A 282,500-nucleotide genomic window follows, 5' to 3' on the forward strand; every position below is an offset into this window, starting at 1 on the left:
TATATTATATTATTATATATTATATTATTATATTATTATATTTTACAATTTAGCAGTCATGAAAGGTTGTGTACACTCTTAAGGGCCTAATCCCTCATTTCTCCGTACATATTTCACTTATGAAATTTCACCAGAACTCTCAAAATGCAAAATACTACCTAACTTTTTTTCACTGTACGTATGTAAAGACTAATCTATTGGAAACCAAGTGATTTTTATGCTGTTTACACACATTTGATATCTGACTCGACTTCCCTTACAGTCATACCTGGCAGCTGAAATATCTTGCAGCCAGACATGGAGAGTAAAAACATTCCTTTCCTGCTTTACACTCTTTTGTAATTACACCTGAATTTTGTTTCAGCTGTCATCCTTTTCCACTTTTCTTGACTGGAAATCAAAAAAGGTATTTAGTTACCAAACCATCTTCCTGCTTTCATGTAATCTAAGAGCTGCCCCTCTAAGGATTTAAACCATACTCTAGTTCCTGACTTAGGCAGACAGCAGCAGAATTGAATCTGAAATCTGAAAAGCACAGTCCCTTCTGGGTTTTTCTTGCTGTTTGAGCATTATCAAGAACTTTTCATTTTTTCTCTCTGCTGAGCAGTGTGAATGGCTGAAGAGCAAATTCCTCCATCCTCAGAGCCAAAGTGAATCTCTTATAAAGAGATACCATGATATCAGCCCATGAAGACAATGAGAAGGCTGGCATCCTTAGTGCTTTTAACATCCCTGCTCTGACACGAGGTGATGCACTAGCCTGCAAACTTTTGGCTGCTGGGGGAAAATGTGCAGACATCCTGAGAGATTAGATATGTCCATCTGAGCCTCAAAGAAGTGGAAACTAAACAACTGAAACACGTCAAAGGCCTCAGCTTCTGTCCCTTTTCAGAGGACCTTGTCCTGTATGTGTACACTGGCATTTCAGCCAGCTCTGGACACGGGGATGGGAGCAGGGAGAGCAGGCCCCAGTCCTCCTTCCCCCTGCCCCAAATGGCGCTGCCGACCTGGAGCCCCAGCAGCATGGGCAGGGGCGTGAGGCAGCGCTGGGCCCACAGGCCCAGAGACAAGGGCTGATGGATGGAGTGGATGGCCTGGCGGCTGAGATAATGCTGGGACCTGCCCAGAAAGTATGCGGTGGGAGGAGATGTTCCCTGCCACTGCCACAGCTCTATCTCCCGCTGCTCTTTGGAAAGAGGTGAGGGCCTAACCCCCTGGGTTTTTTTGTTTTTTGCAAGAACGTTTCCACCCCCTTGAAGCGAAAATCTTACCTGTGAAAAAGCTGGAAAGTAAGTCCATGCCTTTGAAGACCTTACTGGCCTTCCTGACCCACACAGGTATACCTTTGTCGCACTCCTCTTATTCCTTGTCTTCCTGGTTGCTCAAGCATAACGTCCCCAATGACCATAAGTGTTTGGTAGATCATTTCCTTGCTTCAGCGCCACTTCACACATATCCAATTTCACCCTTACTTAGTAATATGAAACTCTTCCACCTGTGGATTTGTGTTCTGACATCTTCAAGAGAAGATGTAGGCTTTCCTTGTCTTGTAGTCATTGCCACAAATGTAAAATTCAGTATAACCCAACAGAAGAAAAGATGCTCTGCACTTTTTTTGAAAAGACAGTGCAAAATGGGATTTTCAAAGCTGTATTTTCACACTCTCTCCTCACAAAATCCTGTTATATTAAAAAAAAACCAAAACCAAACTGGTGAGTAATCCTTTGGATCTTACTAGTCTAACATTGATAACTGCTATCACAAAGATATCTGCAAAAATGAGTGTATTAGGGGTTTTTTTACATGAAGTCAAAAAAGGAAGTGTTTATTTTAAGTATGAGGGCATGGAATGTGGGTAATAAGAGCAGACCAAATTTGTTGTTCTTTGAAGAAATTTTTAGCATTATTAACTAGAGCCTGTTGGTGAGGTCTTTTCGGGAGTGAAGTCTCTTCAGCAAATGAGTGCTTAATAATCCTCATGCTCTCATTTTTGTAATAATTTTAGTCTGATATTAAATATGACTCGTTCAGATGTTTCTCTGATACAAGGTATGTGTGTCAGTGTTTGGACAGAGAAAAATTGGATTCATATCTCTGTTATGCTTTCAAATTGCTAGGTCAGATTTGGGTCTCTGGCTGTAAATTCTTCAATTCTATTCTAAGTCAAAGGAATGTGACAGATTTAATACCTAGAATAAGTTATTAACTGCAATGATGCATAAACCAGTGGCACTTTCCAAAAAAGTAGTCTATACTGCTTCTGTTTTCTAAAGAAAAATTAAAATATAATCCTGTTTCCTTGTTTCTTACAGTTCTTGCAAAAAAATTCTTGATTAATCCATCAAGAACTTGAAACTGATGTGCCCATAAATACAATTTTCTGAGTTTTTTTATTGCAGTAATATTTCTGTTGGGATTAGTTACCCTTTCAAAATTTAAAAAGAGGAATTCATACATGCACAAAGCATTGAAGAATCACTAGCTATAAACAGAAAGTGCCTGTATCTACCAAGACCTGTTTATAGAAGACTAATATAGAATTACGGGCTGTGTGGAAAGAAATCAAGAGATTGGGCAAGTAGGGAACGTTGTCAGCCTGTGCAGTGTTCAGCTGAAAAATAGATGGAATGACCTGTTGACTTTGTAAGACTGAAAGCACTTGGATTTGCTTCTCCTGCAGGCTAGTAAGTTTTGGGGGTACCTTCCACATCAGGTTTACCCCTGATGTTGTGGGGACCCTCGTACAGATTGTCAAGGTGGAAGCAGCAGGTCCTACACACCTTGTGCTTGAGGGATATATATTTCAAATTTTTCTGTCTAACTGGCACTGTTCATGAAGAGAGGCTGTTACATTTCCCTCTTGGAGGAACTGATGATTCAATTCTTTGATGATTCTTTAGGGAAAATGATGATTTTCAGTGATTACCAAGGGCTTGGATAAGGCAACCTACTATGCCTGTCAATAAGTAAGTTTTGTTTTTAAGGTATTAGAGAATTTGTCCCTAAGCAGCAGTCTAAAGGATCACTGGACTACTGTGAACATCTGCACCTGCAGAAAGTTTTTCTGTGGGAAAAACAGAGTAATTTTTATTACAAAAACTGAAACAATGAGAAAGAAAAAAAACCAACAAAACTCCAGCACACAAACCAGATTTGGGAATTTTGGTGTGTGAAATGGAGCCATATCTCTCCATAGTTGGTATTTGCTTAATGTAAGCTGAAAAAAACAATGGCCATACCTCACATTTCATATCTTGATATCCTAAATAATTGGCTAGAGCATTGTGAATGTTATTATTGCTTAGTAACTTATTCTCTTTGCAGCTATTTGCATGAATAACAAGAAATGAGAATGTTTTTAATTTTTAAATGAATAATATATTTTTTCAACCAGTACATTATCTTTCTTTGCTGTAAAAAGCTAAGCTCCTAAACTACTACAAGAGAAATAATGTAGTGTGGACTTGAACTGAGGACTTCTATGTCCCAGACAAGAAGCATAATTTCAGAATTTTATCTCTCATTTTAACTGCAAGGTTTATCCTAAATCTGAAAAAGAAATCACGATTTGTAAAAAGGCTGCATCTCAGTATTTGCTTTCAGAAAAAAAAAAAAAAACTTAAACTAAAAAGTTGTCATTTAGCCCTAAGCAGATAGAGATTGTGGTATATAGCATTGAGGAAACCTACAAGAAATTAACTGTAATGTGTGTTATATCCTTCCTGCTACAACTGTGGTGTTTTGGGAAAAGTACCCACTAGGCTAGAGCCAAGAGAATTTAAAAAGCTGTCATGAAACCCTATGAGAATGAGCCTGGCTTACCTGCAAAGGGCAATTTTGTTTTTTAAGCAGAAGAATAATCACAGAACAGGGTTATAATGTATTATCCTCCTAGGAGTGCTTTCATGATAGTCTTCACTGTGCCCATTCAGAATCCATATTTAGTAAGCATTAAATATTTTCCCTGAGGTAGTACTGTAAGATCTAACAGGTCTTAGCTGCTACCCCACCAAACACTAATGATGAAGGCAAATGATTGAAAGATACTACTTTATATTCTGATGATCATCTTAATATATTTCTGATATATTAAACTTGCTTTTTGAGTTTTTCAATATTATGCAAAGTAATTTCTATATACATATATATACATACACACACATATATACACATATATATATATACACACACACACACACACAAATATATATATATACATATATGACTTCATCATGTCGAGTGCTTGGGCCAAAGCAATAAATTATAGGAAATCCTCACGCTGAGACTTCTGTGCTACTTTTATTTCACCATGTTGTGTCTAGTTGAAGCTGGGATCCCCAATCAGCGGGGAACATTCTATACCCATAAATCACTAGTGGTCGTGTCCACACTTATGTCCTCACTCTTGTTTCGTTATGAGAATCATTTTCTGTTGTCTTAGGTACCCTTGGCATTTCTGATGATTTATGAATAGTTACTCTTATACCAAATTTTATGTTGTGCTGTGACAGAATGATCAGGCACATTTTGTCTTTCACACGTTATGCCAGGTCATTGCACGAGGCACCATTTATAACTGGTGCCAACAGCACCCTACCTCTAGCAGCCAGCATGAAAGGAGGAAAAACATAGGGTGGTGGAAACAATTGCAAAGGTGTTTATTAGAACTGCTTTAATCATTTGCATAAGCAGAAATCGTAGCTGCTGTAGGGAGGCAATAGGTGGACTGGAGTCTGTAAGGTGTGATACAGATCTATTATGGATTTGACATAAAAGTCCACAAAATCCAAGAACAAGAATCACCACCCTGCTCATGGCACCAGGGTTGGAGCTAGATGATCTTCCAGGTGCCTTTGAGCCCAGGGCATTCTGTGATTATTTGACATAAAAGAGAGTGCACAGTTCAGAAAATTGCTGCTCAGATCCTTCAACTGACACTTCACACTGCGTACAAAGCTGCTGTGATAAACTGGATCATTTGAAAGTTGTGGTTAGTTTTTAAAGAGTAGGGGAAAATCCAATTATTTGGGAAGTAGGGCCAACTGAATTGAAATTAATTCTGTAAGCACTGAGGTTCCAAATTCTGCTTTTTAGAGAAAATGTAGCATAACACAAGTCATATATTTGAAAAAAATGTTAAAATGGGCTTTAATTTCGTACTTTTTTGATGTATTGAAGGTGGTTTTTGTGATGTCATCCAGATAGTTTAAATAAACAGTTTGCATATAAGGTTAACAAGCTGCAGTGGTAGCAGGGTCTGTGTGGGATTATATTAGAATTAATTTGATCAATTACTTTTAGTTCCAGAGGTCTCCAGATGAGCCAGAAGCCAGCATATGCAGTTTGGCAGATGAAGAATCAGTGCAGTCAACACATGCCGTGAAGGTAATGAACATTCTTTCAAACTTCATTTTTCATCCTGAGTGGAAAAGACAAGTAAGCCAAGACACTGCTGCTCAGAGCAGCCAAAATGATAACCATAAATAATCATAATAGAAAGCCCATGGCTTAAATGAAATAGGGAAGGATAAAATAAGTATTTTGCCATTAAAATGATGTTTCTAAGCCTCAAATTTTCATTATGATTTGCCCTGGAGTACATGAAATTTCCTCAAACTTGAGATGCAGCTTTTGAATTAAAAGATTGCTGAACATTTTCTTTTGATAAACTGCTCACAAGAAAAGGCTGGTATAAACAACATTTAGTCAAATCAGGGGAAATCTTTATAATAATGTATTTCATTTCCACTGCTGAACTGAAAACCAATCCTATTGGCCAGCTTTCATGGAAGAGAGTGGGAGGCATATCAGTGAAAGGATGCCATGGGCTCAGTGCTGCCTGGAGCTCATACTCCCATACAAACAAAACTTCTGATGACTTATTAGACAATTTTAACCAGGCTAGAGCCATAAAATAGGATCACAGATTTGAAACACTCAACAAGAGCAAGCTGCCTGCAGTCCATGTCTCTAATCTGTTTCTTGCTGCAGAGAGAAATTTGTTATTGGCTTGAAATTTGTTAGTATCCAAGCATAATTAAAATGACACCTTAGTGGAAATTGAAAAATGTGACAAGAGCAAAAAAAGTAATCTGTCATGCATTGCATTCTATAAATACACTCTTCTTCCTATCAGCTGTATTTTGTTTCTTTTCCTATCTCTCACTAATAGCTTATGTGTATGAGCAAGCTTGATGTACTTAAAACAAATTATCCATAAGCCAATGGATAACAAACATTTTTATTTTTTATTAACAAATATAATAATGTTGCTCTTCTAAAAGAAGACTGTTTTATATCTTAATGTCTAAGTGTGGATTTAGAATGTTATGTTTAATTAATATGGTAACCTGCTATAAATTTTCATTTAACTGTAGTGCACAGTTTCATGTTAAGTTAAAATTGTCAGGTTGTTTGTACATGTTAAAAACATAAATGTTAGGATTTGTGTATCATATTATGCAAGATTAAGACAGAAGCTAATACAGTTCAAAAAATCTCTCCTGATCTGCTTCATCTTTTGGAAAAAAGAATTTAGTTTGACTATTTCCATGCAACTTTTTAAAATTACAACCTTTAAAAGTAAAATGAAGCCCAAATGAAGCAAATTAGCTCAGCTAAAAATATTCTAATCAGAATTGCTTATACCTTCAACAACTTCTTTCAAAAAAATCTGTGATAGCAACAACTGTTTTCAACTCAGTATTTTTTTAACAGTATTTTGATAACTTTTCCTCTTATTGAAATAGCAAACATAGTCAAATTCACTGCAAGCCATCCAGTCTTAATTTTTAAATTTTAAGATTGACAGTGTTACCGTATTTTCAATTTGCAAGTGTAAAAGCAAATTTCAATCAACCAAGCCCTGATGGCCAGACATCTGGTTTCTCTCACTTCTTAGAACAGTCTGTTATCCATATACAGCTACTGCCAAGTGATTTGCTTCATGTTTGTGCCTTGGCATTTCTCAGTCGTTCAGCCATTGCATTTTGTTACCTCTGAACAGAAATTCTGGGCAGAAATCCTGTAGTTCACTTGGCACGTGCATTGTTGTCATGTAAGTTTTAATCTGCGCTGTTAGAGTAAAGATGGGACTTATTAGAGACTGTATTGCCCCTGTCTTCTTCCTTCACATCTCCCACTGCTTTTTCAGTAGCCCAAATAAATGCTCTCTCAGACTTTTCCATTTGCAGTTCCTGAAAGAAGCAAGCTGTACACAGTGCAGACACAGCTGGCAGCGGGTGGCCATCAGGTCTGCAGCAAACCAGGTCATTAAGACCCGCAGTTTGCAGGGAAAGAAGGAAATTTGGCATGTGCTATCAACACCCACAGTTCATTAAATGCTTCTCAGTTGTCATAGGTGATGTTGCCTGACAAGGGGGAACAACCCACTGCAGTCAATTTTGATAACATTATTTCCGTATCAAAAATTTGGCTATCACAGCTATAATGAAACGTTGACAGTAGGTGATTTTAAGTGTTTTTAGCGTTCAGGTGCTGGATCATACCACTCACAAGACACAGTTGCTTTCACCATAGTTTTTACTAGATAGGAAACTCTACCTTCACCTTGTGTCTGCAGCATTATTGGCTGTCAGGAAATGTTCCTTTAGGCTGTCTTGCTTGCTCTGTTCTCTCTGGATACATAACAATGCACATCTGAAGAGATGTTTATTGACTTCAGTGAGATTTAGAGTTTATATGTCTGGGAACACTCAAGAAAACTAATACAAATTAACTAAAGGTGTGAATTTAAAGTTGGGATTACTTTAACTGCATTATGTACACATTCTCATTCAAAATTAAAGTGGCCCTAATTCAATCTAACTACATTTATTTCCAAAGTAAATTAATACATTCTAAATGAGAGTTGGTTACACAGAAACTTAAAGTGGTTTAGCCAATCTACTTTAAAAGTTAATTCAGATTGATTTTTCTGCATGTTCTAGACAAAAAACAGGTCTTAAATGGAATGTAAAATCCTATTTCATTTAAGTGTGCAATGCAAAATGTTATTTGCTAGTTCCTCTAAGAATTATTCTGCATGTCTACAGCCTATGTCTGATACCTAGAGATATTTTTTAAGGATCAAAATACTGTTTTTGTCATTATTTTCTACTTTACTATTCCTTTGCAACAGAGAATTCCTACAGGTATGTTGCTCAGCCTCTCTGGACCTTAGATCAGCAGTATCTGGGTGTTTTTAAAATAAATGATTTTATGTCACACTTTGAAAGCTGTTTCAAGTCTTCAGAAGGAAAAGAAATTAACATACTAATATTATATCTTGAACCAGCACAAAACAGAACTCAGGGCCATAAAGAATACATAAGTAAAAGGAGGCATGTTGGGCTGGTTTAGAGAAGTTATTGTGAAATTAATACAGTAGACATGCATGCATATAGATCCAAGCTCCGCTTAGATTATAAAATAATGGCTATGAACTGTAATGTGTAACAGCAGAGATCCACACTAACTGCTGGACTGCTGTTAATGCCACACACACACTTATGTACTGGCTCTTGTAGCAGCAGAATAAAATGCAGCAAGAAAGATGATTGCAGATGATTCTTGTTAACAACCACCTCTATCAATACAGAAGTAGTTAATGGTATTTTCTTAGAGCATGGTATAATGTAGTATGTTTTACCTACTTATCAAATTCAGAGGAGAAGAACAATTATTTTTACAAAGCTAAAGCATGCTGTAGTCTTCCAGAGAGAACCATTAGTATATCATTAATTCACCATTAGCTCAAACAACCTCATTTGCTGATTGATTGATAGATGGACAGAAGAACAACATTTATGGTATGTATAACCTGTGAAGATAAGTTAGAGGAAGACTTATGAAGTGCCTCAATGAGTTAGTATAACAAATTTTACTGGTGGTCAATAAAGATTTGTGCTCCTAACCCTCTTGGTGGTTTTGATGAGAAAGGAAAGATATGCCTACCTATTAAAGTGCAGCTGTACCATATCCTAGCATACTGCTTTTAATTTAACTAAGGGTCCCTGGAGAGCTTCTTTTCTGATAGCACATACTAAGACTGCCCTGATGCCATGACTGTTATTGTTATCAGTGTTTGTTCTATGAGGCTGGTGTGGAAAAACTACCACATATTACAGCCATACCTTCATTTGATTGTGTAGCTGTACCTGAACAGAACGGGATCTTTGAGAAATAGATTACTATTTAAATTAGGTTAAAAAAAACATTTTGGGCTGTGACAGTCAGGAGTAGGAAAAACTTTAGGACTTTTAAAATTTGAGTTATGAAAGGTAGAAAAAGAATTCTTGAATTAACTTGCAATTGAAATAATTTAAATGCCTAAATTCAGTGCACAGGTATGAATTTATTCATGCTTAATATGTCAAAATTTTAACATCTGGCTGTAAAATCTTATCATTTTCTTTTGGATCAGTTGGTATTTCAAATAACTGAAAGTACTAAATCTTCCAAAAATCAAATACAGGATGCCTAAGAAAGTGTCATATGTTTAGATGTAAAGCAAGCTAAATCTTATCTTTCACCACAAGCCTGTCCTAGAAGCCACATAAAAATTTAAACTCTCTGTGTGTTCAAGCTGCATTTTGAAACCCCAGCCAGTTCTTGTGGTTCAGAAGTGCTTTTTCATGCTTATTTGTGGCTATTTATGGAAACAATATTCAATATCTTAGGAACTTCCTACAATCCTTTTCAAATTCTCATGAGAGGAAGAAAAATGAAATAAATAACAAACCTGTTATTCACATTCGTGTCATATTTTGTGTGCTACCCCAAAGCATCTCATGTTATATGTGCCTTCTCCAGAATTTTTCCCTATGTTGATAAGACAAGGATAATTTGATATACAGTAAAACACACTGAAAAAATTAAAAATATTTGATCAACTATGAAGTGAATTTATTACATTTTCTATTTGATAAAGTCTATATAATATTTCTCCTTGAATATACAAAGACTTCTCTGGGACTGCTGAATTGAAATAGTAATAAGAAGGTCATATTCACTGAAAACTTTAAATGACAGAACCAACTCCATGACATAGGAAGTTTATTTAAAATAATGTTGGTTACGTGATCTGCTAAGGCTGCAGCTGATCAGTCAGAGTGGTCTGGTATTTAACATAGACTGCACATGTGCAAGCTATAATTAAGATGTAATAAAACTGTCCAAAAAGAGTCTAAGATTAGAGCTCTTTGTGAAACTGAGCCTACAGGTCTGACTATGAGAGTGCAAACAGGTTGGGGCTGCAACTGCAGCAGGTTGCAATCCTTTGCACAGGCACCTGGCAGTTCAGCAGTGGGAAAAAGGGCTTCCTGAGGTCTCCCTGAACAGTGACTTACTTAGTGTTAGCACCCTGCTTCAGTGCAAGGGTATTAGTTTAAATCACTGCCAAATATAGTGATTTATCAGCTAAGCATACCTCCTGGGCCTTGAGCCTGTGTTGCAGCTGCACAGCTGGTGTTGTCCTTGAGGGACAGGAATGAATGCTACATCTACTGCAGTGTTGGCACAAAGTAGCATTATGAAGTCCAACTACAGAGCAAGTCACTAAAACCACCAAAATTAAGAATAAGGAACTCATGCTGATTAGGCTCAGTGGAAAATCGGTAAAGCTACTGAACTTGGAACTTCTAGATTTTGCTGGTTTTCCTAGTACCAAAAAGGAAATAAAGCTGTTTTAATGCCTCCTACCTCTATCATCTGTGAATAAAATTTAGGCCTAATTGCTATTCTTATATGATGAGAATTAGTCAGTGACATAGAGATCCCTTTACATCAGCAGTACTCAAGGAATTGCTCCATTTGTGGCATCTTTAACACTGAATTTCCTACTTGAGTGATTGTAATTTTTAATTTGTAATTAAATTGTTGTAATTAAATTAAAACTTGTAATTTTTAACTGTAAACAGATTTGGTGAGAACTCCTAGAAACAAGCAATTATTTTAAGGTCATTCAGTCATCTGGGAGGCATGCATGTGCACTGCATTACAAAGGAGTGTGCCGTTGTTTTGGCTGGGATTGAGCTAATTTTCTTCCTAGTAGCTAATGCAGTGCTGTGCTTAGGATTTAGTATGACAATAGTGTCAATAATGTTTTAGTCATTGGTAAGTAGTGCTTACTCTAAATTAAGGACATTTTAGTGTCCTCTGCTTTGGCATAGAGGGGCAAAAGCTGTCACTGGCAGAAGCTGGGAGGAAGCACAACCAGGACACCTGATCTGAGCTGGCCAGAAGGGTATTCCATACCATAGAATGTTTAGTCCAGTATTTAAACTGAGGGGAGTTGCCAGGAGCTGCTGATCTGAAGATCGGCAGTCTTAAGCTGTGCCAGGAGAAATTTAGGCTAGACATCAGAAAATAATTCTCTACAGAAAGCATGGTTAAGCACTCAAATGGGCTTCCCAGGGAGGTGGTAGAGTCACTGTCCCTGGAGGTGTTTAAAAAAAGAATGGATGTGGCACTCAGTGCCATGATTTAGTTGATAAGGGGGTTTTAGGTCATAGGTTGGACTTGATGGTCTCAAAGGTCTATTCTAATCTAGTTGATTCTGTTATGCTATGGCTTGGGGAGCAGGGCATTGGTCAGCAAGTGGTGAGCATTGCATCGTGCATCACTTTTTCTTGAGTTTTATTTTTCTTTCTCTCTCCTTTTGTGTACTACTAATACTGCCACTATCATTAGTTTTTTATATTGTATTTTATTTCAATGATTAAACTCAATGAAATGCAAATATAGCATGGTAAGTTCTTCTCCTCCAGTAGAAATCACAGCATCTGTGTGAGTTTTCTTGTAGTGTTTCAAGCTCCTTTTTTTCAAGTTTAAAGTTGGTGGCAGATTAGTTTTGATTATTTTTTAAGATTTTTCAGGATGGAATGAGTCATTCCCACAGTGTAGTACATCAGTCCTTCTGACAGAACCTTCTTCTAACAACCAGGTAGCTTCCACATGGGTCACAGAAAATCTTTCATATATGTATCTTTTAGTACTTTGGGTGCCCAGTCACAGAAAGCAACTCACAGCTCTTTTGGCCCTTGATGACAGCACAGAAGGACATCCACTGCCTTTAGACATTGACAGTTCAGGACAAGAAAAAATAGGCAAGATAAACAAATGGAAGAGGCTAACAAATGGTACAGTAGGCCTGGTATACATGAAACACTAAAACAATAATGGAAACATTGAAAATCTATTTTTCTAAAGGACTTTGTGACATCAAAGAACCTCTGGATGGTGTCAAGGGGGCAGTGCTACAGTATACAGAATTCCTGGCCAAAAAAGGGTAAATGGAGAAAAGTAAAGTGAGAAAAGTAAAGGGAAAAAGACCAGACTTTATTAAACCTGCATCTTTGCTAAAGGTATTGTAGCACCTTTCCATCTTCCATTCTGCTAAATATCCTGATTTATACCTTACATCCCTTCAGTCATTCACACACAGACACAAGTTCTTACACATGGAGAACCAAAACTTCCCAAACTTCCCTGTACTGATATTAGTATTTCATTCAAAGTATCTATACAAACAAGCAGCACTAGGAAAACAGAATTAAATAATTGTCCCTAGCAACTGCGTTTCACGTGTACACAGAGCTGTTTAACGTAATAAACCTATTGATCAAAACAGAACCTTATCTGAGCATTAAAAGTTATTACTGGAATTTTCAAAGACATTCCTAATCCAGATGTACATTTTCTACATTTTTAGGCTTCAGTATTAGAGATGGTAAGAAAGAACACTTCAGTGTTTCTCTTTTTTCTTTAGCAGCAGACATGTAATTTTATTTTATTCTCCTTTAACAGCAGAACTTGATTTTGTTCAAATAATAAGAAAAACTGACTAGTCCTAAAAGAACAGCATATTCCAGAGTAAAAGGTAAGAATTTGATATTGTTACAGGGGAAAATGCACCTCAAATTAACGGCTGCTAAGGAATCTGTTTGACCTAGAATTCCTGCTTCAAGATGTTCACAGGCAAGGGAATAGAAATTTGCATCTGCTATTACAGAACAGGTTTTGAAGGTTACACATATAATTTCAAGGACTAGACCCATATTATTTCAAGGACTATACAGTCAGTTCTAAACCCTTGTCTGTGTCTGAAGAACAATTTTGTGTTTCAAAGAAACTGGTAGTCTCATTAAAGTCACCCCTACAGTTTGGCATTTTGGATCAGGCACTTAACTACCCTCTCTTCTGATATCTTTTGAAGCTGACTCAGCTTTTAGCATATCTAAGAGTGGAGATGATAGCCAAAGATTGTGGGCCATCAAACAGGGGCCATCATTGTGTGCCATCAACCAAAGAGAGGCCAGCAACAGGGTAACTCCACTAGCTCTGTGCTGCCAGATGCTGCTTATACTGGGGCACTCCGCTTGCGCCTTTAGGAAACTGTCTGCATTGGGGTGAAGCAATAAAGACTGTATAGGATATATGTTCTCTCAGGCTTAGTCTTGCTCACTTGATTGTAAGATCTTTTAGATGGAGCCAAAACAAATGATGTTTATGCATGACTTAACCCAGTGGGCTCCCAGTGGATGGCATGGGCTCATATTTGCTATTGTGTTGAAAAATATTAAAAAGATATTGCACTATGTCATTATTATTCAGTGCATGCCAGAAAGTGCAAATGGTGATTTTGAAAAGCCTCCAGAAAAAGTTAATCTAGCTCTGTAGTTTTGCAGTGTAATATAGTCACTTTCCAGCCAGTCAGAATTCTAATTACAGCTCACTGCAAAGAGACAAATGAATTTATCTGCAGTCTCCGTTTGCAGTGCAGGCACACACATGCACAATGAAGTGCATGATGAATGATGATAAATCCATGATCCCTTCTATATTCCTGTCTCAAAACATGGGATTTGATACCTGTTCAAAGCACAAAAGAAAGGATAAACAATCATCAGTCATTTTTAACAAGAGAAGTTTAGTAAAGAGAAGCAAACAAAATCTGTCTTCAGTTTATATTACCCATAAAAAAAACAAATTCAAGTGTTGAGCTTTTGGGAGAAAGCAGTGAGAAAAATCAACCCTTAGGTACAAAAAACCTAAACTAAAACATAACAAAAAATCATCCCCTCATGAAAAAAAGCAAACCCAAAGCCAAAAAAAAAAAGAGAAACAAAACAAATGGACAAAAACCGTCTATACCCTGACTGAGTAATTTTGGACTGGGAAAAATAGAAAAATAAAGGAGACAATCACTTTGCTGTATTCTCCATGAACCAGAGACCTAGACAAAATAACCTGTTAGCTCCTAAACCACCACTCCCCGTGTTTGAGAAGGATGTCCTAAAGATATCAGAATGACCCCTGTGAGGATGGGTGGAGCGACCTCTCTGCCCAGCAACTTCACCACTGTGAGCATTCTATCAGTGACTGCCTTACACCAGGTTTACTCCTCACTTGGTAGCAGTCAGTGCATTCAGACTGAAGTATTTTGACAGGTAGGAGGATACCATGGCACAAAGCCATAGTACCAGTGCTGAAGAGAGAGGGGAGAGGCTTTGCCAAAATATACTCCCTCAAAGGTAGCTGCTTACTGTAATCACACATCATTTATTGAGTATGAAAGACAGTCTGATACAGGGAGGGTGCAATGACCTTGCAATTCATTTCACTTTTCTTTGTCACAGACAAGACACAGCTGGGTCAGACTGAGGTTCTTACCCACTATCTGACCAATATGTGTTTTTTCCTCCCCACGCCTAGCATTAGTTTTCTTTATAGACACCAATTAGGAGAAATTCCTCTTCAGAAGTTAGCAGGTCAGATAGAGTGCAGGTGTTTACACTGACCCAACTCAACTGCGCCCTGCTGAATCTGTCCAGAGCACTATGCAGCATGTCAGTGGTCTCCAGACACCATAGGGATCTTGCTGACCTTGCCTGTGCTTGCCCAGAGTAGAAGGGGAGACCACCAGGACGTCTCTCAGAGCTCCTCCAAATGCTGCTTGCCCTTGCATGATGCATCATGGCATTTATCAGCCTGATCTGGCAGAAAAATAGTGTTGAGGATTTTTTCAGATAGCATTTTGGGAACATCATAGTGCATCAGCCTGAGTTTCTCATTATTGGAATCTACAGGCTTTATTAAATATGTCTGTGCAGTTCCATGTATCACATGGTTTTCCTGAGTTTTAACAGGTTCATTAGTTTTGTGACAAACAATTTTACTACAGATAAGATATTTATACAGAGTAAGACAGAGCACATGTAAAAAAATATTAACCTTGTTAGGCAGCCCCATGTTTTAGATGCTACCCAATGTCTGAGCTCTTCTCTTATCGGCGGGTCCTTTTGTTTAAGTAATTAGGGTACTTTCTTGACATTAAAAGGCTCAAAGACTTGAATGTCTTAGGAAGTTTAAAAGTATACATTCACCTCCTTTCACTGCACACAAGTTCCCTTTGAGTCTTCTCATGGCATACAAATTGTGCCATACTCCCTAGAAACTTGACTGATTTTGTTGAACTCTAGACAATCAGGATAAGTATATTGTTGACACATACACAGATAAGAGGATATGGGCAAATTTTGGCTGGTGACCATCTATTGACATGACAAATGTGCTGCTTTCAAGCCTTGTGCCATAAACCAGCATGTATGCACTGCTTTTTTTAATCCATAGCACACATTGCATACATGGGACAGTTAAGAGATCTGTTCTTATAAAATATATATGCTGTAGGTAGTAAACATGGATTCATTTTTTAATGGGTTTACTTGCAGGAAGTCACTAACTCTTAATGCACATAGTTGCTGGTGATCAGAATGTGTATTCATTCAGTAAGCTATAAGTACTCCAGCGGCAAATATCCCTTAGTTTCAGCTATACTGTAATTTTTTTGTTTGTTTGTTTTATTTCTCCTAATTACTATACATATATAGTATTTGGTATACTAAATACTATACTATTTACAGGCAGTGCTCACTATTATTTTCCCTGGAAAACCATGCATTATTTCATTTTGGCTAATCAGATCTTCTCCATTTGTTACTCTTTTCTCTTTGTGTTTTATAGATCATCAATGTATTTTACACGTGCTTGCTTGATTTCTTGCTTGGAGAGAGGCCTTTAAAAAAAATACATAGTGCAAAATGCAGATGAAGAATTTTTCCTCATAAGTGAAATGAAAGAAAAAGATTCACCTCTGTTATACTTCTATAAATCAAAGGGTAGGAGAAGGATTTAGGATATTCTCTGATGAAAAAAGAGAAAATATTATAGAAAGTACTAAAAGTCTTGGATACAACCACAGAAGGCAAAGGCATACAAGGTAAGAAAAATGTTGTGTATGGCCCAAATTTTTGCGACACTTACTCCCAGGCACTTGGGATGCTGATAAACAATAACACCTTATGATGGTTTTACAAGAGCAAAAGAAAACAGTCTTCAGTGCTAGTAGAGCCACCCAAGCCCTTCTGAATACTCCACTGAGCTGGAATCCAGCGTCTCAGGTGCCTCTCAGGCAACACATGGTGGATACAGCAGAACTCAGCCTATAGGTTTCTGCTGAGTCCCTTCTGTATTTCATGACACTTAGTCATGCAAAGAGATATCATGCTCAAGGAGCTAGAAAAACAAATTTAAATTGATGTAGTATGGCTGGGGAAAATCAGCGCATGAAACCCAAATCTGACATTAGTTTTTTGACTTCCCTTTATTCTGGGAATTATCATGCAAGAGTTTTCTTCATAGCTTTTAGGCCATCATTTAAGGAAGTCTTTGAGATTTTTACTATTTGCACAGCATAAAATGTATCAAACTTATCTACTTTCCTATGGTGGTAAATGAGAAAATGATGGAGCTGATCTCCAAACTGAACTATTATCAACAAACTAAATTCACAGGTACTGCTGGTCTAAATGTTCTGCAGACCATGTCAAGTCCTAGAGTGCTTCTTAGAGAAAAACTTAATAAAAATTCTATTTCTAGCTGCTTTCTGGTGAACCAGCTTATCATTTTCATCAGCGAAGCCTTAGACTTCTCTTCATCTCTGTTTCAGCTCATACATAGTAGACCTTCTGGAAGGTATGCTGTGAAGACAGAGAAAGCTGGTAAGAATCCTTTTCCAGCATCAAAGCTGGCTAACAGTTCCAAAACAAATGGAAGCTCTGGATATAAATTGACTTTCTGTGAATTTTTTAATCATGGAAATACAATTTTTTTTTTAAAAAAAAAAAGAAATCTTCAGGGATCTATGTGATTTTTTGCTGGTACTATTAGAGTATTCTGTTGCTGCAGCTCATTTATCTTTCTACAGAAAAGAAATGCACCTGGCATAACTTTCAATATTTTGAGGGTGTTTCCCAGACTCCACACTGAAATGGACAGTCCCCACCCAAAAACATTCTCAGTCAACAGCAACAACTGTGAATCAATATACTGCTTCAATTTATACAAGAAAATGTCGTATTACAACACACTGCACATGCATTAAGATCTCTTTTCTTCTCTATTTTCAGGGCAAAGAGGTCTTTGCTATCTGGCATTCAGAAATTCAACAGACCTTTCAATTTTTTAATTCTTTTTCTTGCAAATAGAGTATAAGGTTAAACAAAAAGGTCCAAGCCTATTGAGTTATACTATAAAAACCCAGTGCTTAACATTCCCTCTTTGTACACAATTTTTTTTTGTTCTTTTTCTTTTTAATCATAATTTGTGATTAAAAACTAGAGTTTCACAATTCAGCTGCTAGCCTTGAGTATCCATTCCAGAGCAGCACCTGAATGGACATCAGTCCAGCTGTAACAGAGAGTGGTACTGGTTTTCCTAGCTCTTCCCAAATTTCACAATGGCAATGGCTGCAGAACAATGCAGATATAGCAACATTTACTGAAAGAAAGAAAGAAAGGAGGGAAGAAGAATCACAAAGGAGGTTGAAAGTTGATTGCAAAAAACTCTGCAAAAATTTATGTTATTGAAATCCAAATTCAGCATAACTAAACAGTTCTGATAAATCATGAGTGGCCCACACTGCATCGTCATGGAGTGTAGAATGGTATGATTAGTATAAGAACCTTCAAAGAAGCAGGCTGGATTTTTCCCTAAATTTTTTTTCCAACACATTACATTCCTATAAGTACATAGGTGGGAGGTAAGCCAACGCTTTTAGCCTGGCTTTCAGTCATGCTACTGGCATCAGATTTATCTTGAATGAGTAGAGAAGGGAATCTGATGTCCAGAGGAGACCACAAGTAGCTGCCAAAGAAGTGAGGAAGGGAATGTGCTGCTAGGACACAACACTGGATAATCACCGTGTCCTTGCACAGCATGTCCAGACCAGAAGATAAATTCAGAGTAGGGGAAAATGGACTGGGAATGTCTCAAGATGATTATCAACACTTACCAGCATAATTTCTGTGATTATTGCATTTCCATTTTCTTCACTGAAAAGAAACTGTACTTCTGACAGATCTTCTATAGCAAGTCATTTCATTGAGTTCTCTTTTTACCATCTTTTGTGAAAATAACAGAAAATAAGGGTGAAGGAAAGACAGACGGTAGAAAACAACAATTCTAGGGGAAAAAAACCAAACCCTGTAAAACAGCATAAGGAGCAAAAGGAAAACAAAATATACATTTGACAGAGCAAAATGTTGGAATGCAGGCAGGGAGGATCATCATATTGTCCCAGGTGCTGTTGAGGACTTTGCTCTCTACTTTACATTTTCATATCAGTCTTTTTCAGTAATCAGAATTAAAAACAAAAATTTGTAAGTTTTAAAAATTGATCTGTACGTATGGTCAGATAGGAGATAGATAGGTGAACATAAGGCAGTGTGATGAACCAGAAGCTTCTTGCGGTCCTTTCCAGCCCCATCTCCTACAATCCCATGATAAGGGAGAATGTTATCAGAGACAGATACCTAACTGCCAAAAGTAACTGATCATGTTGAACAAATGTGAGAGACAAGATCATTCTTTAAAGAATTCTTAAGAAAATACTGTACAGGATTTATATTGTGACAGAATGATCTAAGTGATTTTGGTTTATGTTCCAGGATTACTATTTGCTTCACGTGAACTGGAACACTTGTTTCATCTGGATGCTTCTCTTTTAAAAAATCCCCTGTGGCTTCTTTTCAGATATAAATAAAACTGAGAAAAATATGTGGAGTGTGGATGAAGGAGGAAAAACAACAGATCCAGACTTCCTGGTACCATTCAGTGGCAGCAGATGCCAAACATAACAAGCAAGTTTTACAACAAGCATTACTGATTAGTCACCTTTCTCATGGAAAGTCTGGGGCAAGAAAAAAAAAAAATCACAGTTTAACTCTGTGTCTTTTGATAAGCGCTTTTCAACAATCCATGAAATGTGGGTATCTCCAACATAAAGAGAAATCAGTGCTTGCTCTTGCATTTTGAGCTACAGGCTAAAACTGTGCATACCCTGTAGAAGTTGTGTAGGTTTAGCATTAAGACAGAGCACCTTGCACCTAAAATGAAGAAAGTGACCCAATCTTAAGGCTCCCTATTCTAAGGCCACATATACACATATCACTCATTAAAAACATATCCAGAGTACTGTACAATGTCTCTTGAAAGAGTTGGTTCACATTCCATCAACACTGCACATTATATATTATTATCTGCCCCAAACTTTCCCAATATGCAAGTAAGACTTTACTTCTTGCGACATTGTAAGGGAAATGCAAGATGGTTCACCATCACTTTTCTTTACACCATTCTTTTAAACCTCTCATATATTTGATTAGTATCACATCTTTCACTTCTTCCTCAGTTTTTCCTCAGAGATTATGTAATTTAATTTTTTATCCTTTTGTTGCTGTTCCTTGAAGTACTTTCAGTCAGTGTACATGTTTTACTGTCCTCGACAGACACATAATATTCTTGGCCCAGAGCCTAAACATTAGGTAAAAAAAATAAAAATCTCTTTCTCATGCCTTATGCAAAATGCTGCTGTTAATAAATCCATAATGAATGTGCAGATGATATTTTGTTGTCTTACGGGTTAGTTCTTGTTTTGCATTTGTGTGTTTCATAGTTTCCTTCTCATACTTTTTTTTCAAATTCTAGCAGACAATTTTCAAGTTCCTTAATTTAAGAATTTCATCCTTTTTCAGTTTTTCCACTTATCTATAGAGTAAAGGCAGAATTATTAAGCCTGAATTTTCATCAACTAAATCACTTTTGAAGGACTGGTGGAGATGTGTGTTATCAGCTTTATATCATCTTGGTATTTTGGCTCACCAGTTTTGGATAGCTTTTCTGGGAAGCAACTGGGTTTTTGAAAATGCATATTATGGTAACTACTCAAAGCTATCAAGGGAAATGTTTTTTCTAAAGACAAAAACTACTTAGAGTTTTAGTTCAGTAACATGCAAAGTCTTTGATTTGGTAGATTCGTGTTTTTCAATATTGCAAGTTATTTTTACTCCTTTTTTCATTCGTATGCTCATCTTCTTGGATGGGCAATGTGAGAAGTATTTTTTACCTATCTAGGGGGTGCACAGGTTTTACATTTTTCTGTTGTACATCTTTGTGAATTTTGTTACCCACTTTGTAAAGAAGGACAAAAACAGGCTCCAGTCATATTACTTTCATAGTAAGTTTTAGTGCATATAGCTCTTGGCCACTGCAGCTACTTGATCAATATAGAGAAATGGTAATCCCTGTTAAATTGAGGTTGTAATTTACCACCAGAGGGAGTCTACCTAGTGCCATATGTAGGACAAAATATGCTCTGATTTCACAATTTCAGACCATTGGTTTTACAAGAAAGTCTAAGAATATAAAATATAATAACATGAGTGACAACCTTGAAGTATGTTCTGAATATAAACTGTGTTACCAAGTGTAGTGTCAACACCTCTGTTAGAAAAGCAAGTTGATGTATCTTAAATTACTGAATTAATGAAGTAACCTGCTGCTAATGTCAGATTCGACATAAATGTCTGATAAAAATGAAAGCCAACACATTGTTTTTCTTTGAGAAAGAATAATATAAAATCCTTTGACTGAAACGGATGAATTTTTTTCAGAAGTAACATTCTCATCTAAAATAATAGGTTCCATGTCAACATACAGACATGGCAAAATAAAATATATTGTGGGCAATAGCTTAGAGCTGTTATAAGAAAACAAAAAGGTCACTAGTCCAAAAAAGCATTTTCTTGGGGTTTTTTTTATACTCTGGTTAAAACATAGTATGGGAATCTCCTAATGCTGATGGTTTATGTTCAGGATCTCTTAAGAGACACGACTTTGAAACATTTACTCTCAAAACCAGAAAACACATAATGCATTCTCATGATTCATATCATGAAGTCATAATTAGAAATCCACTAACATTTTTCATTTGATTTTATTTGAATATTCTGGTACTTGTATCTAATAAGTAGCACGATGACAGCATTTAAGTATTCTGCCAGAACATCAGAGATTATTATAATTTCCTCTCTTTTAAAAGGCTTAAGTAAAAATGCATAAAGCTCTAAAAAAATTGAAGGAATTTATCCAATATAATATCCAAACAAGTTACACTGATAATAATCTTAGTTCAGCATATATAGGTTGTTAAGATCATATATAAATATGTATTATATATTTTTTAATTCTACCCTGAATCCCACATTGTATATGCAAAAGCTAAGCAAATAATCATATTTTTATACACATGCCTATGTTCTCATTGGCAGCTTTCAAGGCACCTCCTGAATGCTCCAGCTGTATCCTCAGTATGCCATAAATTCAGGCTCAGAAATTCACAGCACCTCAAGACACACCATTCCTCCTCAATCCCCGTCCACTCATCTGTGCCTGGTGAGAGGATGGAAGCGACCCTGCTACAACATTTCCTGGAGCCTGGACAGGAGCAGAGTGCCAAGCAGGGATAGAATCCAGTTCTTTGTGAGATGCTCAGCCTTCCTCATCTTTTCTCCATGAACAGTCAGTGCCTGGACCTGACAACCTTTATCAGGTTGCAGAGCACAGCAAACATCTGCCTTCACAGGTCCTGCTGCCTGAACACCCATGCAAAAGCACTGGTACCAGAAGTGCACTTGCATTTCTTCCAGACCCCCCAGTCAACACCATTTCTACAGACAGTGTTGCCTCTGGACAAACCCTGACACAGCAGCAGACTGCTTGGAAGAGAAGTGTGTGCCAGCATTGCTTTTTCAGCCCTTACTTGGTGAATAGACACATAGAAGTCACCCTGGCACATAGACTGGATGGATGACAGTAAACACTGGGGCATGTACTGGTATCACAAAATGAAGAAATTGTACTTACCAAATGTATACCCCTAATGCTAGTGTACTAACTACAAATGTACTAAATGTTAGTGCGCTGTCAGGGACAGCAGTGATGGTGAGGACCACACAGACTGTCCTGAAGTCTCTTCCTTGATGACCAACCACCAGGAGCCTGCACCCTCTCCTAAGGGGGCAGATCATGTCCTGTGGCTGCATGGACTGTGCTTCATCTTTTTCTGCTTCATGCAACCAGCCCTGTTTTCTGGGCGGGAGATGGGACATCTCTTTTCCAGACAGCACAGAGAAGGCACTGCTTACTCTGATTGTGGCTCCTGCTGCACCGAGATCCCCAAGTGAAACATTGCCTTGATAGAGGTAGGCGCCTTTCCAGCAGGTGCCCGTTGCCAGCATGGCAGTATGCACTTTTATGAAGTCTAACACTCACAGAAGTGTTTAGGTAAAAGTCAAAGAAACTAAAGCTCAATCCACACAGGTGTGCACAACCAATCCTCTTGATGTCACCAGAAAACAGGCGCCTTGGAAGACCTTGGGTATGTGTAGTAAATTTTCTAAATAAAAAAGCATGAAACCTGTGTCACTGCATATCTATGCAAAACAGAGTTGTATACATTACCTTTCTAAATATGCTACTGACAAAACATAGACAAACATATGATCAGAGCAACAGTCACAACAAACAAAGTTATGGTCTTATCCCAACCCCTGAAATAATTGTTCTCCAAAATGAATAGAGGGCAAATCTTCCAAATTTCAACAACCAGATCATTTCTATTTTAAAACTTGAAGACTAACTAGCCTTATAAACATTTAAGTTGGTTTTGCAGGAGGTGACACTATACCACATGAATGTCTAAGCCTTTCTGAAAATTTCAACTATGTCTCGATCCAGATTTTAGTACTGATCCCTATTGAATTAAATTTTAAAAATCTAAAGGTACTGCAACTGAAAAATAGTTAAATTGTTAGATACAACAATCATGTCATAATGATTGAACTATTTTACAGTTGCAGTACCTTTAGATCTTTAAAAATTAAATAGATTTAAATAATAAATATTCTCTAAACATGAATCTTGATTCTTAACAATTCTTCCAAAACCACCATGTTCTTCTTCTACTCACATGTACTACTCATGACTTATATGCTATACAAGAACTATATGATACTTTTAGTTCTGTGTCTCTGTCACCAAGTGCAAGTGGGAGCTGTTTTCAGATCACCTGAGACAAAATCAGTCAGGCTTTTTGGAGTGCAAACCTAGCTGGATCCTACTTGGGCTGCCAAAATAATTTCTAACTGTGCCTCTCAGCGGTCTGGTTCAACCAGCAATAACCCCCTGCCCCGCATAGGAGAGGACAACAAAAAAAAGTACAAGTGCATCCGCTGCTAACACAGAAGAAACTGGGACAAATTTAAGCTGAGCCAGGTGACATATTTGCCCAGAGCAGGTACTGCTTCCAATCCATGCCTTGAACTGCTCATTGCCACTAAGTGATTCCCAGCATGTGGATCTTATTTGTTTGATCCTTCATCTGATGGCTTCCAACAGCAATCACTCCCACTTGCACAACAGGCAGATCCACTGAGGGGAACGGCCAGGGGCAGCTCCTAGGTGTGCAGCTGTGGAAACAGCTTTTTGACACCACAGATCTCAACATCTCTTGGAGAAAAAAAGCTTCAATACAGCACATGCTTTGTAGAAATTCATTTGGTCTGTGGAGACAAAGGTGCATATGCTTTTTGGAAGAAAGTATTCAAAATCTTTAAGGATTTAAAATTAATTGAAATAATTAGTTCAGTGGACTGGTTGTTCTGGAGAAATCAGCATGTCAGCTGTTTCTGACCTACATTCCTAGAATCAGGCAGGAAGTGGGAGGCTGCTCTTCCTTCTTCCATTTTAATCTTAGAACTGAAAAAAAGAGGAAATGAGACATCAGTCCACTATCTCCATCTTATCGTGTCAGTACACTAGCAATGACAGGAAGAGAACTTAGTGATCTCCAGGACAAGCTTTTTTTTTGTTTTAATGAAATATTTTTATTTTTCTCAGATATTTATGTTTATTTCTTTTTTCACTGCTATATATATTTCTAATACACAAAGTGATAGATATACACAGCTAGACATAATTATGTTTTGTATAACAAAAGAGTACATATAATTATTTAAAGAGTGTGTATAGATATAATACTCAAGTGAGAATATATATAGTCTCTATACACTACAAATATAGACTATACACTATATATAAGTAGGTATACATAAGTACTTTATCTATATGCAGTAATATGTATTAACCTCCACACTCTTTCACTCTCTATTTATTGTTTTATAGTGGCTTTTTCCTTGTGGCTATGCATATTTTTGTAAAAGATTTAAAATCAAAGCTAAAAAAATCTAACATGTAGCTTGTGTCAAAGCAGACATCAGTACCTCAGCTACCCAAGGAAAGGACCAAAGATAAGACTTTCTTTAAGTTTCCTCTATGGTCATTTAAAAGATGTACAAGAAATAGGGGGAGGTGATCTAGAGTAAATTGGAATTCCTCTTTGAAGATGTGTATCTCCTACCTAAATGGGGAACATAAAAATTAGGATAGTTACATTAAAGGAAATTCAATATCATGCTTAAAAATAGGTAAGCAAAAGCTTTTTACTATCTGTCTTTATCTGAAAGGGAAAACAAACCTAAGGTAGGATGAGCTTCCTTATGGTGATGCTGGGTTTTTTAAGGGTTGAAGTTAAAGCAATCCCACTATCTGCTACTCTGCAATATTCATGCTGAACTTTATTAGTATCACTTTCAGTTTGCATAAAAAATATTCCTAAACAGATTCAGTGATTTCATTAATTGTTTTACTGGCAAATCATATTTGTAACCCCTGTAATTTAAATGAGACACTTGATGCTATGTTTTTTGATATATGCAACACCAAATTAATCAAGGTATATAAAATATATTGTAGGATGCAATGTAAAACAGATAAATAGACTATTAGAAATGCCACATGCCCTCTTCGTAGCTAAATTTGTAGTTTATGCAGGTCAAGCATTTAAAAAAATCCCTTGTAAGATATCAATTTAATTTCAATGGTTTGTTACTTAAGTTCCCATTTCTTTATGAATGGATTCCTCCTATCTTATGATTCACTGAGCTCTTGAAGCTGTTTTCTTATGAAGAAATTTGAAGATGTGTTTATTAATTTATTTAGAAACCATGTTGATTGCTTTCTCAACACTCTTGAGAGATTAATCTTTTTTTTCTTGGTCTGTCTTTAGCATCTGTTATCACTTGAATTACAAGCTTGAAGGAAATAGATTTCTCAAAGTAAAAATTTGTGCCTCCAGAGGATAAAATTAGCCAGACCACGGTGAAATAAAATTTGTAAAAGGAGAATTATGTTGCAAAGCCAGATTTTTGCTTAACATGTCTGAAAATATCTTAAAGAAAAGTAAACATATGTATTAGATACTGTATCAGCTCTCATGGCAACAGTGCCAGATCCTTTTGCACTGCTCTTTTGCAAGCTTTCCTATTCCTCAATGGGAAAGCCATAATCAACATTAAATTGATAAACTAATTGTTATAACAACCAGAGACAGTGTTATTTGGTGGAAATCAATTATGTTAGAAGTTTTCCATTTTTCCTACTTATCTTTTGCCTGGTTTGGCTATAATGTAGACAGATGCCCCGAGTCAGTTTACAGCAAAATTGTAAATGATGCAAATTACAGCTGCATTTGGCCTGTGAAACTTGAAATAAAGAAAATTCTGGTTCATGCATATTCACTATACCATTTTCAATGAAAAATAGTTTTCACACGCCTTTATCTTGTATTCCCACAAAGTGGAAAAAAAAAAAAATCTCTGTGGATTGGAGGCTATACTCTGAAAAAAATGACTGGAGATATTTGAAATAAATCTTTTTGGTGCCTAGCTCTCATAATCCATGCAAATGCAAACATTTTGACAGATATTTGTACGTTGGATAGTGTTTTTTGTTATCTTTTATTTTAGGGTTTTTGTTCTTTTAAAGTAGCAGCAATGTACCAGAGTGTCTGGAGGGAGCAAAGACATTTTTTTCTTAGGTTAATTTTGGACTGAGTATTATTAATAGTATTTTGTCTCAGGTTAATTCTGCAGTCACTTTATAATTTTTATTATGATAAATACTATAATTAGCCAGAAAGCTACGTTTAGGACTAAGGCTCATTAACTTAGAGAGTTTATAATTTAGGATATGCGCATATGTTTTGCAGAATGAGATTTTCTCACCTAATCACAGTTGGTCTAAAGTCAAGCATCTACCTAAGTATAAACTTCCTCTCTTGGTGATGGAAATAGGCACTCATCATTAAATTACTCCTAGTGTAAGAGTTAAAGATGGATAGGAGGCCCGAGAAATCATCTATTTATTTTTATTAACTACTGCCACAGCCCAAAGTAAGTGGAATAGCTTTCATTAGACTGCTGCCTTTTAGTCAGCTAAAGTTATTCAATGTGAACTGTACCCAAAATGCAAATGAAAAACCTAAGGGAAAACTGAAGTGCAGGATTTTGGAAGGAAGTGTTGGACACATATGTACTTACGTGGTATCAGGGAGCAGATTTTCATTCCTTTACTTTGTGCTTTAAAATCTAGGTGAATTACCTCAAATCAAGCAAACTGAGAGAGCAAACTATTTAAAAGCATTAAACACCTATATAAGACCAGATGTTACAACTCCCTCATTTTGTACATGGGTAACTGCAGCAAGGGAAAAGCTGGAAGCTAAAGAGCTGGCCTTCCACAATCTCTTGGGAGACCCTATTGTCAGCTCCCTAGCAATGACTTCAAAATCATGAGAACATACAAAATACATTGTGTCCAGCGTCTGGAATATAAATAAGAAATATTGTTCCTTTTATATCCCAGAGAGGTAGTTGCAATGTCACCCTTGCCTTCTACACACATTTTATGAATGAATCAATTAACTAGCACTATAGTTTAACATTTTTGAGAATGCAGACCTTTTGGAAAAATATTATGATCAGTAAAACTTACATATATTCTGATGGTAACATTGGAAAACTCTCAGTCACCCTGTGATGGATCGAGGCTCCCATTACTGTGATCCCATAGCGCAGGAGTAGGCTGGTGTATTCCATCGGCACAGCCTCTGTTTTGTGCCAAGCAAGCAGAGAAATAAGCTTCCTTCCCACAGGATGCAGACTTGATACAATTCTCCCAATGTTTAGAGTGGTGAGCTGGAGTGGTTATTACATTGTTTTTTGCAGCATATCACTTTCATTTTCTTCGATGCTGCCACCTTCTCTATTCTTAGTCTTCTTCCATGATTGTCCAAGGAAGAAAAAATATGCAAAAAGCTTCCACTTAATTTACATTCTGCCCTACTCCCACCGCAAATCTTCTAAACTAAGATCAGCTCAGGAATCATAACACTTTGAAAGAGAAAGACAATATAGACTTTCTTCATCTATCAAGTGGTATCACAAAATAATTTTAAGCTCTCACCTTAGTAAGTCCTACAGTAGATGGAGATAGGACTTATGGCTGATAGAGATGAGACGTAGGTCTGATTATTGAAATTTTTTAAAGTGCATGCCTTTGGCAGGTGATTTTTAAAAAATTCTTCTACAAATAGACAGTTGGAAATGAATTGTTGGTTTGTTTTGTGGTTGCGGTTTTGGTTTGATTTCATTTTTTCATTTTTCACTGTTTTCATTATGGTTCTGACCTCAAAATTCTCACTAGATTAAATTTTCCAGGACAAATTAGATGACATTGAGTGACAATGTTACATTCACCACTGGTGAAGCAGTGATAATAAGAGTTTGGAGGCTCTGAGCATTTCCTAATGTAGTACCAGAAACTAGCTGCAGAAAAGAGGATTACCTCTGACCTTGTCTTTCTTCCACATGAGGAAAGGAAAACGTTCCACATATTCCATGTTCCAAGAAACATGGAATCCATAAAAAAAATTCCAAAGATCATGAAAAATTGCTAATATCAGGGCCTCCCTTACATGAAACCTCTTCTCTAACTGGAGGAATTTTGCAGTGGTAAATTTTGATGTGCCACCCAGGCAGCACTGACTTGTCTCTGACACTGTATGGAAGGTGCAGCCTCCTTTCCTCACTGTTCTCTTTTTCTTGTGTCATGCAGTTTTGGACGAAAGAATTAAGACAACTCACAACATAAATATGAACAGATAGCTCTTTAAAAGAGCCTCAAAGAATATCCACTGGGATTAATTGATAGAAATATCACTTGGACAGCAGCTAAGATTGCACATGAATCTTTGAAGAGATTGATAGCTTCTAATGTTCTTATATCTAACTGAAAGTCCTAGCAAGTCAGAAAATGGTAAACAATGTATGTATATTGGCTTCAGCGACTGGACAAAAAACCTTGTAATAACTTGTCCCTGATAAAATGAGTAAAAACTGATTAATAAAATACTGCAAATGGTCATGCCTTGCATGGGACAAGCCGCACAACTTAAATAATTTTGCTTTGCTCTCTGTAAGCAGGAAAGTAGGTCAAGACAGTTATAGTTTAGAGTTATAGAAATGGATGAAATAGACATAGTCATGCACCACAGGTTTGAAATTACATGGCACAAAAATTTAACCAGGCTGAAACTGAACAAATTAGGTCAGGGAGATGAGATTAACAGTTGTTCAGAGCTAATAACATCAAGTTGTGGCTTCAATACCCATACAGCAGGCCATTTTCTTAGGAGATGTACTTGCTGATTCTTGTGGTTTTCTTCCAACTCAGAATATGCCAGAATTACTTGGCACTGAGGAACGTTTAGTTCCCTTTAATGTGATTAAGACTCCTTCTCTTTGCAGACAAAAGCATATGACTGAGGAAGTGTTAACTTCAGGCAAGTGCATATGATGCTTTTTCCAAGTATTGCCCCACCTCCATCCATTCTGGGTCTTTTAAAATACATCTTTTTCTTTAGAAAGAGATGTCTCGGGTTTGCCACCTGCTAACAGCATCCTGATATTTGTTTCCAGCATGACTCTTGTACCAGAACACCTAAGATTTGACAGACAGTTGTCAGGGAGCAAGTATCTGAAGCCCAAAGCAAATTAGGATCGCAGAGGCTACTGTGTCTTTAATCAAGTTGCAATGGCCTAGATTATCTAAGATTAGAAGTTCAAAATAAAATCAAAGCTTTGCTGGAAGACATTCTCTCTCTTGTAAATCATAAACAGTGGAGGAAAATCTAAATAGCATGTCAGAGTATATCATAGTAACTAAAGTGTCTTGCTGAGTTCTCACTTAGTGCTTACGAATTTTTTAAAAAGTACTTCTACATCATCTTGCTATTTTAACAGGGTAAACATACCCAGCTAACGCTAGTTGCATTGTATATTTAAGTGTACTGGAGCATTAGATGAACCAGTGAATGGAAATTCCCATTCCATTATTTGTTAGAGGGCAGAACCTGCCACTGCTCCAAAGGAAAATGAAATACCTAACTGATAAAAGAATTGTTTTATTTCACATACATTAAATATTTTTTGTAAGATATGACAACACTGAACACTCACTGGCAAAAAAAATGTAAAAGAAAAAGTTATTTTTTTATAAAGATATGCAATTATTTATAAGATATGCAATTTTTTATAAAATTAAATACTCAGATAGAAAGGCAGAACAAAAGAACAGTCATCATGATCTGAAGTGTAAAGTTATTTTTCTGAAAGAAAGAGTGAGCACAAGAACCAAATTGACAGATTTGGTAAATACTTGTGTTTTTTAATTTTTCTTAGGAAGGCTGACTCACTGAAAGTCTTTACTGCTGTAAGCAAGTGCAGTCACTATACAAGAGCATAACATTCCTTTCTACATATTTTATAAACAGGAAAAATAAAATCTCAGAAATATGGTGGTTGTTGTTCTCCCACTGTATTTAGCTGTTTTCTTGAAATCTCTCTCAGTGAGGAAACATTCCTTTGGTACTTACTGAACATTTTTCTTTTATGACTTTCACAAGAAAGCTAATGAAAAAATATGTGTTAATCTATTGTAGAGTAAGTACAAAATCGGTGTAGAAAACAAAATCAAAAGCTATTTTTCAGTGAATGCAGTTTTTATGGAAGGATGAATTGAATGAAAGATGAATGAAGTGATCTAGCATAGGCCTGACACAATTCAACATTCTCACCACTAATAGAAAGCTGAGAATGCATACTGTATTTATAAGTGATGCCAAAAAGCTGTAGCTTAGCTAAAGAATTCAAAATCATTAAAACAAACTGGAGTAAATGTTGGTAAAAAGAAAGACAAAATTCAATAGGGAGAGATTTTATCCAGTCTGTACAAAATGAGGCAAATATCTGTCCTGAATATGGTCACAAACTGAACAAGGGCAGTGTCATGATGCTGCAAAATCATACTTCCTATGAAAATGTTTCACTGGTAGGACAGTGGTGAAACTTCTTTTCTGATCCTTGAGAGCAAAGCATTAAAGCAGCTTGTCTGCAGAAGTTTTGGGGTCTTCATCACTGGAGTTGTTGAAGTAAAGGTTTGACAAATGTTTTCCAGCAAACAGACTAGGTAATCTCCTGTGGCTTCCTCCAGATCCAAACCATGCAGACAGACCTTGAACTTGTATAATCACTCACTCTTCCAAAACAACTACTTCTAAGTCATGAGTCATGATTTTCTTTCAGTTTCATTGATATTTCAGTTACAAAAATAACACAATATTACAGTGGCTATTGCACTAAAACAGAGTCAGTAAAGTAAGACTCTGAAAATCTGGCATATTTGATTGTAAACCTTGATTCACATTGCTTAGAGAATATCCATCTTTATTTTGCATCTAACTTAATGTTTTTTTGACAGATGGGCAGAATGTAATTAACAGTATAGTGCCTAAACCCAGATAACTTCTTGTAACTATTTCAAGGCTTCAGCACCTCGGTGACCCAAACCAGGGAAATGACATGGAGCTATAATACTGTTGTATTGTTCATTTTAAAAGCAGTTTAAAATCAAGGAGATTATACTCCTGAGTGAAACCTGATTCTGCAGGAAAAAAAAAAAAGAAGGTTTTTATTGTGTAAGAGCTCCAAAGGGTATTTATGCAGCATACATTTTTGATTTCCATATGTCTTTATAAGTGCTGGGCTATGAAGGCTTGCTGAGCCCACAGATGCTGGGGGCAGAAGCAGGAGTGATACAGTGACAGCTTCATGCAGTAGGTGTACTGATTTGGAGGAACTACTGGCTGGTGGGCCAAAACCAAAAATTACCATTTTTGGAGGGTTCTCAATGGCTCCCAAGGCTAATCAAGAAAGTTTGAACTAATAAAGGGATAGAAAGTGACACAATAGAGAAGGAAAGAAATAAAAGCCTACTCCTAAAAATGGGTGGGGGTAAGGCGACTACTGTGATACTGGGGCTTCTTGCCTAGGTGACAAAACATTTGAAATGTTAGATATTCTAGCAAAAAAACCCCAAACCCTAGTGATCTCAATTAGGGCATCAAAATCAGTAAATCAGTTTAGATTTAAATTTTTCCATCTCTGCTCAGTTCCTGTGTAATGGGCAACATACCCTGACAATAAAGTTCATCGGTGCCTGTGAAACAGGCAGTGACAGACCTCAGAGAAATGGATGTGAGAAGATACATCCTTTTGTCATCAGTGTAGACTTAAGACCGCATGTAATAAATGAAGTACAGAGCTGTTAGGAAACAAGGAAAAACTGTAACTGTGTAGTAAATGCTCCTTTGGAAGAGGGCTCCTGTAGAATCTTATGCATTCTTCAATTACCAGGTAATTGAAGCAGGAACATGGCACATATGCAAGTTCCACATGCAAACCCAGCTTTGGAATTTCTACTTCTACTGTTCAGCAGCTTTGCAGCTTAATTAATGTCTATCTCTCACAGCACTACAGCGGTGGATTTATTGGCCACAAAGGAAGGGGTGGCTGCAGTTTCCATTAGGATACATTCCTCTTCTCTTAGATTTTCACTTAGTAGCATGAGGTAGAGTTGACAGCTCTGGAGTATTTGTTGAATGACATACATATTAATACCACCCTGACAGGGATGAGGAATGAGGCTTGGCATTAAATTGGGGTTTTGCCTTTCACAGTAACACATCACAATCTCATATGCGATTGGCTTTTTGCAGTCATTCTAAATTTTCCTGCAGTATTGTTTTCCAATTTATATATTTGATTGCTTTTCTCTGATTTGGGTTCTTATTCCACACAGATTAACTAATCTGTTTTTTCAACCTTGAACCTCAATTAGTTAAAAATCCAGTTTCTATAGTTATCTTTGGGTTATTTCTTGACCCGTTTGACACAAAAAACACCCTATTATATTATATATAACCTATTATATTACGGATTTCTGTTGCCACAGATCTCTTTAGCCTGACTATAATTACAGTGCTACTTCGAATCAAAGAAGCTAAACTTCTCACATACCTTCCTTAATGAGTGACAAAAAACAACCAAGCTAACTTAGGGAATTCTGCCACTTAACCTCTTCTTGGGAAGGGTAAGGGGGTGAGATAGGGCTGGGGCTGCGGCAGGGGCTGTGGAGGGGGTTTGAGAAGGGGCTGGGGCTGGGGCTGCGGCAGGAGCTGCGGAACGGCAAGGACGGGACGGGAACGCTGCCCCCGCCCCACCCCGGCCGCCGCGGTCACGTGCCGGCGGGGATGTGGGGCGGTCACGTGAGCGCGGGGGCCGGGCCGGAGCGGAAGATGGCGGCGGAGAGGGAGCCGCCGCCGCTGGGGGAGACACGGCCAGCCGACCTCGAGGAGCTGGAGGACGGCGAAGACCTCTTCACCAGTACCGTGTCCACCCTGGAGGTGAGGAGAGCTCTCCCTCCACTGCAGGCCCTGCGTCCCGTGACCGGGCCGGCGCCCCCCGGGCCCTCCCCTCCCGTGCCCTCCCCTCACCGTCGGGCTCCCGGTGCTTCGCCCCCGCCCCCCCCCCCCCCCCCCCCCCCGTCCCCCGCCGCTGCCCCTGCCGACCTGGCCTCCGGCCGCGGCCCCACCGCCCACGTCTGCTTCGGCTCGTCGGTGCTTCCCTCACGGAGGGTAGGGGGGCTTCTGATGCTTTCTCCAAGTACCGCTGTTTTCCCTCCTTTTACCCTCTTCTTGTGCTGCCGGGGAAATATTCTGACCTTACCTCTTTGTAGTTTCGCTGGGGTATGTGAATGTGGGTGTGGGTGTGTGTCTCCGCCTTAGACTTTGAGTGGATTAATAACGACCCATTTTCTTTGTTTGGCCTCTTTCCGAGGCTTCACTCCATTTCAGTTTGCAAATCTTGCAGAAACTTACTTGTCACTGAGGTTTCTTCCAAGAGAGCCGACGCAGTGCTGGGCTGCGGCGGCTGCTGGGACCTGCTGGGAAGGAAGACGAGGAGACATGAGAAATGCTTATGTGTTCATTCCTTATAGTGGGAGCCTTTTTGGCACGTTGTTGTGATCACGTTCCACCTATGTGTCTTGCCAGTATCTTCTGGAAGAACTTTATTCTTCCTGTACACAGATGTCCATTTAAAAAGAAAATGGTTCTTATCCTCTTTTCCTGAAGCGTTTTTTGTCCCTGACCTTTACAGAAATAGGATTGGTGCGTGTTGCTTTGGTTTTGCTCTGGCTGTTGTGTGTCCTTAACAAAAAAAAACTGCAGTATACAACGAGGCTTTTAAATGTAATTTAAAGTCACTTGCCTTTTCTCAAGCTTTCTTTTTTCTTTCTTTTTGTAGATGCATTATCTGTGCATTGGTAGAAAAAAGATGTGTGGAAAAAATACACTGAAGGAATAAGAAATGATGTGAATCTGCAGTTGACAAGAATTGCATGAGCAGACTTCTGTGCATCTCTATGTGACACCGTGTGTATTACTGGAGTCTTTTTCAGTGCACTGAGAAAGACTGCAGTGTAACACAAACAATGTTTTTATTGATGTGGTCTGGGACTAAAGCTGCAGGAGATAAGATAGATTTAGTGTCCAAATCACAGTTACCTTGAGATAAAAAAGTTACTGAAACTCCTCTAACTGCAAACACTAGAAAAGAAACGGGCTTTGTATCAGTTGCTTTGGCTGACAGTTCCACTGTGCTGCTTTTTTTTATGTACACAGTCTGTTTGGGATAGAGTCTCTAAGTAGAAAAGGGAAGCCTCTTTGCATAAAGAGAAGCTTTTAAAAGCTGTGTCAGTAAGCTTTTTTGACATCAGCATTTAGGGCACTGCCTTAATCTTGTGATTTTCCTGCAAATTTTGAAGGAAGAAAATTGACTTTGGACTTCTTACTAGCTTGAATACAAATGGATGGATTCAGTGTATAGAGTACCATAGTCCAGAGAGGAATGATTATCTCATGATGTGGGCCTAGTTAAACTTTTGTCTTGAGTGTTACTTTAATCTGGTAAATATTTATGGACAAACTGATTATAGATGGCAGTGGGAGTTGTATAGTAACAACAGAATGGTGTCATCATTTTTGTAGTTAATCATATATTTGTTTGCTGACACTAGGAGTGTGGCAAGAGACACTGAGGTCCAAACCCAACTTACATGAGGGCTTTGGTGCTTTGAAAGGGTTCCCAAATGGTTTATCTTGGAGCTGTCCATTTGCTTTTAGCATGATTAATTTCAGTCCCTTCCTATTTTATCTTGTTTCATTCTCTTTGCAGTTCACAAAATGTGTGTTGTGCCTTTCCTGCCTATAATTTGATTGTGCAGTGGAAAAGCTGTATGGTTTCTAATACATCTTTCAAATACCTTCCATATTTACAAAGTCTCCATTTGGAAAACACAGGCTAAATGCTTTTGACAAAATATACATTCAGTGTATATGAATTATGAATGGCAAATATAGCCATTTAAATACAGCTATAAAATATGCAAATACAGCATTTAAATACAGAGAGTCTTAGTTACTTCAGTGCCTTCAAATGGAGAATATTGTGAGATTCAAGATGAATTCTCTAATGTTTAGAAAAAAGAAGATGGAGTTTTAACTTTCTCTGTGCATGTTGTAAAAAAGTTAATGTCTTTAACTCTCTCAATTGTAAAAAATAAAACGTTAGAAAGATCTCACTGAGCTGTAACACCTGGGATTTCTGTAGTGCAGTGGAAACACATTATAGGACTTGAAAATTTGCTTTGTGGCAGAGAATGAGAACTCTTCCTTCCTATGATATTAGGACACCAGTAAACTGGGAACTTGGTTGGGCAGCAACTTGTGTGAGCTGATGGGATGCTCATTTTATTGTCAGGTATCCACACTGCCTATGAGTAGTAGAATGAGAATGATTATCTTGTTTTCACTGTGCCAGCTGTATTTTGAGTGTGGACAACTGCCTCTCTTACATTCAAGGTTACTAAGAGGTTACCATTTAGCTGGCAGAGTAGCTTTCATAAGTGAGAACAGCCAGGATGAATCATGTAAATGGTTTAAGCCAGAATTGCATTTACAGTGATAATCAGTAACAGTGGTGAGTTCCATGTGAATAATATTGCTAGTTGTTATATATATCTGCTGGTTGGTATCTTCAGTGCTCTCCTAGGTATCAGGTTTTTGTAGCTCGGTGTCTTCCTGAGACCTAGGTAGACTTGTCTACTTGCTAAAATTTCAAGTGCATGGATTTTAGTGGTGATGTTTTGTGCTTGTTGGTGGTTTTTTGGGGTTTTTGTTGTTGTTGGTTGGTTTTAGTTTTTTGGTTGTTGTTCAATTATGTTTTTTTTTAAAAGACTGTCCATAATTTGCACTGCAAGAGGTTCTGGAAGTTAGCTGTGCATTGTGAGAAGAATCACTCCCTATTATAAGTCTAATTTGCTAATTTGCTGCCATTAGAAGGGTCCACAAACAAATAAATGAAAGTCAAATTTGGTGACATGTGTAAGATATATGTTCTGAAAAAATGGTCTGTTCACTGTTACTCTCTTTTCACCATTTGTACCTTCTTCTTCCTCCATGCACCAGTCTTTGTCACCTTCTTTGTTTATATGTTGCACCATTTCTTATTTCATTTTCCCTAAACTTCTCACTTAGCTCTCTGTTGCTGGTCTGTCTTTTCTGACGGTGCCATGTGAACACAGAAACTCAAACAGTATTTATATTCCCATACTCCTGTCCGTTGGTGGGGCTTTTTATAATGGAAAAATACATAGAGGAACTTGAAAATAATCAGTAAGCAGTAGATGTGGTAATTTATCAAGGACTGTCATTTAGGCAGGGTGTGTAATAATCTCGTTGCCAGTTGATCAGTTTATGTCAAAGATCTGCAATATCCATTTGGTTTTACACATGAGCCAAAACACTAGATAGCCACAGAAGTCCAGATGGCTTTAATGATATTCATTCAGTTTAACAGTGGCCATTACTGAGGATGCAGTAAAGCTCCCATTGGAATATCAGAGAGGAAAGTACTAAGTCCTTCAATACTGTACTATGCCTTTGCAGCAAGCTAAGTCTGTATCCGAGATTAATTGGTGTAATTCTACTGAAAATGTGTGTCTCCTTGCTTGATGTTAAATCCTGGCTGTAGTGGAAGTATGTGGAAATTCATTCCAAGGTGGCTGCTTTTGTCATCTTCCTTTCTGCTGCAAATGACACTGTCCTTCTGTTGAGTCTTTTATCTCTGCCCAGGCTGTTATTTGTGAGCTCCTGTAACCCTGTTTCAGACAATGAACTGGATTAACCTGAACAACTAGAATATTATAATGACCACCTTTTGTCAGCCTTCTGTGTTTTGACTGAAGGAAGCTAGGAGGGGCTCATGCAAAGAGAACTAGTTTGGGGGGTACTGTACTATTAGGAGAAAGGAGTATGTCCAAATGTCTAGAGCTATAATTTCAGCCAGCAGAAAATGCAAGATCTTTTTCTTGTTTCTGCAAAAGTCAGAGCTCTAAAATACTTGGTTAGTGCCTCCAAATGTAACGAGCAACAGAAGAATAGAAATTTGAGCTTGTTACTGACACTGTAAATTGGGTCCATGAGAATTTTACCAGAAACTTGTTTTCAAGAAAAACAAGGCAGGATCCTGACTGTCCTGTAAGCCTGGATATCCTGGCCATTAAGTATCTTGATTATTGTAGGCTTCGCCACACCTTCAGCTCAGGACTTGTTCAGAAATTTCACAGCTGTGTACATTTCAGGAAATTGATGTATTTGTGACATTTTGTGAATCCTTGGCAATGAGTAAGTTTAAAGTTTCTAAAGAGCAGTGCTATTTGTCTGGGCCATTAGGGTTTTGTTAGTCTTATCTCCATTTCTTGTCTTATACAGGGATTTTCACTGCAGTAACTACTAACTCCTGTGGCAGCCATTTTCATTGGCCATTTTAACAGTATTTCGTAGAGATACAAAAGCAAAGTTAGGGTCTTGTCTTTTAGCTCTCTTCTGTAGAAGACTGTCACTGAAACAGGTTAATATATTATTTGCATGCATGTGTGCTTTTTTGGTTTTTGAGAGGTTGGATGGACTTTCTGACCCTCTGGCTGTGCAGAATAATCAGATTATTAGAAATTATTGACTCAGTTTTTGATACATAAGGGCTGTGCCTTGCTGGGTTTTTGTAGTTCCCTGAGGACTATGTCCATTTTGAAGAGATTATACTTCATTGCAAAACTCTTGAACAAGCTGATGCAGTGTTCAGACAATGAATATTTTTTAAGATGCTTCTACACATTGTCTTTTTCTTATAAAGTCACAACCCTTAGTGAATATATTTAATCCCATTCTTAGTTCATCTTGTCTGAGAACTCAGCTGTTTAAAAGGACCAAAGAGCCACAGAAAGATAAATAGACCAGTAAAGACCTTATTAACATGTCAGCTTGTTGGAGTTTATTTCCATGTGGAATTCATTACTCCCCATGACATGGGAGAGAAGAATTGCAAGGGTAAAAATGGGAAGACCAGTGGACAGAGATGAAGAGAATTTAATGGGTAGAGTAAAAGTTCCATGTGTAAGCAATATAATGAATTTATTCAACTCTTCCATGGGCAAGCCTGTGCTTAACTATCTGCAGGAAGAGAGAATTGTAATGGTGATTTAGACAAATGTTGTAACTCCAGATATCCTCTCCATCCTCCTTCACCATAGCTTTGCTGAGCACGGTTTTACAAGGTGTGGGATATCCCTCTGGTCAGCTTTGCTCTTCAGCTTTCTGAGGTGCTCATAAGGTCTGTTTGAGTCCTCACCTTTTGCATATTACTCTCATACGTAATTTGGAGAAAGCTGTCTGTAACTGCTCCACTAACTGCAGCAATGAAGCTTGGTATCCAGTGCAGAAATACTGCCTTTCTTTAGCTGTGCCATTGGAGAGGATCTTTCCTGTCTCAGGAACAGAAAGAGACTTGGTGGCATGTATTTATAGGCATTCTTAGAGGAATCTGTATCTTTCTTTAAAGTGGGAATGTCTCTGACCTTTGATTAACTTCTAACTTTAGGCATGCAAATTTTGCTGTGGGTTGATCAGATTTAAGTGTTCAAAGTGAATTTGGTGTCTGATAGAATAGTTTTATGATTACTAGCCAGGTTATGCTGGTTTTGCATTAATTTGTGCTTGGTGAAGAGGGAAGCTTATACTACTACAGGTATAGTCAAAAATAATCATTAGTAACCAAAATAGCTTCTTCTGATAAAACTGAGAAGATAGACTGAGGGAATAGCTTGAAGGTGTAAGTGTTCTCCAAGTGTTCTTTTCCACCATTCATTATGCAAGAGCATAATTAAGTGATAAAGCAGAAAGCTGATGTGCTATAGGGAAGGCTTTTCTTCCCTGTGACTGTCTGTAGTAGAGCTGTTTTTCATGGCAATGACTTGACAAGCACAAACCTATTCTTTGTCTGTGGCAGTGTGGGACTCCCCCAGTGTCCTTAAAATTCAGTCTATCAAAATGTAAATGCATTGCTGTTCAAGGCTGACTAACAGCAAAACTGGTTTGGAATGAGAACCTGTGATGTTTCAGTGAAGAACTGCTTTGCTGATAAAACTTTAAACTTCTTGAACCTTAAGTGTTGAGAAACCAAACATTTCCATGTTCTTCTGTTTTAGTTGAAATACAAGGTGTTGAACTTGTGCTGGCTGTAGAACAGAAATATGCTACTTCTGAGTTGTGAAATTGCTTAAAACCTTCAGCTGTTACGTGTAACGCATATATACTCTCAGTTGTAAAATAACTGAAACATGTCAATTGCTGTGGTTTTCTTGCATTTACCTCATTTTATCTAAATTGTTGCAAGTCTCGTAATAAAATTGAAAGAGTTGAGTTTTATCTCCTTATGATGCTTCACAGAGTCTTCACAGAGTGGACAAATATACCTTTATTACCACAGAGCACTCTGTTTCCTGTGGGATCATTTTGGCATTCATTTCATATGAGATGAGAAGTGTTCATGTGACTAGTGGATTGGTTCCTTACAAGGTTATAAACTCTACTACCTAAAAAACTACTTACTAGTTTCTGAATGTTCCTTCTTTGATGTTCTTTGCAGGCTCTAGGGCAATATCATGCCAAGAGTTTGATAGACTGTTCCTTTTGCTATTCATCACTTTGGTTTGTTTCTGGCTTCCCCATGTTGTATGTGAGTTTTTCAGGGAGTGGCTGCTTCTGGCAAAAGGAAGGAGATGTGATCTCTTCTGTCATTTGAACAGATCAGTTCATTGTTGCAACCAAAAATATTAGATTCTGCTGATTTTGGCTGGGGTAGAGTTAATTTTCTTCACTGTGGCTAGAATGAGACTGTGTTTTGGATTTGTGCTGAGCACGGCATTGTTAATATAGAGATGTGTTTGTTATTGCTGAGCAGGGCTTACACAGAGCCAAGGCCTTCTCTGCTGTTTGTACTTCCACACTGGTAAGGAAATTGGGAGTGCACGGAAGGCTGGGTGGAGACACAAGTGGTACACTAGCTGACCAAAGGGATATTCCAGACCATGTGACACCATGCTCTGTACATAAAGTGGGGGGGAGAAGGAAGAAAACCAGTTATAAGGAAGGCCTCTCTGTTAGGACTCTTGCCTCTGCTTTATTTATGAATATGAAAATACAATCTGGACAGACTTTTTCAGTGACTTTTCAGTATTTTTCAGTCTTTTTTTTTTTTTTTTTAACCTTTTCTAGTTTACAGTGTCCTTTGAAGTGTAGCCTTAAATATCTAGTGTCTTTTTAAAACATGCATGCATCCATGAATAAATATGCTGTTGTTGAAAACTCCTTAGCTAGCTATCCTGGATGAAGTTGTGAGACATGAGTTTTGCAAATTTTCTGGTAGTAAAACAGTAAACACAGTTGATACATTTTCAAAAAAGGTATTTTCTAACTGAAGCACTGATCTTCAATTATGCATGTATTTATTTTGTAAGTAAGCTATTCATTTGGTGGCCCAGATTCAATATTGCTTTAATTTCCCTGAGTATCTTCAACATGGCAAGTTCTAGTCTTCAGTGAGTTAAATAATTGTATCTGTGGCAAGCCCAGCTTCTATGTATGGTACAATGTGATCCTCTGATCCTCTGTGGCAGTAATCCTGTTGCAAAGCTGTCAAAATTTCTTACAGCTCCAAGCAGCCTTATATTATTTGGATGGCATTAATGCATTCTTTTCAATCATAGAGCACTAGGAGATTTCGTTACTGATTTCTGAGTATGTACAAATTCAGATTTAAAATCCAAGCCTTTCCAGGAAAAACCTAATCATCAAATTACATTTGGCATTACTAATAAACTTACTCTACATAATTCTGTACCAGGTTTTGTTTCACATTAATTAAACCTGAAGAAACTGTTGACTGTTCTTTATCTCAAATGAAGAAATTTTAAGAGCTGTTGACTTGCTTGTATCTTTTATTCATTGTTGCTATGCTAGGAATAGGAAATGGAAATAGCTGACAGGGTTTCCTTTTTGTACATCTTTTGCTTCTTTGCAATGAAAGAATGTTGCAACAATTGTTACATATTGACACATGGCAACTGGCTCTTTAAAATTTTTTTTTTTTTTTTTTTTTTTTTTAAACAGTCAAGTCCTTCATCTCCAGAGCCAGCAAGTCTTCCTGCAGAAGACCTCAGCACAAACTCCAATGGTCCAAAGCCATCAGAAATCATGCTGGATGGTGACAGAGAAGACCTCTTTGCTGGTAATGACCATTTTCTTCTAGTGTGCCTGCACAAAGCCTTTCATCCTTGGACTGAAAAAAATGTGCTTTTCTGAGGGGGAGGAAATCTTATAAATAGTTTGACAGTGTTGTATAGTTCTTTCCCTTGTGAAAAAAATGTTATTAGTTAAGTTTGTATATGAGTTTCTCAGTGGTGTATGCTGTCAGAGTGTAGTATGGGAGTGTTGAGCTGGTCGCTAACATCTTCTGCTGACAGTAAGAATAGTCTTTATCATTCTGTGATTCAAAATGTTCAAATATTTGTGTGGAAATGCATGACTTAATAATCTTGTTTTCTACTTAATAATCATGCATAAACTGTCATAGTCCTTTTTCCAATGATGAAAGAGAGAGATAATTCATATTGTATGGCAAGCATTTCCTTCTTAATACTCCTGTTTTAATGTAAAGGTAACAAACTGGCACATGGAACCAGTCCTATTATTTCACTGGATGGTTGTGTCTCTGACAGTTAACAGTATCACATGCTTTAAAAAAAGATGTGAAAATTCTGATAAGTGATCTGTTAATAGACAGACTGTTTCTAAAGCTTCATAAATCAGTTGCTACTTCAGTGTCAGTTTTCAACTATTCTAACATGGGTTATTGTTGCTGTCAATTAGAGTTGTAAGAAAATTAACTATTCAAGAAAGGAAGTGTAATATTTGGAATATATTATGTGCATAGGATGGTTCTGAATATTATGCCTCAATATTATAATTTTCCCTATTACTTTATATTGAGTTAGTCAATTGACAGTCTGCTTTGAATGCAGTCATCTCATCTTCATTGATTAGCTAATGTAATAATTCCAAAAGAAACTTTATAACCTTTAGTTCTGGGTTATTTTGTGTAAATGCATATATATGCATGCCCATTACATCTGTTCTAAACTTACGTAATTTGTATTTCCATATATTTGAACTCACTTGTTCATGACACTGTTAGAATGCACTGACTAGATTAGTACCTCTCTGAAAGTGTTTTAAGAGAAAAAAGGAATAAAGGATAGAGGGATAATCTTACTTTTTTCTGTGTTTGATTTGCATTATAACTTACAAAGACTGTAAGTGCTTTAGCAATGAAGTTTTCTAGTTCTAGTCAGTAGTTTGGTTATTTAGCTTCAGTATATAAAGCCAGCTTTTTATAACCATAGAGCCATCTGGAGTGGATATTTTAAGGAAGCCAGTTCTCCTTTGGATAATATTAAGAAAAGAAAAAAGGAGACTGGAGTAAATATTTAGGGGAGTCAGAGAGAAGGAACAAATGTTTGCAGTCAGATTGTTTCAGCTGAAATGAATGCTGTGAGAATAACACATGGAATTGACTTAATGAGTTTGGGTTTTGCCATGTAGGACATTCTCTTAAATGCTTGCAGCACTGAACTGAAGGCATCTAACACTGCATGTCCACATCAGCTGAGACTGGTCTTTTAAAGTTCAATTTATAGTAGAGAGTGTGTCTTATACTCTCAAATAGAGGAAAAAACAAATGTGATTTATGGAGCATGAGATAAAATACGATGTTTTTCAGTTTCCTGTTCTAAGCAAGAAGTCTCTATAATGCAGTTTAACCCAAGTCATGAACTTCTGTGTTTGTGTCACTGTCATACTAAAATGGTGTTCTGAAAAACTGTGTTGCATTTATTTTACATTATTGTGCACTCACAAGTATAACTATTCTTTCTTAGGACTGTTTTGCTAGACAGTATAGAAACAGTGTGAGAAAGGCAAGATGAGATACCAGATTTCTTACTTCCAGCATTATTGCATAAGTCTGGCTTTCTAGGAAAGTGAGTGTGACAGGGTTTTTCTTTGATGTGTTGAAATTCCAAAGAATCTTAACTTGGCACAGCTTATAGGAAATGGAGAGGAGAAAAAATGAAAATCCATAGCTTTATAACTTTGCTTGTTTCTTCATATTGAATTACTAGACACTTTAAAATCCAGGTGAAGGAAATCCTGTTTGTGGCTCCTGAATGGAGACATTGCCATTCTTCAGGGTCAGAAATAATTATCGTTTTTCAGACATGTAAAAAATGTGATGGTACGCCCCTCTAGCTGTTGTAGACTTAATAAAACTTTATCATTGCTCCACCTCATATTCCAACCTAATAGAAAGGGAGGTGAAGCAGTACAAATTTTCTGTACTGTTTTAATGCAGGACAGTAACTGGGAAATGGTTTATTCTTTTTTGATTATGCTTAAAACCTCTTTGCTATTATGTTTATGTGACAGCTACGGAATAATATGTGCAATATAATTATTCTTTAACTTGTCTTCGGCAACTCATAGCTGAATTATTAAAATAAGGTTTCAAAAATGGAAGAAATTAGTTTTCCTGCTGTCATTGGAGATGAGTAAATTTTGCTGCTTTGTTGTGGTTCTTGGTTCTGTGACAAAGCAAAGTGTCTTGCTAAACCCACTTAAAAACTTCCATCCTTAGAATAAAAGTCACTATGTTGATTCTTTGGCCAGAAGATTTAGTTTATCTTACCATATAGAGCTCTTATACACAGAGATCATAATGGTTAGTCATGAGGCAATGTTAGGTGTATCTTGAGGAATCTGGAGATATATCTTAAAGCTTGGTTGTTAATAACCTGCTATTGCACAATGAAGAGCTAGATACTGAACTGGTCTTCCAAAATGTTGATCCAAAGTTCAGTGTATAGCTGCACAAATATGCCATTGACTGCCCAAGAGGGGCATACCTGTCTGTGCCTTCTCCCTCTGGTGCTCATGGAACATGATCTTCATAGAAGTTCACTAGATGGTGAACTCATCTTTGAAGTTTTATCAGTGTTCTGTCACCTTCTTCAAAAAAGTGGAAAATTGTAATTTTTCCTCTCCTCTGTCAGGTAGAAGATTCCTGTTACTTTGTTTTTTATACTCTGAAATGTGTTTGGGAATGGATCATGTTATGGAAATGTCTAGCTGTTGTGTCATGAGGAAAAGTCACTGTGTTGGGGGCTGGGGTGATGTTTGTTTTCATTGGGCTATTTTTTGTTTTGGTCTTGTTCAGTTTTGTGGGTTGTTTTTTTTTTTTTGCTTTAGGCTTTTTTCTTGGGATTTGAGACAGAAAAGATGGTGATAATTCTCTAATCCAGACAAGATATATTCTTCAGGCCCACCTGAAAAGAAAAGCTTCTAGCTGACAGTATCTGTCAGGCTGTTGTCATGTCTGATGTGGAGAGTTTGTGCAAATGCCTTGCTGCTTCTTAGAATCTGCTTTGTTCAGTTATTATGCAAAAAATAAATGCATGAAAGCTTGTGAACCTACAGTTTTGAAGTCAGAAGGTGGTTATTTTAGTATCTGACTGTTGTGTTAAAACTATTTCTATTCTCATTAAGGTTATGCTTCTGGTATAACAATAAAGACCATGGACTATGACTTGGGTGTAATAATTCTTACAGTTAGTTCAGTTAAGTCTCTGAAATGTTGCTGTGCCCAGAGAAGCCTTTTTTTTAATAGTTAGTCCTCAGTTCTGCATAACAGCTTCTACTTAAGTTTACTGCCAAATTAATATGTTCGCATGGGCAAACTTTCAAAGATAATAAACCAATTTAATCATTCAAGCTATGTCGGGATGTTAAAGGTCTGACATTTGGAAGTGTGACTAGTAAAAATAACTTGGGGCTGAAGTGAGCTGCTGGTGAGGAATTGCAAACTTGCATTTTCTGAGATAGTTCACAAAAACTGCTGGTGAAAAATAAAGAAACAAGCTCTGTGTAATCCTGAGATTAAACCCTGTGCTTGAGTGTTAATAGAAACTACCAAACTAATGTCTCCATGGGGAAAAAAACACACCTGCAAAACAAGCAGAAGAATTATCAATAAAACCTTTTAATCAGACCATGTTATCTGATTGCTCAAAGTAAAGGGATATATGTAAGAAGCATAAATGCCAGAGTTCATCAGAAGAAACGCATTTAGTTTCATTTCCTTCAGCTCATGTACTACTTGGAGACTGGTGCTCTGAGGGGGAAAAATAGCTAGAAGTTAGAACATGCTGTTTTATATAAAGCTAATGCTTCCTTTTCATTTCAGAATCCTTGAGCACTTTTGTTTTAAACAAAAAGTGCGTTAACCTTCTTCTGTCCAACTCAGTCCCATCATCCTCTTCCTTATCTTTTTCATGTCATGCTTCTAGATTTGCATAATGTCTGGAGGCATGCCAAACCTTGGGTAAGAGGTAACAAGAGGGAGAATGGCATAAATTCTCTTTTCTTCCTAAAATAGCTAACTTACTGCTATCAAACAAACAGCTACTATTTTCTCTGGGTAAGTTGCTTCAGGGAAATAAAAAAGAAATGCCAGGCAGCAGCTTTAAAAATTTGCTAATCCTGTTTGGAATTCATTTGATACACAAACTAGGTCACATTATGATACTAATGAGTATGCAGATACAAGTCTGAAATAGAGGAAGCCTAAAGAAGTGTGCTTCAGTTTCATCTGATGGCAGCGCTGCTTTCTTACATTAAATTCACAGGTTTTTCATGAAGTTATGCGCTATGAAAAATAGGAGGATTTTGTTTTCAGCTAATGAAAGTGAGAAATCTGTTTACTTGTTTAGTGACTTGTTTTATAAACGTCTAAAATTTGAAGATACAGAGAAGTATATAGTGGTGTTTAATTGTTTGTTTCTTGAATGTGCTGGAATATAGCTAGTGATAGAAAAAAGGAAGAACTGAAGTGCAATTGCTTTATTTCGTATATATTTTATATTTTACATTTCATCATGTATATAGTACACTGTGTTGCATATGTATGTGCATATTTTTCTATGAAATGTTTCTGTGAAATATTCATTTGTACAACATAAATGTTGAATGCTGTTAACCACTAAAGAAGAGAAACTGACTCTTGTTGAAATGTTTTTGTTCTGCCAATCTTAAAGTTCTTTCACAACTGCTTCAGGATGACTTCCCACCTGATCTTAGGTTTTGAATTAAAATTCCATATTAGTTTAACACTCAGTGTCCTTCCTGTGGCATTTGAGGAAAGGAAGCATTAGCAAGCAGATGCTTATGTTCTTTAAGATTTAGTAGTAAGAATAAAACAATGCTGTGAAAATAATTATTTTCAAAGAAAGGCTGTAGAGTCTTCTTGCATATTAAAAATTGAGAATATTTAATTTTAACTTTATTTTGAAAGTACTATGAAAAACCTATCATTTGAAATTAGGAAAAGTAGTGCCAGCGGGCTGGGGGAATTGATCATTCCCCTTGGCTCAGCCCTGCTGAAGTCACACCTGAAGTGCTGAGTCCAGGTCTGTGCTATCCAATGCAAGGGAGACATGAACAGTTGGAAGTTACTTCAATGCAGGGCCATAAAAATGATTGAGGCTGTAAAATGTACAGCATAAGAGATAAGAAAGCCTAGTGCTGTTCATCCTGGAGTAGAGGCTTGGGGTGGGGAGGATCCTATAGTGTGTATAAATACTGTAGGGTAGTGAATGGAGAAGAGGGAGCCACTTCTTCTGACTTCTCAGTAGTGCTCACAGACAGAACAGGAGGCAATGGCTACACACCGAAAACCAGATCATATATAAGACCAATCTTATGTTTTTGTTTGTTAGTCTTTGGTGGGGGTGAGGGTGTGATGTTGGCTTTTGGGGTTTTCTTGTTGGTAAGGGTGGTCAAGCACTGGCACAGGTGATCCAAGGAAGAGGTGGAGTCTCCTGTTTTGAGATGCTCAAAATTCATCTGGATGTGGTCCAGTTTAGCCTGCTCTAGCTAGAGTTCTGCTTGAACAGAGAGGTTAGATTAGATGATTTCAGAAGTCCTTTCCAAACTCAGCAATTGTGTGATAGGCTCCAAAATAAAACAATGACAGAAAACTTTGATAGCCTCAAGCCAGAATGAATGTCTTCTTTGGTGTAGTGAATTTTTACCTGTGTGATAATTACTACCCACAGAAGTCCAGTTTGTGAACGGACTTGAGGTCTATTGGAAAGTCAGTTTTGGTATCAAATGATATCAAATGGTATCAATTTTGGTATCAAATGGTTCTATGGTCCATGTTCTCTTCTAAGAAACTGTAATTCTTGAAAATGCATGTCTAGTGAGAACACAGCAATGTTCATTTATTTGAGCTAGAACAGGAATTCTTACGTATGCAGGAAATGTGTAGTTTGCCAGTGATCAAAACCAGTTACTGAGATTTGTAGACCAGGGGTTTACAATGTCTTTAAAGGCAGCTGAACTGTCCACAGTTTAAAAGAAGTAATCAGTTTCTAGAGACCTGTTTTAAGCCCCAGAGAGTGGAAATAAAAACTATAGATAATCTTAATGTCTCACCTGCTAATATTGCTACTTTACAGTTTGTGGGGTATTTGGCAGGAGTGGGGGTGTATTAATGGTTTGTAACTTTGTTATATGACTTAGTCTGCTTAGCTACCAGCCTGTATGACTAAATCAGCTGTTGTTCAGAGTGCAAAACAGGTGATGAAAAAGAGCTGCTTCTGTGGTAAAAAAAAATTAATTAGTGTAGACAATATGTCATACAGAAAGAAATTATTTGTGGCTTCTTACTTCTGTAAAAGACTCTTTACTGAACAATATACAAAAAAAAAAAAAAAAGTCAATATTGATCTTCATTTAACCCATTCATTCTGCACTACAAACCCAAATGTGATATCTGGTTTTAGCTGTGTACTGAAGAAAGTTATCTTGCACAAATGGGTGCTGTTTTTTTTTTATCATCATTCTTTATTGTGCATGTTTGTTGTCTTTGTGATGCATATCCATCTGTGTTGCACAGAAAATTTGTTGCTAACTCAAAATGTTTATCTAGAAGCAACAGAAGAAGTTTCATTGGACAGTCCAGAGAGGGATCCAATACTTTCACCAGAACCTACTCCTGCAGTCACTCCTGTAACACCTACTGCATTAATAGCTCCCAGAATGGAATCAAAAAGTGTAACAGCTCCAGTGATTTTTGATAGATCCAGAGAAGAGGTATGCTGTAAACTTCTAAACTATGGAAATGTTTCATTTGAATTTTTTTTAAGTTTTATCTTGTTTTAAAATGCCAGTGTTAAATTAAAGGCAATGTTAAATGTTGATGCATGGCATTATACCTTGCTGTTTGTTTTGCAGAAGAAGTTTAGTGTGAACTTGACTCATGAAAATACTGTAAGAATTCACTACTGAGCTGATTATGTTTGAGATACTCAGTATTAGGAGTAAGAAGTTCTATTCCTTCAGAATAGATACTTTAAAAATATATGTAAGCTGTGAATTTGATACATGAGAAATGTTATTAATGTAAAACAATTTTAGCTAGCATGTTACAGTTTCAACTTGTATTTCTGAAGCTGTTCTTAATGGGGAAATCAAACAAGCCGTTCTTAGCATTATCCTGCATGCTAACAAACAGCTGAGGATAATTGTATTCTTAACATTTCTATGTACATGTGGTGTTTCTGTCAAAGCATGGACATTGCTGAATGCTATTCATTTTAGACAGTTCTTACTAGACAGTGAATTTGCAAACAAGACCTACCTGTGACTCAATGATGTCTACTTCCCCAGATACCATCTGTTAGCATTTGAGTCTGATTTTGCACCCTTTCAGCCCTGGTACGGTCCTTTCTGCCATGGAATTTCTTAAGATCTCTCTTTTTATCAAACTTGGGTATAGTACATGAAAGATTATGAAATGCTGGAAGAATAAAACTCTGACAAGTATCAGGAAATTTTTTCTGTTGCTCTTCCCTTCCCAGGCTCCTCTGCTACAGATACTGTTAATGAAAAGGAATGTCTGTCCTTTGATTAGAGCTACATTGAAGCATTGCAAATGAGAGTAGTTGTGAGTCAGTGTCTGCTGGCACTGTAGGTGATACAACAAATGGACCCCTAAGTCTGCTGTACTGAAAGCTTTTGCAGTAGGGCTTAAAGCTGAAATAACAGGACCATTTAGTTTGGAAAAGACCTTCAGGATCACTGAGTCCAACTGTAAACTTAGCAATACCAAGTCACCACAAGAACTTTTGTTGCAATTACAGTCAATATTAGAAAGTATATTAACATTGGAGACAGGAAATGTTTCATAATTACACAAACTTACTGACCTTTTCTCCTCTACATCCTTATCCTTGTACCCATACATAACATGGATGTCCATTGCCTTGTTAAATGTGGTATGTTTTTTTCCTAGATTGAAGAGGAAGCAAATGGAGATTTGTTTGATATAGAAATTAATGTATCAGACCCAGAGAAAGTTGGTAAGTTCCTTGAGCTAGAAATTCAGATGGCAGACTGTCTTATTCCTTGAAGACCATACTTAGATTTTAGCTTGATTTCCTCTTTAGTTTCCCTTTGGCAATTTTTAGTATCTAAATGGAAATCTATTTAATTTATATTTTGGACTAAAAAGTATATGGCAGGATTACACTACCTTCCCTGGGATAAGTATTTTACTTCTCTTACAGGAGATGGCATGAATGCTTATATGGCATACAGAGTAACAACAAAGGTAGGTAGTGGAACAAAAATTTGTGACTACTTTGTATTGTAGCTGAGATGGATCAGTAATTCACAACGATTTTATTTTTTTTAAGACATCACTTTCAATATTCCACAAAAATGAATTCTCTGTTAAAAGAAGATTCAGTGATTTTCTTGGCCTGCACAGCAAATTAGCAACAAAATACATGCATATTGGTTATATTGTGCCTCCAGCTCCAGAAAAAAGTATTGTAGGTAAGTGCAGTTTCAATAAGGTGACACTTAAGTATTGCATAGAAATTACTCTTCTACATAAATACTGCTTGCTTCTTCTCAGGTGATCCAAATATTCTTCATGTTCTGTATTTTAGAAAAGTTCATTTTAAATTGGAAAGATATGTAACAACCTCTTCCTAACTCAGCCTAGTGTTGATAATGAGAAGGATATCTCTTAATGCATGGCCTTGTGTTTCTTATCTATGAGTCTTTCTTTGTTGTTGCTCTTCAAGAGCTGATTAGTCTAACAAAACAAGGATGTTGAAAGAAAGTTTATTTTTACATTGAGCTGTTACCAATTGCCTGCAATATATAGAGCTTCATACATACTCCAGGTCTCTGATACTTCTGTTTGTTTCTTTTGATCATGGTTGAATGCAAAACCTCATAAATTTTGCAACGCTTTTATGCAAAAAATGACTTTTGACTTGAATTCCTTAAAGGATCAGATCCTTTCTCCGTGAGCTAAGAAGCATGCCTGCAGCATTAAAACAACTTCAATTTTGTGATATCTAAGTAGGAGAGGTTCTTTCAAAATAGGTAAATATTTAAAACAGTAAAGCCTGTTAAAGACTTCTGTCTTACTCATATAAATAAGTGACTTGAATTTAGGTTGTTGTTTGATATGTAGGCAATGGCAAGACTTCTTTTCACTATTTTAGTCTGTAAAGAAAATCAAAGCAGCAGTTTTTCATGTAAGTTTTCCATGTAGGAGTAGGCAGATTGAATAGATGTAGGCAGCAGAAGGCTTGGAAAATTCATTATTTTACTCATGAAAAAAAAAGAACTCTGTTTTTTAAGCCTGTGAGACTAAAAAATTTGACCTGAATCTTTGGTAGTTCTTGAAATTTATGGGTAATTCTGTAATAATCAGTTTTTCCTATAACAAAAATAAGTCTAATTCCAAATGCTAACAAGGCTTATGAAAATGGAATGAGGCTTCTGATCATGTCCTTTGGATTATACAACATTTAAGGCATTTATGACAGTGTGCGTTTACTTGAAAATGTAGTGCTTGCATCACAGTCAAGTTCAGCTTAGACTGGATTTCAGCTACCACTTGAGTAAACCCAGCATAAAAGTTTACACACCTGGAAGACAGTAAAATGGTGGGACTTACTGCAGTGCAGGCAAGCACTGGCTGGCACTTCAAAGCCTTGTGTAGAGACTTTATGCGGCAGGTAGGTTGGGAAAACTCAGACTGTGTTGGATATTTTCAAACAAGCATGACACTCCCTGTTTAAAGTTGAACCTCACAGGTGTTAATTCTGTTTAAGAGCATGTAGTCAGTACATTTCCAATTCTGGAGAAAAGAAGGAATTGATTCTAGTCTGTTTTGAAATAAAGCATCTTAAAGCAGAGAGCTTACAAAACAGCTGAAAGTAAGATGACATACTCTTAATATTACGCATGTTGATGTTTAAAGTCTTAATAAATAATGTCATACATTCAGTGTTATGCATTGTGTGTTGTAAAACAGTCCTGGTCTGTTCATTCTGTTACACTGTTGGTAACACCTAGAGTTTTAAACTACAGTTTTACTGTGTTGATGAGTGGTAGGGGCTGGAATTTTAGATCTTAGCTACAAATTCAAGTCCATCAATTACTGACTGTGGAAAAAAAGGATAGAAATGAGTCAATTTTGAGCTGGAGTTGGTTATTCATTAAGGTACCTCACTATTTACATTAGTGTGTATGAAAAATCACATTTTCATTTTTAAAGAAAATAATCTGTTATGTCACAGATCTTTTCCTGTAAAGGGTTAGAGGAGTGCTTGGTCTACAGAAACAGTCTTTGCACTTTCATTTAAATAGGCATATATTAGCGGAGAAAGAAATCTGGCAAGATATTTAAAAATAACTGTCATTATTACAGGGTAGGAATTCCTAATATATGTCATTTGTTTGTGTATTCAGTTTTTCCCTATGAACTTCTGTTCAAAGTTCAGCTATGAAGGCTCTTTTGTATTAAGCCACAGGATACCCTCCTTTCTACAGTAAAATATTATTATATAGTAATATTGTAATGTAAAAAAGTGAGGCATGTGGATTACCTCAACTTCCCTTGAATACTTTAATCCTTGTATTTGAAGGCATACTCAATTTTACAGACAAATTTATGGATTTAGTTACATTATGCTGTGACAATACTTCTGGAAAAAAAAAAACTTATCAGATTTATTTTCAGCATGTTGCAGAGGAGAGAAAAACTAAGGTTTCACTGAGAGGTTAAGAGTTCCTTCTTGTTCCTGTAAGGCTTTGATGCTTGTTTCCTCCAGGGTTATACTTTGTGAGACTTCTGAGACCAGAAGGGAGATTGGGGGAGGAACTTAGGGAACTGTTGACCTAGCAGATTAATGAGTACATAGTCAGAATCTCAAAACTTCTAGCTGAAGAAAAAAGTAATAGATAAGAAATATACTACAGCTAGAAATCAGATGTCTGGACTGCATAATAAAATACTTTCCTGTTTTTTAGGAAATAAGAAGAATTATTTATGTCCAGTGTTTGTTTCATAGTGTTTTTGATGGGACTCAGTTTGTTAAACTCTGAGTTTAGATCTTTAGCATGAAAAATAGTGACTTCAGTCTGACTGTTTTAGAGTTCTTCTCTTGCTGAGGTTGAATGTATTTCCCATGCCATGACACATCAATAACTGGTTGCCACTATTGTCATGGTCAGAGAAAGCATTGTAAGGCTGCATACGTTTTATTCTACTGATTTTATTCTCCATGCAATTCAGTCCAGAATTTTCAGAACTTGTTAGTTTGAGTTAGTTGATTAAAAACCTATTAGTTTTAGAGCTCAAAAGAAAAAATAGTAGAATGAAAATAGTGGTAATAAGCTTACCAGTGAGTAGGCTTACAACCTGAGGACATTTTTGTATTCTGCTTTATATGGCTGTTTTCTTTTTCTGGACATGAGTTGCCAGTAAGACTGATCAGCATTTAGATTGTTTACATAAATGCAAATCAACCTAGTTTTACTTACCTATTAGCCACAATTGATATGTTACAGGAAACTGACTATTTCACAGAGCTACTTCCACAAAACCATGTAGCATGCAGTGTGATTTTTTTTTATGTTCCTATGTGGTGTTTTTCATTGTAATTTGATTTAAATATGTAAACTTAGGTGAGTCTTACATTCTAATCACATCAGTTATGTTAATGATATATCTCTGATAAAATAAAATCAATATGATGCTGTTTCCTTCAAGGCATGACCAAGGTTAAAGTAGGCAAAGAAGATTCTTCATCTACTGAATTTGTAGAGAAAAGAAGAGCAGCTCTAGAAAGGTAATGTGTATATCTAAAATTTATTTAGGCTCAGAATTACTTGTACACTGTATGGGTTCTGTAATTGCAGCACTGGTGATCTGTACTTATATGAATCCTGGCAACTGTATACAACTGTCAAATTTCTGTGTAGAAATTAAATAGTTCCCACTAATGACAGGAAGAGTAGCCCTATTCGTAAAAATTGTTATAGCTAACTTGTTTCAGACCTAAGATTAAGATTGCAGGGGATCAGTAAATAAAACTACCATTGCCAGCTTCTGTAGACAGTTTGGGTGGAAGGAATTTAGTCACTTACAGCAATGTATTTGTTCCATAGCAAATCAGCTGTTGGGCCAGAAGGTAGGTGAAGAGACCATCAATCACTTCAAAGTAAAATGGGCTTCTGATGATGTGCATCGATGACATTGATGTGACTTGCTGAATTTTGGCATAAGAGATATTGGATCTCTGTCACCCAGTACTGATATACAGCTGATACTGTTCAACTATCTTTGTCAGGAAGGGTTCCATCCCTGGTATACTGCCACGTTAACCTTAACTTGTACTTCATACAGAGTATGGAGCAATGAAAAAAGTTTAGCAATCTAATGTGTAAGATAGTTTTACTGCAATCCGTACTTGCTTGAGTAAAAACCAGATGAGGATCTGGTAGCCATACCTAATGGAGGGTGGATAAAAAAATTACACTTGAAGTCTAAGCAGAAGTGCAGAAAAAAAAAAGGAGTTGCATTGAATTTTACTTGTGTGTGTCTTTTAGAACTAAATGGATTGAAGGCTATAGTCTATGCAGCATATAAATAGTTTATACCTAGACCATAATCAAGTTATTTGTCCAAGATTTCCTATAATTCTAAAATAAATCAGCCAGAATTACCTGTGATGAAAAGCCTGTCCATTGCACTGTGCAAAAATGTTTAAATGAGCTAATTTTTTTTCTGGCATAAATTGGTTATTAAAGGAGTAGGTCTTCACTCAGCTGTTTAAAATAAGAACTATATTATTTTACAACTGTGCAACATATAGATATGGTAGGCCCCACCTCAAGGAGATTATGGTGTAAACAAACTTTGTTGTGAAACACTACCCAACCTTTAGTATGCTATGTTGTGGTATGGAGTGCATGCCACTGCATTATGTTCAGTCAGGCACATTAAAACTGTTCTGTTACCTAAAAAATTTAATTTTTAAAATCATAGGTATCTACAACGAACAGTAAAGCACCCAACCTTGCTACAGGATCCAGATTTGAGACAATTCTTGGAAAGCTCTGAGGTATTTATGTTCTTCTTTCATTTATTTCTAGATATGGTAGCCTACCAAGCAACATATTCACATTGTATTGAGACCGAATCCCCTAAATTAATATGAAATCCAATTGGACTGTGCCCTTCATGGGATAAAATGGCAGAGGCTACTTAGATAATGGTGTGCCTCAAGCTCTGATAAAACTTACAGTGGTATTGACAAGAAGCTATTTGCTGTATAGTGACTTCTCAAGCAAGTTGGTCTTTTCAGTTCTGATGTTACTGCTTGTTAAGGAAGATCCAAAATTAAACTGGCTAAGAAGCAGCAGCTCTCTTGCCACTAGGAGTTCAGCTTGAGGTGTATTGGTAGGATAATGTGAAAATGCTGGCAGTGCTGCTGGCCCGGCTAGGTATTTTGTGAATAACTATTTCAGTCACCTGTACCATTAATCTGGTACCTTTCACAATATTAAATTTGTTGTTAAAGATACATAATATCTCTTTATAAATGTGCATAGTGGTTTCACTCCAATACTGAACTGTGTTTTGGCTAATGTCAGTATCTTTGTTATATTAATAAGTCACAGAGGCCTCCCTACTGATAAAAGCATCAATAGATAACTTACAGTAGGTTTGTCAATGCTTCTGACAGACAAAACATCACAAGAAGGGTAAATGGTCTGACATAGGGGCCACCTTGTATAGCATATCTAATCTAGCCTGAATAATAATATTAATTAAAGTTTTCTAATGTAACTGAGAGTTTCTCAGTGCAGGTACTTCTCAGTACCTAAGCAGGTAACATGTTCTCTTGATACTTGAGGTACATTTATAGCCTTGTATTGAAAAGCAAAAAGTCATCAACTTTTTATTATCAGCATGCAGTGCATGTCTTGCATTACAATTAAACATGTAACAGAATTTCCTTTGTCTAATTTGTTGTAAATCTAAGCTTTTCTGTTCCTGTAGTGGCAGTTTGTTCTTTGTAGCATATAGGTGGCCATTTAGGACATTTGGCTAGTTCATAACAGCTTTGGACAAGTGGTTTGTTTCTTCCATTTAAATGTAAAGATGTAGAAGAAAAGTAAATAGTCTATATTTTTAAGTTTTCCTCTTGAGAATATAGAGTAGTAAATTTGAGAAATTAGATTCCACTATATTGAAACACTTTACAGGAGTAAAGAAAACACTATATCCTTTTCTTTCCCCCTTGTGCCCAGTTAAACCTCCATCCTTTTAACCAGTCCCTTTGCCCTTATTTGTCATTCAATTCCAGCTGCCGAGAGCAGTTAACACCCAGGCTCTGAGTGGAGCAGGAATATTGAGGATGGTGAACAAGGCTGCCGACGCTGTCAACAAAATGACAATCAAGATGAATGAATCGGATGCAGTAAGAGCTGATTTTTTGGCTTGAATAATGAGATGAATTAATGAGCCTCAACAATTGCATTTTAAAGCTGTAGAAGTAGAAAATGGGTTATTAATTTCCTTATTGGCTTGAATTCTTAGCTGTATCAGTTGGCCACCCTGGAAGTACCTGGATAATTTGCTTCTTTAGAACCAGAAATGTTGTTGGTAATCTAATTTGTAATGCTTGACTCTTTCTTCTTTTGTCAGTGGTTTGAAGAAAAACAGCAGCAATTTGAGAATCTGGATCAGCAGCTTAGGAAGCTTCATGCCAGTGTTGAAGCGTTAGTCTGCCACAGAAAAGGTAACTTTACTTTTATATGAACCTGAGGAAACGGTGATGAAACAAGAGCTCAGCATATCAGAACTCATAACCAAATTTGTTACACAATGTATTTTAGTGCAAAAATTTTCTAATTGTAACTACTCTAGTGTTTTTTATACCTGTCTTTAATTTTAAATTCAGCCAGAATCTCTCTCATTCCTAGAGTCTTGTCCTGATTTAGGGCAAATTTGGGAGAAAACCTCCAATGGGGCCCCCTCTAGGAAGCAAACCCACGTGTCCCCTTCCTCCCGCCTCCCCCTCAACCGGTTCAAAAATTATTGTTCAAAAATGAACAATACCAAATCACAAAACCTCTCGCCACTCTGAAGAGATGACAAAATTTAGAGGGTCTCCCTCCTGTGGGTGTTTGCTCTGTTTTCAATCCCTCTGGCACTGGAAAATGCCACTGCCCAGGCTGGGCTCCCGGTAGTCCATGGGTGCAAGCTCCCGGTGTTCCCCTGAGTCCCCAGTCCAGAGCAGGTTCGATTTGTTTCAAGGAAAAGGGAAAGAAAACAGTCCAGGAAGACCTCTCTGCTTTGGCTAGCTGAAAAGCCAAGGCAATCTGTCTCTTGTTGTCTGTCTGTGCTGTAGTCAAAACCCTGTCCTGGAATGTGGGGGGAGCAAGTACAGTCTCTGATAACAGACTCTGTGCTTCTTCTCTACTTATCATTACTCTAAGATGAAGTTTTAAAGGTACAAAACCTATTTCTGGGCTAGGCAGATGAATGCCATACAATTTAACATCACAGTCACTATAATGATATAGCATATTTTTTCCCTTACAGTTTCATTATCACATCTAGCAAGTGATTCTACTACAGTAGACATCCATAAATTTATCTTTAGGTCTCATGGCAAGAGTAATTTCTTTCTGAACAAAAAGTGGCTGCATAAATCCATTTAAACATCTTTTGGTTCAGTATTGCTCTGTTAACTGAGTTTAAGTGCTTATATAGGAATTTCTTATTCTTAATTTAGTCTGCATAATGATATACCCTTAAGCTACTGTTAAGGTAAACTTTTCTGGAAAGATAAGTAGTCACAGAGTATCAGCTTTTTGTTTGCTTATTTCACATTTAAGCAAAGCCTGTATGTTTATATTGTAATATAAATTACATTTATATAATATACATTTATATCTGCTTTTTGTCAGAGATGGATTTACATCAGATTATTAAAAAAAAAGAACATAATAAAAACCAAAACAAACAAGAAAAAAGCCCAAACAAATCACAATTTTGAATTTGTAGCTCAAGAAGACTGTATGTGTGCTGACAATATTGTATTGTGTTAAAAAAACTGTGTTACCTTTGAGCATTTCCAAAAGTACTTGAAGATGTAATAAGTTTCTCATAATTCTAATCAAGAATTAGTCTCTGCAGTAGAATATTTTTAGCAACCTCTCCTCAGGTGTAAGGAGTATTTAAGAAGTGATGGAAAATGGAAATCTTTATTTACTGTTGATTTGACACCTTATAGATTTGAAGAACTGTTGGTTCATTGAGTTTTTTCTAAGGGTTGTGTTTAAATTGTAAAGGTTTTAAATATCTAAAGACAGCTTCCTTCTGCAATCACTTCTGGTGTTCTGAAGGTTCTGCAGGAACACCAGTGTTGCAAACTAACATGAAGTAATTTGGACCAAACATTTGATTAAAGATTCTTCATGGAACTAAAGTTTGTTCAGGATTACATATAGTTTGGGACAATTGCACCAGTATTTGTTAATAAACTTCACTTTCACTGATGCTGATATATGAGGTGTGGTTGTTTTTTTTGTTTTAAGGCATATCAGAATGTGACTACATTACAGTATGTACACATGAAAGTTACTTAAAGTCATTAAAACAGCCCAACAGAAATAAATTCCACTCACGGGGGAGTGGTGATTTTGTGAAAGGGTTGGGTTTTTTCCCATGCTGAGCTAAATGGAAAAAATGTGCTGTAAACCTGTTGAAATTTTTGAACCTCTGAAAATTTGCTGTGTAGATGACTTGACTTTTGTTTTGTGGGTTTGCATTTTCTTTGAAGTAGGCAATTGGATAATACTGAAGTGGCTTCTTTTTTTTCATGTATTTTGCTGGACAGAGTAAGCAGGACATTGACAGGGTTAGCAAACCACTTACTGATTGAGAGTTTTTTTGCACAGGAGTCTTTTTCCTAAATGTGGTTTCATTGTGATGTTCTTGTGTATCTTACTGTGATCTTTAGCTTTTTTTGAGTTGTGAAGTTAAACCTCTGCTCCACTGATTTATACTGCAGAGTAATATAACAAATTAACTAAATCATGGTGAACATTATTCCTGTGTTTCAGAGCTTTCAGCCAACACTGCGGCCTTTGCTAAAAGTGCTGCCATGCTAGGTAACTCGGAGGACCACACTGCTCTATCTAGAGCTTTGTCTCAGCTTGCAGAGGTTGAGGAGAAGATAGATCAGTTGCATCAAGAGCAAGCTTTTGCTGATTTCTATGTGTTCTCAGAACTGCTTGGTGACTACATTCGTCTGATTGCTGCAGTAAAAGTGAGTAATATTAGGAAAACTACTTATTTAGTGTTTAAAGTCACATTCCTCAGCTTATAGGTTTAGGGTAAATTAATTTGTGCATTTGCCCATGTAACACAATTAAGTTTTTGCCTGATGTTCTAGCAGGGTAAAGTGAAAGCATTCATGAATTACTCCAGTGATAAAAATGTCTGTGATCAAAAATGTGAATAGAGTGGTAAGATCCAGAGAAAGTGCAAATCTGCTTTGAGCAATACTGATTGTATATAGTATTTGGGGATCCTGTATTGTGTATAAGCATACTGCATCTGTTTATTTCAGATTACTTACTGTTACAGTAAGCATACATAAATGTGGAAGAACATAATTTGGCATTCTATATTTGGTAGATAGACGTTTTTAAATAAAAAACCACAATTTGCAGATCTACATCTCATTAAAGAAAATGTTCAATTTAAGTGTAAGCTATGCTGCACAGCATGATAAGGTTTAGACATGAAAACAGGTGTCTGTGAATTCTGTCCAGAAATACCTTTGAACTTGCCAAGTTGTTGGAAGTTATTTTTCTTTTGACTTTGTTTCTCTTTTAATTTTTTTTTTATATGTGTACTTTATCTCTGCTGCCTTTGTCCATTGCTAATATAAACGTGTTGCTGAAAATGCATGTAATCTATATGCATGATTGCTGGAATCTGCATTTAGAGAATAGTCTGCCTAATAGAGCACTTCATAGTCGTTGTTTTGGTAGTGTTTTGATAAAATGAGGGCCATAAAATTATTTGGAGCACTGAAATGTCTGCTCTGAAAAGGGTTCTTGAATAGCCTGTTATTTGTAGAGGGTATTGAACTGTGCAAGCATGATGTCAAGTGAAATGTGATAGATGGTAGATACACTAAAGTTTCTTTGAGTATACTAGTTGTTCTAGCTTGATCCCAGAATTATTTTTGCCTACTGGGAATTTAGATATCTCTAACAATTCTAATTGTTTAATAAGTTTGTCTATTCTTACAGGGTGTGTTTGACCATCGAATGAAATGCTGGCAGAAGTGGCAAGATGCTCAGGTCACTTTACAAAAAAAACGTGAAGCTGAAGCAAAGCTCCAACTTGCCAACAAACCTGATAAATTACAGCAAGCTAAAGATGAGATAAAAGAGGTAATGTTATCAAACATTATTTTGGAGGTCAGATTTTCTGCATTGGCTCATTCATTCTGCATTAATGCTGCTTTATACCATTTTTGTTTACAAATCACTTACTTGCTGTTTCCCATATTTACTGAAATTTTTAAGAGGAATTTTCTTAAAACACTTAATGTGTGCAATTTTTACTCATTGTAAGATCTGTAAGACAGTTAATACTGTCTCTACAGAGTCTGGGAGATTGGAGGGAGGGAACATGGACAAGTTAATGCTTTAACTGTTAAACAGCTCACTTGGATAGGCAGAGAAGCATCTCTTGGTTTCTAAAGCTAAGATGATGGGTAAATCCAGCAAAGACAACTAATAGAGAACTATTCCCATGTTTTGCTTAAATATGCAGCTTTTCTACCCATATATATGTGCATGTATATATGGTGTAATTTCAGTAAAAATAAATCTAACATGTTGAAGTGTCATAATTTATACACTTTTTCTATCATGCTTCACTAAGGAAATTGAAGAGGTAGGAAAACTTAATTATTTAACACTAATGCATTCTAAGTATGCTCTAGTGCTCTCCCATTAAATAATGGAAGAACGTTATTGCAGATTTCAAGCTCTTTTGTACAGTTGTTTTGTTTGGCTTCCTCATTGGTCACTAACCACATGCTCCTTTCTTCTTTTTGCCCTTTGGTATATTTCACATACAGTATTGAAATAACTCATTAACTTGATTTTCTTTCCCTTAAAGTCCTTTGTTTTCTGAGGAAACCTACAGTTACTCTTGAGTGACCACATTCTTGTTGATTGCCTCTCCTTATGTCACCCATCCATGCACAATTAATTTCCTGATTACTGGTTGTAGTGGGGAAATAGTAATCCTTTTCCAGTCCCAATGTTAAAGTAATTACTTTTTTCTGAAGGAATTATTTTTCCTGCATTATTGGATAATTAGAGAATGTTTGTAGTAAGCCCACAGATTAAATGTGCCAGTTGAAAGTTTACTGCCACTGAAATGTATTCAGAGTTGCTGCATTCAGTAATAGTGGACCCTCTGGCAGAGGAATTGTAAAATGGAAGCCTAAGCAGCTTGAGCATCATCCATGACTTAGTTGTTTCTTGTGGATAAAGGACAAAGGACAGTCCTAGAGATACCTTATTGAATGAGAAATTTCTCCTCGTCAGATACTATAAAATGGCAAACTATTACCCAGTGATAATTCACATAGACCTGAGATTTGGGCATGATGAAACTGAAATGTTGAGTTCATTATGCCTGTAGAAGCTTTCACAGAAATCTGAGGCACCTCTGGATGGGGTAGAAACGTATGGGCAATCACAATCTATTTTTCCTTAGCTGTGTTTTATACCATTTCAGTTACTGGCTAACTCTTTAGGATGATTTTCCATGAAGAAGATACTATCATGACTCAGTAAATAGCTTCATTGTGTATATCTGAAAGGGCAGTCAGGGAGCTAAACATAAGCGTATAAGAATATAAATATGGAGATTAATATGTTTATTGGAACACAGATGGTATTTATCTCATATCACAGTAGAAACTTGACATTGCATCACAAAATGCTTTTTGTGAGTAAGTAGTGCCCCTGGATTGCTAACAGGAATATGCTACACTGAAGCATGTTGCTTGCCTGCTGCTTTTTTTCTGATGAAGATAAATGTTACTGAATGTATTTGTTCTCAGTTAATATGTTGAGATGAGCAGATACAATTGCATTTCAAAGAACTGCTAGCCTGCTGTGGGGGCTCTCAGTTAATCTACACAGCTAGCTTAAATTTAACAGTGTAATAGGTGTGTAAAAACAGCTACAGGGCAGTGTAGATGACGATCATCCCTTCCTGTCTAGCTGGATGCCTTTTCGCAGAAACAGAGGAGAAACAACCTAGTGTCATATGTTACATGAATGCAATGCTCCAAATATGGCAAAACCCCATAAGAAACATCTCTTGCTCTGAATTTTCCTGTAGTGATCATCTTATCTGCAGTAAGGTTTCTATTCCAGCCTTCTATGAAAACAGGTGCCACTGAAAAAGCAGGCTTGTGCTTTGGAAAGCATATAAACACCTCCTCAGTAGCTTGTTATTTGCAACAGAAATATGATAGCGATAATCAAGTACTTGACCAGACACAGAGATGAAGATTTACTCATCTCTTCTGGAATTAGAAAAGTATGGGGAACTAACTTGAGACTCTTCCAAGCTTGATTGGACAGGTTTAGGTTCCTTTGTATGGAGTTTGTAAAGGGAATAGTAAGTAAAGCCTTTGAGATAAATTTTGTTTTCTAAAGAATATTTTAAGTGCTGTTAATTGTTCTTAATAGCAGTACTAAGATGTTTTTACATTTTATCTACAGATTGCATTGCCTTAAAGATACCTTTGTTGTAACTGATCTGATGACATCCTATAACATAAATTTGAAATTGTTATTGTAAGGTTTTCTTTTAAATAGGCCAAAACAATCAAATAAGTCCTTTTAGCTCTTGACTATCAATGTGCTAAAAAAGTTCAGATACGGGTAGACAACACAAAATCTTACCTCTGTATGTCTTTCCTTTGCCAGTGGGAGACAAAAGTTCAGCAAGGGGAAAAAGATTTTGAACAGATCTCCAAAACCATTCGCAAAGAAGTGGGAAGATTTGAGGCATGTATAATTTTGTCCAAGTAAATGACATTTCTACTGTAGATAATACTGACATTGCAAGTAAAATTTATTAAGAAGTTAATATGCCATAATTTATTTATTAACAGAAGGAACGAGTGAAAGACTTTAAAACTGTTATTATCGAGTACTTAGAGTCGTTAGTGCAAACACAACAGCAGGTAAGATATATTTTAAGCTTTGTACAAGTTAATAAATAATACATTCTGTATTAGGTTAGCAGTAAAAAGTTGGGCTTTAAGCACAGGAGTTTCTGAAACATTAAGAGCTACTAATCTGTAGCTAACTAGATGTATTGGTGAATGACATGATGATTGCAGTTTCCCAGCCCTTGCAGAACTGTAGTTCAGGGAAGCAGTGGAGAAGCTCCCTTAGGGATATGGGCAAGCAGTGGGTCTTGTCATCTTCTCAGACTGAATTAACATTTTCAGTTAGAGATTGGAGTAAATTTTAATGAGTATGTACTTATGCTTACTGAAGAAACTTGGATTCTTAAATATTTATTGTTCTTTTTTAAAAGTATGATTTATTATTGAATATTGGAAAGCATTAAAACAGTTTTTAGTGTCTGAGAAATAGATCTCGTTACTAAAAAAAGTCTGGACTCTTTCTTCTCTTCATGGCAGGAATACAGCCTTCCAGCTTTGTTTAATTTAACAAAAACCAAAAAGCTGTATCTTTAGCAGTAAAATTAAGTGATCTTTTAAAAAAGTCTGTAAAATTGTATTCTATAACATTGTATTCAACATGTGGCAATGTATCTTTAGCTATGAGCAGATTTGTATATTCATTACTTGTGTTTTTTCTCGCACTATATAAAAATATTAATGAAATAAGCACCTACATTCTTACTTTGTCTCGTGGAGGCAAGTTTACTGCAAGAAGAGGTAGGTATGCATTGTGTTTTCCAACATTTAGTACTTAATGACTGATTTTCCCTTCTCTTCAAGCTAATAAAATACTGGGAGGCATTCCTACCTGAAGCCAAAGCCATTGCCTAAAAGAAGAATATTCCAAATGACAAGACACTCTGGATGTTTGTCCTGGATAAAACTAAATTCCATGGTGAAATCACTTTTAATCATCCAAATAAACCACTATATATTGTATTAATTAACATGTGGCTTTTTTTATATACCACAGCATTTTATTAACAAGCTGCATGTCCTGACCCTCTTCAAAGTGGACTGTGGCATGATGTTCTGCAAGACATTGCTGAATTGAACACTGTTGTGTCATAATACTTGCACTGAAATGTGCACTGCAAGGCCAGAAAGCTGATATTTTTGTTCTCTACAACACATTGTTCCGTAGTATGTTTACCTGATCTTTATGTAACAAATTTAATTGCATTGATTAATGTTCACTTAAACATTCCTGTACAAAATCATGTTTTTGTGATTACAATAATAAAGGGATGTACCTTGTGAAACATTAAACACTCTGGGCTTCTGTCTGTAGATAATTAATGGTGTTCTTAGGAGTACCTTTTAGAACAAATTAAGATGTATCCAGGGCTGACCAAATATTTAGCAATGAGTGCTGGAAAAGGTATTAAAGATCCACGAACAATTATCTGTGGTAAACTCTTCTGTTTTTTAATTCTGAATCCCTTCATTACAGGTGTTCTTTTCACTTGGAATTATCACTGCCTTAGCAAAGTCTTCTATGTTAATAGTCATAGGGTCAAAGGACTCATGTTTGGGCAACAGATAGTTGTAAACTAAAATTTCCTTCAAGTGTTTACAAAGCTTCTGCAGAGTTAAACTCATCTGCATGATCAAATTCTACTGGACTGATACATTGCATCAATTGTATTCAGTGGTGTCAGTATACAAAAATAAAAAAAAAAAATCTTGCAATAAGTCTGGTAATAATTGAGGAGGAAAAGTGGATAATTCAGCTGAGTGCCTCTTAGTTGTAAGAGCCAGCATTCTGTTTGAAGTTTCTTGAGTAGAAAATACATTTGAAGGGACGGGTTATACCTTTTGCAAGAAATCAGAGCAGGTAAAAAATTTTCTGAAATACACAATATTAACATAAGAAATGCTGTCCTGTCATTTTAATGAAATACTGAGCTTGTTGATTAGTATTAATGGACGGTATTAATGTTAACAAATTTTAGGCAAATACTGATCAAATAAAAAACCAAGAGAAGCGGTTGCTTTCAGCTAATCATAAGACTGCAGGATAAAGCCATGAATTTGTATTGTTTGGCATCATATATAAAGAAGCCATAAATATAAAGAAGCCATTCTGGACAGAATGGAAACATCCATTCAACTGTAAGGTCATACTCTATTTTTACAACAAAGTTAGTGTAAACTTGACAGATTAGTGTTTGCTATTGTTTCTCTACATACTTTTCTTGACTCAGTATTTTTAGGAGTTTTCAAGGAAACTAGAACAGAAAAAAACCCATCAAAATTTATCAAGCCTAAATCAAGCTTATTTTTAAATGATCAAACACTAAAACCTAAATCTAGTAATACCTTATGCATCAGTGTTTGTTCAGTCATTAATCTTAAAACTGCCCTTTGAAGAGCTTAGGTATCAGGAGTTTTATGATGAACAAATGGATCTAGGCATAGCACTGTTAAGTGTTGCAATGTACTTAATGTTGGCTTGCATGCAGCTAATGAAAATTGACCAACAGCTCAGTATTAAACTTCAGATATATACTGCTCACACTGAAAATTATAACTTCCGGAACTAAAATACTCAGTTTGGACATGCAGAGTGATGGTGAATGGGTGAACATATCCTTTCACAATCTTTTTTCTGTGGGTGGTTTGTCCAGCTTTCTTAGCTCTTGGTCTCTTTTTGCTTCTATCAGAGTTAGAATTCATTTGAATGATGGATCAGTTTTCTTTGTGACAGGAGAAAGAGAAAGTCTGCTATCAAGGATTGGTGTGGCTGTCTATACCAGTCAACTGAAAACAAGAATGAGTTGTGCAAGTTTTTTTCTTAAAACCAGAAGCCTTTTAGGGAACAAAAGGATTTCTGGAGTTCGCTGTCATACAGGGTTGGCTGCTAATACAAAAGATTTTAGGGGTTGTTTTTTTTTGCATCACAAGGTTAGTTTGAACAGAAGATCCAGATCAGCTGTCACATTTGGCTAGCATAGAGCTCTCCTTGTTTCAAGAAGCTGTTAATGATCCTGAGATTGGCTTAGCTGGCTGATAATGCCAAGACTCTGGGTTCAGGTCCCAGATGGGTGATTAATTTAAGAGTTGTACTTGATGATCTTTGTGGGTCCCTTTCAACTCAGAATATCCTGTGATCTGGAAATTTATTTTGTTTATCTTGCCCTGCATTGTGAAGATCGGAGGTTTGGTTACTGTCTTTCTTTGTGCAATTAACATCCATATTAGCAAATGTTTCTCAACCCAAGTGAATGGAGGTATTACTGAACTCTTTCCTCTGTGGACTTCACTACTAGATGTTATACTAAATTTAAGTGTGTTATTTCATTAAAACTAAAACCCATTGTGCCACTGAAGAATCACTAGCATGAGCAAAATGTAAATGTTTGCAAAATTATGAACTGCATTTGGAATACTGTATGAAAGACAAAGTGCTACTGAATTCTACTTTACCTTTTAGATTAAAATACAATGCACATATTTACAACAAATTCTTCTATTCATCATGTCCATGGTCCTTTTTAATTTAAATATATACTACATTAAGTGGCTCAAATTGAAGATATTGTTATTTCATTCTTAAACTGATGTTCAGTGTACAGTAAGGCTGTAATTTTTTCATTGCCGTCCCTTTTAAAACAGAATATTCTGCTTCCCTACCAATTATTCTTTCTTTTACCTCTCCTAAGTTATTTCCCTATGAAAGCCTCATATGGGAGTTTGTTTCAGCATCTTTGGAGTTCATGCCCCAAATATGTCAGTTTCTTTCAAATTGTGGAGATGAGCTGCTGGCTGGTAGATCCTGTACATTTAAGTGAACAGCCAACATCCACTAAAATTATGTGTACAGTGAAATGATTGTCTTAAAAACAAATAAACAAATAAAAACAAAGTAGGAGAAAAACCCCTTTGGGGTTATATTTTTTTCTCTCCTTCCACTTTGGAGTAGAACAGGCTATATAATAATTTGTGGCAAAATATGAGTCCATTACAAACGAGAAAAATGGGCAATATTTTATCAAGTTTGAAGCTGCATTTTCAGGTTGTTCAGAATGTTACTTGTTACTTGCTGAGACGATTCTTCCTTTTGAAAAAAAAATTCTTGTCTTCCATAGTTGAATCAATGGTAGTAAATTGCAATGGTAGTAACTTACTAGTAATCTTTTGACTTTACTGGTAAATTCATTCCTTCCCTTCCCCCACCCCAGATCAATGAGGAAATGATTAATAAAGGGGATGTTTATAACATAATCCAAATCTTTTTTCTGTCATTAAGAAAGAAAAATACACAAAGTAAGGTAGGCAGATCTGTCCTAGCAGGATATTCGCATACAAACTAAAGTTAAATATGCAATGGAAATGGTAGGGCAAGAAAAGACTAGCACTAAACCTCGCTGAATTTTGTGAGTTGACTTAAAACAAGATTTGTAGCAATTGAAAAACTGAAAAACTTAGGTTGTGGTCTAATTAAGGACTGTCTTTTTTTTTATCTGGCCTCTTGTTTTGATGTGTATTTTACATATCCTTTAGATTAGAATTTTTCTGTGGGTTTCTTTGCCTACTTCTATAATGGAAACCAGCCATTCAGAAAGTCCTTGAATCATGAGAATTAGTGGAAAGTCATCTTTCAGATTTTCTTGTAATTATTCCTTTTTCTCTCCTATGAATCATTCTAACATGATGAATGTTAAATTCTCCCTCCCTGCATGAGAAATTGCACAGTGATTATTTTGGGAAAAAAGAAATAGAGAAATGGCCAGCAAAGGGGCGGTTTGATGATTCCTAGTTTTGTAATCATGAAAGGTTAGGTAGGATCTGATGACAGGGAACAGTTACAGCTGGAGGGAGTATATTATTAATTTATTTCACATTCTGGATCCAGATGATTTAAGAATATAACCCAAAGTATTGATACCTGCAACAACACCCAGCAGTGAAGACCAACACTTCCTAGACTAGTTTTGAGAGTCTGCCCAACAGATGAATTTGAAGACAGTCTATGTCACTATTACCAGCAGAGTTCAACCATTTTACAGTTTTGCTTTTAGGATTACTAATATCATTTTAATACATGTTATGGCAGTTCAAGTCAAGCTACATTTGAAGTATATTCACCTTTGTTTTTTTGGGAAAGCATTGTAACAGCTGTGCAGTTAGCTTTCAAAGACCTGGGTGGTTTTGAACACATTTTGATAGCAGTCTATGAACTAACGTTTCTTAAATTTTTGATCCTCAGTGTATTAGACAGAAAGACAATCCTTGGCCAGCCAGCCATGGGGAGAAATCCTTTTTTTTTTTTTTTTTTCTTCTTCAGATTTAACTTTAAAGATTAGCCAACTAATGATGATATATTGTGTAAATTAAGTATTTAACATTCCAAAACATATTGACGTATTTGAAATCAGTTCACCATGTAATCTTCCTTGTTCCTCTTGGCTGATGCACAGTCAAAAGTTCCATTAGATTCTATTGAATTTGAAGCCAGATTAATGTCTAAAACTTTTCTTTGTTAATATGATATTAAGAATAAAAGTAGCTTTTCAAAATTATTGCTTATTAGGTTGCAAACAGCCACAGACAGTGTTCCTATGAAATTCTTCTACTGACTTCTCAGAGTAAATGCATTATGGCACAAGTAGTGTCCTAAGACATCCCTCTGTTATTTTATTGTGGGGAGAACAGAAACAATGCCTAAAGACTGGATTTTTAAACAGAAAGTAATTATAATGATAATAGTAAGTAATAATAGAAAATAATGTAATGATAATAGAAAGTAATAATGGTAATTATTACCTAGTATGCCTACATTTCCTAGAGTGATAAAACTATTATTATATGGCTAGTCTTTCCTTGGGATTATTTTAATATCTTTATCAGAAGGTGGTTTGTTGGGTACAGACCTTTCAGTCAAAGGGCATGATGGAGAGCACAAAGGGGCTGGAAACACTGTTTTTGTCACCACTACCATGGAGCAGTGCTGGGACTGTCCTGCTTGTCAGCAGTTGAGGACACTGGCCTGGGAGCAGTGTTGTGCAGAAACAGATGCTTGAGGAATATCTGGCTTTGATTTCAGGTAATTTTTTAAAATTTTTGGTTTGCTACTTTGCTTTAGTTTAGCCAAGTAAAATAGTGTTAGTTTGCTTAAGTCTTCTTGGTATAAGTGAAACGGTGCCTACTTTGTATTGCATCCTTCAAGGTCACAGTACGTTATTTAGAGCAAAATATAATTAAATTTACCTTTCAGTAAAATAAATAGAGAAAAAAGGAGCTTGTAATGTTCCCCTCTCCCTCCCCAGTGCTATTATCTAGATGGAAACAAGTTAGTTTTCAAAAGAAATTGCAAAACGCCGATAGCATAAATCACAGACATTGGATAAATTTGTTTTCTTCCCATTTTTGAATTATATTTTCATACTTCAGTCTACTTATGAAGATCAAACCTTCTATGGTCATAGATTTATCATGGTAGCTACCATGAAAACACTACTAAAACATCAGTGAGAGTCTGAGATTGTCTCAGGTAATGCCTAAGACTCTCCAGACCCTAAAGGTGAGTTCTAAGATACTACCATCTAATTCAGTAGCAGTTTGTTGACATTTTGCAGTGCTTCCAAATGGTTTGAAGCTCGGAGTTAGCAAATTTATGTGAAGTCAAAGCCTGTACCAACAGCATGGCCGCCTAACAGCACGGTCTCCTAACAGACCTTCTGTTTCTGCCTCTATTACTCCTTAAGCTGTCAAAACAGATGCTTATTTTGGAGTCTTATTTAATTTCTCCAGTGGCAAGAAATCATCTACACTTCTCTGAAATGGTACAGTTTTCTCTGCTAAATAACAATGTTGAGAGGTAGCTTCTCAGGAGCACACACAGCACAGGAAACTTTCCTTAGTGCCAGGTTGTTTTTTTCCCTACTATCTCAATTTCACGTCTGTTCACAACAGGCACTACTAAAGGTGCTGCATTTGTTTGTTGACTGACCTAGTCATAGCAGAAAGCTTTGCTTCCATTCAGTGGGCTTGGTAATCTGCAGAGTTGAGTGGTAAGAAACCGTATGAGGTTCAGTAAGGGTAAATGTAGGGTCTTGCACCTGGGGAGGAATAACCTCAAGTGCCAGCACAGGCTGGGGGCTGACCTACTGGAGGGCAGCTCTGTGGAGGAGAACCATGGACAGCAAGTGCCCTTGTGGCCAGGAGGGCCAGTGATGCCTGGAGTGCATCAGGAAGAGTGTGGCCAGCAAGTGGAAGGAGCTCCAATGGCCCTACATCTGGAGTCTTGTGTTCAATTCTAGTCTTGGTACAAGAAAGATAAGGTACAACATAAGAGGGTCTGGTGAAGGCCACAAAGATGATGAGGGATCTGCAGCATCTCTCTTGTGAGGAGAGATGGGAGCTGGGCCTGTTTCGTGTGGAGAAGACTGAGAGGATCTCATCAATCCATACAAATATCTCAAAGGTGGGTGCCAAGAGGATGGTGGCAGATTCTTTTCAGTACTGCCCAGCAGCAGTACAAAGAGTAATAGTCATAAACTACAGCAAAAGAAAATCCGCCTCAGCCTGAAGAAGAGCTTTACACTGAGAGTGGCAGAGCACTGGCATAGGCTGCCCAGGGGGACCTGGAGTCTTCCACTCTCCCTCTCTCCAAACCCATCTGAATGTGTTCCTGTGTCACCTGCTCTACGTGACCCTGCCTTGGCATGGGATTGGTCTGGATGATCTCTAGAGGTACCTGCCAACCTTAACCAATCTGTGATTCAAGTTTGAGCTGCGGCGTGATTGTAGGAGTGGATAAATTCAACCCTCTAGAAGTCATTTTTTCCCCCTCCGTTTTTTGTGTGCACCGCAGTAGTGCTGCAGCTTTGGCAGAACAAGAGGCCGACGCTGTCGAGCACCTTTTGTTTTAAACCACGTTTTTTCCAGAGGAAGCTTCTCCCACCTCATCCCCGCAGCGCGAGGGAACGCGGGGGCGGGGCGAGCCAGTCTCCCGCCCCGCCCCTGTCACGTGACGGAGGATCACGTGACGGGCGCGCAGATGGCGGCGGCTCTGCCGCCGCGCTGAGGGGATTCGGCATGGAGGTGTTCATCCCATCCTTCCGATACGAGGAGAGCGAGCTGGAGCGGGGATACACGGTGAGGTGCGCCGGGGCGGGGCACGCCCGCGCCTCGGGGTGGCCATGTGCCGGCGGCTAGCGGGGGCTGCGCTGGGGCGCCCGGCAAGCATCAGCGTGCCGGGGCCGTCCTGCCCTCCCTGCCCAGGTCAGCCCCGAACTCCCCTGCCCAGCCTTGCCCTGACCAACGCAGCCCATACTTGCCCCACCAGTCCTGTCCAGCTCTGCCCAGCTCTGTCCTATTCTCCCCATCTCTGCCATGCTCTTGCCCCGCCCAGCCCTCTCCAGCATTGCCCTGGCCAACCCTGCCCTGCAGAGAGCCATCGCAGCCCTGCTCTGTACACCCCAGCCCTGCCCTCGTCCAGGCCGGCCTCTCCAAGCCCAGCCGTGCCCAGCGCAGCCCATTCCTGCTCTGCCCCTCTCGGCACGGGGAGGATGGTCTCAGCCCACCAGACACCTGCTGCCTCACACGAGCTCTGTTCTCCGGGCCAGCAGCCACAGTGGCTGGTGCAACGTGATCAGCAAGGGAGGAGAGGCAGCTGCCTCGCCACTCGGCTCTGCAGGGTCCATGTCCCCTGCAGGGCCAAACACAATGAAGGGGCTGGAGTATCTCGCATGTGGAAAGGCTGAGAGAACTGGGTCTGCTCGTTCTGGAGAAGAAAAGGGGCGGGGCATCTCTTCAGTGTGTAATGATGATCTTAAATGATGATCTGAATGGACAGAATGAGAGGGTCAGACTCTTCGTATTCGTGCCCAGTGATAGGAGAGGTGACAGTGGGAAAACATCAGAACACAAGGAATACCCTTTAGACAGAAGACAAGACTAGTCTGTTATCGTGAGGGTGGTCAAGCACTGGATAGGTTCCCCAGGAGACTGTGAGCTCTCCATTCTTGCAGGTGCTCAAAACCCGCCTGGACACTATCCTGGGTAGCCACTGTACAGTTGAAGCTCCTTGAACCGGAAGGTTCATCTGCACAATTTTTGGAGGTCCTTTTTGTTCCCAGTAGTTTTCTCATTGCACAGAACTGCTGGACAGTAGCGCATTCACATGGTCCTGAGTGGACACATGTACCAAAACACAAGGTATTTGCCTGAAAGTAGATGGTCAAAGCTTGCTTCTTTTATTAAATATATTAATGTTGTATCTTAGAGTAAAAATTGAATCCTATAGAACTTCTAGAAGATTAATCCATGTAGGCATAGTTCCATGAAGCAAATTCATCTTCCTTATGCTTAATGCTGTATATTATTTGGTCTTCATACTAGCAGGTGTTTGTAGGCCTTGCAAAAGGTGAACCACTTTAGTTGTATTAATGTGGGAGTGTAGCAGTATTAATATTTTTGCCTCCTTGGTGAACTTAAATGTGACTCCCTACAAGACACCTGTGTGATTCTGGGGACTTGGCTTTAAAGCATTTGGACTGAATGTGATTGAGTGTGATTACAATAGCTCAGACTGATCCCACCACATCCTAGTTGAGCAGGTTAGTTGAAATGACAGAGTGATTTCTAAGACTTGCAAATTACACAAATATGATTTTCATACTAATAGTTATTTTTAGTATTTGCTTTTTAGGTTTTTTTTCTGTTTCTTTAAGTGTAAAACTGTGACTCCTGCTATCTAGAGGATTTGCATTTTTTTAATTTCATAATTGTTAAGCTGCGTAAGCTTCAGAGAAATCAGAAATTAAATTATATTATCCTATATATCCTTGAAGATCCTTGGAGTTTTCCAAGAAAATGATCCTGAGAGTGAACATGTTCTATTACAACACTGTTGTTACAGCATTTTTCCTCTCGAGTCATTTACTGGTGGTGAGTCAGTCACATGGATCTGAAAGTTGCTGTAGTTCAGTAAATTTTGGTAGTTTTTCCTTCGTGATTATTTTGCCATTTTGATCAGCTAAGGGGATTCTATTCTACATCCCATACAAAACATGACCAAACTTTATGCTGACTGTGAAACTGTATGAGGAAATACAAACTGTAGCTGAAGTTTGTCTGGGTTGGCATGCTTGTAGGAGAGGATATGGAAAACTGTTCTGATCATAACGTTGTGTATTTCTTTTGTTTTTTAACAGGGTTATGAACTATTCATGAGAAAGGCTTATGCCAATTTAATTGCTAATTTGTGATTATGTAAATAATTTGCATAAGTATTGTTCCAAGTACAGAAATTCAAAGGGGTACACTATATGTCCTCCTTTCAGCAAAATTGAGGTTAGTGGAAGCTTACCATTACTCTTTACTGGCTGTGAAAGTACACAGGAAATTCACTTTAAATTAGTTTTCATCAACTTTACAATATTAGTATTTAAAACAGTTTGGTTTAAAGGTCACGGAAGGTGTACTCCCAATGAACACTACTGGCAAACTGGTAACAAAAGACTGGAAAAGGCTGAGCTACATAACTTTTTTTGCTTCAGTCTTCTCTTACAGTCTCTTTTTCTCACAGTTCTCAAATGGATGGACTGCAAGGCAGGTAATGGGCAAGTAAGTTGTAAGAGGTATTAAGGGTTATGAAGCACCTGAACATAGCTAAGTCTGTGGATGCTGACAGAGTCCTCTGGGAATTGGCTGATGTACCTGCCAAGCCAATATCGCCTTGATATGTAAAAAGTCATGTGAAATCCCAGGTGACTGGAAAAAGGAGTACCCATCTTGAAAGAGCATAGAAGGGAGGACCTTTCAAACTACCAATCTGTCAGTCTCACCTCTGTGCCTGGGAAGATGATGCAACAGATCCTCCTAGAAGTTCTGCTAAGGCACATGGAGGACAGGGAGATGATTAGAGGCAGCCAGTACAGCTGCACCAAGGGTGAGTCCTTCCTGACCAGCCTGGTGGCCTTCTGTGATGGAGTGGCTGTACCAGTGCATAAGGGAAGGGCTACAGCTGCCATTTATCTGGACTTCAGTATGGCTTTTGACATGATCTCCTCACAACATCCCTCTGTCTAAATTGGAGAGATAAAGATTCTGCAGATCAGCTGTTAGATGGAAAGAATTTGTTGGATGGTCACATCCAGAGGGTAGTAGTCAATGGCTTAGAGTCACAGTGGACATCAGTGGCAAGTGGTGCCCTCAGGCATCTGTACTGGGACCAGTGTTATTTAATATCTTCATTTATGATGTAGACAAAAGGATGGAGTGCACCCTCAGCAAATCTGCAGATGACACCAAGCTGAGCGGGGCGGTGACACTCCTGAAGATGGGATCCCATCCAGAGGGACCTGGACAAGGTCCAGAAGTGTGTTTGTGGGACCTTAATGAGATTCAAAAAGGCCAAGCACAAGGTGCTGCACCTGGGTTTGGACAACCCCCAGTATCAGTCCAGGCTGGGAATGAAGGTTTTGAGAGCCCAAAAAGGGCTTGGTGGTGGTGGTGGATGAGAGGCTGGACATGACCCAGCCATGAGCATTCACAGCCCAGAGAGCCAAGCTGTCCTGGGCTGCATCCAAAGCAGTGTGGGCAGCAGGGGAGGGAGGGGATTGTGCCCCTCTGCTCTGCTCTGGTGAGACCCCAGCTGGAAGGGATCTGCTGCATTCAGCTCTGGGGTCCCCAACACAAGAAAGAGAATGACTGTTGGAATCAGTCCAGAGAAGGGGCATAGAAGATGGATCAGAGGCATGGAGCACCTTTGCTTTCCTCTTTCAGTGAGGAAAGGCTAAGAGAGTTCGTGTGTCCAACCTGGAGAAGAGAGGACTCCATTTTTGCAATGAACAGGGCTTTTATGAAAGACAGGGACAGACTTTATAGTAGGTCTTTTTCAGTAGAACAAAGAGAGTGCTTTTAAACTAGAAGAGGATAGATTCAGAGTAGACATAAAGAACACAGTTTTTACAGTGAAGATAGTGAAACCCTGCACAGGTTTCCCAGAGAGATTTCAAATGGTCTGTCTCTGGAATCATTCAAGACGAGTTTGGATGAGGCTCTCAGCAACCTGACCTAGATGAGGATGTCCCTGCTTATTGCAGAAGAAATGGATTAGATGACCTTTAAAAGTCCCTTCCAGCCCAAACTATTATGCAATTCTGTGATCACAGAAGTACCAATTTACACAGTTGATCATTTTACTGTTGTCTTTCCCACAAGCGCTAACTTGCTCAAAGTGTTTTGTTGGACTGGAGTAGCTGGAACAAGGAACTATCAGAGATTATGCAACTAATAGCAGAAAAGGGTGATGGAAGCAGATAGAAGATTGCTGACATGCTGACTGCCCACCAGCCCAGTCACATGCCAGTGGGGTTATAGAGGGTGCTTTCTGCACTATGACTGCCAGAGCCATTGCAAACAAGCAGCAGTCAAGGATGGTTTTTTGGTAAGAGTGGTGATGGTTGTCCTAGTGTCTTTGCTAGAAGCAGTGATGGTGGTGACCTCCTGCATGAAACGAGATACTGAAGGGAGAGTTGTTCCTCTCTATGGGGGTTCTGCATTGCAACCATAACATACTTTCATGACATTCCTGCATTTCTGGTTCCTTATCTTTATTGGAACAGAGTCCAGTTCCCCTGGATGTGGGCTGCTACTGTGTGTTCTTACTTTCTGGAAAGAAAAGACACAAAAGGGATGTTTGTCCTTTTCTTTATGGGAGTTCATTACCCACTTACTGGCTTATTTTCAGCTTAAGCCTGTTGTTTCAGATTATTTTCTTTTTTTTCCCTGGTGTGTCTAGACAGCACTTAGAAAGTGGAATGGTCAAGATCCGTCAGTTCTGTGGAGAGGGTGGAAATGACTTGCCATAGAAAGAGGAAATTTCTCTCTAGCTTCAGAGGAAAAACTACAGTGCAATTAAGAAATAGAAAGGGTGGTCTTGACCAGAGAGGTAAAATATTAGGGATATAAAAGATTAGAAAGAAAAATTAGGGGAAAATCATATTATTCAATGCTTGAGATTGAGTTCTGTCAGTAAAGTTAATGGGAAACACAGATCTTTCCCAAGTGCTTGTTTCAGGAGCTCTGCTTTCCTAAAGCACTATTCCTCTGATACAAAATCTTTAAAGTATTTTCCCCTCATCCCCCACACAAAAAATCCCAAATTAAAACCCTAGAGTAAACTTGAACTTGCTCCAGCTCTGTTTGGAATATACATAAAATGATGAAACACAGAATATGGGAAATGTCAGTTTTCTTGGTGGACAATTAAATTTCATTGTCAGTTTAAATTGATGACACTAGCTTCTAAACTATTGAGCCTGTGCTAATAAATGCAACAGTTGTTCATAATTTGGCAGTGAATGACCTTTAAATGTAGGCGCTTACTAAGGATGTCCCTAGAGAACAATTCAACTTCGAAATGACACTCACGTGTTCTTGTTGTCATTTAAATATGCTCCCTTTGTCAATAACAGAATAATAAATACTAGTTAGATTTCTAATGTTGATTCAGATCCCAGGAAACTTACTGAATAAATTAGTGTACATTTGATTTATATTGACCAAAAAAATTTTACAGTGGTATATTGCAGGTCAAGGTGACATACATTTAAATGTGTTGTAGAGCAGAGGGCATACTTGACTGACACAAGTGCTTACTGCATTTTTAATTAACACTTCCAATACTACTCCCCAATTTGCTTCTGGAGTTGCAAATGTAGAAGCAAGAACTGACATGTAAGATCATAAACTAATACGGGCTTTTTGAAAGTCCATTGGCTTTACCTCCATAGAAGCAGTGGTTTAATTACAAGGCTGTACTTCTCTTTATGGAAATATAAAACCACAAGGATCTAAAGTTTCCTATGGTTTATGTATTTTAGCATTCCTTGCTGTTAAAATAAATGTACATAGAGTCAAAAAGGGAAGTTTTTAGTTGTTCTTCCATGAAGACCTAGAATAAGCCACAATAGCAAGTTATAAAGGAGTAATATCTATAATTTTTTTAATTACATAGTTTGGAGAGAGTAATTATGAGTTTATGTAAAAAGATTTCTAATTACTACGTTCTAGCCCTTTCACTTTTTTAGACTGTGTAAACTTGGTAGTTCTAAAAAGTCTGAACAGATTTTGAATGCCTTGAGTTTGAAATCTGCCAGTGTGAAGACTACTTGCTTATCAGGCAGGCTTTTGTGAGCTCACAATGTATTAACCTAGTGCCACACGTTGAAATAAGTGACACACCAGTTACTCCAAGTTCAAGGAAGTTAAACAGAAGTATTCAATCTATTAGATCTAATTAGAGTTTTGTACAGTCTTAGTGTCTTCATTTCAAATGTCCTGGCTTCTCTGCAAGGCAGTCAGAGTAGATCTGTAAAGATGCACTCTCCTACAGGGATGGTGAAGATGATAAAAGATAATTTGACAGATGTCAGTGATTCTGTAATGACATAAAAATGCTGTTTTGATAATTGGTTTTGGTGGGTTTGATGTTCCAATGTAGGTGCATGTGTTAGGGGAGGAAAAATTGATAATTTAAGCCAGATTGCTGTTATTAAAAATACTTTTTTTTTTTTTTTCTTTTTTTTTTTGAGTAACTTGTCAGCAGTGGTGATTAAATTTCTTTACTACAGTCAGTTTTCCTGTTTGACAGTCTTTGTCAGTGATATGAAACTGACCCCTTGGTATGCAGTGGAAGCTTGAAGAGTGTAAAGTAAGACAGAAAGAATTTTGCAGTGCACATGATGGCAGCCAAGGTGGGAACTAGGAAAAGGTAAAAGCAAGGTGAAAACTGGCTGAATTTGTACATAGCAATCAGTTAGAGCTGTGGACAGATCAGAGGGAGACACCTATGTGTCCAGTGATCAGTGACCAGTCACTTCAGTGATCTCCAGTTGCCGGGCAATTGCTTGAAGGCCCCTGATTCACAGTTATGGAATCTTATTGGAAAGGGCCATGTAAGATTTCTCCAAGGAGGAAATACCTTTTGCTTTATTTGTGATAGATCAGCAGCTGTGTAGAAAAGAAGCAGCATGATTACCTCTATCAATTTTCCATCTGAAAGAGCAGAAGTTGACTCATTCTACAACATAACTGCAAAACATCCATTTTCCATTTATGTCTCAATATCTACTGGTTTGCAGTTTTAATGAGGAATTTACATTTTCAGAAAGTTTGGAGGTAGCAGGGAATTCAGATATGCATCACAATAATGATATATTTGAATTCCATTATATCTTTGGGAGTGATTTGGGCCAAAATTTTGTTAGTAATGTAATGCTACATTACTAATAAAATGTTAGTATTTTGTTGAATTATTTCATCAGAAGATTCATGCTTAACAGCTCCTTTTGATGTTTCCAGATAGCATCAAGTCATGATAATTGTAAAATCTTGTCCACAAAGGTAGTGTTAAACATATTTACATTCTTCACTAGCCAGGAGTGAGAACACATGAGGCTTTAAAATGCAACATGAGGGAAGATGGAATCAATTTCTCCCTTTTTCTTACTGCAATTTTAAATGGTTTTTAAATATTTTATCACCTGACATAATTCATTCCAGGTTTAATTGATAATTAGGCACCATTGTTATGACATTTATTAAGTTATCTTGGAATTTGATGTGATACCTAAGAGGTGCTTTTGTGCTAAGTGCTTGGTGGGCTGACTTTGGTGCTGCATTCAGGTTTAGCTATGCACCGTGGAAGTGTGCTAATGCAGGCTTTCAGCCCACCATATTCTTACTGTCAGTAGTCATTATTTATTTGTGTTCACAGGAATTATATGAGGACTTGTATCAACTTTTCATTTTCAGTTTTCTATAAGCCTGATTTTTTTGTGATTTGGGAAAGACTAAAATAGCATTTTGGAGAGCGTTCTGTGAGGGGATTTTAAAGACAGAACAGAAGTGTTGTCATTACCTTTGAAAGTGGCATTGTATTTTTAGTAGAAAATGAAAGGAGAAGTGTATGTAGTCCTTTAATAAACTTATTCTGTGACACTATGATGATAAGTTTTGCAGCTAGAGCATGGGTATCTTCATGTGAACAGTCTTTCTAAAATTATTATTTCAACCTGTATATTGTGTTATAAATTTCACATTTCATAAACCAATAAATGTTGTAGGATTTTTGTTTGGTTTTTTTTAAATAAAGTATTTGGAGCACAACAGTGAGGCTTGGATACTTTCAGGCATTGAAGTAAGATGAGACAGAAGGAGCATACCATGAGTAAGGAGCACCATGTCCATGCTAGGTTCAAAACAAAGTAAGTTTCTTCTCATTCCTCCTCTGTTGGTGCAGTGAGAGCTCCACCTCTCGTTGAAAAAATCCTTCTGTTCCAGAGGCATATAAATAGGAAATCTGAGAAGATGATTTTGGCTGTTGAACTTGCCCTCAGTGTAGGGTACTGACTATGAGAAGTAATTTATGAGAAGTGACAGCCAAACCTCCACTGCAACCTCCATCTAGTATATTATTTATTTAGATGTCACAGTGGGTCCCAGTTAAGTCCAGGACCATTATGAGACGGTTGTGGAATAATGTACATGCTACACAGAGTTTCAAAAGTCACTCTTGAAAGGGATTGCCTGCATTTGATAATAGTTGTTTCCTGATGACATGCTGTGAAAATCATTGCATATCCAAAAAGGTATTCTTACTATTTGAGTACTTAATTCTTTAACAGAGTGAAAACAGTATAAAATTTCTGTGAAAGTCTTCTGTCCTAGTAGGTTACCTTGAAAATGGTAAGATAAAAATTACCGATCTTCATTATTGTCTCTCCTGTAATTGATTCACTTTAAAAAAATTGAACCACTTTTTGTACCAGTGCAGAAGGTATTCAAGAGCTGCAGTGTCTTCAGATTGGAAAATAATGACATCTAAAGCTTTCCTTATAATATTTTACAAAAGAATAAAAAAGTCTTGATTAGGTAATGAAATAATCAACTGTTCAGCAGCAAGTCTGCATTGATTACAATACACTGCTTTTATAAAAAAGGACCATATGTTTTGAGAAATACAGCTAACTGCCTCTACTTCTGGTTTTGCACAGGACTCTTCCTTTGTATACAGATTTCCTTCTCTACTCTTTATTAAGTAGTCAAGTTCTTACCCGGAATATGTCTCCCTGATCGTGTGTTTTCCTTGCAGTTGAGCTGTGATAGTAACTACAATCTGATTTTCTTGTTCTTTTAAGATGTGGAGAAAATAAAAAAAGGAATATGTCTTCAGTTTAAAAATAAATTAATGGACTAATACATATATGGCAATGTCAGGGAATGTAATAAAAATATTAGTTTTGCTTTAAATATGTGAAGAAATGGATATTTGGGAAAAAATGCCCATCAACATTGGATTTGAAAGTTATGCCATTTTAGAATCAGAAAACATATTAGCCTATTATTTTTTTGATTCTGATTGACTTCAAAATTCTTAAATCTTACAATTAAGATTGAGAGCATTCAAAAACTAGTTTCTAATTAGAGATTCATTCACTAAAAGTCAAAGACCTAGGACTTATGTTCTAGTGAGGGAGCATAAAAAGTCAGTAATTACTGAAAACATCTGTTTTTAGTGTTGAATTGAAAAGGCCAAAGGCCTTTTCTTTTGCTGAGTGCTCAAAATGTGGATGTGATTGTGTGATTGGTAGGCATAGTGTCTTTACACCGTTGCCTTTGACATGGTGACTAGAAAGCTCAAGTAGATTCTAAAGTATAGATGAGTTTGGGCTGGATTTTTTGTTTTTTGGTTTGGTTTGATGTTTGTTGTTTGATTTTTTGGGGATTTTTTTTTTTTATTTAAAATTTCCTTTTCATGTTTGTCCTCTCTAACAAAATCTGCTCCAAATCTTGATTTTACCATCCCTTGTAAGAAATGTTTCAATATCAGACATCCAAGTTTTGCCATGAATTCCTATTGCCATTTGGGAAGAAAGAGAGAATACTTTTATGTGTGTTTTAAAACAATTCAGTAAGAGCTTGATGAAAGTGTTATTTCTGATTCATTTTCTTCTCTCAACCCAGTCCTTATGCTGGCCTGAATTAGAGGCAGAAAGTTCAGCACTTGCAGCTAAGAAGTCTTTTAACATTTTATTTTTTGCTATCTACTTGCTACTATGTATTTATCTGGAAAATAAAAATAATATTTTTCATTATGTGCATTTAGTCTTCATATTTGAACTTTTCCTTACCAGGTTTGTATCTAATTGCAGCTTTAGAAAACCTCTAAACACAGTTTTAAGGATGAAAAAACCTGGTGCCATCTGTTTCATAGTATAGAACTCTAAATTAAAAGAGATTTTTTTGTCTAACCAGTGTGAGGAAGAAGGAAATTTCTTCTGAAATAAGTTGTTCTGTAAGCTAAGAAAAGATGACTAGATGTTAGTTACTTAAACCATGAAAGCCACTGCTGTTTGCTTTTCCTTTTTCTTGCTTTATTTGTTCAGTTGGGTTTTTTTATTATTTTTATTTTTAATAAATTGTGAATATTAGTATTACTCTCCTTGAATGCAGTGGCCAGGATAATACCACTAACACAAAACATTCCTAACTGACTAAGTATTTAAATAATACATTTTGTGCACTGATAAAGAAAATGTTAGTTTTGAAGTGTGTTTGATGTCTAGGAAAGAAATGGTAACATGCTGCACATTCAAAGCTATTTTTTGCTACTAAATTGTCAAAAATTGCTGATTTGAAAGGGGGTAAAAACCTGCTTAAAGTAATCACTGATACAACTGTTATCTGTTACAGGCTAAGAACTTAATGCCCTATTGCTCAAATGACTTTTTACAATAACGAGATAGCTATATCACACTCCTAAGTGAAAAGCTCATGAACTTGCCTGCATGGCAAGCAAGTTATTTCCAACCTCCACTCTTCTAATAAGCTCCCAAAGTTGTTGTTGCTTATAAAAGTGGAAAATGGACCTGATAAAAATGTTTAGTCTGCAGGGCTGTGTTTTATTTATCATATCACAAAAGAACAAAAGAATGTTTTGTTGCATCATGGTCAAAATAGAAGCGACCTTGCTTGTTCATGAGTGCTCAAAGCCTAGAGATAAGAGGCAAAGTAATAGAGTACAATAGAAAGAGTGTAGTGTAATTATTTGTGGCTTGTCAAGTGAAGCCCTTTCAGCCCCCAAGCGATTCAAATCTGGGAAGTCTGCACAATTCTGTACACTAACCATAGCCAGCATCAGAGAAATCTCACCCAGCTTCTCCGACAGTACTGAAATTGCATCAGTTTGTCATGCACTGAGCATGCCAGCTTCGCACAATATCATTTGCTTGCAAATGGGCCTGGCCTCAACGCCCTGAGACACATTCTTTGGTATCTGACTCTTGGCCTGTGATTTGTCATGTCTCCAGTGCTATCGGCGTAAAGTAATTTTAATAGATTCTGATGGTTTGCTTGTGGAAGGTAAAGAATGCACTACAGATTGTGTCAGGTGGCTTTCTATGGCATGTAGTTTGGTGGAGGCCCTCATGATGGTGATAGCCAAACAAAGAGTATGGAGAAATGAGAACTCTGTTTTGAATGGTATTTAACACTGCCCTTCTCAGCACCCTGTTGTGGACATCCTTGCTAACTCAGCAGGTCCAAGAGCTTAGCAGCTCACCAAAGCAGTGTTATTTGTGCTTCAGTTATTTATGTAGGAGAGATACAGCAGAAAAACAGTGGGGTTTTTTGTCTCTATTCGGAAAGTGCATAAAATGTGTAAAAATGTTCATTCATTTACAAGAAGTAAACTGCATATTTATTTGTTTTGGTGTTTACCTTTTTATTATTTTTATTATTTGTTTGAAGTGTTAGTACTCTCTAAATAAAAATCCCTGGATTTTTAGCAAGTATGTTACACAATACATTAAAAAAATTAAGAGGCTTGTACAATTTATACTAACATGTATTTTTTATAAAATTACATAAATATGGCCTAAAAGATAGATTCCTGAAGAATTTCTTCATAGATTTTAATTGATCTATTTATTTGACAATTATTTGATTACTAAATCTTTGCCTGGAATTGTTTTCTTACACTATGAAGAAAGTATGTGGCATTTTTTTACTCTTCCTTTGACAACACTGAGATGAGATTATTTTGCCATTGACAACTCTGATCTTTGCATCATTTTTTTTCAGCTGACTTCCCTAATTGATTACTACTTTGGTGTTGGAGCCTGCAGCATAGCTCTCCAGAATTCTGCTGACACCAATCGATTAATGTGAAGGTGTTAGTTAGTGATTTCATCTAAGAAACATTCAAAACCATGTCAGTACTTGATTCTTAAAAACTGCCAGATCATTGGATTTTGTTATTTTGAGCATGTTAGTTTGGGTTAACAAGGATTTCTCTGGAGAGACAGCAAAAACGAAACAAAATAAAAAACGAAAACAAAACATCACCAACTAAAAACAAAACAAAAATCCAAAATAACAATAAAAACCCCAAACAAGCAAAAAAGAAAAATTAAAAAAAAAAAACAAAGAAAAAGAAAAAAAAAACAGCCAAAGAAAGAGAAAAAACCCCATACTTTGAAGTGTCTCTTGTGGGAAGAACAGATTTTATTCAGTCATACATTAATACAGTATACATGCACATGCCTTAATATTTAAAAGACTGTTTTAAAATATGTTCCTATTAATATTTAAGGTATCTCTGAGGAATTTATAAAAATGCTTCAGCACAAACTATTTCTTTCTGTGTTTACCTGGGGAATTTTTGACAGCAGTGTAACTCTGAGCACCCCGCTAGCAAGTCTGTGCAGGTCTGCCACTTTTTTTCCTACAGTACAGTCCACGTTTGCTTAGCAGCTTTGCATAGCTAAGCAAATTTTTAAAATGAGCCTGCATTTTTTTCCTTTTTTGTTCTAAATATGTTCTGAAAAATGGCATTGTTTTATGTAATTCCTCAGAGTAATTATGTGTTTTGACCAGAACTCACTGTTCAATATTGCACATAAGACGAAAGAAGTAAAGTTTATTTTTAAGCTTGATGTTAACTTTTGAAAGCATGTTTTGCTTTTATTTCTTGGTGGAGTTTTTTGTACGATGATTTCTTAAAACAACGTAGATTTCTATGTAAAACATCTCTGCCTGATTTCCTAGGGGTGCTTATGGAGGCTACAAGTTTGTTAAATCCAGTGAACATGCTATTATCACAGGCTTTGTTTGTAGAGAAGGCATCCTAAATCAGTTGCCTCTATGCCAGCATCAAAACTGACAAAATACTGTGGTCAGTGTAATATCCTTATATTCAGATGGGGCAGAATGTAGATGGGCATCTGCACACGTGTTTTTTGGGTGCAGATACACTGAAGCACATGCATATGTCAGCGTTGGAAGGATTTACTTGGTTGTATTGCTGAAGGCTCTGTTCGAGTTACAGTATGACTTGATGTTTTAGTGACATGGATAATGGAATGAGAATGTCCTTACTTAAATTTTCCATTGACACCAAGGTAGAAGTGACTGGAGAGCAAGAGTAGAGTTTAAAGTTTATTTAAGAAAGGAAAAAGGGGTGCTAACTCAATAGGAACTAGTTCCAAGTGTTATATTTATGAAAAACTAATCAGCTACATGGAGTAACATCCTAAAGATTAGGCAGCAGATATTCCCGAGGTGATCTGGGAATCTATCATGCATCACAAGATGGTCATGTCACAGGCAAATGCCTTTTGGGGTTTCAAAAGATGAATGTAACAAAAAGGTCAATGATGTGGAGTGTATACTAAGTGTGGAGTATCGTGTCCAGTTTTAGGTACTGCATGTTAAGAAACATGTGAGTGTGTGAGAAAAAGTGTAGACAAAAGAAGGCAATGTAGAAGCACATACAACAAGTTACATTGCTTTCTGGATCTCTGATCAATGTGAAGGAGCCCTTTAGATTGAAAACAAAACAGTGCGTAGGAACCGCGTGACAGTGGGTAGGAACAGCAATAAAAAGCTGTTGAGTAACAGAGGCATTTGGTCTGTGTATTGGCAGTGTTACGGTCTTATGCTGTGCAGTTACCTATCCTATCTACCTATCCAGTCTACGGGGCTGTGAAACGGTGCTGAATCCTAAAGATACTACAGCCCCAGAACACTCTTCAGGAGCAGGGTATGGAAGCTTCGTCTGTACGAGGCTTAGAAGTTTCTGTCAAGAGTAAGAAACCAACTGACTTTCTGTCAGTTTGTCCTATCTGGAGACAGCAGGAAGAGCCAGGTAACTCCAAGAAACATAGAGCCAGAATAGACCTCAAGCTCCTTTTTGTGAGCCCTCCCCTTGACACCTGGCTGTCATCCTTTGCATTATTTCAAAAAGTTTTATTTGTATCTATCACCTAATCTTTTGTCTCTTACAAATTCTGTGGCTTTCTGAAATTCTTATTTAAGAGTCCACGCAGAGTAGTTCTTTCTCTTCTCCTGGGAAAAGTAGAATAGTATGAGTTCCATCTCATAATGGAACAGCTGCTGAAACAGTCATGAACTTCTCCAACTCTTGTTTCTTCATGCAAGAGAAAAACTGTAATTTGTCAATTTGCCCAGGTAAGCCTTTCTCAAGGTCTTCCTGGGAGGTAAAAATTCTATTTTTTCTCCCTCATTTTTAGCTAATATTATTCAGGAAAGCATTAGCGTTTGGTATGTATCCTGTTTAGTGCTTCAGAATTGGCCTACATGTATCTGGTTGTGTAATCTGGTTGTACACTGCTGTGTACATAGCAATGATGGGAGGTGCAGAACATCAGGGCTGACATCTTCTATATACTGGTCAAGAAACTGCGAAAATACAATGCTACTCTTACTTCAGTCAGTATGCCTCTTCCTGTGTATGGTTTTTGCCCCAAAGTAAAAGGTTTCTAAGTGTTTAAATTGCTAGATGTGTGGCATCTTAAGAAGTGACTGGTGGGTTAGCTGTGAAGCAGAAAGCAGTGCAGGGAAAGGAGGGTTAGGAGTCCCATCAGAGGTCTGAGTCTCTAATTCCAGTCCTGTTCACAGATGTGTTTCTCCTCAATCCTGTCACATCTCAAGGGCATGAAGATAGACTGTACAAGTTAGAAGTCTCTTCAGGTTTACTAAATGACAGAATTAAAAGAAGACCAAGCAATTCGTGCCATTTATTCCTGAGTATTTTCAGAAGCTGATGAAAAAATGTATTTTTAAAGGACTATTTCAGAGGGGTTTGTGGGGCAACAAATTTTTGCCAAGTTATGTACCTTATCTGCAGAACTTGCTGTAAGTATCACCTAGTCTTGAATTTGATTAATGAATTGCTTACATATTTTTCGTTTTGTGGGGAGAGTTGCTGCTTTGTTTGTGTGCTCAAACATCAGCATTATCTCCATTTCCTAATGTTTCTTATGTCTTCACTGGTAATGCAGACCTTGTCTCTGCCCTAGTGCTGGAGGCATGATGTGATGACTCTCAGTAGTAAATTCTTGTTTGCTTGTTCATATGTGCTCTCTGTTAGGCACTGCTACAATCCATTGCATGATGTGATCATGTGCCTTGCTAGAACTCAAAGACAGAGCAAAGATCAGTGCTCCTCCCCTTGCCATTCTAGTTCCCCCTTGCTTCTCTTAGCCAAGGACATACACTGATAGTCTAGTTCTACTTAATTCTTGGTGTATGTAATCCATTTATTGCTCATGTTTAGATGTAGCTTTTTACCCTTCACACCATGGAAATCATCAAAAAATCTTCTGTGGTTTCAGCAAGAATAGCACCTTAAAACAGAAGGCTTGGTGGAAAATATTGGATGCACAGCAGTATGGTGATGTGCTACTGTCCTGAGCACTAAATAGAAACCTCTCATATTTCACTGCTGTCTTTCTCATTAGTTGGGACACTAAGTGATTTAAATATCCCTACTATGCAAGAATCATGGTCACTGACAAGGAATATGATTACAATGGTTTGTTTTGGGTTTTTTTTAACTCCTCATAGCTCAAATAGGCTATTAGAAATAGCCTGTTTGATATTTCACAAGGTAACAGGGTGAGTTTATGCTGGGCAGCATGATAATTAGGCAACATGAGTCGACATCAGTCTGCAGTTATAAACCCATTTTTACCTCCTACATTGCAAAGGTTTTTAATTTTTTGTTTGGAGACATGTAGACATGTTTGTAAAACATGATTCCATTTATAAATCGTAAATTTGTAAATTTTGCAGATTTGCAGAAGAGCATTGAGAGCTAATTTATAATTCCCCAGAGAATGCAAATTTGTAGCCAGGTAAGCTATCTTATGGCTGGCATATATTGACTGTCAGCCTTTCAGAGGGCCCAGCACTGGATCCTGCAAGCAACGAAGACACAAGATTGAAATTTGATTACTGACTAACCTTCTTTTGGGTGTTTTTAACCCAAGAGCTCTGTGCATGCATGGACTGTTCAGCTGCTAGTAGAGAGCAGATGAGACAAAGTGCCATGAGAGCATAGGAAATCCCCAAGTCAGCCCAATTTGGTTTTGTACCCATGCAGTCAAATCATAGCTTTCCACTGCTGTACAGAGATCAGGGGCTTGAAGCTAAAACAGGTGAAAAGCTGTAGTTCAATCAGATAGCCTTCTGGCATAGTATGTTTGGTACTGAATCTGGCTTGGCAATAGCTTTGGCATAGCATGACTTTCTACTACCATACAGAGGGAGTCAAGGTTCCCAATAGACTTAGGGCCCTTTTCTGGTGTGGACAGCTTGAAAATATAAAATGTTTTCCTTGCATATAATCATGAAATAGTTTGGATTGGAAGGATTGGATTTAAAAATCATCTGATCCAGCTCTTCACCATGGGCAGGGACACCTTTCACTGGATCATATTTCTGATTAGATTAAGCCTGACCTTGGGCACTTCCATTGTTGGCATATCCACAGCTTCTCTGGGCAGCCTGTTCCAGTGTCTCATTGCCCTCATCATAAAAAAATTCTTCCTTGTTTCCAATCTAAATCCTCACTCTTAATTTAAGAGTTAATATTGCCACTTTTCCTGTCACTACAAACCTCAGTAAAAACTAGTCTGTCTCCATCTTCCCTGCAAGTCCCCATTATATATTGAAAGGCCACAAAACAATCTCCCTGGAGCTTTCTCATCTTAGGCTGAACAACCACAATTCTTTTACAGCTCTTAACAGCAGGGATGTTTGAGCTCTCTGGTCAATTCTGTGTCGCTTCTCTGGACTTGCTCCAACAGATCCATGTCTTCCATGTCACTGAGGACCCAAGCACTTCAGGTGGAATCTCACCAGAGCAGAGAGGGAGAACCTTCTCCTTCTCCCTGCTGACCATGCTGCTTTTGTTGCTGGCTAGAAAGCAGTTGGTTTTCTGAGCTGTGAGCGTACATTGCTGGGTCATGCCCAACTCTAATTCACCAGTAGCCCATTCTGCCTGGCTGCACTCAACCCATTCATACTCTAGCTTCTGTGGATACTTAGGGTTAACTGTTGCAGTGTGTTTCTTGCTAATGGTACCTTCTGTTATTGCCCAAGTTGATGGTTTGGTCCAAATGAGACCCTCCCACCACATGCTCTCAATCTACCCTGAGTTTCCAGTCAATCTGTTTTAGGCCCACTGCAGGCTTGAAATTCCACTTCGGAAATCCCCTAAACTTCGACGTTTGATTTGTCCTTGTGACCCAACTTACCCCCACTACCTCCCTCATTGGATGAATTGTGAACCCTGCCTTTTACCCTCCCCAGGATATCTCTGATTAGCTGATGCTTTGTACCCTCCCTTTGAACTGCCTCCCTATTTCAGCTGTTGCACACTCGCATTTTCTGTCTTCTGCTCCCAATATTCCCCAGAGCAATAAATCCTCCGTTATCCCATGCAAAAGACCTCCCTCTCGTCCTTGTCTCCTCTGAGCGCAGACTGACAGCCAAAAAGCCGTAGAGCAAGTGCTCTAGTCACACCTCGGGTTCTCCTACTCTTGGGGTTTGACCCACTCTTGGCAGGGGCTGAAGTGATAGTTAACCAAACCCTGTTTGCTCTTGGCCATGTGGAATTTCATGACATTCATATGGGCTCACTTGTCAAGCCTGCCAAGGTCCCTCTGAATGACATCCCTTCGGCAAATGAACTGCACCACTCAGCTTGTGTTTGGTTCAGTTTTGTGTTCAGAGGGCACTTACAAGGCCTGGGATCAAACATGAGCAAGACCAACCACAACAGTGGTAGAATGCTTGCTCAATGAATAATGAAAAGATATTGAGGAATAAGTTTTTAATTATCACTTGAGGCAAGCCCAATGGGATTGATTAAATTGTACATGGAAAGGATTATTTCTTGAATTCTGTGACTTTGGAGTTCTTGACTTTTAACCTCAATGGTTTTGTTGTATTTGTTTTGATGAAATAATGTCTAAATCTATACTTTACAGTGAATGTTGTAGTACTCAGTATTTCAGTTGAAAACAACAGAAAAGTTCACTGTATAGTTTGGGAAAAAATAGCTGAGTTACAGGCTTCTTAAATGTTTTATAGCATGTCACTGTTGGTTTCTCTTTTTTTTTTTTTTTCCTTTTTATTCTCCTTTGTGTAATATATAAATATTTAAATATGGCTCCCAAAAATAAAATCCCTCTTAAATGCTGAGGTCCTGTTGAAGGCTCTAGGGATTTGGTGTACTAAGTTAGAACTGGTTGAATGCATTTTAAAAATAACTTGTGGCTGTAATTGTTTACTTCAACAGCCTGACTAGTGGTCAGAAGTAAGAGCCAGGGTGCAGGTCCACCTGCTGGTGGCCACTGAAACAGCCGGAGGTCCCGTTTTTGCCTCTGGACTCAGAGGCTAGCTCTGCTACTCCTGGGCAGCCTTTTTTTGTAAACTCCCAGTATGAATATATACTGAGCAACATTGGACTGACTTGGTTTAGATGCAATGGAAACTTGAAGTCACCACAGAATATTCTTTTTTAATTAGCAGGAATTTTGAAGCAGAGAAATTATTTAAGCTTTCTAAGCAAAGGTTTTTCCTCAGAAGAGGGAATCAGCACTGTTTTGTCTTACTAGGTTGTTGGGACTACTCCTAGATGAAGTGAAGTCAGAAGCAAATATTTGTTTTGTTTGTTCTGCCCCCTGCACTTTATGTTGTAATCCTGTGTTTGTAACTAAAAAGTCCAATGGTCAAAGAAATGGATTTAGAATTCACACTTAGCTTAATTTTGCTGTTCTCTAGTTCTTAATTCTAACTGGGTTCTGATCCTAGTATGTGTATGCATTTCTTATATTTATAAATGTAAGAAAACATTCATCACTTCAAATAAACTTCTTTTACTTTCCTGTTAATGTACTCATATTAGTGCTAAGATCTTGAATAGATTCTCCTACAGCTTGAAAATAATAAAATAATGTATTAGGTGATAAACTGTGTTATGGAGCACTATTGATTACCTCACTTATTAGTTGGGCATTAAAGCAGATGGTGTTTAGACAAATAATTAAATGCTCTTGTAAATTGCTTTTTATGTATAAAATAAAAGAGTGGCAAGCAAAATGTGAATCATGGGGGCTTTTTGTAATTCCCATTCATGTTCAATTGTGAATGTACAGGAATGTACATTATTCTCATTTAGAAAAATCTAGTACACTAAAGTTTGATTTTTCTGGATGGTTTTTAAGTTTCTCTTTTTTTCTTTAATTAAAATTCTTCCTAATAATATGGTTTTCAGTTATAGATACTGGTATATAGGTAGTATTCTTTGCAAGCCATCTACTTGATAATTTTGGGTGTTTATAATAACAAGAGGAATTAAAGTTTTAAAGGCCATAGGAAGCACTGGAGTATTTTTGCCTATTCTAAGTTACTAGTGTTAGTCTTTCTGTAGCTCGAATAAGGTATGCGTGCTCGGCCTGTGGGTTGTCCATGTAAGTTAGCTCAGGTTCAGTCCTTGGAGTGATGGCTCTTGTCGATTTGTGTCTTTGCTGGGGTGCCTGACCGACCAGTAGGGGTCACTCTATGCATTGAATTTAAGGAACATGTTGGTAATTTTAATTACTCTTTTTAATTGTGTATGCTAGCACACTTGAAAAGAAGAAATCCTAAAGAAGAAGTCTACTCATTGTTTATTAAATTACTGTTTTTTCTTTGTGTTGGGAGTATCTGTACAAAGCACATACAATAGTTAAATTTTGTAAGTTAACTATGAAACATGGCTGTGTCTCAGACTGGATATCTAATGATACAGTTTCAGAAGAGTCTTGGAGAGAGTCTTCACAGTTTGCTGAAAGAGAGTGTACTGAAAAGGAAGTGATTCTGATTGGGGGTTATTGTATTTCCATGCCCCAACTCAATAAAAGAGGCTGAAAAGTCTGGTGAGGTGGGTCAATGTGCCACATAAATGCTTCAATAATGTATTCTTCCATTTCTCTGAAAGTCAAATTTTAAGGCCATTTTTAAAACTCTAGCAGAAGGATATCAAGCATGATGCATCTGTTAAATGAAATAGATGGGTGAAGATATCCTGGTCTTCTAAGTCAGGCAGTTAATTGTGCAACTAGTTGATCAATGCGGTCACTTCTAACCAATGTATAAGATCCATCTGTTCCCAGTTTTTCTGTACTGTCAGTGTTGTGAAATATAATCTTTCCCTCCTGCTCTCTTCAGAAATCTATATCTTATGATTTAAAATGTTTTCCATATAAGATTGAAGCATCATAACGCTTGTGAAAGGACATAATCCTTTCTTAAATGGGGCATATATCCAGTTTTAAATTAAAGACTGAGTAATACTTTCTTTACTAAGATTTCTTAATGAGGGATGCATTGCACATTTTGATGGAACTGGCTATGCTATTTATATTCCTATCCTTTCCATGACCTCCTCTTCCACACTTATTTCTGTAGCTTACATACTTCTGTTTTTCTCTGTCACAGTTGTGTGCAGGAGCTTAGAAGTGTTACTTCAAAAGAGTTGCAAGCCATGGAGAGTCTTCAATGGAAGTGGTCTGTGGAAAAAGCCCAGCAAAAATCACTCCAATCTGGTGGTTTAGCTGAAATAAAGGACTGGAGAATTCAGTTTCTGACTCAAGCAAGTCAGAGTGGTCTGGTAGTTTGCTTCAGAAAAACACAGATAATCACGTGGAGTCAGGTGAAACAGAGATAGAGAGTAAGAGCATATTTGTAATATTCACGATCTTTGCTTCAGAGGCTTCTTGTAGGGATGAGGTGATTGATTTCAGTAATACTGGCACAAGAGCAAATGGGAGCAGAAAAAATAATAGCAAGATAGTAAGGACCAGCATTTGCTTGTTTTTCTGTGCCTGATTTGCTTAGTTTGATTGATAAGGGTATCTGAAAACTTGTACTGATCACTTTTGCATACATTGCACTTTGACAAGAAAACAAAAGATCAGCTCAAGAGTGTGTCTGTCTCCATTTTTTCAGTGAAGTGGTTGAAATTCGATTTATGTTGGTAATTTTTTATTATAGTCAAGTGTGTAGTTTCTTTTTGTTAACTGTTGTCTCTACTTAGAAGTGTGTAGTAGGGAAGCACTGGAAGGGTAGGGTGAAGAAATAAGTGCTAAGAAGTGATAAGGAGAGTAAAGAAGTTCTTTTCCTTGTATTCTTTATGTAGCTTACATAAAACTGATATTTTGTTTCTTTAAGTAGTCCAAAAATTGGCTGAGAAATGTCTTTAAATGACTATTCTGCATTTTTAATTGGAATGGTATAACAAATTTTGTAATCCTGTAACATAAAAGCTATCAGCATCAGCAAATGTTACTTGAATTCACAAAATTAATTCAACTTTAGTGGTTTTTTTAGTGAGACTGCTTGTTTTTCTTTGTTGCAGTATTTTTTTCTCTGCATTTCCAGTAAAGTCATTATGGCTTGAATAAATTGTAGCTTTTCTTTGTTCTCTCTGATGCCAGGTATACTGGTTGTTCTGGTCATCTGAGCCTAACATTTTTTAATGTTTATATGTAGCCCTTATTTCTCCAAAACTGATCTTTGCAAGAAAAGCTTGCTCTCTTTTTCACAGAATCAGAGAATGTTTAAGGTTGGAAGGGACCATTGGAGGTCACTTTGGCTAATCTTGTTCAAAGAGGGTCCCATAGAGTACATTATACAGGATTGTGTCCAGATAGCTTTTAAATATCCTGCAGTGAGGGAGACTCCAGAACATCTCTGGGTGATATTTCCAGTGTTCAGTCACTCTCACGGTGAAGTTCTTCCACATTCTCAGGTGGAACTTTCAGTGCATCAGTTTCTGCCCGTTGCCTCATTCTGTTGCTTGGCACCACCAAGAAACGCCTGGTCTATCCTCTTGGCACCCTCCCTTCAGATACTCATAGACATTGATAAGGTCCGCTCTTAGCTGTCTCGTCTCAAGGCTAAACAGTCCCAGCTCCCTCAGCCTTCTTCATTAAGAGAGATTCTCCAGTCCTCTAAAAACCTTTGAAATCTTCTGTTGGACCACCCCAGGAATTTCATGTCTGTCTTGTGCTGAGGATTCCAGAGGTAGTAGTGGGGATCAAGCTCAGTTCCCTTTGGCCCAGTGTACTGTAATGTGGCTGCTTGTCTAACTTCAGACCCCCACCAAAATTAATTTCAAATTGATTTCAAATACTTTATTATGTTTTATTATATTTATCATAACTTTAAAATAGTGAACATGTGAGTATTTCCACCTCTTAGGTTGATGCATGTAGCAAAATTCTACAGTAGCTTTACAGTATTGTTGCTAACATGATAGCACAGAGATTATTTTCAGTTAGGTAATGCTAATACTTACTGCAGTACATTACTTAACACTTATACATAACACAGATTATTTATGCTAATGGTTAATGAGAAATGAGTAGTGATAATTAGGAGATTATAGGTTTGGAGGTTCTTTTTTGTTTTTGTTTGTTTTTGGGCGGGTTGTGGAGTTTTATTTAAGAAAGTATTTGGTTTCAGCAAATGGTTTTATCAGTGATTACTTGTATTAATTTTTGCAACTTTTTATTGGAAAAAAGCTATCTATGTGGAGTCAGAATGAAATAGGTCTTAGAGAGTTCAGGGGCTTGATATGAATTAGGAATATGACAGATATGAACATATTGGACTATATTTTCACACAGCAACCTGGTGAATGAGATAACAGGAAAAAACCAACCAAACCATTCCTTTGCTTCTTCATCCATAGAGAAAAAATGGACTCTCTTCAAAATATATCCAAAAAATGTTTTTTAAAGAATGTTGACAAAATCACCTGATTTGTATGTTCAGGCCAGATAAAGGGAACAGGTTATAAGATCTGAGAAGATAAAAATATTTTATCACTTTATTGACTGAAGCAGTATTTCCATGGTTTCTTTTAAACTTGTGATTCCCTTTTTTGTCTATGTACTGCTTTTCTATAGGTAATTATAATTTTTGATTCAATTTAGGCTTTTCTTAAATCACACATGTATCAATTTGCCTTTTATAAGCTCAATCTCATTTTCAGGCATACTTGTATTTAACATAAAAAACTTAAAACTTGATTTCAAAAAAAGTAAAAAGTAGTACAACAGAAATTTTGAAAGGAAAAAGATTTCAAAGGCCCAAGTAGTAATGTAACTGAGAATTGGGCAATCAGGCCACCTAAAGACTGTGAAAAGACGTGTTACATTCTACAGTAGTAAATGTCATACTGGTTTTGGAAGTTACTTTCTGTACATTGAACTTTATACAGAGTAAAAATTGATAGTTTTGTTAAGGAGCAGAGGAAGAAGACTGATCCTGAAGGAGGCATCAGAAAGTGACACTGCTGAAATTGTCATAGATTCTCTTGAGTGGTGTGCCTTCAGTGTAAAGATGAGCCCCTGCTTAAAAGAGCCCTCCTAAGTGATGTTTTCCTGGAAAGGTGTAATTGTATGGTTGATAGAGGTTGTAGTGTTTCATACTTTGGAATTCAAAATTATAGAGAGAACAGTAAGTTACTCGAAAATAGTAAATATTGTAATGTTTGTGACTACATGCTTTTGTTTTCCTTAGGCTTTCAGGATTCATTTTAGAAACGCTGGATTCTTGTTGTATTGTGAACCTTTTATAAGACAACAATCCTATGCCGCTACAATCTATACTTATTCACTAACAAGGAAAGATGCCTCTAATGCATAATGAATCCAAGTATTAGTTTTTTTCTTTTGACTTTGACTTTAACTCCGCTGAGTTTAACTAAGAAAACAGAAAAGTCATTGCTTCAGCTAAGTGTGCCTGTCCAGGAAGAAGTGATGATACTGCTACAGGCATGCTTTGAGCAATGGCTTGTGCATTTACCCAGTTCATATATCCCTGTCATAAAGAGTCAGTTTCTGTTCTTTTGAAGTGATGTGGCTTTCTGTGAATTATTCACAGGGAAGAAAAGGTCTTCTGTGCCATCTAAAACAGAAACAAATGTCTGTAATATATGTTTTTCTGTAACAAAATCAAGGAATATTAAAACGGTGCCCTAAATCTGAGCAAGCCATTTATATAATTGTGTGGTACAGTTAGGATCTGCTGTAGAAAAATAAAAGCTAAATCTAAAAGAAATTAACTAATAACATTATGAGATGTAAAGTTATTTTACATTATCTAATGACTGAAAGAGTGAAGTATGTTCATCATAATTCACTTTCAAATTAAATGCATCCTCTATACATCCCTGTGTCAGCAGCCTATTACACATTTTCTGTTTCCATTTCTCTTAGCTCCTGTTCTATTAGGGTGGTAATGTATGGATTTGCATTTTTCCTGAGAGAACTGACTCCAAGGGATTAGCACAATTTGGGAATTAAAAGTACTGAGTAGTTTTCTTAATTTTCAGGATGACTGCATTGAATGAAGATAGATGTTTCTTGTGCTTTGGACAGATACTTTACATTTCGAATAAAACAAATAGTTTTAGATCCAGGGTTAAAATAAAAGTAGGTTCACTTAGGGATTTTTTTTGGTTTTGATAATTAATTAGAAATTGTGCTGTCATCAGTATCAGTGTCAAGCCTTTCAGCCCAGATATTTATGCATATCAGACGACTGAGATGAAGAGAATTTCCTGTTTTCTGTATAAGCACAAAGTACAAAGACCAGACTTGGAAGGAACAAAATGTAATTTGTCTTCAACTTCTTGTCTAAAGATATTCTTCTGTTCTTCTGGATAATTTTTAAGTTCTTGTGAGTAAAAGCTTATTCAGTAAAAGATTTTACAGAAGAATACAGATCACTTCTTTGTTTTCTTTTTTAAAAAACCTCAGGGTTAAAATTAATTTCATAAATATACCTTACGTATCATCCTATCCTTACTTTTCCGTTGTCTGGGGTACTTCCTCTTTCCTTCCCACTAACTTCAAGATTACAGACAGTTTGCTTTTTAGACATTCAGCATCATATGCATTGAATGTGTGACTGTTTCTTTATCTTCCATTTCCCCCTTAGATCTGTACATGTTAAATATGCATGGTTTTGTGTATGTACAAACAAATGCTGACAGCTAACCATAGCATCTGAGATGACAGTTTCTTTTAGATGCAGACTGAGCTAGCTGTGAAAAATGTTGAAGATGTATTTGAAAGCTGTTTGCTGTGAATAAGTTCTTGGTTTCATTTTTGTGAATCATTGTAAATATTGCCTTCTGGGCTGAAATTTTCCATCACAAGTAATTAGTACACACTGAAATTTGTAAGGTTCAGTGGCATAATTCATCTACTTCTGAGAAGAAAAAAAAACAAACAAAAAACCCCCAACAAAATAAGGAAATTGTTTTGCCAGAATTAATAAAATAAATTTGATCATGTAACTGTTGTGTTGTCTTATTTTTTCCCCTTTTGGAGTGGGAATTAGAAAATTTTATTAGAGTATGAGGCGCGTAATTTTGGTGTACCTGTAGCTTGATTCAGTCTTAGCCAGATGACCTCTGAAAATATCAGTTTATCCCAAGTTTTTTTGAGTCTGAAAGCAAAATTCTTCTAGATTTTTTTTTCAGAAAGTTCATTACAAAAACACCAAGAAAATAACAATACCCTCCTAACAACCATTGTTGGTTTTGTCTGAAAGAAGTTTTGGTGATAACAACTGGACTGAAGATTAGCAAGATTAATGTCACATTTTCCCTTTTTTGTTAATGAGTTATTACAGATTAGTCCATATTGTTTCTGCTGTGAAACAGCAGAAGATGTATTCTGCTTATTTAAGACATTATTCATGTGCATTTCTCTGTTATTTTTAAAGCTTGAATTTCTCTAGTTGTGTAAGATTTGGATTTAGTCAACCTCTGGTTTCATGCTGCTTGCCTAAATCAAGGTATAGGAAATGCCTTCTCTGAGAACTGAGTCTTTTTTCTCTATCCCCTTGAAATGGAAAGAAATTTTTGTGTCTGAGGTGGTAAATGATTTTGTTTTGGATCAGAAGACTGTATTAATTTATAAGCACTTAGCCTGAATGCAATGCTTAGCTTAGAAAGGTTGAGCACCACTTACCTGTAGCAATGGTGGAACAAAGATATGGACCACCTTTGTGCATACAAAGGAAATCACTTTATTGTAGAAAACTCTCCCCATTTACACCCTCAGCTACTACCAGACATAACCAAAACTTAACAGAAGGGCACCCACTGGCTGGGCCAGCTGTCACCTGCTGTCCACGCATAGCTGTCTGCCAGCACACAGCTGACCTCTTAACTGTCCAGGCTGCAGCTGTGCCCTCCTACAGGGCTTTCTGGTAAGCTTTAATAACTTTAATAAGTTTATAATTTGCAGCCCCATATCCTGCATCTCCCCTCCCTTTTTTTTAATAACAGTGGCAACAATAATAACCATACCAACTTTTCACATGTAATAATGTGCCTATAACATAGCAACTACATCAGAACAGTGTGACAGAAGGTTGCACACACCGGTGATGGAACCCACTGTCTCTCATGTGCAGTCTGTCTCATCTCATCCCAGTTTAAAAATTTATAGACATATAGGGCTGTAGTTTTTAGTTTGCCATGAGGACACCCTGCTTTTTTTTTAGATACAAAGGCAGTGCCTGTTATTCCCCCTGCAGGGCCCTTTGCAGAAAGGATGACAAACTCAACACAATGTACAGAATAATTATGGTGACACAGATCATTCAACTCTGTGGGAGAGTGGGAAATGATTGTATTGTGGGAGACACCCCATTGCTGCAAGAAATTATAAACTCACTCTGAAGGGTAAGCAGGTCCATGGTCCATTTTGATGGTATCAGGAAGGCCTAGAGTGGTAAAACAGGTGTGCTAATGCTGGATAGCATCATGGTCTTCTCTCTGGTGTGAGCAGTAATAATTTAATAGGAACATAATTCAGTTGTGAACGAAATTAACAAGGTGAAACTTACAACTGCCTATATGCTTTGCTATTACCCAGGGTCTGCCAAGAAGACTTCTTTTCACAATGAGGACTTGGAAGGCCTCTTCTGGACGAGGCCTCAATGTTTACCTCCAAGGAAAGTGGACTGGCTTCTGCAAAGCCAAATTAGGTAGTCAAAGTGACTTACCTTCAATTTACTTGTACAGAAATACCTGGTTTTGATGGCATACTTGCCCTTGCCAGTCAAAGCCATAGCCTAGCCAGGGCTAAGAACTAGACTGGGAAGGCTTCCCTATCATATCCTTTAAAGAAATCTTTCAGCATTAACTTACAGAGCAGCCAGCTTTGTTGTCTAGCTAAATAACCAATGATAATATAAATAACTTGTAAATAACTATGCACATATATATACAGCTCTTTAGAGAGTACCATTCACCCTTTTGTCACAAATACACCAATTCAAAACTATCAAAGGAAACATCTCTTTGTCTCACTTAGGCCCTACAGGTCATATTCTGTTATTTAAATGCTGCAGTACCTTAAGATTGTCAAATCAGCACTTAACATTCTTCTGTATAAATGAAATCACATTTCAAGAAAATGAGTATCTTAGGAGTCATGTACAAAAGAAACCAGCAAGCACCATTGAAATGAAATGCAGTATGCCACTGCCAATTTTGTGGTTTGAAATACCTCTGAAGTAAATTTAACAGGACCCTTAAAATGTATTTGCAGGCTTACAAGTCAAACTTCAGAAAAATCAATCTACCATTAGAAAACAAGAATAGGTGTCAATAAATACATGAACACAGTCCAAATGACCAAACTCAGTGATATGGGTTGCTTATCTTCTATTTTAAACTAGAAATCTGTTGTACAATGATCTCCTCACAAATGTAGAAGTATGAAACCGTACAAAAATCTCAATGTTAAGTGTACTGATACGTTGTTGCCAATACACTGGAAAAACATTTGCATGAAAAGAAGCCCCTTAACCCTTTAAACACAAAAGATGACTTTGTACACAACACTAGAGGCACCAAAATGCATATTTGACAAAATCTGAAGAATGTGAAAATACCATGAAGCATCCATTAAAGGGAAAATCTTTAACGTGACTAGATACCCAGTCCAGCAGGGTGCCCAGTTTTGCATCAGCAATATTAATCATCTGATGTAGGAGCTACCTTATCTGGCTCAAGTTCCTCCTTTGTTCCTGGGATTTTTCACCTCCAATATTTGTTCCCACTGGTTACCCACCTTCTAGATGGGGTGCATGCGTGAATTCCTTGAGTTCTTTCCTGAACTCTTCCTGGATCCTTTTCCCAGACTCTTCCTGGCTGGTCAGTTCCTTAACTCAGTGATATGGAAGTGCTACGGGAGTGGTATCTATCCTGTACTACCTTATATGTCCCAATTCAGGCAAACCATTTGTAACAGTGGGGAACAAAGACATGGACCCCCTTTGTGCATCACTTTATTGTAGAAAATGATGGGAATCACTTTATTGTAGAAAACACTCCCGTTTATATCTTCAACTTCTACTGGACGTAGCCAAAACTTTAACAGAAGAAGGGCACCCACTGGCTGGGCCAGCTGTAGCCTGCTGTCCACACATAGCTGTCTCTCAACTCCCAGCCAACCTCTTAACTGTCCAGGCTGCAGCTGTGCCCTCCTACAGGGCTTTCTGGTAAGCTTTAATAAATTTAACGTTTATAACCCGATATCCTACACTTACCTTCTGTAAAGAGCAACTTTTGGACCATCAGCATCTTTTCTCGTTCTGTATTTTTTCTTGGAAACAAAAACCTGCTGCTGCCTTCTGTAAAATATGAAATGGAAAGCAAGTTCCTCTGATGTCTGTGCTGTACCCCAAGAAGCTTCATGGTTTCAACCCCTTCAGGTAGTATTTGTAACATACTGGCTTTTTTTGAATCACTGCAGTTTACTTAGGGCTAATATTGTCCTGAGTTTTCCAGTTAGACTGCTAATGCAAACATATTTTCTGTAAGAAATGGTTATATTGTGTAATTATACCCTGACAGGTTACTCTGTGGAAAATGAGTTTTCTGTTCAACATAACAAAGGAAGAAAGTAATGAAAATAATAAAATTAATATTTTAGCTGCAGGACATTTTGCATGGAGAGCCTCTGCTTATGAACGCCTCAGCATTTAAATCAATACAGTTTGAAAGACTCTCATACAAGTTGATATAATAACCTCTGAGATACTAATGATGAGTTATCACTTCCACTGGGAAACTGTACCAGTCCCAAGCATAAAAGTGGTCATTTAAAATGTCTTTACTAAGCAGCACAGTATTCTGCAGAACTAAATCTCAAGTAGATCTGGCTCCCTAAATGGTAATTCCATCTTTTTTTAAAAGGTCAGCTCAATTAGATTTTGGCAAGATTGAGTCTTCAGTGTCTCTTATTATATTCATCAGGACACATTGGCTGGTAGTTTGCAAGTGTTCATGAACAAAACAGGTTAGTAATATATTGGTACCAGTACAAATAAATTGTCCTCATCACCACATAGACAAAACACTCATGAGAACTGTGCAATTCTTTAAACACTAGTGGCATGATATAATGAAGTTGTATTCCATTAAGCACTTGTATACAAGGGAGCAAAATGTCATCACCTGAGTGTGGCTGCATTTCTGTGATACAACCTCATCTGTTCCGTCAACTAGTTTTGCTCTGATCAATAAGCAGTTTTCTGTGGCCTTTCACTACTGTCAGATGTCATTGAATGATGTAAATACACATCAGAAACTAGAAACTTGACAGCTCACCTAGACTAAAGAGAGAAGTGTGGGAGGGGGTGTACTGCTGGGATAGACAGAAATGACAGCTGATGTCTGCTGTGTATAAATGATTTGATATTGCTACAGACAAGATTTTTCATTTTCCATAAGCATGCAACAAAATGATTCTGACTTGTACAAGTCAAATCATTCAAAAAGACCAAAGAGAATAAAAAGGACTTTTATATTGTAGGACAGCACTGAACAGAATGGTCCACTTGCAAATTGCCTTTATTTTTATTCTTGCCTTTTGGTACTAAATCTTGGGTCATACTTGATGCTAAAATGAAGGAAGAATAAATAAATATTAGAAATGTTCTACTAGGCAGTGTACAATGAGTAAATATTCATGCTTGCATGCTCTTTCAAAGTATTAGAGAACTCACTTCAATATTTCATTACAGAATGAAAAAATTGGAAGTATTTTGGTTGCTTCTGTTGTTTTTCAGTTGTGAAGAAGCTTAAAAATACTTTCAAAAATGGCGATAGAGGAGAACAGTTATATTCCGTAGTGGGGAGTTGTAGCTGAAATGTGCAGGTTTTTTTTCTAGTTTGAAGTCTTTTTGATTCACTTCATGATTCCAATGAAGATCAACTGCCAAGAGTTAAGAGGAAGAGGAAAGAGTTTAGCACTATTCAGTGTCTCATTTATAGCTTCTATATTATGGGCCGTGCACTGTGGAGCATACTTGCTTCTATTTTACCATAAGAAATTTATAATATGAGTTCCAGAACACAGTTTTCTGTGCAGAGAGGAAGTTTCTATAATAGATGGTTGGGGGTAGATAAGCATTTAAGGTTTTTGAAAAGCTGCATGGTATTTGGCCTTTCATCTTGTGGGTTGGTTTAATCCTTCCTATGCAGTGTATATATATATCCTGCCATATATGTATGTCTTTACTATATGTGCTGCTATGTAAGAAGCAAAATATAGAAGTCATGATTTTGAAGAGAAACTAAGTATGTTAGTAAAATAAAATCTGTTTCTAAAAAAAAATCAGTGGGTTTTGTAACTTAAAGTAATACCTGCTGATGTGTTAACAGAGTGATCTGTCCTGCTTGTGATAGCAATGTGACTGATACCAGCTTACACTCTGCCTTTCTTTCCTGACAACTGGCAAAACTGCTGAGAAAAATGGGAGTATTATCTCTGTGTGATGGTGTGTGCATCTAATGGAGTTCACAGTCTGCACCTTCGCTCCACTCTAGTGAGACCCCGCATGCAGTGCTGCATCCAGATCTGGGGTTCCCAGCACAGGAAGGACACCAGTGTGTTGGAGGAAATCCAGGGGAATGACATAAAGATGATCAGAGGGATGGAGCACCACTTCTGTAAGGAAAGGCTGAGAGAATTTGAGATGGTTCAGCCTAGAGAAGAAAAGATTCTGGAGTGACCTTCTGGCAACATTTCAGAACCTAAGGAGACTCCACAAGAAAGCTGAAGAGGGTCTTTTAACAAGGGTGCGTAGTGATAAAACAAGGGCCAATGGAATTAAATTGAAAAAGAGTAGATTTAAATTAGACTTAAGAAATAATTTTTTTATTGTGAGTGTGGTAAAGTACTGGAAGAGTTTGTCCAGAGAAGCTATGAATGCCCTGTCCCTGTAAGTGTTTGATGCCAGGTTGAATGGGGTCCTGAGCAACCTGGGCTAGTGGAAGGTGTGCCTGCCTATGGCAGAGGAGTTAGAACTAGATGATCTTTATGCTGCCTGCCAACCCAAACCCTTTGTGATTCTTCGATATCTTTGTTGCTTTATAATGTTGTCGTGCTTCAGTGTTCTGATCCGTGACACTGAAGTATAATTTGTATGAAGAAAAGCCTGTGCTTCTGCTATGTTAGGTTTTGGACATGTGCCATGAGGTCAGTGCTTATATATTGGAGATTGGGTCTTCAATAGCCACTGGCCATACTGTTCTTATATTACCAGGATGTCTCAGCTAAGAAGCCTGGATTCAGAGCAGGTGTCACAAGTCCCATTGAATTCTGGAGTTCTCAGCTGAGGTTCTCAGGTTTCCATCACCTCTGTCTCTAAGGGGTTTTCTGCAGGTCTTTTAGGCCATAGTTCTCCTCATCTGGAACTTAGAACAGGTTTCTTAAAACTTGGTTAAGAATAGCCAAGCATAAGCACTCTGAATTACATGCATTCTCTGTTTTCTCAGACATCAGATCATAGCTTTACCTTTTCTTTATGCTGTCAATTATTTGGTGCTATGTGTTGTATACAGAGAATGACCAGGTGCTCACCTGCCATTATAAATTTGTAAGGAGCACAATGAAATACAAAGTATATGATTCTAAGTCATCAATTGTTACTCTGCTAGCATATTTCAGTTAATTTACTGTGTATTATGAACTATTGTTGTGAAAGAGAGGCTGCTGGATGGCACTGTATAGGTTGATGTTTATTTTAAATAAGAAAATTATTTTTAGTTTAATTTACCTCATGAAGTCACTCAGAACCAGTATTGTGGTCTTACAAATTAAAAATATCACTTTTTCTGATACAAAAACAACCAAACAATATTAGTTTTTATTGTTACAAAAATGGTAACAAATAGAGTTATGTGTAACATAACAGGTGTAGCTGTTGAGCAGAACTTTGGTAACTAAATTCATTGTGACCAGGATATTACCCACTTTTTGTGGGGGTAGAAAGGGAGGTGATTGACTTGTGGGCTGTCAATCACCTGTCTTTTGAATGTCTGGACTCAAATCTTGAGAATTATTCAAATTCTCTAGAAACTAACAAGAGGGCTCTAGGGTTTCAGTTTACAACCTTCCTGTGTTTTAGGATACTTCATAGGTTTATCTAATGTAATTGTCTCCTTTTTTTTTTTGTTATTTTTACTTAGTTCCTTATATTGGCAAGAGAGATTAGCTATCTCATAGCCCAGTACAACACCTCCAAATACGCCTAACCTCCAGAACGCATTGAAAAGTCCCCTAGAAAGAGGGAATAAAATGTCATTTTCCACTGCTCACAGTCCCATTCTGGATCTGATATTTATAAGATTCTTTCTGGAGCTATTTCTGCTGTAGTTTTGAAATACACTTGTGATCATAATGCATGGCCCAGTGATAAAAAGGTTAAAACTCATTTGTGGTAACAGATGGTTGTATGGTTGCCACAAGCATATAGTGATTTTCCATAATATTCTTCTTCTCTCTGTTGTACATAATAAAGTAAGCACGTAACCTGGTTTGTTTTGGTTTGGCTTTTTTTTTTTTATTTACAGATTTTGCAGTGTTTCTGTCACTTCAACTTCTTGTTCCTTATTAAGACTTCAGAGATACAAACCAGTAGCTCAGTAATTGCTTTCTTGAATCTGCCTTTAATAATTACATTTAGTAAAGCTGTATCGAAAATTAGAAAGGCAGAGACTAATGGAAAACTAGATTTTTCACTGAATTAGAAAGCAAGACAATCCATATATTGACAACATTTCAAGTTGAAACAGATCAGGAAAACTGTTTTGGACTGTCTGTGCAAAGAGGCAAACACAGGCCTGATGTGCAGTGGCATCTGCATTTTATACAGGCAGAGAAACTATAAGAGATTTCATGTAAATAGGTGTTTTTAGAGGGGACAGTAGAAATCTGATTTGGAAGCAAGTCACCTGAGGTTTTTTAGTCAGAGAACCTTTTTCTTCACATTAAAAGTCTACAAAGTGCTAACTTTTCACTGATCCAAATGCCTTAAAGGCAAGGTGGGAAAAGAAGAAATATGTTTTAATTTCTTGTTTTAGATGTATGGAAGAATATTTGCTGAAGGGGGTATCACAGCACTGAGAGTCAGCTTGTATGAAGGGGGTAGAGGAGAGGAGGTATTGTTGGTCATTGTTTAATCAGTAGTGGGACCTTTCACTAAAAATTTAGGCCATTTGAATTCCCATTTGAAGAGCAAGGGAAAACATGAAAACTGTTTTCAGGCTCCTGTCCCTGATATGTTAATATTTTAAATGTCTCTTATTACAAGCAGACAGGGGATTGCCTCATGGATTGATTGATTGATGTATTAAGCACAATGTGTTCATTAATTACTAGATGTTTTGTGTTACCTCATAATTTAAAATATAGCCCAAAAACTAAACAACTTTGAAATGTTTATACATCTGGCAGTGTAAATAGATTATATAATGGTTGTATATAAAACAACCAAAAATGTTGGCTGTAAAAGCTTAAAAGCTTGTGCTTAAAAGATTTGTTTTTTCCTGGGTTTTTTGGGTTTGTTTTTTTTTTTGTTTGTTTGTTTTTACTGTTCTGTCTCTTACATGCTTTTCTTTTTCATATAGTAACTGAGCTGGTTTTTGTTAAAAAACATTATTTGGGTATCTTTGGGTCTTTTGTAGTATTTTGAGATTGGTCTTTGCTTCAGTTAGCTGCTAAACAGACATGGGGCCTAAAATAGGTTGACACCTTCAGCATTTTTGGAGACCCTTACTTTTAAACAACAGTACAATTCCTCTTACATGCTGCACATTTAATAAAATTTGTTTTGACAGCATTTTTCTTCTGCTGCATTATAGAATTCATACAAAGAATTGGGCACATTTTTTGTGTGTGATTTGGATTGGTGTAGATGAGTAGAGCATAGATCTAGTGATTTTTATTCCATTGTGGATCAGTTTTGATAAACTTGGAAAAAGAGTTTTGATTATGTAAATTTATACAGTTTATTGGATATTAAATGCATTTTACTGCAAAATGTTGCTGAACTTTAAATTTTTACTATGTCTCATTGAGCATAGGTTGATGGTTTGCAGGTTTCTGAACATAGAAAAAAAGACTTCTCCAGCTAGAAATTTCACCTTAAATCCTAATCACATAGCAGAGGATTAAATAGTAACTTTCATTGTGTTAAACATGTATATTATTCACTGTGTAATTTTAAGTTAATCAGTAGTAACGGTTGGTAGTCTAATAGACCTTTTCACTAATCCAGCAACTTTTATGGCATATGGAAAGCTCCAGTTATTGCTACTGTTAGCAGACAGTGTACTGTACTGTGAGGTGATAACAGCAATGCAGCCACTCTTTGATCACCAGCAGTCTGGCACATTTCACTTCTGTTTGTAGAACCCATAAAAGCTAATATTTTCCTTGTTTGGAATGGAAGTAATAAATGTATACGAAAGCACTTCATAAGCACAGAGGAAATGGAAAGAAGCAGGAAGGTGCCACATGCTTGAGATACCGTCCTGTAAGATCAAACCAGCATTCTTTGTAATTTGGCAGGAATTTTTCAGTTGCAAATGAATTGCTGTTCGGATAGTAATTTTTGGACCTAAGGGATTTTTTTCCTGAACCTGGTGGGAAAGATGGAAGACTTTTTTAAACAAAGAAACAGCATGAAGCTAATGGGAATATCTATCATCTTCCATCCCATTCACCTTCTTCAAAATATTGCAACAGGATCTTCAGAAAAATTTTGCAAACATGAAGAGCAAATGGCTGCTTGATAACCAAAATCCCAAAAAACTAAAAATTTGTGACAGTCATGAATGTATATCTCGGTCTTCTAAATGTCTTCCAAAAAATGAGCATAGGAAAATAAGCAAATTTTTTTCATCTTTTTACTTCTCCTCCTGCCTTGGAAGGAGCTTTCATAGGATCATAAGGTCATTTGGGTTGGCAAGGGCCCATGAGGGTCCAGGCACACCCCCACCACCACCCCTGCTCCACACAGGGCCAATGTAGATCAAATTCCACAGGGTCATGTCCTATCATGTTTTGGCTTTCTCCACTATTTCTCTGGGCCCCAGCTCCGGTATTTATCTAATATACACTTTCCAATGAAACTATTAAATAAGCCAGATTTGGCACTAGGTCTGGTCTTATTTTTACAGAAAAACTGAGTGATCTTTTCATGCAGTAATTTTTCATTGGTTCTTTAAAAAGAATGGGTAGAATATTTGGTGGAAAATGTTTTTAGTGGAAAGAAAGATGGGGAAATAGAGTTATAACAGAATATCCTAATATAATAGAAACGTATGGGTTTAGGGCTTCCACTTTTAACTTCAGGCCTCTGAATTGTGCCCAGACTGGATGCTCTAAGTCAGTTTTTCTAAGAACAGGCATGAAATAAGTTGTTCATCATTGCAGCAGCACTTGGACTTCAGATCTAAAGTTTCCAAAGTAACCATGATGTTACTATTTGCCATACTTTTTTGTATGTGTCGTTTTCCTGCCTTCTTAAATGTTTTCTTTTAGTTTTTACATGGATGGAACCCACAAAGACATTGTCCTTTGCTCATTTGTTGCCAGCACAGTCAGTCATGCATGCTGAGCTAAGTGGACACTCCGTGGGGAAAAGGAGTGTGTGACTGGCTGCTGTGAGTAGATATGTGCAACAGTGTGGGTTGCATTGTGTGAAAAGCTTAAATGGCACTGTGAGCATTTAAATTCACGACCCTTGTTTCTTAACAGTTTACCCTTTTGCTTTTTTTTTACCCTTGAGCAGGTAGCAGGGAAGGGAATATATTGTTTATATAGGTACTGCCCCAGACGTGTGACCAGTCAATGTGGACCTTTGAGGTCCCTAATACAGACCTCTTGACTAAGAGACACTTGGATTTTTGTCATCCAGCTGCCTCACCAGCTGTGGAGGGAGGCAGAGGGGTACCATGTGTTACCAGTGGGTTTTCAGAGCAAGCAGATGCAGTGACATATACTTCTGATTCATGCACCGATTATTCCTTTTAAGAATACAGGAGTGGGAGTATTTCAAACTACAAATGCCTTCTCCTTCTCTTCCTTGGCTGCCTTATTTTAATGGTAACACAATATGGTCTTCGCAGGTGTTGTTTCCCTGTGCCGTAGCGTGGGTTCCTGTCCAGCATCTCTTATACAAAACGTTAAAATGTCCTCTAATCATTTTTCTGCTGTTCCTGAATAGAAGAGTGTTCTATAGCCTGAAATTTATCCTAGCTTTGTGGAGAAGCCATGAACTTTCAATCAGATCAGACACACTCTGTGAAAATACAGAGCACCAGCAGTGCCTATCCTACTAGAAAAACTACATTATGAACATACTTAGTGCAAAGTTTTATTAGTAGTTAGGCAGTTTTCCAGAAGTTTATGGCTTGGCCAAATTTGCCTCCCAGATGTCTTCCTGGTCTTCTCATCCACATCTTGGAGAAATTTGAGTGAAGCAGCTTGGGTTTTCTTTTGGATTGAGTTTTGGAGTTTTGATTGGGTTTTTTGGCATGGATAATGTAAAATGTATTTTTCTTTAAGTATGTGTTTGGATTGTCTCAGCTGTAACTTTCTAAAAATATTTTCTGTCTGAATCACATACCTGATACAGAAAATCTAAGTCCAAAAATTAAAGGTTGGCAAAACTATAAGTAACCGAGAACAGTCTTGTAATGGAAAATATTAGATTATTCTAATTGCTCCTGGCTCTGCAGTTGAATTCTATAATGTGTTTTATTAAATTACTTCCATCTCAGGTCATCTTCAAATGTTACTGAGATTGTAAGAAGAAAAGTAACAGCAGTGTGTCTGATCTGCAACATGAAACAAGAGGGGAGGGAATTAGTTGATGCAAGATGAATGTTCCCCTTTATTACCCCTTTAAAATTCTTACCCATGAAAAACATGTGGGTGAAAGAAAAGCTAAGTAGGGACAGTGGCTTTATAGAAAGATGAGTAGTAGCTTCTTGCTGAGGCAGTTGGAGATGACTTCTCAAGTCACATATAGGATAGGGTAGGTTGAATTTTTTTTCCCTGTAAATAGAAAAGTGACACATTTTCTAAATATGTAGAAGAATCAACTTTTGCTGCAAACAAGAACCTAGAGTAAACTAGGCATTTGCATGCCTTCCGCAGGGGTGCACTGCAGTTTCATAATAACAGAGCCTTTTAACAACAACAAAAAAAAAATAGAAAAAGTTATTTATGACAGTATTTTGTGTGAATAAAAATGGCAGAAGTTTTTCTATTCAGTACAAAAGGTAAAAAACAGGAAAATGACAAGACTGAAAGAGGTTTGGAAAGGCAAGTGACATTTTTGCTAAGTCCCTTATAAAGCAAGAAGAGAATTTAAAGCCTCAGAATGAAGGAAGGAGTGACAGTGTCATGTTTTACCTCTAAGACTTCTTAGTGGTATCTGTAATATTTTCTTGACAGTATTTTTGTCCAACTGAATCTAGGGTTTTAAGTCTGTATGTGTTTAAATGGGGAACTTGGTTGGTATCTGCTGGTGATGAACATCAAGTTTTCATGTAAAATAGTGAAGATTTCATTCACACCCAAGAAACCAGGACATGAAGTGTGACTTATATTTCAGCTTAAACAAGTGGATGGATTCTGTTTCCTCATAATGCTGTTTTTAGGAAGATAGTAGCTTTGTTACTAAAGTGTTCAAGTCAAGTTAGTTCTTTGGTAGTCTGTGTTTGGATGTGTCTTCTATTTTTGTTTTCATTGAGGAAAAGGCAGTTGTAGATTTTTAGACCTGTGAATAGTACTGTTTGATGCTTTAACATTCGAGGAGACTGCCATATTGTATTATCAGTTCAAGCAGCAGACAGCAGTTAAAAACAGCACAATTTTCAGTCATCCACATCCTATTGCTTTGTTTGCAGTATGCGTGCTTTTATTTACACATTTCCTGCATCAGATTCAAATTATAACTTATTTAAAATCTCTCAGAAATGCACTGGATATGTTATCTGGGTGAATACTTGTACAGGCATGTAATTAATTGATATTTGCCTCACCATCTTCCAAGTGACTGAGAGACCAGTTGCAAAATAACATAATATTCACTGAATCAATTTTTGTGTCTTTGATACTATAAATACATGACTATACATGTATTTTTATGTGTATTATATATATATCCAGTGGTTTTGGATAGATTATTCAATCTTGTATCTCAAAACTGCTAATAGGATATTTTTATCATATATATTATGCTGAATATTGGTTTGTATTGGTATTTCTACTACCTTGGAAGCTATAGGATCTGTTGACTTGATTGTACTGTGTTTTCTATTGTAATGAAAGCAAGTTAGGAAATATTTGTTCCTCTTCCCTGTTTTATTTCTTTATGTTCAAGTAAAGTCCAAACCCTGCCCTTCATGCTCACCTGCTCCCTTTTGTGGTATGCTTGCTGACTGTAGTTCCCATAAACATACTTGGGACAGACCCAGGCCAGCCCTCTTGTCACTGAGCTTTGTCCAAACTTTATGATGAATTCTGCAGCGTGTGCTGCCCATGCTGCTGCTACTGTTAATGCTGTTACCAGTCCCTGAGCCAGATTAAATCTGGCTCAGGAATGTTTGCATTCACTGTGTCCAATTAACCATCTATATAAATACTCCATTAGTCACAGCATGTAAATTCAGAAGCTCAAAAACTTAAATCTCAATTTGGGTGCAATATTTTATTATTTTTGAGCACTGTTTGTGGTAGCTTCGGTAGTTGTGCAGTTTGTCACTTCCATTCTCTCTACCTTCCTTGCACATGAAGAAGCATTTGATTTTCTACAGCTGAATACATCGATAACCACATCCTGGTAACCTGTTTCAGGTCTTGTCTCAGTCACAGCAGGCTTACTCCAGTAACAAAACTGTCTTATATCTATTTGAGCTTATTTCTTTGTCCCACTTTGAATTACCATTTGAAACAGATTGACCTGGCAAGGAAACCTTTGGTGAGCAGGATGGCATTCTTTGATAAATTGATGCAGTGACTTGTCTTTCCAGGAATAAGTGCTGATGTTTGAAGCAGTGTTGTTAGTTGTTTGTAAGAGTAACACAGGTGGCAGGCAATTGCAGAGGTAATGAGGTTTCCATTTTGGAAGACAGGCCAATGCCAATTTAGTGGAAGTTTGGATGATTTAACTTAGTGAAGGGAAGTGCCTGAAGGTGTTACATGCATCTTGACTGCTCATCTTCTTATTGATGGAATAACATTTGAATCCTCCATTTTGGGGCTGAAGATAGGGTAATCACAGTATTTAAATGTAATATATGAACGTATAAGTTGCACAGACATTTAGAAAAACAACCTTCTTTGTCTACTGCTCTTAAAAATTTATTTGGATGAACTAGTATGTGGTAAAGAGGAGCAGAGACTTCTCAGATGGATTACTGCAGAGACCCTAACAAGAAATGATGCAGAGTGGATATGGAATTATTTTTTTCCCCTGGTATTTAATCACCATGATGAATGTGTAGCTGATTTTAATAGCTTGTGTATATGGTATCTTGACTAAATCCTGTTGTGTTTCATATTCATATGTGTTTTGTTAGACACCAGCAGAGAAGAAAACTAAATTCATGTGCTGTGGTAGATGTACCATGGAAAATGAGAAAGTAGAAAGTCAGTTCCTTTGAAATGCTTATTAACCTGCTGCTTGTAAATCATTTTATGTGTTCTTTGGCACCATCTACATTTCTGTTTGTAAACAGAATATCTGTGCTTCAGAGGCATTAGGTCACCCAGGTGTTCTCCAGACAGCAAGTTCAAGTGCAAACAGAATAACACAATTCTAGACTCAATTACACAATATATTACTCAAAAACACAATAATAGACTCAATTTCTAGAAAAAAACTTAATGTTGTGTCTAACCTCTCAAAAAAAAAGGAGCTTCTTGCTGCTAGTTGGCTGCAATATGAGGGCACTTGTATTGTGGTTAGAAATTGCATCCTGCCTTGGGAAGTGAGAGGATTCATTACAGACTCTCCAGAGAAAATAGCAAAGGATTTTGTGACAAAATAGAATATTCCTTATATTTTATCCAACTTAGATTTAATCTGTTTCTTGTAAATACACTTTTGGCATCAGTTATTTTTGCAGTATTCAAGTATTTTATCACAATTTAGTGTTTCTATTGGACAGCTAATATTTTCCATTAAAGGCTCACAGTTTTGCTATTAGTTGAACATATATGATAAGAGGCATTGAGATGATCCAGATGAGCAAATAGAGCAGATTAGGCTAATTTTATTTTTCATCTTTATAACTTTAGATTTTAGCATGGGTTTTAAACTTTTTCCTTTTTCAGTAAAGAATCAACACATTTTGCCTTAAGTTTGACTGTAAGGAAGTTAGCCAAATAGGTAACCAGAGTGACAATGAGATTTTGAAAGGGTGTCTGTTGTGTATGTAGTAGTTGTCCTCTGCAGGCCAATAAAGAAAAATACCAAAAACAAGTCAGATCTTGTAGCATCTTGGTTTGGTTACAAATTAGATTTCCATAGCCAGTGTATCATTGGCAAGGGTGAAGTTTTTTAGTTCAGAAAGCCAAGTAAGTTATTTTTCAGGAAATGACAGAGAGGTTCCTATGGGATTTTATGAACCATATGTTTGGAAGAGATTGGTTTAAAGAGAGTTGAAAAAATCAGAAAACTACTTACTCTTACATGTCAGCTACTCTTTCATTCAACAGTGACAGCTCTGTAGAAGCCTCCCTCGAGCTTCCTGGGTTATAAGAATTACAAAACTGCCTGACTGGGTTGCAGTATAAATTGTTTTACTGTCTCTTTCTCCAAACCCTAAGAAATATGACAGACACCTATAAAAGGCTATCTTCAGGAAGAATATACCTGAATTCTGTGAACACCTTTTGTACATAATTCCTGCTAACACTCCCATTTTACAACTGGAGGGGCCTCATACTGCAAAAGAGTATAGAGGAATTGTGAGGAAATAATCCTTAACTATTTTGTATTGTTGGTGGAAAATACGAACTGCACACTGGAAGGTTCTTGAAGAGGTTGTAATCTGATTTAGGTAGATACTGGCAACAGTAGAACAGGTAACTGTTGGGGAACAGAAAACTTTTTAAGTAAACAAATGGCTGAAGGTTGTATAAATTAGTAAGGAGGCATTTGAATTAGGAGTCACATTTATAAGAACAAGTGATTGTTCTTATATACACATCTTTTTATTTAATTATTCTTTTTATCAATGAAAGCCCAAGTTAGATTGCGGTAACATGAAATTTAACAGGATTCAGTGAAACAACAGACTTGTTCTCTTATGTCATAGTACAGAATCTATTTTTGTGTGTTAAAAAGAGTAAAGCTGTTTTCCCAGGCCAGAATGGGTATGGTAGCTGCTTCACACGATGGGAGCTGTTGGGAATACTCTCTGGAAATAATGCAGTGATCATTTCACTTCTCTGTTACAGTGTTTCTCCCTCACAAACTCTGGACAAAGCAGTGTCATAATTACATAATATCAAGCTTTCATTTCCATAGTCAATAAAACTGTGTACTTTTCTCCTAGTGGTGTAACTTAATATTGTACATTGTACTTGGGACTAAGTAAACAGTCTGATTACATGTAACTCATGACAGTGCTTGGGGTGAGGGAAGGGACTCTTCCTGCGTTTAACCCAACTTTTGAACTGCCTTTAGGTGAGATAAGCAAATCTTATAACTGATAATGCAGTGGATCTTAGTCTTTTTGGGGCTCCTCAGTAGAAGTGAAACATGTGTTGAGCAGAGCTATGCTGCTGGAGGGCAAGGCACAGGCACAAAGAGCACCTGCCCTGGTTGCAGGGAGGTGGAAGAAGCTGCGAGGACCAGTGCCCAAATGTCTGCACCAGCTGAGTTGCCCCTCTTCAGCTCTAGCTTTCTGCCTGTTCTCATAGCCATCGGGAAAACGTTCAACATGTGCGAGGATGATACCAGGAAGGGAGGGTGACTCTGAGCTCTGTGCCTGTTCATACTCCCTCCCAACACTCTCAATTCCTCAGACATTCACTTACTTTACTGCCTCTGGCAGACACTCTCATCTCTTCTTTGGCGCCCAGAGAAAAACATGGAGCAAACTGGTCTCTTCAGGGCTACACTGCTTCCTTCTTTACTGTGCCCCAACTAATTTCCCAGTTCTGCAGCAGAAAGGGAGCCCTTTCCTTATGGGCAGATTGCAGGAGCTCAGGTAAAGGCTGCCTGTGTAGAAGAGCAGTTTTTAAAGAGAGTTAACAGATGTGTCTATTAAGCAACCCACCCGAGGAACAGAAAGTTTTAAGTCTCAGTAGCATGAAATGGTGGCAATAACCAAAGTAAACATTGGATGCTAGACTAAGGAGAACTAAAACTGGGGGGAATATGGTTGGAGGGCAAAAGGGAAATTTCACTTGCCTCATGCCAGTGTGACCCATGTCAGCCTCTATGCCCTTGAGCTGCCCTGTGCCCAGCGCAGAACTGAGTTTTGTTGCCTGGCTTTCCAAAAGATGAAGTCAGAATAAGTTAATGTGTTTTCATTTGGGGGATAGTGAGATTCAGTTTTATCAAGGCTGCTCTGAAGTTTGAGTTGGCTCTGAATACTGTCCTTGTCTCCACCTCTGCTGTGGAGGGCATTCAGAAGTATGGAGCATTGCCATGAGGCTCTGACACTCCTAAGATGCCAAACTGCTGTTGCAGCTATGAGCAGCTCTGGTTAGCACCACCACCCAGGTGCTTTTACTGATGGTGTAAAATATTGTTTTCCCCTGAAACAGTAGGATGGAAAAAGGCTTAAAGTTATCTTTTGATCTCTATTTCCTGTGGTCTTCTTCTAGTTGTAGTCATAGCACAACTGAGACAGAAAATGTGTCATTGCCTGAGCAATAATATAACTCTAAACACGTGGAAATCCTATTAGTGTTTCATGGACTGTAGCTGTCATTTCATTTGCTCTGGAATTCCTTTCATATGGCCATGGCAAAGGTTTAAGGTTGAGTTTTCTTGACACTTTGAATGCATTAGCTGCTCCTCTGACAAAAGTCTGTCAAGTATACTGAAGCATCTGAAGGGATGTATTTATTTCTGTAAGTAATATATTAAATAGAATTAGGGTCAGTAAGCTTGGTCTTGGGAGATAAAAAAATGACACTAGAATTTTGTGGAGTTTTTTCCTGGTGAATGTTAGACAAATGTATCTGGTTTTTGTGAATTTATCTTTTTCTGCTTCTGTTTTTTGTATCTCCTTATTCTAAATGACACTTCCCCAAATCTCTTTTTCAATTGTAATTTTTCAAAAGTATTGCAATTCATTTTTTCATGTATAAGTCTGCACAATATGTTAGGATTAACTTACCATAATAGTAAACTATGTAGCTAGCCTAATTTCCATGAGTGAATATGACAGACATATTTCTTACGTAATAGAAAACCAAACTGGGATATTACTATACTTGTTAGTTTTCATCTCTGCTCCTGGTCATGTTTGTCACTCTTGTCTGCATTTTTTTGTTAAATTGATCATTGCAGGATTTTTTGAGACTAAGTTACTGGAGTTGCTTATTTTTGCATCAGATTATCAGATAAAAGATGTCCTTTTGTATCCAATGTACACATGTAGGTAAGAACTGAAGGAGGGCAGTGTCAATATTACCCATAATTCATGATATGCACATGTGGGCACCATGGGCAGTTTTTATACATCTTATTAGTTCCTGTTTTCTTCCGTTTATGCTTTCTGTCTTCAAAATTCACAGTGATACAGTACCAATTTTTTGCCCACAATCCAGTTTAGTTGCTATATAGTACTGTCCACTTTCTGCAACAAAAAGAGAAATGTATGTGCTCTTCTTGGAAATATTGGAAAAGGAGCATTCATTTATAGGTTTAGTAATGATCAGAAACAAATAAACTCAGGAAACTGGCAAAATTTGGCATAGTTTCTAATAAAAAGAAGAACATGGTTTCAAGGATCTGAATGCAATCCATATAATTGAAACCAAGTGAAGAGGAAAAAAAAATTATGTGTAAATCTGTTTTATACTCAGATCTGAAAGATTTTACTATTTTATTAACAAAGACCTTAGGAATTCTTTTTTTGAAATTTTTATCACAAGTTTGATGGTTATGAATTACAGTGGCAGATGTGCAATTATGTTGGTTTAAAAGATTGGCATTATTCATACTGATATCCAATTCAGAGATTTTTTGCCCCATACATTATTAATGTGGGTTAAAGTCTGCTGGAAGAATGCTTTTAATGGATAATGATCTGGCTATGTGCAGACATCTCTGATAATTATTGGGGCAGCAACCAAGAACAGTGAGATGTTTCTATTTTCAAAGTATTCTTGGAGTTTTCTAATTGGTGTCTTCAAATCTATGGTCCCTTGTGTCCTAGTCAGAGTGAACTGCAAATCATTCAGTGCAGTGTTATTTCTGGTATTTCAATGACTATGGGAAAAGTATTTTGCTTGTCTAATTCTGAGATTAATTCTTGCATTTTTCATTTAACTATCTGTCACTTACAAAAAGTCATATATCTTTTCAGAGTTATCTGTTCAAAGAGCATGAACATTTTTACTAGAAAAGTAATTTCCTAGCACTGTTGCATTTTTCCCCCCATAGTTCTTCCATCTTTATTTTGGCACTTTCATCTATGTTCACCAGTTTCCTTACATTGTTTTTCTGCCAGAGCCTGCAATTGCTCAGTTAAATTTGTGTGAGATTTGCTTATAACTATTTTGTATCCATGAAGAGATCCTATCTCTCTCCCAGCTTAATGTATCTTTTTGTCTTTCACTCAAAAGCTATACCATTGTATGAAACAGTGGCATAGAAACTAATTTATATGCTTTTAATTTGCTAATGTGAATTCTGCTCTGGTAAATTATGAGTAGGCAAACCTAGAATTCATGTAGTCAAAATCAAGTAATGTAATAATACAAGTTTATTAACATAATCATGTTATTTCTTGAATTTCTGCTTTGCAAGTTACTTTGTAAATCAGTTTAATATTTAGATTTAAATTAAGTAAAAATATTTCTGGGTTGTCCACTCATTTATCACAAATTGCTTTATATTTCCAAAGTATAGGTGCCACAGTGAGTAGAAACATAATTTGCACAGATATTCAGCTTCAAGCATAGCAGAGTTTTTGCTGGTTTTGTAAATTTGAAGTGTCTCCTAAAGCTGGATCTGAGGCCTCTGGATAGTGAGGGGGCAAGTTAAAACCTCTTCGTCCAAGGAGTTGAAGGTATATGTGTGGCATTTTCTCTATTTTGAAATAATATTATTTTGCATGCCAAGCTGCACTTCTCTCTTGCAACTTCTGTGGAAGTAACTCTCAAATATAATGTTCAATATCATGACGTTAGCAAAAATTATGAAACTGTTTTTAAAACAGGAGGAAGAATAAATGTTTTTGGTGTACTGAAACCATTTATGTGGTTCCTTAACTTGTGATGAAACATAGAACAAAATAGATACATGCTTTGAAAAGAAGGACCACATAGGGATTTATATTTCCTTTTGCATGATCCAACTATTCTCCTTTATGAAAGCACGGGTTTTTAGATTTCAGAGGGACAGATATTTCTCTGAAGGTGCACATAGGAATAAAATCAAAATGGAACTGAACATGCCAACCTGTGATTCACAAGAAAGTTACCTGCCAAGGGAGTGCTTATAGCTGAAGCAGGAGTCTCTTAGACTTCTCCAAATTGCTTGGCAAACCCTGTAGCCAACAGAAGTGCTAAATTTAAAGTGGTGAGTAGCTCTTAGCTGACTGAGGTGAAAGTGTGTGTTTTGAGTTCTTCATAATTCCTGGAGATTTAATAGCAAGTACATACAAAACTATTGCAACACCTTAGCTAGAGACTCACAATAACTTTTCACTTAACTATTTTCATATTTTGTTCTCAATTTTTTCTAACAAGTTATCCTTAAAACTCCCTTGTTCTTGTGCAATCCAAAAAAATTGTTTCTTGCAGAACTATTTATTTCATATTATGTGTAGAATATGAAATACAAATAATATTTTCTGCTCATTTAATTAGCATGTTAAGTCTTAACTAAAGAAAAATGTCTGCATTAGTTTTCCTTTGCACAGGATTCTCTTTACAACTCTGAACTTAATAAAATAAGTTGTAGGGATGCCTTAGAGTTTTTTTCATGTGTAGAGGAAAATTGTTTAATAGCCACTGGCTGTTCTTTCAAAGTAGTCCAAATAGATAGGAGGGGGAAAAAAAGCAGTGCAACCAAAGAAGGTCATCTGTGTGTACTGTTAGGACACAGACATAGTCCTATTCAAAGATGCAAAATGTAGCACAGGTTATTACAGCAACTCAAATGAATTTTGGTAATGTAAATGTTGGTGTGAAATGATTATCGTCCTATCCATACTGCTTTCAAACACAGGCAAAAGCATTTCAATCTGGATTAGATAAAATGCTGTCTGTTTTTAATATTGTTTGGCTAGCCAGTGAAAGCCATAGCTTTTTGACCTGTTTCAAAGGCAGGTTCTAGTGAACAATAGAGTTAATCCAGTATGATATGTCAGTGTTTGCTCTGATTAATGCTAACTGGGCATGTTGTGACAGAAAACCCTTTTTTCTGCATTCAGGCGTAAACACTGCTTGCAAATTTATTTCAAAGAACATTTTATTTGGCTAAGTGTTGGGTCTCTATGTGATCATCTGTGCTGAACATTGTTTCTCATCATCCTGAAAATAATTATTTCCAAAATTTTCTGGGCTAAACAGAAAACAACTCATAGATAGAATAGTCACTTTTTCTGTATTACAGCTCTGCTGATTTTGTCTTCATTTAATAGACCATATTTTCTTGAGTACCTCAAAATATTTCTCATCACTTGCCCTCAAAACTGACCTGCTGACCTGAGAATCAAGAAAATGTCATGTTAGTGACTACTAATTAGTGGATCCAGAGAGTTGCTTCTCCTGGCCTTTCAACCTTCCTGAGGCAGCAACAAAAGCTGTCACATGTATCATACAAAGAAAACAAGCATTTGCCATGTGTGCATTTTATTTTGTTTTTTCCTAGAGTATACACAGCACAAGTTCAATTGAGACTAGAGATGAATTTGTAGGTTAGGAGGAAATTAGCCTCCAATATAGTATTTGCATTTATTTCTCTATTTTCATGCTAACATAATGCATATATTAGTATGCTGTATTGTAAGAAGGGGAAAAGAGTTAATCTCTATTTTTCTTTCTCCCTGTTTTTTTCTGTTCCTACCATTCCTTTTTATATTTTTTATTGGTTTAATGTATGTTGCCTCTTTCTGAAAGGAGGTATTTTAATGCTTAGTTTTTAATATAAAGCATATAGTCCATGCTTAATCTGTTTTTTTTATATGTTTGTCGAACAAACATGTTAAAAGAAGATTCAGCCATATTTACCATTAATCACTGTTGTACTTCTGCAAATCATGAGGCACACTGGGTTTTTTGGTACTACTCAGAAGAATGACTGTGGTAAAATGTGACTGTCACAGCCATGTCACTGAACTGTTTTATGCAAGTAACATTACCCTCTTTTTTATTATTTATAATTTTCAGGTCTTTAAAATAGAAGTGCTGATGAGTGGAAGGAAACATTTTGTGGAGAAGAGGTATAGTGAATTCCATGCACTTCACAAAAAGGTACTGATCCTTTTCTTTATAATCTGTAGCTTTATTTTGCCTCAGTGATGTTTTCCTCTCTCTTGTAATAGTAACTATACATGGTTTATCTTAAATACATCCTGTGATCCATGCCTCTGGAAATTAATTCCTATCTCAATTTCTTCTCTGTTTTGTAGAAGGGAGTGATGCTTTCTCACATGTCACTAAGTCTCCGTTTCTTTTTTATTATTGTTTGCATGCTGTATAGCTAAAATGCCTATCTGCAGTATGTTTTTGTCGTCTTGTAAAGTCACGTTCCAACCACAAATAAGTAGAGTGGTACTTTCCCCAGTTAGGCAAATAATTTGTTTATTTTATAAATTTTATTGCTTACCTGCCATATGCAAATATGAGGAAAAAAACTTTTGTACTTGAAGAAACCAGACATGAAAATGATTGAATAAACTACCTCAATTAATGTAATATAAAATATCTGCTAAGCTTGTCTACTGAATCGTCTTAGTAACATATAGAAGGGAACTTGGTACTTTCAAGGCTGGTTATCCACTAATAAATCTTTATATTTCTTTGACCAGTGTTAAAGGAAAAGTATGATTTTTTTCTCTCCAAGCTGAACTGAATGCTGCTGTGCTGTTGTGCTGCTGAAAGGCAAGCTTTACTTTTCTACTTTATGGAGGCCAAGTATTGTGAAGGAGAATTCTGGAGGAGCATTGCAGCCCATTACTGGCAGTGGGGCTGTAATGAAGAGCTTCAGTCCTAGGATCTGGATTAACTAAACACCTCTTGGTTTGTAGGTCTGAGTGGCAATGGAGTGTGGGCACAATCAGCAGCTTTGACTGATGCTGCTTGCCTTCATTATGGAAAAGCTTCCTCTGCAAACAACAGAGACCAGCATGGGTATTTACACCTCCTGTCAGTGCAACATCAGAGGAGTTTATTTCCACCAGTATGTTTGCTGGTTGTCCTGAATTAGCTCAGGAAAGAAACTAGCCTGGTGCTACAGAGGATGAATTTGCCAGGCTTTTAAGGTGCATAGGTTTTAGCAAACTTGTCCGAGCAAAAGATAACTATTGACCCATCAGAAGTCCAAAAACAAGAACCATTTACTTTACTGAGCTGTAATTAAGATGTACTAGTGCTTCTTGCTTATTTGCTTTTTGCTTCAGTAGTGGTATCATCTGCCTCTTATTGATACTTATTTCCTTGTTTATTGTTTTAATACGGATGTGTCTTATGTTGTCATTCTTGTGTTCATATTACATATGGAACTAAATAAGCAACAGTGTCAGAAACAGTAAAATAACTCACTCACCCACCACTAAGCCTTGCAATATATGAGTACTTTGTTTTACAAATGAGAATAATTCTGCAGTTGCAGGTAAAGCAGATGAATAGAGTTTATACAATGAAATAGGCTAAGGAAACAATAAGAGGGAAAAATCAGGATTTACATCCTTAAAATTTGCCCTATCCAAGCAGGTAGGATCCTGTTGTTAGAATAGTATAGTATTGTATAATGCAATGTCGTACAGAATTAGAATTAGAAATATAATTTAATATTTTCAGTTGGAAAAGATGTACAACAATTATACAGTCCAACTGCCTAAGCAATGCAGGGATGATCAGAAAGTACAGCATTATGTTAAGGGCATTGTTCAAATGTCCCTGATAGGCTTGGAACATCCACCACCTCTTCCAGAAGCCTGTTTTGGTGTTTGATCACCCTCTTGGTAAAGAAATGTTTCCTGATGTTCACTCTGAACCTCACCTGGCACAGCTGTGAACCATTCCCAGATGTCCTGTTGCTGGATCCCAGGGAGAAATGATCAGCACCTCACACTCCATTTCCCCTCCATAGGAAGCAATGTGATCACCCCTCATCATACTTTTCTCCAAACAAAGCAAACTCACTGTCCTCGGCCACTTGGCATCTATCTGCTGAGCACCTGCAGGTGGGTCCTTTGCAAGCAGAAGAGAAGAAAAGCCGACACCAAGGCTGGATCTGGAAGAGGGAGGAGAAGGCCTGTGGTTGTGGGCAGAAGCCTTTCCTAGGCTGCTTACCATCAGGGTAAGCCCCATCCACAGCTGTTCCTTCACAGGGGCAGGACTTTGTACTTCTCCTTCTTGGGCTCCTGCTGTGGCAGAGTATGACTCTCATGTGATGTAGAGAGCAGCACCAAATTGCTGCTCCAGGCAAGAGGAGAGATTTGGGAACCACCATAGCGAGGCTGCACCAGGCAGTGCAGGCTGGTAGGAGAGCAGAGCCCAGGGACATGGGGCAGAAGGTACAGAGAAGAGGAGCCAGGCCTGAGACAATGAGCAGTGGGTCAGGGCCTGGCTCTGGAGACCCCCAAATAGAAACACCTGTCCCAGGACCACCTGCAAAGATGCTGGCATGGAGCTGGACAGAACTTGCCTTTAGAGGATCAATGAAACAGTATCTGGCACAAGTAGAAAGACCCATCAGCATTAGCATTCCATCCTACCTAGCAAAAAAGTGAAAAGGGGTGAGGATAGAATCTATACTTTTAACAACACTGAGACTTTTCCTGTAGGTTTATGCATTTAATTTCAATAGCTGGGGCTGGAAGCTTTTGAAGGCTGGCAAATGCCACAGCTGATGGCTACTTTAGCCATATTCCAAGATACCTTCCAACATCACTTACATGGTGCTGCGCTCTTGTTTGCTGGAGAGGCCTTGGGGGTCTCTTTTCCTTCTCTTCAGGAGTTGCTGTGACCATTCAGAGGAGAATTTACTGCCATCTTGAAGTGACAATCCTGGGCACAGCCTTACCTGACTCAGCCTGGGGCTCTTCTTGCTCTGTAGAATGGCAATGGGAGCTGAGGGGAGGCTGACAGGATCCTCACCAGCAGCAGTGGAGAAGGTGGCCTTTCTGCTGCTGCATTGCACAGCAACACATGCACACTGCTGCATCAATGTCACTGTGCAGTTTTGGAGGGACACCCCCAGCATCCAGCCCAGCAGCTCTGCATCCATCCTGCGTTTGGTTGGGATGGTTGTGATGGTGTCTTCCACCATGGCTCATCCAATGCAGTTGCCAAATATCTCCACCTTCTGATGGATCCAGGGTTGCAGTGTATGGAGGAGCATTGCATGGTTCTGAAAGCAATTTAACGAGCAGGGAGGCTGGATGCCGCCCACAGGACCCCTGAGCACTCCTTGAAGCCCACCTTTGTTGTGCTCCAGGATGATGGAGGTCCTGGGTAGCTGGATGTCCCAGAGCCACTCCCACCTTGTGGATGATTCATGGCGTAGTGGGGTGTGGTGATATACTCCAAGCAGTCATCATCCAGCTGCAACAATTGCAAGACTGACAGTATCCTCCTCTTGCAGACGGGGTGCTCAGGTTTGTTCTCAGTCCAACACAGGATGGACAGGTAGCAGAACTGGTGGAGTGTCCACATCACACAACAGGCCTTCTCCCAGCTGTCCAGACAAGACAGGACAACAGGTCAAACTTCACTGTAGTTTCTCGAGCTGCACAATAAAACATAAAAGTCATGGATGACTGCAGTCTCACTCTCATATTTGTCTTCTTGTACAACACTTTTACTGCAATAACTCCTTTTGCAGAGATTTCTTAGAACACCAGAAAAACCATAAATGATACCCCCTTTCTGTCTCTGCAGAAATAGTAGCAAAATTAACAAACCTGAAAAACAGATATTCTAACCAGGCACTTTGCACCATGTTTCAATTTGTTTAATGTTCTCATTCACTTCCTGTCTGTTTATATTACTCTGGAAATGGATAATGACTTTTTTCTTATTTGTTCCCTGCACAGATGCAAAACATTTAGCATATTTTGGCAATAATATACCTTTGTAATAAGTCTTACTTTTTGAAGTTGTAAAATTTTGTTTAGTATTTGTAAATATTTGGTTAGTATTGTTGAACAGTTTGTGCTCTGTGCCTTAGTTCTTTCAGTGTTACAGGAGTCCTAGAGAAAGCATTTGCATCAGTTTGCGATCAGCATGCCAATACGGTATTTATCTTCTGATCCTCTCTTCCCCTTTAATTTAAAATGTACGTTTCATTCTAAATTGCTGTGAGTACCTGGCAGTTGGAAAGGTCTCTTTAGACTTGCCGCATATTCAAGGTGCCCTTAGTGTTGGAGATGTCTGTAGTGCATAGGAGAAACAAAGCTTCTGTAGAGAACACCTGTGGTAGAAAATGGGCATAGAGGCTGATAAGGAGATTGTGCCTTTCACTGGAGAACAGCATGCCTCACTGGCATTGTGTGGAGGAAGGAGGACTCTGTTGCTCAAAGAAGATGTTATTCATTCATCAGAATGCCAATCAGTGTTTTGATTAATTATATGTTTTAAAAAGAGCTGTTTCTAAGAACATGTCTGGATTTCCCTCTGTCTTGAGTTTGATCTGTCATAGATTCCAGTTTGTAAAAGAGTAAATCCTGTACCATCTGGCTGTAGTGGAAAAGGTATAAAGCATTTTCAAGACTGCCATGTTACACAAAGAGTGCAGGTTTTTCTTTTGGCAGAAACCACCCACAGATGTTGGCTTCTATGAAATAGTTTGCATAGGCCATTATGCTTTTCCTTGATTATGAACAACAAACCTTTCCTGTCAGGCTATGCACCATTCACATTACAGTATTGTATATAAGTCTGAACAAAAGTGTTATTATACTCATGTGGAAAGTTTTTTTAGCAAGAATTAAATTATTTCTAGCTGTATACCATAGTTAAAAATACGACCATTTGTTCATATTTATTCCCAAATATCTTTTTATACTTCTTTTCCTGTTCATTATTAGATATTGGTAGTTATTTTTAGGGACAATAATGCTAGAAGGTCACAGTATTAAAACTACTGCAGTGAAATTTGCAAAAATCTGAAGTTTAAAATATTTTTAAAACAGGTTTGTTTTGCAAATTGTCTGTAATTTTAATATAACTAGTGTATACTGTAAATTATATTGTATTCTCACAATTGGACATATAACTTTTACTTGATAATGTGAGCCACCTTTAAGTCTTTCTGGAAATAAAGACTACAGTATGTCAATAAGTGTTAGGTCAGTATTACAGACAGGAAGGTACTGTGGGCAATAATAGACCTCAGTTAAATATGTTTTGTTTTGGGCAGGGACAAGTCTGAAGGAATACAGCTAATGCATATCTGGTTTTGCTTAATATTCCTTGACATTGTTATAATTATTTGTAGCAAAATATATGACTGTGTTCTTTTAAGCATAAGAAAGTCAGCTTTTGAGATATCTTTTGTATATCTGTATAATGCTGGCTTTATACTTACAACCAGTATCTATGCCAGCACATTAAGTAGTTGGGTTTTGGATGTTTTATATGTAATTGGCCCGTAGAACACAAAAGGATTGTTAATCATCAGCTGAGTTACCAGCCACAGGGTATTTATCTTGTAAGCAGCTAGGTCTTGGTGGACGTTTGTATAGTTTCAGATTTGTCTGCACTCATCTGGAGCATTCTCCTCATTTGTTGCTCACCTGCAGGTGCTGTCATAGTTCACAACAGCGGTGACCACAGTTTCTTCCACATCCTCAATCAATTTAGAGGGAAAAACGGGGGTTGTATTCTGGTTTTAAGATCAGTCAGTAAACGTAGCTGGGTTTGGAGTTTTATTTTGGAGTGTTGTTTTTCTCATTTCACATTTAATTTTAATTTAGCACTGTTAAGAAATAAGGAAGTTGCAAAATGTTTCCAGACCAATTGAGGTTTCCCGGCTGCAGTTTCGATACTTGTGATTGCAGAGACGTTGATATGTTGCCACTGCTTTTTCCTATAGTGACATCTCAGCAAGCTCAAAGATGAAATGTAAATTCTCAGTCTCCCATGGGTATGCATGTCAAAGTCAATTTTGAGTTTCTTTCCTTGCATTCTTTGCTTCAGATTTACTCAGAGGCAATATCCAATAGAAAGAATGCCACCTTCTATTAAAATGCTATGGAGTCTATTTCAGTTATTATTTTTGCCCTGTAGTTTTGAGGAAAACATTAGTATTTTTTGGGTTCAAAAAAATATGTTGATCCAGTAAGAAAATTTTTTAGTGTTGCCAGGTTGCATGTTTATGTCTATCTATATGCAACCATATGTATGCATATATATAAAATATATATATGTGTGTGTTTTTATATATATATATATATATACACACAGACATTATTTATAGATCTGTGTAGATACATGTATGAGCTTTCCTGTGGGAATCTTTAGAGGAATAGTTATGGACCTCTCTTTGAAATATAATCAGTGACAATCTTGCTAATCTCTGTGTAAGATATTAAACACAGACTGTCAATCTGTTGGTACACTTGGAGAAAATGGATATTTTGCTCTCTTGATTGCTGTCTCTCTAGAGAAATGGTTAGTACTCCCTGCATTTTTCACACCTTGTTCGTAAGTGCCTAAATCCGGAGTTAGAAACTATCATGGTGTGTTCACTGCACTTAGCAAGATAATTTCTGGTTATGTCATGGTGATGTTGTAACATACTGTCCCAGGTAGACTTGTGGGAAACTCCAATTCCAAGTATTCTCATGTAGTGGTTGCCATTTTATTTTCAGGCTGTTAGTCAACAAGAAATTGTTAGCAGGGTTCCTCTTTCACATCCAGGGGAACTGGATGTGAAGATTTTAAACCATGCTCTGTAGGTGTGACATCTGCTACTATTTCAGGGAGACGATTGTAACTTTATTTCTATCGTGTTGTCCTTAATACCTAGGTTTTTTACATTGTTAAATGAACTTGTTTATTTTAAATTGACGTTATTGTACTTTGTTTCTATCTTTTTTTGTTTGTTTGTTTTTTTGTCTTTCAGCTCAAGAAGTTCATAAGAACACCAGAAATCCCTTCAAAGCATGTGAGAAACTGGGTCCCCAAGGTCCTGGAGCAGCGTCGACAAGGCTTGGAATTGTACTTGCAGGTGTGTCTTCTTGAAGCCTGCTGAAAGTAATAGCTGCTTCTGTTTCCAGAGCATTAGAAAGTATGAAGTGTGGCATTTTACTGATAGGCAATTTTAGAGGTGGGAAGTGATCTGGGTACTTACCAGCAGCAGTGATTTCTGTTCACTTAGCAGGACTACCAGCTGGAAAACCAGACTGTTTTGCATTTTTTTTCTGATTTTTCCAAAGGCTGTTCATTGACTTTGGTGACCCTTCATTTTCATCTGCCTAAAATAGGAAAAATAATGTTACTCTTTCCAAACTTGTTCTAACTATACCAATCAAAATTGTTGCAGAAAAAATATAAGGAGGCTTAATTTAGCTGTATTTAGACAGACTAGGGAAGCATCAGCTCATCAACTTCATATCACTCTGCTATACGTGCTCATATATGAATTGTTTGTCTAGCTGAAATAGGCACCTGTCATCTCATATTAATCTCAGTTGGTTTGGATATTTGCATTTTAAGTCTTAGGTTCTACCTAGATGGGTCATGATTTTGATAAAGACAATAAAAGGAATGATGCAGTTGTATAGACATCTAAATAGATCAGGAATAAATCCCATTCACTTTTAATAAATGGAATTTCTTTTGTCACCATGATTGCTTTAAAAAATGCCTTGTAGTGTAGGTTCACAGCTATTTCTCTAGGGGCAAAGCCTGATGAAGGTGTTACTCTAAACCTGTTCCCAGTTCACTGCACTTTCAGCTGCACTAATGCAAGTGCTGTTTTACTGAAGGGGATCATAGAAATAATGTGTCAAAACATAACTCTTTTGGGAGGAAGGCAAGAGTAACAGTCTTCTATTTTTACTCACATCAGCCACTTGCAGTAAATTTTTGGTTTTTTCTTATTTCCATACAGCTTTCTTTTGGACATAATCACTACTAAGGCACATGTACCAATTTGTCTTAAGCAGTTGATTTCATTAAAAGGATAGAGAGGTAATTTGGCTATCCCTTGTTAATTGCTGATAAACTGTAAAATAACATCTCCCCCTACTGGAAGAGTTAGTCAACTCTTGTTCTTTTGCAGTCTTGCACATTTAATTAAGTCTTCCTGTATTCTATTGCTGTTGGCTGTCATAGGAACATGCAATGGTTTAAGTTGGAAGGGACTGCTGGGCATCATCTCTTTAAAATATGACAAGCCTGTAAGTTATAACCATACTGATGTGCATACTAATTTAAACAAGGAGAAAAGTTGTTAATACTTTTGTCAAAATTATAAATTTGTTCCCAGTAATAGAAAGCAGAATTAATCATCAGTGAAATTTTAACTTTTAAGATAATTAGAGCCTGATTCTAGACAATGAAAAGTTCATAGCTTCAGTGTTGAGATATTTTTAATAGTGCCAAGCATTTACCAAAGTTCAATGTAGAAATATACTACAATTTCAGAAGACACAATCTGTTTTTTATTTAACATCATGTATATAAAATATTGCAAACACATTTTCAGGTGGTACTAGTGACAGTTAATCTGTAGGAGCTGTTTGGCTGTTACTGTCACTAGTCAGCAGTGGTGCTTGTAGCCAGACATTTGTGTAGCAGATAAACTTGTAGGAAATCATGCCAGTCATTACTTGTTTTGTATAAAAAGAGCAGAACCATATGCAAATATGGAGCTATTACATAGATGTAATGTTCAATGAATTTGTTTTAGCATGCCATGCCAGTGGCCATCAAATACAATCCTCTACCTGACATGGTCTAACCATGTTGGATTCTTAACATATTTCTAATAAAATAGTTGTCTATAATTAAATACACATAAAAATATTGACATGAAATGAAAGTAGTACAATCACCCTACTAAGTAGTAAAGAAAGCAAGACATTCCCCTAAGGCAGAAGGTACTGCAGTTGCCAGGACCTTGTTACTTCTTTGTGACCTTTTCATGATGAAACCGCCCTTTTAAATCCTTTCAGCGCAGGTTGTTTGTTTCTTGGAGTGGATGGACAGGAGCTCACAAACATTTCATTATATCTTTCTGAACAGTAGCAAAATTACAAATAAAGTATTATTAAATTGTGAGCTACAAAGAGTAGCTTTTTTTAATGTATCAGTAGCCACTGCCAGCTAATTGTCATAAGACTGCTTATTTTACTCTTGTTTTTGAAAGGTTGGGTCAGGACTTTTTCTTGTTATAATAGACCAATTTTCATGGAATTTTGAAAGAATGATTTATCTTTCACTGTTTTTTAAGTAAGACTTCCATATTTTACAAGTCTGACTGGAATGTGCAACTTTTTTATGCTGTGAAACAATTGACTAGAAGCACTAATATGCTTAGTAATTCAACTGCATGTATAATAATATTTACAGAGACCTTGTGAATACTGAGAACAACCAACTGACTGACAAAAGGAAAGAAGGATTATGTTTAATTTATTAATGAGGAAACAGATGCAAAGATAAGTGAATGACAGATGGGGGCCCCAAACATTCAAGCAAATTAGTATGAAAAAATAAGCTATTGCTACTCTGCTTATCATGGTAAATGTCTCTGTGCATGATCTTGAACTATAGCATAAAGGACTTAAGCTGAGTTGATTTAGTCTTTGCTAAATAAGACAATCATAAAATCACAGAATAAATGGAATTGGAAGGGACCCACAAGGATCATTGAGTCCAACTCCTGGCCTGCACAGGACAGCCCAAAAGTGTCCATGTGCCTGAGAGCATTGTCCAAGCACTTCTTGCACTGCTGGGCTGGTGCTGTGACCACTTCCCTGGGGAGCCTGTTCAGTGCCCAGACACCCTTTGGGTGAAGAACTTTTCCTGATATCCAACCTAAACCTCTCCTGACACAGCTTCAGGCCATTCCCTTGGGTGCTGTCACTGGGCACCACAGAGAAGATTGATCAGTGCCTGTCCCTCCTCTTCCTCTCATGAGGATGTTGAAAATGAGGTCTCCCCTCAGTCTTCTTTAAATCTCAAAACACCTGTTACTGCCAGTAGAAGAGCACTAAACCAGCTTTTATTACCTTGTGGTGTCCATCAACTAGGTAGCTATAGTTGCTTATATATCTGAGCTTTTAGTTTGCTGTAGAGGAGAGATAAGAATCCAGGTGGTTTTGATTTTAAATTTGTAAAATAAATCACTGGGTTACATTATTGCTGACAAAAATCTCTCTTTATAGTAGTTTTAGTCTGCAGTAAGATTTGAACTTAATATTTATTTATGGTTAGAAATACCTTCTCTTGATGAGCTTCATGAGGAGCTGGGTGATGGAGGAAGGAAGAAGCATAAGGATTTTAAGCAGTTGGTTGTATAAGGCACCTATAATCTGAGAAGGGCTGCCAAAAGTATCTGGCCTGAAAGGCTGTGACTCCTCATAGTAGTGACTGTAGATAAATGTATTTGCTTGAATGTACCAGAAGGTGAAGGTAAGTGTGGAAGATGATGGAGCATTGTGGCTTCTGGATGGTGTTTGTTTGGTTTTGGATTTTTTCATCCGCTGTCCAATCTTGGACTGTTACCACAAAGCAATACAAAAATATAATTTAGTTTGTGTGTTTTAAATAAGATATAAATAGCTTGAAAACTCCCTCTTCCACAGTTTTTACTGTATCTGAGTTCAGTAAGCCATTTCATAGATGGACCAAGTAAACAGGTAGTTGAGGTCTTATTTTGAACATTAAAGGGTGGCACTGGAGGAACCTTATCTAACTGGCTATCAAAGCAGCTGCATCTGCTTTGGGTCATATCAGTATTTGTTACAAATACATTTGATATGATATACTATTGGAGGAGAAGTTTTTACAGAGCTTATTTCCTGTGAATTGGTAATGGGAAAGAATTTGATCTAGCCACCTGCTCATTTGGAGTTAGGTCATATCCTTGTCCCAGTAAGCTGACACTGGATGTTATTGCCATCCAGGCTGTCTGCCCCGGGGACGTGCCCTTTGACAGGTCTGCCTTTTAGAGTTCAATGGAATAGATATTTTCTAACCCCCTTGGGATGAAGAAATCTCATCATTTGCTGATATCATCAGTCCAACAAGATAACAAGCATCATTTACAGAATCCACTGTGAAGTGGCACCCACACCCCAGCATGAGACTTGGTAGCTGCCACTAGTCTTCACTGCAATAATTTGCTTATAGGGAGAGATTTTGAAGGAGGCCCATTTTTTCTATTAGTTTCAGGGTACTAACTCATTTCATGTGGTCTGGGTGACCTGAAGAAATTCTTCTTGTGACTAGCAAGGCTCTAATATAAAACAGAGAGTTGTAGACCTTCTGAAGTGCTCTATATATATGTAGCGTCTCTATGTGCATATGTCTCTAACCAGAGTTAATATGTAGAGCTAATATTTCTCTCTTGGCTGAGGTCAAGAAAACATACTTGCCTTTTATTTATTCTTGAACTTTTTACAAAGAGAGCAGTCCTGATTCCTGGAGATAAGATTGGTTAAAGTGCTCCTTGGCTGTGAGACATGAAGACTTGATGAACTTCAACATTCCAGTATTTTCAGGAATCCAGATCTTAAAAATGAATTATGGCATTTATGAAACTGGACTAGAGATTTGTTTTCCATTTAAGGAAATAATCTGGAGATCTGAGAAGCACTTTGACCTATATTTCAGTATTCTTCAGAATGCAATTCTCTTTAAAAATATTTTAACTACCAATACTTCCTGAAAAACATAAGTAAAACCATATCTGTTATGATTTTATTCTTAAGAAATTAAAATCCAATCCTATACTCCTTAGCTGTCTTAGTTTTTAGCAGGGTGGAGTTAAGAAAACAGTGAATGGGATAATGTAATGAATAATGTGTAGTTGCTTTATGAGTAAGCTCATCAGAAATAAAAAGAAGAAAAGTACATGTTATTATTTTGCATTTTTTTACTCTTTTTGGGGGAACAGTTCAACTGCAACTGCAAAAAAATGAGGACAAATGAGCTATTTCTGTAGTTAGTTACACTGCAGAGGAGAAACTGTCAATAAGAAAATCTGGCTCAAGGTGTCATTTCTTCATGGGCCACTGTGATTTCCTTTAATTACTTCAATTAGCATTGATACAAAATTCTTTATGGTAAAGTTTAAATAAGTAAATAATCTTTTCTGACTGGACAGTGGGTATGAACAAAATTTTTGTACTATTTTCTTTTGAGTTGTTCTAATTTTGGGACGTTGTTTCATAAACGTTTCAGATTCAGTTAAAAAATACTGAAAGGTTCTTTTTGTTGACTTGAAAACTCCATTGCAGAGCATTTCAGACCTAATACAGCATTTCATATTCAGCTGGGGATAAGAATTGTGCTTTCATTGAGCTTCAGTTGTTGCCCCTTTTCACTATCATTCTGAGGGCTGTGTTAATGTGATTTCTCAGGGGTGTTTTATCAAATTGTGAAGAAAAAGACTTTTCCATCACCTTGTGGGGAGTTTCATTAGTTCTTCACTGCTTAACTGATTCAATTTCTGTTGACCTCTTGCTATTCTAACAAGAAGGCATGTGAACTCAGCCATTTATAACCTTGCCCATTGTCAAGAAGACTGGAGAGATCTCTGCTCTAGGATGAGGCATCTAGGCTCCTGATGCCAGTGTGCAAGTACTTCACATAGTGTGTTAGCTAGAACTCTGCCTTTCAGTAGCCAGATATGCTGGTTCTGTAACTGCAGCTGAAATCCTGCTTCAGAACTCTCTTGCCTGGATTAGGATCAGAAAAGAGATTTATATGGGGAAAAGAAATCCTTGGTGATGTACATGGTTTTTCATTGTTTTTCTCTTCTCTTTGTGAAGTAGAGGTAAAAATGGTCTCATGGTAGTACATAAAAGCTGTCTGAGCTCTCTTAAGCAGAACGAAAACTAGGACTTCATATAAAGACACGAAGATCTTGATTGTGGCTTCAGCTGATATGGATGTCTAGGATCAGATATAATCTGTAAGTGCTTTCTAAGTGGAACAGTTTTTGATGTTACATATGTAATTTCTGTAGAGGTGCACTGGTGCTGTTGGAGATGTTTAGAGTTATTGAGATCTCTGTGTCTGATATGTGCACTTTTATGAGACATTTTATTGGCTTTATTTTTTTTCAATAAAAATGAATCAAGTTGCTTACTATTTAATTATGGAAATGCAATGGCAAAATGATCTTAGAACTAGTCAATGATCATTCAACTATTTAAATTTTATTTGCGTGGTTCACATTCATCACATTTATCCATTCTGTCCATGTCCATTCATCACATTTATCCATTCATTACAGTTTTTCTTCCTTTATATTCTCAATATTTCCTTTATATTCTCATTCTGTATCAAGCATTTATTTGTTCCCATATACCTGTGTGCCTTCACCAGAGGCACACAGGTATATGTGCCTCTGGCAAAATTTTGAGTTAGTTCAATTGGAAGACTGGAAAGGTCCCAATATGTAGGGACAGCCTATATCAAGCATAGAATGTCCTGTAGTTGGAAATAACTTTTGAAGCCGATTTTGTTTTGAAGAAAAATGCCATGTATGGTCTTGCACATTTATACTCCTCCTTGGTATCTGTTTATAGCCATTTTGGGATATAGGATACACTGCTAAATGGATCTTTGGTCTGAAACAATGATTTTTCATATATAATCCTTAAAGTAATTAGAGACATGCATGTGTTTCAGCTTGTTATTAGATTTGTTTAAACATTAACATGTTTTCAAGAACTGAGGCCTGTATGTATCATGAACACTATCTAAAAAGAAAAAGGAGTAATTGTGTGGTTGATAAGACATATTTGAATAATTGAGATAGATAGATAGATAGATAGATAGATAGATAGATAGATAGATAGATAGATAGATAGATAGATAGATAGATAGATAATGAAGAGGTATGCAGGTGATGTGACTACAAAGCCACTTGTAAAGGCTAATGCTTTTTCTGACCAAATGCTTGGGAGGTAATTGGTTATATACTTAAAAGCTGAATTCAGAGGTTGACATTTTAAGCTATGAAGGTTTTGTGCAAAATGTGGGCTTTTTTTTTATTATTCCCCTCCTTCTTCTGTGTGTACCTGACCTGTGGGTTTTTTTCCCCACTAGGCTTCTGTTTAACCATTCCCCATATCCGATAGCAGATCACTTTGACTTCTTTGTGTCATTCATTAGGCACCACAAAGGTTTCTGCAGAGGCAGTCCTTCCCTTTGTCCTATGTACACATTCCCTTTGTCCTATGTACATATTCACTGTTATGGTCTATTTCTAAGTAATTTAAGACCAAACCGGCTTATTTGCAGAAAGAAAATTCCCATCAAGTCCAGAAAAGATGCTTATCTTCCTGATTGCTATTTCTGGAAACCAGATTTATTTTAAATACAGGTAAATATGCTGAGAAGAAAGGGTTTAGCACTAGAAAGTTGCAAAAAAACCCCGTGGAATTCAGTGAAATAAGATTTAACTAATATTTTGCTGGAAAGTCTGTTGAATCGTCCACATCTATAAATCACATTTAAAATTATCCAAAATTATGCAGTGTCTTTCATCTCTAACTCCATTTAGTGTGCAATAATCAAGGCTGAACAGTTCCTGTGAGGAGTTCTAAAAGCATTGGTATGATAAGTATAAAAAGACAAAATGTTCTTTGTCCTCATTAAAGATTGTGAGCAGAGTGTTAAATAATATTAATGGCTGGGATTGTCAGTACTTAACAGTACTTTCCTAGTACAAGTGATTTTATTGATCGATACAGTCTCAATGTAACAGGGCAGATTATTCTACTGATTTTATCGAAACCTTAACTAAGTTTGTTAGTGTACCACATATCCTTAAATAGATCTAGATGATGATGTAGATTAAGAAAAGCAGACCACCATCCATCTTTTTTTGATCGGTTAATAACTTAAATCCATCATTGCTGCAACCGGCTTTTTTAAGATTCTGTTGTGCATACGTGTTTCTTTGGTGGGTTTAGATGGCTGTGGATTTTAAAGAAGTGTGCCTGACACATGCAGGATTGCATATTTGTTACAAGGAAGCAGAAAGCCAAAGAAAACAGGGAAGGAAAATAATTCTGTAGATAATTTAAAGGAGACCCATTTATTAAAAGTGTCTTTCTGGAGAGATTTATGAAGAATTATTTGAAGCATGTTTCAAGCATGCTCAAAAAATTACCTGGCTTGTGTTTTAGGACTTAAATTTTTGCTTTTCAACTTGTGCGTTATTGTGATTTATGATTAGTATTTTTTCCTTCTTCTTCAATAACCTGTTTGGTTTTGCTGTATAGAATTGTGCTGCATAAACTCTCTCATTTTACTCTTCTTACATGTTAGAGGTGATCGAAATAAATTTTACTCAGTTAAGCACAGAATTTGCATTAGTAGTTGCCACACATTTAGAAACCATATCTAATCTCTTCTCATTATACTGTGGATCATAGGGATACTGTATTTTACATACTTTTGCCCAAGTTCAGATGAACATCAAAGTGTACTAATCATGCATTTCCATACAGAGAGAAATGGTCTCTGTCACAACTCCATATGCTAAGAATAACTGGAAGGTGTTTAAGAAGAGAGAGAAGGAAATTAATTTCTCTGTCTAAGACACAGTCTATGAAAGCAGAACTAGGGATATTAAAACTCAACGACTGGCACACTCCCATAGTCTGCTGATGACTGTTCTAACAGCCCTGATTCCTTCTAAATCCATATACAATATGAGACACCTAATTCTTTTAGCCATGATGAAAGAAAATGTTGTCACCTTCCTTATCCTGAATGCAGCTCCACATTTGACATGTAGGCAGTAATTTTTCTTTTTCCTGAGTAGGTATTTAATAGATTTGCTTGAACTCTTTGGGGAAGGTGAAGGGAAGTCAAAATTTTTTTGTCCGTTATAGTAAAGAGGGAAGGAAGAAGCAGTAAGTCCTCCAGTCTTATCACCACCTGAAGTTTGGTAGAAAGACTCAAGGTTTTTCCCATCTTTTTAATCAATCCATAGCATTTTAAACCTATTTTCAGTTCCTATTCTGTGATATTTTACATAAGGTAATTCTTATATTTAGTTATACAAATGACTGTTGCTTTTTTAAATTAGACTTTCAAAGCAAGTTAAATCTTAAGGGCTTTTTCTTCAAAATTAGTCTGTGAAGTCAATGAATTGCTAATAAAGGGATAAACTTATTTTCTACTGAAGAAGTATATTATTGCATGTGTAGTGTAACACACTATATTTTCTTAAATGTTGTTCAGTAGTATGCAGCACTAAATTAGAATGTAGTTTAGACCTACATTGCATTGACTTTATGCAATTTGCTAGCATTCTTCTGCATACACTCTTTGTGTGAATGAAGATTCACCATTAATATTCTTTACACAGTTATAAAATGTACATGAATTACACAGTTATAAATGTGAGAGCGAGAGAAAAATGTTCATGAAGAAGGGAATCAATTTTTTTTTTTTTACAGCAGGATTTGAATCTGCACATAAGGCACAGGAAGCCAGAGGAAGAAAACAAAATATGGTATATATGCTGCATAACTGGTACCATTTATTATGTGCTTTGGATGATGAACTCATTCTGGGGGAAAAAGTAGTGTAGGATCATGCTACATGTGTAAGCAGTGTTAAATAAATCCTTACACATAAGGAAGCTCAATTAAAGCTTGATTACCATAATAACTTCATTGTCCAACATTGTCCAGCATTGTTTGTTGGACCTCATTTAACATAGACCATTCTGGAAAAATAAAAAAACAAAACCCAACGTCTGTGGAACTAATCACAGGGGGTTACCAGAAGGGTACTGAAATAAATAAGCAGTAATTCTTGACCTTCTGCTTTAGATGTTGAAAGGAAAAAGCATAGGAACAGAAGAATTTTATGCAAGGACTGCTAAACAAAACATGAGATCTGGTCTATCAGTAGCTAAGAGAGATGAGAAGAGGAAGAGGCAAACAGTCTTCCTCAGATGGGTTGTGGCAGGGTGGTCAGTGAGCCCTCTCCTTTGATTCTGCAGTGAATTTAATGCTCCGGCATTAGATATCATTTCAGTGTGTCTGTGAGTGTTGCCTTTTCTTGGCATTTATGCAGTTTTACATGACTCCTTTCTGAAAGATGTTGAAGGATTTCAGAGTGAACTAAGGGGGAAGGTCCTGTGGTCATGGGTAGTTTAGGAGATTAACAAATGCTTGTTATCTTCTCTGACATTGTCTATCTCTACCCACATCACTGCTGATTGTCTTTTTCTTTCCTTCACTTCTTACTTTCTCTGTTGTCCAAATATAATAAAGATTTAGTTACATGTAAAAAAAAACCTCATTTTACAGTAAACCCATTCATTGCAGAATTTTTTGACTGAGATAGGCTTGGATTTCTGTGAAGGTAGATTTGCAAACAAATGCACATTATTGAATGATGCCTAAATTTATAACTCTGGTAAGTATTTTTCCTTTAGTCCTTGAAAACATGTACATTAAAATACTTCCAGGATTACTTTTGATAAATACTGTGAATTACATATAAGAAAATTTTCAAGAAGTATTGATGTAAAAATTTATGTTTGTGGTGCAGTTTCATCTTTTTAATTTCTCATAATTATAATTGTCTTTATCTAATATACTTTTTCTTCTGTAGATGAAAAAAAGTTTACATAAACAAAGCATGAAGGAGAAGTAGAACCTTTAATTTCATTAGTCATGTTGTAACTGGTGAAGATTAATGTATATATCTCTTGCTAATTCTTTTCAATTACTCAGTTCATATAAATTCCCAAACCTTGTTAATTATGCTGAAGTCAGGTGGTAATTTTTAACAGTGTTTCCACAGCAAGGGAATTTTCCTGGTCTAACCTTGCCCTCCTGTAGAAACTCTCAGCAGATTAGGCATTCTGACTCTAGTCCATTCGTTTTCAGCACAAGCCTAATTGCTGCCGACTGCCTGCCACAGGTACCCTGGTTATTGTACATTTAAGGGATGCAGGTTCTTCTGAGAACAAATAAGGAAAGATTAATTGTTTGTTTTGTTTCATCCCAAGAGAAATTTGGGAGCTTAATCAAGAAAAATAATTTCTTCTGTTGATTTGGCTTATTTGTGGAAAGGGATAATTGTATAGAGACAGGCATAGAGCTATGCATTTTGAAAGAAACTTTTTCATTTACCTACTTGGGAGGCAAAGATACAGCAAAATGAATGTAACACAGCATTGGAATTGATGGGGATGGTTCACATTTCTCATAGTAAGTAATTTGGCTGCTGGGCTTTTATTTGAACCAATATTGCTAGGTGGTGTTGTCATTTGTTTTGTCTGCTTCTTTGGATATCTAATCAAGTAGGGGGAAAAACGCTTTTCCAAATTGTCCTTAATTGCTAGAGCACGAAGTGAGCTAAGCACTCAGGTATTTCCAATTAAAGAACTTGTTTCCAGCAAGCACCATTAAATCTATCTTTCCCAATCTGATAAATAAGCTATCAAAGAGTGGAACAGATTAATTGAGAGCAATTAGTTCAAAGCTCAGTATAACAGTTAGACTGAACCAACATTATCAATGAATGCAAATTTTACATAAAGCAGTAAGAAGCACTGATGCAACAAAACAGAGTTAAGAGTAGCCACTAAGCACAAAGGAAAATTTTATATTTGATATAGAAAGAAAAGACATGGGAAAATCACAGATGATACAATTCAGAACCATCACAAGATTTATTCCAATTGCATCTAAAGCATAAGAAAGCCCTGCATATGCTTCAGCACTTGTGTTTGTAGACAGTAATCTCCAAGTCTGCTTTGCTTATGTTAATAATCAGTAACACCTGTGGTAGAGACTTAGCCTATGCACTGTATTTTGAATCCCCTTTAGTTCAGGTTTGTGTTCCTATCTATCTAGACATTTTAGATGGGTGTTGCTTTCTTCCAGCTGCCTGCGCATGCCAAATTGCATTGGTCCACATGGTATAAACGTAATTCTGCATGTGGGTCCTCTGGATATTTCTGTTAATGACAAAACATAGAAAAAGCACCTGGATGCTCTCTTTACGTGTCAGCATTTTGACAGTGCACACGTCATCATGAGGAGATAGCCTCTCTGTCACCTTAGATATTGAAATAAACTTACAGGCTCTGAGTATTAATATGTTAAAAAAGGGTTTTACAAGTTTGTTCGCTTGTTGATAACAGTTGTGTATATTCTGCTTTGGAGAATTTTGGTACTCCATCAAGAAGAAGGCACATGAAATAGACTAATTCCTGTCAGTTTTCACAGAACTACCTTGGCTAGGTAAGTTATATTGGTGCTCTGTGTGTTGGCATCATTCCCATAAATTGACAGCACAAATATACTAGCTGCCACAACTTTTAAAACTGCTCTCCTACAACATCAGTTTGTGTGGTGCATCTCTGGCCTTTACAGCAGCAATGTGGCTGGAGTCTGCTTTTGCAGAATTACAGTTTTAAAATGGTTGGATAAAAATCTTATTTCTTATGCTGTTGCAACCCACTGGGTACATCTATTCTAGGAAAATGAAAAGGTCAGTGATAACTTTCCCAATAAAACCTTCTGAGAAAATGTCATTCCAGTTACGTGTATCTTACAGGGGGAGTTCATCCTCCATTTTTTTTAGAGTTTCATATTTTTTTGAGCTCCATATTTTTTATTTCTGGAATATCATCATCATTAGAGGAATTCAGCATTCATAACCATGATAGTATGGTGTCATATCAGCTCATGAACTGATGATAACAGACATGCTTTAGCAGACATTGGACTTTGAATACAGGTAGTTTACAGTATTTTTCTTTGTATCCTTGCTGGCAAGTCACAACTGAATAAGATCACAGTTGTATTTCATGTAACCATGGTCTTCTGAGCAGCTTCCCTTTAATGTTGGCTTCAGATGAATACTCAAATTATCTCCAAAAAGTCATGGGGAAGTTAGACAAGTGAAATCTCCCCTAGTTTCTTCAGATGTCACGGCATCCAGATCTTCAAGTGCACTTTCAGTGTGGGATCTAGCTCTCACATGTAGTTCAGTGGGAAAGGTTCCTGATGTAACACTCATAAAGAAAAGCACTCACAAAGCCTCAGGAGAGTATGGAGAAAAAAAGACCATGCACAGAATTCAGAATCTACAGTCTTGCAACCAGCAGCATTTAAGCACCCATCTCCACATTATCCCATCAGACGTTTCTCTGTGTATTTGGACTCAGTCAAGGTCAAGCAGTGATATGTGCTAATAGTTTTGAACAGCAGCAGTTGTGTAACTTCACAACTAAGTAGCAATTTGTGTTTCTGTAATGATATTGTATTAAAATGCCGTGCAATAGTGCCTACCTACTTTACAGGGGGAAATTTTTTATAATTAATCAAATTCAGGCAAATTTAATTATGTGACCTGAATTAGTTATCCAGCTTTAAGTGCTGGAATCACAAGAACATGTACTGCAAGAGTGAGTTACTGTTGCCACCCATATGTTTGGTTTTATTAAGTTCAGAGGTGGTTTACCCCAGTTGCTCCCCTGTCATAAAGAATAGTTTGTTCCCAGTTGCCCATCATTGTAAACCCTTCCCATTTTTCCAGATTGTTCCCCATCCATCACCCCAATCCTGCCCCTAAGCCCTATCAATCTATGTGAACCCCACCTTTTGTTCCAGTTCTTTCCTTGCCTATCATCCCTTCCTCGACGCCCCATTGATTGTACAGTTGCTTTCCCTCCCCCGGGTCCTTACCATTGGTCCTGCATATTGTAATCCCCCCCCATAACTCCTCCGTTGCTGTTGTCCCATTGGTCGCCATATGAGCCGCCCACAGTCCTTAAAACCTGGTGCGCGGGGGTGCCCAGGGTCTCGGCTCAGACCTCTCCCCTGTGATCCCAGCCCTGTACCTGTTGGAATAAACTTGTTCCTGGGAAATCGGGAGAGCCTGAGCACTCTTTCTCCCTTCGCCACAACCCGTGTCGCCCTGTGAGCCCAAACGCCAGAGCGCAGAGGAGCTCTGGAGGTTCCAGGTTGAGCCTCGCAGTGCTTGCCTGGTTCCCCCCTCCTGCCGCTGACATCGGCCACAGCTGGGCGAGGCAAAAAGGGCCGAGCGGGCAGCGACAAGTTACCACAAAATATTGGGGTCTTTTTGTAGTATTGGAAATAAAGATTAGTTTAGGGTTTTCTGGCGAATATGCCCTCTAATGTTGTACGACATTCTTGATAACTGTTGTTCAATGCAGATACTCAGGAAATGTATTATTAATGTAAAAGTACAGACAACATTTCAGTGAAGAGGTCCAGCAGCCAGGCTTGACAACTCAACCCAAATTTTAAGTGGCAAAAAAAATCCCCAAAAGAATGAAAATTTCTCTAGTTTGTCAATTATTTTTGCCCAATTTTACAAAGCAGTGATCTTCATCAAGGAAGTCAGAGAGAAGAATCTATCATCAGACAAGACTGATGGGTTTGTTACTGTGTATATGGAGACATGTAATTATTTTTCCTGTAGCATATTTACCAGTTACAACCACCATATTACTTTTTTTATATCTATAGCAGATTCTTTCAACTTCAGATTGTTTCAGGTCTCAGTCTTTCAACCTTTTATTATTTTGATTTTTTCCCCCAAAATTTAATTTTGTCCTTTTGACTTTATTCAATCTTATTCAATCTACATATCAGTTATAGTGTCTTCTGATGATCATGTATTGAAAGTCATCTCTGTGGGCAGTCCACAGACAATGATAGGTTTTTTTGGTAGATTTCAGTTCTACTATAAATCCTTTCTGAACCCTTACACTACATCCACATCTGGTGGCATACTCACTTTTATTTGCTCATCATGGAGTCTACATTAAGCTCTCTCTACCACTGTATATAGTACTGTTCTGCCTTTTCATTGAAGCACCAAGAAATGTGACTTAAATAACAATTTTGCCTAGCTTCAGATGCTAAAGCTTTCTTGTAAGGTAAACCAGAACCTTCAGAGAAAGAATGACCACTGAGAAAAAGAGGCACAACACAGTGTTTTTTTATGAATTCTTCTTGTGTGGGAAACACAGAGACAAAATATTTGTGCCAAAGCGAGTAACAGAAATAAGGAAGATGGCTGTCTAAAAAGCCAGAATGTATGATTCATTAATCTGTGATACTCAATTTCAACCTTATTTGTGGAGATTTCTGACCATAATTAAGTAGTTCTCTGGCTGCTGAGTGAGGAAGAAACATCAAAAATACGGGATTTATATGGAACATATTTGCATTCTCGTAGCATTCTAATGTTGTGATAATTTTTAACACAAATACAGATAGCTCTTCTGTTTCTGATAGCAAGCTAAACTGCAATATTTTTTCTCTGTTTTGGAGAAGGCATCCTTCTTTCAATAAAAAGAATGTGGAGAACTTTTAGCCAAATCAGAACATTGTCCACAGAATTGCTGTGGTGTGACATCAGTGCCATCAGAACAGAAAAGGTAAATAAGCATTCACTGACCAAGTTAGGATGGTCTTTTTTTACAAGTAATTGCATTGTTCCTCACCTTTATCATGGACTCCTGTGCTGGTGAGTTTTGGGAGGGACAAGTGTCAAGAAATAGAACCATAATGAAGTAACTGTGATTGAGCAAGGATTACACTGCTCTGTTAATTCTGTAAAAACTTGTCAGTTTGCCACCCAAATAAATGCCTAGACTGTGTAAGACATGGAGCAGAGTGACCTCTAGAAGAAAAATCAATGGCAATTCATATTTCATATGTCTATAATTGCTTGTGAGAGCATGGCAGCAGTTTGTTTATAGAGCAGCTTGTTCTACCAGGGATTGTTTCCTGACTTTTTCTTCTTTCTAGTGGTGATGCCTCTCATGAACTGTGAATTACAGCTAGACACAGCAATAGACAAGTTTTATTGGTGGTGATTTTTTATTATTGTTTTCACATTACTGTCTTCAGAATTGCCACAATGTGTTCTATTCCAACCAGTGCACTAATCTATAGTTACATGTAAATCGTACTCGCAACTGTTTCCTTGAAAGACTCATGAAGCTGTTTTTTACCCTCTTTTTAGTAGGCAAGACTCTATCCTCCATGAAGTCATCCATTTGCTAGTATTTTAGACATCAAACTGATTCTATTGTATGGCCATCATTTTTAAGCAATTGTCAGAGAAACAAGGCATTCTCACAGTCTGCTAATTTAAAGACAGAATTTTGAAAATATCTTTTCTTCCCCCCTGCTTTGCTTTGGTTGTTTTTTTTGGGGGGGGGTTTGGGTTTGTTTTTTTTTTGTGGTTTTGTTTGGTTGGTTTTGGGTTTTTTTATTTGGTGTGGGGTTTTTTTTGGTTTTTTGTGGGTTTTTTTTTTTTGAGAAGCTGTTGTAAGATTTGTATCCCCACTGAGGACTGAGATGTCATAGGGATAGAGAAAATGCCGCTCACTTTATGGATTACTGTTAGGTCAACAAAACTTTGGCAGCATTGATTAACTTGACAGTGAGTACAGCAGTACATTTATCACTTATGGCTGTGCTGTAGAAAATCTAATAAGAGGCAAACAATTCCCTTTAGAGCAGTAACAGGTTCACTGTGGCTAACGGTGCATGCACTGGAAATTTCTGACTTTAAATTATACCCTTGCTGCTAGTTGGGTCATTGACTCCAAGCTACTGCACTTTCACTACTATGTTCTGTATTATTAATTTGATCAAAGTTGTTTTGGCTTCTATAAATGTGTGCAAACCATATTTTGAAGTTCATATAAACTCATAAACATTTTTGAAGAAGGAATGCAGGAGGAACTTGATCCATGAACGAGCTACATTATAAAGAAGGGACAGTTGCTTGTTACAATTACAAATTTTTTGGATCTTACAGGGTTATAAATGAAAAACTGAACTGTTGCATACAAACCTCCCTCTAATTCACAGATTTAAATAAATCCTGAACCCAAATCTATCTTACATTTAATAAGTTTCTTTGATTGTTCAGAGGGACTTTTTCCACATGTGTGAATATGTTCTTTTTAAATTACAAGTAATTACCTTAAAAATTCTATATATGTTGATTTACAGATATGTCCTTCCAGTTGTCTTCTTTTTTTGCAATAATAATGAGAACTGAACTGAACTGCTAAAAATAGATTTTTTTTTTTTTGCCTTTCCTATATAGAAGCAATGCTGCTTGACTACAGGTTACTGTTTGGCTATAATCCTATGGTGAAATTGGGTTTTATTCAGTATTTCTTGTTTACACTTTAATAGAACTTTTCTCAAAGCCTATGACCTGTTCATTAGAAAATATATTTACATTGCAAATATTAAAAAAAAAAAAATAAGGTTTCTTTAAAAAATTTTGTACTGATTAGTTCTCTTAAATGGAAGCCCTGCATAAGATACTCTTCTGCAGAAGAATATCAATATTTTTTTGCAGTTCAAATAACCAAATGTATGTAAAGGTCACATACCCAAATAATTGAGTTTCTAGAAATGTGCAGGTAGGAAGATTGAAGAAAATTTGGTGTTAAGTGCAGATCAGAATATAGAGTGTGCGGCTTAACTTGTGGCTTTGTGATATAATCTGCAAAATTGCTGTTCAAATGAGAGAGTAGTAATTTTAATTTTTTTTTCATATTAGGATATCTGGTACACTGGACTAGAGAGCATTTGTGGTTAGCAACTGTTATTTCAAGTATTTTTTGTTATTTCAGGAAACTGTTTAAATTGGAGGTTTTGTTCTTCAGTATCTGTAAAAATGATGTTGTTTTCTTTGTTGGGAGAGAAGTATTCTACTTGAATCAATTGTCAGGAGGCTTAATGTAATAAGGCAGTTTGTGGTCTGACTAAAAGAAACACTGTGCAGAAGAAATTCCCATAGCAGTTTGTTTTTAACAGAAAAACTGAGTTCACCTGAACCATAAATACATTGAAAACTGAGGCTTAATAAGGTAGAGCAGTTTCAGAAGGAAGAGGGATTGTTGTCCAAAGTATGTCTTGTAATGTCTACAATTTAACCAAATATCTGTGTTAATGATAGCAAAGCCCTATCAACACCATAATAGTAGATTTTTGCAAGATGTCATCAAACAAGTTGATATTAATAACCTTTGCATAGTTAGAGGGAAAACATAATTAAAATAGTGGCTCTCCTTTCCTTTTTTTTTTTTTTTTTTTTTTTTTTAATTTCCAGGATAGAAGTTGTGTTTCTCACTCTCTTACTGCATTTTATAGGTAAAAAGACACATTTCCACACTTTCTCCTGGGTTCATACAATAAAGGAGTTACCCTACTGGCTGCCTTACTGAACAGAGACCTGGTATTGATTACCTATCACACTGGCATCAGAACTACTCTTAGGATTCAATTTTTTTGTTGTTTTGCATATTTTATTGATCAGAAGTGGTAAATGAGCATCAAGCGTGCAAGAAGACGATGAATTGTTTACTTGCATAAAATAACCTTTCAATAAGGGAAGATGCATTGCTCACACTTTTGGTGCTGTTCTGCTGCCCGAAGCAGATGGCATTCAGCTGCTATTGATTTGCTCCTATAGTTACAGAGCAGCATGTAACAAGGCATGCTCATTTCTCTGAAAGAGAGGTGAGGTTTTTTGCCAGGGTGGCAGGAGTGAAAAAAGGAAGGATGGGGGGTTTTGAGGATTGTTTTGGGGTTGTGGGGTTTTTACAAGAAAATCGTTGAAGCCCTGCAAACAAAGCAGGATTTCTGTGTTTGCAGGGGAAGGGAATTACTTTGTCCAATTCTGGCACTTCTGATGACATTAATTCCTGATGCAGATTGAATCCATGAGCAAGCAAGTACTTAGGATTTTTAAAATAGCCATAATTTAGCATCACAAGTTCCACACAGCAAGTCTTAACTGCCATGTTTTTTTAATCTATATATGTTTTATCCTACTTGTGTAAAGACCGTTGAATCATTAGCAAGACAAAATCATACTGCAATATGTTGGGCTTGATTCTGCAGTTAATTTCACTGAAGAGTACAGAATTTAATGATTTGCTGTTGGATCTCTCCTATATTGGAGGACATGCAGACATAATGAAGCCACCTTTCTCTGAAAATTTATGTGGAAGGATGTTTAATGCAAAATTTTGGTATGAACAAGATCTCTAATTTTTTGGCAAATTTTAAAGAAATTCAGATATCTGATAGAGGAGGGTGTCAGCAAATATAGTATAGGCATGTTAGTTCTAAGACAAAACATTTTAGTTAACTTGTAGGCTTATTTCTGAAAGAGTAGTTTTGTGGGTGGTACTGAGGAGCAGGGTACAGTCCTCGATCAATCTGTTTTCACATAGAAATAACCCATCTGTCAAGATCCACAAGTGTTGTAGTATGAGAGTCCAATTCAGACCTTGGTGACAAAACTGGATGAGTTAAGTGTTTTGACAACACATACTAAAGCCTTTCTTGCCCACCTGACTGTTCTGCAGTGACTTACTGCAGGAAATACTTACTGTTGCTTTTGGACAGTCTCGAGCATCTTCCTGTCCTTATCCTATATAGGAAAATAAAATTATATAATTTACTCCATTAGGACTGCTCTACTGTCCTCCATTTCTTTTTTATATTGTGTTTCTTTTTAATGAAAATAATGACTGAGTTATGGCCCTGGCAAAACTTTATTACGGTATAGTTAGTAGCTAATTATTTATCAAGAATTTAATTTAAACATACATATCAGTATCTGAAAAAAATTCCTACTTCATCTATTCATATTACTCTTCACTGATTTCAGTTTGCTTGTGTAATTTAGGAAGTGCTGTCTATGCTTTTTTAATATCCATATGGTTAAGTGTCATTACATTTTGACTATTTGTTATGATGCTTCTACAGCATAAGCAGGCAAGAAGACATTGTCTGAATCTTTGACTTTAACCTGTTGGTTCCAATACATAGTAGGCATGTTTTGTTTTTTTAAAAAACACTCATCTCTTATGAGTGTTTTTCAAAGCAAACCTTTGTGATTTTTTCAGGAAACAGATTGTGTTTAATCAATGGATAATGCTGTCAGCACAGCATTTGTTGCATTGCTCTGAGCTGATTTGTTCTTGCTCTCTTGTGGGCCTAAGGAAAAGTTTGAAACATAAAAATGTTTACAAACAAAAATTAATACGAAGAACACGGGGTTAGTGTGTGTTTTAAAATAGAGTTTTCTCTTCCTACAAGAAAACTATTTGCTTTCACGAATTTAAACAAATATATTCATATTCTTGTTCTTTACCTGTGGTGTCTATCTGACTGTTAGGACTGACTCCAGTTTACTTCTTTTTCTCCATTTCTGAGTTTGTCAGTGATCAAAATATACTTTGTGCTTCTTTGCCATTGTGTTAGCAGTCACTTCCTTAAGTACAGAATCAAGATGTCAAAGTAAATTGTTAGCATGTTAACTATTCAGGGGAAAAAATAACACCAACCAAAAAAAACCCCAATCCCACACACAGATTTTTGCCTTTCTTGGCAAAAATAATAAAGGTAAATAAATGTCTTTCACACAACACGTATTTTCTTGTTCAGTTGATTAATATTTAAGTAAGCTTCAGAGATTTTAAAATAAAGCTTGCCAATTTCCTTGTAGCTACACTTCCAACACTACAAAATAGCCTAGAGTACTTATTCAACATTGTGTTTTGTGTTGAAAGGGCTACCAACCTTCAAAACTAACAAAAAAACAAAAACCACCACCATATAAATCTAAATATATTTCGTCAGCTATGTTACCCCTGCTTTACCTCTGCAAAAATGACACAATTGAGTTCATTAACCCCAGGTGCAGTGAATTCCCTGGGCTTTCTACATTCGCGTGTTTGGACTTCGGAGTGGGTACCTGCTGCTTAGTCTAATTAGTTTCAAAGGGAATGTAGAATCATTTCTCAAGAGTTTACTTTGACCCAAAACATCTGACAAGAAAATGTCAGAGAGACAAAATAAGGAGTTATTGTGCAGTTGAATAGCATTTTTGTTACAGTATCCTGTAGAAACAATGCAGATGAGCAGATCATTCTCAGATGACTTCTGAGTTTTTGATAGATTTGCATGAAATTCTCATTCTTCTAGAAAGCAAGACTTGTTTTCATAGGTAAGTTCCTCAGACCTTTTCAAATATCTGGCTCTTTCCTTGTTCTCAGCAAAGCCAGCAAAATCAGTTAGATCTGTGGGAGATTCCTTATGAAGCTAAAAAGAAGTGAAATGCTATTACAGCTATTAACAACTCACTCCCCTAATCACTGATGGTCATTCTAAGGTCCATCATTGTTTTATTACATTTTTTCCAATATGCATCACTCAGAGCTGTGTTCTCCTAACCTATCTTGTAACAACTTATTTATCTTTGCAAGGAACTTGTAGCAACTTACTTATCTTTGCTGAGTTTGTCGTAAGGCCTTTGGTAGGCAGGTTTGTCAAAAGCTTTTTGGAAATGAAAGTAGGCTCTATCCTTTCAGGGGTTGCAAGTAAGTATTGAAACAGAGTCTCTTTCCTCTGTTGTAATAGCTAGTCAGTAACCATCTAACCAAAGTCTCTCAATCACAGCAGTTCTGTGATATGTTTCCATTCAGATGTGTTTATCTTTGTTCTCAATAATTCTCCTCCTTATTGCCGTTACTAACTTCCTGGTACAGGCATAACACTTTATTAATACCCAGTTCTCTCAAGGCACTCTATTGTAATTATTATTATTACTGCTGCTATTATTGGTGTTACCATCATCACCATCATCACTGTAATTTTTTTAGTTCTCTGGTTCTAAAGCAGCTATTAACAATATGTTATACACCATTGTTAATCCAGAAAATGAATAAGTTGAGTTTTCTTTGAAGGAATACTGTGTTCCTGCTGACTTGTTACTGTAATAAACAAATACCTGTGTGTTTTATGACCTCAACTACAGAAATGCTTTGATGAGGATCCAAAAAAAAGGGAAAATGGACATGTATGCTGAATATTCTGCTTTTAAATCTCACAGTGATGAATATTGAAAGCTTCACAGTGGCCTCTCATGTCTTGGACTGACATACTTTTTGCTGGACTGCCAGGCCCAGAGAGTGGAAGTGAATGGAGTTACATCCAGCTCACTGCCAGTCACTGTGATCCCCAGAACTCAGTGTTGGGGACAGCCCTGTTTTAAGTCTTTACCCATGGTCTGAATGTGGGGATCAAGTGCACCCTGTCAGCTTGCAGAGGACACTAAATTGGGTGGGAGTGTTGATCTGCTGATGGTTAGGAAGGCTGTGCAGATGGATCTGGACAGGCTGGATTGATGGCCTGAGGCCAACCATGAGGTTCAATAAGACGAAGAGTTGTGTCCTGCCTTTGGGTCACAACAGCCCCAAGCAATGCTACAGGTTGGGGGCAGAGTAGCTGGAAAGCTGCACAGCAGAAAAGGACTGGGAGGGTGTTGGTTGACAGCAGCTGAATATGAGCCAACTGTGTGACCACGTGGGGGGCCAAGAAGGTCAATGCCATCCTGGCCTGTGTCCACAATAGTGTGGCCAGCAGGAGCAGGGTGGGGATTGTCCCCCTGTGCCAGGCACTGGTGACCCCACACCTTGAATTCTGTATTCAAATCTGGGCCCCTCAATTCAAGAAGGATGTTGAAGCACTGGAGCATGTCCAGAGAAAGGCAGTGGAGCTGGGGAAGGGCCTGGAGCACAAGTGTTATAGGGAACAGGTAAGGTAGCTGGGGGTGTTTTGCCTGGAGAAATTTTTTCTCAGGGGGACCCGACACTCTACAACTATGTGAAAGTAGGTTGTGGCACTTACCTTTCAGGTAAGTGGCAGGATAAGAGGAAATGACCTCTAGTTGGGCAGGGGAGGTTTAGATCAGATGTAAGGGAAAATTACTTCAAGGAGCAGGTCATCAAGCATTGGAACAAGCTGTCCAGGGAAGTAGAATACTATCCCTGAGTTATTTGAAAGACATATCGACATGGCACTTAGGGACTTGATTTAGGGATGGATTCAGAAGTGGTGGGTTAAGGGTTGATCTTAACGACTTATTCCCACCTAAATAATTCTACAGTTCTAAGAAAGGCTTGTCACACACTTAAATAGACAGAGATGTACGCTAAACCCCAATATTTAGAGGAAGAAAGTTAGGACTTGGAAAATCTAGCACTGACATTTCCACCATAAAATATATTATGTATTTATTATAGTATTTAATTACCGAGTCAGATCTGTTGCAGGGTTTTGCTTCTTTTTCCCATGCAATCTTCTCCCTGATGCACAAAGATCAGCATAGGAGAGCAGTACCTGACTGACAGAAAGCAAAAACCTATTAATTTTTAAATTTGCCAGGTGTTATAGTTTGCAGCTACATTTGCTCACTTCTTCTTCTCTTTCTTTTTTTTCTGTTTGTCTTAGCGGTCTCTTTCCTTGATGTTTCTCAAAATGTAATTTATAGATAACAGGTGTCTCATAAAGCTCTGGTAGTAGACAGGAGAAGCTTCCTGAACAGGGAAATTACATGTGCTTCCAGTGAGATGAATTGTGCTGCATGCAGTTCTGCTGGCTAGTTTGTACCTAGAGTATTTTATGAGGAAATTCTGGCATTTGCCAGTGGCTGTGTTGGTCTGAGGGGTTGTATAAGAGGACTCAGATGCTCCCTGTCTCAGGTGGGCATCCTGGTGCTCCATGGCACTGCCTGTTGGAACTTGCCCTGGGATTGGGATTCGCAGAGGGCAGCATAAAGGAGGCACCTTGCTTCTCCTGTTCAGTGTTTTTTTAACTATAGCATACTTGTATTTAGTTCTTTTAAGCTTTAGAAAACAGTACTGCAATCTGTATATTGTAATTGTAAATATGGTAGCTTTCTTACAAGCCTTCTTCCCCTTTTTTCTTGAGAAAACTTTTCCAAACTTAACTACCTAATTCTTATATCTTTCTAGAATGTGTATTTTCTGGGTCTACTGATTTATATATAAATAAATAAATATAGATATAGATAGATAGATATAGTCATTTAAGGTATTCCTGCACCTGTTTGTTATCACCATTACTATTCACATTGTCTTAATTACTTCTTAATTTTCCATGTACCTAGTGGTCTGTTACTTCTGAAAAATATTTCAATTTACACATTTTGAAGTCATCTGGTTTTGTTTGTCATTAGTGGATGTATTAATTCTCTGTATTACTTTTTTCTTACTTATTTTTAAAAGTCTTTCTTGTTCCTGCTAAATTTTTATAATATCATTAACTTGGCATGCCCTTCTTTTCTTTTCTCTCTGTTTCTTTTCCTCTTGCTCTGTTGATTTCTTCATTTCTCATTCAGCTTTGTCTTAACCTCCAATCCTTTGAGCAGTGTCTCAGGAAATTGTATTGACTGCTTCTTTTCATTTGTATTTTTCAAAGGAACTGTTCTTGCACTTTGTTTCTAATCTTACAAGGACAAGTCTGCTCTTTTACTGAAGAGAAGCTCGCTGTTTGCTCCCACTAAATTATGTTCCCAGTTTTCTGGAAAAAAAAAAAAAAAATCAGTATTTTATTTTCACATCAAATGGCTTATATTTGTAGACTTAGCCACAAGTCTGCACTTAGTAGTTAAATATTAGTTGGAATTGTAACTTATAAATAGCTTTCAAATAGCTTTCTAGCCAAGGTGCTCTCATCTTAAGACCTATGTGGTAGTATTTTTAATCAAAATGAATAAACTGCCTTGCAATGTAAATTATAGACACTGTCATGAGTTTCTGCATTCACATTTGATGATGATCCAGTAGTCATTTAACCTACCGGGCTTCCCTTTCATCTAATTTACCCTTTGCATACCTTGAGATTAGTATGATAGATGGATTTGTCACTCATGAGATACTGGGGGAGTTTTAAGCTCACAGGAAGTATCCTCCAGTCTTGAGGTTCAGAGGTGCAATTCCCCTCTGTTGTTCTTTTTTTTAAAATTCTTGTGTCTTTACATTAGCTTTCAGATAGTTCAGTTGGAACTTCTGGATCTCTGTTGGATATATTTTGTCTTATAATACTTATGGTCAATATTTGTTCCCTTTCAAGCTCCACTGCATGGGTGTCACTCTTACTGTCTCCCCTTTGATAGACAGTGTGGGAGTGTCAACTAGCTGGTGCTTCATATGGAGCATCGCTTCTGTGTTGTTGTACTTGTGTTTGCACGCTTCTTGAAACTTTATAAAGGATTTTAAACACATTTGATAACCTCCTTCTGTTCTTACATATGTGAATACTTCTGGTAGTACGGAAAAGTTGAAATTATTTTTAGAATTCATCCCAGTTAATAACCTCTAACAAGCCTCACTGAACAAGGAGTGAGTTTCTTCACAGTTCTTCATGATGGATATTATAAAAGATTATTGTATCTGCTATTACTTTAAAAAATAAAAGCTTAATCTTACAAGTCTGGTTCCTTTCTCTTCTTGGATTTTGATAACCTTTTTATCATTTCATGGGACTGTGTAAAGGAGTTCAGGAAAAGCAGGTTAATAGAAGAATATAGACTCTAAAATGTTCTAAAAGATGTGGATTTTGGTCCCAGTGGAGACTGACACTCCAGCCTACTTACTGTAGCTGGAATGTATTGATTTTCTTTTCCCCCATTTTAGCTGCACCACTGAATTAGGTATTGTGAAGCATCTTTCCCTGTGAAGAGAGGAAAAACTGTCATGAACTTTTTCACCCTAACAGTACAGCCTTTCAAACTAAACCCGATTGAATGGAAAAGTCTGTAAGAACCCTGCAATTCAGCTCCCACTCTCTTTTCTCCCTGTTCAACAGCTCTTCCAACAACCTCAAGAAAATGTGATAGATGACTATAAGAAATCGATTTTTAAATATTTCTTCATTAAAGCCAGTATTAATAATAATAATAATAATAATAATAATAGAAAATGATACATTTCTGTGGCATGATCTCTGAAGGTTAGCGAAGTGGTCTTGTTCAGGTTTTCAGCAAGATGTTCAGTTACTGTTATAATTGGCTGATGAGTAGGTTTGGGCCTAACTAGAATGCCAGTGTTCGATTTCACAGTGTCCTCTGTGAAGATATGTCACCATTTACCCTGGCTTTAGTGACAATTTTCTAAAAAGGAAACTCATGGGAAATCATTATGCTGTTTATATGTCTCCCTTGTTGGAGAGCATTATCCTGTGATATTTTAGCACTGTTTTCCACTGCATGATGGCATCTAGCTAAGGTTAAGGCAGAACAAGTCCCTGTGCAATTTTGTGACTGTATTTTACTTACTGAAGGAGAAAAGATAACCAACAATTAAGTATTTCAGATGTCACTGAAAGAACATGTGCAACTAATCAATGACATCCTTAGGGAACATGATTTTATGAAACTGATAAGGTAGAAAAATTGGGGATTTTATGATTTGTCTTACATAATAATAATTGCACCCTTCCAATGAAAAAGACATTTCTGCTGATGTAAACATCAGACTTTCCCTTGTGTTGTGTTGTGGGTTTTTCTCCTGAAGCACAGAGTAGTTCATTAAAGTGTGACAGTAACAGATAAACACCCTTTACAATTTTCTAAGAAAATATGGCACTTTTAGTTCAGCTGAAATCAATGAGTTGAAAAATGTATTTCTGGAGTCACTTCACAAATCACTTCCTTGGGGTTGTGTTAGCTGGTTTAATTTTGGGGGAAGAGGGGATTTTATTTACTTTAGGAAGGAAATACATATGCTGGGTTTTTTTTCTTAAATCAGTGAACATAGCACTAGGGGACCTATATTTGAAAATCATTGCTATGATCTTGATAGAATTTGGATGCAATAAAAATTCACATTACAAAGAAACTAAGTGTGACTTTTTATTTATTTATTTGAAAATGTTTATCTTTCAGTTTCTGAGCAAACAAGGAAGCTTAAAAGCCAATATTCGCTTGAAATGCTGCAGTTGAGCATATTAAATCACAAATTATAGGTTGTGGTTGAGAAACTTTACCTGCTGGTTCCTTTTCTGCATACCTATCATTTTGGTTTGTAAAATATGGATTTCTTACAAGTTTTTAGACAGAAGTAAAAAACCTATTGTGTTATGGGTTGGTTCAGGTAAATTAAGACAATTGTAATAACATTTCTGATTAAAGAGTAATTTTTTTTTATTTAAATAGGAAGCTGAGAATGGTTAGACTTTTTTCCTAGACATCCACTTTGGGTCACCACTAGAGTTAGGAAATGTGTTTAGACAGACACACCTAATCTATTGTGGCTTGCTGGTGTTTGTGGGGCTTTTGTTTCGGTATTGGCTGGTTGGTTGGTTTGGGGTTTGTGTGGGTTTTTTGTTGGCTTTTCTTTGGTTTAGTTGTTGTTATCAGGCTTTGTTTTTCTCCTTTTGGTGTCCACCGTGTATTTTAAATGGCAAGATTACGTCCTCGCGCCTTGTTGAATCACAGCCAATGAAGTCAAGCCAGAAGATAATTTGCTCCCATTAGTATAATTAACTTGTAAGCTTCATATTTTTATTTCTAATGCTTAAAAATCCATATTACATTACATCAGTTGAAAAATCCTCCTTTGGTCAATGTAGTCATTCCTTCCTTCATAAAATTCTGGAAATGACAAAATTCCCAATCAGCAGAGGCAGTATACAAATACAGTGCAATGCAAATTCTGCATTTTCAAGTTTTGGGATCACCAAAGCAGAGTTATTGACAGCTAACAAATTGTATGGCTTGACATACTAAAATGGATAGTATTTGCTTACATCTTACAGAGAAAGGCATTTGGTCAGGCCGGGATTAGCAGAGCTTGGGTTGACTTGATAAATGTTGTGAGAAAAAAAAACCAAAATAGAATAAGATGAAGTTTGAAATTGCATATAAGCACGTACAAGGATGCCCTTAAACATCTTTCTACGACTTTTTGTGGTTCTTTTGTTGTTCCTCATTGCATATAATTAGCAAAATGATTTTATTTGAGCCAGTCATACACATTTCTGTGCAAGTCACATACCCTCTGAATATGCATCCACCTCCACACCTTCTTTTATGCATAACCTGAATGCAGAATGGGGTAAATTTTGCATCAGCAGAGTGCTGATTTTGCAGAATGCAAAGTAGCATTTTTTTAATGCAGCATCTTCATATAGAGGTGAACTGAAAGGCTTAACACTTACCAACATCTTAGACCTCCTTTTTTGTTACATCCCTTAAAAGCTAGAACAGAAAAGTTCAAAAGCTGCATTTTTCCCTGGTTTTTTTTTTTTTTTTCAAACATTTTAGTGATGGCTTCAGCTGTTGAGAAAGTGTAGCTTCTGAATTCAGACTTCCAGATAAAACATAAAAAAGATACAGGTTTCAAATATCTTTGTTTTTAAATGCTTTTAAGTCCATGCACATCTTTTGTAATTTTAACATTAAGCAGGTTTTCCTTACACAAATAACCAAACCATTTGCTGTAAAACCTGCTATGAAATCTAGATGACTTCTAGATATCTCTTCCAACCTCTTTTTTTTTTTTTGGTGATCTTTCTTTTCTCTATATAGCATTGTGTCTCCCTTGTGATACTGTAATGTAAATGAATACAGTAATGTGTCTTTCCATCACCGGATTTGTTTCTTCTCTATATTTACTTCTTCTATCGTAGGGTGGGAAAGTAAACAGGATGAACATGGAAAGCTTTGCTTCTAGGAGTCAATTTAATTTTAAATCCAGTAAAATTTCTGTAACATTTCAGTAAAATATACACATTCACTTCAGATCAGGCCTTCATGAAGAAATCTCTTTAAGAAAGCTTATGGCTTCCTTTTTCTCATGAATTATACATTTTCAGAATGTATGACAGTATGAACAGTAAAGAAATAGGGGGTTAATCTTTCAGGTGAGACATTGGTTGAATTTATGAACTGTTTTTCTTTGCCTTGTGAAAACTGTAAATCATCTCATCAAAGGAAAAACCAGTGGATGTAGTCTGGCCATTATGTGCCCATTTTATCACAGTTGTGGAAGAATGTAGCAAGTCTGGTCAGAGCTTTGTCATTTGGAGCTGTAGTGCAGATACATGGAGTATGTTGTAAGCTGACCTGTCAAGCCAAGCAAGGAGTTTCCCTTGTTGTCATTTACCAAATGGTGCATTAATAAAACGGCACAAAGTGGAGACGACTTCTGCTCATAAGCCAAATGGTAGTCTTCCGTGAGGTGAACATGAAAGCTCTGAGCTGAGGCTGTTTTATTTTATATTTTAAATAAACAGAATTTTATTCACCAATGAGTGTGCTGTAACTTAGTTCCAGAATCAGACATCTCTGCTTGAGAGGCATATAGGTTAGCACCAGTGATGGCAGGTGAAAAAGAATGATGTAGAATAAGCTGGATGTATTCCTAAGTGATTCATCAAGAACTGTGGTTTTCCTATCAAATAGCAATTTATAAATAGGTGTAAAAAAATGGAGAAAAGTATTGCAAGAGAGAAATGTTTTAGTAGCTGTGGAACTGTGCAATATCTAAAATATTTTTAAAATGTGGATTTCTATTGTGCCTTTTCTTTTACAGACAGTCATTTTAGAAAATGAAGAGCTCCCCAAGATATTTCTCGATTTTCTGAATGTTCGTCATGTACCTACCTTGCCAAAAGCAGAAAGCTGTGGGTAAGCTCTCCTTTACTGAAAAATATATGGAGGCCAAAAGGCCCATATCCACTCAGTGCTGATGCAATTCTATTGACTTAAAATGGTCTTGCTGCCAACTCTAACACTGTAAAATAAATGGGCATTAGGTTCATGTTAAGTATGTTTATATATCCCCAAAAGGTCGTAAAATAAATCCAGCATGTTCAAAGACAGAAGGGAAGTTTAATGTAATATTCTTGGAAAGCAAAGGAGAGCTTAGATGATAAAAATATGACTTTCTTGTAGATCGTGAAGTATCTACTGAAATGTAAGATATTCATAAACACTAAAATTGCATAGAAAGCCTTTGCATGTGTTTTATGATCATAATATCTGCACAAAGTAGAAGCTCATTCTATGATCATTTTATGATCTTGCTCTGTATGTTCAATAATGAGGTTCTTTCACCTTTCTGATGACATTACCGCAGTAACCTGATGGCCCATCCCCTGGAAAGGGTTCCTAACCAGAGTGGCAGAAGTAAATCTTAGTACAATGAGTGTAACAACTACAAAAATACCTAAACCATTGTAACTGGAAGCTCTGTTACCATCTGCAGCAGTGAGCTTTGTAGGGAAAATTTCTTTTACTCTGTAAGCAAAGATAATGGGGCTGGTAGTGCAGAAGCATTACCAGACTGTTCTCCCCAGAAAGCCACGTGGCCCTTTTCCACTTTGGGACAGGCTGTTTGGATCTGCAGTGGTGAGAAGGCAAGTTTACCTGAAGATAATTTTGAGGCCATCTTAGACTTGGAGTTCTCTATGGCCCAGGGCAGTGTCCAGAGTGGTTCAGAAGGTGTCGGGCTTGTGGTTTTCACTTGCAGTTAATGACATCAGACAGTATCCTCAGTGGAACTGAGGACATACCCCAACACTTCACAGATGGGTAAATGGAAATTAATCTGTTACAGTAAAATGGATGCTGTAATTTTCAAGTAGTGGTGGTTATAAAATGATACAGTCTCCCTGTGTATTTGCTTCTGTGGCATTATGTGGCCACTGACCAGAAGAAAATTGCTTCCTTTGGTGATTCTTAAAAGATTTGGGGGTTTTAATTGTAAAATTAATTTTGTTGTAACCAAATCTTCCTCTCACTTTACTTGCAGCTCTTTTGATGAAACAGAATCTGAAGAATCAAGGTGAGCTTGATTTCTACTCTTTATAAGGGATCTGATGAATAAACTCCTTAAATTATTGGCATTTACTTCATTTGTTCCTTGCAGTTAACAAATTAGAAGTAGTTTAGCATTAAAACTAGATGTATTTGTTAAATATTACCATCAGCTGTGCTATATCTATCCATTTTTAGTGTGGCTTGAACATCCTTATGCTACTGTAGAGAAATTCCATACAAAACTGGCAGAATATACTGCCAGCTCTGAAATACATCTGGGAATCTATTTTTTTGTATCAAGAAGATTTAGCAGATGAAATTAGAGGTCTGGGTTCTTTCCTGTACGTTTGATAGAGTTTCATCTGCACGTGGTTGCACTACTTGGAATGTATACATACAGAGCAGCGTGGAGAGGGCTGGGGGAAACTGCCTGTACCGTGGCTGAGGGCAGGGGTCAGCCTGGGGGGCTTCCAAGGACTTCTCTCCATGGGCAATGGGTACAGCTACCAGTTTGGGGGCTGTAAGTACATGGTGACATTTTGACTCTGCTTGGTGGCCTGAGAGCCTATAGGCATGGAGCCTGGCTGTAAATGGTTTTGTAGCCTGCATGACACCACTGCCAGGGAGCAGAATAGAATCAGGAAGTCTCAGAGCCAGCTGCAAGCCATTCCTCCTGGAGTGCAGCCCCTTCACTCCAGCTTGGCATTGAGGGTTTCACTATGGCTGAGGAGCAGCGAGCTTTGCTTGCAGGAGATGGAGCCTGCCCTTCTGGGTAGCGCTGGTGTATGGAACCTCAACTGCACGGCTCCTGGCAACTCAACCACCTCACTTTATCAAAGCTAGTTTGTAGAACAGTCTGTTTGCTGTCCCTTGATACTGACATCCCTGTTCTTGACCTTTCCAGCAAACTGTCCCACCAGCCTGTGCTGCTGTTCCTAAGGGATCCATATGTCTTGCCTAAAGCCAACGGTAATCAAACCTGTCATCTGTTAACAGCACTTCACTGATCTGACCCTGCACTGCATAAACCACATTATTACTATTGTTATTAATACTGGCCTAGTCAAATGACACTGGTCCAAAATCTAATAATCCACCAATAAAATGATAGTTCTTGTGTAAGAAACCATCAAAACACTGAGTGGGGTGGGTGATTTGTAAAAGGGTGGAATTTTCTCCTGCAGTTGTTCTCTCAGGCAAATCTACTGAGAATTCAAATCAAAAGATGAAGAACACTTTTTATTTTCTTTTCTTGTTGTTGACCCTTTGGCTGTTTTGCCTGAAGGATTTGAACTTGAATGCCCAGTCCTTTGTAAGTGCTTTTTCCTAAACAACAGTCGATCTACTGCAAGTGTGTTTGTATTTCCATTTGGATTATTATTACTTCTTATCATTCATAACCTCCAGAGCTCTTTATGGGAGAAAAAAAAGTGTACTTTAAGTGTAAGTGGTGTATTTCACAGGACATTTACATTAGACTTACATGGTTCAAAAGAGTGTTTGAAATTGTTGTAAACTCTCGTTTTTAATATAAAAAGGTTTTTGAATTAAAAATTCAGAGAATTTACCCTGTCTTAAATTAAATGTGTGCAGGGAAAAAAAGTACCATTTTCAGAATGTATTCCTCTCAGCTTTGTCATTTTACTTGTTTGAACTTGTTGTTTCTAGTAAATATTTTACTAAAAAATCTAATACGCTTTCAGAAGAGAATTTTCTCCCTGAGACACATAGATTTTTTTTTAATGTGGCATTTTGTTTCATTTTACAAAACACTGTGTAGGAATCAGATTCTCACACTGCCTTGAAATTCATTAAATTTTTAAGAATAAATTCAGGAAAGAACACTTTTGCTTTTCCTAGACAGTGGAGTGTACTTCCTTGATATTTTCTCAAAATGTTTATAAACACTTGAGGCGAGAGAATAAGGAAGACAAAACCAATCTCTTTTCAGTGCTGTCCAGTGATAGGACTAGAACATAAGGAGCTGTGTCCCAAGCCTGGGCACAGGTTTCCCAGAGTGGTGTTGGGTCTCCACTTTTGGAGACACATGGAATCTGCCTGGCCAGGGTCCTGCGCAACTGCCTGCAGGCGCTCCTGCTTCAAGAGCGGTTTGGACCAGATCACCTCCAGACATCTCCCAGCTGCAGCTTTCTGTGGTTCTGTTGTTTTTTTCAAGCTGTTTATCAGAACCATAGGGACAAACTCATGTATTTTGAGAGGGTTAAGTAATCTCTCTTGCAGGCAATGTCCACACTAGCTGGTAGTGGGGCCAAACACTACTGACCCTATGAAGTCTTGCTGAACTCTAACGTGTAACTAGAGAGAAACACAGACAGAGGTCCAGTATGATTCAGGTCCACATCAGAAGACACGTTACAAGGTTGTTTAGCTTTTACTTTGCCTTAGCACTAGTCTGATCTCAACAGACTGAATGTGAGAGGCTGCAGTGCAAATCACAGACTCAATGAACCAAAGCACAGTAAGGGGAGGGTGTCACTGCACAGGATCATGTCTGATCCAGCTGACAACAGTAATGAAGAATCACCCACACAGTAACCTCTGTTTAAAATTTGGTCCAGATGCTGCCTATACTAATATTTAGAGTGAGCCACTTTGCATGTCTTAATCTTAGTGTTTAAGGTCCCTCCTAATTATATACTTAATTCCTCAAGAGCCTGGTATAAATCACAAAGAACATGTAACTCCATACCATTCTGAAGAGAGAAAATGGATTTCATATACAGTTATCCCAAAAAATTGAGATGGTGCTTAGTTTTTCCAGCCCATGTGTAACATTTTGCTGTTAGACTTCAAGCTTCTGCAGTTCTGTCATAGTAAGGGTAAGCTTCCTTTTTGTGAAATCATTAGGAAGTTTCCAATGAATTTTGTAACTGTTTTTTTAACTAATGCGAAAAGGCCTTAATATAAAGGCCTCTTCTAATGAGTAACATGTTCAAATATTGAGTAGGCCTCATTAATGACATCTGAAACAAAAGACATTTCAGGCTTTTGCCAAGGCATTTTCTGGCATTTTAGAAAAGGAAGAAGAAAACCAAGTCCTGAGTAGAGACTATTATTTGGCTCAGGTCTAGATAGAAAGAAACAAAGTTTTTACACAACTACCACTGCCTTTAATTCTTCTTGTTTTTAGTTTGCAGCACAGAGAAAACATAGATGAGTTTTCTAAAATTTTCCCTCTCAGATCAGTTCTTTGATAGACTCTAGTTCCTACGTAGAAACAGCAAAGGTTGTTCAACCTGTGATGAAAAGTACGTGTCCATTAACAACTATTTTGTTGTATGTTTTCTTCAAAAAAGGTGAATTTCAATCAGAAGTCTTTCCTGGATACAGGAATGCCTGTGTTAATGTATTTCAATAAATAGAAAATAGTGTGAGTTTTAAACAGAATAAATAACTATTTCTGGAATATAATACTCAAAGAACATTTTCACCCTGTCACTGCACTGTTACTTGTCTTTATAAAATATAATCTTCCCACTATTCCAGTGACTGGGCTTTAAGCACTGCTGAGTTGCGAGACAATTTTTCCAGAAATAAGATCCACAGTTACTAACCTCATTGATTTTCAGATTCCCTTTCTCATGATGTATCTAACTGTCAGTGTGCCCAAGTGCACATTACTTTATGTGTAAGGGTATGGGGAGAAAAAAAATAATGTTCTCAAAAAAAAAAATATTAAGGAAAAACTTAATATGCTTCAAATTGGAGATGATACCTTGGAATCTAAAAGAATGGGATCTTAGATTTACTGTCACTTGTTTGAAAATTGGTCTGATTATTTTTTAAGCCATGCAGATATCACAGATCTGAAAGACTGTGCTTTGTTGTGTTTGTACTTGTTATATATATATACACTTTAGTTGTATTTAACTTAAATTGACATGCTTGATTTTTTAAAGCAGAAAAGGCTCATATAAAATCTAATGTTGTGGCGTTGTATCCTTTAGAAAATCAATCCTTGTGTTCTTAAATATACTGCGTGTTATAGAAGAACCAATAAAAACTGGTTTCTGGAACTGCATCATTTAATCAAGAAGGAAAGCATCAGATCACCTTTACAAGTGCATTTTTGATAAAATTAATGACAACTGCATAGGGTTATTCTGACAGGGTCATTTGGGACAGATGAGCTTACAGGATTTGAGGAAACATTACTGGATTCAAAATATAAGCAAGTCATTTATAATTATGACTTACTATGAGAAGCTGGGTAGAATTATGCATATATTGTTTACAGAGGAGGTTACAGTTAATGAAAACATCCTAAAATGTCTCTATTCATAACATCCGTAATATTCTTAATCACTTTATTAATTACAATGAAATAACACATTTAAGACAATAAGGATTGTTTTTATAGGGTTCAAATCTACTTTTGCTCAATATTTTCACTTCAAAAATTATTTCTGTGAAAGAATTAGGGACAAACCCTTATTCCCACCCACATTAGGTGATCTAATTCATCAAGTACTAATGATTTTTATAAAAGTTGCATCTCCCCTTTGTGAATATCCTGTAGGCTGATAGTTGAAGGATTGATTAGTGTGGAAAGTTGTGCATCAGAAACAATCTGTTCTTAGCAGGAAATCCATTTCTAGTATACAAATAATTTTAAGGTTGTAAAATGTGATCAGAAATTCTTAGTTTTAATGCCTGGTGATTTAAATAGACCATTAAAATCTCAGATGCTGGTGCATTTCAAAACTCTTCTCAATTCAACAGTGTACATCCATGTGCATGGATCTATTACTGTGTTCTATCAGGCAATTCTTTCATGCCAAATAGAACGTGAGAATTAACTGGCAGTTTCCTCTGCATCTGTGACAACAAAATAGTGGGAATTTTTTCCTTCAAGTACTGTAGGATGACATTTTGTAGCATGTGACTTTTTAGGTTGATTGGACAACCTGAAAATTTCTTGCCTCAAATAATCATCTTTGTACAGGCATCCTCAAGTCTTCTCAGTCTGAGCACTGCTGTAAACCACAATACAAAAAACAGCTTTGAAGTATTCCCAGTAGTAATCTTGAAATTTCTTCAAGTATATTGAGATTTTGTTAGAAACTGAATTGCCAGTGTAATCCATCTTCCTTGTGAGAAAAGATTCAGATAAAGAGCTGGAGCCTAGCAGCATTAAGTATTAGAACATCCCTTTAAATCAATAAGCTACAAATCTGGCAGTGCATTCATGCAATGCCCAGTGCTACCTTAAAGTGGCTTTAGTGCTGAAACAGCACTACTAATAGCACATCCCCAACATGGATAAACAGTTGAGTAATGCAGTAACCCAAAGTAAATGAGGCCTTACCTAGTTAAGTTTCACAAAAACATTTATATTGTACTGACATAGATAAGAAGGTAAGTTTCTTCTCTTTTTTCCTTTTTGTTTTTCAGATGACTTTCCAAACGTAGTTATAGATGGCATTCTACATGGAATATTCTATCCTCATTTACTGCCCAGGTAGAAGCAATACAAGGCAAGAAGAAGCTGAAGCAAGTCTCTGAGTCATGGTTAACAGAACTAACAGGAATAAAATTCTGTGATGTGAAAATTATGCTCAGAAGAGGCACAACCTTAGATTAAGTTCAAGCATTATGTCTTTTTAAATAAAATCACTGTCATTACAGTTGCTGCTTTTTAAAAAAAAAAAGAAGATATGGAAACAACAGTATTGAAGTTATTTATACCTTCTATATATTGACATGCTCTATTTAACACTAAATGTTCTAAGTCGTACACTGTATTATGCTAACCTTTGAAGAGAAAAGTTTTACTAATTATTTCTGTAATTGCTATTAAAGCAAACACTAAACAATTTTGCACCAGGATTTTTCCCAGCACATTACCCATTGCTGGCACTGGATGGATTATAAGTGCTGAAGAGAGTGTGTGCAGAATTGGAAACATGCTTTCACATTCTGAAACACATAGCACTCTCTGAGGAAATTTTCTAGATTTCAGTTGAAATTATTTTACTTACCAAGAGCTTTTATGTGGCTTTTACACATCTAATCTATGTGTTTGTTAATTCTCCACATCAACTTGCTGACTATATTCCATATATTAACATTTTATAAGTGACAGAACATAGAACTATGTGGTAAACTAAAGCAAGAATATTATGAAGATTATGATCAAACTAAAACTGATACATATATATGTATGTTCAGATTTAACTGGAAATTTGTACGTGTGCTACTGGACATTACAAAATAAATAACTAGGACATGAATGTACGACTTCAGTGGCTTTTTCTGTGCTTTTATATTGAAATTTTTCTGAGATTTTGTCATCTGAAATGGGTCTCACAGATGTCTCCCTATGAAGTGTGAGAAAATAACTGCGTCTGCTCACTTAAGGCTCTTAGCTTAGCTGAACATGGTAGCCTTACAAAACTGGATGTCTTGGTGAACAAAAATCAGTGTAATGGAACACACAGTATGTCACTGGGGCTCATCAGCAGGAGTGTTACACAAAAGTAGCAATGGCAAAGCTGGGCACAAACATACGTCTGATCCTGGAGACACATGGGTTGCCTGTTCTAACTACTAAATGTGTTTGGAAGCCATTTGAGGAGAGTGGAAAGGTAGGACTTGGTAAAAAGGTAGGCCTGTGACTACAGCACTTGTTCAGGTAGCATAACTTTATGAGGTCTGAACCCTATAGGTTCAGACTCCAGGGAAGTTTTCATCTACTGGCAGAAAGATGGTTGGGCAAGGCAGTCTGAGGCATTCTCACTCCTGCTTGCTCACCCTGCTGCCAGAGCTGCTTTTCAGAAAATTTTACTTTAAACAGCTAATAGAAAGTGATTGGGGTAAAATGGAAATCTCATTGCCTAGCACTAGGTAAACTTAGAGGCCCTTGCCAAGTTCTCCTCCACTTTTGTTTGCAGAGGACAGTAATCCTTTCACAGATCTCTGGAAAGAAGTGTCAGTATTTACCTTCAGGAGAGGCCCCAGAGCTGTGAATGAAGAACCAGCAGGAGCATCCTCTAACTGAAAATGACAGGAGAATCTGGGTTAAATCCCTGTCCACAGCTTTTCCTTGTTTCCTTGTGAGTGGAATGCCAATAGGTACCCACAAGCTCTGTGCTGCAGCAGCCTCTTCTACCCTGAATCACTTCAACTCTGGGTACCTCACATGGGCTCCAGGATGCCCTTCAGGAAGTTAGTCACTACAAACAGGAGTGGTGTGCTGCCCATTGTACACGTGGATGAATCCTTCATCACATCTTGGCACTGCCACTTCTGTCTTGAGTCTTAAAACAGCTCAAAAGGAAAAAAAAACCCACTTATCTTCCCTGTAGAGTTCTGTAAGAACTTAACACAGATGTCTCTTAAGCGTTACCCTCCACTGACCTTCTCTGAAAGCCACCAGTTGTCAGTTTAAGAGCTATTTATGAAGCATCACCAAAAAAAATGAACCTAAAGTTCTCAAACTTATAGCAAAACTTAAACAAAAAGCATTTGAGCTTAAAATAAGTAACATTAGTTAGGTATTACAAAATTCACCATTTCACCATCACATTCACGCTGTAAAACAAGGATTCTTCTCTTTTAATCAGTTTCTAACTAATTACCTCATTCATTAATAGACAGAAAAGCTGCTTGTTCTTGATCACAGAATGGTATCTAAATAATAAATAAAGACCATAGGGACTTTTATCTGACATGTTAAGATTAGGAAAATTTACCATCTCTGCTCTAACCTTATAACCTTATCTACTGAAAAGCAAAACCTCCTGCATATTTTTTGGAATCAACAGAGGTGAGAAAAAAGACTTTGGGGAGTGCAGTAAAAAATGTTCTCAAGTATTTATTTGAAATCAAAGTTTATTTATTCAAAACACTTCCATATTTTACTTTTTTTTTTTTTTAAGTTTTTAAAAATGCTGGCAGTGTTACAGTAAATATTTTCAGTTAAAAATACAAAAACAAATATTGCTAAGATTTCCAAACAGAACAAAATTACTGTACTTTAAACCTTGAAAAAATAGAATTACTGCTACCCTAAAGTGCTATAATTTTTTATTGAAGACTTTTTCTGCAAGAAAAAGGGGTTTTTTTCTGCAAGATCTAGAATTTGGTGGCATATGTCTTGAATTTCAGAGTGGCAGCTCCAACAAGTTGTTACAGAAATAGTCCTATCTTTTCTGTATTTGGCAAATGATAAGTATTGCCTAAATGTAACTTCCTGTGTTTTAAGGAGAAAACTCAGTGGATCAATGAGATTGGTCAAAAACTTGCATTAAAGAAAAGTGATTAAGTTTTACTTTTCATTCTGAGTATTGTTCTCACCAGTCACCAACTTCAACTACAAATGGTTCCTTTACAGCTATTTTGCCACTGTTGACAATCACGCAGTCTTGAAGGGGCCGATCATGTTCATCTGTCTGCTGGAGTTCTATTGAGTGCACCACAGACTGTCAGACAAAAAAAGAACAAACAGAAAGGTTCAGTTTAGCCAAAGAAACTCCAGTGGCTGAAGTCTGGTGCCACGGAAACAACGAAGTGTGTCTAACATCACTGCTTATTAACCAGCTTGTGAACAAAGACCTTTACCCTGTCAACTTCCCACATCCTTTTTTTTCCACATTAGCAGTTGTGCCACTCTGTAAATCACACACAGTTGACAGAAGCACAGGAAAAGCTGTTTGCCCTCCTAGAAAATATTTCAGCCAACAAAAACAATTTGAAGGGGCAACTGAAAATGTACTTTCAGCTGATTAAGCTGGCACATACAGGATTTTATCTGTGGCCTGTGAGCAGAAAGTGAATCCAGAGATCAGAAAAGGCAAGCATTATTTTTTAATTGTACAGCGTAACTGTGCTTACGGAAATCTGGTTACTGCTTTAACCTTTAGCACACAACACACACATACAGGTTTTAGTGTGGTACCTTGCCACCAATATTTTTAAAGGACAAAACTGATTTAGGTTTATTGACAACTTGGTTTTGGATATTCATCCATTAATCTGACTAAACTGAAACTTCAGTCTAAGTATCTTCTCAAAAATTTACAGCTACTACTGTAGATCAATTAAAAAGGAATTCAGTATGAATATGGAAGTGAAGGGCAAGTATTCTGATGACTTTTTCAAACTCCTCAAAGTGCAGTAGCTCATGTTTTCCCCAATAATTTAAAAACACAGATTAAAAAGGAGTAATTTTTAGGGAAAACCAGACTAATAAAAGTATAATCATTTGTAAATATAATTTTTTAGCTTAAAATTCTATTTGGACTCTCATCGGTATGTGTTTGCATCCTTTACATTCACATGTTTCTAAAAACCCTTAACAGTGAAAGTGTTACCTATAACTAGCATGTGCTACAAAATTTAATTTTAGCCTGTACAAAAAGAATTATTTCATAGGTAACAGTGTTACTGGAAGGAGGAGATGAACTTTCTCCATTTGTAATCTGCAAGTGTCAGAGTTCATTTCAGTTGTTAGCAGCCTGAAATAATGGCTGTGAAAGCCAAAAGCATGGTACAGGTTTCCATTTCTGCTATTTCAGTTCTAAATCATCCAGCTGGAGCTCTTCACAATCGTTTTCTACCATGTACATATTGGATGAATACTCAACTGTTTCTGAACTATGGTAACAGGGATATAATGGGTCCAGATAATAATTTGTCTAGATCAACCACTACTTTAAACTTACCATTCCATCAAGGACTTTGCCAAATACTACATGTTTTCCATCTAGCCAGGAAGGCTTTGTCACACTGATGAAGAACTGGGACCCATTGGTGTCGGGGCCAGAATTAGCCATGCTAACCCATCCAATTCCATAGTGTTTGAGCTTGAAGTTCTCATCAGGAAACCTTTCTCCATAGATGCTTCTTCCTGTGACAAAAAAATACGAAAGCATTTAAAAAAGCATTACTAAAAAAGAAAAAAAGAACATAATCAAACAAGAGCCTCTTTTTGTTCAAAAATGGGAAAAGACAAGTATGAATTCAGGACTTGAAGGTTCATTGTTTGAGTAAACACAGCAGCATCACTGTTCAAGCATCAGCAACTCCATAACTAAAATCATTTTGTGTGTAAAGGTGAGCTAAACCACCACACATAAGGAGAGAATAGTTAAAGCTGATGATGTTTTATGCTTTGAATTTAAGCAAGCTGAATACCTTCAAAGGTCTGGTTTACAGATACCACTGAACAATAGTATACTTCATCTTGTTGAGCAAATTAAAGTACATTCTTATGGTCATGAACAATAAGGCTGCCATGTTTTGTGACAATTTCAATATTTAAACCTTTCCCTTATGCTAAGAAATTGCTTTAGGCATGTTTAGAAACATAGGAAGACCAAATGGAAATCAGACTAAAATACTTTGTGTGGATGTGTCCCACGACATAAAGATTCTGATGTTGCTAAAATAGTTCAGGGAGAAAACACAAAAAAAACTCTGAAAAGAGAAGTCTGTCTAACTCCTTACTTGTGCAGTGCCTAGCACAATGGGGACACCCAACACCACCAGGTGCTATCCCAATAAACAACATCAGCAGGCAAATACATGCTTCCTACCTTTAATGCTAAAACTATGTCTTTGGTATTATGGTCTTCCCCTTTGTTCACTGCTAGGAAAAGGAATGTGTGTTTTCCATTCTATCCCAGCAGGAAAACCTCTAACAGTTCATGCAGACAGTTCAAATCATAGCATGTGAAGAGTGTTCATGTAAAGGAAGAGAAGAAATCAGCAGCCAGTGAGTGCAGAGCAAGAGATGCTGTGCTCGCATTGCCCCCCTGAGTGGACTGAACTGCTCTTCTGGAGGCTCAGGATGGAGAATTGATACACCCAGCCAGGACTCACAGCACCACAAGTTTATGATTTCAGTTTTAGCAAGAGAAAAACGGGGAGAGGGCATAACTATTCTAATTTCTTTCTCTCTCCCTATTATGAAATTCCTTCTCACAGCACATCTCAGAGGTTCCTCAGAACAGGCTGAGCTGAGGGCAGAGAGGACAGCCTCCTTCTTCCCTACCTGCCTTCCCTCTACGCGCTTTCACTTTCATCACGGATTAGACTTCTGCTGGATAACTTGAATAGGTTCACCTATACATGCAATCAGTGAGTGCCTCAGGGAAGGAGCGCTGTCACAAAGCCAGAGCAGGGGAAGGGTGGAGACATCCATCTTTTGGAGACGGTAAGTTGTAGGAGCAGCTCAGCTGGTCACGTGGCTCCAGCCCAGCACGCAAAGCCATGCTTCTTGAATGGGGACAAGTCACAGACAGAAAAGAGCTATCTGCAAAAATTGAGGACAAAGGAAGAGCTACACATACTTATAAATCAGATAATCCAAATAGCTGCAGCTTAGGCTACATGATACTTGGAAAAGTACTAGATGCTCTAAAACAAATGCGGGCTGGTTTGGTGTTATTTCATTTATCTGAGCAGAAACCATGAAGGAATATGCTGGTTTGCCCATATTTTCAGCAGACATTTGAACAAAGAAAAGGGAACCTGAAAGATACTAAGTATGTTACCTCCTGATCCATCTCCAGCTGTAAAGTCTCCTCCTTGAATCATGAAGTCTTTGATCACACGATGAAATTTACTTCCTTTGTATCCATATCCTCTCTAAGAAAATGAAATAATTCTTTAAATTAATGTAACGTCCAGTTCTATACATCCAGTTTTATACAATCACTCATGCAAGTTGTGAATGGCTAAATTTCACAGAATATATCACCAAGGGATGTAATACTGTTAAGAAACACATTAAACTGAGGTGCAGGTAAACACAGCTGGACTGCACTGCCACAAAGAAGGTATTATTCCGGTGATCAAAGCCATTGTCTTTGAGTGGTATCTGACCACAGTAACTCCACATGCTAGGTCTGTAAGGCAGGGACAGATTGAGGTGCTCATATCCAGCATCTTATTATGTCTTATGATCCAAGGACCTGAGAAGACACACATTTGTGCACATCCTTGCGGATGGCATTTGTGCACAGGCTCCAGTGAATGAAAACTGAAACTGAATCAAACAAACACTGCCTTCCCAAGCCAAACTTCAATACACAGTGGAAGAAAACCACAAACATACTTCTCCAGTTGCCAACGCAATGAAGTTCTCCACAGTCTTTGGGACAACTTTTCCAAACAGTCCAATTACAATTCTGCCAACATCTTTGTCTCCAATCTTCACGTCAAAGAACACCTAAATATTTTTTGTGAAGGGAACAAAAGTGATATAGATGTGAGCACAACAAACAACCAAGCTTTTCAAAGAGTAAGGTGGTTTACTTCTGGCTGGTCAGTATTAATAATATCTGGCAACTCCTAAGGGTGTCGTTTCAGAGAAATCCTTTCACAGCCTCCAAAATGCAGAAAACTGCTTTTAATGGCTTGGTAGGGCTACTGTATCTCAAGTTTGAAGATAGTGTTCAAGAAGATTTTTCCAGGACACATAAGTCTTTAAAGTTGAATGGAAAAAATGAAATATGAAAATAAGGATGAACAACAATGCAACATATGGGAGAAAGTAACAGGGAACTACGGTGCTGACACTCCCCACAAATGACAGTTTGCTATTCACTCATGATCTTCATTGTTCTAGGCATCAGTATGTATACACAAAAGCCTAAATTCCATGAACTGACAAACAGTGGGAAGAAAATCTTATGGCTCAAGCAAGCAGTCACCTTCCTAAATAATGAATTCAAACCCAGCAGAGAAATAACCAGACCAGCTTATTCAGCTGATTGCCTAAAAGGGGCAATGTATATGTCGCTGGAAAGCAACTTCAAAAAGACAAATGAGTTATAAGACATTTTAATATAGTTCAGAATCTATGAATGCATATTTGAATGTGCAAAAATGTTCCAATAATTACTGAAAATAGGAACAGCTGTCAGGAAATGAGGCATTTTGAAGTTCTGAAAAAGTTACATAAAGGCTATTACAACTTCTAGGAAACAGCAATGTGTACTCCTATGATGTGGTATTTGCTGTTCCTTGTGGCACTCAACCAAGTATTACTTGTCTGTAATGCTAAGAAATTAGTCCAATAATGATAATAAATGACCACAGTCTCTCCAACGTGAATGCCTCTTTCACGCTTTCCTACTAAACATTTCTACCATTTCTTGATCTTCCATGTGGTTTTGACTGTTGAACTTTTGGCTAACACTATAAAAGCCCTACAAAGGAAATAAAATTCCTTTTGATACACCTCATCCATTTCCTTGGCACTTGGCACTGAATAACATGCTTCTTAGATGTGTGGCTCCCAAAGTATTAACAGCACACTTTCACTAACTTTTTAACAGTTTTATAAACAAGCCTCTCTGAACTGTGCTGCCAGGGTTATCTAGGTAAGGGATATTGCCTTCCTACGATTTCTAACCCATTGCTTGTCTATTTTGCTTGGAAATGTTGTTCAGCAGGACTGCCTGAAATACATAGGCATACATAAGTAACAAGACTCAGGCTACCAAACAATCACCCCACAGAGCAGGAACATCGTACGCTTTGTTGACAGCACAAGGAGACAAGTTCACCATATGCTGTAAGCCTAACACAGCCACAAGGCTTCATACGTGGCACTGCTGCCTGCCTCAGGAGCAAACCCAGCACTTTTAAAAATGTGTCTCTGTGTATCTTTGGCCACAAAATCAAGTATGGAAATATTTGTTAGCCCTAAACACTACTTCTGCATAGAAAAGCCATGTTCTCATGTGTGTATTTCCACAGGTTTTCTGGAAATTCAGTAAGCATGTAGACACTAGTCGGCTGGTCGATACACTTTCAAATCTCAAAAAACATCTGGCCAAATTATTCACCAAAAACACTGAAAAAAAATAAATATTACAAATCTTCTGTCTTATTAATATTTTAATAAATATTTAATCACATTTACAATCTGAAGTTAAGTATTTCAAGACTGAAATGAAAAAAGGACACACCAATAAGAGTGGCTGGTTCTCATAAAAATATTCATGTCTAATTTACACAAGATGTTTCAAAAAATGGACAAGAGCATTCTATTATTCAGGGAAACTAAAGCGGACTTTGAAAGGAAGATCTCATGATTCTTAGAGACCAGGTAATGTAATAACCTCTTAAATGCAACAATACATGGTATAAAGCCACAACAAGGGGGCCAAAATATATCTGGAATCATCCTGAGCAGTTTAGAGAGAAGTTTGGCTTTGGGCTTGTGAAGGTCAGAGGAGGAAAACAAATACTAGAAATAATTAAAATGGATACAGGAAAGAGACGGGCATCTTGAGTGCCCAATCAAGATGGGTGCATCTGTAGTGTGAGTTTGTACCCTGAATTCTGGCTTCTCCATTGCAGAATGATAAAACCAATCTAAAAAATGTAGAAAAATGGGCAGAACAGATGCTTAGCAGGTATGGATTACCTCTTATATGAAGAAAGGTTACAGAAACTACTTAAACTGGGAGAAAACTAGTGTGATTTGATGATTAGCTTTATAAAGTTACCACTGCCTAGGACATGGGAAACTGGCAACGCAATTTTTTATGTGCCATAACAATCAGAAAAGGGCATAAAATTATAGCCCAGGCAGAAGGAATGAAGAAGAAAAGTGCTTTATGCATAATTAAATGGCAATATACCGCCAGAAGATTATTTGAAGGTCAAATTTACCCCTCCCCCCCCCAAAAAATAAAAAAAAAAATAAATCTGTGGTCTAGAAGTCCATGGCAATGACACTGTAAGCGGTTGCAGACAACAGCAGTAATGATGTACAAAGGCACAGTCCATGGCTTAGGATGCCAAAGGCATGCTAGAGGAAGCAGTTCTGCCCCTGCCCTTCCCTGTCACACTTCCATGAGAGTCTTTCCCAGCATGGACACACGCTCTCCTAACTGCAAGTGGAAAGACACTTGTAGGCTGAAACATGAAATTCCTGCTTTAACCAAAGTCGGACTAAACACCCCACCTCCTGCACCAATTTTTTGGGAAGAGATGCTGGTGTGCTGCAGTACCTAGGTATCTCACTATCCTGGCTGGCAGGCCCCACAGCCCACATCTCCTGGGCAGTGCCATTGCAATGGCCACGTGTGCCACATGCGCACAGCCCAGCCATCGTACCTGCCCAGGAGCCCTGCAGCACTGAGCCCCACGGATCCTGGCCTGCAGCTCTCCTGGCAGCCTCCAGCACCTACACCTCCCCTGGGGCCAACAAAGGGACTGCTCTCACAATGAGCAAACCAAGAGCTTCACACAATGACAGAATGGGGCAGAGTGGAAAGGAGTCATCTGGCCCAGCCTCCCCACTCAAGCAGGGCCATCCCAGAGCACGACACAGAATTATGTCCAGATGATTCCTGAATATCTCTTGTGCGGGAGACTCCACAGCCCCTCTGGGCAACCTGTTCCAGTGCTCAGTCACCTGCACAGTAAAGGAGCTCTTCCTCCTATTCAGGTGGAACTTCCTGCGCATCAGTTTGTCACCACCAAGCAGAGAGCCTGCTCCATCCTCTTGGCACGCTCCCCTCACATACTCATAGACATTGATAAGGTCCTTTCCTGGAAGTCGTTCCTTCTCCAGGCTGAAGAGGCCCAGCTCCCACAGCCTACCCGGCAAGAGATGTTCCTCTCCCCAGATCAACTTTACAGTCCTCCGCTGGATCCTCTCCAGGAGTTTCAGCAGAGAAGGCAGGGGGAAATGAATAAAACCCAGATGAGCCCAGCGTAGTTAAACGCCCCCTGCTCGGGGCAGACTGGCAGCATCAGCAGCCCCAAACTGCCCTGGCAGCAGCAGAGGCTGCAGCAGCGCCGGAGGGGTGAGGAATTTAAAAGTTTCCACTTCTGCAAGCCAGAGGGAGGCTTTGCTGGCCCGAACTCTGCGGTGCGCCAGCGCCTACAGAAAGGCGGCATGCCCAAAGGGATTAAACACCCAGTAACCAACCAACCGAAAAAAACTAATAAAACGGTGAAGTTCTGGCGTTCGGCCAAGCCTGCCCCAAGCCCTCTGTGCCCGGGATGCGGCGCGGGGCGGGCAGTGGGAGCGGGGCAGGGCAGAGGCCGGCCGGCTCCCCCGGCACCGCCGCCACGGCCGCGGGACATCCCCGCCGCGGGCCCCGCCCGACCCGTCCCGAGGCTTCCCACCGGCGGAGACGCCGCCCTGGCCGCGGGCGAGAGTCACCTTGGCTGTCACGCTGGGTCCCCTCCTCTTGAAGGCGTCGGCCGGCGGGGCCAGGAAGCACAGACAGGCCAGGGCGCCGAGCAGCGCCCCGCGGGCCATGGCGCCGGCCGAGCGCTGCGGCGCCTGCGCCGGGGCAGGGCGGCTCCTCCCGCGCCTCCTCCCGCCGCCCGCCCCAGGGAGCGGTCGTCCGTCCCGAGGAAACGCCGCCAGTCCAGGGGCAAATGCCGCCAATGCCAGGGACTGGTCACTCACCCCAGGGATCAGTCATCCATCCCGGCAGGAGCGGTGGCCCGCCCGGGGACTTAGCTGCGGTCCAGGCGCTGCCCGGGTGCGGGGCTGCCAGGACGGCATGGCTGGATTCGGGGCGAGTGCAAGTGCCAGGTTCGGCCGTCCACGTTGCTGATGGGCGGCGGGGAGCCGTGTGCCCTCCCCCGGCCAGCCGCGCCCCACGGGAGCTGCAGTGCCTGAGAGGGGCACGACGGCCCAGCCTTCGGCTACGGCCAGGCTGTGTGCCCAGGAAGGTCCCACATGTAGGTGAAGTAGGTAAAACAGTAAATGCTTAAGGGATTGAGCCAACCTTTCCTTGTGGGAAAGGGCAGTCATATCCTGGGCTGCTTTCGAAAGAGCGCTGCCGGGAGGTCGAGGGAGGTGTTCCTGCTCCTCAGCCCTGGTGAGGACACATCGAGAGTCCTCTGTCCAGTTCTGGGCTCCTAAGCATTAAGAGAAGTGTGGAGCTCCCAGAGTGGCTCCAGCACAGGGCAAGAAAGGGACAAGAACATCCTTCTTTTGACCAAAGAAAGGCTGAGAGAGCTGGGCCTATTCAGCCTGGAAAAAACTTACTGAGATGGGCCCACATGAATATCTATGAGTATCTGAAGGGAGGATGTCAAGAGTCTGTACCAGTCTCTGCTTGGTGGTGCCCAGCAATAGATAAGAGGCAACAGGCCTAAACTGATGTACAAGATGGTCCACTTGATTACAAGCAAGAATTTCTTTACTGTGCAGGTGGTTGCACATTGAAACAGACTGCCCAGAGAGATTGCAGTCTCTTCACCACTGAAAAAACCATCTGGGAATAATCCTGTGCCATGTGCTCTAGGACAACCCACATGGCCCACTGTGGTCCCTTCCAACCTGACCAGTTCTCTGATTCTGTGATTTTGGAAGTGGGTCTTTGATCTTTGCTGTATTTAATGTGCTGAGTAGGAACAGGAGCCTGTGAGGCACTTGTAATACTTTTGGGCTCATTTGTGCTCCCAGTGGTATGCACTGCTTTGCACCCATGTCAGCTCGCACCTCTGGCTTTGGACAATAAACAGCAGCACCAAAGGAATTCATCAAACACAAACATTTCTCCCAAGCCATTACGTGCTAAAAAATTATTTGCATTCAGGACCTGCTTCAAATGGTATTGCTGCAGCAGTCCCTAGAAAATTTGTAAATTGTAGCACACAGTGAAATTTTGTGGCACCTCAGCTGCCAGCCGTATGAAAGTTAAAATAGATGCCAATACACTGCAAGCAGGAAGCTGTCAATGGCTTATGTAAACACATCGAGGCTTAAACCCAGCAGCGCTGTGTTTCTGGGTGTATGGCACAGCACCCACACAAACAATTGCAAGTCCAGCCCAGAGCTCAGATGCAGTGCCCAAGGGACAATGTGCTCTGCACCACTGCAAGTGCACTGCATGTCTGCTGAACCCCTCAGCTTTAGACTGTGCCTCAGCTGGCAAGTAGTAGAGACAATAGCCACAGAGTCATAAAATTGTTCAGGTGAGAGAAGACCTTTAGGATCATGGAGTCCAACCACTAACCAAACACTGCCAAGCCCAGCACTTAACCATGTTCCTAAGCACCACATCCACATGTTTTTAAAATACCTCCAGAGTTGGTGATTCTACTACTTCCCTGGAAAGCCTGTTCCAGTGCTTGACAGCCCTGTTCACAAAAGAATTTTTCATAATATCCAACTTAAGCCTTTCCTGGCACAGTTTTGGGATATTTCCTCTTAAGACTTGCTACTTGACAGAAAGAGGTTGACCCCCCACCTTGCTACAGCCTCCTTTCAGGTTGTTGGAAAAAGTGATCAGGTGTCCCCTTGGTTGTTATTTTCTCCCTCATCTGATCCTCATCAGATCTGTGCAACAGGCTGTTCCCCACCTTCGTTGACCTTCCCTGGACACACTTCAGCACTTCAACATCTTTCTTGTAGTGAGGGGCCCAAAGCTGAACCCAAAATTTAAGTGGCCTCACCAGTGCCCAATACAGGGTGACAGTCTCTTTCTTTGTTGTGCTGGCCACACCATTTTTGATACAGATTAGGATATCATTTCCCTGTCTGGCCACCTGGATACAGTTGGCTCATGTTCAGCTACTGTCAACCAGCACCCCCAAGTCTTTTTCAGCTGGGCCACTTTCTAGCCACTCTGCCCCCAGCCTGTAGCATTGCTTGGGGCTGTTGTGACCACAGTGCAGGACCTGGCACTTCCTCTGATATTCATCATCTTGGTTTCAGCCCATCAATCCAGCCTGTCCAGATCCATCTGCACAGCCTTCCTAACCACCAGCAGATCAACACTCCCACCCAACTTAGTGTCCTCTGCAAGCTGACAAGGTGCACTTGATCCCCACATTCAGACCATGGGTAAAGACTTAAAACAGGGCTGTCCCCAACACTGAGTCCTGGGGATCACAGTGACTGGCCGTGAGCTGGATGTAACTCCATTCACTTCCACTCTCTGGGCCTGGCAGTCCAGCTAGTTTTAGGCAAAAAAGGGTGTACTTGTTCATGAACAATGTCTTTACTGTGTGTTTTCAGGTGGCTTGTGCATCTCACCAAATGCCTACAACACTTAAAGAGTGCAGGCATGCTTGTGGAACACATTCTGTCATGTAGACATTTGACAGGCATCTGTTTCATGTATGGCAAGGCTTCTCTGAACCAAACACAGTAAGCTGGCACATTAGAAAGATCCACTTCAAAAGTCATTCCTCATCCAATCCAAAACATAGCATACCCTGATGCTCACTTTTGACTATATGGGATGATCACAGACTGTCTTTCATAGAGGATGTAACTTTTATGCTTTTATCCATTCTGCCCACGTGCTGTCTGCACTGGTGTATATGAGTGTAATGAGATTTCTCATCAGGAAACTACAGTAAAAATTAATTTCACAGGCACAGCAGAGGTGGTGGTTACAGATTCCACATTACATAGCACAAGCAGAAACACCAAATTATCATCTTGCTTAACTGATGACTGACAGAAATAAATCCTTTTTCCTCAAGAGGTGTAAAACATACTTGAAGGTCCTGAGTCAAAGAGCCATCTGGACTAATCTAGGACTAAACTTTAACATCTGACCTATGTGCTGGCATTTTGTAGGGTTTTACCAAAGCCCTGCTTCTAGGAACTAGGAGTATCAGCACTAGAGGATTTGGGGCTTCAGGGCATGGTTCAAGACACTTATTCTGCAACTATTTAGATTTATTCATTTTAGCAAACTGAAACTAGTTCATGTGCGTATAGGTGGTTGCAACACTTCTCTGACCCCATTACTAATAAGCACAACAATATTGCGGAGTCATATTCTCTAAATATCAAAGCAGGCCCAAAAGGAAACGTGTCTTTTACGCTATTCTCTTTGATATGTCAATGCACTTTCAGCAAGTATGTTATTATGAGAGTTTACTCAGAGTAAACTGCATATGTGTTTATTCTCCACCAGTTTGATAAGGTACTGAGAAGTTAATATTATGATTCATATGCTTTCCTTGCACTGCAAACATGTAGCAATGGTGCTCAACTAACCCTGGCATTAAATCTTACAGCAGAAATATAACAAAGACCAAAGGCTTACTGATTTGTTCCAGTAGTTGAATAGAAACTTTTAAAAAGTCTATATTGCTGTATAAATTAATTAGACAATAGTTAAGGATTCCGTGTAACAGTTACAGAAACATTTCCAGTCCCCATATGTGTCAAATCACATAAATCTCGATAGTTAAGATCCAGGAGGTGTGAACTTACCCTTTCCATCTTTGTTTAGAGAATTATAGAATCATAGGAGGATTTGAGCTGGAAGGAACTTTAAAGATCATCTAGTTCCAACTCTCTTGCCATAAGCAGATACACCTTTCCCTAGACCAGGTTGCTCAGAGCCCATCCAACCTGGCCATGAACTCTTCCAGGGACAGGGCATCCACAGCTTCTCTGGGAAGCCTGCTCCAGTGCCTCACCACCCCCACCATGAGGATTTTTTTCTAATATTTAACCTAAACCTTTTAGTCTATTAATTTGAAGTATTTCCAGATTTGGCATGCAAGGGACAGAACATTTTTGATACTTTAAATGCATGTGGGTCACCAGGTGAACGTGTTAAGAAATAAGGAAAAGGGTGGAGACAAAGCTAATTCCACATTTTGAATTTGAAAGAAGACCAAGGCTGGCTGATGAGACTGTATTGTTTCAGAACAGTTCAGTCAGAGTAGTACACTGATTCAAACCAGGAGGTGCAGAAGAATGAGCTAGGAAGACACAAAAAAGATGATCTGGCTGAGAGGCTCCTTAATTTAATACTCTTTAATATTTTAAAATATATAATTTTTAATTTATTTAAAAATAAATATAATTAAAATTTAATACAGAGTGTATGAGGGTATGCTGAATGACACTATCTAGTCACAATTTCCAAGTTTCCGAGAGTTCCCTTTCACTCTCCGTCAATAAAAATGTTGGTGTTTGCAAGGATGACTTCCTTGTTTATTGAAGTGTAAATATGTTTTGTCCATGTACAAGATGGCAGTATGAGGCAGGAAGAATGAAAGGAGTGCTTGATAGCACTGAAGATATTTAAAAACAGCAAGATGAGAAGATGAGACGGGATCTGGTTTACATTATCTTGGAAAGTTTATGCATACTGGTGATGCTGCTAAATAATTTTTGGAAGAAGATAAAACAATGTTTAAAGAGGAAATCTTGAAAAGAGGCAGAAACTTAATATGTTCAGTGAAAAGTCAATTTTACACAGCAAATCTCTTCCTGATGCTAAAAGAAATACATGTTCTTTTTGTAGGAGTTTTATGTCACGACTATCAAATTGGAAGTACACAAAAGCCGGACAAACAGTAAACTTTGTGCTAGCTGTGAAAAGAAAGAAATCCTTGCAATGAAACTAGACAATGTGTTTTATGAGGTTGTTAAAAAACTTGTTATAAGTCTTTGTTTTTCTGCTTTAATTATTCATAGCTTTCTTGAAGAATTTGGAGGTCTTTGCAAACATTTTAAACCAACTGGATACAGTGTGCTGAGATGCACTTTGGCTTTGCACAGAGACAACTTCTCCATATTAAAGTAAAAAAATATTAAAAAAAAAGTTGCAAAATCAATAAAGGGTCTACAACAGAAAACCATTCTTTCCTGTTCAGTCTTTCCTAGCCATGAACAATTTGTTCACCTCTTCAGTGAAGCTGATCTGAAAAACTGTTATCATTTCTTCCCTCAGTTTTCTTTTCTGTAGACTAAACAAGCCCAATTCCTTCTATCTTTCCACATGGGTCAAGTATTAGAGCAGGCGTCATCTGGATGTATAGCTTTTAGCTGAAATATTACCTTTGTCTTTACACATGAGTAGAAGCTTCAGATAAGCACATTTTGTCGTTTCTTGCCTTTTTTTTTTCCTTCGTTTTTAAGTTGTTCAAGTGACATAAGGCTTTTGTGGCAAAGATTATGTAGCCCATTCAAAGAATATGCTAAGGCTATCTTGTGTTTGTATTATGGTGCACAGGACATGTTGCATTTTTGAGCTAGCTTGCGTGTTATTTGGCTGTTTGTCTCTTGATGTCACCAACCTTTTAAAAGAATAATTTGCTACTGTTTGACAGTCTTTGATTTAAGTAATAGTGTCTGTAATGAGACGTTTCATTGTTTCTTACAGGCTCCCTACAATTGAAAATGGGTGCAGAAGAGAGACCTATTGAGCGTATAGAAGCGGACAGATTTTGATTTCTAGTAGTATTAGCATTGGCAGTAATTCTAGCACTTCCCTTCAGCACTATGGTGTGATATGAGCAATGATTTATTGTAGTGATACAGAAATATTTCATCTCTAAATTGCTCAAATACATCATGGTATACAGGTAAAAGAATTCTGGTACACATAATAATGCTTTATGGTTCTGTAGGCACCTTTATCCTGGCACCTGAGAGCTGCCAGGATAAAACTCAGAGTAAGCATCATGTCCTGTAAGACTGCTGTAACTGAGCTTTTATTTTTATTTTCTCACTTTGAAATGGGTTTTTTGTTCTCAAGGTTGAATCACTGGGAAGTGTGTCCCTCCCTTCCAGGACTGATCTTTGTCCAGAAAGTTTTACACTGCCATCACGTTACTTGTCTTGTTTATTTAAAGTATCACTGGCAGAATAAAATCATAGTTTTAAAGCCAAGATTTAATCCCATAAAGTCTAAGATGTGCCCCTGCATCTTATATACCAGCTGAATTATAAAATGGTTAAAAGTGTTAAAAGATCAGAGCCATTGTGACCTGACATGATTCTAAGATGCAACAGTTAAAAAAAAAAACAGCTTAAGGTCTGCAAATTGTAAGTCACTGTATATGGCCCTCATGAATAATGAAGAAAGAGGTTTATGGGAAGTTTTGTATGTGTTTTTTTGTCTTTTCCTTTATGTGACTTCAGAAAGATGGAGTGTATCTTATGTGCTGTCTCTTCTATTAAACCACTTGTAAAATGGCTTAGACTGCTCCTGTCATCTGGTGCACTTATGCTAAATAAATGTGTCCTATGCTCCGGATAAGTGTCTTCCTTCTGGTGAATAGTTTTTAAGCTTTTTAAATTTTGTATCCAAACACAATTTGAAGTGTCACCCTTTCCACTCTAATGGTCAAAGCATTTATTTAGGTGATACCAGCAATGTGTTTTCAAAATAGTCCAGCTGGAGGCAGAACCATTTTGAGCCCATATGTTTACAGGATATCAGAGCTATCTGTAATTGCACATCTCATTTAGCACATAGTCATTCATTTAAATTCTGTTTTTCATAGCATCTGTGGTTGCATAATATCCCTTAGGGCAAAACTGAATTTTTTTTTTCAGTAAAGCATAGCTCTGAGGAAATGTACAGCAAGATTTCTTTGTTTACAAGGTAAAAAAGCTAAAACTTAGGGGAAAAAAAAAAGCTAAAACTGCATAGTATCCTAATTTTTTTTCCCTTCCCCAAATATTACTTCCAATTATAGTAAGTTGTTCATTCCCGGTCTCAATTGCATATCCCTAAGTTATGGCTGTGGTCTCTTTTCCATGGAACTACTTACACCTAAAGGTAAGTACATAAGTGTTGGAAAAGTATGTCTCTGTCAATAAATTTAAGTTCCAGTAATAAATACTTCCAGCTTGATAATGCCCAGAGGTGCAAATCAGAATATATAATCTGTGTTTCTAGGCTCTTAAGAAAAAAAGAGAATTCCTTCCTCAAAGAGGGAAATGGGAAACTGAAGAAGTAGCATTCCATCACATGTCTATGGTGAAGAATAGGTACAAGTTTATTCTTTTTATGTGATACTTTCAATTATTACTATAATTGTTCTTGGTGGCAGAGGGGAGCAAGGGAAAGGTAGGGAAAGAAGGACATAGGAAGAGTGAAACAGTGAGAGCTCATTAGTTGTGTAGGAGGTAAATGGCAACCCAGGAGTAACACTCAGAATAAAACAAACATAATCAGCAGAGCTAAGGCATGTGAATGGGTTTGACCCTCACCTTCCAAATACCAGATCAGGTTGTAGTAATAAAAAGAAAAAATGAAACTTAAAGCTGTGGAAAAAGGAAAGTGAAAATTTCAAAAGTTTTTCCTTTACAAATCATATGGAAAACATTGAATATTTAGAGAGATTTTGTATGAAAACTGATCATTTTAGAAAAGACCTGACCATCTAGAATAAGGGAGGAAGCTGCTGCCAGGATAGTTTTAAATTGAAAGGAAATATGTTGGTGGTTTGTTTCAAGATGAGTGAAAGGTGAGGATACATGATATTTCTCTCTACAACTCACTGTGGAGCCTGCTGTGCTGACAGAAGTATAAAGCTAGCCTCATTAGTACAGGAAATATGGGTTAGAAGACACAGGGAAAAAAATACATGTAATTTCGATGTCCCTGAAGTTCTGCATTGTTATCACCATGTTAAAAGTAGTGTCTGATCAAGGACCTCATCTGTCTAGTTTCTCTCTAATCCCATTCAGTAAGATATGATAAGTGTTAAGATAAAGTCAAAAGATATATGATAAGGAGAATTTCTGAAAAGATGTATTAATTTGCTGTCTGACAGATTACATTATATAAAAAAGATATCTTAATCTACTTTAAGAAAGATTTGTGTCTAGTTCTTCACCTCTATATTTACTTTAACTTTTATTAAGATTATATTATGCATATACAGGTACACTTGACTTAGATGCCACCGTATTTGTTGCATGTTTCAGGTCTTTCAGAAAACATACACTGAAGTAAACGAAGTATTTTATTAGAGCTATAATATTCTTCTTGGGGATCTTGCCAATCAGAGATCAAACTTCTGAGAAATACCTACCATGATCCTTTGTCTATATGAGATAATTTTGTACATATTTTTGTACATTAAACCTGTGCAACAGCTAGAGGAACTCTGCCTAAGGATCAAGGAGAGGACAACAGTCCTGTGTACAAGGTGGGCATTAAGTGGTCAGCTGTTAGCAAAATATATAATTGGTGTTTTTGCCTAGTATCTTTTTTTAAGTGTTACTGTCAACCACAGGTAAAATTCCCTGCACTGATGCTCATTAAGAATTTCCCTGTCACAGTATCAGGAAGAATGTAATGATTTCTCACACTTAAAATAAAAAGTGATATTCTGATGAGCATGATACAATAACTGCATGCATTGACATTGTAGTGTATGTTCAAATAAATACTATTGAAACTATTCTTCTTTCTCTTGCCATGCTAAGTTGATTCTCTCTTTTCTAAGCAATTTTTTTCAATAAAATCCTACTCTCAAATGTTTGTAAATTCTACATTTTCTGCCCAGTAACTTATTCCAGCAGTCAACTTTGCATTATATCATTGTAGTGCTTGTAATGAGTGGAAGCGTGTGTTATTTTTGAGAAAGGAATTGTAGGTGATTTGGAAATTGATAAAAACAGGGCCAGGAGACCTTCTTCTCCTGTTTAAAAAGCCTTTATTAGGAATCAGCTTTGGGTGGGGGCCCGACGGGTCGCGCGCACACCGCCAGCGCTCCCTAAAGTGACTCAGAGGAGGAGGAACACGGCTCTGCCTACGGGGTGCAATGTAGGCCGAGCCGGGGCTCCGACCTCGCGGGTACACCCGGAGTCTGCTTTTGGCTCGAAAGTCCAGGGGTGTCTCCTCTAGCGAGTCTCTTCCGGTCACGGCGAGGAAAGCGGGGTTGGAGGGTAGTGTCCCTTGGTCCCGACCTTCAGGCATCGCTCTTAGTTTCTTTATTCGGTGTTCCGATGTCCAGTAGATTGAGTTTTTTGTCCGAGGTGGTGTTTTTCGGCAGCCGATTTGCATAACTCCCAATCGCCATTTCGGGAGGTCTCCCTTCCCCGCCGCCGCTTCGGGAAGGCTCCGGTCGCCATGTTGGAAATCCCCTAACTTCAGTTGTCGTGCCGGGACATCCCCGACCCCAGGCGCGGCAGGACAGGAGCAACGAGGGAACAGCCCGGCACCGGGTCAGAACTGGAACGCACCAGGTCAGAACTGGAACGCCTGGAACAGGAGCTGAAGGGAAACACATGCAAAGACCCGGCCGGCGGCCCCAGTCGCCGGGGTGTCTCCGATCCTGGGCGCGGCCGGACCGGAGGAACGAGGGAACAGCTCGGCACCGGGTCAGAACTGGAACGCCTGGAACAGAGGCTGAACAGAACACTTGCAAAACCTGGCAAGAACCTGGTAAGCCCTGGCCACCAGGCACCCCCGGCCCCGGGCCCCCGGCCAGGAGTAGCGGGGGGGTGGGGGGAAAGCAGCTCGGCACGGGCTCCGAACCGGAACGCATGGAACAGAGGCTGTAGAGAACTGGAGAGAACCTTTGTACAACATGGACTGCAGGTGGGCTTATTTATATCAGAAATAATTCCTACTCATGGCTTTGGAGAGCTACACTGATGGCAGCAGGACTCTCTGTGATGGGATGGCCTCGGCTGCATATGAGATGCCCACTCTCGTGGTTTAACATAGGTTTGGCTTTTACCTAGGGAGCGAGTCCGCGACCTGCGGAAGCGGTTCCATGTGGGGACCTGGTAGTGATGTTTAAATCCGTGGAACCGATCAGCTGGCTAGTGTTGAAGATTGACATTTAGCTAATCCACTTAAAAGAGCTGGATACGCCTCCGTGAAAACACATTTAAGGACGGGCAGGCCCGGCAGCGTCGGCCCGGGCCCAGCTGCGGTGTCGGCCCTTTCCCAGGGAGCCCGCTAGGCCTTGTGCCCAGTGAGGCGGTCGGGGCCCCTTCCCGCTCAGCTGCGGCTATCTCGGCATGGCTTGCAATGCCCTTTGCTTAGTCACTTTTTAGCCAGCCATGCGGCGAGCAGAAGGACAAAGGCAGTGGCAGCAGCTGTTGTGTTTTTTTCGGCTCCCCGCATGAGGAGAAGGCGTGGGGTGGTGCCGGCAGCCAGGGCAAGTCGCACGGTGTCGGCGGAGACCGCGCTTGATCAACAGAGAGGCACAGCGAGCGATCTCCCTGTGCACAGCCTGGATGAGATCCACCTTTCAGCGCTGTAGAACTCTATACTGTTTCAGGTGACAAAGCTTGAGAACAAATGAACCTACAAACACCAATTCTCTCCTGAATCAGGAAAAGGAAAGGGTAAGGACATAAAAGGAGAACATGGGACACTGAGGTCAGTAAAGAAGGAGTCAAATTCTAGATGGGAGGAGAATGAGGAGATGCCTTAGTCTTGGGCTGAAATTCTCTTGTAAGGTTATGGTGAAGTGATAATTGGTAAATCAGACTCTTTTTCCCTGTAACTCATGGAATGCATTGGGGGGGATGTAGCGTTCTAATCACAGCCATGAACAGAGGCACCTATGCTGAAGCATGCAGATGTTGAAGTAGCTGTAATTCAATGAGAACTCTGAACAAAGATAAATAAGAGTGATAAAGGCCCTTTGCCCTCAGGGAGGAAGAAGAAGACTTCTGTTCCCAGAGATAAAATAAGAGAACTTTAGTTTTTATGCTAGAACAGCTCATCTTTAATATAGTACCCCAATAATTTGCTAAGGCCCATGAAAACAGCTTTGGGAAAGCTGAAGGCATGGGAGGAACTTTCCCACTGAGAACAGATTTTCCTTTCCTGGGCAGCTGATTGTGACATTGAAGCCACAAGAGAACTGTTCCTTGTGGAGAAGTCATTTGGCATGGCAAGAGAGACTCCTCTCCCTAAGTGGACTGAAGAAATATAATTCTAGAGGTGATAAACTGACTGAAAGTTGCAGGTTTTGTCCCTTTACATTGTCAGTGGGAAAGAAGAGATGAGATGGGGGGAGGAGAAGTGTTCTGAAGGCTTATTCTGATTTCTTGTTACTTTTTCTTTTCATTCTGTTAATAAATTTTTCTTCATACCCTTTAAAGTTTTCAGCCTGATTTGCTCTTATTTTAATCATTACTGTGCAGCAGAAAATGACTAAATAATTCTGGTGGGTGCACTGGTATTTTGCCAGCATTAGACCCACTACATTAATTGGCGCATTGGCTACGAAACTCAGATTATCAAACCAAAACCACTACACTTAATTGGTATTTCCACCTGGTTTCCAAAACTGCTGCACTCATCAACTTACTCTGACTCTCCTAAGCAGGATGGGGCGGGGGGGAAATAAGATTGAGAAAACAGCAATGAGTTAAGAAGGAAGTTTAACAAGAAAAACAAAAACATGGCAAAGGTTGTGCATGGAAGAAAAGGAAAGCAAAAGATTTATTGTCTACTTCTTATCTGCAGATGATATCCAGACACTTCCCAGGAATTAGGGCTTCAGTATACCTACCAGTTGCTGGGGTGAGGAAGGAGGCAGAATGCTGGGGAGACAGTGCTAGTGAGAGACAGTGCTAGCCTGCTGCCAGGGCTGGTCAGCAGCAGCCAAAGCACGACCAGCATCTCTTCAGCCACCAACTCGCAGCAAAGCAAGGTGAAGGCTTCTGTGGGGAAAAGAACCTGTCCCAGCCAGACCCAATACACCTATATTTGCAGTTCTGGTGTTGAGAGGTACGTGAGGCATCTCAGCATTGAATTCCCATTATCAAAAGAGGAACTGGGAGGCCTGACATGAAAAGTTGGGAATTTTAAACATTTTGTTCTCTTTTGGGATAGGAGCTTTCAGCCATGGTGGAACTTTTCATTACTGCTTGTAGATTTTGCAGTTAAGCTAGTGAAAAAGACTAGTGTTTTAATGATTTTTTTTTTAAAGTGTCATCACCACCATAAGCCCTGAAGACTGCACAAAACATTTTAAAACAAGAATTTCTTACAAAATACATAAAAATACAATTGTCTGGAATGAGAATTTGCTCATACAGTTGTCACTTCTCAATATTTAACTCATCAAAAACTGATGCAGATGGCAAGTTTACCACTTGTCATTTGTATTCTCTGTATTTCCTATGAAGCAAGACTTCTAAGCCTTAAATGTCAGTACTTGTTCTTAGTATATTGTCATTAAATGTTTTACTGAATTTTGGTTTTGTCACCCATTGATATGAAGAACTGTAAGAACAGTCTGGGTAAATTTCAATTCATCTGAGCAAACAGAGCATATTTCTGAACAACCTGGTGTAGTCGAAGATGTCTCTGCTCATGGCAGGCATTTGGTCTAGCTCACCTTTGAAGGCCCCTTCCAACCCAAACTATTCTATGATTCTATTAAGTTGGTCAAATTTGTGACTGCAAGCAAAGGAACCTGGGATAACTAGCTCAAAGATCAGATCAGGTGTTTATAGCACCTCACTGGGAAATGCTGTCAGAAGTATAACTTAACATTCTATTTTATGTGCCAAAATACTTAGTGTAATTGTTAGCACCACTGAAAACATTGCTTTTCTTTCATTTTTAGATTTGATTCCGATGACATATTTTATCTGTGTCTGGAACCATATGCTAATATTATAATGATTTGGATGGCATATAGCACAGTTTTGATTGACAAACTAATGATTTGGATGGTGAAACAGATTGAAGAGCCCCCTTATTTAATCCCTTAAATTCTAGATAATCTTCATTAGAGGCTCCAAAGACTTGTATTGATTATTGGTTTTCAGTTCAAAATAGACCTTGGTGGATTTAAATGTAATCACAAAAAAGCTACCTGGAAGCTGACTTATTTTTATGTCAGTTTTTACATATCCTGAAGTACAGCCCTGGTTTCTAGCAGAAGCAGCATCAGAGTAGAAACAAAGCAGATGTTTCTCTGATTGTATCTAAGGATATGTCAATGGTATTCTTAGAAATAGAGAAATTTTGGCTTGGCAACTAGCGGTGGCATTTTTGTTCTCATTAAAACATCAGATTGATAAAGTCCATGTACTGTTTTGTTCCAAAATGTTCAAGCTTCTTTAAACATTAGCATTCTTATGATTTCATTGGCATTGCATGTTTCTAGGAAACTTACTATTTTATAGATCTCTTCCTTCACGTCTTTCCTTCCATCAATCTGACAAGTGAGAAAAAAAGTCAGCCCTAAGACTGCCAGTTGTAGTTGCTGCTAAACACAGGATTACAATAAATACTTGAAATTTGTTTTCAGGAAAGCTTTTTCCTGTTCGAGGCTCTCTCTCCCCCCATTGATAGGAAAGCCAGAACTTTTTTTAGACTCAGCAATGTTCTGCGTCAAAGTTCTCTAACTTCAGACAACATAGACAGGGAAGTGACAGCTTTATAAGTATCTCTTTGTAGAAGACTTCAGTAGTGTTGTAAATCCAGAGTATATTCACAACTGTTGTGCTTATTCACTGCTGTAAAAGCAGATGGATATATCATGTGATGTGCAAACTACTGTTTTCACACTTAGGACACCAATCTGTAAATTTGAACCAGTAAATCTCCCTGAACATGAAGACAAAGTTGGTACTTGTTTCATAAACACATTGGCTATGTATATTATGGTTAATGCAGCTAATGTTCCCCTAAAGGATAAACAATGTCATCCACAGCTAAAGTGTTTTCTTTTAATGGCGTGGTTCATAAATTACAATGTCATTAAAAAATTAAATGCAAACTATTTACAAAAGCAAAATAAGTTCACTGTGAAAGTGAGTGAAATGTAAATTAGAACTTGGATCTTTATTCTGCCTCTTTAGCATCAGTGTAAACTCAGTCCTAACAAAGTGGTGTTTGCCTCTGTCAGAGCAGGATATTCCAGAGCACAAGAACAGTGCGCTGGTGAAGCATTCCAGCAGGAGTGTCCCTGTTGGCTGACCTTCTCTTCTCTCTGTCTTCTGTCTGTGATGCTTCCCCATTAATTGCATTTTCTGTCTGAGTAGGATTTTTACATTTGCTGGTGTAAGATTTATATATTTGGCAGCCTTTAAGGATCAGCTTGGCTAAGGATGTTTTTCTAGTGAGACTAAGAGTGTCCACATGTGGTCTTTTCTTCCAGAGTGGTAGAAAAGACATTACACAGCTATGATCTGATTAAATGAAGCTTATCCATAGTTGTGTCTGTCTTACCAGTTCAAAGATAGAGGTGTGATTCATGCCTCTCCCTTTAGACCTAGAATAGGGCTGTGTGACTACAGATACTATCACTAGCTGTATTTTAGCCATGAATAAGAAAAATTATAAGGTGTCCCAATCCTGATTTATGAAGGAAAATAAGATGACCATGGATTTCAGATCAAATTAGAAAGAATTCCTCTGTGAAAGCTGAAACGGGAGCAGACCATCTCTAAAGAGTGGCTAAGAAGACAGGCACAAGTTCATACTGTGGCAAACTGGGATAAACGTGAAGTTAGAATTTCACATTCCCTTTCCTTCCTTCTCTCTTTTTCCACTGAGAATTGTCAGAGATTTACAAAACAATTTAGCTCATCTGTCTGCATCATTGCTACGTATGCATCAGTGGCTCAGATTCCATCCGTATTTTTCTGAAGTCTGGAGAGAAAATGGTGAGTCCCCTCTGAAGCTGTTTCCAGCCATACAATGACAACTGTGTCTCCATCTTCCTGTGGATGCTACTGCCTCCTCTAATAAGACATCAGGATCCTGACAAGAAAGTTGATGTGCAATAAGCTCATTCTGAAACACAGTAAGGGCAAAACTGTACCGTGAGATGATGCTTTGACTACCTGTCCGAGATACTGTTTGCAGTAGTATACAGAAGTCTGTGTCACTCAGTGAAGCCTTGGCATCCTGTCTGAAATTGGATAAACAGATAGTGTCAGTATCTATGACTGCTTTATTTAACATTTATCTTGCCTGGAAACTGTGTCTCTCCCTGCTGGGCAAGGTACCTGATAAAGCAAACAGTGAATTTTGCTGAGATGTTGAACAATCTCCACTGCTTCAGTCGAAGCTGACTGCCTGAGGCTTGGAGAGACAATCAGTCACTGAGCTCCTACCCAGTTTTGCATCTACTATTACAGCAGAATCATCTTCAAAGTCACGTATTGTCTAAGCGAGTGGAATGAGGTAGTAGTTGTCCTTCCCTAAATTCCTCTTTCTAATGCCTCCTGATGTTGCATTTATGTGTCTACCTAGCAGTAATGTCAGCAAGACAAGTAAATTAAATAGAAGGTGTATTTTCAAAGGGTCTTCACAGGCATGCAGAGTTGCAGAAACTAAGGTGATGCCTTGTGAGGGAAAGCAGGGGTAAGCAACAAAATAAACCAAGTTTTTTGGCATGAGCAATCCTGGCTGCAATGAGTAATATCACTTGCTGTCACTAATATTATGCAGGGAATGGTTGTAAGACCGAGCATGTGCTCAGTATTGAATTCAGCTTAATTACTTCCTTGATTCTAAAATTGTAGCCTACTAACCAGTTGCAAATTATCTGCATTTTGCTTTCTGAACAGCAGATGTGTTGGGAAGGCATTGTACTGCAGATTAATAGAATTGTTTGTTAATAGAACTCTGGGCTTCCCAAGGAAGTGTTTTTCAAAATTGCCTTGGGTAGGGAAGATGATGTCTATTACAGAATCGGCTACAGTCCCTTCTCAGGAAAAATTATCATAGATATAGCTACAGATCATGAATTATTTGCTGTTTTATTAGGAACATTATCCTATCCATTTATAAGGAACACCAGACCTTAGTTGTTGGCAGCTGCCAGTCCTGGAGCAGCAGAAATTATAATAATCCATGTAAGAGGACTCTTAGACTGAGAAGCCGGAAAAAGGCTTTGCACACTGTCACATCCATCTCTGACCCAGACTCACTTATAACTTACTTATAAAACCTCAGAAGTTTCAGTGGGAGTTCCATTTCTCTCATTAAAAAAAATTGGCAGTTGAAAAAAGAGTTTCATATTTTGAGGATTTGCCTTTCAAAACAGACTCAGAAATTTATATATCAGCCTAGAAAGTGCTGCAAGAAATTCTGAAAGAAATTGTCTAAAAAATGTAGCCAGGAGATGCCTGTGGGAGTAGAGTGAGTGAGCTAACAGAAATCATGAATGCCTGGCTTGACTTCAGGTGTCATCAAAGCTACGTTCATACAAAGCTGACTTCAGAAGGCCTTAACTCAGGAATAAAAGTCTGGTGTCAAGAACTGCATTGTGACCTAGCTCAGACTAGTATCACCACAACACCAGTATACATCAAATCTTGGATGATTAGACACTTAACAATGCTTTTATCCCCATATCATGATCAGTGCAGTAAATTCAGTAGGACTTGGAGAACAGACTTACTCTTGTTTATCATGGAAATAAGGCATAAATGTGAAAAGGAGACTCAGTAAAAAGACAAGTAGTTCATGTTTATTTTGAATGGTTTTTTTCCCTTAAGGAATGCCAACAGCACAAAAAGAAGGATGGACAGAAGTAATAAGAACAAGACAAAGGTACACTAAGGTACGCTAAAAGGTACACGCTATTTTCAGTCCTGCTCTCTATTTCTATTTTCACTTGAATGCAAAAGATAGGTGTTTTTGAAGTTTCCCATTGACTACACAAAGCCCTAGTGACTACTAACATTGACTTTGAAATGGAAGGATCAGAAGAGATCACATAAAATGCAGTCTTTAGTAAAATTCTAGTTAATAGAATACATCTGGGGTGCTTTGTTTTAGGAAAAACAGGTTCATACTGTTTCACAGATTAATATGCTCAAGAATTGCTGATATGAATCATGAAAGCATAACCTTTTTTGGGAAATGTTGTTATAGATTGCTTAATTGCATTATGTTAAGTTCTATTTATTCAATTTTTCTACCTTGGTTCAACCACATAGGAAACAGGAGTAGCACAACTGGAGTTGGAGAAAAATTGAGAGATAGAGGGAGAAGTCACTTAGATTAGAGTGGAGCACTCCTTTGATTCTAAAGGATTTTTTTTCTGCAGAAGGACTGAAGTAGGTGTTTCAAAAGTTGCCAGTCAAGAGATGCCTAAAACCTAGTGACAGAGCTGTCTTCCTCTTCTTTCAACATGGCAAAACAGGAGCCTGAGAGAGGAGTATTGTAGATACATTTCAGCTGCTTTAACCGACCCTTTTTTCCTTCTTGAGTGTAAAGTCTAGTGGCCAAGAACCATGATTATTCAGCAAGAGGAGAGTTCCCAAAAGTTTTCCTGACTTCACCAGCCCAGCAGGTAACTTTAGCATAGCTGCAAGGCTATGAAGCTGTTGTTATAACATTACATCCTAAGGTTATAAAAGGAGTGTTTCCTACTAAATTTCAGAGGAAGGGAAAGGGGCATTGCAAGATCAAGACTTTATGTGTTTACGCCTAATTACTCAGATTTTTTCAACTTATGATCTCTTCCATAGTTAGGATTGGAGAGGAAAGGGTAACAAGTCTGAGTAACTCATTAATGATAATACTAGCCTCCTATTTTACATTGCGACTCTTCATGTTGCTGCAGGTTATTGAGGGATAGGCAATTAATAACATTGGTGAGATTATCCTTTTTCTGTGTAACTGCAGCTACACATTATTTTTTGTTGTTTCATAGTCTACTCTCCTTAATTTTCCCATGTCATTTCAGAAGGGGAACGAATATGTGTAAAAATACAAGGTGGTGCAGGAACTAACACATTAGCCCGTAACTTGGAACTGTCAGTGATAAACCTCTCTGGGGGATGCAGGGTCTGCCATGTGGTATAAAAAAGCCAGAGTTCTGGGAATGCTTATGTGTGCAACAGGACAAGTTGGAATCAGAAAACACATTGATTACACATTTATTTTTAAGATGCCCTTTTGTGTTGTACCTGATCTGACTCAGTTGTGGGCTATTGCCAATAGTGATTCCAGTCCTCCTTCTTTTTTTTTCTGCTTCACAAGTGACAGACTCTATCTGGTCCTTTATATCATATGAAATACTATTAATACAGCCATGCAGCAGGTCATGTAAACCTGCTGATTTGATAATGAATCAGATGTACCTTTCTTCTTTGTAGATCAGTTATTCGGTGGATGAGAGAACCAGAACACCTCACCTGAAAGGCTCATTATTAATAGATCCAGTTTTACATTGGTGAAAGAGAGTAGAAAAGCAGTTTATTTTGTTAATGTTATTTTTATAATATTTATGTTTATTAATTAAACATGTTATTTATGTTTATTATTAAGATTATACAGGAAATATAGCAGGACAGACTCAGTTCTAGGATCTCATAGTCTGTTGCACCCTTTTCCTTCCACTCAACAGGTACACAAATGTTTTATATTTTTCTTCCAAAGGATTGGAAAAATAACTGGCCAATTCAGAAACACAGTTCCTCTCAGGATTTGATGTAGATTCTGATGTTGCCTTGCCCACTGGCTGTTACCATTTTCCTTTTGTCTGCTTCTGTACCACTTCTGGCCACTTGTTAGATCTGCAGAACGGGACGGGCTGCAGTGGTCATTAATTCCTCTTTCTACACAAGTGAACACTAGGATTCTTACAAAAGATTAAGTTACATAGATGGTAAATGATTCTGTTTGGTTTGATCAGAATTGATCAGGGTATTCAGATAGCTGAGCTAAGGCATGCAGCTATGCTCACACGTACAGTCCTTGAAAACAGCTTTCTTGCTGCTCTCACTTTTTTCCTCAAAACTCGTTCATGTTACATCACTTAAAGTTATCTTATCAATTTCTGTTAATTAACACACCAAATCAGGAAAACCACCTACTATTTAGCATAATTTTATTTTTCAATTTGATTGCACCCCAGTTGAGGACTCCCCAGTAAAAGACATGGACATACTAGAGATAGTCCAACCATGAAGAAGATGAAGGTGTTAAAGTATCTTTCCTATGAAAGAAAGACTGGAAGTCTGAAAGACTTCCTCCTGGAGAGCAGGAAGCTCAGGGGGATCTCACCAATGCATGTACATACTTGAAAGCACAGTGCAAAGAGAGACAGGTTCTTTTCGGTGGTGCCCAGAGGCCGTGGGCACATGCTGAAACACAGGAGGGTTCATCTAAACACCCAGAAACACTTTGTTACTGTGAGGGTCACTGAGCACTGGCACAGACAGCCCAGGATGGGGGAGAGTCTTCATCCTTGGAGATGCGAAAAACCTGATGGGTCATAGTCCTGAGCAACTGGCTGTAGGTGTCCCTGCTTGAGCAGAAGGTTGCACCTGGTGATCTCCATCACATCTTTTCCAAGAGACCATGTAATCTGCTTGTACTGAGAGTTTGAACTTCTATCATTTACTGCTTACAACCCTTTCTGATAATAAATTACCCAGGAATATGATATTCGAATGTGTCTGATGTTCTCTATGATTCATCCACAAGAAGGAATACCAGAATTACTGCCATATGTACTCTGTCTTCAATCTTACTAAAATACACACTGAAGGCATTGAGGGTGAAGCAAATTGCTCAGTTTCCTAAAGTAGAACAAACAGCACCATGTTATCCTCTCCTTCTTCATGTTGAAATAACTGAAGAATTCTCTCTGTTAGTAATTAATATGGTAAAAATGTAAGAGAAACAAGACAAAACCTGTATGAATGTGAAGGCAGTTTAGGAAAGATTTTGGATTATATAGTTAAATCCCAAGTCTTTCATATCCAGTTAGCTCCAAGAACAACATCATGATCTATCAACTGTGATCTGTTTGCCATGAAAAGAACTTTCAGTAGCTTTACCAAAGGCTGTATTCATCAAATTTAAGCACAGAGGCAAAGGAAATATGCTCACTTCTGGACCACTTTCCTCTGAATGTTTAGCTGTTCACATGGCACTTATTCCATTGGTTTCAGAGAATATATATTTTATGTGTGAAGTCTAAAGCCATACTTAATCCATGTAGGATCACAACCTGTTATTTTCACTGACTTAATGTCTTAATCTGGAGGATAGCCATCTGCAGGTAGTGATATTGATAAGAGGTTTCGTAGATAAAAATTCTGATGGAGGTTCTAATTGCCACTATTTCTTTTTTACCTATTACTACCATTTATTCTTAGCCAAATAAAAAGCGCCCCCGCACACAAACAAAAAAACCAAAACCCATGCGCACTCACACAAGAAAAACAACACCAAAACCAGCAACACCCCGCCTCTCAACCACTTAATGAAATAAAACCTGGGTGAAAACTAAATAAGGTTTGTGACATCTTAGCTTTCCACTAATTTTTAACTGAAGTAGTTGTCTGCCAGACCAAAGCAGCTTCCTTTTATACTACTGATGGCTTCAGGATGTTTCAGACTTTCTCTTAAATATATAATAGCTTAACCATCCTCATAATGTCCTAAAGGGCATACCAATTCTGTACACTTCTTCTTGGAAGATGTACTCAAAAGTGAATGTTCTGGGCTGTGAGTTAAATTCTGTTTGAGGGCTTCTTGTCTGTATGTACACTTACAAGTTTGTGCTATATAAATGTGTACAGAGATGTTTTGAAACAAGCCAGATCTGCTTATTATTTCAACTTAATTGCTGAATGGGCAGACTGCCCTACTTTCTTGTAACTTTTTATTGCAGGGAAGCTGACTAATCTGGCTCTTCCTCCATCAACAGAACTTTGTGAACTGTTCACATCCCACTTTAAGAACAAAATTAAGATCATTGTGAGTTACTTTCCTGCTAACAAAGCTGCCAACACTAACAATTCTCTAATTCCAAATCTTGAGCCTGTCAAAATTTTCAAGTACAAATACTTTTGGCATTTTATGTTCCAACACCTCAGGGCACTATTATGTTTTGCCAAATATTTGGTCTAAACAGTTACAGTTTTTCTTCATTCTGTAGTCCCACTGGGTGCTCACATTGTTAATATTTCTTTGATGGTGGGGAATGTCTTAATAATGACACAAAGTAAAACAATTATCAGTCCAGTTTTAAGAAAAAAAAAAAAATCTGCTACTAATAGAAGATCTTGCATTTGCTATTTAATATTATTTTTCTTTTTTTCTTTTTTTCTTTTTTTTTTTTTCCTTGTGATTGTAGCATACTGTAAATGTGGCAGAATCTTTCAAAGAACATTTTTTGGTTTCAGCTCAAGCTGGACCCTGTCCTCTGCACTGGGAAACAGTATTCTGAAGAGTTTTTCTTTTTTTCTTTTTTTTTTTTTTCCTTGTGATTGTAGCATACTGTAAATGTGGCAGAATCTTTCAAAGAACATTTTTTGGTTTCAGCTCAAGCTGGACCCTGTCCTCTGCACTGGGAAACAGTATTCTGAAGAGTTAATTTTAGGTGATGAATTTTTGCTGCTGCTGCTTGACCTCTCAATTTACTTTGACATTATTTTGATCATAATAGAACATTAGGTCCTTTGGCAACTCAGATTGGTTTTGTTCTAGTTTTCATTGAGATCTCTTATGCACAAAGTCATTCTGCCTTTCTCTTTCTATCCCTCTATCTCATGCATGTATTCACAGGCACACACTCTCTGGAGTATTTTACACATACCATAGCACAATACAGGCAAGAAAAGGTGATCTGATGCTTAATAACCAGCTCTCCTGGCCAATGTGTGGGTTCATTCACTGCCATTCTGATAAAAGATTATATGCCTAGCATGTACACCATTTTCCAGCAGAAGATATCAGAGCTTTTTACAAGTCAGTAATAACTAGTACCTCTGTAGAGACATTGTTGCAGACAGGAAGGTTTGCCTATTACATTACTAGGGAAAGTAGTTAGCCTGGGTACAGAAACCCAGGATCATAAAGAAAGGAGGATCATTACAGAACTCTCATGGTTTTTCAGCCATCCTGTCTCAACTCATTTATTTGATACAGTTTTGTGCACACTATTCAGGATATAAACAGGTTTAGGTCATGTTTTTTTCATTCTCTATGTCTCAGTGCAAATCTTGTGTGTCATTTTGTTAGTTTCCATGCCATTTTATGTGGACGGCGCTGTCAACTGGGTTGACACGTGCCCCGATATAATTTAATATAATTTAATATAATTTAATTCTATACAGTCTGGCAAGTCTGCTTAAGTCTTCAGGTGTTAGATCCCTTATTTCTGCAACACAATATCTATTAGCACTGGTCTTTTTCCCAGCTTTTCAGGAGGTGTAAAACGAAAGCATGTAAGGTAAAATCACCAGTCATTGGTTCCAGACAATACTTGCACATAGTTGCCTTTATTGCATTCTGTATTGATATTCCAGGTATTCCTGCCTTATAAATCAAATGTCCTGTTTTACCTTATCTCTTGTCTTATAGACAACTAATAAGTATTATTCTCAGCCCTTTTTATTTAAGTTACATTTGGTATTTCTCGTGAGCAACAGACCCAATACATCTGTTTCTCAAAGAGACTACCAAATACTGGTCCATTTCTCTTTATAGATTGTATTATTTTAAATATTTTATATAACCAAGTCCTCCTAGTGTCAGCATCTATTCTCCAGATTGTTTTGAAAGTATCTGGGATATTTAGTAAGTGATCTGACTTTCTTCAAGTTGAAAAAGAAGCCTTAAAAGGCTAGAAAAAGGAAAACTTAATTCCATTCTTCTTGGATCATTTTTTCCATGATTTGAAAGACTATATGAAATATTATGGATGTATTTAATAAAAAATATATTTTAGGTGAGTCCAGTAATAGAACACCCCAGGTGTCCAATATTGGTGATTTTTTATAACAGACGTTTTGTGGGTAAGTACTTAAAATATGGATTTTAAGTGACTGTAACTATACAGTACTGAAGGTTGTGTTTTACATAGTTTATTAGATTTTCTACACTGCATTTATTATTTTGAGAAACTCAAAATTCTTTTAATGTGGCTACTCCTGAAATACAACCTGGGTTCAAAAATCAAAGGTCTTTTTTTTCCTGATCACACCATATCACAGTTAATAAAGATAAAGGAATCAGAGCTTAACTAATAAATCTGCTTATCTTACTTAAATGGAACTACCTAATTCTCCTACCACAGTGTTGATTCTACACAATTACCAGAAATTAAAAGTGGTGGGGAAATATGTTTTAATCACAGAAAAACAGAAGAAGGAAAAGCAGCTGTGACTCAGTGAAACCAGGAGTAAGGCTGTTGGAAGATCTCATTTTTATATAGTCACTTTCCTGACCACAGTCACATTTTGGTTCTAAATAGATACAATTGAACCAATATTACTGTAAAAGGCTTAGGGACAGCTTTCAGCAGAGTGTCAAGTTCCCATTAAATAAGCTGAAATTAAGTACACTTAAGAGTAATAATTTTCTTTGAAATGGCAATTTCCACATGCCTATTCAAGCTAGGGGATGACTATGTATAACAAACTAGTCACCCATATATACTTTATATATTTTTATATTCCATGTGTGTGTGTATAGATATAAATCGATAGACAGACAGACAGATAGATAGACAGATAGGTCAATCGATCTTGGTATAAGTGTATACTTCAGTCATTTGGCAAGTGAAAAAAGGTTCCAAGATTCTACTGGATGCTAAACCAGATCTAATAAACCCAGTGTCATACTCTGTTTTATGCAGAGTCTATTCCTTCTGACTGAACCCCTATTGATTTGCAATCTGCTTCTTAAGATACAAAGGTAACATAATGCATAGCTCTCAGATTAATTTCCAGAATTCTATATCTGTCTGTATGTGCAGATTATAACAGAAATGAATGGAGATAAATGTTCTGGGACTCAAGTTCAGATTGTACTTTGGGCACACCATATTGCCTACGCACACATCAGCATACCATTCACCATTCTAGAAAACTCTCTTTTATAAAAGTTATTGCAGAAAATACTCCTTGGGCGTCCTCCATGGAAGATACACTCTGAAAAATCTATCTTTGAAAGCTTTCTTGTTCAGAGACTAAAAAGACTTTGTTGGAAGGCCCAGTTTTCATGCTGAATCTGAAAGAGGTTGTTAGGTTATTACAAATTAGTCATAATATGTGAATGTTGTCTCCCTTTGTACATGATTAGACAAATTTCAAAAGAAGTAATAATGATTCTCTGTTTCTTCAGCTCGTGTGATTTTAGCTGAGGAACCATTTTCCCTCCAAATGATTTGAGATTTACTGCAGGCTTTAGTTATGGCATAAACCTATATAAAAATGGTTCTTACTTCTTTTGTCTAAAGCATGGAATCAAAGCCACATCTTTCAAATCTTCAGTCTTTTCTAGGAGTAAGATGGACAACGACTGTTTGATTTAAAAATACAAGCTTTGTATGCTGAGTGCCTGACAGTGTTTATTATAGCACTTCTGCTGAAATCAGTGAGACTTGGGATGCATGGCTGTTATCAAAATTTTCCGACTCTCATTACCCTTTACTCTTGATTACCAAAAACTTAAATAGAAAAGAGGAAGTCAAATATAGTGTATATAAAGAAGCTTCTCAAAATGTATGCTTTGTCTTTGTTTGAGGTACTTTCTCCCTTCCAGCCCTATTGTCTTCTGCTTTGGAATTATAAATATAATCATAAAAGGAATGTTTTTTAATATAACTTTTTGTTATGGTCTGTCCTACTTGTATTGGTCTGCTTTCACTGAATGGAGTCCAGTATTGCAGTCCTACGTAAAATGTGTCAAGCCTTTATTTTGTGGCTTTACAGCCTGAAAGAACTTGGAGGTACTCGCAGAGAACATCGTTTGCATCATTTTTTCTAGGTTTTTTCCTGGGCACTAGTTCTGTATCTTTACATTTCCTGATGCTGATTTCTGAAAGTAGTGTCTCTAGCTAACTGCTCACCTTTTCTGCCTCTTCTCTAATGGTTTTGCAAATCTGAAGAAATCTCTGGAAGTTCCACAAAGAGCAAGATTACATGTTGGACAACCGCATTAACAGTGAAAATGGCAGGAAGAATAGGTTTGAAAAGGTACATGCCAAGGTTGCTCAAGGAATGTGAAGTTAAACAGAGCAGAAGAGTAAGATGAGGAGTATACTCACCTCACATCTCCTGGAGATGTAAATACAATCTGCTGTTCAGGAACAGGAAGGAGAGCAATCTGTCAACAGAGAACATAAAATTAATTTCTTGCTAGAATCTGTTTGAGCTTTTAAAATACTGCAGGTTTAGTTTAGCTGTCTAGGACTTGTCATGGTTTAGATTACATTGCATTTGTGTGATGACTGCATTTGTTTCCTCTCTATAATGAAGATCACTTGCATGCTAAGTCATGTAGTATTAGTGTAAATATAGTGTAGTATAAATGCTATTAGCTAAAGTGTAATATTTTTATGTTTTCACTGGGTTTTAGGGCATTTTATCTTAAGTTGTGCCATTGTGTTGAATTGCATGGCATGTTTTAATGATACATGCAGGTGCATGCATTTTAAGTCTGTTCCATCAGAAAAATTGGCTGTTTCATGTGAAAAGTAGTGATAACATTCCAGAATTTTATAAGTCTATTTCAGATAAATAGTCCCATAATCCATTAATACTTAAGAAGCGTGATTTGGGTTTGTATCTCTGAAAAGAGGAAACACAAGCAATGACTTGTGCAAGAGCTCCACTGAGCAGCATATACTTCTTGTCCCTTCAGTTCCTTATCATGTATGATATTGACAGCATGACTTTGGTTGTTTTACATTCTCTGGAAATATAAATGTAACTGGTTGAAATTATTAACTTTAGGGAAATCTGAAATTTGTAATGGTTCTAGTGGAAATAATAGAGTTCCTACTAGGAACTTTACAATAAAAAAATAAATGCCTAATTATTTTTATATTTTTATATTATTATATGACTAATTAGCTTAAAATATGGTAACAGGAAACAAATTTTCAAGTTTAGCACTAAGCGCATTCTCTTTAGTAGAGCATTTGGTAGACAAGAAAATCTTAAAAGGATCCCAAGTTATTTTCTGTATAGCAGTAGAGATCATTTTGCAAATTCTCATGGCCTTCAGTGTCACACAAAAGACCATACACTGAGATTTTCTTTTCCACACGGCTGAGAAGAATTTACCAACATTTTATATTGGTAAATATAAAGTTTATTTTTTTCACCTGACAGCTAAAAATTACATGTTCAACCAGCAGAACAAACAATGTGAGAGGTCCCTTTCTTTCAGCGCAAGACTTGCATTAACCTGCCTCTTAGGGTATTTTGCATTAGTCTGGCTGGCATGGACTGAGTAAGGATGTGATTCCTCTTCATAATGCTGTCTGCAGATTGTAAAGCCAAGAATAAATGTGAAAAATTTATTTCAGGACAATTGCCTCTTATGCTCTAAGAATAAATTTCACAGGGGAAATATAATACTTTGGTTAAGTTACCAACATATGAAACACCTGTATCTTACTACTCATGTGTTGTCCTGTAAGTTTCTTGTAATAACTGTTGAACCTGTCTTAAAGTGCAGTTTTTCATACTTTAAATTAAATAACCAACATAAGGAAGTGTCAGGAAAACTGATTTCATAGTTTGCAAACTCAAAAAACCTCCAGACTCTGCTGTCATGAAGATCAGGACAATGTATCTGCAATGAGTTTCTTTCACTGGAACAAAAGAAGCAGTGGTGCTTCTTTTGGGATTAAGTGATAGGAGATATCCCATACATGTTCCTAGAAGAACTGTTTGCATGCCAGAAATGGAGAGTGGGAGGAATAGCATTCCAAGGTTAGCTCTTGGCTTTACAGTGGAACTGAGGTCTTGTGACTACAGCAGAGGCTGTAAGGGATGTGTCATGTTCTTGCAAAGGGACGTGATTTAGCCAGTGGCTCCGATAACTGAGATTTGTCTACAGTCCATGTCAGGCAAAGCTGAAGCTTTTGTCCATGCTGTTTCACTGTCCTGGAGTCACTTTATGATGCTTGTATCCCCAGTTGTCTGTTTTGTTTAAGCTGGATATTGAGTTCTGCACCTTCCAGACTGGTTCTGAGAGGGAAGGGGGTTGGAAAGAAGAAGTGCAGAGTTTGCTGCAGAAACTGCACTCACTCCCCCACATGCTGCTCCTGCACTGTGCTGTCTGCAGCACAGACAGACAGCGGGACAGAGCTCTCCTCTGCTTTGAGTTAGTTTTTAGCTAGCTGAGGCAGAGAAATTCCCTGAAATGTTTTTTTTCCTTTTTCTTGGATCTGTTCAAACCTGCTCTGGGCTGAAAACCCAGACACACCACGGGAGCTCAAACCTGGGGCCCACCAGGGCCAGGGCCTTGGCACTTTGCAATGCCAGAGGGACTGATAAGAGATTGAGCAAGCTGAGCTACACCACGTGAAAAGGACTTTCTGAATTTGCCATCTCTTCAGAACAGCGAGGGGTTTTATTGTTTAATATTATTCAATTTCTGTTAAATAAACAGTTTTTTCCACTTTTCTCCAAGGAAATCTATTCCTGAACCTGTTGGAGGAGGGGCCATTTGAATTTGCTTTCTGAAAGGACCTCATTCGGAGGTTTCCTCCCAAATTAGCCCTAAACCAGGACATTCACCCAAGCTCCACATAGAGCAGCATGCTACCTAAGACCTCAATTCTGGTCAAGTTCCTCCTGCCCTCCTGACCTCTAGCTGTTCTGTTGATAGTGTGACCAGCAGGGGTGCAGATAACTAGTGCCAGAGTCTCTGATACTTTTCTGCGTCATTTGCTGTCAAGAAGTAAGATGGAATTTTATTGCTCGTTGTTTGATTCTTAGCCCTTCATTTTCCTCAGTGGTTACCCCAAAATTCCAGGACAGGCATTGCCAAGGTGAGCTGCTATAGGCTGACTCTCACCTTCTTTATCTTTTTTCATTGGATCTCTATATTCCACCATGGGGTGCTTTGCATCAGGGCTTTTTCTGTTTTTTTCTTGATACAAAATCATGTTGTGATAAATTACTTGTGTTTGTCTTTCTTTCAAGTATCAGGAATTGATAAAAGTGCACTGATGTGGTTAATGTCTTAGAGGGTTTATGGCTTTAACTGGTCAGGGTTTTTTATGTATCTATAACCTGACCATTACACTTTGTTATTTTTATTTCCTCTGTTGTCTGTGGGATATTCACTTCCTAAGATCCTTTGGGCATTTCCACTTGACCACCTCTTACCTCAGTGCAGAGGTCCATAGCATCATTTGTCTTTCCATTTCTTTACCTATGGTGCATTGCATTCTGAAGTTTTATGGTTTTTTTTTTCCTGTCTTTTCTACTGAAAGCTCTGAGATTGTTATTGGGTATTTTCAGGGGAAGAAGAAGAGGGTAGGGCTCTTACAGTATACAATAGAAAGAAATTATTTCTTTTTAAACTTTTTGGACTTAACAGCTGTTCCACAGTTGATGACAATGTCAGTGTACTGAACTTAGCAACCAAAGTATTTCTTCTCAGTCTATTCTTTCTCTTCTTTATAAACCCTAGATCTGTACTTGCACTGCCAGTGTAGCAGAATACCTAAACTTTTCCAGCCAAAATGTGGAATAGCTCACAAAATCATGTGTCTCTAGAGCTTTGGCTTTTAGGGTTATCTATTTTTATAATATCGGTTCAGCTGGATGGAGCCTAAGTACCTGTGACAGGCTATAGAAAGCCTACTTGTTTTTTATGATCAAGAGCTTAGCTTCCAGTGTAGATTTAGTTCAGGTGCACAAGGTGAAATAACAAGGCCAGAAGTTGTCAGAAGCCAAACAGGAATCTAGAAAAACTGATTCTTGTTAGTCATAAGGGAAGATGAGGTACTTAAGCAGCACCTTAAGTGTGTAGTGATTCTCTTTATTTCCTACATCAGCTGTTATACTTTTGGCTCCCTGCTTTTAATAATTCACACTAGAGAATGCCAGAATATAAATCTTGCTGCAGAAAACTGTCAGCTTCAGTATGCTTGCTCTTTATTGAAAAGCCAGATGTTTTATCTGTGTAATTTATTTTTTAATATCTATATCTCTGGATTCAGTTTTGGACTTCTATAGTTCTAGGTAACTTCATGGGAAATATTTGACCACATGAAGAACTGAAACAAACATTTGTCATGTAAAGAATTGGAAAGTGATCTAGAACAACTGTGGTGAAATGGCAAGTACTCCATTTCTTACTTAGGTATTACTGAAATACTTAGGTATTTCAGTTCTTGATTTAGATACTCCTTGAGAATTTGTCTTCATATAATGTCCAGTTTTATTCATTTACCTAGAAAACTCCATTACTCATGAGGTGCTATTTAGCAATTATGTTGTAGCAGCTAAAATTTTCTACTTGGTGCTAAAGCCGTGGCCAGACATTTTTCATACTATGCATGGTACATACCATGGTACTCATTAGCAGCTCTTCCAGGACTATTACCCTCTCCTTACCCCTTCTCTACACACAAAACTTTAGCGGTGTTCTGGATTTGGTTGGGGTAATATTCTTTACAGTGGCTGGTATGGGGCTGTGTTTTTGTGCTGGACACAGGGCTGATAACACAGAGATGTTTCTGTTATTGCTGAGCAGTCCTTACACAGAGCCAAGGCCTTCTCTGCTGTTTGTACTTCCATGCTGGGGAAGAAGTTGGTGGTGCCTGAGAGGCTGGGAGGAGACACAGCTGGGACAGGGGACCCCAAGGGATCAGTGGGGTAGTCCAGACTATGTGACATCATGCTCAGTACATAAAGTGGGAGGGGAAGAAGGCAGAAAGGATGCATTCTTGCAGTGACGATGTTTGTCTTCCCAAGTCACCTTTATGTGTCCTGCTCTCCTGGGGATGACTGCTCATGGGAATCAGTGAATTAATTCCTTATTTTGCTTTGTTTGTGTGCATGACTTTTGCTTTCCTTGTTAACCTGTCTTTATCTCAAAATATGAATTTTCTGTCTTTTACCCTTCCCATTCTCTCTTTGATCCCACTGGTGGGGGAGGAGCAAGTGGCTGCTGGTTAGGATTAAACTATAAAATATGGTTTACCATAAGACGGCTATTCCTGAGTAATGGTGTCAGAATGAACAAGGTATTCAAAAATCTGAGTCGCTGAAGCTTGTTTCACATGAGGTCTTTTAAGGAAAAGATCATCTTCCAGACATAGACCGGAAGTGAACTTTGACAGGGTAGACATTTCAGAATTGTTCCTGCAGCCTTTTACCACATGGTAAGCAAAGGAAGATACAACCCCTGCTTTGACCTCTTGTTCCCTGGGACTGTCAGTCTTTTACTTTTCCCATCAATAGCTTCAGTGGTGACCTATAAAGACAAAAAGCCCAATGGAAGAAAACAAGAAAAACCAAACCAAAACCCCATCCCCTCTCCCTCCTAAAAAGCCCCCCAACAAAACAAACTACTTGAGTTCAGGCCTGGAGAAATCTGTTACAAAAGTTTTGAACAAGTACTTAAATAGAAAACAGAGAATGTGAGTTTTTTCTGTTCAAAACATTGAGTCACAATTATAATCCTGCACCAAAATTGGAAAGAAACCCCAAAATCTCAATTTATTTATGCAAATATCATGGTAGTTTTGTCCAGACCTACTCATTCCTATGTCACATGTTAACAATTGTATTTAATAGATTCTGTATTTCTGAGAGATATTTTTAGATAAAGTAAACTCTCTAGACTGTTTTGCTGCTTGAGGTAGCTGCCCAGAGTTGCATTCAAAATGTTGAGTCACTTGGCTTTGGAAGGCTTGACATCAGGGATTTTAAAGGAGATCTGCCTTTCAGACTGCTCCCTTACACTTTTTTTTTAAATTGTTGAATGAAGTACATTCAGTAAGAGTGTACACTCAGACTGCAAACATCAAAAAACCATGAAAGCTGGGCTTACAGATATCGGAGGTGATTTATGTATTCTGCCAATTCATCCTGTTATTACCCAGAGAATAGATTTTAAGTTCTAGAATCCTATCTGGAAAGCATCTAGAAGTGTTGCATTATAGATCAAACGCTGCCTTTGGGTTTAAAAATAAAAAAAACATCATCAATAACAAAAAACCAAAACCCAAGCAAACAAAGCAAAGCAAACCAAAAAAAAAACAAAAAAACAACCCTCCAAAAAAAACCCAAAAACAAAAAAACCCACAAAACAAACCAAGCAAACAACAACAAAAAAAAAATTAAAAAAAAAAAAACCAACAAACAACTCCAAAAACCTCAAAAAATGGAGAGGGTTTTCAGATGGGTTCCTTGTGAAAGTAGGAATGAAATTAAGCCAAATTTGTTGTGGCAACTTTCTTCATGCCATGACTTGATTTATTTTAGAACTGAGAATTCATTTTCTTATCCCATATGCAGTGTGCCTTGCTTAAGGAGCAGAGTTTGTTTTGTTGATGGGCATAAATATTTGAATCTGTCTGTGAGGAGGATTTGGTGGCTGGGGGAATTGGTAATAGACTATAGCTCATTTCGCCCCAAGGGTCACTGGTTCACATCCGTATCAGGTCAATAGTGGCAGAAAGTCATTATGGATCTGGCTGGCATCTGCCTCGTGGCCATTGCCAAATCATTTAACAGTCGCTGTCCGGTTCCACGTGGCCAGGTGTTTTCCTTTCTTCCCCGCAGCAGACCCCCTCGGACAGCCTCTTACCACCTGCTCCCAAGGAAGGGACACAGTTCCCTTTCCTGGAGGAGTCCCTTCAGCCCGCGGGCGCCCCGGGGACCGGCGGCTCCTGCTCCCTCCGTGGGGAGGGCAGCAGGGCGGTGTCGCCCGTGTCACACGGCGGGGCCGGGCGCCCGTCCCGACCCGCTCGGAGGGACACCCCGGGGTCCGGGGGCTCTGACAGCGGCGGCAGCACTTCCCCAGTGGCGCCCCCCGGGGGCTCCTCCAGGCCTCTGCACCGCCCGCGGGTCCGCCGGGAGCCACCCTCAGCAGCGACCCCCGATGACACCCCCGATGACACCCCCGATGACACCCCCGATGACACCCCCGCAGCCACCCCAGCTCCTCGGTCGCGGCCGCTCCCGCACAGCCCCTCTCTCTCTGCGCTGCACCCCGTGCCCGGCCCCGGGGCGCGTTGCCAGCGGCTTTTTCGGGCAATTTCATGGACTCTTGCCGCGCTTCGGCCGCTTGCTGATTCCGGGGAAGCAGAAGGGGGAGGGCAGTGCGTAGCTTCAGCTCGGGAAGGGCTCGGGAGGCGGCGGGTGCCTCCAGGCCGCCCTGCCCTCGGCCGCTGCTTGGGCCTGGGGAGCGGCGCCCTCCTGAGCGGGGCTCGTCTGCCCCGGCGCAGCTCGCGTTGGGAGCAAGCACCACGTTTTAAACACGTGTGTAGAGACAGGTCCGTGTAGAGCCATTGTGTAGAGCCGTCCTCTATCCCTTCTCCTCCCCCTCCTCTTCGAGGGGAACTGGAATCCGAACGGTGAGATGTAGGAGAGCGCGAATCCCCGTGAATCCCATCTGAATAAATGTCTATATTAATGAATTATTAACTCGGCCGCTCGTGACCTTAAAACTGGAATGAGGAGATGCCTAGGGCAAGAAGGAAAGCTGCTGAATCCTTTATCGGACTCCTGTCAGAGGTAACCGACCATTTGTCTTTTTGTCTTCCCCAGATCAGGAGAATTAATTAATATGAAAGGCAAACTTTTTAATTGTGTGTCAAACGAAATCAGATAGGGTGTCCCCGATTCAATCCCTTGCTAAAAGGGGTTTAACTCCCTTTTCTAACCCAAGCCTAAAATAAAGCCTTCGAGTTTCCAAAGAGAAGGGCATTCTTCCTAAGTGTTGTTTACAAAACAAAACCCAGCTAACCAACCAACCAACCAACCAAAAATAAAAAAAAAATAATAAAAAAAAAAACAAACCACCAACACAAACCAGAAAACCCCACAAAACCCAACCAAACACCCTAAAAGGGAAAAAAAAATCGCAGGGAAAAATGATGAATTTGGGTAGTTAATTTATCGATCTTGGCTCCTCTTCCCACTTGTTTTATTTTAGAGGTCATTAATCAATGAAGAAAAACACCACCGTGTTCCCCCTTTGCATTTAATACACTTACCCTCCTTATTTATTTCTTTTGAACAAATTCCTAGCAAATATTCACCAATCGATTCGTAGACGATGGATTTTTATAAAGGTTTGATCGCCTTCTAAACAGTCAATGTGATTTGTTTCAGCACTCGTCGTCTAAATAATGAAAAAGCCTGAGAGAGGAGGAAGGAGATGGCAGTAGTTAAAGCCTTTTTTTCTTTTTTCCCTCTCATCTTTACGTCCAGAAGCAAAGGAATAAAATAATTTTAAAAATTATTTTTAAGAAACCCCAGACCTCACAACAAAAGCAAACCCAAGAAATACTAGCAAATAGACCAACTCGGGAGAGGCAGGAGGGACGCGCACAAACCGCTCTGCCTGGGGAAGCGAGACCAGAGGTCAGGGTTGGCTAAAGCCACCCGGGGAGGTGCAGGTTCAGGGCTGGGAGCCCTGCTGGCGAATCTGCCTGCTCGGCTCTTCGCGAGGGAGCAAAGGAGCGGCGATGGCTGGGCGAGAAGCCGTCCTCTGCCCTGGCGAGACACGCCGCTGCCTTTCCCTCGGGCCGGCGCAGGGAGCCCCGCTCTCCCCTCCCTCCGCTCGGCACCGGCGCTGACCCGCAGCTCACCGACATTCCCCGCGTGTGCTCTCCTCCAATTCCCACCCTGGGTCGAGTGGACGCAGCGCAGCGGCGCTTCTTGTGGCTAAGGACAAAAGCCAAATGACAAGGCGCAGTGAGCCCGGTGGCCCCCGCCGCCCCCGGCCGAGTGAGTGACCGACCGGACCAGCGGGCAGAGCCGGGGGCGTGGGCCCGGGCTGCTGAGGGGATCCGCTCCCTCCCTGCCGTCCGCACGGCCCCAGGACCGGCAAGCACGGCGAGCCTTCTTTCTTCCTCTCCTCCGGTTCCTCAGTGTCCCGGAGTGTCAAGGGAGTCCATAAATTTTATTCTGCCACCTTGGTGGCTGAAAGCGCTACTTTTCTGTCTGTTAAAAAAATTCCAAAAGCAACAGATTGAAGTACTCCTGAATATGAACCTTCATGGAACACTTCTGTTAACAACTCGAAGCAAATGCAGGTATTGACAATGTACTTAAGTCCATTAGTTAGGATCTTTCCTCTGCTTCATCACATTTTTCTAGGGCAAAACGAATTTTTGAGATTGCTACCACTAAAAGCAATTCAGTGTTCTAGAAAGAAATCCAGTAAGGAAAACAACCATAGCACAGATGTGCACGTTAAAAAAAAAACAAAAAACAACAAAAAACCCAAACTAATAGAAATAGTCGGATGGGGCGGAATAAAACTGTGACCAGAAGTGAGCTGGATAGGGACGAGACACTGTATTAATGCAGTGAAAACGGAGAAAACCAAGCGTGCCCACTGTCAGTGCACCAAACACCGACCGCCAACGACGGTGCGAACGGACTCCCAGCCTGCATCTCTGTCCCCCAGCTGAGCGGTTGCGCTGCAGAACTTCAGAAAGAGGATTAATAGAGCTAGAGGGATGAAAATTATTACATATTGCATAATGGAATTGATCAAAGACTTAAAGAAGGTTTTTATGTCCAACTTTATAATCCCTAAAAATGGGTGCTGGGGGTGTTCCTACTCCTGTTTGCCTTTAATTTAGGTGTTATCAATCTATACAGCAGATGACGGATGACCTTGTCAAAATGACTCCAGTCAAAACAATTTTTGCCCCAGCCCTGTTCAAATTTGTGTTAAAATGTCCTGCCTTAGACACAGACAAAGTCTAAACAGCAGCAGCTTTCCCAGGCTCTGAGAGAATGAAGGGTGGGAAAGAAACAAGCTAGAAACAGTGTGGGGAGAATGGTGAAAACATTTTACATGCTCATGCGTTATGTTTGTAGGCAATTGTGCATTCGGTGTCAGCACAACACCTGTCTACGAGGGCTCTTCTGACACTAGAGAGATGTTTTGGTAAGGTAAAGTTAGTGCATTTTGTCCTAAATGCAAGGCATACTATGTACGTGCGATATTCCTAAGAGATTATAGTTCTCGTCTGGTTTTTCATATGGTGTAGGAAAGAAACTGAAAAAAAAGCCCCAAACCTGTTAAATACTCACTGATACGTGAGCTCAACAACTGAGCAGCGGGGCGGGAAACGCAAATTTCTAAGCAGAGTGGGGACGAAAATTCACTAGAGATGAGAAGTTTTTCGCCACAGGTTGCATCTCCCTCTGGCATACTTCTTGCAGTACGCTGTAACCGAGTACAAAGAGCAGAAGTGAGGCGTGCTAGTGCTCGAGGATGCGAGCTCTGAGGAAGGAGAAACTCTGCGGCGGTGGGTTCCCTCCTCTGTGCTGGGACTGGTCTCAGGTAGCCGAGGGGAAAGGAAGGCATGTCATTCAGGATACATCTTAAGAGAACTACCTGAGGCAACATCAGGACAGATCGGGTAAGTGTCTAAAATCCACCCTAACCCCCGAGAGGCAATAAAGTAAGTGAGACAAGAGCACGGCTAACGGGAGGCTGGCTATGTGCGAGGCGGGGTCCGGAGCTCCAGCAAGCTCGGCTTTGGGGTCGGCGCAGCTGCGCGGATCCCGCTCGGGAGAGCGCCGGACCACCACTCCCCTCCGTCCAGGGAAAAGCCAAAAGCCCATCTCTTTTCGGGACGATTGTCCTTCAGAGCCGGGGAAGAAAAGAGGGAGAGAGAAACAGAGGGAGGGAAACTGGAGAGAGAGAGGTAGAAGGCTGGGGGGTGGGAGGGAGGGAAGGAGGAGGGAAGGGTAGAAAGGGGCACCTTTAAAAGTTGAGCAAGGAACAAAGTGGGGGAAGTTGCCAAAAAAAGAGCTCTGCATCCAGACTTGCTGGTAACTTCCCGATCCCTCCCCTCCTCGTACACACCACACACACTTGTATTTTGCGCTGTCGTAAAACCCACGTGTCTCGCCCAGAGCCTGCCAGAGCCGAGCCGAGCGCCCGGCCGCGACTGCGATGCGCAGCCACAGCAGAGGGAGCCCGGCGGCTCGCAGCTAGCCGGCCCGCCGGTCCCCGGCAACTAGAGGAGGATCACCCCGCTCCCGCGTGGACAAAGACCTGAGAAGTCTTTGCTCCTGGCCGTTGCCCGGCTCGAAGGCTCCTGGGGCAGCCGACACCTCTGCACGCCGCAGCAGCGCTCACCCCGCTCAGGTAAGGCAGACCCGGGCCGGGGCCTCTCCGACTTGTCCGGCACAGCGGGGCACCTTCACCGGGGGGCAAGGCACTGCCGGCCCGCGCCCTCCGCCTGTGAACGCCCGAGTGGAAAACAGCAGCGGCCGGAGAGGAGAGACCCGCGCGTGTGTGCGTGTGACTGAACTTTCCTCCGCCTCCTCCTCCTCCTCCCTGTTGTCAGCGGAGAGTCGATTGCTTCCGCGGAGAGAGGGAAAGGAGTGAAAAGGGAAGACAGTGCGTGCACCGGGGACGTGGTGAGCTGTGAGCCCTGCGGGGGCGGCCCGGAGTGAGGGGCTGTCCGCCATCGCCCGCGTCCTGCCCGTGCTCTGGGGCCGACACCGGGGGACAGCCTTGTCTCCACGACCACCACGTTCCTCGTTCTTGGGCTTTTCGGGACGAGGTTTTCTCCTGACGAGCCTGGCCACGGGCAGGGGAAGCGACGGGTGCACGGTCCCGCCGCCGGTCCCGCACAGCCGCGGGCGCAGAGCCCACGTTTGGCCCAGTGTGTCCGAGCGTGTGTCCGACCGCGGGGTCGAGGCGGCCCTGCCGAGGCGGGGCGGGGGTCTCAAGTCTTCTGTCCCCTTCCTCCCCGCTCCACAGGCAGAGAGATGCTGAAGCCCGGAGACCCCGGCGGATCCGCGTTCCTGAAGGTGGATCCCGCCTATCTGCAGCACTGGCAGCAGCTTTTCCCGCAGAGCAGCCAGCTCAAAAGCAGCGGGCCCCTCGCCCAGCTCCAGCCACCCGAGAGAGCCGAGCCTCCGGCTGACAGCCTCCGCCAGCGCCCGACCTCCCTCTCCTCCGCCTCCTCCTCCTCTTCCTCGTCCACTCCGTCTTCCTCCTCCACCTCGTCCTGCGTCGCTGCCGCGGCCGCTTCTCTGGCTGGTCTGACCTCCCTGCCTGTGACCCAGCTCCCGGTCTTCGGCCCGCTGCAGAGCTCGGAGCTCCCGGCCGGGGGAGCGCCCGCTTCCCTGCAGGGCAAGGATTTGTGCGGAGCCGGCAGCGGCAAATGCGGCGACCGTGGCGCCGCCCGCTATCGCTGCACGGCCGAGGAGCTGGACTACTACCTGTACGGGCAGCAGCGCATGGAGATCATCCCCCTGAACCAGCACACCAGTGACCCCAACAACCGTACGTATCGTGCCTCTTCTAGCACTCCTCCACCCCTTACCCTCCGCTTCTCCGCGCACGGGGCCAGCCCGGGAACGCTCCAGGCTGGAGGACCGCAGCTGGTGCCTGCACCGCTCTCACTCCACGAGGAGCATCTTCCGTCTCTCCCTTCCCTTCCTTTAGTTTTTGCGTTGTTACCAGTTGTTTCAGGAGATGGGCGGCAAATCTTCTGTAGCAGTTCTCCTTGTCTGAAACCCCCTTCCCTGGAAGGCACTCTTCACCGGAAAGGCTGTGGTGGGGGTAGATTTCTTTCAGAAGGCTGCTTAGGAAAATGAATTCAGCAAAGGTTCAGGGCAACTAGCTACAAAGCTGGTCTTTTTTCGTCTTGTATGTCCCACTCCATTCCTGCCTGGAAAGCTCAGGCTTCGCTGAATACCCAGAAATCAAGTACTCCCCCGAGCAGGGGAAAAGTTGCAGTTTTCATCAGATGGTCTAGAGCAAAGTTTTCCTCATTCTTATCGAGGAGTATCGTTTCCTTTCAGACCTCGTTAACACCTCGCTGGTTTTTGTTTTCGCCCCTACGGAAAAGCATTACATGGTCGTTTAGAGAGAAAAGGCGATTTTCTAGAGGAAATGTCTGCTTGAGTGTCAGAATTAATTTAGGACTTGGTGATTATAAAGAGTTTATACCTGTTGCAAATTATAAAGTTGGGGAGGTTTGTTTGGGGGGTGAGAGGGGGCACCACTATTATTAAACATCTGTATAGATGAGAGGTTTGTAATTTTAGAAACTGGTTCTGCCATTTTTTCCCCCTGTATCTATCAATATGATGCACCCGAGGACATTGACGGGATGAAAGGAACTATATGAACTCCCATTAGTTCATCAGTTTTATAACTAACATTCAGAGCACAAGGATCTGTCCCTCTTAAAATACATGGCTCTGGCCCATGGACTTCCCCCCCCCCCCCCAATACTCCCTTATATACTAAGGTTTCTTAAGTCTCTTTATTTTTGTTGTCCTTCTCAACCACCACTCCCCAAATGTCTGTTTAAGGAAGGCTGTTGAACAGACAAACGATACCCCAAACCAGCAATCCTGAAACACATGCCCAGGCAAAACGCAGATTCGTTTAATTAAATTTCAGACGAGGAGCTTGTTTTGAAAGTTTCCATGACACCCTGTAATGTATTAATTAAACTGCGTGGATGCTAGCACAGTCTTCAGCGCTGTGCATATGTGCAGGAGGAAAGTTGAGTAGGAGTTTGGTGGAGATTTTTCCCGCCTTCTTACCATTGCTGTATGGGATGTCGATTTTATTTTGAGCGACTTCCTCATGCTTAGTTTTACCCTGTAGTGAAACCTGTTCGTGTATTTTGTGTTCTCGGGTGAAGAAAACGCGATCTTATAAATTACATGCAGAAAATAGAATCCGAAATGCACTTCTAAGGGACAACCGAACCGTTCAGACAAAACATGTTTTGCTTCTCGGAGCCGCTCTGTAAATCTAAAGAGCAAAGGTTTTAAAAGGAGAATGGAACATTAAAAAGCGGTTTAGGGGGGGAACATTTTTTAAGGAGTGAGTGGAATAACAGCACCCCGCAGAGTCGGAGGCGAAGACTGAATAATTTCTTCCCGAGCGCGATATTAAAGGTGGATTCGGGAAAGCAAACGGGTCGATTGCGGAAGGGACGCTTGTTAATCGCGTCCGGCTCTGACGGGGCAGCCGTCGCCGTCGGAAGGACGGTCAGGGGGCAGCCAGCGCCATCTCGCTTTTTTTTTGTTTGTTTGTTTGTTTTTCTTCAGTTAGATCTAAACATTCTTATAATTTACTTGTTTACTGGGCGGCTTTCACTCCAGCGGTTATTAGTTGCCTCTGAGCGAAAATTTCAACGGGAGTGTTTCAGTCTTCTGGGACCAAGCGCAGTTGCTTTGGGCAACTCATGTTTAAAAAAAAATAAAGAAAAAAGTAAACTGTCATTGAAGGAGTGCCGCAACTGTGCCGTGCCACGCACTCCAAGCGCTCGCACGATCACGGGAACAAGCTGCAGGGCACGGGCCTGGCTGCCCCTCCGCGGCTCCCCGAGCGCCGCCCGGGTCACGCTAGCGGTCCGTGGGCAGGCGGGATTTCCAGCCGCCTTGACTCCCACCTTCACCCCCCGTTTCGCATCACTCCCACCCTCAGTGCCCGTTTGAGGGGAAAGTGGTGGGGGCTGTGGGTAAGATGAGGAGCCGTCTACTTTAGTTTGAGTTGTACTTGCTTGCTGCATTTCCATCTCCGAACAGCTTCACCGAGACTCCGAGACCGGAGGGCTCTCCCCAGCCCGGCACAGACACCGGACCGCAGGGACTAATCCCCTCCCCGGAGCGGGGGCGTCGATCTGCTCCCCTGCCCGGCCCAGCAGGCCTCCGTCTGCTTCTCGGGCTCTAACCTTAGCTGTACCTCCTCCACCAACCGAGCGAATACCCCGTCTCACCTACTTTCCCAGACACTACCCTCTCTCCATTCCGAGCATCCCCTTATTCTCCGGGGCACCCCGCGTGTCACCGTTCCCCGGCAAGTCCCACACGCTCTGGAGAGGCGCCGGCGGACTTCTCGTGCGCCCCGGCAGCTCTGCGGGGCCGCGGCGGGGCAGGGGCGGTGGCCGAGCCCTCTGGGGGAGCCCGATCGGCTGCCGCAGCTGTCCCGGCTCGGCTCCGCTCCTCAGCACCCGGCTCGGCCCGGCCCGGCGCCGGGCGGCCGCCGCGGGAAGATGGATGGGCGGCGGTTTCCCAGTAGACACACGCCTTGATCGTCAAATATCAATGGATATGACACGGTCTTGGGCGAAGGAGGGGGGCGAGGGCCGCCTAGGAGCTGTGGGTTAAGCGTCTGTATGTAATTGTTTTAAATTGAAAGGGGGTTAGCTAGGGAAAAATAATAATAAAAAAAGCAATCAAGAGACAAAACCCTAATTAGAACCCAGCAGTCTTTACTCCCAGGGAAGTAAAGGGGATTATGTTAAAGCCCTGATAATGTGTCAGGAGGCTGGGGACCGTTTGCTTCCCAGCCTTGAATCTGGAAGGACAAGGGTATTTCTGGGCGCTGGGGGAGGGGCGCTCGGGTGACCAGGAGGAGATCTAGGGTGAGTCCGGGGGCTGTGGGACCGGCTTGTTCCCTTGGAGGCTTGCCCCTTGCTTCTTGGGAGACGCTTCCGCACTGAGAACTCTGAGACTCCTCCACCTCCACCAGAAATCACCGACCTGCCACTGTAATAAATACGCTGTGTAAAACTGAAGTGTCATGCGACCAAGCACTTTGCACGCCTTTTCCCATTCAATTTATGGGGAGACAGTGTATATATAACATGCTGTGAAGTGGATCGGTGTGGAAAATATTCTGACCTTTTTTTTTTTTTTTTTTTTTTTCCCTCTGGACTGCTGGTAACCTGTATGATTTAGCTATTTTACATCATTAGTTACCTGGCACCCTTAAACATAGAAGATAGCCATACATTAGATTGAGGTTAGGGAGGTGGTGACTGTTTATTTAGGGTGATAAAATGGTCCATCAGCAGTAATCTCCATCGATATGTGCCACCAGGAGATGAAGGATGAGGGGACAAGCCACAATTAATTGCCCTATAGTTTTGTAGGAGAGAGTGGAGCCGGTGCGGACTGAACTTCGATCTCCTCTCCTAGCGCCTATTCATCATCTCTACATTGTATATGGGGGTCTCTCAGGGGCAGAGGGTGGCAAGGTTTATCTACACACAATATTCTCCTACCCTTCTCATACCTGACATAGAAATTTAATTCATTCATACCTACAGTAGAAGACAGGGAAAATCAAACCCACCTCCCTCAACCCGCCCCCCACTCGCCTCTTAAAAATAACCCGAAAGCTTCTCTGCAGGAGGGGCGGGCCCCCTGACCCACTTCGGGGCGCCCAGGCGCGCTCTCGAACAACATGTTCGGCAGAGGAGCTGTGGCGGGGTGTGCCTGAGCCCCGGCCGGGAGTCACGGAGCGCGGGGCAGTTCCTGCGCTGGTGCGGGAGCAGCGCCGGTGCCGCCGGCCGGGCTCCGCTCGCCTCCCCGGCACCGCGGGGGGAACGGCGAGGGACTGCCAGCGGCTTCAAGCCCTGCGAGAGAGGGGCTCGAGCGTCCGGGACCCGGTGACAGCCTTGGGTCAGCGGGCTGAGCTTGGTCCCGCTCTCTGCAAAGAGTATTTAGAATAAGAAAGTAAATAAAAAGAGGGCACCCGACGGGAAAGTGCATCTGTGTTTGACGAAAGTCTGCCTCCAGTGAGGCAGTCTGAAAGAAACTGCCAGTAATTTGGTGAACGGAGGTAGATACCAGCTCATCTATGTGGAAACTGAAGGGAGCAGTGCTTCCCTGGAAAGCTCCAGCCCTCAGGAAATGAAAGGGTACTGTCTCTTCCCACCCTCCCTCCTGCTTAGCTGGGTACCCGGGCCCAGACAGGGATACAGGGACAGCCATAGTGATTTATACTTGCAAGTGAGTAATACCATGTGAAATGATGGCCACTTACACTGGATACCTGCATGCTTGTGGTGAATTATGAAGCAGAGGGTCAGAGGCCACCCTTCTTTAATACCAGCAAACTGCAGGTATCCAGTCTAACTGCACCTTTGAAGCATATTATTGCTGAGGAAAAAATGTACTTCTTTCATTTATTGTTACAGCTGGTTTGCTGGTAAAAACACTGTGTTAAACCCTAGTTTTCATGACAAAAGGCTTTTCCTTTCAGATTTGCTTTAAAGCGTGCAGTAGTAGTGTAGTATTTATGTTGGTGCATGTTTAAAATTACATTTTGGGGGCAATGGTATGTCCTTTTGCTTAGGTTTAGTACTTTTAACTGTATTCACACAGAGTTATAGTATTGGCATTACATTGTGTTCATTTTTCTGGAGGCACATAAACAGTAACATATTGCAGTCCTTCCATAAGAACCATGCCAAACGGCTCCACTAGGAAATCCTTTAATTTTCTTTTTCTTGCATCTTCCTTTCCTTAATCCTTCTTATCTATAGAATCTGAAGGTATAAAGTAAGAAACTGATCTCCTTCCAAAGTGTTTGGCTGTATCTGGGCCTGCAATACAGTGAAGTATTCTCACCGATTTTACCTTCTACATCTCTAGATTTTATCAAGACACAGTCTGCTCTGGCTGCAGTCCTTTATTTTCCCATTTTCAGCAAGTCCTCCAATTTTCTCACATTTCTTGCTTCTTCTTGACTTGATTTGGGGCTTGACTGATGCTGTTACAGACAGTGGAATTGTCCATTTCAACTGTTCTCAGTGAAGCACTGTACTCACACTCAGCTCCTTTCTGAGGCCAAAACTGGAGGAAAGGCACAGTACACCTCTCCTCATCACCCTGTGTGGCCATCCTTTGGGAAGTTAACACTCGTATGGCATCCCTTTCATGTGAACTCCCCACACCACTGTGGGTCATAATGGCCACCACCCAGTTTGGAGACTCGGTGATGTGTCAGGGGGCCACAACACTCTCCCTCTCAACCCCCCATTTCTTTTCCATGTCTTATTAAGCAGATTGGTGCAGTGTGACACATTGTGCCCTGCACTATTTTCAGTATTCAGAGTTCAGCCGAGATGATGCTGTTGATCCTGCTGTGAGGCAGGGTAGTGTGGAAGTCTTGGATTTCTTGATTTTTTTCACCCATCTGATATGAAGGAAATCCTTCCCTTGTCCTCTGAGGCAAAGGAATACACTGCCTACAGTGATGGTCCTCAAATGGAATTACACAAAAGTTAGTCACAGAAGAAGAAAAGATGCACAGTAGCCTTTTTACTCCAGGCATAGTAAAATATATCCAGGGTGGCTTCCATTCCTTATAGCATTTATGAGAATTTTTTAAGGTTATATTTGTACAATTACATAGCAACTAAAGCTAAATGTATAAAGCATGAAACTGAGAAGAATTTAAGAACTGCATAGTATTAAATACAGATTCCTTCCTCCTCATCAACAAGCCATTAGCCAAAACAGTTTCAAAAGATGTTCCATTTTCCAAATTTTCAGCTTTGGCAGGACAAAGGGAAAGGAACACAGCAGGGGATCAGATACTGTGACTGCCAAGCATTAAGACATTACCACTGTTTTTGGACAGTGGAAAATAAATATCACCATGTGTGACTTTCTGTAAGGCTAAATGACAGTGACACAGGGTTTGTTTATACTCCTTGACAATTTCTTAGTTTCTTTTTCTTGGAAATGTAGAAATAAAATGTTTAACACGCATTCATGCACACATTTTGTCAGAATGAAGTAAGGAAATTATTGTTCTAGTCAGGTACTAAAATTTTTGTGCATGAAAAGTTAAGTATATCTGGTGGTATGATGCAGGAACATGATGCTGAAATTGTCTGACAGGAGTCAAGAACGTACTTTAGCATGTTTAATGTAAATTTCTCCAGAGATACAGTTTCTCTAAGAAATTCATTGTAACCAGCTGATTGTGAGGAGGGATATGCATCTAGAAAATATTAAAGCTGTTCAAACAATTAGAATTCAAGGGCCTACCCTGGGTGCTAACTGACATCATGGTTAGACATAATTCCTCTAAGCTCTCAGTTTTCCTGTAAGATGTTTTCTTTCTAACTTGCATGGGTTGATGCCAGATTTCATTGAATCATAGGACAATTTGTGTTGGAAAAGATCTGTGAAGTCATCAGCTCCAACTGTAGATCATAGAGTTCAGCCATAAACTGTTTGGAGTGTATCGCATGCCAAACTGTTTCGGATTGTGGGTTTGTTTTTTTGTTGTTTGGGTATTTTCTTCCCTTTTCTTATTTGGGATCTTTCCTATCTGACCTTCAGTGCCAAACCACAGTGCTGCCCCTAACATCATTGAATATGCCAAAACCACAGGGTTTCTTGATGGCTGGTTTTGAAGAGGAAAGGGAAGAGAAGATGCTGTGGTGATACCTCTCTTTCCAAACTAGCTATGGAAATAATAATAACAATAATAATAATAATAATAATAATAATAATAATAAAAATCCCCAACAGCCCTCCCCAACCCCCAGCATATAATTGATGCCTTTTATTCATCATATCTCAGAATGGTTGTAGGAATATCTGCTGAGTAATAATCTTCTTTTAGGACTCGCCAGAAATATCTTCCTTGGGGTCCTGCAAATCCCATTCTCCATCCACCTCTGATTGACGTGGCTGAGAGAGCAAAACTCCTCTGCAGTTGCGGTTTAGCCCAACAGAAGTCGTTTTGCGGCAGGGATGATGTAGTTAAGACAAGGCGGGGTTGCACCCCCCAGCCCAAGTCGGGCTTTTGCCGACGGAGGCGCGGTCCCCACTAGGTGGCTTTGTCCTGCCGTGCCGGCCGGCTCTCCTCTGCCTCCTGCCTCTTGCCCGGCGCTGCTAGGGATGGATGCCTTGGGGCCAATTTCACATGCAGCCCTTCTGCAGAGCCAGAGTAATGCACAGCTCGGGGCTTGTCTCCTCGCTCTCTGCTGAGATCTGCTACCGATGCTGCGGGTAGGGGACTTAAACTGACGAGCACCGGCTGGAGACATGAGTTTTCTGCAAGACCCAAAGGTTTAATGATCTTGAGCGAAATTAGATTCCACGTGTAACTTTGTAATAATTTCCTGTTGCTGAACGCACCACTTTTTTATGCTAAAATTTAGAAGAGGATGACACAAGAGTGTTTACTTAGCGTGCCTAAAACTGGAGAATACACATAGAAGCCATAATTTGAAGATACATCCTTTATAGTTCTTCAGAAGCTTTTGCTGAAATAAGGGCAGGGTTTTCCTTTGAAGGATCTGTAGGAAAGAGGCCTACTTAATACACTGTACATCCACTTTGGAAAGAAGAACCTCTGAGTCAGGGCCCCTGAGGATTGAAACTGTGGTTGCAGGCAGTCCAGTCTAAGTCTGTGGCAAAGACCAAGAAACTTCTGCTTCTGTAGTGAATGCCGTGCTCTGTTTTCATAAGGAGTGGTATATAAAATTATTAGGGGAAAGATGCAGGACTTGCTACAAGAATACTATGCCATAATTATTGGTTTTTCTTTGTATTTCTGGAATAAGTTTATATGGAAACCTTTATTGTGCTACAAAAATGAAATGTAAAGAAGATGGCAACTTATTTCAAGAGATTCATTGTTATGTTAACTCAGCATATCTCCAGAGAAATTAATTTCTCGAACATGAAACATTTTCCTGGAAGATGTACGTTTGTGGTGTGTGGAATAGTGTGCAGTGGAAATATTTAACCAAAATTTTCTTTGCTCAGAAAAGAAAAGTCATGGTAGGATCTTCCCAAAATAGAGACACATCATTCATTATTAACAACAGTTAGGGAAACTAACAGTTTTACAACTGATCTTTTTCACAGGAATTGCTCACAAACTCAGATAGGCTGTTTTGGTTTTTTTGCCTAGCTTCAGTTACATGTCACAGCCAAAGAACATGCATTCTAATTCAATAAATAAAACCTCAGATGTGTGCTAGGAACCAGTAATATTTGCTTCATAATTTCAGTTTTAAGCTTAGATTTGTCTTTAGGAAGGTAAATGTGCATGCAGGCTCCAGTTTGTCACTCATGAGGTTCTGGTTTATTTATTTTATTTTCCGAACAGACAGGCATGTACACACACATGTTAATGTAAAAAGCAGAGTGAACGTTCATTTAAAATAAGGATTAAATTAAATCTTGTTCCAATTAAGCCCTTGGGCTGAGCTGTGGTAAAGCAGTTGAGAGGGACTTGTAAGGCACTATGACTGTGTTTCAAAATGTCTCGCTTAAACACACTGGGATGGTTTAACTGGGCTATTTATATTAGTCAAAAAATTTATCTTTAAAAACATTGTTGAAGTAAATGAATCTTGCCAGGTTTGTGAATACACCAGGCTTGCAAATTGTCTGCAGGATTTCTGCTCAGCCTTCGGAATTTCTTATTTAGGGCTTTGGTGGGATCTGGGAAACCAGCCTAAGCAAGACACAAAAGGGCACAGTGTGTATGAATACTGCCATGGAATGGCAGCGCAAGCGCAGGGACCTGCGTGATATGGCCAGAGGCAGTGGTGATGGTGGAAGCCAGCAGCACCGCACTGATGGTGTTTTTCCCTCTTTGTCCCTCAGGATGTGACATGTGTGCTGATAACCGCAATGGAGAGTGCCCTATGCACGGGCCCCTGCACTCCCTGCGCCGGCTGGTGGGCACCAGCAGCGCGGCCGCAGCAGCCCCTCCGCCCGAGATCCCGGAGTGGCTCCGGGACCTGCCCCGGGAAGTGTGTCTGTGCACCAGCACAGTGCCTGGCCTGGCCTATGGCATTTGTGCGGCACAACGGATCCAGCAGGGCACCTGGATTGGGCCCTTCCAAGGAATCTTGCTCTTGCCAGAGAAGGTTCAAGCAGGTGCCATCAGGAACACTCAACATCTCTGGGAAGTAAGTTATAATCTTTCCTTCCTTGTCAAATTTGATCTTTTTGAAGCAAACATGGAGTGATTGTATGCAGTACTAGCACCAGAATTAGCCATGAAAATAAGCTAACAAACCCAGAATTCAAATAAACCGAGTAAGCAGGTTTGAAAATGTAGCCAGTGCAAGCAAAAGCCTTGCTATGATAAAGGTAGCCAGAAAACCAGTGGACAGCACAGAGCCCCAGTTGGTGTGCAAAAGAAGAGCTGACTGTTGCAGGTGCTGTAATGTGTAGTAGAGAGATTTGATCAGAGAAGTCTGAAGCTTTTACAGCACCCAGTGCTTTCTATATTTTGACCTGAGTTACAAGAGCTGGTGGAGGTCTCAGGTCACAACACTAGTTGCATCATGTTAGAGCAGCACATGTGGGTTGAGATGGAGTGCTGCATCGTTGCTGTGGCCCCCAGACAATCCAAGAAATTTGCTGAAACAAGCCCAGGACTCTATTCTACAGCCTGACCCTTTGCAGAGTGAAGGACATAGTGCTTGTTCAGTTCAGTTCAGCTCTGGTCCTGTACCTACCGTGCATTCCCCTAATGAGGTTTCCAGTACTTTTTTACTTTTACTTTATAAAAGCCACTTTCAGATATCTCAAGGTTGTAGTTTTGTTTTGATTTTTTTTAAAAAATATTTGTCACTGTCTTAGAGAGGGTAACAGTGATAACTGTTAGGGAAAACCTATAATCCTTGTGTGTCAGAAAGAGCTTACTCTCTTTCTAGCCTTTTGCCATTCATTTCTTCTTTATTTGTACTGGAAGGTGTAATTTTTTAGTTCTTCTTAGTCCTCTCTAGCTTCCATCTCTGCTTGCCTCAAAATTGATGCAACAGTCAGTAGAAACACGCCCATAGATCCATGTATTTGCTTATCTAGACCAAATCCAAATCTTCAGAATATGAGGAATCTATGGAGATGCAGAGTGGTTTTGCTGTCTTCAGTGTGTGTAGAGTGAAAGTGAATAGATCTTTGGAAGATATTTCTGGGTGCGGAAGAGTAGGAGCTCCTATGCTTTCCTAGGTGTAAACAAATAATAAACTACACATCAGGGTCTTTGTCTCAAAGTACTTATTCAAAAACATCATTGTGGCAAGAAGCAGATTTTCACATTAAAAAGATCAATCTCACATCACACCTGAATGTGATCAGTAGAACTGGATGAATTGCAGTGATCGGGAATTTTGCTGCTGCCTCCAGTGGAGTTGGAATTTCTCTTGTACAGGAGATACTGACATTTTGGATTTAAATCTGCTCCCATCAAAGTCCAGTGATTATAATTACAGTACTTTGGGGTATATTATCAAACAAATATTTTTATGGAACACTATATAATGATGTTGGGGGCTCTAATTATTAAGAAGGGCGTTGTGGTTTAGACTGTTCTAATTAACAGAATACATAAAAGTAAAATGAGATTGCCAGATCCATGTACTACATAAAAAACTGGAATTTAGATAAAATAAATGGAGTCAGATAATTTTTCCATAAATATTTACATTATCAATTTATTTTTTAAATGAATATGTTTTATGCAAGTAAAGTTGCAAAACCTGACAATATCTTTTTTAAAAAAGCAAGAATTTTTAATCATATTTCAGGTTAACTTAAAAACTGTTCTGAGGCAATGAATGAAGCTAGGGCTTTTTTAAAAAATTAAAAGCAAAACCAAAAAAGATACTAAGGAAGAAATAAAGAACAGTAGTATTGTATATACAAGGTTCAGGCCGTAAGTTGTTACCAGCTGAGTTTTTTTGTGTGGGATTACTCTTGTGCTCTTAACACACAACACAGAATTCCTGTTGACTAGCAAAATGAATGCATGTATTTTAATTGAATTATCTTAAAAATAAGAATTCAGTTTGATTTATTAATAATGTATTGCTAGGCAGCTCTTGGTCTTGAATTATTTCTGTTAATGATAAAAACTGTTATCAAAGAAACACATACTCTAAGCTCTAGCTAAAATTTTGCTGTTTCTCATTAGTTCTGTCTTTCAATTTGACATACTTTATCTATCAGAAAACCAATGTTTAATAAAGAAAACTATATTAAAAGAAAGTAATTGGAAAGTGTGTGTACAAAACCTAATCTGTGAAAATACATAAAAACAAATGACAGTGTATATCTCCATTGTCTGTATGCATTTAGTCTACATGGAAAAATGATACAAGAATGTCTCATCATAGTCCCTTTATAAAGTTGTGACTTTAGTCAATTCTCTACCACCAATATTTCCCAGACAGCTGCAAATGCAAGTCTGTCTACAGATCAGCTGTTCAGCATTAGGTCTTGATGGACCTTATGGAGAGAATTTCACATTTTTAGTATCAAAAATTGCATTTTAATATTTTACTCTCAACACTGTAAAGTTGATAGATGTTTGTTTTAGTTTGCAATTCTTTGTGTACACCAGGCAAACAGAAGGGCTATTGCAAACACTTTTAAGCGTAGTTGCTTTTTTGGTTGCTTTTTTTTTTTATACTCTTTGTTGTGGGAAACATTAGAAGCATTGCATTTGATGTATAGTTCAATGCTATGGAAATATGCTTCAGCCTGTCTGCACAAGTGTTCCCACTATGCACTCGATGTTTGCTTTGTATGTGATCCACACAGCACAATGTACAACGACTCAGAGTAAATTACATACCATTCCAATACCTCACAACAGGCCTTGACACCTATGGGTGTTCATGGGAAATTACAGAGTTCCCTCACAATCAGCCAAGATAATTTTTTATAACTTACAGAAAGATCAGTCTTTCAGAAAGCCAAAAATATTAGTCATTTCTGTTGTAGTCCTTTTTTTCCCCTTTGGCCCACTTCTATAACCAGAGTTTGCTTGTATTTTATAAAAATACAATAAACTTTGATTTGTTTAAAACAAAAACAGGACTGGGTGTATTAAGTAAACACTCCCTTTGGTAATACAGGCATTTATTCCAGCAGCGCCTGATAATGTTTCTGATCCTTTTTTTTTTTTTTTTTTTTTTAAAGTAGTGAGAATTATCCTTTTGTTATTGCAAAGAAACAGAGACTTTTTTAGCAATTAGGTCTTACTGATGAGAATGAGATAATTTTCTGCTAATGTGTTTTCTAATAAAGAAGTGGAAAGGCACACTCGATTCCAACATATATGAAAACATTATCTCAATTATTAATGTGTCCTTACTCCCTGGAGATAAATTAATCTAGTTGCACATGGTTTTCCCTTTCTGTTTAACATCAAAATTTAATAAGAGTAGACTTAAGGAATGTATACGACATACACTTAAATTCTATTAGGATAGAACACTGAAGTTTAAATGTGCATACATTTTAGTAGTCAAAATTTTTCAGGCTCCCAAGTTTAAAATGTGAATTCTAGAAACAGCTAATTTGTAAATTGTCTTTTTCCCCTGCAAATGCAGCTTAGATGAAAAAAACTTTTTTTGACATATCAAAGGATATAGTCTTATTAGTTTCCTGTTCTTCATGTGCCTGATAAAGAGTATGTTATCTCTTTTTTAATCTTTCATGAGTGGTCAAATAGTTGGTTTTTTTCCTTGCAACAGCCTAAGAAGGTCAAATACAATATTTCACTTCATTTCAACTTTACTTAATTGAAGTTTAGCATTTTTGGAAGTAATGCTTTATCATATGCAACTTTTTTTCACAGGGATGAGCAAAATTTTATATATATAATATGTATATATATGTGTTTATCAGAGTGTTCATTAGTAAATATAAAATGCTAAACCTGTGTAACTGATTTTGCCCCTAAAAAATTCCCTCTCTCCCCTTGCTTCCTTAACCCCCCCACCCCCTCCCCCCTCCCTGAATTAACTGGCACAAGAAAGTGTACATATAATCTTAATAAAGTACCATATGGGTACTCTTTGTCCTTCTTGTGTCTCAGCTGAAGCAAAAGAGAACATTGCCTTTGCCTTCTGCTGGAGCAAGAGCAGGCATTTTGCTGGGATGCACGCTGGCCAGGGCCCATGCAGCAATACTGGATGGTTTTGAACAAATTAATATGCACAGAGAATCCTTACCCTTCAAATGAAGCACTCATTCCAGTTATGGTGATAGATTCATATTTAGATTCTCAGGGCTGCAGTTTTGGACTAAATTTGCTGTTACAGAAAAGCACTGGGGGATAGAATTATGTGCATGCTGCCGTTCTATTAAAGTGAAAATTATGTTTCTCAGCAATCTGTCATCTAGTATTCCAGACTGCTTGTCAGCTCTGTTTCAAATTTGTCATGTTCATAAAATTCAAGTAATTTTGTCTTGAAAAGCCTCCTTAGTTACTTTACTATTGTATCTTAAGTTATTAAGAGTAACAGCTGGAGCCATTCTGTTATTTTCTTGTTTTGCCATTTCTTAGGATTTTGTGTGATGCATGACCCTTGCATTTATTTTCCATTGAAAAAGCCCAATAATCTTTATTTTTACATGAATTTTAAGTTCCTGTGCTGTGAGAACATATCACTAATATTGTGGTCAGCAGCATGCTAAGCTGTAAGCTCGGTAAGAAAATTGTGCTAAGCATCTAAAAAGCAGCCCTCTGTCATTGGTATTTCTGGATCACTTGCTAGCACATTTTCCCAGATAACTTCTATCAGTTACAAACTCCTTTCTTATGGTCCATAAAAAGTTAGTGTGATCCCAAGTGTAGAAGGTGCTTTATATTTGATAATTTTTGCGCTTCGAAAAGCCAAACAAAACCCTGATGTTTCTTTTGGAAGGCCTGTGACCTTCACAAGACTTTATCATGCATTATCTTCATGTATCTCCATGTTTTTTGTATGTTCTCTCTGTCTACACAACGTATGTATTGCATGCTTAAGCACATGTGCTACAAAATAAATCTAATTTGGTGTGGGGACAGATTCTCTTCCTATTGAACAAAGTGAAGTTTGGAATAAACTTTGGTGTTTGGAATTGGATACAGCCCCAGAATTTTAACAGTGTTACTGAAACAGGAATTTTGAGGACTGCATGGAACATGCACGCGTCTGGACACACGCTATTCCCAGAAAAAAAAATATTTTCTAAATTGCTAGATCATGCAGGGACTATCTGTTTTTCCATGGCACATAATCTCACCTTGGAGATTTCATTATGTAATATGCAAAAGTACTGACGTGAAACACAAATAAATATAAAAGCTCAATTCTGTCCTTATTTGACCACTACCTTTCTGTGTTGCTGACTAGGCACCAATGTTATGGCAATATTTGACCTTTTAATTTACTTAATTACGAAAGCAATTTCCACTATTGGATGAGACTAGTTTGTAAGGCCTGAAATTGCAATTAATTTATGATACCATTATTCTGCTGACTTTTGATTCAAAACCATGTAAATAAAGGCAATACTTAAATGAGCTATACAACTGTCCAATATGTGTTGCAGGCCTGATGTCTTTATGTATTTATTATAATGTATTTATTATAGATTTGACTAAGTGAAACAGTGCTATGTGCTTTTCCAGGTGGTGGTGATGCTCAATATTCTGCAGAACTGCCTCAGACACTGCTCTAGGCACATTTTGGTCTCCCAGCTTCTGTGGCATCAAATGTGCATGGAGTTTAAAGTGCAGACTTTTAAATAAGCCCTTAACATAAAAGCTGGAAAATTCAGCCCAGGCTATACCTTCCCTCCACGCACTTGGCACTTTTTCCAGATAAGTTACAGAATTCCATTATCCAAATTGTTACACATGTGTGACAGAGGTTGACCTTTAGTCATGTCAATCCTTTTTGCGTAGGCCTCGGGCTCCAGCCTAATGGCTCAAAGCCTGATTTACTCACTGTAATAAGGGCAGGAGGTCGAGCAATTGTCAGCTTGCCTGCTCATACTCGTCTCGGAGCCTGGTTGAAGGCTGTTAACACAAAGCTTTTCAAAGTGAATTTACAACCACCACCACTGACATAGGCCAATCAGTACACCATAAATGTCAGGTTAGTGAGATTGAGCAGTAAGTAAAGCACTGCCAGCCCACTATTGGCTGAAATCAATTGCTTAAGGTTTAACTGAGAATAGCAATGCCTCTACGACCACGTCTGCAGAACCAGCTTGAGGGTGGAGAGTGGGTTGGAGGGTGGTTTAGGTAGAATTACCCACCAGCCACAGCCGTGGCATCATGTCCTGCATCTGTTATCCTTCTGCTTGAACAGTGTCTGCTCTGACAGAATCCATGGTCAAAAAGTTGCTGGACCAGCCTTTTAGTTAGAGAAATAAGATTATTGTGGTTTTTCCCCTATAGAAAAAAAAAAAAAAGAGTAGGGGGTAAAACAGTGGGCTGTCTTACCTGGCCAAGGACTCTAAAAAAGTTTTCAGTGTCTTATTTCAGTAATTCTTAACTATTTTTAGTCCTCAATTCACAGAACGTTTTTTTTTCATACGGAAACTGTGGCTTTTTTTGCAATTGGCTTGTAACTGGAAGCTATCACAGGTTTCACTAAAGACTGATTATGTACCTGATGGTCTGAATATCCATGAGATGTAGTTACCCGCAAGACTGAATGTTTTTATCATTTTGTGTAGTGACAGCTTGGACAACAATTCATTTGGCTTTGAAAGCATCAGCATTAAAATGTAGAAATCCATTAAAATGCTGTATGCCAGGATTTATAAATTAGGCAATTTCCTTGATTATTGCAATCATTTACAAAATTGATTGTCCTAGTGTGGTATAGGCAGATTTCAGCAATGATCATTGACAACAGGCACATCCTCTAATACCTATACTCATTGTTCTTTAAAAGAAAAGCCACTCTACTGCTAGGTTATTCTCCATCTCAAGGTCAATTATGCATTGAAAAAGTCTACTAATGTAGAAGATCACACATCTTTAAAGTAGAACCACATTAGCTATTTATAGCCTGTAATGATAGCCGGAACACTTATTTTTCCTTCTGTTTGTAATTTGTTTGTTGACATCCAAGGCATTCACTTGAATCTGTAGCACATATACTTTTTGTGATCTGTTATTGAAAGGTAAATAATTTTGGCAAATTGCAGCTGTAAATATTTATTTGATTGAGGATTTAAAAGTCAATAACATGTTTTATTTGTTGCATCTTAAAGTTCTAATTAACCAATAGATAGAGTACAGTAACTTGATTTGGGTCAATTATTTCTGGAAGACACAATCAAGAAATTATGTCATAAAGCAAATATGCCCTAGAAGTTTTCCTATATTAAAACAAATACAATAAAGCCACAAAATGCTAGCCACCAACCACAAAACCACAGTGCTTTCTACTTGCATGGAAATTAGCAATGTGCAAGGTAAAAAATCTTAAAATGCAGTTGATTTCAGGACATTCTTTTTTCAAACTGTACACGAGGTCCAGTCATAGCTGGCAAAAAGCTGTTTTGTATCATATGCATATCAGGAGTTTCCAAGACTGATGTCCTGCAGTTGTTAGTCCTTGCCTAGACACTGATAGCCACTGATGTCACTAGGAGCTTTGATTTAAGGAGGTCTTCACGCATGACTGAGTAACACAGCACCGGTGTAATCACAGTTCTTAAATCTTTTTTTCAAAGATAGGTGAGTAGCTCTTTGGCAGAACCACCTGCATATTGTCTGCTGCTGTCTATACAGAAACAACATTTGCAGTAAATGTTAAGGGATCTTTGTATAAATGCATTCATTAGACCAAAAGACAGCACTTCGCTTTTGCTGTGACAAAAGGGAGGTTTGCACTGGCGGTGGGTGTGTAGTAGTGCATTGTGTTTAGTTAGATGAATATTTGACACAAAGAAAAGCATTTTTTTCTTCTGTATCTTGTAAAAAATGTGTAGCTCATAAATTTGTTGTTTGTAGTACATTGCATATTAGTTGCCTGGATTGAGCAAGGTGTACATAAACAGTTCTGTATTTTGTCAGTAATTCAACCTGATACTTTCTGTGTGGAGACATACTGGCATGTGAGAAAGCAAATTTATTGAGCTGAGGGTATTTCTAAAGATGTTTTGGTTTCATCTGTGGAACTACAAAGTGGAGAAAAGTGGTTTTATCATACTACCATGCCCTATGAAACAGAGGGCATAGGAAATTCACCTGTAACAGAGCCCTGGAGTTGCAAATAGAGTAGTGGTCAGTATTACAGTCCTAAACCAGTAATCCTGCATTAAGTGACGTGTCATCTAAAACACATATGACATAAGCAAATCTAAGGTTGACTGTTTTTACCTAGACTAATCTTCTAGTTCTGTACTGTTCACTTTTTTTGTCTTTTAAAATATTTCCTATGCATTATTTTGCCTGTTGCCACATCAGCATTCACTATGGAAAGCGGGATATTAGTTTTGATCAATCTGTGAAAGGAATTTTGTATGGATTGGTGACTGGCACAATTTTTAGATCAAAATTTTGCAAAAGGAGAGAGCCATTTAAGTAAAAATATTTTTTTTAAAAACATTCTCTTTTCTAGATAATCTTTTTATTATCTCTTACTGTATCTATTCCTATTCCTAGTCCTAGTCCTAGTCCTAGTCCTAGTCCTAGTCCTAGTCCTAGTCCTAGTCCTTCTAAACTGTCTTGAATGCTCTCCTCGTTTCCACTGCTCCAGTAAAAGGAGATGAAAGACACACTCAATCACTTTGACAAAAATGAGGAGAACTCAGAATTGGTTTGTTTTCTTCTTTTTTGGTGTTTTTTTGTATAATCAGTTTTTAATAAAGTGCATCTTAATTTCCAATTGGAGAGATGAAGAGAGAGTTGTAGATTTTAGCCTGGGTTTGTGTTAATTCACCTTTTCGTGACCAGCAATATTTCAGTGACAGCTGCAGTAACAAAGTGATATTTTTCTGTCACAAAAAAAATAATTATTTGTCTTTCAGAGAAGACGTTATGAGATTTGACATTTGATGAAAAGCCCCAAATGTTACAATAAAAAGAAGGAAAAAAATATTCTCATCCATGACCTAGGGAGGGCCATTGGCGATCTCAGAGCAGGAAGACTGGTTGGATTATTAGATGTCATGCATTCAGAAAGTTCAGGAAGAAACACTAACATTTAATGAACATAAATATATTTCATTTTTACTGATGAGAAAATATTATCACAATACTTACACAAAATTAATAGGTTTCTGAAAAAAAAAAAAAAAAAAAGTTTGATTTTAAAAAGGGTGTGGTTTTCATCCAAAAGTGTAAACTGCAGATTGGTTTTCACCAGTTCTAACCGAAAAGAACAAGAAGTTACACAAATTTGTAAGTTTCACTTGAAGCTGTTGTAATCCTTATAGGCAGTTATTGAAGCGTACCAAGCTGGGACCTCAGCTATGTTTTCAGCAGTGCTCTTTTTTCCATGGACCCAAGTCTGTGTTTTGTTAGATACCATGCCCTGATTCTGGCATTTTTCTTCCTGATAAATGTGAGGTCTTTCTGTGTGGGGACCAAAGCTTTTCACCCAGCTGAATCTCTTCTGTTGTTCATGGACCAACACTATAGAGTTCAATTTGCTGCATATCTTTCAGCATGTTTAAAAGTCAGAGTTTAGAAAGCTCAGTTTCTGATAAAATTTTATCAAAAAGATAAGCAAAATGAAGATGAACATTGGCATTTCCTTAGACCACATGTTAATCATGAAAATGTATAGGAAAAGAATGGGTACCAAGTAGATGATCAAATCTTTGCATCAGTGTTGCCTCATCTGAATTCCATTCTCTGTTCTGATCAAACCAGGATCACATTCAAGTTACTTGGAATGAAAGGTTGCATTTTAGGAGTATTAACTTTTCTGCTTGTTTCTCCTGGATGGTGCTAATTCTCTCCTAGTCTAGGGGCTTGGTGAATTTTAAGCAGAGGGCCTGGGCTCAGGGGTGTCTCTAGCCCACCACATGGCAGAGCCTGCAGTAGGGTAGGACATGTATCTGAGCCTGGGTGGGCTCAGACTAACTCTGGCTGAGTAGCTGTTTGACCTTGGGGTCTGTCATTCCCAGCAAAAGATGGCCGAAGGTCAGTCTGAGGTCTGTAGCCTCCCTTTCCTCCAAAGACCATATTTGTCTGTCTCTTTTCTTAACCTTTGTGAGATTTTGTTTATTCAATATGATGTTAATTTTCATGCCCAAACAACACAAAAGTGACATGACCCAGCGGTAGTAACACTGCAGAAGTTTTACCTCATTGTCTGAAACTGATTTTTCTTTTACTTTTAAAAGGATAATTTGTGTGCAATTTCATAGTTTGCTGCCAAGCCAAATCAGATGGTCTCTCATTCAAAGATAAAGTAACTGCCATTTTGGATCACTTTAAAGACTTTGGTAGAGTCTTACTCTCCATAATCCTTCATTCTTAATTTATATTTCTTCCACATTGTTACTTATCTCCTCTGAAATCTCACAGGTCCACATATTATACTTTACGCCAGTCATTATACCCTGTGGCCTGCATGTTGCAATGGCTGTATTTATGATCAGAAATAGTTAGCAATGCCACTCAGGATGCTATCAATCACAATTAGAAATAACAATGATAGCCACTTTGGAGAAGTTTGTGCAGTGCCTCCTGTCCTCTCTGAAGCTCAGCAGAACACTGTTCCTGTCGTGTGCCCAGCCACTGGTTGGCAGGCAGGTTAGGAGAAATGCTCCTCTCTCTGCCACATCTGGCTTTCATTCATCTCTTTTAAAAAGACACCAAGAATTTAACATTACTGCAGCATCTGCAGAGAAAATAGCTGGCTACGGTGATAGTTAAGACAAGGAAATTCATTGTCTTGGCAATAATTTATGATTATAGAAAACTTAGTTTCTATATGGTCCACCATTGTGTGTTTTACTAATATTTAACTTTCCTTTCTTCTGTTTTAATATTTTCTAATTTTTATTTAAATTTTTTAAATTAAAATTCTTATTTATTTTTTTATTTGCTACTGTAAAAATCCGTCATAAAAATTATTCTTGTGATTCTTGTGAAGGATATACTTTTATATTAGGGCTTCCTACAAAGGGAGCAAACATTTTGGCATTTTCCTTCTGTATTGATGGTGATTTGATTTATTTGAAGAATTAACCATAAGCTTCCTGTTGAGAGCATCCATTCTAGCTGCCATCTGACATTAAATGTGGAAAAATGTTTTCTCTCTGAAAAGTGAAGATGGTCTGGATCTACATTAATATTTCTACAGTAATTCCATTGCTTTATTAAAATAATGCTACAGCCATTCATTGCAACTAGATATTAACTTATTTAGTAAATACGTAACAGGATTAATATTGAGAAATTCTTGTAAAAGAAGGACTTCATAGTTCAGCATCCAAGGATCAGATTGGCACAGACTGAAAGGCTGGCTGAATTTCTCCCTTCTTCACACCCTTTGAAAGTCTCAATGTAAAAATCAGAGAGCTAGATATCTTTTTCTCAGAAAATTCAGTATCTATATAGGCTGAAAAAGCATACCTTGAGATCACAGGAAAAATTGGGACAACAGAGAGATGCAGGACGCTAAAACAGTGTGTTTGAAGAAGATGAAGAATAGGACAGCAATGGTAATACCAATGAGTTTGGAGAAAGAGCCAGAGCTTTCTCTGACTCTGAGTGCTTTAGATTACTGCTATTCTTTCTCTTTGTTCTCAAAGATTACAGGAGATTTTAGCACTCTCACAAACCAGGCTAAACTTGTCTCAGGAGCATTGTACTGTTGGTCTGTTACTCAGTTTTTTGCTCGTTCTGTCTTATGATAAGTCATGGATATCCCACAGAAACTCATGGGCAAAACATTAAAAAATACTAGCATTCAGAATTAGTAATTTTCATGCATATGTTCTGCTCTGGATTTTTCCCACTCTCTTGCTGATGAATTTAAATATTTTATCTAGGTCAAGGCTTCAAAACTTGCAAGTTCCTTTAAACATAGCTTCATGAATATTCTTGAGCATGCCAGACTTTCTTAAAGACCTATTCATGTCCTCAGCACTGTACTAGGAAACATGGCATGACCAAGGGTGGACCAGGGCAGGAACATCTGGGCACCAGCTTTTTGTGTCTCTGGTCTAAGCTGTCCAGACAGAAGCTTGCTGTGCACTGTAAGCCATGTGGGCATGTGTCTGCTAGCACAGTGCCGTGCCCAAGGGTAAAACTCCTTACAAGTGTAATTGTCTTGTGGACTGAAACCTTGCTGTGCCCAGACAGTGTTATGAATAGAGGGAGATGGATCTCCGTGCCTTCTGACATGACTCTGCTCAGTGCCTCTTGGGGAAAAAAATTAGTGATTATTTGACCAACACCTTACTTTCTGAAATCTGTGAGATAATTTAAATCTTCCACTTTTAGCTGCAGGTCATGTACCCTACCTGCAACACTGACTGGGCTACTCAGTGGGATTAAGTTAATTGAGAGCAAATGATGTAACCGTAAATGCCAGAAGGGTTCTTATATTGGGTGCTTTACATTAGGGCAGTTTTGCACATACACACAGGCTGAATCAGTTCTAACATTTGCTCAAACTGCTCACAAATCTTATCAGTGAAAGTGGAATGGTTTCATATTAAGTCTTGAGAACTCCAAGTAAACTTCAAGATTTAAACCAAACTAAACCAAACCAAACATCAGTTGCTGTGCCTAGCTACAACCAATTGGATTAGAAGACTCTTCTCTTGAGTGCAAGACAACTATAAATATTATGAATGGAGGCCTGGGTGTTTAAGCTCATATCTCAACATCTCTGCACAATTCTGAGTTTTCGTTTACTCCTTTCAACTTTGTTGGAGCTGTTGAGGAGCTTACAGAAAGTATGAAGTGGCTTCCAGAATCAGAACTTCTGAACTTTGTCCTGCTGTCAGACTGCAGAGCTTTTAGGCATTTTTATTCTGTTTCATGGTTGCTTGTACTTTGTAGTTGCTAAAAAGACTCCAGTGTTACTTTCCATTCAAGCAAAACCAAAAATGTTTGGAGTTTCAAAGAGACACAAATATTTACAACTCATACATCAGTCTCTTAAATTTTTAGTTCTGGAGGAGTCTGTTGGAAAGGCACCAGAGGCCAAGGAGAGAAGTTGGCTTTGTGCATGAGCATAGGAATTTGAGTTGCCTATGAGCATTACAGCATTTAACTCTCCAGCAAAGGGTCATGGTAGCTATAAATTGCATAATAAGACTAGTATCATATGACTGAAATGTCTTTGAAAAGTTACCATGTGTCTAGAGACCACAACTAGAGTACTGTGGTAAAAGACTACAAGGTGGCTGTGGAGGTGATCAGCTTCTGGAAAAAACACCTTTGAATATAGTTCTTAATGGAGCGTGATGTATTGCCTTCATTATGGAAGAGGTTAGAGTTGATTTGACTTTTTGGTTCAGACACTGACATATGTAAAAGAAAATCCAGCCTGGCAGAAGGGATTTTGTATTTAATGGATGAGACATGATAAACAAAATACCATGGCTAGAAACTGAAGCTAGACAAAATGCATCCCAAAAGAGGAAGGTAACTATGTTTAGCAGTAAAACTTAAGAATATCTTGCTAAAAGATTCTGGTAACTTTGACTTTTAAAAGGTCATTGGATGTGCCAAGTTGTGCATCTTTGGATTAAATGATCTCAGCCTTTGCCTTCATGGCCTGTGAAACTCCTAAACTCCCAGGCTGTACACGAGGAGAGCAAGACTGTCTGCATCTTCCTTGTAGTACTTTGCACAAGAATCTCACCTTCACTGGGGTGTTTTCTGAGAATTTCTTCCCTCAGCTGCCCAGGCAGATTCTGCTTTCTCAGTGGGGTTTTTTTGGGAGCCAGAGAATTGCTGCAGGGCCTTGGGTGAGGGGCAGTGGTGTCAGGTATTAGTCTTTCCTTTCACAGCCAGCACTGTGGTGCCCTAGGCTGACTGCCACTGTCCTGTGTGCATGTCATGATCTCTACAGCTTCAGGTATGGCTGTCCCAGCTTTCTCCAGACCTCAGGGCATTAACTCCCTTAACATTTCCCTGGAGTTACAGGGGCAGCAGGCACTCATGTCACTCAGTCCTCAAGCATGTACTAGTCCTCTCCCTTTTTTCTGTCTTTTCCTGTATAGAAGTTAATGGCCCATGAAATATAGTCTGGAGCAGATGATCTAACAGTCCCTTCTAGCTCTGAAATTCATAAAGCTACGAACCCAACCAAGAAAAGTTACTGTGTCTGTGTAAACCTTATCAAAACTGAGTTCTGTTCATTCTCCAAAGTAAGTTTCTGTGCTTATAAATTCCTCTCAGCCTCTTTTTATGACAGAGTGCAGCACATCAGAGGAACTGTCTGATAAAGATGGGGAGAGAGGAGAGGGATTATTATAAAAGCTGTCCCTGTGGCTCTGCCCGGAAGTCTGCATATTTCTCTTACACATGAAGTGGCATATACAGACTGCAGCTTAACCCAGATTTCCAGAGAAATAATAATGTAGAAGAAATAAAAACAGTAGCTCTGAGTTTTCTAGCTATTATCCTACTGCAAGAACACTGAATGGACATGCAACCACATACTGCAACCCCCACAGCTGTCACTTTGGAAAACCCTTTGATGAATTGGATCTTGATATTTACAGAATCTATTAAAATACAGCCCATCATGTGTTTGTTTATATGTTGACAAGATGATGTACACCCTGCAGGTCAAGGGTGATGTGAACTGTTTTGGTGTTCTTGTCAAAGCAGCTAAAAAAAGAGTATTTAAATAATTTTTGTAGAATAATTGTCTAAGAATGTAAAAGCAACATATGAAATTCTTACTTAAAAAAAAAATCTCTACTGATCTGACACAAAAATCTGAACTTGTTATCAATCAAAAAGACTTTCCTACTTCTTCCCTAATATGTTAGAAAATTGGCAGCTCAGATAGAAAAACAAATAGCAAAATTAAACAGAAAGGAATTGATTTAACTACTTGGGTGGGTATCCAGTACTACATAAAATTTTTCATTTGGGCTTGTCACTTATTAAATATATTTTTTTAACTAATAAGTCTACGCAGCACATACAAAGTCTTGCACTATTTTGCTATAAATATTCTAAGTCAGAATTAGTTTATAAATTAAGCTTTATTTCTTTGAACATCATTCATGTTTGATTTTTTCCTTGCAGTTACAAAGAAAAAGTATTGTCTGAAATACAATCATTTCAGTCTAGTAGTTCTCACTGATATGCCTTGTAACTCCAAATGTGGCTGTATTGAGGGTGTTACTTGTGTGAAATTAGATCCCAAACTCACATGCTGAAGGATTTCAGAGCATTCTCTCTGCTTTGCGTTCACTGCATTGTTATTAGATTTTATTCTCATAAAGTAGGCTAAGGACTAAGGCATCTTACTGTAGAAGGCTCTTTCCATCTTGAACTTTTAACACTTGTTTTTTTCAGCTCCTTGGAGTCACCTATTTATATTATGTATAAATATAATTTATATATTTTTAATACATAAATCATGTCCCAAACAAAATCTAGCCTATGGTCATTTTGGTGACATAAAGAAAATCAGGAAAGAGGGCAGAAGAGAGGGTGAGTTTCAAGGCAACAAAAATACCCTGTTTTCTTGGGTTTTTACATGCAAGTTGACAGACTTTTGAGGGATCCATATGCTTCACTGTTTTAGAAAGGAATATTGAAATCTACGTATCTGTATCTGTCTATATTGTGAATGCAAAGTGGAGTTGGGGTGAAAAGCCTGAGAAGGAAGACAGTGTGAAAATGAAAAAGAAAGAGTAAGTGGATAAAGGGAGGGGTCAGGGAAGGAATGAAGGAATGGATCTAGGCAGTGTGAGAAAGGAGGGATCAGCTGTGCTGCCCATAAGAAACACGAGGTGACAGCTGGACATGAGCTGTCCCGAGATGTTGTGCTGAAGAAGTGGTAGTGTTGGCCCTCCTGCTCCCCTTGGGAAGAAGGACCTGAGAGCAGCTCATGGTACCTTGAGATTTCCTCTTCCTAAAGGCAACAGGCTGCGCTGCTTCAGCTTTGGTTGCAGATTATTCCTGGGCCCTGGGGTCCCTCAGAAAGCTGCTCTTTGGATCAGGTCTGGGAAAGGATACAGAGCAGCCTGTTCTTTTATCCATGGTACAGAAAGGAGGTTCAGGATTTTTTCGAGCTGAAATACTGCTAGGTTTTTTCTCTTCCTTCTTTTTTTTTTTTTTTTTTTTTTTTTTTTTTTTTTTTTGTTACAGATTTATTTTGTTCTGGCAAAGCAAAGTGCTTATAACTTTGTTTCAAAATGAAAGCCAAGGGACTCCTTCACATATCTGGAACCTTCTTTCTTCCTCTTTATTCCAACTTGTCTTAACCTTGCTCTAAAAGCATTACTGTAAACATTTTTCTCTCTCTTTCCCCCTCCCAGGTTTTGTTTTTTAAATTTATTTTCTGTTGGATTGCCAAGAATGAGCCATTTAGAACTAGTTGTGAGATTGCTGTGTACGAACACTTGCCCAGAGAGACCTGAGGTGATGCCACCAAACCCAGAGGCATGCTCATCAGATGTTAGTGCTCCTTGGTCACCAGGGTTTATAGCTACCCTCTACAGTGAGGTGTTGAATTGATTTATTTCTGAATGAGCTATTGAACCTGCATGGCACAATATAGGCAAGTTTTCCGTGCTCCTAGCCTGGATGCATCCTTTCAGGGTGCCTGGGTGCGATGCACTAAGCCGCATTCACAATTTAGCAAGGCTTGAGATTCTGAAAGCACCCAAATCAGTGATCGGGGCTCTGAGCAGAGCTTGGTGATTAAACTGAAAACAAGATTTAAGTGCCCCAGGAGGAAAAAAACATGTCCCAATTTGCTCTGAGATATTATTATGATGGCACCTATTTAGATGCTGAAGATGCTTCAGCTGCATGGTAGGAACAATGCTCAGGTAAGAAAATCTGAACATGGATGAAAACACTTTTTAATTTTTTTTTGTGTGTGTGTGTTAAACTCAATTTCAACTATCAAGCTTACAGCAGAATCAGAAAAATTAATTACCAAACTAACAACAAAAATTTTTCCTGATTTTCTGGAATGTTGCATTGAGTTTTGGTGTATATAATTTAAAGCACTAAGCAGTAGAGTTTAAAGCAAAGGAAGGAGGTGAATATGATTCAAAAATTAAAGTCTCTCAAAAAAAACCCCAGTGCAATTAAACTGCATATTTTTTTTATTTTTTTATTTTTATGTACAAACAGATAATAAAGGTTTCAGTTTAAATACTGCTGTAAACTGAAGCGTGAATTATAGACAAGCATCACACTTGCATTACATTTTCCAGATTTTCCAAGTTTGTCAGAATGAATGCTCTTTGGACAATGTTTCTGACAGTTTAATTAATTATAATGGAAATATAACAAAATGCTCATGCCTTTAACTGTATTCTTTGGCAAGTATTGCACTTCATAAAGAACTTCATAACTCTAAAAAGGAAGGAATCCAATATATTAGTTAAGCTTTTTCATTTTTATTAATGGTCTTTGTTATATGGGTTACTTGTGTGGGAAGCAGACTTTAAGGCAAGAAGAATGAAAAAAATTGAAAAACCAAAGAAACAACTCACTAGTGTCATGCTAAAGGGCTCTCACGGGCCTTATGGGCAGATTAGTTTGCTTTCAGTGAATGTGCTTAGAAATAAGGAAGTATGATATGGGATTTAGTCACTGGTTGCTGATACATAATTATAGGATGGTTTGGGTTTGGAGGGACCTTAAAGACCCTCTGGTTCCAGCCCTTCTGCCATGGGCTCCGGCCATGGACACCTCCCACTAGACCAGGTTCCTCAAAAGCCCCATCCAAACCTGGCCTTGAACCCTCCCAGGATAATCCTTGGTGTTAGGGTCAGATGTTAGAGAAGAAAAAGAAGTCAACCAAGCTGCTTGCTGGTAGCTGCGGCTACCTTCACTACAGGCTACTAAACTGCTGTGCACAGCTCACTGGTGGTCTGCAGGACCTTGTAAAGTGTCCTGCAGATTACATGAAGGACTGAGTTCAAAGGAGCCTCACTAGGTGGTATAATCACCATCTGTATTTCAGCACTGTCATGACATGGTTTCCATGACACAAGACAGGATCTATACCCTGCCTAACATTGTCGTGCCACTAGGATTTCCACACACAGAGTTAAGAATTCCACACACCAGACAATTGTTTACAAATGTCCTGTTTGTGTATGCATGCTCTCAGTTTGCTTGTGAAGTCTTGCCACAGCTGAATGCCAGGTGTCAATGTAGTGTGTGTGGGCATAGGTTGCCTCAGCAGGGTGAAAAACAGCCTTCCTTGTAGCTGGTTGTGCTGTTGATGATAAGGTTGTGGCAAGAGTCACTAGATGACACTGTTACATAGTTTCACACCATCGGATTTCTCAGTGCCTGTGTAGACACGCTGAGCTCCCTCCTGTGTTGCAGCTCCCATTAGTTTGCACTAGCTCAAGTGTCATGATGATTTTCTCTCTGATTAAGTTCTTTGCCGGAAGGCAGAGTTGGCACTGCATTTTGTACAAAGTTGAGCATGGTTTGCATCCCAAAGACCCATTTTTGGCAGCAATGATTTCTCCACTGTTAAGGAAAGGGTCTGCAAAGACCTCTGCCTTTGGAGAGCTCAGAAGACGGTGGTGTGCACCACGAGCAAGCCCGTGTTCACACAGAGGCTGCTGGCTGCTCTGGCATGGTGCTGTTGGAGAGGAAAGGTCAGCAAGGGGAGCCACAGCTGCTTTGCCAGAACCCCACCTGCCCCCCAGACCAACCCGGTTCTGACTTGGAGTGATGGACTGTTTGGAGCCACTGCATTTTCCATGTGGAAACTGTGTCTTCCCTTGGCCCGTCTCCCACTGGACGAATTAGAGCCTCTGGTCCTAAGTAAAGGCTTTTTGCTCCTCCGTTTGATAAGGCTGAAGTAGTTAGACACACCAGGCTTTACTACTTTTGCTGCCATTTGTAACGGGAAGATTTTGCTGCAGTTCAAGCAGAGGTATCCCATTCTTGCCATGCTCCAGACATTCTCATATTCTCGCCACCAGGTATTATCTCAGGGCTTCCATAAAATGACTCGAGATGTGCCAGCTTGCCAAGTCTTGAAATTAAAATTGGTGGAAGGGGAACACTTTTATTTATTTATTTGTTTATGTTACGTTTTGAGCATGTGTCTGAAAAGCTTCACCAGCACAGTAATTTTGTGAGCAATACGACTAAAAAAAGCGTTTTTTTCCCCTTTGCTTTTTTTGCTTTTTTCCCCTTTTCCCCAGCTCTAATCATTTACTGGGTAGGAAAGGTCATCTTTGGGAAGAGGCTTTCAGCAGCCTTAGAAGCCACAGCTCTCCTAAAAACTGCTGTTACTTCTGTGTACTTAATAAAAAAAAAGGAAAAAATAAATTTAAAGAGGGAGGGGTATATTTTGGAAAGAATGCTGAAAAAACATTTAAAACCCAAAACTCCTGATTGGTTGACAGCATGCTTTCATAGTCATAATGGTGGCTCTTCGAAGACTGATATGATTCTATACATTTGCTTATAAATGTATTTGTATATAGAAGGTATTTTTGTTTCTCTAGTAAAAATATACAACAATAGTCACACTTCAATGTTGAGATGATAAAAATCGTTCATACACTTTTCTTTAAGAGCATGAGAAGACAGCACAAAAAATGCCTGAGTTCTTTGAGTACTAGTTGTAGTAATCCACTCTAGGGTGTGGCAATTTACAGCAAGTTGTGCTTGCAGCACCACGAAACAACATTCGATGTCACTAAGCACCTGATCTAAGGGAGATAACCTTGATTACTCTGTGCTGCAAATCACCAACAGTGCCCCAGTCTTTATTATCAGGTTCCCCTATTGCAAATTCACTCAGAACACATTGCATTGCATCCAAAGATGTTTCTGCACCTCTGGGCAGACACAAGCCAAATAATTTTGATCAGGGTAATTATTTCAGTCTTGTAAGTGATGTGATTCCAGCAAAAATTAGTTTACCACAGGATTGCAAACTCCCAGTAAGACACAATAAATAGCTGTAAGTACATCCCCTGCTGTCATGACCTAGGTTACTAATTGACACCTAGAGAACAGATTCGTCTGCACCAGTCCCAGTCACTTTGATTGCAGTGTAGATATGCTCTAAATCAGTGACATTTTTAATCAGTGATTAAAACTGATCTATACGAAAGACTGGTATTTTTTCTTATGCAATGCATGCAATGTATCTAAAACAAAGGCTGCTTAAATTAATTGTCTTCATTTTTTTGCAAATAAAAGGCTGGCAATGTATTTATTGGGTAACATTTGTTCCCAATTGTAACCATCAGAAGGTCAGAAGAAGTTCAAAATTACATGATGGAGTTTATATATATATGTATTTTTTTTTTAAAATGACCTGGTTATTGCCATTGCAAGTCATATTAAATTGTTTTGGTTGCATGATATGCGATTTTTATATTAATGCCATATTTAAAATGTATTTATGAAACATTTGAGTTCTGACTATTATAGCTCAGATCTGTGCGGTTTTATGACCAAGACATTTGCAAATTTACAGTTAAAATTGTTTTGTCAGGAACCAAACAGAGTTGCATTTTAAAAGGAAAACTTTGGATAATTGCATCATGATGGATCTTTTGAGTCATGTTTATTTTTACTCTCAAGGATATTAAATCAATACAAATCTCAGAACTGACTGTATTCAGTATGTGAATGACATATATGATGAGGTTTGGATTTTTTTCTCATTTATGTGAACAGTATATGTAGATGTAACATTAAAGCTGACAGACTAAGTGGAGTTGCAAAGTTAATGGTATGGTTTACATCAGGTGTAAAATGGGATTGCAATACATACCTTGGTGATATTACAGGTGAAAAGTGCTGCAATCATTTGTTGTAAGTGTGGTAGGGTCTTCTTGCTCTTTTTCTCCCATCACCACTATAATTTAAAAATCCGCTAGCTATCTGCTTCTGCTGGGTATTTTTGCATTGACTTTTAGAGGATTTGCACTGTAATTAAAAAACTGAAATACAGACTCTCTGCATTGTACAGCGTGATGCCTTTTGACCCTGTTTGTAGAACTTCCATGCAATTTTGTGTTAACAGTTGCTCTTAGCAGTACAACTTTGGGTCTGATTCAGATTGTATTTACAATGTTAAGAACTCTATTAGAATCTGAGGTTTTGTTTTGGTCACAGTTGGTTTTGAACACTTTTAGATAAAACACTTTTTAGATTGAGAAAATGTCACAAAACATGACTTTTGAATGTAATGGTTATGGAAAGTATCTACAACTGAACTGTGTTATTGCTAAAGATTTGTCTGTAGAGATTAAAATGGATTTCATTAACAGTCAGAACTATATTTGTAGAAATACAGAAATTGCTCCTGCATTTTCACTGATTTTGATGTCATGGGTAAGAAGGTAAATCTCCTGAAATGTGGAAAAAGCAGGGGAAAAAAAAAAAGAAAAAAAAGAGAAGAAAACAGGAAATGCAGTTTTCATCTTTTCAAACTGACAAGCAGCCTGTATAATAAAGGATATCCTGTATACATAGTGAAGTAAAATATGAAAAGCACACAGGGCATGCTCTTTTTGGTATTGTCATGGCAACAGTACTCTTCTGAATATGCAGCAACTTAAATTTCCAGAGATTTGGGAAAACAATAGTTGTAATCTGGACCTATTGCCTGCACAATTGGTAAAACACATGAGGTTTGTTGAGCACATACAAAATGTGCACCAAGATTTTTCTGTCCTGCATGGTTCCAGATTTTACCTTCTTGCTACTTCACATTTCACGAAATGACATCTAGAAGAAGTTACATGCTTTTGGGAAGAAAAAAAAACCCTTGGGGGCTCAGTAAAGCTCAGTGACCCAATATATACCTCACTGTTGAGCAAAAGCTACTGGGTACTTTCGGGAGAAATTTTAGTCATCACTATAGCTCTGACATTGCAAGGCACAGTGCCCCAGGACCCCTTTCCTCCTGCACTCACTGTGACAGACTGCACTGTACATTTTGATCCTCTGTGTGCTGAGCTTGCAGTGATAGCAGCAGTACTAAGTGCCTGGTAACTGAAAAGTACTTACATATCAGTGTCATACACTGGAATCAGTGTCAAAGAGGAGATTATTACAGCAGTGGATGTTTTGGGGACAAAAGACACACATCCATACAAAAGCCAGGCTTCATTAGTTACGCTCACTGCAAGACTACCCTTTAAAGTATGGAATGCTCCTGAATGTATCTCATTATTAAGACTCTGGTAAGTGTCTTTTCCTCTCAGTCAGTTTGTTTATTCATCCTTGATTCCAAGGATTTGCTCAATTTTCTAGTAAGTATAATATATTTCCTATCCAGATGCCACATGGGATTACTAGACAATTTACTTATCTGGACAGAATAAATGTCTTCCCTTTGAAGCCTGGAGTAACTCAGATCCTTCCCTGCTCTCTACTGGAGAGTGAAAAGTGTTTGAGAAAAAGAAGCAAAATCTTCCACAGTGACATACTATCATATTCTGTGGAGGAACCTCAGTGTTTCTTGACAGAATGAGTCAGCAGAGGCTAGAATCACAGTGCATTAACTTCTCCTGTCTCACTCATCCTATACTCCCAGTTTCTTGGAAAATTTTAGACAAATTTGAACTGGCTAAGATGACAGTCCTGGGATTTCAGCAGCTCTTTGGGCTGTCTCAGTACAGTGTCTTATCTAAAGTTGGCAGTGACTCTGTAATAGCAGTGACTCCCTAAAAGTTAAAGTACTTTTTTGCCTCTCACCTTTTACTTTGATTTTCTGCAGAAAACATCAACCTCCTTATTTTATTGTTGTTAGGTGGAGTGGGTTAAAGATGCTAAGCAACCAAGGATTTTGAGTTTAGGAATGATTTCAGAATAACTATAAAATATTAAATTTACGTTATCCACAATATGTTGGAGGTCAGTTTGCCCTCAAAACATAATGTCTGACAATTGTGCTTTCTTAGTGTGGGTTAGAAAAAGAATATAGTAGACTTAGGAAAACATCATAATTTAAGAAGTGACACATTTCAACAAAGACATAAAACTGTAGGCAGTACAGAAAAGAAGCAAAACCTTAGGAAACCATTACTTCATTAGGACAAATATTTTATGTCTTTTAAAAGACTCCTTATTAAAAAGGGTGAGCTCTAGGATATTCATGCTTGCGTGAAATAGTAAATCTGTCATTTGAGAACAAGAAGTGCTTCTTTCTGTGGACAAATTGATTTCTATTACAGCTTCATCAAATTCTTTGAAAACAGTTAGAGTGAGGGTATTGCTAAGAATTGGCTCACAGTTATTTTTAATATTCTCTCATCTTACAAATACAGCAGTCAAACCAGTTAGGAAAGTCAACTAAAAAGAAGCTGAACAAGGACTCATTTGCTTACTAGCAGTAAGGGGTTCTTGAGAAACCCCTTGCAAAAATATCTGTTTTCTACATTGTTTAGTTTCCCTGCCCTTTCTTTAGGATGTCTTCTTTTTGCTTCCAAGTGCCTGGAGAAATATACATCTGACTTATGCTGCTGGCCTTCGCATGTACCAGCAAACAGGGAAAACCAGCTGGCCAAGAAAGGGCTCAGATTTTAACCTGCCAGCAGATACAGCCAGGGTTTATCTTCCCCAGAAGCAGGAGGGAGCTGGTAGAGATCTGCACCCCACTGGGAAACCAAAGCTTTTCTATCTGGCAGAATGGAAGCATGGTAACTCCTGATTAACTCAGGAAAACTGTGAAGTTGTACTCCCGATTAATTCTTTTTATATTTAAGCAGAAAATTCTTGTGATTGTGCATGAGGGAGAAAGATACAGGAAAGGAGTGGAGAAAGGTTATGCTTTCATCACATTTTCTGGGTCTTTCAATTCATTTAGCCTTATCTGTGTCTTTTAGATTGCAAGCTCTTAGGTGCCATGACTGTTTTTATGTGTGTCTTTAACTGGGGTACAACAGATAACTGGTTATAAATTGTTGGAGTTCCCCAAGGAAGCAATATTTTGTTTTGAAGCTAATGCTCAGAAAATAAAACTTTTTCCAAAAAAGTATCAGTTTCATGGAAATATCTCACAAATAAAAGGAAAAATAGTTCAAAATTATCTAAATTGATATTAAATTGAAGTTCTTACGTTTTCTAAACAGAAAATGTATTTCTCAGTTCAAAATTCCTTTAATTTTTAAAGCACAGTAAGGTTATAATAAAAGTACATTTTGGTTTATAAAAACTTGAAATAATCCAAATTAAAAACCAAAAAATCTTTGTCCAAAATACTTTGTTATTATTATTGCTTTACAACCATTGTGATATTTTAACAGATCCAGCGAAACAGTTTTACAGACAGTCTTGCTAGAAAATTATTAATATCTCTTTCATACTAAATTTTGAGCTTGTGGGAAAAATCATCAAAATAATTGGTTTATTTTATATTTTTTTAAATTTAGTCTTGAGGAAAAATAGAACTTGCTTTGCACAAATCATTTTACTGTTAAAATATTCAAGATGGATTATAATCACTGGTTCTATTGGTTTCAAATTATTTTGTCTGCCTTGAGTTTATTTGTAAAAAGTGGTCATTTAAAGCCAGCAGATTTGCTACTCAAACTACTTGACTATTTCTGAAATAGTCCTGCTTCATCTGTGTTGGCCTATATAAGCCACCTGTACATTTTCACTTATACCTGTTTGGGATAAAAATTTCACTTTTACAGAAAATTATTTTGGCACAGAGAGGAGAGTTGAGAAAAAGCTGGAAGGATAAGGTATATACTTTTAAAGGTGAAAGAGATAATGCAGAAAGTAATAATGAAAGAGACCAACACCAATCTTTGGAATCAGTCCTTCATTTTCACTCTAATGAGAAATTCTTGGGTGTTTTTCTGCAATCTGATAGATTGAGGGACAGAAAAAAGAAACATGATGAAACAGTGGCTGATGGAAGACTAGAGGCAAGTCAAGAAAATTTTGGATAACATAGGATAGCTAAATAAGTAGAGTTATCACTAAGAAAATTACTTCTTATTCAATTTAGAATGATAGGGACCACAGCTGTGTAAATTATATTTGTATAACGAGGTCACCTCTTTGGAACCAGAGTCATGGAACCAGCATAAAGTAGAGATCCAAATGTACCATTTGTAGAGTTTAATGTGCTTCTTGCAGTTTTTAGGAGTGGCAGTCATTGATTCATTCCAGGAGCAAGTAAGCATGCCTGCTGCTGGATTGCCAACACCAGTACAGCCAGCGTCTCTGTGTTGCCTGGACATCGCCAGTCCCAGTACCACCCTTGTTAGATACCAGATAGCTTTTGAGAACTGCCTGAAGCCCCACAGAATGTAGCTTGGCTCTCTTCTAGCCTTTTGGAGAGAGGCTAATTTATATTTATTTGTAAACCTGCATCATTCTAAATTTTTTTTTAATTTAAAAAACTGTGTCCAAGAGTTATTTGTAGTCCAGATTAAGAGCACCTTTACTGCTTATTTCTAGATCAAATCTATCTGAATATACTCTTTCTTGGCATGGATCTACAAAGTGAATACCTAAAGGGGAAGTGCTATGTTTTTGTTACCATTCATGTAATTTTCCAAATTAAGTGTTTCCATTCTCATCCTTTGAGTCTCTCAACCAGGTTTTAATTTTCACAGCATGAAGATGTGATGAGTACATAAGCAGTTATTCAGATTTGCTGGTCATAGTCTGAGATTAATTACAGAACACAGGTTTGTAATAATGACTTTGCCAAAATCCATCAAACGTTGATCCTTTACTGTATCAGCAAATATATATGGAAATGAAAATGATTGTGGAGAGCTTGAACTGAAGAATACTTGGAACCTGTTGCATTTCATCCACCTCAATAGGTAGAAAAAATGTTGTAATGATGAGTTCACCCTTTATTTACTGTATACACAGTTTGTGACAGTGGTTTTTATAACTCTAAAAATTACACCTAATAAATAAGAGAGGATACAGATTTTCTTGATTACATAAACCTAAATATTTATTCAAGATTTCATGAGAAGTTTGTCTTAATTTAAACAGAGCTAGGGCTTCTGAATGGGTGCCATTTATTTGATGTGGACACGAAACAACTTTTAGTAATATCCACACCCATTTAACCAGTAAATGTTTTCTACTAAGGCTTTTCTTCGGCATGGTTTGCCTACTGCAGTCAAAATAAAACTGAAGTCAGCTTTTCATAGATCATATTTAAGGGTTTTATCCTTCATTGCATGAAGGATAGCTGGCTTTAATTAAAAAAAATCAGGAGAGACATGTAAATGTTGTTGCTGTAGTTCAGAGAAATGCAGTATTACTTATATTTTCCCTTTTGGTATTGATGTATGTAGAAGTTGGAGACACTAGCACATTGTGGCTATTGCTGCTGAGAAGGGGAAAGGAAAAAGATAGGCTTGAAACACAGCCTGCAAGATGGCACAAAGCCAGTGCACTGAAAAATGGCAAACGTCACATTTAACAGCTGGACACAGAAATATTTCTCTTTAATTTGGAAGGAGAAAATTTTCTTCACAGCAGGGCACTCTCAAAAGAGTACAACATCAAAGAGGGTGGGTCTCCCCAGTCAAACATCATCTGGCTCCAGTGATGGAGCAAAATGAATGAACTGTCAGGACTTTTTTCCAGTGTGTATGTTTTTGCCAAGTGAAAAGTAAAAGGTTTAGTGGCTTGTTCTGATCACAGACCAAATCCTGATAATGGAAAGCTGATTCCCTAAAGTCCTCCTCTGATCAGCTGACAGACAATGTCTGAAGAAGACCCCATATTGATTGATGGTCCACTTTGTATTGATGGCCTCTGCCATCCTTAGAGATAAGTGAGATATGCCAAATGCTTGACAGCTCTGGAGGGCTCCTGTGATTGTGTCTCAAGCAATGTTCTAATCTAATGTTGTAATCCCCACAGAAACAAACACACTTCTAAAGAAACTTAGCATGATACTTCCCAACACCAGACCTGCACTCAGGAAAGAAAAAACCTTTTTCACATTCTCCACTATGATGTCCACGATCAACATCAGCACTATTCCTTTTCTGCACTTCTTTCATTTGCTTCTTGATTCTGACTTCAGCCCCAAAGAAGCTGCAAACTAGCCATTCCTGTGCTGTTTTTCTGACAATCCTATAATTTAACAAATTTGAAGGAATAATAGTCTCTAGGAATTTTTTGATATGAAAACATGGTAACACAGTTTGTTCAGCCATTACTCATTTGTTTTATGAGGAATCTCAGGCACAGTTTATCATATACTTTATTACTTGACCTTTTAATCATCATCTGGGGAACTTGACATTCCAGACATTCCAAAATATTCCAAACTAAAAATATCACAGTGCCTCATTATTTAAAACTCACAAAGGAATTAAGTATATTTTCTAAGGTATGTAATTTTTACTGAAATTCCTCATTTATGGTAATCCTTAATGAGAAGTTTAAAAAAGGATTGAAAGAATTATCTGTGGAGCCTGTATTGTAGTAGTAAATTGGTGCTCTGCTGTGATAGATGTTCTACACATACACTGTAAACACAGCCCCTATCCATATTTACTTACAAACTCAGAGTGAAGATAAGCAAATGGTGCACAAAAAATGTTATCAAAATCCCTGTTTTCTACAGCCACAGGATCAAGACTTTAAGTACTTGCTGTAAGCCATGTGACAAACCATTTTCAGGGCAGGAGCTAAACCCAGGCATCTGCAGAGCAATTCAAGTGTCTGAATAGAGGTGTTTAGTGGATTTTTAAATCCTGGAAAGTTTCTAAGACTTACAGACAGGGCTGACAAGTAATGCTCAGAACTTAAGGATAACTGCTTGTCTTCTGGAGCAGTCACTGAAGTTTTAGTGGAATACTTGAACATACCAGAAACACTAGTGGGAACTTAAGTTTACACACCTGAATATAGTTATTATTGCCTGAGTCCAAGGACAAACCCTTATCAATGGGTCACAACCATTACACTAGGCAGCAATATATTTTTTAGAAGAAAGTAATGCTCTTGATATCTCTTGAAGGGAAGGCTACTTGTGAACAAGCTTTCATTTTGGAGAGGATTTTCACCTGTAGTACATGTTTGCATTAGGGTTGGTGTTGTAATCCTCCTCCCCGATGGGACCCCTCTGTCCCACCCCCCGTGGTGAGAGCCTGCTCGTCTCAGGGCACAGGCGGCGGAGGGGGTCCTGGAGTGGATACAACACGGACTCAAAGTATCTAGACACAGGAGGCTCAAACTTGCTGGAATAATCCCGGGTTTATTGTCTGTTGTCCATCCGGGGCAAGAGAGAGAGCGAAATGCTCTGGGTTTTATCTCTTATACCTGGGGGCAGGGGTGATCAGGGGATGCAGGGAGGTCACAGCCAATGGGAAGGGGGAAGGGAGAGAAGGTTTTCAGGTAGGCACTAACATTACACAAACCAGAGGTGGGTTTTACCCTTGGGAGGTACCAAGATTTTTAGATGCACTACAACAGGTTGGGATTTTTATATAAGGTTGGATGAGTTGCATAGTCCAAGCTCCCTGCTCAAGGAGGGTTTCATAGCCATGCTACCCAGGATTGTGTGCAGACAGCTTTTGAGTACCTCCTTAGAAGGAGACTCTGCAAACTCTCAGGGCAGCCTGCTCTAATAGTCAGCCACCCTCACAGTTTTCCTTTATATACATGTAGAACTTCCTGAACATCATTTTCTGACCACTGCCTCTTGTGTTTTTGCTTGGCACCACCAAGAAGAGTGACTCCATCCTCCTGATACCCTCCCTGCAGATCCCTTAGAAGCTCTTGCCGCTCTGTGCTTGAGAAGTACCTTTATAATCTAGTTCTTAAAATGCTTAAAGGAACATGACATTAGAACTTTTAAAAATCCTAAAGGCAAAGAAAATGATGAGAAGCCCCAAGTGCTGCAAACTGAAACCAAACTAAAATCATTTACAGAATGATAATTGTGCCATATGTCCTATGCACTGTATTTCAGTATGTCTGAAATACTAGTATGTCCCTAAATTAATATTAGTATTAATACTAAATTAATATAAGTATGTCCCTAAGCACTGAGTCTGGGATTTGTATGTCTGAGATTTACTACCTCTCTAGAGGTACTGATTATGCACAAAACTATGAAAACACAGTTTGGAACGGTGTTTTGAAGTACTTGAGAGAAATTATAGGAGTGAGGGATGAAAAGCTGTGCTGTTTTTGGGCCATCAGCTTGCTCTTACAAGAAAGGTAAGCCTTAAGTTTGAAGAACAGACCCTCCATACTTTTGTTCTTTTTTATATTTAAGAATCAGGGCAAATTTAAATATTTTCCATTCATGAGTTTCTTTTGGTCCTGAGTGATTTCTCTGGGGTCACAGAGTCATCAGGAAGTCACCCGAGGAGTGTGTACCTACTCACTTGTTTTGGCTTAGTTGTCTAGCTTGATACTGAGAGATTAAATCTGCCAAAATCCTTCTGGAATATTTTGTTCTGTAAAGGAATTAAAAAATACGAAACAAACACTTTTTAGTTTCACTTTTCAATGTCTAATGGTTTTGAGAACCTTGAAGAAAATGGCCAAAGCTCTGTTATTACCTTGCAAAGGAAATAGTGTTCTGTTTTCGCAGGCATTGGGAGCAAGAAAGTATCACTGTAACTGTCTTGATTCTCTGGCTCCAAATATAATTTTAGGAGCTTTATTACTGAGAAAGTTCATTGATTCTTTCCAGTTGAATGAGGGTTTTCAGTATAAGGCCCTTACTTGTAATTCCTTCCCTGTTTTATTTACTAGGATATGAATTTACCAGTCAAGGGGTGTGAGAATCTTCTTGATATGATAGACAGCTATGATAATTCGCTTCTCTGTTTTAAAACCATCTTTTCACTTTTAGTCTGGTTTCCTTAATGGTCTCTCTGAATAGTGAGCCTAGATTGGTAACATTTTTCTCTTTGTGTTCCATGTCCCACACAGAAAAGTCTGGAAGAAACCACTTCAGTCTGTTGCCTCCACATGGAGGTAAGGCTAGCAGGCTGCACAAAAATGCAATACAATGAGCAGGGTGGAAAGAACAATGCTGAACAAAAATATGTCCCTTTCAGAATGACTCATGGCTGGAGAACCACAGCTTTTTTTTTTCTATCAATGTACCTGTCAGGAGAGTGCAAAACCACACACAGGGAAGGTCCTGTGATGTCAGTGGATACTGCAGGAGCACTGGTACTTTACAGATCTGTTTACATGTGTGTAAGTTTCCAGCCTCATGAGTGGGGATTTTTTCTGCTCTGTGTCTTCCTCTCATTGCCCTGGTGTTGAGTAACACTGTTGTGTTACATGAAATTCTTTCCTAATCCAGGACCTCCACGGGCTAATGTCAAAACAAACCACTGAGACTTGACTTAAAAAAAAAGTAATTTTATGAAGTCCACATAATCAGCAGGGCATTGCTTTCATGACACTTTCTGGAATAAGGCCCCAGTCCTCCAACTGCTTACACAGATGCTTGATTTCACACACGAGTAGTCCCATTGAGATCAATGGGACTACAACATGTGCAGAAGTGTTTGCTGGACTGAGGTCTAAGTGAGAGATGAAGCCTTTCACCTAGCACAGACAGTTCAAACCAATGTTTATAGTTTCATATGCCATAATCCTTTGAGAAACATTAAAACTAAATAGCTTTTAATATTATTTGGCAAGTATTCTCTTTTATAAAAATTGCTAGATGATGCCTGCTAGATTAAAGAGAAAAACATTAAGTAGATATTTCAAGATGTACACTCCACATCAGATACGGTTAATTTTAGAAAATTTCTTTGATTTGTGTGAATGGTCAAAGGAGACCATTGGCTGTCTCATATATTTCTGTACATTTTCACAGAGGGGTTGCGTCCAGTTGGCCAAAATTTTTGCTTTGACTTTAACCAGTGAGGCCTCCTGATATTTTCTCCTTGCTCATTTATTTCAGATTTCTATTCTGTTAATTGCTTTGGGAAACTTGTTGATAATTCTGAGTATGAAAAAATTGCATGTAGTACAAATATTGCAGCGATGAAAAATCCTTCTTTGAATGGACTGTTGCATTTTCTACATAGTAAGGAGATAATATCAATTATTACTATAAAAACAGAAGCACTTCAAAGCAAGTAACTAGTTATTGACATGGACTTACTTCATATAGATATAAAGACCATAGTAACTGGCTTTCATTTTCTACCTAATAAATAAGCCAAAGCATTCTTATCTTCTCCTAAGACAACAAGCTTGAATGTTATCTGAAACATATTTATATTTTTGATTCTGCTATCTGTCCATAAATAATCTTTAACTGGTAAAACAAATCAATTAGTCTTATCAAGAAACAGAGGAACATATGAGAAGTATTTATAACTAATGTCTTTCTGAAATAATGGTCATGTAATTGAACAGGGAACTTGTCAAAACATTTCCACTTGTAACAAAAGGAGGTTGATGACATATACTACTATTGTTGCATACCAGTTTTACATTTATAGTTGATTATTACAAATTCAATAATATTTATTAGGCATCAAAATTTGATTTATCAGAATGTAATGAATACTCTTTTCTTTATTCTGGCTGTTCAGCCTGTTCGCTGTATAGGTAACCTAAAAGATGGCATGTAATTTACAAAATATTTCAATGCTTGAGATGTGGTCTTCACAAAAGATGTTATTATAAAATATCATTATTGTCATAAATCAACAGCAGTTTTTCTTTTTAGTTACACTGTATTTGGAGAGTTTTCCATGCATTTTAGTTTGTCTCTGAGTTCCATTATATTCCATTTTTCTTTTATACAGTGAGACTAAAGAGTTCTTAGAAAGTTTGCTGAATACTCTTACTTGATCATCAAGTAAGTGAAAGAACTGAGAAAGAAGTGATGGTTACATGCATGATTGTTTCTACTCACCCTTCTCATTCAGTGCGTAACAAGGAGAAGACACATATTTAGAAGAGCCCTCCCTCCTGTCCTAAAGCAGATGCCCAGCTTCCAATAATAAGGCATTTAAAGCCTAAAAGCATTCATTCTTTGAACACTTTTTGCTATCAGTATGAACCCAGATGTCTTTTGATTTTCAGCCTTAACTATGCTCCCTAAATGTAGTATTTTCAACGAATTCTGTTAGAAGTCTTCTCTATTTCAGTTCATGCAGCATCTTCTGAATGTTTCCAGCTTTCTAGATACTGAGGTCCTTTCGCAGTGTGCTGATTTCAAAGCCAGCTAGGCACCAGTACACTACACAAAATCCAACCTAATTGAGTAAGTTATCAAGTCATGCATACAATCCAGTTTGCTTTCAGTTTGACGTGATTAGAAGCTCTAACAAATAAATAATGTATATGTATTATCATAAACTCTAGAGTTCATCGGCATTTTGCTTAACAACCACTGCCTTAGGCAAGTCAAATTCAGTTATCTGAATCTCAGGGCTTTGCAGGAAAGAGTCAGCTATTTCTTCTGCTTTATGGAAGAGGTAATTTGTTCTGTTGGCTATAGAGCTGTCTTCTACCAGTAATGACACTTAACATTCTTCCCCATCTATGAAAGCATACGTATATTCAACTTTACTTACAGTACTAGTCTATTGTAGATGATGAGTAAAATGCTGCAAAGTGAATTTAAAAAGAATAAATAAATGAAGTATTGCAGTTTCCTTCAAAAGAAAATGATGTTGATGACAGGATTGGGTTTATGGGTGAGAACAAAGAGGAAGGCCAATATAGCAGATATTCTGGTGGAAGTTTGTTTTAGACCATCCATCTAGCCAAGATCAAGAGGCAGGTGAAATATTCTATAAACAGCTGGGAGAAGTCTCATGATTGTCATCTCTTGTTCAAGAGGGAGACTTCAATTTAGCCAAAGTTTGCTGTAAATGGAACACTGCAGAGGGGGAAAAGTCCAGGATGATTGTGGAGTGTGTGGAAGATATCTTCCGGACAATAGATGGTGAGGGAGTCCGCTATGGAATGTGCCATGCTGGAGCTGCTTGTGGACAGAGAAGGACTTGCAGGTTATGTGGTGGTCAGAGGCTGTCATGAGCACAATGATCACAAAATGATCAAGTTTTCAGATCTCAGAAATGTAAAGAGGAAGATCAGCAGAACCCTCTTGGACTTCAGGAGAGCAGACTTTGGCCTGTTTTGGCTGACAAAGTCCCTTGGGAGGCAGTCTTGAATGGCAAGGAGTCCAGGAAGATTGATGTTTCTTAAGAACAAAATCTTAAAGGAACAGGAGCGGGCTGTCCACATATGCCAAAAGATGAATTGGTGGGGAAGTAGATTAGCCTGGTCAAACAGAGAACTTTGGCTGGAAGTTAGAGGAAAAAAGAGAAGAAGAAAGGGGCAGGCAACTCCAGAGGACTACAAAGATATAATGAGTTTATGCAGAGAGAAAACTAGAGGGGCCAAAGCCCAATTGCTGTAAAAGAAAATAAAGTGGTTTCTGTAAGTTGTGTCACAACTTGAGGGCCAAATAGAATCTCTTTGGTGGATATGTAAGGAAACAGTGACAAAAGATGTAAAAAAGCTAAGGAACTTAATGTCTTCTTTACCCCAGTCTTTAACAGTAAGACCAATTCTCTGAACAACCAATCCTCTGAGCTGTAAGACAGGTGTGGGAAGCAGAATGAAGCCCCTGTAATCAAGAGAAAAATGGTAAGAGACCTGCTACTCCATTTGAACAAACACAAGTCTAAGGGGTTAGATGGAATTGACAGAAGTCTTGAGGAGCTGGAGGAAGAGCTCACTAAGCTATTTTCAATCATTTATAAGCGGTCATGGCTCATCAGGGAGGTCCTGATTGACCAGAGGTCAGCAGATGTAAAGCCCAGCTACAAGAGGGGCAGAAAGAAGGACACAGGGAACAACAGACCTGTAAGCATGGTCTTGGTGCCAGGGGAGGTCACGGAGCAAATCACCCCGAGTTCCATCATGCAGAAGCCAGGACTGGGCACAGCCAGCATAGGTTTAAGAAAGGCAGGTCCTGCTTGACTGACCTGGTCTTTTTCTGTGAAAGTCTGACATAATTCATGAATGAGGAAAAGGCTATGGATATTCTCTACCTGGTCTTCAGTGAAGCCTTTGATGCCATTTCCCACCAAATTCTGCTGGGAAAACTGATGCTGTTGGCTTGTACTCTTCAAGATAAAAACTGAAACTGGCCTTGTCCAGAGAGTAGAAGTGAGTGGTGCTAAATACAGCTGGTGGCCAGTCACAAGTGCTGTTCCCCTGGGCTCAGCAGTGGGGAGCAGCCCTGCTCAAAATCTTTATCCATGGTATGGATGTGGGGACCAAGCGCATCCTCTGTCAGTCTGCAGACGACACTAATTTACAGAGAAGAGTTGATCTGCTGGAGTGTGGATAGCTCTGCAGAGGGATCTGGACAGGCTGGATTGACAGGCTGAGGCCAAGTCTATGAGGTCAAACAAAGGCATGTACCAGGTCCTGCACTTTGGTCACAACAGCCCTAAATGATGATACAGGCTGGGGGCAGAGAGGCTGGAAAGAAGTCTCAGTGGAAAAGGACCGGGGAGCACTGGTCAACAGCAGCTGAACATGAGCCAGCTGTGCCCAGGTGGCCAAGGAAGCCAGTGGCATCCTGGCCTCTATCAGCAATAGTGTGGCCAGCAGGACCAGGACCTGGACCATCCCCCTGTACTGGGCACTGGTGAGGCCACACAAGTCCTTGTTCAGTTCAGAGCGCCTCACTACAAAAAGGACATTGTGGTGCTGCGGCATGTCCAGAGAATGGCAGTGGAGCTGAGGAAGGGTCTGGAGCACAAGTCCTGTGAGGAACAGCTGAGAGAGCTGGGGATGTTTAGTCTGAAGTAAAAGAAGATTGGGGGGACTTTATTGCTCTGTACAACTGCCTGGAAGGAGATTCTAGGAGGGTACAAATTGGTGTGTTCTTCAGCGTCAGGAAAAGAGTAACCAGCCACAAAGTGTGCCAGAGAAGATTTAGCTTGGATATTAGGGAAAAGTTCTTCACCAAGAGGGCTGTCAAGCACTGGAACAAGCTGTTCAGGGAAGTGATAGTCACCATCCCTGGAGGTATTTAAAAGAAGTGTAGCTGTGGCACTTGGGGACTACATTTAATGCTTGGCTTGGCAGTGTTGGCTTAAGGGTTAGATTCAATGATTTTAAAAGTCTTTTGCAACCTAAACAATTCTATGATTCTATAATTGCACACCTTTTACAGACTGTCATCTTAATAGCCAGGCTTATAACGATTACCCTTTTTTGCATATTTTTCAACTTCCATTTAGGATAGACAACTTTGAAGATGTTGTATTGTTTTTCCATCAAAAGCAGGGTCTCACAATAGTGAGATTTGCCTAGTGTCAAGCTTATTGAGTTCTGATGCCCAAGTTAGAAAGAAGAGACTTGCAGTGTAACTGGCTTGTAAGGTCATACACTGTTACAGAAAGAATATAACTTGCATGGATGCTACCATAGCCACCATGTCTGGTTACAACTTTTTCATCATATTACCAGTAGTTTTGGGTACATCTTTGCTGTCTTGACTCTTCCCATTGAAGCCAAGACAAAACATCTTCAGAGAGGCAAAGACTCACAGTATGTGATGTGAAAATTCTATGATTTTATGTACGTGTTATCAAGGAGAATAACAGTGAACAGCAAAATGCAAGAGTCTCTATAATGGTAAGAATTAATTATTGAGTATTTTGTGGTTTTCTTCACATCTTTTTTGATGTCTTGCAACATAAAACAAATATTCTAATAGCTACTTTTACAATATAAATGTATTTGCAAAGAAAAATTCTATTTTCAGGATCACTCTATTCCCTGACTGCCTGAAATGAAAACGAGCAGCCAAATAATTATCTGTTAATACATTTCTATCTGACTAAATGGAAAAATAAAATGCAGGAAGTATTTCTAAAGACATAATCCTTTTACAGACCATGGATGGAGAAAAAAGGAAGGCAATAGATAGGGAGGAAAGAACTTCAACAAACTATTTTTGCTCTTGCTGCTGCTTCTGTGAAATCATTTGTAATTGCATCATAATTTGGCTTTCTTTGCAGCTGTGCTGTTATATTTGAACTTCTTTAGCCTACAATTTTTTGGTATCTATACCAGAAACTGGAGCAACAGTTTTTAGCATTGGAATTAGATATGCCCCATTGATCCAAGTGAGCAATACTGACTTTATCTGTAATGAAATAACTGAAGTTCTCAAAAGTCTCTTTAGCACTCCATCTTGTCTTTTAATACTGCTTAAACCTTAGATGGTCCGTGTTTATGTTACCTTTGTTATTTATGTTAGCTATGGCTCTTCAGAGATTTTAGAGCAACACTTTTATGAGTACAATGTGCTTTAGAAATTATGTTATTACTGCCATTGTGCATTGCTCTTATCATTGTCTTTAAAATAGCAGTATCTGTGTCCTCCAAATAATTGTCCTCAACTAACCCAGCAAGTAATACATCTAGTCCTTCCTATTTAATTTATGTTTGCATGCCATTAGAAGAAGAGCCTCTATTTATGTCTTGATTATTTAATAAAGCAATGCTTGCAGGGAAGGGAATAGAAAACACTGAAAAGAGAAGACTGTATTCTGATGATGTGCTTTGGACTTTCTTGGACAATGAAGCAGTTTTTTTGTATTCTGAAGTCCAAGGGTGAAATTCATAGAAGTATGTATCATATTCTGAGTTTTTTGATCTGCTACATATCAGTAAAATATCTGTAAACAGTCAAGAACCTATTAAAAAGTTAATTAACTATAAGAAGTTAGACTATAAGAGCTCAGACCTCTTTTATCAGATTCCAGTCTCTTCCACAAATCTGGTCCATTCCATTCCATTCCATTCCATTCCATTCCATTCCATTCCATTCCATTCCATTCCATTCCATTCCATTCCATTCCATTCCATGATAAACAAAAAACCACATCAAAAACCTTTAACCCTTTAAAGTCAGCAAAACCAACAGTTATCAAGGTCCAGTAAGAATCTTAGGTAACACTTCCAAGTGCAGTCAAAGTAGAAAAAGGAAATAACTAATTGTGTTTCCACTACTTAGATCAGTTACTGATGTGAGATAGAGAAAAAATAAATGCAGAGTCTGAAGGGACTTGAAGAAATGGCATTCTGTTTTGCCATGAGGCTATTTCAATGTGTTAAAAATTATGCCAGTGTAGATGGATGTAATGATCAAGTGAGGTAGCCAAAAACTTTCAGTAACATAAGTTTACTGCAGGTTTCTGCAGTATTTTCTGTAATAGTTACTATGACTGTTTAAGGATGTTTGCAGGTGTAATAGAGATGTGGGTAAATATGTATATCAATGGTTCCCTGTAGTTCCTGTGCTCACAGCTTGTTCCACAGGTTTGGTTTTTCTCCATGGCAGGTTATGGTTTGCTCCCTCATGATGGTTTCTTCGGGCAGTTATGTCTTCAATGCTCTCCTGATTTATATAACTGTAAAATGAATAAGAACTCCTGCATGTTGGGACATGGAAAATAGTAACCATATCTGAGTTTTGGTTTTTTTTCCCCAGATTTTAACCCATATTATGCAATTTGACAAATAGATTTGACACAGTATTGTATTTTAACTTCTAAGCCTAGGGCTTCTGCTTACTTATAGATGGGTTAACAGTCCTGTAAGAATAGGGATAAGAATGCTGTTGGATAGATTATGAGTATGCAGTAATATCCTCCTAGGAAAGGAGGGCATAATGTCACTTGATGCATCAGTATTTGTGAGAATAAAGTATTTGAAAATACTTAGTCTTACAGCACAGCCCTTCCAATTCCAGACCAAGGCCCGGGAAAGATCTAGTCCTATGTTTTCATGACAGATTTTAATTTTTCATATCAGTTAATGACTGTCTATTTACACAAAGTTCTGGGTAGGACCCTGTCTACCAAGATATGAGTGTCACTACTGATTATGGCAGTCCTCTGTGTCTTTCTTATTTCATGTCATCTGGGGATTAGGAAGTTATCAGCTCTTTATTTATGGGAATTGTTTTTGCCTCATGTTAAGTCATATATTGTTATGTGAATAAGCGGCATGCAAATGGATAGATAATAAACACTGCTGAGGATGTTTGAATGGATATTGCCAAAATGGTTTCAGCCAAGTACTGTTAGTCATTAATTTTTCCTTCTCTTCCTATTTATAGGCTGATGTCCTGTAGAAGTTCTCTGATTTCTTCAGATTTTTATAGTTTAGCTTATTCTACTCCCGTATTCAACATACATTAAGATACTTGCATAAGAATAGGTACTTGATGATAATCAGCATGTTACCATATATAAAAAATAAACTTAATCCCTGGGATTGGAGTATTTGTTTGCTTCTGAGGACTCCTGATTTCTCTGACTTCATTTACTTCAGTGCATGTTGGGGTAGGATCTTTTTTATCCAGCACAGGAGTATTTGGTCCTTGCCACAGACACTTGGGAACAAAGGATAAGGATCGCCATAGACACTTGATTTCTGTGTGTCTCATGCTCTTGCAATGGACATATTCCTCCTGATTACTCACAGTCCCTCTTGGCCAAAAACAAAAGCAACACTGGTTCCTGAACTTGAGACTGTCTTTTGGTAGAAGGAAAAACTAGATTTTGATTCCTGTGTATATTTTTGTGTGAACTGTAAGAAACCGTGTTTTAAAAAAAAACATAAGTATTTAATATATTCATATTCAATATATTCATATATTCATCTGAGATTATTCTCTTGATATTGAAATAGACATTCAAGATTGTTAATTTGTTAATATACTGATTGTTAATATACTAGAAGTGTTCAATTCAGTGTAATGAATGTGCTTCCACTTTAGTTAGCAGATTTCATGTTTTCAAGAAGACATCAGTTAAGGCTCATACAAATTCCAAAGAGATAACATTTTTAGGGTATGGATATTAAAGCAAATATAAAGTTCATAGAGGGGCAGAAGGCATAAAAATGAGATTTACTTTAGATAGGCACCTAATTGTTCAGATACATTTGCGAAGTTTGTCAGAGTAATTGTGTAATAAGTAAAAATCTTGTGAGATCACATGTTTTTACTCAGATTAGATCTACCTCGATAGATAGGTTAGATTTTCTAAGCAGTCAGGTGGGCAGATATGCATGATACATTTATCTTTTCATGTCAGAGCCTCCAGAGGAACTCTTGATCAGACAGAGCATCCACTTTTGAATAGAAACATATTACTGTATTTTTTAAAATCACCATAACTGGCTCTCATGTCCTTAACAGGGATGTAATGTTAAGGAAAACAATGTTTCCCTCAGGACTGGTTTCTCATTTAGTACTTAAAAAAAGTTGCATGTCTCAAGAGAGTTCCTAAAGACATCATCAACTCCGTTTTTCCTTTTAGTCTCATTTGTTTTGAAGTTATGAAACCTACAACTCCCTAACATATCATGTGAGGCTGCTGCAGTATATGCTTTTGCTGCAGCTGAGATGTGAAAGAGGGATCCTTGTTTAGGAATTACTACTGCCCCTTGCTCAGATGTCCCAGCCATTTTATTGCACACTTTACATCCAGATTTTCTTGTTTATCTGGCAGTTCATTATTTAAGGCCAGCTTGTCAAAATAGGTTAAATATTCTTTGGGAAACATGGTCACATCTTTGAGACACCACAAATACTTTAAATATTAAGAGATTGGCTTGATAAGGGAAACATGATAAACTTGCATCCCCTAAAATACTTCTCTGCTTTTTTCATGTTTATTTCTAAGTGTATCAGTACACAGACGACAAACTTCATGGCAATAAAGTCCTGGAAATGCCACAGAGACACACCAGCAGTGAAAATGATTGCTGATTATTTGTTCTAACTGCTTGACCTTGTGACATCTCCCCCAGATATATGACCAAGATGGGACACTGCAGCACTTTATCGATGGTGGAGAACCCAGCAAGTCAAGCTGGATGAGGTACATACGATGTGCGAGGCACTGTGGGGAGCAGAACTTAACGGTGGTTCAGTACAGGTAAAGTGACTTTTGATTCACCCAATGACACAAAATGAGAATGTTTTATCAGACTGTAACCATCAGGAGTACTGCTGCCTTTGATTGCAAAAACAGCACCAGAGCTTTGGAGGATGTGCTCACGTGGAGCAGCACGGGCGGGGTGAAGCTCCAGGGAGTGAGGGCAGCCCTGTGTCACTTGTGTGACCACCACACCACACCACACCTCACCACACCACACCACACCACACCACACCACACCACACCACACCACACCACACCACACCACACCACACAGTGCTCTCTGCACTTTTTCAAACAGTCTCATTAGAGGCAAGCCAACACAAGCAGTTCTCCACCCTTAATAGAGATGCAAGTGATAGGGGAGGGGGAAAAGTGGCACCCAGAGGCTTCCTGAGGGTCAGTCACGGGGTGTGTATACATCTCAAGCTTTTTTGTTGAGTGCACCTGCCAGCCAAGATTGCTAGAACTTGTACCTCTTATGTTGCTGGCTAGAGAAAAACAAAATGTGAAGAAAAATGTAAAGAAATTATGGTGCATTTTACTTTGTACTGGCAAATAGATCCAGAAAACCCAGACAACACATTACATAAATACATGATCTCAGCTATAAACAAACCTTTTGCCTTAGAATCAGAAGCGACTGCTTGGCCTTATTAAATGTGGTAGGAAGCACATCAAAGAATGCCCCAGGCTTGCCAGTTGCAGTGAGCAATGATTTTTTGCTGGTTGCTTTAGAGAGCAGAGTTTCTTTTATTTAGGAAAAATCTTAAACTTATTTAAACTACCTTTAAAATTAAAAATAAAACATACAAAAGCAAGCTAAAATGAAATATATAAAGTTTGATTATCCCATAGGGATCCAATTTAACAATGGTAAAATTGTTCAGTTGCATTTTCAACTTTTTTTATTCTCTGGCCAGTTGACTAAACAATGCTGCAGTTAAAAAAATAACAATCCTATTTATACATTACAAATCTTTTATTATATGCTTAAATATCTGCTATCTATAGCTAAAATACCATAGGATTTTAAATAAACATGCTGGATAATGAATAAAGATTGTTGTGATGAAAGACTGTTTTTGTAGATACCTTGTGGACTGTTATTCTATGTGGTGATGTGTGCGTGCACATATATATATAAAAATAAAAAATATATGCATATATATATATATATATATATATAACAAAACTAAATGAAAAGTTAGCATGAGAAAGTCATTATACATCTGTCAATATTAAGTGGATTTTACAACTCTCCTTTCATGATGGAGTTTTTACTTAGAGTTCCCTCTGTTGATCTGTTTTCGATTACTTCAGATCTTTATAAAATGAACTACAAAAACACAATTTAAAAAACTGGCATCCATCACCAGTGACTGCATCCAAGTGTAAGAAAATAGAAAAGTTGGACACTGAAAAACCAGCCTAATTTTTATTGTACATGGACGTCCTCCTCACAGAAAGTCAGCTGGTTTAAATTCATTCTGTTATGATTTGTAATATCTAAATGGAATTTTCTTCAAAGTGCTCTTGATTGATTGACCCTTAGCTGAACGTTTTGTTTTTATTTTGAGGCTGACAATAATGTTTGTTGGCATGTGTTCTGCTTCAACTGCGTTGGGACGCCATGAAGCTATCTTTATGAGTCATCCAACCACAATACTAAATACATGTCAGCAAAGGAAATATTATCCGAAAAGGGAAAAATCCCTTTGATGTACTTCAGCATGCAGAGATTTCTGCGAGTTTTGGAAGCTCTGCACACTTGTAAGGGACGGTGTACACTTACACTTTTTTTTTCCCTGCCTACTCCAAGCCCCACAGACCACCCATTGCTCAAAAACAGTTCTGCTCTTTCAGCGGCAAAGTGTGTCATTTGGTTTTAGCACATTCATTTGCCGGGCTGCTGTGTTTATGTTAAGGGAAGCCAAACTGAGAGATGAAATGTTACAAGGGTGAAGTACAAAGTAGACTCAATTTTTCTCAAGTTAAGAGATGCCGGTAATTTATAGCGTGGCTCCGATTTTCATTTTTATGTAACAGTGGAAAGAATTAACTAAATGCAAAGCCCTGGGAAGAAAGAGAGAGAGAAGAAGAGGAGGAGAAGGAGGAGGACGGAAGATGAAGAGGAGACACAAAGGGGAGAGTTTTTGTCAGATATTCATAGAAGGCTAAGAAAACCATTCTGCTTAGCTAGCAGTGCCCTCCTGAGACAGGGTGGCAGTAAGCGAGGAAAATAACAAGATAAATGAAATTTTTGCAGCTGCTAGTAAAATATTGAGAATCTGCACTTTTTTATTGATCTTTATGATCCTGTTGCCAAGAGCCACTTTGCGGTGACAAAATATGTTGACAAGTGCATATCTCACTGCCATGAAAAATGTGGTAGAAGATTCTCCTTATGTCTGCAGTGTTATACAAGGAACAAATTGCATTGCTACAGCCAATTCTTTATAGAAAGTCTAAATTTAAGGCCTACCAACCCTAAACGCTTTTATCTTGAACTTCAGAATAATGTTTGTAGCAATCCTTCACTGAGAAAACTGGTTGAGGCCTAACTTCTTTTATTTTCTTATATTTTTTTTTGGTCTATACGTGTTTTTCTGCCTTACATAAGCTGTTATAAAAAATGGTCATTTCTTGGTACTTTGACTGTATCACTTTGGTATGTAATCCTTCAGCAAGAGTCGGCTGTTCTTCTTGTATATATTGAATTTCTATCCATCTCACAGGAGTGTGTTTTACTGTTCCATGTGAAGCGTAAGGGAAAAGCCACTGCAAACTGATAACATTTGTCTTTTATCTTGTGCCTGACTCTAATCTTACACAGTTTTTGCTGCCATGTAAATGTCTTAACTGCTGAAGTATCACTCTGAAGCTATTTACATCAGTGCAAGATCAGGATAAAGTTCTTGTTTTTATGCTAAAGACATTAGGATTTTTCCCTTTTTCCCCCTCAATTCCCACTTCAATGGTCAAGAAATACCCAGTCTTCTCTCACAGGAACAATGAGATATCTCACTTATGGTTATGGTAATTTATACATCCTAAATCATTGGCACTGCCCTCAGGTTCCATATAGGAGAAGATTTAAGCAGTGCATGATCCAATTAACCCCATTTTTTTAATTTCCATTATGTCAAAGTCTGTTTTTCTTAACAGCCCAAGATCTCTCATTTGATGGTACATTACTGCCATGAAAGGTCACTTGACACTCCTTCAAAAGTCTTGCTAGATGAATTTATTCACATAAAAGAGTTGTTGTCTATTTACCCTAAAATATGTTAACTTCAGCTTAGATGACAAATACAAAGCTGTTTAAATGTCTGTACTTGCTGAGCTGTGTACACCACTCAGATGGTATACTGTGTAAGCAAAATGTGCCATTCTAAAATCCCCCTGAAACAGACTTTGCAGGAAAATACCTGTACTTTTATAATATCTTAGTTCTTCTAAAACCTTAGTATTTAATATATGCTAGATACAACTTTTTTGTAAAGTTGTTAGCCTGTGTTACAGGAACAAAGTCCTTCTCTAATGAGAGATTTGGTTTTGAAACAATCAGTAGATTATTCATTAGTTATCTGCACGAATGCTTCCAAAACAATGATTTTCTACTGTAAAACCGTGTGCTATAAGATGAGAATGCTGTATTCCTAAATTTTGCAATGTTTTCTTTTTTCTTGATTAGGTCAAATATATTCTACCGGGCTTGTATAGATATCCCCAGGGGCACTGAGCTGTTAGTGTGGTACAATGACAGCTACACATCTTTCTTTGGAATCCCTCTGCAGTGCATTGCACAAGATGAAAATTGTAAGTTCTTCCTTGCATTTCTACCTGTGTAAGCCATGATTCCTCTTTCATGCCTAATCAGATGTATCATAGAGTATTTTAGAGGGGATTCTGTCCCTGGAACTTCAACACCAGTCCAGGATGGAGCTTTAAGCAACCTGTTCTGGTAGTGTCCCTACCCATGTCAGGGGAGTTGGAACTAGATGATCTTCAAGGCCCCTTCTAATTAAAGCTACTCTGTGATTCTCTGATTCTATGGCATTTAATGAAAATGGTTGTGTATTTAAGGTAAGGTGATACACTTAAACTGTCAAAATTATGGTATGGTTAGAATCACTGTTCTGTATTAGTGATTAATTAATCTATGATAAACAAGTTTGTTCGGTTCTCTGCATTGTTACCAGACCTATCACAAAACACTGTCTTGGCAAAATGTAATGCATTGCAAGCCCTCAGGGCCTCTGTTGGTGATTCTTTTTTTTTTTTATTACATCTGAGAATGTTGAGAAAAGCTTTGGCTGGCTGATTTAAGAGGTTAGAGCCTTCTGGTTAAACATAAAAAACCTACTTTTAAAACTACCAACTGAGTGTAAGCACTGTAATGAAAATAGATTTCTATCCCATCCTGACCATCCCCATTTCCATCCATTCTTTTACCTCTTCTCAACCTTTTATTTCTAGTTTTCTAGGGATCCTCACAAAACTAAGCATGCATAGTTATTGATAACACAGGCACAACCTAGTGCTGGATACCTTTGTCTGTAATAGAGATGGGTGATCCAGGCACATCCTTCAGTTTTGCTGCGTGTGTGTGAGACTTGTTTAGAACTTGCACCCGTTTTTGCAACTATGTGCATCTATGCAGTGGAAGAAAACAAAAATGGACTCATTGATTTTGGTCTAAAGTAACTCTGTGACTGCCTTGACACTTGATAAATTATGTATAAAATGTATGGTTTTGGTCCTGTACTTGGATATTTAAACAGGATGAACTGCTAGGAGGAGCTAGTGTCTTGTAGCAGCTTAAATACTGAATCATGAAGCAATTAAACAGCAAGATAGCAAGGATTAAACTGTCGAAAGTAAACATCCTTTCCCATCTTGAGTTTTCAAGTCTGTTGGGCTTGAGAAAAGTTTAAAAGAAATTTAGTTACTGACAGAAATATTTGCTGATGAAAGTCATGCTCTGCAGTATACAATACAGAAATATTATTTTTTCTTTCAGGAACCAAAGACTACAAAATTTTATTTGAAAAGAAAAACATTATGGCTAAAATCTGTAAATATTATCTCTTGATATTTTTCTGTGAGACAAACCCGACTTTCATCCACAGAGACACTGACATGAGTAGATTAAATTAATCTGACCATGGAGCCAGCTGCAGACTGGTATAGGACTTGAGTTCCACTTAAACTCCCAGATGTACCTTCTGCTTATCTTCTGCACAGGGGGATTGTCAGCAGCACAAGTTCTGCCTGTATTCCTTAGGACCTTAGTACCCTGATCTCATTGCTTCTGTAGACTTTTATGAGTACAATTTAAACAAAATAAAAGAAAAAAGTGATCTGCTTCTTCTGAAGAGGCAAAATGATAGCATACAAATTGCTCCTTGTACTGAAGAGATGTAGAAGATATATTCTGTGTCTGGAAACTTTTGAGAGACAGCCGCATGGACGTAACTGTATTTAGGAATTAGGTTCTCAGATACCACAAAAAAGAATAGGTTCAGAAGGACTTAAACTGCTATAAATTAAATATCTTGTAATAATATAATATGGGAATCATTATGAATGATCATAGATATTAGAATATAACTCTAAAACAACTGGCATGATTTAAAATATTACCCAATATTAATTTCTGGGAGTATTTTTGTGGGGTTTTTTTGGTTTTTTTTTTTCTGTTTGTTTTTGTTTTTTTTAATATGAAATAATGTTGGTCAATTCCAGCTTACAACTAAAATTTAATTCTTATGTTTTCACTTAGAAATCTATCATCATGGCTTACCAAAATACAATTGTCATTTCTAATTATCAGTTTAATACATGCTATGTACTTATTTGTAGATATAAACAGTTTGTGATGGTAACTAAATTTGTGTACATAGACTTATATGTATATGACGTATTTAATTTAAAAATGTTAATTGAAAAATCAGCTCGTGAGCCTAAGTGTGCCAAAATTAGAAAGCATTAGAAGTTTTTTGGTCCAGGCAACCTAAATTATGTTTATTTTTGCATTGTGGTGCAAGCTTTTGTCAGCTGACTCTATTTTTCCACAGGACCCTTGCCTCATTCACTGCATGATCTACATGGTTCTCAAGGTGTGAGGCAGCTGTTCAACTTCTACTTGCTTTATCTCCTGCCTTTCTTATCACAAAACATTCAAATTCAGCACTAAATCACTTATTTGTGAAAATCATATTGCATTTGTTGCTGAAATATCTGAGTGCCTCAAAAACCATAGTTAATTGATGATCATATGACTAGAAGCAATTTTCATGGGACTGAGAAAACATTTTTATGCCTGTTCTTTATCTGGGAAACTGATGCACGAAGATCTTTCTGCCTGTACTTTGCAGTGTTTTGTGGTGACCTACCTGCTATTAACCTCAGGCATAAGATACATGAAGTCCCTGGTTTCTTACTGCATTGGCAGTGTGACTATTTGTGAGATGTAATAGTATAATATCCTTAGAGGCCACCCTTTCGTAGGACAGCTATTGCTGCAGTAGATATTTAAGCCCTGTTGTATCTCAAGGAGTGTCCCAACAGAGATATTTTTTCTCCATTCTCTCAAACTTCATGCTTGTCTGTGATGTAGAAGTCAGACATGCTGACTGCAATATGAGGAGTCAGGGAATCACAAGTGGTGCAGCTTTTCCTTTCCGATGACAATCCCATAGTGTAATAAATGTATATCACAGTCAGGCTTCTCTGGGTCCTTTCAGTCTCAGACATTCCCTTGCATGAATTTTCATTTCAGTGTCACAGAATCAGCACCATCCATTCAGACCACTCACTCATGTCCTTCTTTCCTCTTTCCTTCTCTTTCCCCCTTTTCTTTTTTTCTCTTTTCCTGTTTCTTTTTTTTTCTTTTTTGTACATTATTAAAATAAAATTGTTTCATTGTAGTGTCAAGAAAATGGATGTTGATTTTTTTTTTGGTGTCTCCCAAAATTGTATTAGTTTTAAAAAGGCATAAAAAGGATCTTATTTACTTTTCTTGTTTTCTCCCAGTGAATGTCCCTTCGACTGTAATGGAGGCCATGTCCAGACAAGACACCCTACAGCCATTTAATAAAAGTAGCAAACTCTCCCCTGCCACACCACAGCGATCCATAGTATTTCCACAGACTCCGTGTAGCAGAAATTTTTCTCTCCTGGATAAGTCTGGGTCCATCGAGTCAGGATTTAACCAGATCACTGTCAAAAACCAACGAGTTCTTGCAAGCCCAACTTCAACAAGCCAACTAAATTCTGAGTTCAGTGACTGGCACCTTTGGAAATGTGGGCAATGCTTTAAGACTTTCACCCAGCGGATCCTCTTACAGATGCATGTGTGTACACAGAACCCTGACAGGTAAAGCCCAGGCTCTCTTTATTTCTGTATCTACTGGTAGCCAGATCCACTGCTTTTTTCTTTTATCAAGCTGTTATCATTTTCAAAACCAAACCATTATTATGAGGACCCTGGATGACATAATTCATCTGCAGCTGCGTGAAGTAAGCTGATAAAAACTATTGCTTGCCTTCACTATTTGTAAAAACATTCAGTGCCTAAATGTGCAGATAAAAGGAAATAGCTAAGGATATAATCTTGTTTTTAGAATGGTTTGGTACATCTGATGAAGGCAACAAAATAGAATGAAAATTTATGAATATCATAGATGGAAAAAAATGAGGTCAAGGTAATTAAAAGTCTCTCTGTCTTCCAAAGATAATCTAACTTGCAGCTCAGTGACTGTCACAGTCATTTCAGGGTTCACCTATAGTGTGCAATGCGTATGAACTTAATTAAGTACTAAGAGGTAATGAATTGGAATTTTTTGCTTAGTACTATTTTTCTTCATAGCATGCAAACCCATAAATCGTACAAAGCTGTCAAAAGGAAATACCTACTCCACCAGTGATGTGGAGGAAAACAGATGCCACTTATTCAATAAACTAATATCCACACAGAAGAAAAATGTTGACTAGATACCTCAGAGTCAAAGTTGGTTTGAAAGTTTGTCAATACAGAATTTTATGGCTGTGAACTGAGGATGAAATTTAGCTGAACAAGTGAATTAAAATTTCAGGTACTCTGACCGGTGGCACAGTAAATATAATGGAACCATTATTTATGAATCAAAGCTGGTTTATTTGACAATTCTGATAGCTGGCAGGACAAAAGACAAAAATCAAATTAATTCAATAAAAAAGGCTGCCCATGTTTTGTCTCTTCTTGGGCTGTGAAGATTTGAGCAGAACAGCTGAATCCCTGGAAGGTTGTTTTAAAAGCAGATTTAATTGTGCATTAAAGTTAACAAAACACTACCAAAAAATAGCAAAGAGTGAGTCTGTGTATGTGTTTGTGTGCATGTCTGTCTCTTTGTGTACTTTGTGTACTGTCTACGTGTACACATATGCTTGTGTGATTCTATGGGTATGGAGAAAGTCCATTTTCCAAATGGAATGTCAAGCATGTTAGGGACTACTCAGATTCCAAGCTAATATTCATAATAATTAAAAAATTGATAATATTGTGAATGCAAACAAGCCCTTTCAACACTTTTCTGGATTTTATGCTTGCCTCAGCAGAAGCAAATGCCTTGCTAAGGATGCTGTAGGACAAAACTGGTAATTTCATGTGTCACGATGCAGAATATAGGTCCTGAAAGGTCTGCTCTCCTATATATAATGAACTTTTGTGTTTTCAGTATTAAAGTGTCCTAAACAAACTGTAAAAGATAAAACGGTGCATCCATCTGGAAGAGTCTAGAGAAAGGCATGTTGTGAGGCCCTCCACATACTTTTTCATCCAATTATACATCCATACTGATTCATCCAGTCATCAGTGACATCTAGATTTGATCCTTTACTTGAACCTGTGTCTATCTTTATGAAGAAGCAAGTTGCAGTTAGATAGTTAGAGCAAGAGGAGTCTCTCTTATTGGCACTATCTTCCACTCTAAGTGACAGCTAAATATTCACTTTGCCAGAGAAAGAAAATGAGGATAAGTCTGTTTTACCATTAAATATTTTTTCTTGGTGATGACAGATGAATTTTTAAAAATGAATTCTATTTTTTTAAAAAATTTATTTCCTCCTAAGAAGCTTGTGCCAAATATTATTGGAAACACAAAGTGGATTTTTGGTCTTCACTCTTAAAAGTGAACATTCTCATTAGTAGGGTGCTGATTCATGATATCTTACCTCCTGTGCCTACCCAGCCAGCAGCTTCCTCAGGAAAGTATGGAGCATTGTCAGCTCAGAATACCCTAGGGCATAGTAGGAAATAATCTTGCTATGATTAAGGTCATTGCTATTCATTCCATGTTTGAAATTACCATAAATAACAGGTACAGGCCTTGGATATGGGTTCTCATATCCCTGTGTAGAAACCATTACAGTTTGAGCTTACATCACAGGAAACTTTCTGTCTTTTAGCAGGTACCAGTTATTTAGAGATACAGTGTCTAGAAAAAGTAGCCATTGGTTTCTTAAACATATTGCACTTTTCTAGGTGAAAAATTTTTACAGTGTTGTGCAAAATTACCAGGAGACGTGAAAGTTAGGTGTGATTTGTGAAAAAATAGATATTCTTTCCAGCTCAAACAATTGGATGCAACTCTCTGGTTTTTATTTTCTCAATGTCATCTGCCACACCGCTCCAGCTGATAAACAACTCCTTGTTTATTGTCAGCAATTTGTGAGCACACCAGTCACTGCATCTTTGATGTGACTGAAGCAGCAGAGCCTGTCCTCTCTAGGAAATAGACTTTAGTCTATCTGTTCTGGCTGAGTGTTTGTTTTGCAGCAATATTGCGCAGGGAAAACACCTTTAAATCTGTACAGGAGTCCAATTCATAGTCTGAAATTTGAGAAAAACAGACTACTTGAAGCTTGAGAAATCCAAATAAAGATAATACACCAACTTTTCTTAGGTGTTAAGAAAACATCTAAATGAGAGCAGACACAAAACAGGTCACAATACACATAGTTCGATGGAGTAGTAAGACATAAATGATCCTATTTAACAGGCAGATCACTTAATAAATAAAAAAAAATAAAAATATTATTAATTCCAAATATGATAAATTCTTAAAATCATCTGCTCTGCTTTTTCTTTTATTTCAAGATTAAGATCTTAATTTAAAATTATTTTACTTTTAATTATTTACTGGTTTACTTATATACTTCTCCCTTTCCACCATTTTTTTTAAGTTTGTTTCATTTTGTAGGGCTTCTCTTTGAAATTAGTGGTAACTGGGGTTGAAGTGAGTGTGCAAAAATCTGCAAAATCTTGAACTCGGGGACCTTCTGAGCTTTTGAGACTTTTTTAAGACTTAACCAGACAAAAGTACTTTGAGAAGATATATCTGGAAGCAGGAGTTGAAAATCTATTTTCGTAGGGGTTTTTTTTTGTTTATCTTATTGGGGTGGGGGGGGAGGGTGGTTTTTGTTTTGGTTTTTTTGTTGTGTTTTGGTTGTTTTTTTTTTAATTTTTAAATTATTATTTCATTCCTTTATGCTGCAGAAATTCCCCACAATCCTGTTTGAAAGGCTCAAAAAGGGGGTAACCAAAAATCTTTATTACAATTTTTAGAGAAGGTGATTTTGGATTTTTTTAGCAGTAACCATTTTTCTGATAATGACACATCTTTTTTTAGTGACATCACTCTTCCATATCACTATGATCACCAGTTTCAACATACTTTCCTTTTGAGGAAAGGCAGAAGTCTTCAGTTCTCAAGAGTGTGGCATAATTTTATGTGCAGCCTGTACATCTGTGTGATATATATTCCCATTGATTGCCAGGTATTCATGCTGAGAATCTGAGAGAGAGCACACTTCATAAATGTGTTCATGGGTGATAGATTATGGGTGTGATCTGGCACTCACAATTCTTTACTCAAAAGACATCATTATGCTCATGTTTTGCAACATCACTTCAATATTAAATAGTAAGCTTGTTTTGTTTCATTTTATTTTGTTCTGTTTTTTTAACAGGAAGTTAGCAATTTAATAGATGTTTTTCTGTAAGATCATGGCTTAGTCCATTTTGCATTTATATTTTCTCTACAGGTTCTGGGTCTTTGACCTTGACTTAAACCTCTCCAAAGCAGACTTAGACAAAATAAGAGTTTTGAGCAAGAGTTGTCTATTTCTGTTTATTGAGTATTGCTCAGTCAAAACAAGCTTCATGGTGAATTTAATGCTGGTTCTTGCGTAATCTTTTCATAAAGGTTTGCAAGTGCCCAGTACTCAGAGCTAATAACAACAGCAGGTGCACAGAGCAGCGACTCTCCCTGACGGCTTCAGAAGCTTGCAGATGCTTCAGATATGCTGGCTTTCTGCTTTTGCTATCTTCTTCACGAGCATTTGTGACAGATGATGGCAGAACTCCCAGCAGGTCCAGCTCTGCCATCCTCGCTGCTGCATGGTGCCTGAGGTGCTGAGGACAGCAGTTGTGCTGCCTAAGGGGAACACCAAGGCAGCAGGGAATGTGGAGTCCAGAGCCACCATGGCTCTGCTGATGCTAGGGATGTTTCTCTGTGCAAGTTAGCAGTATCCTGAGGAGTCACTTTGTTCTCCAGCCTTAATTCAACTTGCTAGAAGAAGGCAAGAATTCCTAAAAAAATCTTCCTATGGGAACAACTGTGACCTAACTCCTGACTGCAGCTGTGCTAAGAAAGCCGTGCATTGTTTGAAGGCCTGGTCCTGAAAGCTGATGCTGGTCCCACTTCAGCCTGCCCTGCTTGTGGGGCTTCTAGCAGAGGCTGTGGCATGGCAGCCTCTGCCCTATAACAATGAGAAACACTGTCCTGTTTCTGTGTCCTACTCTTTGAGACTGTGAGATAAATCACCACTTCCAAGTCCATGAGCCCATGAGCAAAGAGGAAGTCAGGCAAAACTACATGGATGAATGGGGAACTCCTGGATGAATTCAAAGACAAAAAGGAAGCCTCCAGAAGTTGCAAACCTCAAACATACAGGTAACCTGGGAAATATATAGACAGATTGTCTAAGCAGTCAGGAATCCCTTTGGCAAAGCTAAAGCCCTGATAGGATTAAATGTGGGCAGGGACATCTAGGACAACAAAAGCTTCTGTTGCTACATTGGTAATAAAAGGAAGACCAGGGAAAATGTGGGCCCTCTCTAGAAGGAAGCAGGAGGCCCGGTGACCTGGGACGTGGAAAAGGCTGGACTAGTCAATAACTTCACTGGCAAATGTTCCAGTCACACTACCCATGTCACAGAAGGCAAAGGCAGGGACTGTGAGAATGAAGAACTGCCAGCTGTAGAAAATCAGATTGAAGACCATTTAAAGATCTTGAGGATGCCCAAGCCCATGGGGCCTGGTGAGGAACATGTACATGTCCTGAGAGAAATGGATGAAGTAGCTAAGCAACTATCTGTCATATTTGAGAGGTCATGGCAGTCTGGTGAAGTTCCTGCTGATGGAAAAATACCTCCACTGTTAAAAAGAAAGAGCTGGAGAACTACAGGGCAGTCAGTCTCACCTTGGTACTTGGCAAGAGCCAATGGAGCAGATTCTCCTGGCAACTAGGTTAAGGCACATGGAAAATGACGTGGTGACTGATGACGAGATTTCACTAAGGGCTAACCATCCCTAACAAATCTGGTAGCCTTCTACAAGAATGTTTACAGAGTTGGTGAATACAGACTGATGTCATCTGCCTGGACCTGTGCAAAGTGTTTACGCACAACAGCCTTGTCTCTGAATTGAAGAGACATGGATTTATTTGATGGTCAGATCTCTCAATGGATAAGAAATTGACTGGAAAGTTGCTCTCAAAAGAGTTGTGGTCAGTGGCTCAACCTCCAAGTGGAGACTCAGGGGCTGCTATTTGGACTGATGCTATTTAGCACAGCAATGTTTGTTGGTGACAGGGACAGTGGGATCAAGCACACCGTCAGCAAGTTCCCTGATGACACCAGGCTGTGTGCAGCAGGTGACATGCTGGAAGGAAGGGATACCATCCAGAGTGACCTTGGCAGGTTGGAGAGGTGGGACTGTGTGAACATTATGAAGTCCAGCAAGAGCAAATGAAAGGTCTTAAATGTGGGTCAGGGCAATCCCAAGCACAAATACAGTCTAGATGAAGAACATCCCTGAGGAGAAGGACTTGGAGATGGTGGATGAGGAGTTGGACATGAGCCAGATGTGCACTCACAATCCAGAAAGCCAAACCTGTCCTGAGCTATGTCAAAAGCAGAAGGGTGGGCAGGAGATGATACTCCCCCTCTGTTCAACTCTTTACCTGGAGCACTAGATCAAGTTCTGGGGATTCCAGCATAAGAAGGATGTTGATCTGCTAGAGAGAGTCCAGAGACCAATCCCAAAAGATGATCAGAGGGATGAAGACTGGTTGAGAGAATTTGGGCTGTTCAGAGTAGAGAAGAGAAGGGCTCAGGGACACCTTATATGAGCTACCCAGTACCCACAGAGACCTGCAAAAAAGCTGGAGAGGCTTTTTGTGAAGACATTCAGTGATAGGACAAGGGATACTGGCTTTAAATTGAAGGATGTTAAATTTAGATTGGATGTAAGAAAGAAATTCTTTAGTGTAAGGCTAATGAGACAGACTTTAAATTTTCCCAGAGAAGATGTCTGCTGTCATGCCCTGTCCTGGGAATGGTCAAGGCCAAATAGGCTGGGGCCTTGAGTGGAAGGGGTCCCTAGCCATAGCAAGGGGTTGGAATCAGGATGGTCTGTAACACCCCTTTCAGAACAGACCATTCTATAATACTATGATCAAGTCGGTTTTTTACTTTTTAGTAGCTAACAGGAAGAAAAGCACTTTCAGTCACATGCCGGTCTCTCTTTTCAGCTGGTGCTTTTCTAGCTCTTTTTGAAAGAAAATAATTAGTGTTGTGCTGTTTTGTCCCACTGAACTGAGAGTGTTTCAGTGACAAAGTTACAAGTTCTCAAGAACTCACTCTTCTAAGGATTGCACCACAATTCCATATGCCCCTTGAAAAGAGCAAATTCACTTCTGAAGAGGCCACACTAAAATCCTATTCATCCTATAGGAAATAAATTGAAAATGCAGTGGAAAATAATGATTGAATTTTTCAAGTTCTAGTAATTCAAAGAGTTAATAATTTATGATGTAGAAAATAAATTTATAATACATACTTAGGAGTCAGAATCTGGAAAATATATTCTTTTAGCAGAGAAATAGTAAAAGACAAATAAAAGCTATGTCAGTTTTGCTAAATGAGAATCTATAAAGAATTAACCTAAATATACAGCTGTCTCTCAGTAGCTATTTCAGATGAAAGCATTTGGATTTTTCTATTCTCTTAACATGCTTTGTGCTTGCTAGGGGTTCTACATTCCCTGCCCAAAGCATGAGCTTTTAGGGAAGCATGAGTTTTGTACTGGTCCCATAATGATGAAGTTTCACCCAGAAAAATATCAGCTGCAAAAATAGGAATATTTTAAGACAGGAAAAGACTTGTCTAGCTTAGAGACTAAAATTTATTCCTTAGTGTTTTCATGTTGAAAAATGAGTCTTGCACAATTTCAAAAAGCTCAAAGTATAAATTGCCACAAAACCTGAAAACTATTTCATTAGAATTGCTCTCAGAATTTCGGTTTAGATGGCCCATGTTCCTATATGGGCCATCATATAGTCAGAGACTGTAGGTTTAAGGTCTCTAGAAAAAGCTGATGGATTCTAAATGTCACTAAACCTAGATAGCTTATCAGTGATGCATGGGATTAATAACAGCAGTGTAATTTTTCCAACAGGAAAATTTTCTTCTGGGGGAGTAGATTTCCTTTTTTAAGCTCAAAAAGAAGGATGTAGAGCTAAAATCTCCCATGTAACTAGATTCTTAATAAACAAACTTTAGAACTACCTTTGATAGCTGTCAGAACATCATTCTCATCTGCACATTGCTGTAGTCAGCTTGGCTGTTCTTAACTGTAACTCAAAATTACTGTCTGGTAAGATTTTGATTCACGTGGATACTGTGAAGCTCAAGAGAGCACAATACATATGCTGGTTATTCCAAGGAAATGAGTTTTTCTGAGCTGGGAGCCCAGCAGCGGATTTTTGAAAGTACAACCTATGAAGACAAACATTTCTGTCACTTTGCTGCTGCTCCTACTTGTCTGCAAAACTCTGTTATAGCGAAGTCACCATCTTAATTCCTTGTCCCAGTGCAGACAAAAGTGATGGCAGAAGACATAACTGCTACATCAAAGGCAGGAATGCTCTGCCCATGTCAATGTACTCACTGAACCGAGCATTGCTCGTGCTCACTCCTTCAGCACCGCTTTCATTTTTTTTGAAAAATAACATATTGATTTTATTTTCTTCCAAGAAAAAAAAAAAAAATAAAATTCTGAGCATGGTTACCAGAGAACAGAATGATAACTTCTTTACTTACTGAATGTAAAAATACTTTTTGCTCTTTGAAAAATAGTAGTATTCAGAAGTTGGCATACTTAAATTCACAGTTGTGCATATTAGAGCATTTTTCAGATGTTACAGTATTTGAATGAATTTTTAAGCTCTCCTTTAAAAATTAATTTTGCCTAATATATGTAATTTATCTAAATTTTAAAAAAATTACATGTTTTTGTATTAATTAGAATTAACTGGATATAAACTGGGTGAATGGATCCTCTACAAAGAGAAGAGTAACTTCTTTAATAGTTTTTCTCCCAAGATGTGGATGAATCTGAAAAATACAGTCAAAGTATTTTGTTATCTAACAATAGGTGATCTTTTACAGGGCTTATTTTCTTGACCATAAGCCAGTGCAATATATTCTGAGTATTTTGTAAAGAAGACATTTATTTTGAGCCAAAGAATGCATGTTGTTTGGCATCACAGTGTTCACTTATATCTGGTTTGAAATTTTGACTGTTTACAGAGAAGATACAGTGTGAATTTTCAATGCATTAAATTAACTACATTGATTTATTTATCACTTTAACAAAAAACAAAAGATTAATTTGTTTTATGTACCATTGTATCATTTTTTGTCATTGCTGTTAAAAGTAGATAACCAGAGGCTAATAGACGTTAATGGTCTCCTTCATTACTAAAAAAAAATCAATGTTTCTTTGGTATGGAATATATTATTGCATTATTTTGCTTAAAAGTGTTTGTTTACTGCATTCATCAGTTCTCTCTGTTTTGAGATTTCTTGAAATTTTGAAATCTTTCTTGAAATTTCATACCAAATTTAATAAATATTTTCTGTGCAAATTAACTTTGGATTCCAAGAAAGGTGAAAACTGGATGTTACTACTTGTAAGAGAAACAGATAAAAACTATCTTGGGTTTGCTGGCATATTTTGTTTCTTCTTTTGTTGGTTTGTTTGTTGGTTTGGTTTTTGTTATTTTTTGTTTTTTTTTTAAAAATTATTATTTTATGTATATATGTGTATCTTTCAGGGCCACATCATCTAAATTACTTTTCCACAGCTTTTATATATTACATTCAAACTTGTTGGAGAGTAGTTAGATTTTCAAATGCAAGTAATTAAAATTGTAAGCTATTGAGTTATTGATGAATACTGAGCTATTAATCAAGCTAAAAAATTCTACAATCAGGGTTCAGTGCTCTGAAGCACTGTAAAATAATAGTATTTGTGTTCAGTGATGCAAGTAGCCACAATTAAGCAGTTCACTTGACAAATGAGATAGTTCACTTTATTTTGCACTTAATTGAATTGTACATGCCTGGTCACCATTGTCTCTTTCCCTTTAGTTTTGGTTTCTAGCCATTTAAACGCATACATTTATTAAAGAGAGAGCAATTAAGTTGTGTTGGCCATTGGCTCTGGAAACACAGACACCAAGAGTTAAAATATTGTGTAGGGTAAAATTCATTATTATCCCTCCAGAAAAAAAAAATAAAATCTTAATTTTCTTAGCAAAAAGTCTGATAAACATTTAGGACTCTGCTACTAAATTAAAATAAATATGAAATGGAAAACAAACCCCTGTAGGCTGTTGATATTAAACCCCTTTTACCAAACAGAAATATATAGACATGGTTTCTTGGCATTTTATTTTAGTTAGCATTTCAGCAGACATTTCAGCCTCACATTGCTGTCTTGTATCCTTTTTTTTTTCTGTGTTTGCAGTCTGCTTTTTATGATTCTGAATTTGTAACATATCAGTCAGTTTTGTGTGTTTGTTTGTAATGTTTACTTTTAACAAGATGTGTTTTTGAAAACCTGAGTTCTGGGTTTCCTTTCAAGATCTCCCAAAAAAGGCATTTTCAATCTAGATGAGAGAAAAATGTTAATAAAATGCAAAGATTTTCAACTGAAAACAGAAAACAGAAAGATAATTTTAATACTGTAATCACTTTTTCAAAATCTCTTATTGAAATAAGTGATCTCCAAACACCTCCAAAGCAATATGAGGAGTTTAATTGTGAATAGCTACAGAATACAACTAGGATATACACACAACCATCAGACATACATATGTAAGTAAGACTGAAGCTGGCACCGACAGACAGAGGATTTTATGAGTCCCTAAGCCCCAATGTGTGTGGATTTTTATTTTTTTGTTTTTTGACTAAGGAGTTCTGTGTTGAGTTTGAGAGAATTAAGGCAGACGTATGATGAGCAGTGCAGGCTCACTAGTTTTCTGAATGATGGTTTGTGGGCCCCGTAGACTCTCAGTTAATTCCTGCCCAAGAATTCCACATTTGTTAGAGAGGCTGTGAAGTTTTGGGAATGTGTTTCCCAGGAAAGACCCAGAGAAGTGCACCCACAGTTCTCTTTGAAATTACTGGCAAGATGAGGAGCTCCCTTCCGTGTGGTTTGCTGCTCATGGCTGCAGAAAGCGCTGATGGAGTGCTGTTTCTCCTTCCCACTGCAGGCCCTACCAGTGCGGTCACTGCTCCCAGTCCTTCTCCCAGCCCTCGGAGCTGAGGAACCACGTCGTCACACACTCCAGTGACAGGCCTTTCAAGTGTGGCTACTGCGGGCGCGCCTTCGCTGGGGCCACCACACTCAACAATCACATCCGGACACACACTGGGGAAAAGCCCTTCAAGTAAGTACTCGAAGCTAGCAGCGTTTGCCAGCTGAGATTAGAGAGGGAAATGCATTGCTGCTGCTCACCAGCATCACCAGCACTCGGCAGAGGTTCCCTTGAAAGACAAGGTCAGACCACAAGGTAAAACAGATAGTGGTGCTGTTAAAATCAAAATTTGTACAGGTTTGATTTGGGGTTCTTGAAAGCCTTGCATAATTTTCTGTTCTCTAATGATACCTTGATTGTTTAATTAAGTGGCAAGCTACTGCCGGAGAACCACAGCTGAAAATGTGATCAAGACTGAGACAGGCCGTGCTGTAAGAACATGAATATGATTCTTTGATATCTATATGCTGAGGTAGATGGAGCTTCACTTAAAAGCTAATTTGGGTCTAGTTATATATGGGGGGAAAATAAGCACCTTCTTTTAGTCTCAGAATCACTGGATAGAAAATGTAACTCTGATTTGTGGCATAAGTTTTGAAAGATTGTAGTAATAAATTGATAGTGTTCGGCTGGCCAAGATACAAGAAAAAAAAGACACCTATAAAAAAGATTTTACATTAAACAGACTTTGTTAATTTCTGAAATTTTTAATTACTGTCATTAAATCTAAGCACATACTTTCCTCAGAAATCTTCCAGCAGTGCTCATTTCCAGTCATAGTACCACTGATTGAGGTATATTTTACCTTCTGTCATGTAAGACTCTGCCTACATAACAGGAAGTGTTCTCCAAAGCAGAGGAAATATATCCCATACTTGTGTCTTAGTCTTGGCTGAACTGTCAGAGGCTCAGAGTATATATATGTGGTCACTGGAGTAATTCCACCTAATGTATTGATACCACTTCTTTTGGAAGCCTCCTGCATGTTCCTGGGAGGAAGGGGAATAAGTGTAGAAGCATGTGTCTCTCCCAGTTCTCTGAGCACTGTCTGTTCTCTGTCTACTTTTCTCTGTTTGTCTTATTTTTTTTTCTACTTTTGCCAAACTGTGCTTTTGATCTGGTTATTGTTAGAGAGCTCAGCCATGGATCCTGTCAGAGCCCCTCATAACAAGCCCGACAGAGATACTGGTGAGCATGCTTTGCCTCCATATAAGGTTGGAAGGAAGCATGGCCTCCATACATGTCTTTGCCGGGGGCAAGGGGACAGAGCCAGGAACAAAATGCTGCATATCCAGCACAGAAGAACTTGCATAGCAGAAATCATGGCTAGGATAGTGTTGTAGGAGGCAAAACATGGAAACTCAGAACATCTGAATATCGACTTCTCTTGAGCCAGTCTGTTGAATGCTCAGAGCCTACAGAAAGTGAGCCAAAAATGGTGTGAGCAATCAGATTGATTTTATCTAGTTGCTGTGTAAATAGATTTTAGTAATTAATGGAAGAGGCTCCCAGGTCAAAATGGAAAATAGATTTCGTTTAATGTTAAGGTGTTACTTATGTGTAACCTTGTTGACTCCACTTAATTTTTTTCCTTAACATCCTGTTTTTGTCATGTTTCCAATAGGTCTGCTATTTTGCCCCATTTAGAGTCATTATTTTTCCCTTTCGGTTTACTAATTTTTTTACCCTTTCCCAAAATGGGCTTGATTAAAGCACAATTTCATTTGTGAAAGAGCTTAATACAACTAATCAGAGGTCTGGGATTTGTTTGTTTGGTTGTTTGGTTTTTTTTGTTTTGCCCTACTCATGTGGAAGTGTTTAAGTATTATTCCAGGACATATCTGACTATTCCTTAAGTTGCAGGACAGAGAAACAACAACAACAAAAAAAATAGTCTATGTTTTGTACTGGTTCTTTATGATGTATGGCATAATTTCAATTGTGCAAGACGTTTCTTTAGTGTCTTCCTTAAGCACAAAAAACAGTAGCACCATTTCTCTCTGGATAGCTTGTTGAAGAATTTGCAGTAAGCTGACTAGTAACTTCACGTGGCGCTAAAACTGGAGCTGCAGATCTTCCCATCCCTGCTAGTCAGATAAGAGGGCACACAAGCCTTGATCCTGCAAGCTGTTCAAAAGGGCAGATTTGTCTCTCATGCAGGACTGCTTGCATTTGAGAGAGGAGGGGTGGAAAACTTATCCAGAAATCAATCTATTATCTCTGCTGGAGGAAAAAGAGAGAGTTGCAGCTCATCTTGATGTCTCATCACTGTTTAGTCCCTCCTTTGGAAAAGGGGTGCACAAGATCTGGTATTAAGAAATTTTGTAAAAAAACCCTCAACAAATTCTATTAAGCAAGAACCATAAATAGAACAAACAAAATTTCTATCTCTTGGTTATGCAATTTAGGTTTAAAATGTTTTTTTATAAGGAATTTTGAGTATATAGTTACAAAGGAAAAAAACACAAGATGGAAAAGCCTGCTGAGATTGTGTTTCTGTACCTCAGAGAAGTTTGTATTTGTGGTGAAGTACACATTTCTTTTAACTAGCGTTTTTACTAGTATTTTATTCTAAAAGAATTGCCATGCATGGATAGAGATAACTTACTTAAATTCTAGCTAAGTTATTTTAAAAATAACAGGTATAATTTTGAAGGTGATATTAAGTTTAATTTTAAATGTGCTTCTGTAAATGCAATCTCCTGATTTCTAATTCAGTAAGGCAGCTATGTTATAAGCAATGTCAAACACTAAGTATGTTTATATGCATATTATTTCTAGAAGTTGGTTTTAAAAATGGTGAGCATATGGTGACAGTATGTTAAAAAATATTTCAGATGAATTGTTTTGTAAGAGGGCATTTGGGATTGGTTAGAAAGCTTTTCTGTGAGAGGGCATTTTCTTTGTAGGTCCTAGGTAGCTTTGGATGCATGGTGGAAGACTTTTCTATTTGCTTTTCATTAAGATAACAATGCTAAGTGAGGTTATCAGTAGGCAAAGCTTTAGCTGAATTTGACTTTTCATGTCATCACAAGCTATCAAGCCAGCCTCACCACTGTAAAGTTTTTGTGTATTCTTATCTTACTGAAGTCTCCACTATGGCTGCTAGTCTGAGAACAAAGCTCTTAAGTAAATTAAAATGCAGGAGAAAAAGGAAAATTATTTGTCACCTCCATTCTCTTAATTTTTTCTCACCCCTTCCCTGTTTCCATTTCAGCAGAATTAAAAAATTGTGAAGGGAGTTGCCTGAAGAATCAGGGTTAAGAAAAGATCCAATATTTAGGAGTCAAAGATTCTTTCAGGCTGCAATAGATCACATTTTTTACATTATTTCCTACTGAAATGCAAAGCTGGGTAGCATTAATTTTAGGCTGAATATGTATGTTGTACCTGCAGTGACATCTCAGTGTGGTTAAGAGGGATTGTTTTTGGTTGATAATTTTTCTTGGATTTTTGATACCCTTCAAAAGGAGTTTAACATGTAGTGTTAAATGTACTTGTTGAATGAAATCTTAAAATGTTTGAGAGTTTTAATCTGATATCAGATTAATACTTTGAAATTAAAGAGATTTTCGAGAAAATACTTTTTCTATAAAGTAGACCCTCAGCACTTTCTCCATCCGAAGCCTTTCACAGAGGTTGACATAAGTGTGCAAATTAAACCAATCCTTTCTATAATCCTCACTCTTGATGCTTTGAAAGCACTGTGAGGTAAACAAACAGACCAGTAGAAATGAGGGCTATCTAAACAAAATCAGAAACCCCAGTACTGTAGACATATCCCAACAATATTGGTGCACCTTGTGAACTTAAGAACAATTCTGTTTTCCTCCTCCACCCAAGCAAATCATACCAGGAAACCAGAGATTGAATGCTATAGTGTATTGCTCCTTACAATTACCATGCATGCATTGTGTACATTGTATACTGTGTACACATTGTGAAAGAAGATAACATGGATCAAATTTTCACTGATGGTGTCTAATTGTTTGAGGATTTTGGCATTGCTTTGGACCTATATGTGTCTGGGGCTGTTTAAATTCCATTCAATGCCATCAGACGGCCCTAAGTGGAAAATAATGTCATATCAGTTAATAAGTGTCATCATTGCCAGTATCTACAGTGCAGGCTTAGCCAAAATTTGGTATGTCTAACATTCAGGCTTGGGCTCAGCCCTATGGTTGCTCAGTGTGTGGTCACATAAGGTAGGAGGTCTTTTTCCTTTCTGACAATTTTGACTACTCTTCAACTTTCCAACACAACATTAAACATGTATAGGTTATGGTACAGGAATATGCACACAAAAACACACACATGCTCACCAATCTTAGGGACAATCTCATGGAGCACTTATGGGAGCAGTTTTTCTGCTATGATGGGCTGGGAAAGAATGGTTAGTAGAGCGAGAGACTGCATAAAAATACATCACAATCCAGAAGAAAAATATTCCTGCCCTTCCTCCCATTCCTACCTAACTGTGAGACAGTAAT

The 282,500-nt window shown here is 38.4% G+C and overlaps 4 protein-coding genes and 1 long non-coding RNA gene across 10 annotated transcripts in view; 3 read left to right on the forward strand and 2 right to left on the reverse strand.

Moving 5' to 3' along the window:
• The first annotated feature begins 32,968 nt into the window (after positions 1 to 32,968).
• SNX2 (sorting nexin 2) lies at positions 32,969 to 64,170 on the forward strand. Of its 3 annotated transcripts, XM_015653422.3 has the most exons (17): positions 32,970 to 33,103; positions 34,005 to 34,132; positions 41,267 to 41,384; positions 48,201 to 48,364; positions 49,566 to 49,632; positions 49,840 to 49,883; positions 49,969 to 50,110; positions 53,352 to 53,430; positions 54,630 to 54,705; positions 55,954 to 56,067; positions 56,295 to 56,388; positions 58,721 to 58,926; positions 59,921 to 60,064; positions 60,561 to 60,572; positions 62,633 to 62,713; positions 62,821 to 62,892; positions 63,682 to 64,170. In XM_015653422.3, the coding sequence occupies exons 3-17, from the start codon at positions 41,351 to 41,353 to the stop codon at positions 63,730 to 63,732; spliced, it is 1,380 nt and encodes a 459-aa protein (XP_015508908.1). In that variant the 5' UTR covers positions 32,970 to 33,103; positions 34,005 to 34,132; positions 41,267 to 41,350; the 3' UTR covers positions 63,733 to 64,170. The 3 variants fall into 3 exon arrangements, with proteins under 3 accessions (XP_015508906.1, XP_015508907.1, XP_015508908.1); XM_015653420.3 differs by lacking the exon at positions 34,005 to 34,132 and having other exon boundaries at positions 32,969 to 33,103; XM_015653421.3 differs by lacking the exons at positions 34,005 to 34,132; positions 60,561 to 60,572 and having other exon boundaries at positions 32,969 to 33,103; positions 63,682 to 63,861.
• Positions 64,171 to 70,881: 6,711 nt separating this feature from the next.
• On the forward strand, positions 70,882 to 163,106 carry SNX24 (sorting nexin 24). Of its 4 annotated transcripts, none has more exons than XM_015653486.2 (7): positions 70,882 to 71,009; positions 119,196 to 119,279; positions 126,100 to 126,204; positions 155,620 to 155,714; positions 156,841 to 156,873; positions 157,753 to 157,817; positions 162,264 to 163,106. In XM_015653486.2, exons 2-7 carry the CDS (start codon positions 119,217 to 119,219, stop codon positions 162,332 to 162,334), a joined length of 432 nt encoding a protein of 143 aa, XP_015508972.1. In that variant the 5' UTR covers positions 70,882 to 71,009; positions 119,196 to 119,216; the 3' UTR covers positions 162,335 to 163,106. The 4 variants fall into 4 exon arrangements, with proteins under 4 accessions (XP_015508972.1, XP_015508971.1, XP_018860835.1 ...); XM_015653485.2 differs by having other exon boundaries at positions 70,887 to 71,004; XM_015653487.3 differs by lacking the exon at positions 70,882 to 71,009 and adding an exon at positions 116,710 to 116,869.
• On the reverse strand, positions 107,669 to 113,928 carry LOC107216387. The gene is made up of 3 exons (XR_001525513.2): positions 113,658 to 113,928; positions 108,520 to 108,659; positions 107,669 to 108,439 (listed from the first exon to the last, which is right to left on the reverse strand). It is a non-coding gene; the product is annotated as an uncharacterized LOC107216387 (long non-coding RNA).
• A 1,554-nt stretch (positions 163,107 to 164,660) lies between the features above and the next one.
• Positions 164,661 to 173,152, reverse strand: PPIC (peptidylprolyl isomerase C). Its single transcript, XM_015653484.1, has 5 exons — positions 173,005 to 173,152; positions 168,931 to 169,044; positions 168,368 to 168,461; positions 166,535 to 166,719; positions 164,661 to 165,292 (listed from the first exon to the last, which is right to left on the reverse strand). Exons 1-5 carry the CDS (start codon positions 173,101 to 173,103, stop codon positions 165,164 to 165,166), a joined length of 621 nt encoding a protein of 206 aa, XP_015508970.1. The 5' UTR covers positions 173,104 to 173,152; the 3' UTR covers positions 164,661 to 165,163.
• A 36,155-nt stretch (positions 173,153 to 209,307) lies between these two features.
• Positions 209,308 to 282,500, forward strand: part of PRDM6 (PR/SET domain 6) — a 76,128-nt gene continuing 2,935 nt past the window's right edge. Inside the window, exons 1-7 of the mRNA XM_015653150.3 lie at positions 209,308 to 209,578; positions 210,200 to 210,727; positions 219,838 to 220,145; positions 259,946 to 260,073; positions 263,771 to 263,895; positions 267,115 to 267,457; positions 277,966 to 278,142. Of these exons, the coding sequence (XP_015508636.1) occupies positions 210,208 to 210,727; positions 219,838 to 220,145; positions 259,946 to 260,073; positions 263,771 to 263,895; positions 267,115 to 267,457; positions 277,966 to 278,142 (1,601 nt within the window). The 5' untranslated portion in view covers positions 209,308 to 209,578; positions 210,200 to 210,207. The remainder of the gene's footprint in view (positions 209,579 to 210,199; positions 210,728 to 219,837; positions 220,146 to 259,945; positions 260,074 to 263,770; positions 263,896 to 267,114; positions 267,458 to 277,965; positions 278,143 to 282,500) is intronic.

This window comes from Parus major, chromosome Z (assembly GCF_001522545.3).
Source record: "Parus major isolate Abel chromosome Z, Parus_major1.1, whole genome shotgun sequence".
NCBI classification, from domain to species: Eukaryota; Metazoa; Chordata; class Aves; order Passeriformes; family Paridae; genus Parus; species Parus major.

Coding starts and splice junctions, on each gene's coding strand:
- SNX2 (XM_015653420.3), top strand. CDS start 32,996: ATGGCGGCGGAGAGGGAGCCGCCGCCGCTGGGGGAGACACGGCCAGCC. Junction 33,104..41,266: donor GTACCGTGTCCACCCTGGAG/GTGAGGAGAGCT, acceptor TTTTTTAAACAG/TCAAGTCCTTCATCTCCAGA. Junction 62,893..63,681: donor TAGTGCAAACACAACAGCAG/GTAAGATATATT, acceptor CTTCTCTTCAAG/CTAATAAAATACTGGGAGGC.
- SNX24 (XM_015653485.2), top strand. CDS start 70,945: ATGGAGGTGTTCATCCCATCCTTCCGATACGAGGAGAGCGAGCTGGAG. Junction 155,715..156,840: donor CCAAAAGCAGAAAGCTGTGG/GTAAGCTCTCCT, acceptor CTTTACTTGCAG/CTCTTTTGATGAAACAGAAT. Junction 157,818..162,263: donor TGTCTTGCCTAAAGCCAACG/GTAATCAAACCT, acceptor TTTGTTTTTCAG/ATGACTTTCCAAACGTAGTT.
- PPIC (XM_015653484.1), bottom strand. CDS start 173,103: ATGGCCCGCGGGGCGCTGCTCGGCGCCCTGGCCTGTCTGTGCTTCCTG. Junction 169,045..173,004: donor GACCCAGCGTGACAGCCAAG/GTGACTCTCGCC, acceptor AAAAATATTTAG/GTGTTCTTTGACGTGAAGAT. Junction 165,293..166,534: donor GCAAAGTCCTTGATGGAATG/GTAAGTTTAAAG, acceptor TTTGTCTGACAG/TCTGTGGTGCACTCAATAGA.